The sequence below is a fragment of the Molossus molossus genome, unplaced genomic scaffold (genome assembly GCF_014108415.1).
Source record: "Molossus molossus isolate mMolMol1 unplaced genomic scaffold, mMolMol1.p scaffold_m16_p_9, whole genome shotgun sequence".
Lineage (NCBI taxonomy): Eukaryota > Metazoa > Chordata > Mammalia > Chiroptera > Molossidae > Molossus > Molossus molossus.
The window spans coordinates 98,179,612-98,467,969 of NW_023425403.1; the positions used below are offsets into that span (position 1 = coordinate 98,179,612).

At 41.2% G+C, this 288,358-nt stretch overlaps 3 protein-coding genes, 1 long non-coding RNA gene and 2 pseudogenes across 4 annotated transcripts; 4 read left to right on the forward strand and 2 right to left on the reverse strand.

Annotated features, from left to right (window-relative positions):
- The first annotated feature begins 5,735 nt into the window (after window positions 1-5,735).
- On the forward strand, window positions 5,736-44,681 carry LOC118622465 (annotated as a pseudogene).
- A 9,421-nt stretch (window positions 44,682-54,102) lies between these two features.
- On the forward strand, window positions 54,103-158,763 carry FOXO1 (forkhead box O1). The gene is made up of 3 exons (XM_036250155.1): window positions 54,103-55,161; window positions 156,856-158,211; window positions 158,673-158,763. The coding sequence occupies exons 1-2, from the start codon at window positions 54,526-54,528 to the stop codon at window positions 158,191-158,193; spliced, it is 1,974 nt and encodes a 657-aa protein (XP_036106048.1). The 5' UTR covers window positions 54,103-54,525; the 3' UTR covers window positions 158,194-158,211; window positions 158,673-158,763.
- Window positions 132,920-133,641, forward strand: LOC118622709 (peptidyl-prolyl cis-trans isomerase A-like). The gene has a single exon (XM_036250156.1). The coding sequence runs from the start codon at window positions 132,954-132,956 to the stop codon at window positions 133,449-133,451; it is 498 nt and encodes a 165-aa protein (XP_036106049.1). The 5' UTR covers window positions 132,920-132,953; the 3' UTR covers window positions 133,452-133,641.
- Window positions 158,764-194,755: 35,992 nt separating the features above from the next.
- On the forward strand, window positions 194,756-249,603 carry LOC118622799. Its single transcript, XR_004958137.1, has 8 exons — window positions 194,756-194,799; window positions 202,611-202,712; window positions 226,389-226,426; window positions 226,766-226,891; window positions 228,592-228,756; window positions 247,171-247,268; window positions 249,380-249,417; window positions 249,528-249,603. It is a non-coding gene; the product is annotated as an uncharacterized LOC118622799 (long non-coding RNA).
- On the reverse strand, window positions 212,352-212,800 carry LOC118622798 (40S ribosomal protein S19-like). Its single transcript, XM_036250291.1, has one exon. The coding sequence runs from the start codon at window positions 212,787-212,789 to the stop codon at window positions 212,352-212,354; it is 438 nt and encodes a 145-aa protein (XP_036106184.1). The 5' UTR covers window positions 212,790-212,800.
- An 8,080-nt stretch (window positions 249,604-257,683) lies between the features above and the next one.
- Window positions 257,684-259,103, reverse strand: LOC118622466 (annotated as a pseudogene).
- Window positions 259,104-288,358: the final 29,255 nt, after the last annotated feature.

A 288,358-nucleotide genomic window follows, 5' to 3' on the forward strand; every position in this document is an offset into this window, starting at 1 on the left:
GAGCACCCAAATAAACAAAATCAGAAACAAAAGGGGAGAAGTAACAACTGACACCACAGAAATACAGAGGATTGTTAACAAGTACTATGAACATTTATATGCCAACAAATTGCACAATGTAGGCAAAACGGACAAATTTCTAGAAACAGTCTCCCAAAACTAAATTGGGAAGAGATAGAAAACTAAAACTGACAAATCACAATTAAGGAAATTGAAGATGTAATCAAGAAACTCCCAGTAACAAGAGCCCAGGCCCAGACAGCTTTACAGGGGAGTTTTATCGAACATTCAAAGAAAAACTAATACCTATTCTACCCAAACTATTCCAAAAAATCCAAGAAGATGAAAAACTTCCAAACTCATTTTATGAGGTCATCATAATCCTAATTCCAAAACCAGATAAAGACACTAAAAAAAATGAAAACTACAAGCCAATATCCATGATGAACACAGATGCCAAAATCCTTAACAAAATATTAGCAAATCGAATCCAGCAATACATCAAAAGGTTATTCATCATAACAAAGTAGGATTCATCCCAGGGATGCAAGGCAGGTACAATATTCACAAATCAATAAATGTGATACACCACATAAACAAAAGAAAAGATAAAAACCATATAATCTTATCAATAGATGCTGAAAAAGCATTTGACAAAATCCAGCACTCATTTCTGATAAAAATGCTCAGCAATGTGGGAATAGAGGGATCACATCTCGACATAATAAAGGCCATAGATGAAAAACCTACAGCCAACACCATACTCAATGGGCAAAAGTGAAAAGCATTTTCCTTAAGAACAGGAACAAGACAGGGATGCCCACCTCCACCACTCTTATTTAACATAATACTGGAAGTCTTAGCCACAGCAATTAGACATGAAGAAAAAATAAAAGGGATCCAAATTGGAAAGGAGGAAATGAAACTCTCATTATTTGCAGATGACATGATACTGTACATAGAAAACCCTAAAAACTCCATAAAAAATCAACTAGATTTAATAAATGAATTTGAGCCCTGATCAGTTTGGTTCAGTGGTTGAGCACTGGCCTGTGGACCAGAGTCCCTGGTTTGGTTCTCGCCAGGGGCATATACCACAAATAAATAAATAATAAATAAATAAATAAATAAATAAATAAATAATTTGACAATGTGATAATGAAATTAGCCAGATACAAAATTAAGATCCAGAAATTGATGGCATTCTTATACACCAGCAATGAACTCACAGGGAAATTAAAAAACAATCTCATTTACTGTTGTGGCAAAAAAAAAAAAGATACCGAGGAATAAACCTAACCAAAGAAGTAAAGGACCTCTTTGCAAAAAATTACAGGTCATTGAAAAAAGAAATAGAGGAAGATATAAAAAAAAAAATAGAAGCCTATACCTTGTTTATGGATTGGAAGAATTAATATCATCAAAATGTCCATACTACCCAAAGCAATCTATAGATTCAATGCAATCCCCATCAAATTACCAATGACATATTTCACAGAACTAGAACAAATACTCCAAAAGTTCATATGGAACCAAAAAAGATCCCGAATAGCCACAGCAATCTTAATAAAGAGGAACAAAGTAGAAGGGATCGCAATACCAGATATCAGGTTATACTACAAAGCCATGGTAATCAACACAGCCTGGTACTGGCAAAGAACAGGCATATAGATCAATGGAACAGAACAGAGAACCCAGAAATTGACCCAAGTCATTATGTTCAGTTAATATTTGACAAAGGTGGCAAGAGCATACAGTGGAGTAAAGACAGCCTCTTTGATAAATGGTGTTGGGAAAAGTGGACAGCTACACACACACACACACACACACACACACAAATGAAGCTAGACCACTAACTTACACCATACACAAGAATAAACTCAAAATGGATAAAAGACTTAAATGTGACTCGTAAATCCATACAAATTTTAGAAGAAAATGTAGGCAACAAAGTTTCAGACATCACACGCAGCAGAATTTTCATTGATACAACACCCAAGGCAAGAGAGACAAAGGAAAATATAAACTCAAGGGACTACATCAAACTTAAAATCTTCTGCACAGCAAAAGAAATGACCATCAAAATGGAAAGGGAGCCCTGGCTGGTTTGGCTCAGTGTTGGAGCGTCAGCCCGTGGACCAGAAAGTCCCAGGTTCAGTTCCCACTAAGGGCACGTGCCTCAGTTGCAGTTTATCTCTGGCCCCATTGGGGTTGTGTGGGTGGCGACCATTGATATGTCTCTCTCACATCGATGTTTCTCTCTCTCTTCCTCCTTTTCTCCCTCCTGCTCTGTCTGAAGATGGATGCAGAATGTCCTCAGGTGAAGATAAAACATAAAATAAAATAAAAGGAAAGGGAACTCATTATATGGGAGAGCAACAATCCAACAGATAAGGGGTTAATTTCCAAAATGTATAGATTATTCATACAACTCAACAAAAGGAAGACGAAAAATCCAATTAAAATATTAGCAGAGGACCTAAATAGAGACCTCTCCAAACAGGACATACAAATGGCCAAGAGACATATAAAAAAATGCTCAACAGCACTAATCATCAGAGAGATGCAAATTAAAATTATGAGGTATCACCTCACACCTACCAGAATGGCCGCCACCAGCAAATCATCAAACAACAAGTGCTGGTGAGGGTGTGGAGAAAAGGGTATTCTAGTACACTGTTGGTGGGAATGCAGACTGCTGCAGACATTATAGAAAACAATATGGTTTTACCTCAAAAAATTAAAAATTGAACTGCCATCTGATCCAGTAATTCCACATCTAGGAATATACCCTAAGAAGCCTGAAACACCAGTCCAAAAGAATGTATGTTCCCCTATGTTCATAGCAGCACTATTTACAATAGCTATGATCTGGAAACAACCCAAGTATCCATCAGTAGATGAGTGGATAAAAAAGCTGTGGTACATGTACACAGTGGAATACTATGCAGCTGTAAGAAAGAAAGATCTCTTATACTTTGAGATGACATGGAGGGACCTGGAGAGTATTATCCTAAGTGAAACAAGCCAATCCGAGAAAGACAAATATCACGTGATATCACTTACTTATGGAATGTAATGAAAACAAGCTGATGAACAAAATGGACCCAGAGACATAGAAGTAGGGTACAGACTGACAGATCTCAGAAGAAGGGAATGAAGGGGAGGGAAGAGATATACCACAGAACTTATATGCATGTATGTATAACCATGGACATAGACAGCAATGCTGGGGACTGGAGTTTGGGGGGTCAGAGGAGTGGGATCGGGAGGAGGATGTCAATGCGGGAAAAAAGAGAAACATCTTTAACAAAAATAAATTAATTAAAGAAAAAAAAAGAAACCTCTAAAAATAAATAAGTAATAATAATGTCTTATGGGATTGACTGAAATATATCACAATAACTGGATTTGTCCATATGGATTTTTTTTTTTTCATATGGATTTTTTAAAATATCAAGTGACATGCAGTTTTCCAGGGGCACAAATAAAATGAGAATACCAAAGTTTGAACATAAAAGGGAAAAAATATATCAGACAAATGTTAATCTGAAGAAATCACACACATACACACACAAAGCCTGAAAAGCACTAGAGATAAAAAATAAAAAATAAAGCCTATTAATATATATCAATTCTAAACTGGTATGCACTGTACAACTTGGACTCAAAATATAAAAGGCAAAAAGTGACAGTAATATAAAGAAATAGATTTGTATTTGTGGTGAGATATTTTAACATCATTGATGAGTTAAGCAAATAGATCAGAAGCCTTGCTATACCTAATTAGCAATTTGCCCTAATAAAAAGACATTTTTAGATCATTTCACCTAAATAGTTTTAAATACATTCTTTTCAAGCATGCACATTTATAAAAATTGATTACTAAATTGGCCAAGAAGCACAAATCTGAACAAATTTTAACAGAACACAGGACATGCTTCCTGATCACACTGCAGTACAGTTAGGGACTAATAACTGAACGCTGACTAGAAAGACCCCGTATGTTCAGAAATAAGAAACTTCTTACTCATGGGTCAAAGAGAAAAATTTTAAAAACTGGATACTAGGAATCAAAAGAGGATGCAGCTAAAGTAGTAATTAGGAAAATAACATGTTAAAAAAAGAAGAAAGTTGATATTTAACTAGGTAAGCTAACTACCTTAAGATATTAGAAAAAGAACAAAAATACGTCTAAGGAAATAAAAGACAGAGCTAAGGTAAAAGCTCAAATTAATTACATTAATAAAAATAGACAATATAAAGGGTCCATAAAATCAAACACTGGTTCTTTAAATGACTAATAAACTCATATCTCTGTTAAGGTGTTTTGGGGAGTTTTTTGAAGTGGAGAAAAATACCTTAGTAATAAAAATTGAGATAACTGTAATGCCATAAAGATTCAAGATGTTTTTTAAGAGGCTATTATGAACAGATTCATACAAATTTGAAAATTTATGAAATAAGCAAATTCTTTAAAACTATGTTATTCAAATCACTGAAAAAATTTTAAAAAGACAATAATTTAATAGTTATTAAAGTAAATTTCTATTATAGGAGTCTTTCCAGAAAGAAAGCAACAAGACTAGAACATTTCTCAGGAGAGTTCTAAACATTCAGAAAGCAAATAATTAAAATCTTATACAAATATTTCCAAAGCATAGAAAAAGAGACAACAAACTCCAACTCAATTTCAAGAGACTAGAAATAACAAGGTTAATTTCAATCATGAGGACATCTTTGAAAAACCCAAAACAAAGTAGCAATCTAAATCCAGCAACAAATAGGAAAGAAAAGATATAATTAAGTTGAATTTATTTCAGGAATGCAAGGGTAGCTTAATGGAGGAGGTGGGGTAGGAATCACCTCAAAGAATGCAGAAAAAAATTTTGTTAAAATTCAATTTTTTTTTTTAATTTTTAAAAATACTAGAGGCCCTGTTTGGCTCAGTGGTTGGAGCGTCCACCTGCGGACCAGAGAGTCTCGGGTTCAGTTCCCACTGGGCCCTAGTGGCTAGGGGCAATACCAAAAAAAATACTAGAAATTTGGAATAGAACTTTTTTAACCTAATAAATGCCATTTAAAAAAACCTACAGCAAACATCTTTATGGTGAATTATTAACCCATTTTTAAAAAAACAATTAATACTATTTATTTTCAACATTATACTGTGAGCCTACCCTGTGCAGTATAGCAAGAAAAAGAAATAAAGGTATTGGTATTGAAATTTTACTCTAAGGTAACCCCCAATGAATCACATCCTCTCTTTGAGTGTAGGAAGAGCCTGAGACTTGCTTCTAGCAAACAGAATCTGGCAAAGGTGGGTTGTAGAGTCACTCCCTTGATCGGGTTATGTTCTGGGCAAAATTATAGAATTACTTAGTCGGTCTTGTTATTACATTGTGTAATGTAAGACTAGGTGAGTATTCTGGCTTTGAAGAAGTAAACTGCCATGTTGTAAGAAGGCTTGTGAATGGGCCACATGGCAAAGAACTGTGGGGGACTAGGAACTGAGAGCAACCACCAGCTGACAGCCAGCAACAAATGAGGGCCTCAGTTTTACTGCCTCAAATAAGTTATTTCTACTGACAATCATGTGATCTTGGAAGAGGATCCTACGCTCTAAAAAGGACCACAGCCTGCCTGACTCCTTGATTATAGCCGTGTGAACCCTGAACCAGGGGACCCATCTAAGTGACCCACAGAAACTGGTAGACAGATCTTCGCCCAGCACCATGGCCGCGGCTGGTGGTCCTGGAGCGGACAGACACTGCCCTCTTCTCGGACTCCTTTTGCTTCTAATTGCAGGCCCAGCCCTGAACTGGAACAAGCCTGACAGAGTATTGTTGTGGGATATAAAAGCTCTTACCCTCCACTCTGACCACTATACCAACTCCAGATCCAGCTGGATCTGATCCCATAGTTGAAATGTGTTGGAGGCACAACTGGGTGTGATTCTTATACCGCAAAAGTTACACAGTGCCAGAACAAAGGCTGGGATGGTTATGATGTACAGTGGGAACGTAAGACTGATTTGGACATGGTGTACAAATTTGGAAAAACTGTGGTGAGCTGTGAAGGCTATGAAACCTCTGAAGACCAGCATGTACTAGGAGGTTCCTGTGGCTTGGAGTGTAACAGATTACATGGAAATTGGCCTGGAGAAATTGAGAGTCTGGAAAAAACCATGGCTTTAACTTCTTCTCTGATTATTATAAAAATAAATCTGGTGGCATCAGTGGACTGATTACCATCATGGTGTTTCTTGCTATTGCCTTTGGAGTTTATAGGTTGTTCCTTAGTGGTGGTCAAGATTCACTTCCACCATATTCTGAGTATCCTTGATATTCTCACTGTCACCAGAGATTCACCAGCTCAACAGGACCCCCTCCCTCAGGCTTTAAGCCAGGGTTCACAGGAGCCTATGGTGCAACGTCTGGTTTTGGCAGTGCTTTCACAGGACAAGGAAAGGAAAATCCAGCACCAGGTTTCTGGACTGGCTTAGGAATTGGAGGAATATTAGATATCTGTTTGGCAGCAATAGAGCAGCAACACCCTTTTCAGACTCATGGTACCACCCATCTTATCCTTCATACTCCAGCACAGGAAATAGTCGTGCTTACTCTTCTCTTTGTGGAGGCAGGCTCAAGCAGCTATTCCAGAACAGCATCAAGATATGCTGGTACCAAAAGATGATAAGAAAGTAAGAACTTGGCCCTGGCCGGTTTGGCTCAGCGGTTGGAGCGTCGGCCTGCGGTACAGAGAGGCCCGGGTTCGGTTCCCGCTAAGGGCATGTACCTCGGTTGCAGTTTGTCCCCGGCCCTGGTTGGTCGTGTGGGTGGCAGCCACTCGATGTGTCCCTTCACATCGATGTTTCTCTCTTTCTCTCTCTCCCTCCCGCTCTATCTGAACAAAAAATGGAAAAGTGTCCTCGGGTGAGGAAAAAAAAAAAAAGAAAGTAAGAACTTGAAGTCAAACATTGGATGCAAAATTTCTGATTTTTTCATCACTTTCTCATTGGAAGAAAAAAGTGCTACCAGCTAACAACTGGGGAAAGGGAATATTAAAAATTCTCTGGTGTTGTCCGGCTGGTGTGGCTAAGTGGTTAAGCATCCACTCGTGCACCAAGAGGTCATCGGTTTGATTCCCAGTCAGGACACATGCCCAGGTTGTGGGCCCGATCCCCAGTGGAGGGCACGCAGGAGGCGGCCAATGGATGTTCTATCATCGATGTTTCTATCTCTCTCTACTTTTCACTTCCTCTCTTTCTAAAATCAATAAAGGAAAACAAAAATTAAAAAACAATTCTGTGGTGTTTTGTTTTGTACAGCTTTTTGTATTTCATCATTTAATGAAACTAAGTTGATAATATGATATAATACTTATGTAGAAAATTGTGTTAGTGTAACATGCAGATGTTTATTATAATTTTTGAAAGTGATGATTACTGCAGAATGCTGAAAATGTATTATTTAATTTTAAAACCTGTCATGTCATGAGAAGTATTAAGAATGAAGGCTTGCCTGACTGGTGTGGCTCAGTGGTTGAGCACTGACCCATGTACCAAGAGGTCACCAGTTCAATTCCTAGTCAGGGCACATGCCCAGGTTGTGGGCCCAATCCCCAGTGGGGGGTATGCAGGAGGCAGCCAATCAATGTTCTCTCTCATCGATGTTTCTATCTTTCTCTCTCCCTCTCCCTTCTTCTCTCTCTAAAATCAATAAAGATAAAATATTTTAAAAAAAGAATGAAGGCTTTATACCAGTAGTCCCTGAGTATATAAAATTTCAATGTGGTTTCTGTTCCTGAGCCATAACCCCATAGAAACAACAATATATTTGGTATTTAGAATTTGGTGTTTGCTGTTCTTTGAACATTTAAACCAAGCTTTGAACTACTAATTATACTAAACTGTGGGTTTTGATTACTTTGAGCTCAGGAGCTTTGAATCCTTCCTTGGTGGTAGGGTTCTGGTGAATATTATCTTTTTTAGGAAAAAATAGAAAAAAATAAGTATCTAGAAGGTTGTTGTGAATGACTGTGTACTGATAAAAATTCTTGAAATCCCTTATTCATTTCTTAAGAGATAAAGTTCAAATGCTTCAACAAAGGTCTTCAATAGCAAAAGCATGCAATTCTCTGGAATCTCAAATATTGTTGTAGCAGTCTGTTTCAGTCTTACATTAAATTGAAAGAAAAAATAAAAACAAAAGGTTTTATTCTTATTCTTTTTACCTGCATAGGACACAAATTGATGTTACTTTTTTACCATTTTTCCCAAAGGAAAAGGAGTTTATGCAGAAGTTCTATCTCTGTAAATTATAATTTCCCATGATAGTCTTGCCTTAATTGCCAGTCATTTGATAAATGTTTTCAACAAAGCAATTTAGAAGTGTTGTGGAAGGAAGCCTCTGCTAAAAATAGCTTAAAAAGAGAAAAAATCAAATCTCCAAGCCTCCGAAGGTTATACAATCTGTCTTAGTTAAGCTCTGTAATCTTTAAATCTCATTTTTATCTTTTAGAAACCATTTAGAAACAAACTTTTATTTAGACTTCAAAATGTGATTTAAAGAATAGTGGAAGGGTACTGTGAATAGATTTATACTTTATCAGTAAAACTTGGTAGAAATCTTAATTTATGTTACAGAGGAAACAATTTTTTTCTTAGGTTTGTTGCAATAAATCCTTATCCTATTTTTCTTTAGTAGAAAGAGATGGAATAAGGGAAAATCCAGTTTATTGCCTTTTTCTTCATTTGCTTATTGTTTGGGTTTCAATTTATTTTTTTGCTACAGGTATTGATAATCTTGCATGGAGTATGTTTTACTTGGAGAGCAAAGTAAAGAAAATTGTTTCCTTGGCCGGTTTGGCTCAGCGGTTGGAGTGTCGGCCTGCAGACCAGAGAGTCCAGGGTTCGGTTCCAGCCAGGAACAGATACCACCCCCCCCCCCAAAATTGTTAACTTAGAACTGCTATAGATTGGGCTGATTATAGTGATCTGCATATTAAATTTTCTGTTCTTTAAAAAAAAATGAAAGAAACTGGAAGACAGTAGTGTATGTTGTTTTAAGCCACTGACTTTGAGGTAATTTGTTATGCACCAATAGATAACTAATATAGAAAGAAAGAAATAAAAATGTCATTATTAGAGCATCAATGTAGGAAACAAGAATCTATAAATTTCAAGACTAGAAGAATTTAGCACATGTGTAGTTACATTTCTACATACTGGCAACAAACAAAATGTAATTTATAAGTACTATTCATAGCATCAAAAAAATAAATGAATAAAATTTTAGAAGATATGTAAGAATTTTATAATATTTTAAAACTTTAATGAAACATAGTAAGTAATCAAAATATTTAAGTAAGTAGATGAATAAGAAGTTCATGGAAAGGGGAGTGGGGGAGGGAGAAGAAGATAAAGGGGGAGATAAGTGGTGACGGAAGGAGACTTGACTTTGGGAGATGAACACACAATACAGTGTAGAGATGATGGGTTATAGACTAGTATACTCGAAACATATGTAAATGTATTAACCAATGTCACCCTAATACATTTAATAAAATATATTTTAAAAGAACACAGAGCCTTGCCCAGGCCAGTTTGGCGTAGCGATTAGAGCATTTGCCCTCAGACCAAAGGGTCTCTGGTTTGATTCCCAGTCAAGAGCACGTCACTCAGTCCCAGGTTTGATCCTGGCCCCTGTGGGGGTCATGTAGGAGGCAACCAATAGATGTGTCTTTCTCACATCGATGTTTCTCTCTTTCTCTCTCCCTCCCTCCTTTGCACTCTATCTAAAAATCTATGGAAAAAATATTCTCAGGTGAGTATTAACAACAACAAAAAAGAATACGGAGAGTGACATGAGAGACTTCCGGTCAAGATGACAGGGTAGGTAAATGCGGTATCGCATCCTCCTACAACCTCATCAAAGTTACAACTAAAATACAACATAACCATCATTCAGAACTGCCTGAAATTGAGCTGAATGGAAGTCCTACAACTACAAAATTAAAGAAGCAGCCACACCCAGACTGGTAGGAGGGGCAGAGGCGGACAGGCTGGTCCCACACCCACGTGTGGTGGATAAAAATTAGGAGGACACCTCGGCTGTGAAGGTCCTCCCTGAGAAGTGAGGGGTCCCCATCCCACACCAGGCACCCAGCTCAGGGTCCCAGTGACAAGAAGAGAAGTCCTTATAACTTCTGGCTGGAAAAAACAGCAGGAACTGAGGCTGGGGGAGGCTCTGGCTTCTGGAACATCAGGCAGTTCTTAGAGGGCCTGCACATAGACTTACTTGGAATTGCTCCCTCTAAGCTTGGAGGGGAGGCAGCTTGAGGGGCACCAGAGACATGTAGAGTAGAATTGAGCTGTTTGGCCTCGGGAGGAGGGCTGGAGAGGCAGCTTTCTCCTAGACAGATGTGTTGGCAGAGGCTGATATTCCTTTGGTAAGCCCTTCCCTGGGGAGGCAGACAGCCGCCATATCTGAAACTCCAGCAACCTGGCTCACACTGTTTACCCCACCCTGGTGATTCCCCGAGGCTCCGTCACACCCAACTTTCGGGCCCACCCAAGCTGTTTCCAAAGGCTTTACCATAGGATTGGCCTGTCTTGAATCCTGCTTTCGAGTTTTCTAAATCTCTTTAAAAAGCAGCATCTGGTTTCAGTGAGCCCCATACCTCTCGTTAAGTGGCCCCAGGCCTGGCACTAGAAGCAACCACCCTTGGTTCACAACTTGGTTTTTCCTGGGCACTTCCAAGCCCAGCACAAGAAGCAGCCATCTGCAGATCACTTTGTAGCTTATGCTGGGTGGCCCCGGATAGAACACAGGAAGTGGCTGACCTTGCCCCAGAGCCAGCACACCCAGTGGACAGCTTTAGACCACATCAAAACACCACCACCCAACCACCTCCACAAATGACACACTCAATGAGAGAACTCAGTGGGTACCAGAGCCCTGATGAAGTAAGTCTTGCTCTTTGTGGTGGGCCCCTACACAGCTGATCTTCCAAGAGAGTCAGAGGCCAGTGGTCAGTGGGCACAGCCAGTCCTTGCAGCTGATCAGCCTGAGTAAATCCCTCTCACTGACATGCCAACAGCAATCAAGACTCAATTACAACAGAAGGATGTACAGCCCACACTAGGGGTGTACTTCGAGGGCCCAGTTGGGGTAATCAGGGATGCTGTGCCACTGGATCCTACAGGATACCTACAACAATAGGCCACCCTACGAAGCCTAGGAGACATAGCAACTCTACCTAATATATAAAAACAATCACAGGGAAGCAGCCAAAATGAAGAGACAAAAAAACATGTCCCAAATGAAAGAAAAGAACAAAATCCAGAAAAAGATTTAAACAAAATGAAGATTTAAACAAAAGTCCACAATCGATCTGATGTGGAGTTCAAAACACAGCTTATAAGGTTGCTCAAGGAACTTGGTGAGACATTCAAGGAACTTAGTGAGAACATCAACAACATAAAAAAGAACCAATCAGAAATGAAGGATGCACTAACTGAAATAAAGAGTAATTTAAAGGAATCAATTGTAGAGTAGATAAAGCCAAGAAGCAAAACATCAAATTGGAATATAAGGAAGCAAAAAACACCTAATCAGAACAAAAAAAAGAAAAAAGAATCCAAAAATGAGGACAGTGTAAACAGCCTCTGGGACAACTTCAAGCATGGCAACATTCGCATCTTGGGGGTGCCAGAAGGAGAAGAGAGAGAACAAGAAATTGAAAACCTATTTGAAACAATAATGACAGAAAACTTTCCTAACTTGGTAAAGAAAACAGAAAGTTCCAAACAACATGAACCCAAAGAGTTCCACACCAAGACACATCATCATCAAAATGTCAAAGATCCACAGCAAGGACCTGAATGGCAAGGTCCTGCAGAGTTCCTGGCTTGGGGGCGGGGGTGTGCTGTGTTTTGTCTCCTACAGGTCCCAAGTGGCTGGCCCTCAAAGTGTACCCCTAGTGTGGACTGTACACTCTTCTGTTGTAATTGAGACTTGATTGCTGTTGGCATGTCAATGGGAGGGATTTACTCAGGCTGATCAGCTTCAAGGTCTGGCTGTGCCCACTAGCCACTGCTCTCTGAATACCTTGGAGGATCCGCTGTGTAGGGACCCACCACACAGAGCAAGACTTACTTCAGCAGGGCTCTGGTACCCACTGAGTTCGCTCATTGAGTGTGTCACTTGTGGACGTGGTTGGGTGTAGGTACTTCATAGTGTTCTGAAGCCACTGCCTGTGTTCTATTCAGGGCCATCCAGCTTAAGCTACAAAGTGATCTGCAGATGGCTGCTTATTGTGCTGGGCTGGTTGCTTCTAGTGCCAGGCCTGGGGCCACTTAACGAGAGGTATGGGGCTCACTGAGACCAGATGCTTCTTGTTTGAGAGATTTTAGGAAACTCTGAAGCAGCCAAGACAGGCCAATCCTATGGTAAAGCCTTTGGAAACACCTTGGGTGGGTCCTAATGTCGGGTGGGGTGGGGTGGGGCAGGGCCTCAGGAAATCACCAGGGTGGGGCAAACAGTGTGAGCCAGGTTGCTGGAGTCCCAGATATGGCGGCTGTCTGCCTCCCCAGGGAAGAGGTCACCAAAGGAACATCAGCCTCCTCCAGCACATCTGTCCAGGAGAAAGCCACCTCTCTAGCCCTCATCCCAAAGCCAAACAGCTCAGTTCTTCCCTGTGTCTTTGGTGCCCCTCAAGCTGCCTCCCCTCGGAGCTTGGAGAGAGAAAGTCCTAGTAAGTCCATGTGCAGGTTCTTTGGAGTTGCCTGGGACTCTAGAAGCCTCAGCCTCCCTCAATTTCAGTTCCCACTGGTTTATCCAGCCAGAAGTTATGGGTACTTCTTTTCCTGGCACTGGAACCCTGAGCTGGGTGCCTGGTGTGAGACAGGGACCCCTCACTTCTCAGGGAGGACTTCACAGCCAAGATGTCTATCCTGATTTTTATCCGACACATGTGGGTGTGGGACCAGCCCTTCTGCACCTCTGCTTTTCCTACCAGTCTTGGTGTGGCTGCTGCTTTAATTTTGTAGTTGTAGGACTTCCATTCAGCTCAGTTTCAGGCAGTTCTGAATGATGGTTGTGCTATAGTTTAGTTGTAATTTTGATGTGATTATGGGAGGAGGCAATATAGCATTTACCTATGCTGCCATCATAACCAGAACTCTAGGGATTGTGCTTTAAAACAAGTTCTTAGCCCTAGCTGGTTTGGCTCAGAAGTTAGAGCATCAGCCCACAGACTGGAAGGGTCAAGGGTTTGATTCCTGGTCAAGGGCACGTACCTGGGTTGCAAGTTTGATCCTCCAACCCCAAGGCAGGCAACCAACTGATGTGTCTCTTTCAAACTAGTGTTTCTCTCTTGTTCTCTCTCTCCTTCCCTCCCTCTCTATCTAAAAATTTAAAAAAATCAATGGAAAAATATCCTCAGGTGATGATTAAGAAATATATACGTATATAAAGCACAGAGTCTCGCCCTGGCCGGTTTGGCTCAGCGGTTAGAGCATCGGCCTGCGGTCCAGAGAGACCCGGGTTCAGTTCCCGCTAAGGGCAAGTACCTCGGTTGCAGTTTGTCCCCGGCCCCGGTTGGGTCATGTGGGTGGCAGCCACTCGATGTGTTCCTTTCACATTGATGTTTCTCTCTCTCTCTCTCTCCCTCCCACTCTATCTAACAAAAAATTAAAAAATGTCCTCGGGTGAGGACAAAAAGAAAAAATAAATAAAACACAGAGTCTCTATGCAGGTACTCCCATTGAAGATTGCATACCCATAATGTATTTGTATGTGGGCCATGAGAAAGAATATACCTTCTAAAAAGGGCTCCAGGTAACTAAACTAAACTAAACTAAAAACAGAGCAGCTATTTCTATGAAGGAGCCTCTCATGCAACTGCACTTCAGGGAGAAGCTTGTACTGAGCTGCCTACCTGCACTGTGTTCCTGCCCTCGGAGCCAGCCTTCATAGAAGAGTTCCTGGAACCCTATTTCAGCCAATGGGACTGAGGCTTTCTCCATCCAATTGAAGCTGCACAGCTATAGCTTCCTCTTCACTAACCAATCAGAGTGGGTCAATTCTGACCAGTCAGGACAGTGCCTTTTGGACCAATCAAACTGAGAAGATTTGGCATGCTGGTTTGCATGAGGATGAACCAATCAGGGAATAGGGGTGGGGACTTCTGCCTATATAAACCAGCTCCCCTCAAGCTCTAAAAATGCAGTTTTCCACCCCGCTGGCGTGGCTCAGTGGGTGACCTCAACCCATGCACCAAGAGGTTGCCAGTTTGATTCCTGGTCAGGGCACATGCCCAGGTTATGGGCCCAATCCCCAGTGGGGGGCATGCAGGTAGCAGTTCTCTCTCATCCATGTTTTTTTCTCTCCCTCTCCTTTCCTCTCTCTAAAATCAATAAAGAAAATTATTTTTAAAAAATGCAGTTTTCCTTTCCATCTGAGACTTTGTTCCCCTGATGGAGCTGACTGGTGCTGACTAGAGCTGAAATACCAAAGATGTCTCTCTGCAGCAGAGTGGAGCTGACCAATGCAGACCAGAGCAGACTAGCACAGAGCAAAGATGTCTAGCCTCACAACAGTACTGTATCACAATTGAGCTGTTTTGTACTGAATACAGTTTCCTTCTTCATCACACCCCAAATTGGGGATTCCTGTTGGCGTTGAAGTGGCAATGAGGACCATTAGTTGACATGAGTGGCAGTCTATTTTTATTCTTTTTTTGAGGTAGGTATTTCAGTCAAACAGATTTCCTGAAATCTGTATTTCAGGAATACAGATGCATATGAGCTCCTCCTTCATTAGAATGATTTACACTTTTTTTTTTAATCCTCACCCGAGGATATTTTTACATTTTTTGTTCAGACAGAGTGGGAGGGAGGGAGGGAGAGAGAGAGAGAGAGAGAGAGAGAGAGAGAGAAACATCGACCTCAAAGGGACACATCGAGTGGCTGCCACCTGCACAACCAACCAGGGCCGGGGACAAACTGCAACTGAGGTACGTGCCCTTAGCAGGAACCAAACCCGGGTCTCTCTAGACCACAGGCCAACACTCAAACCGCTGAGCCAAACTGGCCAGGGCAGAATGATTTATACTTTAATAGGCTTAATTATTTTAAATAATTTCTTCTGTCCCTTCTCTTCCCCTAGAGCTGAGACATAAAGTTGAATCAAATTTATAATGAGATTTTTGACCTTAAGATAAATAAACCCTTGAGATAAACATGGGTTTTCAAGTGGTCTAATTCCTATAAAATTATGATGGGTAGGTTTGGGTTTAGGAGAACTGTCAGTTAAAGCAGTTTTGCCCCCATGTATGACTAATAGTGGCAATTATTAAAATTGAAGCTAAAATACCTAGAATTAAGATTTGGGCAGGACACACTGACATTCCTAAGTTTTGGACATTTTAAGTACATGTCTCGATGAAATATTCCCTTCTCACCTAGATTTTAAAACCAAGAGGTGGAAACAAATGACAAATAAAATTTATGTGACAAATATACTTTAAATGCTTGTCCTCTAGTGAATCTTTTTTTTTTTTCATGTTCTAAATATTTTTTTATTAATTAATTTTTGTTACAGATGTTTCTCCTTTTCCCCCCTCCCTCACTGCCCTTTCCCCAGTTTGTTGTCCATGTCTACTGTTCATGCATACATGCATATAAGTTCTGTGGTTTATCTCTCCCCCCCACCCCCCTCTTCTGAGGATTGTCAGTCTGTACCCCACTTCCATGTCTCTGGGACTACCCCATTCCTCAGACTGTTATGTTCATTATATTCCACAAATAAGCGAGATCATATGGAACTTGTCTTTCTCTGTTTGGCTTGTTTCACTTAGGATAATACTTTCCAGGTCCTTCCATGTAGTCTCATAGGATAAGAGATCTTTCCTTCTCACAGTTGCGTAGTACTCCACTGTGTATATGTACCATGCTTTTTTATCCATTCGTCTACTGATGGACACTTGGGCTGTTTCCAGATCTTAGCGATTGTAAATAGTGCAACTATGAACATGGGGGTACATATATTCTTTCTGATTGGTGTTTCAGGCTTCTTAGGGTATATTCCTAGAAGTGGAATCACTGGGTCAAATGGAAGTTCAATTTTTAATTTTTTGAGGTAACACCATATTGTTTTCCATAGTGGCTGCACCAGTCTGCATTCCCACCAGCAGTGCACAATAGTCCCCTTTTCTCTACACCCTCCCCAGCACTTGTTGTTTGATGATTTGTTGATGGCAGCCATTCTGACAGGTGTGAGGTGATACCTCATTATTGTTTTAATTTGCATCTCTCTGATGATTAGTGATGATGAGCATTTCTTTATATGTCTCTTAGCCCTTTGTATGTCCTGTTTGGAGAGGTGTCTATTTAGTTCCTCTGCCCGTTTTTTAAATTGGATTCTTTGTCTTCCTTTTGTGTAGTTATATGAGCACTCTATATGTATTGGAAATTAACCCCTTATCTGATATATCATTGGCAATTATTCTCTCTCATACAGTGGGTAGCCTTTCTGTTTTGATGATTGTATCTTTCGCTGTGCAGAAGCTTTTGAGTTTGATGTAGTCCCATGTGTTCATTTTCTCCTTTGTTTCTATTGCCTTAGGTGATGTGTCAGTAAAAATTCTGCTGCGTATGATGTCCGAAATTTTGTTGCCTACAGTCTCTTCTAAGATTTTTATGGATTCATGAGTCACATTTAAGTCTTTTATCCATTTTGAGTTTATTCTCGTGTAGGGTGTAAGTTGATGGTCTAGTTTCATTTCTCTGCAAGTAGCTGTCCAATTTTCCCAGCACCGTTTATTAAAGAGGCTGTCCTTACTCCACTGTATGCTCTTGCCACCTTTGTCAAATATTAATTGAGCATATTGCCTTGGGTCCATTTCTGGGTTCTCTGTTCTGTTCCACTGGTTTATATGCTTGTTCTTGTGCCAGTACCAGGCTGTTTTGATTACAGTTGCTTTGTAGTATAACCTGAAAAGTGGTATTGTGATCCCTCCAACTTTGTTCTTCCTTTTCAAGATTGCTGTGGCTATTCGAGGCCTTTTTTGGTTCCATATGAACTTTTGAAATAATTGTTCTAATTCTGTGAAGTATGCCATTGGTATTTTGATAGGGACTGCATTGAATCTATAGATTGCTTTGGGCAATATGGGCATTTTAATGATGTTAATTCTCCCAATCCATGAACAGGGTATGTGCTTCCACTTTTTTATATCTTCCTCTATTTGTTTTTTCAATGACCTGTAGTTGTCTGCAAATACTAGGTCCTTTATTTCTTTGGTTAAGTTTATTCTTAGGTATCTTAATTTTTTTTGCTGCAATGGTAAATGGGATTTTTTTCTCAGTTTCTCTTTCTGTGAGTTCATCATTGGTGTATAAGAATGCCATCGATTTCTTGACATTAATTTTGTATCCTGCTACTTTGCCAAATTCATTTATTAAGTCTAGTAAACTTTTGATGGAGTCTTTGAGGTTTTCTATGTATAGTATCATGTCATCTGCAAATAATGACAGTTTCACTTCCTCCTTTCCACTTTGGATCCCTTTTATTTTTTCTTCCTGTCTGATTGCTGTGGCTAAGACTTCCAGTACTATGTTAAATAAGAGTGGTGAAAGTGGGCATCCTTGCCTTGTTCCTGTTCTTAAGGGAAATGCTTTTAGTTTTTGCCCATTGAGTATGATGTTGGCTGTAGGTCTTTCATATATGGCCTTTATTATGTCTAGATATGATCTCTCTATTCCCACACTGCTGAGCGTGTTTATCAGAAATGGATGCTGGATTTTGTCGAAGGCTTTTTCGGCATCTATTGATATGATCATGTGGTTTTTATTCTTCATTTTATTTATGTGGTGTATCACGTTTATTGATTTGCGAAAATTGTACCAGCCTTGCATCCCTGGGATGAATCCCACTTGGTCATGGTAGATAATTTTTTTGGTGTATTGCTGGATCCTATTTACTAGTATTTAGTTCAGGATTTTGGCATCTATGTTTATCATGGATATTGGCCTGTAGTTTTCTTTCTTTGTTGTGTCTTTTTCTGGTTTTGGAATTAGAATTATGCTGGCTTTATAAAACGAGTTTGGAAGTCTTCCTTCTTCTTGAATTTTTTTAAATAGTTTGAGGAGAATGGGCATTAGTTCTTCTTTGAATGTTTGGTAAAACTCCCCCGTGAAGCCATCCAGGTCTGGACATTTGTTTGGTGGGAGGGTCTTGATTACATCTTCAATTTCTTCTGTTGTTATTGGTCTGTTCAAGTTTTCTATCTCTTCCTGATCCAGTTTTGGGAAACTATGTGTTTCTAGAAATTTGTCCATTTCGCTTAGATTGTCAAATTTGTTGCTATATAATTGTTCATAGTAGTTGTTAACAATCTTTTGTATTTCTGTGGTGTCAGTTGTTACCTCTCCTCTTTCATATCTGATTTTCTGTATTTGGGTTCTCTCTCTTTGTTTCTTGGTGAGTCTAGCTAAGGGTACATCAATCTTGTTTATCTTTTTGAAAAACCAGCTCTTTGTTTCATTGATCCTTTGAATTGTTTTTTTTTTTTTTTTGGTTTCTATGTCATGTATTTCTGCTCTGATCTTTACTATTTCCTTCCTTCTACTTGCTCTGGGGTTTTCTCTTTGTTTGCGCTCTAGTTCTTTAAGTTGTGAGGTTCGATAATCTATTAGAGATTTTTCTTGTTTTTTGAGGTAGGCCTGTAGTGCTATGAACTTCCCACTCAGAACTGCTTTCGCTACATCCCATACATTTTGTGTTGTTGTGTCTTCATTTTCATTGGTTTCCTGGAAGTTTTTTATTTCTTCTTTGATCTCCTCAGTGACCCAGTCATTGTTTAATAACATGCTATTTAGCTTCCATGTGTTCAAATGTCTTTGTATGTTTTTATTGCAATTGATTTCCTCTTTCATGCCATTGTGATCTGAGAAGATGCTTGATGTGATTTCAGTCTTCTTGAACTTGTAGAGACTTAGTTTTTGCCCTAACATGTGGTCTACCTTTGAAAATGTCCCATGTGCACTTGAGAAGAATGTGAATTCTGTAGTTTTGGGGTGTAATTCTCTGTAGATATCTATTAAATCCATTTGGTCTAGTGCTTCATTTAGAGTCTCTTTTTCCTTGCTAATTTTTTGTCTAGAGGATCTATCCAGTCATGTCAGCGGGGTGTTGAAGTCTCCTGCTATGATTGTATTGTTGTCGATTTCTCCTTTAAAGTCCTCTAGAAGTTTTTTAATATATTTTGGTGCTCCTCTATTGGGTGCATATATGTTTATCAAGGGTATATCTTCCTATTGGATAGATCCTTTAAATATTATGTAGTGGCCTTCTTTGTCTCTAGTTATGGCCTTCATTCTGAAATCTATTTTATCAGATATGAGTATTGCTATCCCAGCTTTTTTTTCTTTTCCGTATGTTTGGAAGATTTTTTTCCATCCCTTCACTTTCGATCTATGTGAGTCTTTTGTTGTGAGGTGGGTCTCTTGTAAACAACATATAGATGAGTCATGCTTTCTTATCCAATCAGCTACTCTGCGTCTTTTTATGGCAGCATTCAATCCATTTACGTTTAAGGTGATTATTGATATGTACTTATTTATTGCCATTTTTGTTTAGTGTGGTTCTATTTTTCTTCCTATTTCTCCTGCTAATTACAGCAGTCCTTTTAACATTTCTTGCAGTGCTGGTTTGGTGCTAATGTATTCCCTTAGCCTTTTTTTTGTCTGGGAAGCTCTTTATTTGACCTTCAGTTTTGAATGATAGTCTTGCTGGGTAGAGCAGTCTTGGATTCAGATCCTTGTTTTTCATGACCTTGATTAGTTCATGCCATTCCCTTCTGGCCTGTAGTGTTTCTTGTGAAAAGTCAGCTGAGAGCCTTATGGGGTTTCTTTGTAGGTAACCTTTGGCTTATCTCTTGCTGCTTTTAGGATTCTCTCTTTGTCTTTAGTTTTTGGCAGTTTGATTACTATGTGTCTTGGTGTGGGCCTGTTTGGGTTCTTCTTACTTGGGGCTCTCTGTGCTTCTTGAACTTGAATGCCTTCTTCCTTCACCAAATTAGGGAAGTTTTCTGTCACTATTTCTTTGAATATATTCTCTAACCCTTGCTCACTTTCTTCTTCTTCAGGGACTCATATGATGCGAATATTATTCCGTTTCCAGTTGTCCCACAGTTCTCTTAAGCTGTCTTCCTGTTTTTTAATCGTTTTTTCTTTTTGGTTTTCTGATTGGTTGATTTTTTTCTATCCTGTCTTCTAATTCACTGATCCGGTCTTCAGCTTCCCCTACTCTGCTTTTTAGACCTTCCAATGTGTTTTTCATTTCTGATATGTCATTCTTCATTTCTTCTTGTTGGTTTTTAATTTCCAACTGGTTGATTTTCAACATTTCTATGTCTTTACTCATGGTGCTCATATCCTTACACATGCTGTTGAGCTTCCTCAACATCGTGGCTCTAAATTCTAGTTTTGTTAACTTGCTTAACTGCACCTCATTTATTTCATCTTCCGTAGAGGTCTCTTGTTCTTTCATTTGGCTTTTGTTTCTGTTTTTCATCATTTTGGCTATCACAGTGGGCTTTGGAGTCTGCCAAATTTTCCCTGTGGGTGTTGGTGTTCTGCTGTTTGTGGCTCCCTCTCCTGGGTTTGGATGAGCCAGGGAGGACCCACTTTAAACACCACCATCAAGTCTTAGCTTTTCTGGTTAGTGTTGCTAGCCCAGGGAATGGTAGTTATCCTCTAGCTTTTTTTGCCTGGAGGCTATTAGTAGAGGTCACTTGAAGACCCTTGGTTTCTGAGTTGCCTGAAAAAATCCCTCATGTGCTCAGTGTAAGAGGATTTCCTGAGGGTGCGGCAGCTGCTGGTTGTTAATGGGTCTCAATTAGCATTTCAATGGCCACCAGGTGGGGTTGAATCTCTGAGGGAGGGGCCTCCGCCTTTCTCCAGGGCCTTGGGAAGGAGTAAAATGACCACAGTCCTGCGTGGCTGCACTCAGCAAAAGCTCTTAGCACCCTCCAAAACCCGAGTGTCCCCATGCAGTTCCAGTCCAGTCTGCCTTCCCTCTGCCGGAGCCCAAGGTGAGTGGCTCCCGCCAATTTAGCCTCTGTCTAGACTCTGGGTCGTGGAGCCGCCTGGGACTTTTAACCCAAGGGCGCTGCTTCCAGCCAAGGGTGGTGGTGGCTGTGGCACCAGCCGCGGGCGTTGCACTCAGCAGAAGCCCCAGGACTAAGCTGCAGTAGTGGGACACTGCCGAGGTGGCAGCAGCTTCCAGCAGAGTCCCCTGGTCCCAGCGAGTCCGTGGCACCAGCCGAGGGCTTAGCAGGCAGCCGAGGGCTTAGCAGGCAGAGTTCGCAGGACTCGGACGGGTTTGCAGCTGAAGCGGCAGCAGCCTCCCGCCGAGTCCCCTGGTTGCAGCCAGTCCGTGCCAGGCCGTGTGGCACCAGCCGAGGGCATAGCAGGCAGCAGTATTCGCAGGACTCATGCAGGCTCACAGCCAAGTAGGCAGCAATAGCTCCCCGCCGAGTCCCCTGGTCCCCGCCCAGGCCGCTGTGGACCGTGGGCTCCCGGCCCCCTCTCGCGTCCTCACAAGCCTACCAGGATTGAGTCAGTGTCCCTGGTGGTCTTCCAAGGTGTCTTTCGGTTGCCCCTTCCTGACGATTTGCCTTTATTTTCGTTGTAAATCCAGTTTGGTCCTGGGAGATGGTCTGTGTAGCTCCATTCAATCTGCCGCCATTTTTCCTTTTTCCTCTAGTGAATCTTAAAATTAAAATTAGGATAAGGAAAAAAAGCATGAGTTGAAGACAAGACTGAAAACAGCTTAGAAAATCTTTGAGGAACTAACAAAAGAATATTTCAGAAAACTGAAATTTCCTGGGAAGCTTTGTTTGTTGCGAATACTTTGAGAGTATGTTTTACTGTCAAATCTGGCACAAAATTTTAAATGAAATTATTTCACTTGGCCCTTTTCTTTTTCTTTATTGATTTTAGCGACAGAGGAAGGGAGAGGGAGAGAGAGATGAAAACATTGATGAGAGAGAACATCGATTGGCCACCTCCTGCATGCCCCCACTGGGGATCCGGCCCACAACCTGGGCATGTGCCCTCACCAGGAAGCAAACTTGTGACCTCTTGAAGCATGGGTTGATGCTCAACCACTGAGCCACACCAGCCGGGCCACTTGGCCCATTTTTTAAAATTTTTTTATCTTCACCCGAGGACATTTTTTGATATTTTGTTCAGATAGAATGGGAGGGAGAGAGAGAGAGAGAAACATCGACGAGAAAGGGACACATTGAGTGATAGCCACCCACAAGACCCAAGCAGGGCTGGGTACAAACCGCAACTGAGGTACGTGCCCATAGCGGAAACTGAACCTAGGTCTCTCTGGACCACAGTCTGATGCTCCAACTGCTGAGCCAAACTGGCCAGGGTGGCCCATTTTTGACATAAAACTATCTCTGGTTTTCCTCTGGCTTGATAAAAACAGGCCCACCCATCAATGATTGAAGTGGAACCCTGAGTCAGTGAGCTCAGGGAACTACCAGGCTCCAGCTGGCTGCAGAGTGCTGCTTGGACACTCAATTATGCTTTCTCCCCTTAGTTTTGGCTAAGTTTTGGACAGAGAGTTCTAGTTCACGTGGGACCCCTTTTGCCCTGGTTGGCTGAACATTCCACCCAAATATAATAGGGAAAAAAATGGTTTCCATGTGTAAATTGATGTTGCAAAATTATTTTCCTATCTAAAGCAGAGCTTGCTTTATCAAGGACAAAAATTTTTTCTCCACATTTATTTATTTATTTATTTTATCAGCAGTGTGAGTTTATTAATTAATTTTTGTTACAGATGTTTCTCTTTTTTCCCCCACTGATTCCCCCTTCCTCCTCCCTCCCTGCCCTGTCCCCAGTTTGTTGTCCATGTCCACTGCTCATGCATACATGCATATAAGTTCTGCGGTTTATCTCACCCCCACCATCCCTTCTTGGGATTGTCAGTCTGTACCCCACTTCCACGTCTCTGGGACTACCCCATTCCTCAGACTGTTATGTTCATTATATTCCACAAATAAGTGAGATCATATGATACTTGTCTTTCTCTGTTTGGCTTGTTTCACTTAGGATGATACTTTCCAGGTCCCTCCATGTAGTCTCAAAGGATAAGAGATCTTTCTTTCTTACAGCTGCATAGTACTCCATTGTGTATATGTACCACAGCTTTTTTATCCATTCGTCTACTAATGGACACTTGGGCTGTTTCCAGATTTTAGCTATTGTAAATAGTGCTGCTATAAACATCCACATTTAATTAATTATTCTAGTTATACCTCTTACCCCCAACCTCCCCACTCTGCCTCAGTTTCTGTTCATGTTAGTGGTCCTTTTGTCCACTAGTTTCTCGTGGCATGGAGTAATTTGTCTATTATCCTTATAGAGATTTGGGGTTTTATCATAATAGTTATTTATCAACCCACTTCTATAATTATCATTGTTTATGAAAATTCAAGACATAAATTTTCTTTAAAGATCCATCCATTCCCAAAGCCTACTTTTTCCCTTTTTCTCAAGTAAAACAAAGATTCTATTTTTAGACTAACAAAAAAGACATTTCAGAGAGGCTATGAACATCTAAGAAAAATTCTCTCTTATGTATATGTATTTATAAAATAAAAATGATCCAGCTTTCCAAAATGAAACTGGTAGTTTTTTTCCCCACCAAAACTAAATATTAGATAGAATAAAAGTTGTCAAGAAGTCAAGATGTTTAATGTTAAAATATAAGTACATAATAAACAACAATGAAAATGGTGGAGTATTTATATTAATTTTAAGATATAATAAAAATTAAACAATTTTTAAAAGGCTTATCAATTTTTTTTTTTTTTTTTACTTTTCTGAGTTTATTCTCTGTGAGTGAACCTGTTTTGCAAATGCACTACTGAAGTGATACACCAGTAGGGGGCACTAAAGCATTGCTTTTAAATTTTAAAAATTTATCAAAGTATTTTGAAAAAGGACTTTTTGGCAACTTTTCTTTTGCCCCTTAGCATAATAGGAAAATGATGAAAGATACTGGCAAAGGAAAGAAACAGTTCAATTAGAAGATCAAAGCTAACAAATTACCATGACTAAATTTGCAGAGAGAGAAAATTTTTCTTTGCGACAGCTATGTTTAAAATGTTTAGTATTCATTAATGTCTCATGGACACAAAACTTCATGCTAGTTCTCTGACACCCTATAACAACTGTGGACAATTATAAATGGGAATACCCCAAACTGAAAGAAATGGCAAAACTCAATTGTACATGGTCAGCTATATATTTTGATAGTTTAGAATATGTAACTTTAAAATACCAGAATGTCGCCCTGGCTGGTTTGGCTCAGTGGTCAGAGTCAGCCTGTACATCAAAGGGTCGCAGATTCAATTCTGGTCAAGGGCAAATGCCTGGGTTGTGCAAGTTTGATCTCCAGTCCTGGTCAGGGTTGTTTGGGAGGCAACCGATTGATGTTTCTCTCTCTCTCTCTCTCTCTCTCTCTCTCTCTCTCTCCAACCCCCGCCCCCTCCACTGTATCTAAAAATCAAAGGAAACCTCAGGTGAGGATTAACAAAAAAAGAAAGTAAAAAAAAAAAAAAAAATCCCAGAATTTAATAGCTGTCAGAATGATGATAGTTTGGGCATACACCATTGAGCCATTCACTTGAAATGTGGCAAGAATATATGGCGAGCCCTGGCCAGTTTGGCTCAGCGGTTAGAGCGTCGGCCTGCGGTCCGGAAAGACCCGGGTTCGGTTCCCGCTAAGGACACGTACTTCAATTGCAGTTTGTCCCCGGTCCTGGTTGGTCGTGCGGGTGGCAGCCACTCGATGTGTCCCTTCACGTCAATGTTTCTCACTCTCTCTCCCTCCCTCTCTCTCCCTCCCATTCTATCTGTACAAAAAATGGAAAAATATCCTCGGGTGAGGATAAAAAAAAAAAAAAAAGAATATATGGAGAGGAATGGCCGGCCAAATGACATGCTCAGCTGTCTGTCAGTACCACATTCACACTGGCAGGCTGGACTTCTAGGGGCCCTGCTCTCTACTACCAGCACCACGAGGTAAATGAACATCTGGTCCTTAAAAAGTGCATACTCGCCCTGGCCGGTTTGGCTCAGCGGTTAGAGCGTCGGCCTGCGGTCCGGAGAGACCCAGGTTCGGTTCCCGCTAAGGGCGCGTACCTCGGTTGCAGTTTGTCCCCGGCCCTGGTCGGTTGTGCGGGTGGCAGCCACTCGATGTGTTCCTTTCACATCGATGTTTCTCTCTCTCTCTCTGTTCCTCTCTCTCCCCCCCACTCAACCTAAACAAAAAATGGAAAAATGTCCTCGGGTGAGGTCCTGAGAGACCCGGGTTCGGTTCCCGCTAAGGGCACGTACCTCGGTTGCAGTTTGTCCCCGGCCCTGGTTGGGTTGTGCGGGTGGCAGCCACTTGATGTGTTCCTTTCACATTGATGTTTCTCTCTCTCTCTCTGTTCCTCTCTCTCCCTCCCACTCTACCTGAACAAAAAATGGAAAAATGTCCTCGGGTGAGGATAAAAAAAAAAAAAAGGTGCATACTCTATTTCTTGGATTGTCAATTTCCATGAGAATGAGAGGTAAAAGCAAGTCCATGCATTTCTCTTTGGCCATGCACACACCTAGAGAATGTGTACTGAATTTAGCCTGGCCTGTGGCATTTTGTCATTTGTTTTACAAATTTTAGTGATTTGGAAAGAAACCATACGCACAGGGAAAAAATTCCTATGGCTCTGAATATGTTAAGATTTAAATCAAATATAGGACCCAGCCCAGCGTGTCTATGGGCTTGGTGCTCCATTCCTGCCAAGATGTTGAAAGTGCTCTCTGCAAAGTAATTCAGCTGCAGCAGACACAAGATGAGCCAGGTTTAGATCCAGGCTTGGGAGCAGCTGTAGTAATGTGAGCGGAAAGGAATGCAAGTGTATGTGGGGAATGACTATTTCAAAAGCAGGTTTTCAAAAGAGTATTCTCTCCCCATTCAGAGGATTCTTTCTGCCTTCTCTTCTTTGTTATTTAGCTATGTGAAAAGATGAATTAGCTGAACCTGTTATAATCATTTCACAATATATATAGACCATTATGCTATATGCCTTAAACTTACACAGCGATGTATGCCAATTATTTTTCAATAAAAATGGGGTGGGGGAGTGAAGACTAGGAAGGGAATTTAATTATTGTCATCAGCCCAAACAAGTGTATAGCAAAGACATGGACTATGCTGCTGAGACCATCTCAGAGATGGGAGTGACTGACTGATAGCTCACATCATCAGTTGTGATTCCAAAATGCCTAAGCTATGAGAGGCCTGAAAGGAAGCTGCAGAGGTTATGGGAGAGCCTGTGTCTAGAGTCTGGGTGAGCTGGATCCGACACTGGCACATCTGAGGCCAGCTCCCAGGATGGCTGATCTGGCATTAGGACCCCAGCCATGTGGACCACAACAGGTGAGGAGCTTGAATGACATTTGGGTTGCTGGGAGTGGGACTAAGGAGCTTCATATGGGTTCTGCAGGCTCAGGCAGGAAAATGCCTTAGGATCTGGCCTGTGTTTGCCTTATTCCATTGGCTGGCCTTCCCTTTCTTTCAATGAGCTCCCCTCACAAATGCTTTTCATGCAAAGACTCTGATTTCCTAAATTTGATATTTTCTAAAGGCTCTCCAGAAGGCTCTAGGGAAGGTGGGAGAGAAGAACTTCAGAAGCTAGGGAAGTGGGAGGGACTCATTTTCCCTCCCATTCTTACTGGTTCACAGGATGGTTTACCTTGGGCAACTGGTGATAGACTTGTGTAGGTGGGTGTGGTTGAGCCTTCATGAGCTACAGATAAAAGACCAACTGGGGCCCGCCACTGTGGCTCAGTGGTTGGGCCTCGACCCATGCAAAAGAGGTTGCCAGTTGGATTCCCGGTCAGGGCACATGCCCAGGTTGTGTGCCAAATCCCCAGTGGGGCATGCAGGAGGCAGCCAATAAATGTTCCCTCTTATCGATGTTTCTATCTCTCTCCTTCTCCCTTCCTCTCTCTCAAATCAATAAAGGAAAAAAATAAAAAGATAATGTATGTTTGCCCTGGCCAACATACATTTGGCTCAGCAGTTAGAGCTTAGGGCAGCAGACCAATGAGTCTCGGATTCGATTCTGGTCAAGGTCAGGTACCTTCATTGCAGTTTGTCCCCGGCCCTTGTCCGGTCTTGCCGTGTGGTTTCTCTCTCTCTCTCTCTCTCTCCTTCCCTCACACTCTATCTGATAATAAATGAAAAATATCCTTGGGTGAGGAATTAAAAAATAATAATAATATGATGTTAAAAAAAAAAGACCAGCTGGAAGGGGATATAAGTCCTTGATGGAACTAAGACTATGGTTGATTCCTACTCAGCATAGAGCCCCTCTATCTTTTTTTTTTCTTTATTGATTTTAGAGAGAAAAGAAGGGAGAGACAAAAACATCAATGAGAGAGAACATCGATTGGCTGCCTGCCACATGCCTGTCACTGGGGATTAGGCCCTCAACCGGGCATGTGCCCTGGCCAGGAATCGAACTAGCAACCTCTTGGTGCATGGGTCGACACTCAACCAGTAGAACCATACCTGCTGGGCCCCTCTGACTATCTTGAAAGGGAATCTCAGGCCCTTGCCGGTTTGGCTAAGTGGTTGGAGCATTGGCCTGTGGACCAGAGAGTCCCGGGTTCGGTTCCCACTAGGGGCACAGACCAAAAAAAAAAAAAAGGGAATCTCACACCCTGTAAATATGCCTGCAATGCCTGGGGCTAATCCCACCTGCAAGCACTATGATATAATTTTCTCTGTTGACCCACATACAACAGAAAGGCATTATTGTTTCCATTATTCAAATAAAGAAACTGCCTGGAGAAATCAAGTGCCTTTCTTACCACTTTGCACTGCTATGTGTTGGGTTGGTGAAGAAGAGGTAGTAAGTATCATATCTACTAACTAAAGAAGACACACAGATTACTGGTTAAGAGCAAAGACTGGACCAGACTCCCTGAGTTGGTATCCCAGCTCCCACACTTGCTAGCTAGCTGACTCAGCCTCACCTCCCCCATTTCCTCTTTTGTACAAGAGGACCTCCCCTTTCCCCAACAGTTTTGTGAAGGTGAAATGAGTTTATATAGTAACAGTGCTTAGACGTATAGCGGACACATAGTACTAGATACATGTTTTACTCCAATGATGATCTTGCTATTTGTTCATAAACCATGCATGAGCAGATGGATTTGGTTGAGACTTTGGCTCTAAAATTAGTGCTTTATTTGCTTAACTGCTTTTCTGGGTTAAGGCCCCTTTAGTTTCTTAACAGAATGTTAAAAATCTAACCTAACCTTTGAAAAAACATAACTGAACCTTTAGTCAGTGGATTAGTTTGCCAGGGCTGCCATAACAAAATACCACAAACTAGCTGGCTTTAACAACAGAAATTAATTTTCTCACTGTTGTGGAGGCTAGAAGGCCAAGATGAGGGTGTCAGGAGGATTTTCCTCTTGAGGCTTCTCTTCTTGGCTGACAAATGACCACTTTCTTGCTGCATCCTCATACTGTTTTTCCTGTGTGTGCTCTCACCCTGGTATCTTTCAAATTTCCTTTTTGTATAAGGACACCAGTGAGATTGGATTAGGGCTCATCTAACTGCCCCATTTTCATGTAATCACATTTTTAAAGACCTTATATCCAAATACAGTCACATTTTGAGGTTCTGGGGCTTCAATATATGAATTTGGCAGTGGGGGTGGGACGCAAGTGCATAAAAGTCAGATCCCTCAATAAAAAAATCTAGATGCACTAACATCAGTGAAAGAATGCAACAGGTCACTTAAAGAGAGAAGCTGAGAGCTTGGAAGCAGGTGGTGGATACTAGCAGGAGTGCCATCATGTGACCATAGGTACCTATAGGTACCAAAGTACACCCGGGATTTTAAATTGATTAGGATACTATGATTTAAAAATTTCCCCTACTTTTTCTGTCCTGTGGTTCTCAGCTGGCTAAAAGAAGAGGAAAAGTAGTAAGGGGGGAATAGAGGGAAGTAAATGTGGGCAGAAGAGAGCTATTCTAGGAACACTGATGTCCCCCACCTAGGACCACGTCAAGGAACATTAGTGAATCTCTCTGGGAAACGAGAGAAGCATTTTTCCATTACTATCATTTTAATAATTTCCCCATCATGGCCCATTAAAAATATTTTTTCTTTCATTTTTAATTTTTAATTAATTTACTTGAGAGGGAGAGAGAGAGAGAGAGAGAGACATTGTTGTTTCACCTCCTTGTGCATTCATTGGTTGATTTCTTGCATGTGCCCTGACCAGGGATCAAATCCACAAACTTGGAGTATCAGGACAGTGCTCTAAGCAACTGAGCCACCTGCTAGTGCTTAAAATATAAGAATTTATCAGCAAAGGTAGCTAAGAAGGTCCTTCTAATAAAAAAAAAAAAAACCTTCACATATTTAAATGTTTTTGGTGACATTTATATTACAATTATTATTATTATTTGTGCATTACAAATTCTTACCTTGACTATGTAATTTTAGTAACTTCTTTTGTTTTTTAATTTCAGGTCCTCCTGATTTCTAATTTAAAAAATCTCTGCCCAGCCGGTGTGGCTCAGTGGTTGACCATCGATCCATGCACCAAGAGGTCGCCAGTTTGATTCCCTGTCAGGTCACATGCCCAGGTTGTGGGCCAAATCCCCAGTTGGGGGCATGCACGAGGAGGCCAATCAGTGTTTTCTCTCATTGATGTTTCTATCTTTGTCTCCCTCTCCCTTCCTCTCTCTCTAAAAACCAATTTAAAAAATTTTTATTTTTTAATCTTCATGGTTCTCTTAAATTTTTGTTTATTAGTGACTAAATTTGTTGTACACTTTTTTTCTTTATTGATTTTAGAGTGAGAGGAAGGGAGAGAGAGAAACATCGATGAAGAGAACATGCATTGGCCACTTCTTGCATGCCCCCCACTGGGGATCTGGCCCACAACCTGGCCATGTGCCCTGACCAGGAAGTGAACTGGCGACCTCTTGGTGCATGGGATGATGCTCAACCACTGAGCCACACCGGTCGGGCTTGCCGTAAATTTTAATTGTGCTGTGAAAATAAGGTCAATTTATGATCTTTTAACAGAATCCTGGTATGTATACATAGAAATATGAGGGCCTGTGCACATCATTGCGCGCACACAAACACACACAAGTTGACACATGGTTTTACAGTATGATTGCCAAGAATGACTAATCTAGAAATAACCATGGAATCTGATAATACAGGTGGTTTCATGTTAGAAATAATTTATTTATATGAATAGGTATGAACTATTTATTATTTTAACAGTGAACATTAAAATTAAGAAGCTTCTGCTTCTTTCCTAAGTAAGTACTTAAATCGTTTTTAAAAAATTAAACCTAGAAAGAAAAGACCCAGGACTTAGAAGTCATTATATTCCAATTGCCTTTAAGTGGAAAAATTATTGTTCTTATTATTGTTCTGTGTTTTGCTTTGCTTAAAAAAATTTTTTTTTGTAGGACTTTTTTTCTTTTCATGAGAAAATCACTTGTCTCTAGTTTTTATGTTTCTTAGAAGCAACATCTAACTCATAAAACATATTGGGTGTCTGAGTGGGTTTAGTTGTTAAGTATTTAGCCCAAAAGAATGACAGAAAACCAAAGGATACATTGTATCAATTCCTTTTTGCAATTATTTTCAAGAAATTTTCTCCATTGTTAAAGTTGTTGTGCTGCTTTCTATGATAACATTATCTGTTAGGTTGAAGCTGCCAGTACCATCATCAGCTAAACTACCCAAATGAGTCAGCTATCTTTATTTAAAAACATTTTTTCAATTGTCTGTTGAGACTGTCAAGAATAATATAAGAGCATTTTTAAAGGTTTTATAGCAAAGTTTTGGTATATCAGATCATATAAAAAGGTTCAGAATTCTCAAGTCATTTCTATGTGCTTTTGTTTTAAAACTTAGCTGTAGGACATAGATAGGTAGTAAAAATTCCTGAGATTTGAGACTTTTCCTAAATTCTTGCTATGACATTCCATGCATATTATGCACATTATCTCTGAATTCACAAAGAATCAGTTGGATTTTGGCAACTAATGTGCATAATACTAAAGCAGGAAGGAGCCCTAGTAGGCTTTTGAACAAACATCAGTGATTTAGAAATCAGGTATTTGCCTAACTTAAAGTAATTCAAATAGTAACAGAAACCTACCCACAGGGTTGTACTCTTGCAGGAGAAATGGGTGGGCCAAATTTCCCCATCACTAGTGGGGCCCTTACAAAATCTTCAGAAAAGAAATTTTCTAAGACTTGCATGGGAAAATAAACTACCTTTATTTGTGTGAAATTATATTCCTTGAGTTGTAGTCTCAGTTCCCTTAGTTCAGTCCTGGAAAAAGGGCAGCTGTGGGTTTAGCAAAGCCAGCAGCAGGGCCAGTGTCCAGAGCTTTTGTTCCATGGTGGAGCTGGGTCTGGCAGAGCATCAGGCTAGATTCAGTCCATCAGTCCATTGCGTGGAGTCCACATGGCTGTGAGCAAACACAGGGGAATGCTCCCCTGCAACAGGAGTCTGAAGAGAGCAGAGCACGAGGGCCAGAGGCCAAGAGGCAAGAGAGGAAGAGAGGGAACTTTCGTTGTTTGGGAGATTATGTATCTCAGATTTCACTCTGTTGTAGTGGCCACACCTATTCTGGCAACTGACTTGTTCCTAGGTGTGACTGACAAACAAGCACCCATACCTCATCCAGACCCTTCCTTTAGCAATCTGTGGAGAGTAGGCCTGGAGAGTAATTGCACCTTCCTGGCAAAGCTGTATAAATGGCATGCCTATATTATCTGGTCTTCCCTTTACTCCTTTCCTGTTAAATAATAAGTAGGTTATTATAATGGTATCAGTACCAGTGTCAAAGAACAAATATTTCATCCCTGTTTCCAAGCACTTTGTGACATTATTTTAATCCTTATAATACCTCTTTGAGGTATGTAAGTGGCAAGTTATACCAAGATAAAATTCAAAATGCAGAATAAATTGAACACTACTTAGGAAATAAAAGAGCTTCTAGTTGATTATGCTTTGTTGATTTTCTGTTGTTGTTTTTTTTTTTCTTTTGGTATGTGCCCCTAGCGGGAACCAAACCCAGGACTCTCTAGTCCGCGGGCTGATGCTCTAACAGCTGAGCCAAACCGGTCTGGGTAATTTTCTGTTTTTCTTGTAAGAGCCATTTGTGATTTCACTTTATCATATTTTGAAGGTAGGGCCCACATCATGTCATACTTTTCAAAAATTTTAATATATCTTAAGATTTTTAGAGAGAAAGGAAGGGAGAGAGAGAGAAACATTGATGTGAGAACAATACATCAATTGGCTGCCTCCTGCACCAAGCCCGAAACTCAGGCATGTGCCCTGACCTTTTGATGGATGGGACATCGCCCAACCAACTGAGTATGTCATATTTGTTAAAATAGCTAACATGATTTGTAAGAGAGCCAGTGTGTATCCACCACTTTCTATTCTTAAGAAAAACTTACTGTGAGAATGCCCCCAGTTTTCATAAAAAGCATGAACAAAACTACCTTTAGCTAAGAATTTACACTGTGTTCTATCTTCAACCTCACATCACAGAGAAGAATAGGCAGCCTCTTTACAAACCACAGGCTAGAGACTAGTATTAGACTTCTTACACAAGTCTTGGCTGGAGACAACTGAGGGACAAAACTGCATGTGCTTTCATTTCTTGGTGGAGGCATTCTACTCTTTTCTCCCCAGTCTTTCCCCAGGCCTTGTCAAGCTTCTAATATGACTGTGTCTACAATGAAATGTGAACAATCAAGTCAAGTACCAAATATATAGCTATTAAAGAAGAGAGAGAATATATTTGGGTGACTAACTGATTTTACTCATTGTTATACAAAAGGTGGCAATAATCTTCAACATCTGCTGACTTTAAAAATTTTGTTTGTTTGTTTTAGAGAGAGAGGTAGAAACATCGATGAGAGAGAACATCAACTAGCTGCCTCCTGCATGCCCCCAACTGGGGATTTGGCTCACAACTTGGGCATGTGCCCTGACCAGGAATTGAACTGGTGACTTCTTGGTGCATGGGTCTATGCTCAACCACTGAGCCACACCAGCTGGGCCTGCTGACTCTTATTATCAACTGGGTGCATTTGGGTGATGTTCAATGAGTCATTAAAACTAGAACATCTCCTGGAAATGGGAAAACACTAAGGAGTGATTTTCCTTTTGTGATTCATTGGCAATTTAAACTGTTCCTGGCTGAAAGGAAGGTAGCCATAGATAAGCTCTTCTGACTAATACTAGTCTCTAGCCTGTGGTTTGTAAAGAGGCTGCCTATTCTTCTCTGTGATGTGAGGTTGAAGATAGAACACTGTGTAAATTCTTAGCTAAGGTAGTTTTGTTCATGCTTTTTATGAAAACTGGGGGCATTCTTACAGGAAGTTTTTCTAACTGTGCTTTAAAAATATTTCTGATAGCCTGGGCAGTGCGGCTCAGTGGTTGAGCATTGACCCATGCACCACGGGGTCACCAGTTTGATTCCTGGTCAGGGCACATGTCCAGGTTGTGGGCCAAATCCCCAGTGGGGGACATGCAGGAGGTGGCCAATCAATGTTCTCTCTCAATGATGTTTCTCTCTCTTCCTTCCTCTCTCTCTAAAATCAATGAAGAAAAAAATATTTTTAAAAAGTAATAAGGGGGTGGAGGGGGCAGGATCTGGAAGAGGGTGTCAATGGGGGGGGGGGAAGGAGAAACATCTGTAACAAATAAATTAATTAAAAAATTAAAAATAAATAAATAAAAATATTTCTGATATTTTATGTTCATGTGGTGGTGTTGGAGGGAGCACTTTCCAATTCACTTTGAGGTAGATTTCAAAACGGAGAGGAGCACAATGTCTTGTTTTGCTTTTAATTTTGTTTATTGTCTCATGAAAATAAACTTTATAGCTTCACTCAATCCCCAGTAAATTCAGCAACCGAGGTAGATTTAAAAGTACTGGAATAACAAGCACCCATGTGAAATGTAAATCTATTCGTTTGTTCTAATCTAACTCCAAGCTTCTAAAACTCAGATGAGGAAAGGATTTTTTTTTTTTAATCCTCATCCGAGGACATTTTTCCATTTTTTGTTCAGATTGAGTGGGAGGGAGGGAGGGAGGGAGGGAGGGAGAGAGAGAGAGAGAGAGAGAGAAACATCGACGTAGCGTAAAAGAGACACATGGAGTGGTTGCCACCCGCACGGGTCGGGGACAAATTGCAACCACAGTACATGCCCTTAGCAGGAACCGAACCCGGGCCTCTCTGGACCACAGGCCGACGCTCTAACTGCTGAGCCAAACCGGCCAGGGCAGGATAAGAAAAGTTTTGGAAAGAGTTCCAGATAAGCCAACCATTCTACAAGGGCACGTTTCTCTTACTGTATAAGGTCTGAGGCTGCCAGTTCAAATAAGTGGGAAGTGCTAATGGCTTGAAATCCCCCACATCATTTGTTATACAAATACGAACATCAGCATTATTATTGTTATTTATGTTGTACCTCTAGACTTCTTTCATTAACAAACTGAACTGATTTCAGGCAGAGCTGATTGCTGACAATACCCCCCCCCCTCCACCCCCAAACTACCACCATCACAAATTCTCAAATATCAATTTTCTGGAAAAAAAAATTGAAGCATAAAATTATGTCTGGTAAATTTCTATGTCCCCTAGAAAAATCTTAACATTTAATGGTGGTGGAAAATATAATATTAAATGGGGGATAAGCTCTGGATTTTGATAATGGTAGCTTCGTGATGATTATACTTAGATAAACTTCTAGGATAAAATCTTAAGTTGCTTAGCTCTTTGTGCCTCAGTTTCAATTTCTGTAGAATGTAAATCATAATAACTCCTATATTTTTTTAGTAGTTTTGAGGACTGATTTAGATTATAACTATAAAGTGCTTAGTCTATAGTTATTGTTGGAAAAAACAGTCATTTTTATGAACATTTGGCCATAAAGTACTTTTATGTGTATATTCTGATTCTGGGTAAAAATTAATGATTTAGAACTGAAAACATTTTGAAACAAGAGATATGCACTTATATTTATCAATTTATATATTATCTTGTTTCAGATAACACATGAATATGAAAAACAGGAGAAAGAGATCTCACCAAGTCTAGTGTTGGATTGTGAGAAGTTTCTCCAGGTTGGAGTCTTCTAGAGTGCAAGCAGTCAAATGTTCTGTTTTTAAGTTTGTTGTTCAAACACAAAATTATTTAAAGATATGAGAAAAATAATTTTTTCCTCCAGCATGATGTCAGTGATCAGCTAATTAGAAATTCCATTTTTAAATGTTAACCCTTACAATATAGAATGTTTCAATGTGTTTTAAAGGCTGTTATTTACCACAAAATAGAAACCTGCTATCATGCAGAAATACTCTCTATTCATCTATGTTTATACTCTTTGGCACAGCACACTTTGCATATGGGTGGGCCCTGTGAGTCAGCCAAATCTGAAATTTAGTAAATCTTACCTCTTGTTTTTATACCATAACTGACACAGTCAGTCTCTATACATAGCATATTAAAAACACATGTACTCTAACAACACAATTATCTCTTGTTATTGATTTTTATCAACAAATGACATGTAATATGGTTAGTTACTATAAAATACTAACAGTGTCTTCTTCCTTCATTCTTTCATTACCGGACTCTTAGTGGTTTCTGTACAACCACATTTGACTCCCTTTCCCTATTATAATGTTATGACAATAGGGTGATTTGATTTGAAAACAACAGCAAACTAATTGTTGCAAAATAGCAATTAATTCTTACTGCTTAACTTGAACATTCACACATAGTAGTTTTCTAAGTAAGTAAATAAGTAAAATGCCTTGCTAAACTTCCTTTCTGCCAAAAATGTACTATGATCTCTGTTCTACATGGCAGCATTTTTAAATGTAATACACATGTCCCCCTTTTTGGGAAGCATGTTAAAGGCTTTAATATGACATGAAACAGAAGTAAAATAGTGAAAACACATCGTATTTCAAGCATTAATAAAATTTTCAGATTTGTGAGATTCAGAGAATTTGGAATTTCATGTATCATCCATTAATTTTATAGCAATTCTATGAGTCCTTGATATTAGAAAATTTTTAATTGTAATATATACACAGCTTGGGGTTTGAGTTATTTTATTGTCTCAAAGATAAAGACCTAGTATTTAAAACAGGTAGAGATTTGTCAAATAATATAAAAAACTCTAATTAGCCCAGCCACTGTGGCTCAGTGGTTGAACATTGACCCATGCACCAAGAGGTCACCAGTTCAATTTCTGGTCAGGGAACATGCCCAGGTTGTGGGCCAAATCCCCAGTGGGGGAATGCAGAAAGTGACCAATCAATGCTCTTTTTTATCGATGTTTCTATCTCTCCCTCTTTCTTTCTCTTTAAAAAAATAAAATAAAATAAAATAAATTTTAAAGAACTTTGATTAGAAAGTTGATGTGACAAGCAATGCAATAGAAGGCAAAATGTTTTGATCTTGACCTGGGCCTCAAGGCTAACGCGACTAGATTCCATTCTTATGTAGGACTCTTGGTTAAGGCGAGTAAATAACTCCATTTTTATCATCAATGGACCTTCCTTGATATTTTTCCAATAATAGGTTAATTACCCCTAGAAGTAAAGGAATTTTGCCTAAGATTATAGTTGCCCCACGTGATGGGAGACATTTGCAGTTTCCAGTATCGATATTTGCAGACATTTGTAGGCATTTGCAGTTTCCCAGTACAGAGTACCGGTAACTGCAGGCATTTGCAGGTATTTGTGAGCCCAGTGCTAATTTTGCTAATTTTGCTAATAATGCTAATTTTGACTTCTGTAATTGCTGTCATGCCCACTATTGTACTGGTCCTTGGAGGGAGTGGAGGGAGGAGGATGGGGCTTCTGTCTTTAAAATCAAAGGAGCAGCCCTGGCCAGTTTGGCTCAGCGGTTAGAGCGTCAGCCTGCGGTCCACAGAGACCCGGGTTCGGTTCCCTCTAAGGGCATGTACCTTGGCTGCAGTTTGTCCCCGGCCCTGGTTGGGTCGTGTGGGTGGCGGCCACTCGATGTGTCCCTTTCACATCGATGTTTGTCTCTCTTCCTCTCTCTCCTTCCCGCTCTATCTGAATAAAAAATGGAAAAATGTCCTCGGGTGAGGATAAAAAAAAAAAAAAATCAAAGGAGCAGGTGACTTCTAGTCAAGATGGCAGTGTAGGTAAACGCAGTATCGTGTCCTCCCACAGCCACATCAAAATTACCACTAAACTACAGAACAACCATCATTCAAAATTGCCTGAAATCAAGCTGACTGGAAGTCCTACAACTACGGAATTAAATAAGCAGCCACATCGAGACTGGTAGGAGGGGCAAAGGCGGATGGGCTGGTCCCACACCCACATGTGGTGGATAAAAATCAGGAGGACACCTCGGCTGGGAAGGTCCTCCCTAGGACTGAAGGGTCCCCATCACACACCAGGAGCCCCGCTCAGGGTTCCAGTGCCAGGAAGAGAATCCCCATCACTTCTGGCTGGAAAAACCAGTGGGAACTGAGGCTCAGGGAGGCTGAGGTGGCTGGATTCTCAGGCAGCTCCTCTTAAACGGCCCACGCACAAACTTATTGGACTCACTCCCTCTAAGCTTGGAGGGGAGGCAGCTCAAGGGGTGCGAGAGACATACAGAGAAGAACTGAGCTATTTGGCATTGGAGCGAGGGCTGGAGAGGGGTCTTTCTCCAGGACAAATGTGCTGCCAGAGGCCTTTGTTCCTTTGGGGAGCACTGCCCCCATATCAGGGACTCCAGCAACCTGGCTCATACTGGTTGCCCTGCCCTAGTGATTCCCCGAGGCCCCACCTCACCCAACTTTCAGCCACCCAAGCTGTTCCCAGTTGCTTTACCATAGAATTGGCCAGTCTTGAATCCTGCTTCAGGTTTTCCTAAATTCTTTCAAACAAACAGCATCTGGTCTCAGCTAGCCCCATACCTCTCTTTAAGTAATACATAGAAACAAACACAGGGAAGCAGCCAAAACAAGGAGACAAAGAAACAGGTCCCAAATGAAAGAACAGAAAAACTCCCCAGGAAAAGAACTAAGCGAAATGGAGATAAGCAACCTAAAAGATGCTGAGTGAACTTAATGAGAACCTCAGCGAACTTAGTGAGGGCCTCAATAGCATAAAAAGGACCAGTCAGAAATGAAGGAGGCACTCACTGAAATAAAGAATAATTTACAGAGATACAATAGTAGAGTAGGTAAAGCCAAGAAGCAAGCCATCAATTTGGAATATAAGGAAGCAAAAAACACCCAATCAGAACAAAAAAAAGAAGAAAGAATCCAAAAAAATGAGGACAGTATAAGGAGCCTCTGGGACAACTTCAAGCATGCCAACATTTGCATCTTGGGGGTGCCAGAAGGAGAAGAGAGAGAACAAGAAATTGAAAACCTATTTGAAACAATAATGGCAGAAAACTTCCCTAATTTGTTGAAGGAAACAGACATACAAGTCCAGGAAGTACAGAGAGTCCCAAACAAGATGAACCCAAAGAGGCCCACACCAAGACACATCATCATCAGAATGCAAAAGGTTCAAGACAAAGAGAGAATCTTAAAAGCAGCAAGAGAAAAGCAGTTAGTTACCTACAAGGGAGTTCCCATAAGATTGTCAGATGATTTCTCAAAAGAAACTTTGCAGACCAGAAGGGAGTGGCAAGAAATATTCAGAGTGATGAAAAGCAAGAACCTACAACCAAGATTACTCTATCCTGCAAAGCTGTCATTTAGAATTGATGGCCATATAAAGAGTTTTCCAGACAAGAAAAAGTTAAAGGAGTTCATCACCACCAAACCGTTATATGAAATGTTGAAGGGTCTTTCTGAAGAAAAAGATAAAATATATGAACAAACACAATGGCAATGAATACATATCTATTGACAATGGAATCCACAAACAAAATGAACAGTCAGAACAGAAACATTCTCATAGATACAGAGAACATTTTGTTGGTTGCCAGATGGGAAGGGGGTTGGGGGAATGGGTGAAAAAGGTAAAAGGATTAAGAAGAACAAATTGGTCGCTAGACTGACAAACCTCAAAGAGAAGGGGGTTGGGGAAGTGGGAAGAAATAAACCAAAGAACTTATATGCATAACCAATAAACAGAGACAACAGTGTGGGAAAAGGCAGGAGGAGGGCAGGAGTGGAGAGGAGGGAGTCAATGGGGGAAAAATGAGGAAAATCTGTAATACATTCAACAATAAAGATAAACATATTTTAAAAATAAATAAATAATAAAATCAAAGAAACAAGAAGAATCAGGGCTGCTGATATGATGGGAGACTATGCCCTCCGCAGCCTGCTGGTGAGAATAAAGTGCTCCTTTAGAATTTGTCTCTAGTTATCTAACTGACACATCATAACATTTTGGAGGCCCCAGCACGATTCTCTGGTGTTTTGGTACACCAAGGGCTAGACGCCTAGGACAGGCAGCTTCTCTCAATCGGGCTGGCCAGACCCCTATAGATCTGAGGGGAGGTGCCCCCTGGGTTCTAGGGCCCCAAAATCCTACTTGGGTTTTTGATGAGTGGCCGGGATATGCCAAGACATCCCCAAAAAGATTGAAGGAGACCTGGTGGAAGCCTCTGGAGGAGAGTTCTGGGTGACTGGTCCATCTGGATGAGAGTGGGAGGGCCGGACATGGCACAGCCTCTCCTCTCCTGGGAATCCCCCTAAGACGTGAGGTGGGGCTCAACTCTGGCAAATTCTATTCATTCAGACCCACCACTGGGACAGAAAGGGAGACTGATCCCTCCCAAGCAGCATAGGCGCCGCTCAGGATAGGGAATTTCTGGAAGGAAATTCAAACGGTGTGTGAGTGTGACTGTGTGAATGTAATTGTGTGTGAGTGACTGTGTTCCAGGACGCTTGTTATGGAGCCTGTGTGAGTTCTCACCTGAGTGGGGAGCGGCCAGGCAGACAAAGCAAAAGTTTCTGTCTTGTGTGTCTTCCCCTATTTTTGTCCTCGTCTGCCTCCTTACTGTGTCTCCCTCAACTTTGTTATGGTTAGTCTAATCGTGGCTAGCAGCCCTAGTGCCCAGAAGACCTCATTGGGTTGCATTTTCAAATATTATTAGAGAAGAATTTGAGGAAGGTTCTGATTAGGGCACAAATACTGGTAATGGGCCCCAAACTTGGCCCCATGAGAAACCTGGGCAAAGGTAGGGGAAGTGCCTAAGAGGCAGAGATACAGCAAAAGGCCCAGCCAGTGTGGCTCAGTGGTTGAGTGTTAGCCCATGAATCAAGAAGTCACTGGTTTGATTCCCGGTCAGAGCACATGCCCAGGTTGTGGTCCAAATCCTCAGTGGGGGGCATGCAGGGGGCTAATAAGGTGGTGAAGCAAAGTGTAGTGAAAGACTTGAGGAAAGCCAAGAAAACTTTTCTTAAAGACTCCCCCACCGTCTTCCGCTACAGCTATGATTAATATTTGTGCTTAGAAGGCCTGTAGAGAGCTCCCACAAAAGGGAACTCATTTGCCAGATCTTACATCCATCAAACAAGGACCTGAAGAGCCACATCAAGATTTTGTAGCCCCATTGCTATGGGCACTTAACAGAGTAATAAGTGATTCAGGGGCAGTCCCTGCAGGTGGGCCGCCCTGTGCGTCCTGCATGGCGCTGCATTTTGGGACTGGGGTTTGGGGTGGAGAGCCCCTTGTCCTGGGAAATGGGGCAGTGGGCAGGTACACAGGCACTCGCCCAGAGGCCGCAGGGGCCACAGGGTTCTCCGGGGAGAGTGGTCAGGCCCAGGAAGGGGTGTGTTCCTTTGGTGCCAGTCAGGTGGCTTATCTGCTGTTGCACACACACACACACACACACACACACACACACACACACACCCGGGTTTGGCAGCAAGTTTTCAACAGCCTTCTCTGAACTTTGGGGAGTTAAAAACAGGGATCCCAGGCACGGGCGGGAAGTACTGTTGGAGAGTTGAAAAACACTCTGCCCCACTAAACATGCGCATTAGAATGATGCTCCCCTTTCTTGTGTCCTTTTGAAAACCTGGGGTCAGAGCAAATTTTCCCATCCCTCTGCCCAAGGTGGGACCCAAATACTGCCGGGGGGGAGGGCTTCCTTGGACACTTTTTACTGTGTTCTCCTGTTAGGCCTAAAGAAATTGGTTGAAATAGAAAAGGTGGTAGTAGCAGCCCTAAGGGAAACATGAGGAAGGGTCAGGATGGCAGGCCTAGGACCCAACTAGGGAAGGACCAATGTGCCTACTGCAAAAAAGAAGGACATTGGAAGCGAGAGTTCCCAAATAGAAGTACCCCAGCCGTCCTTAACTTAGAAGAACGATGGGGCCAGGGCTCCTTTCAACTCAGCCCCCGGGAGCCCAGGGTCATTGCACAGGTAGGGGGCAAACCAGTTAATTTCTTAATAGATGCAGGGGCTACACATTCAGTCCTAACTGAGCCTCTGGGTCCACTAACAACTAAGAAGACCTCAGTTCAAGGAGCGACAGGTCAGACTGCCCTCTATCCTTGGACCACTAACAGAACTGTAAATCTTGGAAATGGCACCATTACACACTCTTTCTTAGTTATGCCTGAATGTCAGTATCCACTGTTGGGGCGTGATCTCCGAAAGTTACAGGCTACAATAATATCTATTGGAGAAGAAGCACACTTTACTGTAAACCCAGAACATCAGGATTGACTCCCAATTTCCCCTTCAAAATTACTTGTAGCCCTGGCCGGTTTGGCTCAGCGGTTAGAGCATCAGCCTGCCATCCAGAGAGACCCGGGTTCAGTTCCCACTAAGGGCGCGTACCTCAGTTGCAGTTTGTCCCTGGTCCTGGTTGGTCGTGCGGGTGGCAGGCACTCGATGTGTCCCTTTCACGTCGATGTTTTTCTCTCTCTCTCCCACTCTATCTGAACAAAAAAATGGAAAAATGTCCTTGGGTGAAGATAAAAAAAAAAAAAAAATTGCTTGTAACCTGCCCTTTGTTGGAGGAATATCTTATACAGGAAGAAACCCCAGGCCCTCCAGAAACAAACCCTGAGACATCAGCTTACATGAAGGAGTGACAACATCTCTTCCCTTCTGTCTGGGCTGTAAACAATCCTCCCAGACTATCTGGCCACCAGCCACCAACTGTGGTTCAACTGCTTGCCACAGTGACTCCAGTCAGGGTAAGACAATACCTTTGAGCCACAAAGCAAAGAAGGGCATTGCCCCTCATATTTGTCAGCTCCAGGAGGCTGGGATTCTGGTTCCCTGTCAATCATCCTGGAATACACCCTTACTTCCAGTGTTGAAACCTGGTACCAAAGACTTTAGGCCAGTGCAAGATTTGAGGGCAGTAAACAAATGGGTTGAGACCATACACCCCAATCCCTATACTCTATTGAGCCTACTTCCACTAGAACACCTGTTCTATACAGTTCTGGGTTTGAAGGATGCCTTCTTTAGCATCCCTTTGGCCCCTGTTATCCACCCTATCTTTGCATTTGAGTGGACAGACCCTGAAGAGGGGTTTTCAGGGCAATTATCCTGGACAAGGCTGCCCCAGGGCTTTAAGAACTCTCCTACTCTATTTGATGAGACTCTCAGTTCTGATTTATAGGACTTCAGACAAGAGCACCCTGAATGTACCCTACTCCAATATGTAGATGACATTCTCCTAGCAGCAAAAGACAGGGAGAACTGCTAGAGAGGTACTAAGCACCTCCTGGCCCTTTATAGGCATTAGGGTACCAGGTCTTGGCCAAAAAGGCTCAACTATGTTCCCTGGAGGTTACTTACCTGAGATATAAGATCAGCAAGGGCCAATGGACTCTATCCTCTAGTTGCATAGAGGCAATTTTGCAGATCCTGGCCCCAAACAACAAGAAACAGGTAAGGGAATTCCTAGGGGCAATAGGATACTGCTGCCTGTGGACCTCAAGATTTGCAGCCATTGCTAAGCCGATGTACACATGTACAGGAGGGGCACTACCTTTGACTTAGACTGAGACAGAACAACAGGCCTTCGAGACTTTAAAAAGGGCCCTAATTGCAGCACCCGCTCTTGCCCTACCGGACATCACAAAACCCTTCCATTTGTATGTAAGCGAGGCTAGAGGCAGAGCAAAGGATTCTCACTCTAAACGTGGGACCCTGAAAGAGACCGGTAGCCTACTTGTCCAAAAGACGAGATCCTGTAGCAACCAGATGGCCTGCCTGCCTCAGAGCAGTAGCAGCTACTGCATTCCTAGTACAGGAGGCAGAGAAGTTAACTCTAGGGCAAGAGTTAGCGTTAACTGCACCCCATGCGGTTGAAGCCCTTCTCCGGAGTGTTCCAGAGCACTGGATGTCAAATACTCAAGTCACCCAGCTCCAGGTGCTCCTCCTGGGTCAACCCTGCCTCAAATTCCACAAACACTGGCCATCAATCTGGCCAGCTTGCTCCCTGACGATGACCTGGAGGAACCTCTACATGACTGCCTGGAGGCAATCAATACTGTGCAGACAGCCTAGCCAGACCTCCAGGATGTCCTGCTGCCATCATCAGATGCGGTATTGTTCACGGATGGGAGTAGCTATGTCCAGGAAGAAATCAGGTATGCTGGGGCAGCAGTAGTAACTCAGGACCATGTCATCTGGTCACAGTCCTTGAATAGGGGATCTTCAGCCCAACAGGCTGAACTCATAGCCCTAATCCAGGCTCTCCAGTGGGGCAAGGGAAAGTTGGTAACCATCTATACTGGCAGCAGATATGCCTTTGCCACAGCACATGTGCATAGTGCCATCTACAGGGAACGAGGGTTATTAACCTCGGCCGGGAAGAACATCAGAAGGGGAACTCCATAGAGGCACCAGGAAGCTTGAGAGGCAGCCCTAAAACCAGTGGGGCCTCTCCAGATACACTAGGTCAGAAAATGGCTTGGCTGAACAGAAGCAAGCCACCCAAGAACCAAATGGGTGATGGACACTACCTGATGGGAAGTTGTTAGTCCCAGAGAAGGATTATGCAGAGGAGATAAAATAATAAAAGAAAGGGACATACATATTACATAAGACAGGACATTGAAGGAATACTCAAGAAGGAAAGAGAATAGGACACTGAGAGAGGGGGAGCTTGCCCCTGGTAATGGAATAACAGTCTGGGATATAGTAAAGGGAGTAACAGGTTTAGGCTACTCCTGACCCTTGGATCAGACAATGTCCTCCCCTTTATAGCAAAGAGATCACAGGATATTTCTAAAGGGTTAGATATAAATTGAAAGCTTAATTGTGCTTACCGCCCACAGAGTTCCGGGCAGGTAGAGCACATGAACAGGACCTTAAAGGAAATCTTAACCAAATTTACTTTAGAAATTGGTGAAAACTGGACCACTCTGCTCCCCTTGCCCTCTTACAGTTTTTGCAGGCCCTGCAGTTGGCCCAGAATGCTGTCCATAAATACATCTGTGATGCCCTGCCTGTGCCCATGTTGGGCCCTGTGCACCCTTTCCAGCCTGGGAACTTGATATGGGTAAAGAAGTTCACCACCCAGGGACTAATGCCGGCCTGAAGGGACTATACACTGCCATCCTGCCTGCACCAATGACTATCAAGGTCCACAGCATCCTGATCTGGCAGCACCATTTCCGGCTGAGGGAGAAAAAGCAAAATGGATGGTTCAGGCCTCTACAGATAAGACTCTTGCATTTATTGGGACTCTGATTTTTCTGGTTATGACTGTACAGGGGAATCCTTATAGACATGTGCCCCGTGGAACTGGGGACTTAGAAATGGTCCTACAGAATAGGAGAGGCTTAGACCTCTTATTTCTTAAGGAAGGAGGATTGTGTGTGTTTCATGGGGAGAAAAATGCTGTTTTTATGCAAATGATTCAGAGATTATTCAAGAAAGTTTATCACTAGTTAGAAAAAAATATTGAAGAACAAGAAAGAAAAAGGCGATAATCTGAAAATTGGTTTACAACTCTATTTTCTGCCATTGCTGGCCCTCTTGCTATATTATGTTTACTCCTAGCCTTTGGGCCACGTGTAATAAACAGTCTCATAAAAACTAAGTCGAGTCAACGATTTGACTTGTCAGGACAACCATTGGGGAATGACCTGGGCCCCGAGGCTAAGGCGACCAGATTCCATTTTTATCATCAATAAACCTTCCTCAATATTTTTCCAATAATAGGTTAATTACCCTTAGAAGTAAAGAAATTTTGCCTAAGATTGTAATTGCCCCACGTGTTGGGAGGCATTTGCAGTTTCCAGTATCGGTATTTGCAGACTTTTGCAGTTTCCAAGTACTGGTAACTGCATTTGCAGGTATTTGTGAGCCCGGTGAATGATGCTAATTTTGACTTCGGTAATAGCTGTCATGCCCACTATTGTACTGGTCCTTGGAGTGGGGGGAGGGAAGGAGGATGGGACTTTGGTCTTTAAAATTAGACAAGCAAGAAGAATCGGGGCTGCTGATATGAGGGGAGACTATGCCCTCCACAGCCTGCCGGTGAGAATAAAGCGCTCCTCTACAATTTGTCTCTGGTTATCTTGCTGACACATTACAACAATCTGAATACCAGGAAGTCCAAATTCTGATCCTTACACTTTACTAACTGTACAACCTTAGGCATATCACTTAATTTCTCAGTGTTTCTATTTTCTTACCTGTAAAATGAGGGTTTTTAAAAATATATTTTTTCATTGAGGTTTTTTTAGAGAGAGAGGAAGGGAGAGATAGAAACATTGAGGTGAAAGAGAAACATCGATTGGCTGCCTACTGCACAGCCCCTACTGGGGATCAAGCCCGCAACCTGGGCATGTGTCCTGAGTGAATCGAACCTGGACCTCTCAGTCCATGGGATGACGCTCAGTCTCCTGAGCCACATTGGCCAGGCAAAATGAGGGTTTTTTGGCTCTGGCTGGTTTGGCTCAGCAGTTGGAGTGTCGGCCCATGGACCAGAGAGTCCCAGGTTTGGTTCCAGCTAGGGACACTACCTTGATTATGGTTTGTCTCTGACCCTTGGATGGGTTGGTGTGGATGGCGGCCAGTAGATGTGTCTCTCTCACATGGATGTTTCTCTTTCTCTTTGCCCCTTTCTCTCCCTCCCGCTCTTTCTGAGGATAAGTGCAAGGATGTCCTCAGGTGAAGATTAAAAAAAACCAAAAACGAGGGGTTTTTGTTAGACCAATAATGATCACCTATAAACCCATCACTCAGATACCACTACTATTAATGTTGTAGGTGGTAGGAAAGGCACTGGGTGTTAGACCGGTTGGGGTCAGACCAGACTTGGGTTTGGCAACCTCTATACTTGAGTTCTGGCTAGAAAAGAATTCAGAACCAAGACTCCAACTATAAGAGAAGTTTTATTTGGAAAATCACAAAGGTAGACATAATTTGATGAAGAAATGGGCTTAGGAAACAAGTTATAGAGGAAACTGAAGGGCCCTTGGAGTTTGGGAGTAAGGAATGTTATGGTAAATGTGCCTGAGGGAAGGAGGAGGGAAGGGGGAAGGGAAAGGAAAATGCTCCTGGCAGGGAAAGTACAGACTGCCTAAGAGCCTAAGGGTTTTTTTGTTTTTATTTTTATTTTTCTCTACTGATTTCTACAGAGAGAGGAAGGGAGAGGGAGAGAGGGAGAAACATCAATGAGAGAAAACTTCTATTGGCCACCTCCTGCATGCCCCCACTTGGCCCACAACCTGGACATGTGCTCTGACCAGGAATCAAACCAGCAACCTTTTGGTGCATAGGTTGACTCTCAACCACTGAGCCACACCAGCCAGATGGGCCTAAGGGTTTTAAGGGTGGAGACTTTACAGGAGGTCCCAGGGAAAGATCTCAATAGAATATTCAGCAATTTTCCCAGTGTGTCCTTTTAAGGTCAGGGTCTCCACTAACTGATTGGTCCATCCCAGGGCAGGGGGTCATTAGTCAATGCAACTGGTTCTGAGGTCAGCTGTGGGGTCACTTGTCTGGTTTTTCTGCTTTCCTGGGCCTGGAGCTGAAATACAACTGAGGCCTAGATGTTATCTCTAGGGAGGAAAGGTCAAGGATCCAAACCCCATGGCTGGCAATTTGCTAGGGGAGGAAAGGTCACCTTGGGAACAAGGTCCCACCCTACAATTGTCCTGCTAGGCACTCAGGGCTTTCTGTCTGCCCTGGTGACCTTTTGTACCTGGCTCATCATCTTTGCTCTGCTCATGTCTGTCTAACTGCCCTCCACACTAACACTTTTAGTTGATAGTAATACTTTACAACCCTTTAAATACTTTATCACCATCATTGTCACAATGTCATTACAAGTGCTTTGTCCACTTTATTTTAAATGACTGCATAAAATTCCACCTTACAGACAAAGCCATTACTTATTTAACAGTTCTCTAATTTTGGTCATTTAGATTATCTACAAATATAATATAGAATTCCTGTAGAGCCTGGCTGGTGTAGCTCAGCAGTTAGAGTGTTGGGCTGCGGTCCAGAAAAACCCAGGGTTCAGTTCCTGCTAAGGGCATGTACCTCAATTGCAGTTTGTCCCCGACCCTGTTTGGGTCGTGGGGGTGGCAACCACTCGATGTGTCCCTTTCAAGTCGATGTTTCTCTCTCCCTCCCACTCTATCTGAACAAAAAAATGAAAAAATGTCCTTGGGTGAGGATAAAAAAAAAAGGAATTCCTGTAGAGACCCACAAGTAGCCTCTTTAAAAAAAATTTTCTTTTTCTTTATTGATTTTAGAGAGAGAGAAGAAGGGAGAAGGGGAGAGAGAGAGAGAAATAGAAACATCAATGAGAGAGAACATTGATTGGCCACCCACTGGGAACAGGCCCACAACCTGGACATGTGCCCTGACCAGGAATCAAACTGGTGACCTCTTGGTGCATGGGTTGATGCTCAACCACTGCACACGGGCCGGATGATAGCAGTGCGTTTTGATAATTCAGGCAAAATATTGGAAATGGGCAGTTGCTGGGGAAAGGTAAGCGTCATGACTGAAAAATAAGCATCCAAGCTTTTTACTTGCTCATTAAATTGGACTTAAGTTACCTATTTTGAAGAGTAATAATTTAAATCAGAGATCAGTGTGTGGTGTTTTGATCGCAAGGGACAAATGCAAAAGTTTCTGCCTGGGAATTGATCAAAGGGAACTATCCCTCAGTCTTCCTGTCAAGGATGATGCAATAATTACTGTGAAAACCAGGTAGAGAAAAGAATGCCACATTGGTTTATGAGATGGCATCTGTGACAATAAATTTCTTTTTTCATTTTAATTGTCCTTATCTCACACAAAACATTTTTCTGTTCGTTTGGACCAACTAATAATTGATATTCGCTTTAAAAAGCCTTCAAAGCAAATACCCATCACAAGAAATACTAAAGGAGAAATGAACTTTTTTCTTTTTTTTTATCCTCACCTGAGGACACCTTTGCATTTTTATCTTGAGATATAGCAGGAGGGAAGAAGGAAGAGAGAAAGAGAAATATCGATGTGAGAGACACATCGAGTGGTGGCCACCCACACGACCTCAACCGGGGCTGGGGACACACTGCAACCAAGGTACGTGCCCTTAGTAGGAACCAAACCTGGGACTCTATGGTCCGTGGGCCGATGCTCTAACCGCTGAGCCAAACCGACCAATGCTGAACTTCTTTCTTTTAAGCAGAACTAGTGCCAACCTAAATACTTTGACATCCTTCAAAGAGAGAAAACATTTACATTTTTGATTAAACAAAGCCTTCTTTTGTAATATTTTTTCTTTCATTAGCTTACTATCACCATCATCTTTTGGTGTCTGCTTTTCAAATCTTTTAAATCAAAACTTCATTCAGTTCAGTGGAGTTCATCTAACTAAAATTATTAAAATTTGCCATGGCTGGGTATCTCAGTTGGTTAGAGCATTGTCCCTATATGCCGGTTTGATCCCCAGTCAAAGCACATACAAGAATCAACCAAGGAATGCATACATAAATGGAACAACAAATCGATGTTTCTCACTCTCTCCCCCTTTCTCTGTCTCTGTAAAATCAATAAAAAAAATAAAATAAAATTACTAAAATCTGTGAGGTTGACTGGAGAGCAACACATCACAAAGGTTTACCGTGGTTATTCATATAGTGGGATTACAGAGTTTTTAAAAATTTTTTCCATCTGTGAAGTGAAATTATTGATGGGAAAGCAAGAAAGTGGAATTCTAGCATTGGCCTTGGGCCATAAGGTCTTGGACAAATCAGTTAGTCTCTCTGTGCCTCAATTTCCTTATCTGTAAATTAAAAGGGAACACCAAGATGATCATCAAGTTTATTTTCAACTTTCACATCCTGTGGGTATAGCTGAAAAGAAAGTTTAGCTTAAGGCAACCCTTATGGAGGGCAATTTTGGCACTGTGTCTCAAATTACAAATGCATGTAACTGGTGACCCAGTGATTGCTTTTCCAGAAATTCTTCCTATAGATACATTTGGATAGATGCAAACTGAGTTATATAAGGTTATTCATTACAGAATAGCTTGTGGTAGCTAAAAATTGGAAACAAGTACTTTACAGTTCACCAGCACCCTAACAGGTCAGTAAATTGACACATACACTGCTCTGGTAGGCAGCTATAAACACCTTTCAACATATACTTTTAATTTTTTTGAACTATGTGTCAGGGATATTGGCCCTGTAGGTACTCTGTGCCTGCTTCAAGTCAAAATTTACAAAACACCAAGATAAAGCAAACTATGACATTCAAAGAAACAATTAGGTAGAATAGCACAGAATTCAAGGACCTGGACAGTCTGTAAGAAAACTCCCTCAACCACTCACTCACTGGTTTGAAGCCCTGAAAAATCAGAATTGAAATGAAGGCAAGGCCAAATTTGCAGCTGACTTCCTTTGCCAAGAATGATGCACTAGAGCACGACCTATTTGTAGGGTGTGGTCCTCTGGATATCCGACTGCCCCTGCAGAGTATAATTGGCAAGGTTGAGAGTAGCAACAGTTTGACTTTGCCACCTTCCTTTGAGCTCATCATCAGAATCACTGAGGTCCCCTAGTGGCTGGCAGAGGAGGCCTGATGTCCAAGTTTGATAGTAAACATGAGACCACAAGAAGAGGGTGTGAACTAACACTACCCTCAATCTACCAGGCTCATGACCCCCACTCCAGCCCACCACTCCTGATATCAATAGGAAGTTGTTGTGATATGTGGATAGGGAGATGACAGTCTAAAGGAAGAAATAAATCTCTAAGTCTTCAAACTTGTAAAAGAGGCCTAATTTTCGCCCTGGCCCGTTTGACTCAGGGGTTAGAGCATTGGCCCACAGACCAGAGTCCTGGGTTCGGTTCCCGCTATGGGCACGTACCTTGGTTGCAGTTTGTCCCCGGCCCCATTTGGGGTCATGCGGGTGGCAGCCAGTCGATGTGTCTCTCTCACATCAATGTTTCTCTCTCTCTTCCCCCCTCTCTCTCTCCTGCTCTATCTGAAGATAAATGCAAAAATGTCCTCGAGTGAGGATAAAAAAAATCATTAAAAAAGGCCTAATTTTCTTAAGATGCCATTTTTTCTTTTTATGTGTGAAAAACTTAAAAAAAAAAAACGTTGACAAGGATAACGTTGTTTTATATTTTTTAAGTTCACTTAATGCCTGGCCTAATTAATACAGGACAGCTGGATTTTCCTACCTACTTTTTATTTTTTTTTTTGGTACGTGCCCCTAGCAGAAACCAAACCCGGACTCTCCGGTCCGCAGGCTGATGCTCCAACCACTGAGCCAAACTGGCCAGGGCTTCCTACCTACTTTTGCATTCAATCTTTTATATCACATATCATGCAGACTCTGAAAAACTCCACTGCAAACTTATGAGAAAATGAGAGTAAAAAATGTAAATAATATCTTACTATTGTTATGAAAATAATTTTTGCCTTGTGCAGTTTCTGACCCACACTTTGAGAATCACGACTCTAGCCTTAGGAATATACTGGAACTTTTCAAAACCCTCTACAGCAATCTCATTCCCCATATTTTCCTTTTACATTTTTTGGTTGGCCCCTTGTTTGCCTCAACTGGTATTGCTGTCAGGCAGCTATAGTGTTATGTTAAATAAGAGCCAATAATTTTTAAAAATGTTTTTATTGATTTTTTTTAGCGAGAGAGGGAGATAAAAAACATTGATGTGAGAAATATGGATTGATCAGCTGCCTCCCGCATGTACCCCACTAGGAATTGAGCCCAGGCATGTGCCCTGACTGGGAATCAAACTGGGACCTCTCAGTCCATAGCATGATGCTCAATTCACTGAGCCACACTGGCCAGGCACCAATAATTTTTTTTTAACAGAAACACTAGAGATAGGGCTTTTATCACTGAGTGAGCTCTCAGTTAGATCCAGACAAGTGCTGTGAATGGGGCTTTTCTAGGGAGTTGCAAGACAAATCAAATAATGACAATTCTCTGAAGATGAGGCTGTTGAGAGCTTCAAATCCAAATCCATTTCTACTCCTCCAAAGGCTGCTATACTGCTGGTTTTCACAGCTACCATGGTTGCAAGGTAAGACGTCATTTTTTTTCTCAATTGAAGAATTACCTATAAGAGAGTTTTTGCCCTGGCCAGTTTGCTCAGCGGTTAGAGCATTGGCCCGTGGACTGAAAGGTTGAGGGTCTGATTCCAGGTCAAGGGCATGTACCTGGGTTACAGGTTTGATTCCCAGCCCCGGTGGGGTCATGTGGGAGGCAATCAATCAATATGCCTCTTTCAGGTCGATGTCTCTCTCTCTCCCTCTCTCATTCCACTCTATCTAAAAACCAATGGAAAAATATCCTCCAGCTAACCCCTATGTTCATAGCAGCATTATTTACAATAGCTAAAATCTGGAGGACAGCCCAAGGGTCCATCAGTAAATGAGTGGATAAAAAGTTGTGGTACATATACACAGTGGAATGCTAAGCAACTGTAAGAAAGATCTCTTCCCCTTTGAGAGGACATGGAGGGATCTAGAGAGTATAATGCTAAGTGAAATAAACCAGTCAGAGAAAAACAAATATCACATGATCTCATTTATTTGTGGAATATAAGAACAAAATAAGCTGATAACAAAATACAGAAACATGGAAGTAGGGAAGGGAATGACAACCTAAGAAGGAAGTGGGTGGGGTAAGGGAAGAGAAAAAGCAAAACTTTTATGCATATATGCATAACCAATGGATACAGACAACAGTGCAGTGAAGGGTGGGGGCGGGATTGGGGTGAAGGGTATCAATGGGGAAAAAGGAGGGACATCTGTAAAAAAAAATTAAGAAAGTATTGGGCTTAAAAAAATAGTTTTTTAAAAAAAATAATTGGGGTCTGGCCAGTGTGGCTCAGTGGTTGAACATAGACCCATGCACCAAGAGGTCGCTGGTTCAATTCCTGGTCAGGATACATGCTCAGGTTGTGGGCCAAATCCTCAGTGTGGGGCATGAAGGAGGTGGCCAATCAATGTTCTCTCTCATTGTTTCTATTTCTCTCTCTCTCTCTCACTTCCTCTCTCTCTAAAATCAATAAAGGGAAAAAAAAAAAAAAGAATTGGGAGCTGTCCTTTTGGGCAAGATATTTAAAACTCTACTGTCAATCTTTCATCCTAAGGGATCTCATCCCTCTTAAAGAAAATGCCTTCCATATTCCTCCTAAAAAAACAAAGCAAAACAAAACTGGAAAGCTGTTTCTTCTGCTCCCTAAGACCCAAGAACCGTTGTCTTCCTAGCTTTGGCCCCACTGACCTGGACAGGATGTCCTGGACCTGGAGCCCAGATGGGGAAAGGTGGGGTGGGTTGATTGACACACGTGGCAAGCAGCCCAAATTAGGAATCTGGGGGTGAGGCAGGGCTGTACCCCAAACCTCTTGAGTTTTTCTTCTCAACACTTCATCACTTCCATTCTAAATAGCAAAGAAATAACAGTTGAATTTTATTAGGGGTAAGTAATAAAGTGACAAGTTTCTCACAATGATCTCCTTTTCCCCACCGTCCCTGGACTGACTAGGTGGACAAGCTGAGGTTCTCGCTCAGGAGAAGAGGCTCCCACTCATGGAAGGAGGTCTGGAATGCCTTCGGATTGTGCGTGTGAACAGGACTATATTTGCCAGGCCGAGCTCCCTTTCCCCAGATTTCCGGCCATTCAGGTCAAGAATAGACTGGGTGAACCTGGTTGGTGGTGCTGGGCTAGACTATCGAACGGAGAGGCTCAGCTAACCGGTGCGGACAGGTGGCTTCCGGGCGCGGCTGGGGTGCTCTGCGCGGGCTCCACCGTCAGAACCCCGGCGCCGGGGGGCGTGCGCGGCCCACACGGGACCGAAAGACTTGACAGATCGCAGAGAAAGAAAACAAAAAACCAAAACAAAACCCACCGGCTGTCCCACGTTTCTTGGCGAAGAAATCGTGGGTAGAACTCGGAGCCAGTGAGTAGAATTCTGCGAGGCCGCCTCCGCCCACGCAGCGCCCCCGGGGCGCGGCGCGGCCCCTCGGCCCCTCGGCCCCTGGCCCGCTCCACACCGCGTTAGGCCGGGAGAGGATGTCGAAGTAAAGCGAGCGACTCGCTCTTCAGGTACTTCCCGAGTACTCGGCTGTGCTCCTCTGTAGTAAACAAAGTGTCGCCGCCGCCTTCTCGCTGGTTTGCCTCCCAGCAATCAAACAGTGAGAAGGCGAGAGACTCAAAGAAACACTCGAGAATTACCAGAAAATAATAATAGATTAAAAAAGAGAGAGTGCGAGAGAGGAGAGACAGGGAGGGCGAGAGAGAGGGGGGAAGGGGAGGGAGAGACAGAAAGAGAAAGAGAGAAAGAAAAGAAAAACACCCCACTACCCCCCACCAACCCACTGCCACCTCCCGGTGGAAAACCGCCCCCGCCCAGGTCGGCATCCACTGGCTGCCCCGGCGGCGGTGCCGCGCGCTAATTGGCCGATCGAGCTGTCAGTCAGGGGCGGGCCGGCGCGCGCGCCGCAGCGGGCGGGGGGTGGCGGCAGATCCCGTAAGTCGGGCGGCCGCGTAGTAGCTGCAGCCTCCGTTGCCGCATCCACATTCAACAGGCAGCAGCGCCGCGGTCGCGCCGCCGAAGAGAGCGAGCGGCCCGCGGCGTCCGTCAGTTCTCCGGCCCGCGGGCCGTGTCAGCAGGAGCGCGGCGCCGGTGCTGCCTGGGCCCGGCGACCCTGGCCTGCCGTCCGGTCGGTGCAGCGGACCCGTAGGAGTCTAGATGTTGATGGACTCGTGAAGTTAAGTTCTGGGCTCGCGCTTCCACTTCGCCGCTCCTTCTTCCCGGTTTTCGTCCCCTCTCGGCACCGACTTCGTCCCCAATCTCTGACCGGCTCTTCGCGCTCCCTTCCCCTTGGCCCCTAGTGCTGCGCTCTACCCTTTCTTGGTTCTCCTGCGGCTGGGGGAGGGGCGGGGGTCACCATGGCCGAAGCGCCCCAGGTGGTGGAGATTGACCCGGACTTCGAGCCGCTGCCGCGGCCACGTTCGTGCACCTGGCCGCTGCCCAGGCCGGAGTTTAGCCAGTCCAACTCGGCTACCTCCAGCCCGGCGCCGTCGGCCGTCGCGAACTCCGACGCCGCCGCGGGCCTGCCTTCGGCGGCCGCTGTCAACGCCGATTTCATGAGCAACTTGAGCCTGCTGGAGGAGAGCGGGGACTTCCAGCAGGCGCCCGGCTCGGTGGCGGCGGCCGCGGCGGCGGCCGCAGTGGCTGCCGCGGCGGCGGCCGCCGCCGCCACCGGGGGACTGTGCGGGGACTTCCAGGGCCCAGAGGCTGGCTGCCTGCACCCGGCGCCGCCGCAGCCCCCGCCTCCCGGGCCGTTGTCGCAGCACCCGCCTGTGCCTCCTGCCGCTGCGGGATCGCTCGCTGGGCAGCCGCGCAAGAGCAGCTCGTCCCGCCGAAACGCGTGGGGCAACCTGTCCTACGCCGACCTCATCACCAAGGCCATCGAGAGCTCCGCCGAGAAGCGGCTCACGCTGTCTCAGATCTACGAGTGGATGGTCAAGAGTGTGCCCTACTTCAAGGATAAGGGTGACAGTAACAGCTCGGCGGGCTGGAAGGTGAGTGGCTTCGGGGCGCATGGCCAGAGCGGGAGAGGGGTTTCGTAGACCCCTATTTGCTCCTGAGGTCTCGGTGGGGCAGATAAGGGGCAGCTGTGGAAGTTTGCTTGTTCTGAAAGTGCAGGGCGCGGGCGAGAATTGGCCGATGTCGGTGGTAGGCTTACCTGGGACCGATTGGGAGACTGTACGCGCTCTCAAGTGAGAGTAGGAGTGGAATGGGGAACGTGCTCGTTTAAGGGAGAAAAAAGTACTCCAACAAGTGGACATAAGAGTTGGCAGAAAAGTTCGCCAGGGAAAGGAGAAGGGTTCACTGGGAGCTGCTCCCTTTCCCACAGCCTGCGTGGACTTTTGCGATTGCTCCTTAACTTCTAGGATCCAGGGGGTGAGGGCGGCTCCCTATGGGCCCAGGGCGCGCGACCTCCCAGCGTTGGACCGCGCCGGGGAGACGTTTCCGCCGCGCCGGGCGGGTATGGGCGCGGCAAGGGGCATCCGAGCCCGCCTGCAGGGAACGAGGCTTGCAGGTGGAGGGCATAGTCAGGGCGCGAGCCTGCCTATGGGGGTTGGCCGCGCAGTTTTTGGAGGACGATGTGCATTTTGCTTTGTTTTGATTTTATCTGAAGTGGCCCTGAATGCAGGGGACCGGGTACATCGGGCTCGAGGTAGCGCATTCGACGCGTACTATGAGGTGGCCACCGCCTGCGGAGCGGTGGTGCCGGCTTGCGCCGGGCGAGCTAAAGTTCAAGTGTGACCCTCTGGCGGGGGCGGAGGCGGGAGCTGGCGACAGCCTGGGAGGGGCCGAGGGCGCAGGAAGCTAGAGCCTTTAAAGGGCCAGCGCGGCTTTCGGCCAGCCGGCTGGGTAGCGCGGCCGGCACCAGTCTACGCAGGGAAGTGCCCGCACACTTCGCTTCTCCCGTGGTCCCAGACCTTTAATTAGACAGGGAGAGGCTCCTCTGGGTGACCTGTGCTGGGGACGTGTGTACCTTCTCTCTCACTTTGCCACTAAAGTGTTACAACTGAGCACCGAGGTACAGATCCGAGGGCCTCATCCTGACTGTAGGCACCATAATAAAAATAATCATAATCTTTACGTACAGCAAAATCTTTGCTGCACAATTGTTACACCGAAGTTGTTTTACATACACTGTCATTCCTGTGGTTATTGTGTGTCAAAAAGGTTAAGTTATTCACATTGTGTTGAAGTTCCTGGAGAAGGAAACAGGATTTTATTTTTTCCAAAGTGTGTTTGAGTAAAGTTATCATTTATAACTTCATTATTAGGCACCCCTGCAATTGACCACGTGTTTCAAAAAGGTAAAGTGACTGCTTAGTAGATTTACAATTGCGAGTACCGGAAACACAGAGTTTATTCTTGTATTATTACTTATTACTTATTGTATTATTTTCCATAAGAATAACTATAAGCCTACTTTTGCCCCACCTCTGTATTCTTTTAAGTCACAAAGTCGGGATTGTCAGCCAAAGCCAATTTTAGTTAACATATGCATTTAACTACTTATCTTAACTTGCTCATCTATCCATACTACTCGAGCTATGATAAAGCATTTGACATTAAAAAATATATTTTTACCATTTAAAGTACAGGGTGTCTTTTACATCTTTGTAAATGGATACAACCCATTTAAGCTTGCTGGAGTGCCTTTTTTTTAAAGGTGGAAAAAGGCAAAGTTTTGGAATTATTTTTAGTTTTGCCTCTCAAATGGTCTTAAGTCAGAGTATTATTCTTAAACTAGGAATATAACTTAAAGTTTAAGGTCTCATGCTTAGTAGAAAAATAGATGATAAAGCCAAATCATCCCTCAACCATTTTTTTAGGTTCTTGTTCTAATTTTTCCCCAAATGCAATTATGATTTTATTATTTTAAAAAATGTATGTACCAGAGGTAGCAAATCTATTAAGTATTAGTTAGGATTGTCCGTCCAGACTTGGAGGCCCAGTGACAGGTCCCAGTAGAAACCTAGTGGGTCTTTGAAGGGAGCAGGCTGCCATTCTCAAGTGAGTAAATGTTTCAGGTGTAATCAAGAGTCAGTTGGTGCAAGTCAGATTACAGCAAGTGCATTTTCACTTTGAGTAAAAGGGTATTTTAAGAAGAAAAGAAAAAGCATGAAGTGTTCTAACTCATAATTAGTCTTCTGGTTAGAGTTTTCATAAAAATGAGTTATTTGTTAAAACCAAGTTTCACTCAGATCTAAAAGATTCTCCTGTTTTAAAGATTCATGAAAAGGAGAAATTCAGTTCTAAAATGCAAATCAACCCAAACTTAACCGTTTTAGGACTGAGGAGGGGCTGCTTAGGAACACTTAAGTATTTCCTGTGATTTGCTATTGGGGATTAGACTGAATCTTTAATTAAATATAGTTTCATGTGTTTTACTTCCTAGGGCCTGCCTGAGTTTTGTAAGTCATTTGCATGTAGTAGTTGGGAAGCTGTTAAAGAGCTCATAAACTTCTAGTTCCTTAAATACTGGTTATGTTTTACGGACATGAATTTTGTATTTGTAGGGATGGTACCTTAAATCTGCTTGACACTTTTTTTAACATTGGCTAGAACTGTCATAAGGCTACACACAAAGTAGAAGCTAAGGCTTTTGAAAAATCTGGATCTTTTAAACCATGTACAGTATTTGTAAATAGTGAAACATCATTCCCATGACCTGTTTTTTTTTTTTTTTTTTTTTTTAAATAGAAAGCTCTTTAGAGTTTGGGAAGTAGTTTTGTGAGTTCTGCATCTTTTTTTTTAATGGCAGTTTTGAGTTGGCTCTTACTTATTTCTTTGATATTATTTGCAGCGCTTAATTTAGGTTAAAAGAATGATTCAACAAGACTCTACACATGTTAAGGGAAAATTTAAATTGTTTTATGAAGTAGTTCAGATAGTCTTCATTTTGGAATGAAGTTTCTATAATTTGGTCTGTGAACTGAGAATGTATTTTAAAATTAATAACTATTCTGTAATTTGGGTTTTTAAGCTGTAGGTGAGTAATTTAATTAGCCACAGAGATCCCTTCCACAGCAGGAAGATGGCTGATTTCTTGCTGCACAGTCACATTCGACTTAAAGAATCCTGGTGAAGCCAACTTCTTGTTTGTTATTGAAGTTACTTTAAGAAAAACCTTTTTTTACAGTTGGGCGAAAATTGCAATATATGTATTTGAAGGGAGCATGAGGAAAGAGTTAAAATTGGGTAATGATTATGCAGCCAAGTGTATCTTATTTGCTGGAGAATGAAAATTGTGTGAGACTGATGTGAACATGTCTTTTGATGAGCTATTTTTTTCAGAAATCCTAAAATAGATGCCAAGTATAAATATCTTAATGGAGACTCATAAGAACTTTATTTTTATTTTACCTATGTTTTTGTGGCAAACTCTTGGGGAGATGTGGCGGGAGGGGTGGCTTCTATTTTTGAATGATACTGAGCTTTTAAAAATCTTTGTTTTATCCTCGAGGACATTTTTCTATTTTTTGTTCAGATAGAGTGGGAAGGAGAGAAAGGAAGAGAGAGAGAGCGAGAGAGAGAGAGAGAGAGGAAGAGAGAAAGAAATATTGATGTGAAAGGGACACATCGAGTGGCTGGCTGTGTCCCGCACGACCCAACCAGGGCCGGGGACAAACGGCAAACGAGGCACGTGCCCTTAGTGTGAACCGAACCTGGGTGTCTCTGGACCATAGACCGACGCTCTAACTGCTAAGCCAAACTGGCCAGGGCTAAAAATCTTTTTTTTTAAGTGGCAAATATTTGAATATTGGAAAGAAAAGTTTAACATTCCTCATGTAAACTTTAAAAAAGGTTTAAGTTTGTGGAGACCTTCCCATAATTACTGAAAGGCTATCACATTGGCAGTGGACACCAATATTGTTAGATATCATGCACTGCACAGGGAATCTGAGTGCATATTTGAAATGAAGATGAGGGGAAATAATACTCTGTGGTTAGAATCCTCCCCAAGAGTCTGGAAAAGTTTTGCCTGTCCTTGTGCTCTTCATTCAGACTCCTGAACTGCAATTCTGCAAGACTGTCTTTTTTTCTTTCATTTCTGAGAGCGAGAAAGAGAAACATTGATTAGTTGTTGCATTTATTTAATGTATTCATCGACTGCTTCCTGTATGTGTTCCTGACCTGGGATCAAACCTGCAACCTTGGCTTATCAGGATGACACTTTAACCTGGCCAGGGCCTGCATGACTTTCTGAGAGAGCTGCTGTCTGTATTTCTTTGGGAAGCTTGAACTATTTGGATTTTTCTGGAACACTCTACCCTTGGAAACTACCCAGTACCCTGGCATCATGGGATTTACTTGGCTGGTTTTTTTTGGTGTGTGTGTGCTGTGTGGAATACTTTTGGGAAGGCAGTATAAACCCCATGGTGATTAGAGAGAGCAAAGGAGTTTGCAAATGTAGGGAGCATCTGTGAGCAGAGTAGATTCAGTCCTTCTCTGCAGTTTAAAATTTGCCTTGACCTTCATAGGAACAACTTGCAGAGACTTGCCCAACCACCTCCCTGCCCCCCACCTCCTTGGGTTGGATAACCACCTCTTTTCTGTGTATACAAAATTCTGAAGTTGGTGTGGTTGTTCTCAACTGTGAAACAGAGGAACAGATGAACTTGAAAAATGTTTATTTTGGTGTGTGAGGGATGAAGGTTTATGTCAATGGATACACTGTGTACAATGTATTAAAGTGTGGAAGAAGTCTCTCTTTTTGCTAATTCCTGATAAGGACTCACAAAACTTTTCAGTGGCACAGAAATTCTTTGCAGAGAATTACTCCTTGTTATTTGTGTTCTTCTAAGGAACATATGAAACAAGGTAATACAGTTTTATCCGTTGGTGATTTCATATAGTTCAACCTTTTAGAAAAAAACAAAACAAACCAAAACCCTTTTCACTGGCATTTCATTTTACTCTGCTCATTCTACCTGTGGGTTTATCAGTCTACCTGTGGGTTAAAGCACTCTAAATACTGAGTTTTAGGTAGAGTTATCCTTGTCACTTGGAAGCCATTTAGGCCACCTACCTTTTTTATTTTTTTTTGGATACTTATTTATTTATTTATTTTCCACATCTTTATTGTTGGATGTAAAATGTATTACAGATGTTGCACATTTTTCCCCCATTGACCCCCCTCCTCCCCACTCCCGACCCCCTCCCACATTTTTCTAAACTATTGTCCGTGTCCATTGGTTATGCATATAAGTTCTTTGGTTTATCTCTTCCCACCCCCCCCAACCCCTTTCCCTTTGAGGTTTGTCAGTCTAGCAATGAATTTGTGCTTCTTAATCCCTTCACCTTTTTCACCCATTCCCCCAAACCCCTTCCCAACTGGCAACCAACAAAATGTTCTCTGTATCTATGAGAATGTTCCTGTTCTTCCTGTTCATTTTGTTTGTAGATTCCATTGTTGATAGATATGTATTCATTGCCATTTTGTTTGTTCATACATTTTATCTTTTTCTTTAAAAAGACCCTTCATCATTTCATATAATAACGGTTTGGTAGTGATGAACTCCTTTAACTTTTTCTTGTCTGGGAAAGTTTTTATATGTCCATCGATTCTAAATGACAGCTTTGCAGGATAGAGTGATTTTGGTTGTAGGTTCTTGGTTTTCATCACTCTGAATATTTCTTGCCACTCCTTCTGGCCTGCAAAGTTTCTTTTGAGAAATCAGCTGACAGCCTAATGGGAACTCCCTTGTAGGTAACTAGCTGCCTTTCTCTTGCTGCTTTTAAGATTCTCTCTTTGTCTTGAACCTTTTGCATTTTGATGATGATGTGTCTTGGTGTGGGCCTCTTGAGGTTCATCTTGTTTGGGACTCTCTGTGCTTCCTGGACTTGTATGTCTGTTTCCTTTACCAAGTTAGGAAAGTTTTCTGCCATTATTGTTTCAAACAGGTTTTCGATTTCTTGTTCTCACTCTTCTCCTTCCGGCACCCCCAAGATGCGAATGTTGGCACGCTTGAAGTTGTCCCAGAGGCTCCTTACACTATCCTCATTTTTTTGGATTCTTTTTTCTTTTTGCTGTTCTGATTGGGCGTTTTTTGCTTCCTTATATTCCAAATCGATGGTTTGCTCCTTGGATTTACGTACTCTATTATTGAAGCTATGTAAATTATTCTTTATTTCAGTTAAAGCCTCCTTCGTTTCTAACTGTGCAGCGATCATTTCTGACTGGTCCTTTTTTATGCTCTTGAGGCCCTCACTGAGTTCACTGAGCATCCTTATAAGCAGTATTTTGAACTCAGCATCTGTTAGGTTGCTTATCTCCATTTCGCTTAGTTCTTTCCTTGGGGTTTTGTTCTGTTCTTTCATTTGGGACCTGTTTCTTTGTATCCTCATTTTGGCTGCCTCCCTGTGTTTGTTTCTGTGTATTACTTAATGAGAGGTATGGGGCTCGCTGAGACCCGATGCTGCTCGTTTGAAAGAATTTAGGAAAAACCTGAAGCAGGATCCAAGACAGGCCAATCCTATGGTTAAGCAAGTGGCAACAGCTTGGGTGGGCCTGAAAGTTGGGTGGGCCTGAAAGTTGGGTGGGGCGGGGCGGGGCCTCAGGGAGTCACCAGGGCGGAGCTACCAGTGTGAGCCAGGTTGCTGGAGTCCCAGATATGGCGACTGTCTGCTGCCCCAGGGAAGGGCTTACCAAAGGAACAAAGGCCTCTTACAGCACGTTTGTCCCCAAGGAAACCCCCTCTCCAGCCCTCGCTCCAGTGCCAAACAGCTCAGTTCTTCCCTGTATTTCTCTGATGCCCCTCGAGCTGCCTCCCCTCTGAGCTTAGAGGGAGAGAGTGCGATAAGTCCGTGCGCGGGCCCTTTAGGGAGCCGCCTGGGGCTCCAGCCAGGTCAGCTTCCCTGAGCCTCAGTTTCCGCTGGTTTTTCCAGCCAGAAGTTATGGGGACTTCTCTTCCTGGCACTGGAAACCTGAGCAGGGCACCTGATGTGGGACGGGGACCCCTCAGTCCTCAGGAAGGACCTTCCCAGCCTCGGGAGCCTCCTGATTTTTATCCGCCACACTTGGGTGTGGGACCCCTCGCTCGCTCCGCCGCCCCTCGCTCGCTCTGCCGCCCCTCCTACCGGTCTGGATGTAGCTGCTTTTTTTTTTTTTTTAATTCCATAGTTGTAGGACTTCCATTCAGCTTGATTTCAGGCGGTTTTGGATAATGGTTGTTCTGTAGTTTTGTTGTAACTTGGATGTGGTTGTGGGAGAACGCGATACTGTGTTTCCCTACGCCGCCATCTTGACCGGAAGTCCCACCTACCTTTTTAAAATTTCTTTTTTGTTTGTCATAAAGTTTTGATGTTAAGCCAAATAAAATTAGAATGCTGTATTTACAACAACTTTTAGGTTTATTATTACTATTGAGGTTTATTATTTAGTAAATTTTCACCTTAATGCATTACGTAAGGACATAAATTTAACATGTGTCCTTTATTTCAGGCTGTATTCCTTACAGAAAAATAAAGTACAGTGAGACAGAGCTCTGTGATAAGCTTCTGTAGTCCCAAATTTCTATGTTTTGATGATTGCTGAAGCTGCACTCTTTATGGTCAGTAAATCACAAAGGCTGACGGGAGTGTTTGAGTGTCCCCTTTCTCATTTTCTGTTGACCACCCCCTTTGAAGTGTGTGTGTGTGTGTGTGTGTGTATCTATAGATATATCTATATCTATCTCTCTCTCTATATATATATTTATATCTATATCTTCACCCCAGGATACTTTCCCATTTATCTTCTGATAGAGAGGGAGGGAGGGAGGGAGGGGAGGAAGGGGAGAGAGAGAGAGAAAGAAAGACACATCAATTGGTTGCCTCCCACACGGCCCTGGACCCCCACCAGGGTGGGGACTGAACCCCATAACTGAGGTACGTGCCATTGAGTGCCATTGATCGGAACCAAACCCGAGACTCCCTCATCCTGGGGCTGACACTTTAACTGCTGAGTCAAACTGGCCAGGGCTGTACAAATATTTTCTTCTTTTTTTTAAAAAAAATCTTCACCCTAGGACATTTTTGCATTTATCTTCTGATAGAGTGGGAGGGAGAGAAAGAGAGAGAAACACTGATGATGAGAGAGACACATCGACTGGCTGCCACCCACAGGACCTCAACCGGAGCCGGGGACAAAGTGCAACCGAGGTATGTGCCCTTAGCGGGAACTGAACCCAGGTCTCTCTGGACCGCAGGCTGACGCTCTAACCGCTGAACCAAACTGGCCAGGGCCAAACCTGCAACCTTTTGGTGCTTGCGACAACACTCCAACCAACTGGGCCACTCAGCCAGGGAAGTCCATTTAATTTTTTAAATTTCTTGTTGGAATGATGGACTGGCACTTATAAAGACATGAAAACAAGGGAAGTGTCAGTTTCTGTGAGTGTTGGATACATGAAATAACAGGAGGAAGTTTGAAAAGTATAGGTAGGAAAGTTTTGATAGACTGAACTTGGACATTATTATAAGAGTAATGTGTTATAATACATGGAACAGCTTAATATGAATAGTAGGCATTTACACAATATTTAGGTTTTTGCTTGGTCTGGTCTTTAAAATATTAACTTTCATGCCCTGGGAGCAGAGTGTTTCACACAAAGACCACTATTAAAAGTAATTTTGTTTTTTTTGAAAAATGAGAATTTCTGAAGTTGAAGTTAGCAATCTGAAAATATACTCAGGGTGATTGTGAAAATTATATTGACTTAAAAAAGATGTTTTAAAATTTAAATATCAGTTTTAATATTGCATTAGTTAAATATTAGATATCCTTCATACAATAGATGTTGACCCACTAACCCAAGTACGGGAATAAATATTATAATGAGATACTTCAGTGGATCCAGAGGGCTAAATTTGGGTAGGCTAAACCCAAAATTGATGCCAAGCAGACAGATATAACTGAATGTATTCAGAATATTTGGAGTGACTCTGACTAGCTTGTTGTGAACCATTTTACTGTTAGGTTTCTATTATGGTCGAGGGACAGTGAAACAAAAGTAGACTGAATAGCTCAATGCTATAAGGTTTTATTAAATGTGTAAGTTATCGGGGGCAGGATAGGGAGGAGGGTATCTGGGGGGGGGGAGAGACATCTGTAACAGAAGTAAATTAATTAATTTTAAAAAATGTGTAAGTTATATTCTACATGGACAAAACGGCTTTCTAAGCACACTTGCGTGATTACTAATGATGTCAGGGTAAACTAGGCAAACCAACTAGGAAACAGTATGGACTTGGCCAATCTAATTTTGTCCCATTATTGTTTGTAGATTGAGTGAAGTTCAAAATTGCAGCTTGTGTTTTCAGTCCATAAGTAGAGAGAAATCTAAAGCATCATCTTTCAACTTATGTCTCATCTTGTTTCTAACATTGAAGGGGAGAAGTGTGAGGTCTTATCTCCCTCTGGGAGGACAGGCAGAAGTCAATTTGTACATCTCTGGGAAGTCAGGTTATTTCTTCCAAGGTAGCCTGTCCCTACTGACACTAAGCCACAGTTCTTTAATTAGGGATAGTGGAGGGCTCATTTGTCTTCTTAGAAGAGAATGCCATCTCTAAAGTGTGTGGCTCATTGGGTCTGTGACCTGGGATGTGTGCTGTTACTTCCTACAAGCCCTGTTCCTTTTACACACCTCTGCAAGCCACATGTATGGAAATCTCGAGGCTGCATCCTTTTTGAGTATGACTTTGTTTCATCATCTGTTTGTTGAGACCTAAAGCTAAAAGCCGTGATTAATTTTTTCTCCAGATGATATTCGTCTTAATTACAGTTGTGTGGCTTAAGTTACAGAACGGCTGCCCAATTCATCTGATTAAAGCAAAGCTGTGATGAGTAAGGAGGAGGTAAATTGGATTAAACATCAGAGTTGAGAAAAAATGTTTTTCTGTTTATAACTATTATCCTGAAGTTGTTACAGAGTTGTCTTTGCACTTTGGTGAGGGGACTCTTTGTGGGTTTGCTGACTTACACATTTGAAAAGAGCTAAGTGAACCTGGCATCAGGAAGGGGAGAGGACCTCAGTGGTTGCACTTTGTAACTGCAGTAAAAAAGGCTCAAAGAGCATAATGGTTAACCCTCTAAGTCTTATTTGGTCTCTAGTGAGGAGGAGGAAGAGGAGAACCAGTTTGTATTACATAGGAAGATAAAGAAGATTTTGTCAGTAGCTTATTTCTCCAACAGTTATCTGAGGTATGGAGGCACGTAGTTATGCTTCCTCAGTTTCCCTCCACCCCACCCCACCCCAATCACTTTTCCTTTTTTAATCTAGAAAATTAGTGCCTTTCCTCCACCAGTACCATACCCCAGAAGCCTGTGTGAGGTGGAATGAGGGAAGATTTATGAGAGGGAGGGCCTTTATCTTTGCAGTGGTGATGAGGGTAAGAGTGAAAAGAATGGGTTTATCCTTCATTTTGCATCTGAAAAGGAATGCATTTGCATTTTAAATTCAATTTGGAGAGACAAATTATAATCGAATTACATACTTCCTAGGTTTGTATTGTGCCCTTCAAAGTTTGAAAACAAAACCACATAAATATTTGGGAATGGTCTATAGAAGTAAATATCAAATACCTCAGACTGTTGGTTGCTTGGAGGCCAGGTTAAATGAAATGGTTTGCCTATGGTTTAGCTAGAGACTCTTATTTTGGCAGATTCTTGAGTAGTGACCGTCAAATGTGAATTTTATTATATTATTTTGACAGGAAAGGAATATTTTTCAGTTATTCTTATATAATCTTAAGTGTAGGATTGCATTAAAAAATGCATCAAGACAGTTGCATTCACTCACTACAATTTGTATCAGTATTGTAGCTTCTTGTCTCTGTGAGGCTTAATTTGCCGAATCACTTATTTGTCACACCAGTGAGGGTCCAGTGTCAGGTTTCAGCTAGTGGTTCTGTGATTTGAATAGAGGAAAAACCCAGTTACCTTTTGGCAAGTATTATATCACCTGTCTGCAGCAAGGGACCTCCCTCTCTGAAGCGGGGCTAAGGAGGAGGTAGCACAGGGGAACTTGTAGAACTGGTAAATATCAACTGAAGTTGTTTGTGTGCTCAGCACCCAGCTGGGTGCATTTCTGTAATTTTTTTCTAAGCCTATTCTCTGGATGGGTAGATATGCATGCCATCATGATATTTGCATACAACGAATGTGAAAACTTCCTTTGGACCATCCTACTTTTATGTAATCTATGACCAAATTGATCTTTTTCCTTCAATCTTTGAGAATTTAACTTTTTTTCTTTAGTGGCTCATTATGATATTTGCATACATTGAATGTGAAAGATTCCTGTATTGTCATTTTTCTGGTTACTTGTGTGCCCAAGGTGGTTTCTTGAGCTCTTTTAGAAGTCATGAAATAGAATAATATAGTGCCTAGATTTCTAGTTACACACACACACATGCACACATATATATTTATGTGCATTTCTATTAACATGCAGGCTTTGATATTATGATATAACACTTATTTTAAACACAGTATTTGATGGCTTTACATTTTAAAGGAAGCCACCAAAATGGTTTTGATTGCTATTTTTGTTCTCAACTACTTAAGATAATTTAAAAATGAATGCTAAGGATATTTATTAGGGTTAAAAATTTCTATAATCAACCACATCTTGATACTGTTTACATCCTTTTCATTTTGGTTTTGCCATGGATAGTTCCCCAGCTGTGATCACATTGCTCTGTAGTATTCCTGGTATGTTTCTTCAAGGTGCTTCATTTATATTTCTTGAGATGCCATTTTAACGCTTTTGATAATAACTGAGAACATACTAAAGAAAATAAAGGGAAAGCAGAATTAGGATTATTAAAAAAAAAAAGTTAAAAACAATGTTGTCACAAGAATTACCCTGACCACAGTAGTCCACTACCGTCTGTCACCGTCTCGTGGCTAACTCAGGATTAAGTATTTTTAAAATCGTCTCTTCAGTTTAGTTGAGTTTCATATCATTTAATAAGTAGTTTGATTATTAAAGTTTGTGCCCTGGCTAGTGTGGCTCAGTTTAAGAGCATCATCCTGAGTAGGAGGCAGTGGATTGATGTTTTTCTCTCTCCCTCCCTTTAAAGTCAATAAAAATATTTTAAAAAGCTCAATATATTAAAATGTGTGTCATTGCATTCATTAGTGTGATTGCTTTATTTTAAGCTAAAGGTGGAGGATGTGGGAGACACATTAAAATGGAGAGAATTTTATATTGATACACAGATGTAGTTCATATTTATGCCAACTGATTTTTCTCAACAAACTATGGGCTGGTGAATGTTTGAAGTTAATTTCAGAATTCATTACCTTTTGATTGTATGTCTTATAAATTGTATTTCTAAGAAAAAGTGTAAAAATAATTATTGTGCCATGTGATTCCATTGAACAATGTAAATGATCTTGGGTTATATCAGATGTTGAATGTATTCATAAAAAGACCCTACTTAATTTTTTTTGTTATGAATTGTGGAGTCATTTTAATTAAAGACGAGCTGTTTTTTGATGGCTATGACTTTTAGACTAACTATGATTTCCACCTGTGCTTATATAAAAGGCAAGAAGAGAAAAGGAAAACACATTAAATTAAGGAAGTCATTAGCTGAGATCTATTCTACTGAGATTGACAATTCAGGACCTCCAATTAAGCCTCATTTACACTCCCCGCCCTCATTTGTATTTCAAATAATGTTTAAGACTGGGAGAAAAAAGTAATGAAGTCCTAGGGATAAAATGAAAAGTTAAAACAGTTCAGTTTTTAAGGTAATCATGCATCTAAAGGATTCCTTTCTTGACTAAATTCTTTGTGATCCTTAACTGTAAATACACCCCCTGACATGAAGGGGAGACTCCCTCACCCCTTACCTTCTTTACTAAGCTTACTTCTGTCTGTTTCAGGAACTCACCTAAAAAAGTGATGTTGAATTTTATTAAGCAAACTGGGTAACCTGCCTTTTGCACAAAAGCTCACCACTTTTGGTGAGATGGCCTGCTCTTTCAGGTTGCTATCTTGTTGCTGTGGCCTGAAACAAGTTAGCAGCCACCTTCCTAAAGGACCTGCACAGGGCACATAGTCATGATCTCACTGATGAGAGCATAATGACTTGTTAGATAGATCACATTTATTATGCAAGTGAACTTGAATGTCACTAGGACAGTAAACCTATGTAGACTTAAAAACTTTTGAATTTAATGCCCCTCCCATATTTTGATTAGGCTATATAGCTTTTGGATTTATAGTTACTTATTCTGGCTATAAATATGTTAATAGTATTTGGTCAGATATGGGACATGACTTTTGACATCTTGCTTGGCTGGGAATTTTTGACAGCTTTCAATTTAAATGGAATTCCCTTGCTTTATTTCCTGTGATAGTGTGGGAAATACACATTTGGCTGTTTCAACCAGAGGTGGAGGAAGACAGGAAATAAGTAAAATTGGAATACACAAATAGGGTATTAATTATTTCTGCTGGGTGTCGTTTAATTGGCATGCTTTTTATAGGAGCCTGAACCTACAAAAGTTAGTGCAGAATAAAAAGAAAATGCTATAAATATTTAGTTTTGTTTTCTTTGATCTGGACTTAGTTTTTTTACCAGGTTGACATTCTAGGGCCTTTGAAACTGTTTTGCGTTTTAAGTTCAAATGGTAGAAAGAATTAAACTCCCTGTCTTGTCTTTTGTGATACTTTACCAGTCCTAAGCATGCCATCAGCAGCAGAGAAAGCTGAAAGAAGGACTATATTTGCACTTTTCCCATGTGGGAAGAGGGAATTTTGCTGCTAAGGACTAAAAGTTTATATGTGTGATTGACTCTATTTCCTGAATCTAATCAGAACCACCATAAAAATTATCCCTTTTGAACTGTCCTGAAATTCAAATATCTAAAATTTGATATGGAACGGAAATCTTCAAGCCAGAGTTTTACAATATTTTCCTTTTAAATGTCACAAAAGGTAACTTTTGCTTTAACTGTTGTAAACAGAAAATCATGATTCCTTTACCCTCCTTCCCCCCAACCCACTAATAGACTTGCTTTCTGTTTATTTATTTTTTTAAATTTCCTATCTAAGGCTAATACCTAGGTACGTTAGTTAAAAATGAAGGTTGTAGTCTTGTCTGTTCTGTTCTCAGTTATCCACTGATTGAAGAATGCTTCATGTAGCCTTCTGAGCTTTGAGGGTACTTATTTGCTCCTGTTATGAGGGCACTTATTTCTGACCATCTCCTATATTCCTTCCTACTTTTTCAACTCCTCCTTTGCTTTTTCCTCCTAATTTTTAGCCCCTCATTTATTTATTTTATTACTTTAAAAAATAATTATTTTGTTATAGGTATCCTTCCTTTTTCTTCCATTGACACCCTCCTCTCTGTCTCTATCTCCCCTCCCCCACCCTCACGTTATTGTTGTCTGTGTCCATTGGTTATGCATATGAGTACTTTGGTTTATCTCTTCCCACCTTCCCACTGCCCCTCCCTCTGAGGTTTGTCAGTCTATTCTTTGTTTTTGTTTTTTTCTTTTAAATCTTTATTGTTGAATGTAAAATGTATTACAGATGTTCCATATTTTTCCCCCATTGACCCCCTCCTCCCCACTCCCGCCCCCCTCCCACCTTTTCCCACACTATTGGCTGTGTCCATTGGTTATGCATATAAGTTCTTTGGTTTATTTCTTCCCACCCCCCCCCACCCCTTTCCCTTTGAGGTTTGTCAGTCTAGCAATGAATTTGTACTTCTCACTCTCTTCACCTTTTTCACCCATTCCCCCAAACCTCCTCCCAACTGGCAACCAACAAAATGTTCTCTGTATCTATGGGAATGTTTCTGTTCTACCTGTTCATTTTGTTTGTAGATTCCATTGTTGATAGATGTGTATTCATTGCCATTTTGTTTGTTCATATATTTTATCTTTTTCTTCAAAAAGACCCTTCATCATTTCATATAATAACGGTTTGGTGGTGATGAACTCCTTTAACTTTTTCTTGTCTGGGAAAGTTTTTATATGTCCATCGATTCTAAATGACAGCTTTGCAGGATAGAGTAATCTTGTTTGTAGGTTCTTGCTTTTCATCACTCTGAATAATTCTTGCCACTCCCTTCTGGCCTGCAAAGTTTCTTTTGAGAAATCAGCTGACAGCCTAATGGGAACTCCCTTGTAGGTAACTAGCTGCCTTTCTCTTGCTGCTTTTAAGATTCTCTCTTTGTCTTGAACCTTTTGCATTTTGATGATGATGTGTCTTGGTGTGGGCCTCTTGGGGTTCATCTTGTTTGGGACTCTCTGTGACTCCTGGACTTGCATGTCTGTTTCCTTCACCAAGTTAGGAAAGTTTTCTGCCATTATTGTTTCAAACAGGTTTTCGATTTCTTGTTCTCACTCTTCTCCTTCGGGCACCCCCAAGATGTGAATGTTGGCACACTTGAAGTTGTCCCAGAGGCTCCTTCCACTATCCTCATTTTTTTGGATTCTTTTTTCTTTTTGCTGTTCTGATTGGGCATTTTTTGCTTCCTTATATTCCAAATCGATGGTTTGCTCCTTGGATTTACGTACTATACTATTGAATCTGTGTAATTTATTCTTTATTTCAGTTAATGCCTCCTTCAATTCTAACTGTGTATCCATGATTTCTGACTGGTCCTTTTTTATGCTCTTGAGGCCCTCCCTAAGTTCACTGAGGTTCTCACTAAGTTCATTGAGCATCCTTATAAGCAGTATTTTGAACTCAGTATCTGTTAGGTTGCTTTTCTCCATTTCACTTAGTTCTTTTATTGGGGTTTTGTTCTGTTCTTTCATTTGTGACCTGTTTCTTTGTCTCCTCATTTTGGCTGCCTCCCTGTGTTTGTTTCAGTGTATTATTTAAAGAGAGGTATGGGGCTCACCTAGACCAGATGCTGCTCCTTTGAAAGAATTTAGGAAAAACCTGAAGCAGGATCCAAGACCGGCCAATCCTATGGTTAAGCAAGTGGCAACAGCTTGGGTAGGCCTGAAAGTTGGGTGGGCCTGAAAGTTGGGTGGAGCGGGGCCTCAGGGAGTCACCAGGGCGGGGCTACCAGTGTGAGCCAGGTTGCTGGAGTCCCAGATATGGCGACTGTCTGCTGCCCCAGGGAAGGGCTCATCGAAGGAACAAAGGCCTCTGACAGCACGTTTGTCCCCGAGAAAGCCCCCTCTCCAGCCCTCGCTCCAGTGCCAAACAGCTCAGTTCTTCCCTGTATGACTCTGGTGCCCCTCGAGCTGCCTCCCCTCTGAGCTTAGAGGGAGAGAGTCCGATCAGTCTGTGCGTGGGCCCTTTAGGGAGCTGCCTGGGGCTCCAGCCGCTTCAGCTTCCCTGAGCCTCAGTTCCCGCTGGTTTTTCCAGCCAGAAGTTATGGGGACTTCTCTTCCTGGCACTGGAACCCTGAGCGGGGCACCTGGTGTGGGACGGAGACCCCTCAGTCCTCAGGAAGGACCTTCCCAGCCGAGGTGTCCTCCTGATTTTTATCCGCCACACTTGGGTGTGGGACCAGCCCGTTGTGCCGCTGCCGCGCCACCCCTCCTACCAGTCTGGATGTGGCTGCTGCTTTAATTCCGTAGTTGTAGGACTTCCATTCAGCTTGATTTCAGACGGTTTTGAATGATGGTTGTTCTGTAGTTTAGTTGTAACTTTGATGTGGTTGTGGGAGGACGCGATACCGCGTTTACCTACCCGCCATCCTGACCGGAAGTCTTGTCAGTCTATTCTTTACTTCTTTGTCTCTGGCTCTATTTTGTTCATCAGTTTATTTTGTTCATAATATTCCACAAATAAGTGAGATCGTGATACTTGCCTTTCTCTGACTGTTCAGGTCCCTCCATGTCATTTCAAAGGATGAGATCTTTCCTCCTTACAGCTGCATAGTATTCCATTGTGTAAATATATCACAGCTTTTTTTTTTTTTTTTTAACCACAGCTTTTTTATCCATCCAGCTACTGATGGACACCTGTAGCCTCTTTATTTATTTATTTATTTATTTTTAAACATTTTTTTCCTTTATTGATTTTAGAGAGAGTGAGAGGGAGAGGGAGACAGAACTATCAGTGAGAGAGAACATTGACTGGCTGCCTCCTGCACATGCTCCACTGGGGATTTGGCACACAACCTGGGCATATGCCCTGACCTGGGAATCGAACTGGTGACCTCTTGGTGCATGAGTCCACTCTCAGCTACTGAGCCACACGGGCTGCTCGTGTAGCCTCCTCATTTAAAATATTTGATTTTAATCAATTTCTCCCATGTATTAATGTACATTAGGTGAAAAGTTCCTTTAAAGGTCATTGATGGTTACTGGTGTTCTCTACTTGATCGCGACAGCCCTGTTACGTTTACTACTGCCATTGGGAATGGCCACTGAATTACTTATAGATCTAATCCTATTCAGAAGTATTTATAAGTAGAAGATTTACTGTCTGACAGACTGTCTCTATAGGAGTTACTTAAAATGTTGGCATTCCCCTTTAATTCCTAATTCTTGGGTTTTGTCTCAAGGGATAAATTTATTTGTGTAAGAGAAGGTATGAAGAATTATGGAGTCTTTAAACACATTTTAAAACTACCATTTAGGGGTTTTGAAAATCCACTACCTCTCACTGCTAAAAATTTATTTCTGTATTGAGCCTATGTGTTCACCTGTTATTCCTTCCATCCCACATTCCCAGCTTATTTCTGGTTCTGGGTTTGGGAGCTACATTGAATTAGCTTATTTCCGCTTCAAGTACAGGAAGCCAATTCTCACCATTATTCTTTTCCTAGGTAGCCAGTCAGAGGACTTAGTTTTCTATATGTTATCAAGACCCAGAACCCCGCCCTGGCCGGTTTGGCTCAGCGGTTAGAGCGTCTGCCTGCGGTCCGGAGAGACCCGGGTTCGGTTCCCGCTAAGGGCACGTACCTTGGTTGCAGTTTGTCCCCAGCCCTGGTTGGGTCGTGTGGGTGGCAACCACTCGATGTGTCGCTTTCACGTCGATGTTTCTCTCTCTCTCTCTCTCTCTCCCTCTCACTCTATCTGAACAAAATATCGAAAAATGTCCTCGGGTGAGGATAAAAAAATAAAAAATAAAAAAGACCCAGAACCCCAAAGCAAGTCTGTCGTGAGTGGTGAATGGTCAGTGAAGTACACAGTGGGGTGTTAGTGCCCTGTCCAGGAACAGCATGCTTTTTGTAGGGTAGCTTGAGAAAGCCTGTTCTAGCTTTTGGATGCTGTGTCACCCTTTGACATAGAAGAGAGGTAAAATAATTTGAGGTCAGCAAGGCCTGTGTGGATTGTAACCAGTGTTTGGTGGATGATAATACTACTGTGCTTTACAATGGGCATGAACACGCTACAAGTCCCACATTGAGCAAGGCCCATAAAGAGGAAATCTATGAAGAGGAGAGTAAGTAACTGAGGGCAGTAAGCTAAATGGAAGCAACTGTGTATTCTAGCCTTGTAAGCTAAAAATCTGTATGTGTTTGTCTGCCTGTCTTGAAAGATATTTTTACTAACTTGGGTTTGTACTGGTAAGTAGGCATGGAAGTGAAGAAAACTCCTTTTCTGGTGTCGGATCATATATATTTTTCTTTTTTTTAATCCTCACCTGAGGATCTCCTTTTTTCCCCATTTATCTTCAGGTAGAGAGATAGGGAGGGAGGAAGGGTAGAAGAGAGAGAGAGCGAGCTAGAGAGAGAGAGAGAGAGAGAGAGATAGACAGATATGACAGAGACACATCAACTGGTTGTCTTCCACACAACCCTGACCAGGGCTGGGGACCGAACTGCAATCAAGGCACGTGCCCTTGACCAGAATCGAACCTGCAACTCTTTGATCCACGGGTTGATGCTCTAACCGCTGAGTCAAACCGGCCAGGGCAGGATCATCTTGATGTATAGATGTAAGTTTCCATCGAATCTGCACTCACAAGTCCATCATCCCATTTTGTATGTGTAGTTAATCCATATTTGGCTTTTGGGAGGAGAGAACCACATCGAGGTGTAAGATGAATAATCATAGCCAAATCAATAAACATTATTTTAGGTGTATATAATGTCGTCAGCTGTTCTCATTGAGCTAAAAGAAAAGTGTCTTTACTTTTCAGTGGTGAATTTTTTTTTTATCCTCACCCGAGGATATTTTTCCTTTTTTTTTTTTTGTACAGATAGAGTGGGAGGGAGAGAGAGGAAGGGAGAGAGAGAGAGAGAGAGAGAGAGAGAGAGAGAGAGAAACATCGACGTGAAGGGACACATTGAGTGGCTGCCACCCGCACAACCAACCAGGGCCGGGGACAAACTGCAACCGAAATACGTGCCCTTAGCGGGAACCGAACCCAGGTCTCTCCGGACCGCAGGCCGACGCTTTAACTGCTGAGCCAAACTGGCCAGGGCTCAGTGGTGAATTTTGAACTCTGTCTCTAGCCATAGTCTAGTTTAGCAAATTCTGCAACCTCTCTGCTCTCTGTTAAACATGAAAAGTATTAACTTTGAGAATGGTGATGTTGGCTGACTTCACATTTTGAAGTTTTAAATTTTAATTGCTGGCCTAGAGAATATGAGACCATGGACTAGAGGAATCTCTACATTAGTAACAGGAGTTCAAACCAAAGGGTTGTATGAGTTTGTGCTCTGATAAGGATGGAAGAGAATGCTACCACTGTATTTTGGGTAAATAATTCCATATATAGAAAATTTATCTGTTGATTACATAGATTTGATCCAGTCAAACCAGGCTTTATAGAGTTGAGATCTCCAGTACTAAGGGCTATATGCTCCTATAAACCACTTGGGAAGCACCTGAGCTAACGCCGAATGTGTAACCTGGTACATCGCTCGGGACTTGGTGGATCTTACATCATGAATGTTTCTCTGGCTCCATTGGATTTGGCTTCTAATTGGTTGTCCTTTCAACCTCCCATCTCATTTTCCCTCCCAGTAACTTTTTCCTAGGCAGCAAAGTTTCTATCTTCTGTCATTCCACATGAAAACTTTATCTACTTGCCTCCCCTTGGGGTGAGCGGAGATGGTAGAGGATGAGTGTCCTGTCTTAATGAGAGATTGATGGGGATGTGTGTTTCAATTTCTTCTGTATCAATTTCTCCACTTGTAATTTTGATCAGTGATAATTGGCCAGCCAGTGACAGTGTCTTCAAAACATTAGAGATCTTTGCTGGATGTATATTCTCTCACACCCCTGGGAGGATGTTCTTTAGATCATTAGGTTGTTCCAGAACTGATGTTGGGTCATTTCAGAACTATCAGACTTGCCTATAGCATTTGCTTTTCATAATACCCTTAAGAGAGGACTTCTGGTCAAGATGGCCGCGTAGGTGTAAACACGGTATCACGTCCTCCCACAACCACATCAACTACAGAACAACTATCATTCAAAACCACCTGAAATCAAGCTGAATGGAAGTCCTACAACTATGAAATTAAAGAAGCAGCCACACCGAGACTGGTAGGGAGGGGCGGAGGCACAGAAGGGCTGGCCCCACACCCACGTGTGGTGGATAAAAATCAGGAGGATACCTTGTCTGGGAATGGTCCTCCTTGAGGAGTGAGGGGTTCCCATCTCACACCAGGCGCTCAGCTTGGGGTTCCAGTGCCAGGAGAGAAGTCCCCATCACTTCTGGCTATAAAAACCAGCGGGAACTGAGGCTGAGGGAGGCTGAGGCTGTGGGACCCCCAGGCATCCTCTCTTAAAGGGCCCGTGCAGGGACTTACTCGGACTCACACACTCCAGGCTCCAGCATGGGGGAGGCAGCTCGAAAGGCACCAGAGACATATGGGGAAGAACTAAGTTGTTTGGCACTGGGGTGAGGGCTGGAGAGCCAGCTTTCTCCTGGACAGATGTGCTGTCAGAGGCTTTTTTCCTTTTGTGAGCCCTTCCCTGGGGTAGCACACAGCCCCCATATCTGGGAGTCCAGCAACTTAGCTCACACTCTTTGCCCCGCCCTGGTGATTCCCTGAGGCCCTGCCCCACCCAACTTTCAGGCCCACCCAAGCTGTTGGCAGTTGCTTTACCATAGGACTAGACTGTCTTAGACCCTGCTTCAGGCTTTTTCCTAAATTCTTTCAAACAAGCAGCATCCGGTCTCAGCTAGCCCCATACCACTCTTTAAGTAATAGATAGAAACAAACACAGGGTGGGGCACCCAAAATGAGGAGACAAAGAAACAGGTCCCAAATGAAAGAACAGAACGAGACTCCAGGAAAAGAACTAAGCGAAACGGAGATAAGCAACCTAACAAATGCAGAGTTCAAAATACTGCTTATAAGGGTGCTCAATGAACTTAGTGAGAACCTCAGTGAACCTAGTAAGTGTCTCAAGAGCATAAAAAAGGACCAGTCAGAAATGAAGGAGGCACTCACTGAAATAAAGAATAATTTACACAGATTCAATAGTTGAGCAGGTAAAGCCAAGAAGCAAACCATCGATTTGGAATATAAGGAAGCAAAAAACACCCAATCAGAACAGCAAAAAGAAAAAAAGAATCCAAAAAAATGAGGGTCGTGTAAGGAGCCTTTGGGACAACCTCAAGCATGCCAACATTCGCATCATGGGAGTGCCAGAGGGAGAAGAGAGAGAACAAGAAATTGAAAACCTATTTGAAATAATAAAGACAGAAAACATCCTTACCTTGATGCAGGAAACAGACATACAAGTCCAGGAAGCATAGAGTCTCAAACAAGAGAAACCCAAAGAGGTCCACACCAAGACACATCATCATCAAAATACAAAAGGTTCAAGACAAAGAATCTTAAAAGCAGTGAGAGAAAAGCAGTTAGTTACCTATAAGGGAGCCCCCATAAGATTGTCAGCTGATTTCTCAAAAGAAACTTTGCAGGCCAGAACGCAGTGGCAAGAAATATTCAGAGTGATGAAAAGCAAGATCCTACAACCAAGATTACTCTGTCCTGCAAAGCTATCATTTAGGATCCATGGACCTGTCAAGAGTTTCCCAGACAAGAAAAAGCTAAAGGAGTTCATCACTACCAAACCACTATTATATGAAATGTTGAAGGGTCTTCTTGGAGAAAAAGAAGATAAAAAATATGAACAAACAAAATGGTAATAATATATGTCTATCAACAATTGAACCTACAAACAGAATGAACAAGCAGAACAGAAACATTCTCATAGATACAGAGAACATTTTGCTGGTTGCCAGATGGGAGGGGAGTTGGGGGAATGGGTGAAAAAGGTGAAGGGATTAAGAAGTACAAATTGGTTGTTAGACTGACAAACCTCAAAGGGAAAGGGGGTGAGGGGTGGGAAGAGATGGACCAAAGAACTTATATGCATATGTGTATAACCAATGGCCACAGACAACAGTGTGGGGAAAGGCAGGAGGGGTCGGGAGCAGGGAGGAGGGGGTCAATAGGGAGAAAAGGAGAAACATCTGTAATACATTCAACAATAAAGATAAGTTAAAAATACACTTAACATTGTAGCCCAGATCTGTAATTTTTCAGTAAATATTAGGAGGCCTGGATTCTGTTTCTCGATTGGTAACCCGATAATTCATGTTTAGAGAAGTTGCATCACTGCTCTACTAGCATCTTCATCTGTAAAATGGGGTTAATGATACCACTGGGAAGTACTTGTAGGGGAAGTTGAGGTGCTCAGAGCAGGAAGCTGTAATAATGTGATAATATACATTTTAACTTTAGCCAATGCTAAATACTTGGACTTAAATACTTGTGTTATTGGTGGAAGTGGGGTATCCCCTTCTTTACTGGGTGCTGGGGATGGGGTCCTTATGATATTTTGAGAAAATAATTTTCTGAGATTTGCCTGAGAAGGATGTGTGGGTTTTTTTTTTTTTTTTTAAGTGCTTGGAATTACATCCCTGGGTTTCCCAAGTCCCATTTCCCTTACTCCAATCCTGGAAGAAGTGCAGCTGGGAAATCAGTAGAGTTAAAAGCAAAGCCAGTGTCCAGAGTTTCCATTCCATGTTGGAATTGGGTCTGGTACAGCATTAGGCTAGTTACAGTCCATTAGTCTACTGTATATGGGGTCCACCTGGCTGTGGGCCATTTGGGCAAATGCAGGAGCCTGAGAGCCCCATAAGCCAGGAGTCTACAGAGAGAGACCAACACCAGAAATCAAGAGAGAGAACTCCTTTGTTTAGGAGATGAAATATCTCAAATCCTCCTGTGCTTGCAGTGGGTATACCTACTCTGGTCAGTGACCTGTTTCCAGGTGACTCACAGGCAACTACCTTCCCTATGTCACCCAGACTTTACTGGGCGTGGGTCTATTTTTCCCCCTGTCCAGTCCCTTCCCCCAGTGATCTGCTGGGAATAGATCAGTGGCTCTCTGGGGAGTGTTAAATTGCGGCTTCCTGGCAAAACTGGCTGTACTATTTGGCCTTCCCTTTGTTCCTTTGCTATTAATAATAACTAGGTGAATTACAACAGCATCACTTGGACTTAAAATTTAGAGTTGCTGGGCCCTGCCCAGTGTGGCTAGGTTGGTTGGAGTGTCATCCCACACACCAGAAGGTTGCTGGTTCAATTCCTGGTCAGGGCACATGCCCCCTTGTGGGTTCAATCCCTGGTTGAGGCACGTGCAAGAGACAGCCCATAGGTTTCTCTCTCACATTGATGTTCCCCTCTCTTTCTCTCCCTTCCTTTCTGGGGGAAAATAAATTCAGAGTAGTAGCGAGTCTGGGGCTTTCATTTTTGTTTATGGGCTTCAGGATTATATGGAATATTTTTATTTTTTATTTTTTTATCCTCACCCGAGGTCATTTTTTCCATATTTTGTTCAGACAGAGTGGAAGGGAGAGATAGGAAGAGAGAGAGAGAAACATCGATATGAAAGGGACACATAGAGTGGCTGCCACCCGCACGACCCAACCAGGGATGGGGACAAACTGCAACCAAGTTACTTGCCCTTAGCAGGAACCAAACCCGGGTCTCTCTGGACCGCAGGCCGACGCTCTAACCTCTGAGCCAAACCGGGCAGGGCTTTTTTTTTTGGAATATTTTTATTTTTTTTTTTGTTTTGTTTTTTTTTTTTTTATCCTCACCCGAGGATATTTTTCCATTTTTTGTACAGATAGAGTGGGAGGGAGAGAGAGAGAGAGAGAAACATCGACGTGAAGGGACACATCGAGTGGCTGCCACCCGCACGACCAACCAGGGCCGGGGACAAACTGCAACCGAAGTACGTGCCCTTAGCGGGAACCGAACCCGGGTCTCTCCGGACCGCAGGCTGACGCTCTAACCGCTGAGCCAAACCGGCCAGGGCTTTTGGAATATTTTTAGATAAAAAACAGATCAGAACCAAAGAAAGAGTGAAAACACCGAACTATGCTTAACTTTCCTATCAATTCTGCAGCAGGTTTGATAATGGCATTCTGGAAGGACTTTTCTTATGTTTTGGAAGAACTTCTGATGATTTGGAAAAATATTTGGCAATGTGAAAAAGTAGAATACAAAATTGTATGTAAACTGATCCAGTTGTATGAAATACTTTCAATTTCCAATTGTGTGAAATATCTGGAAGAAAATATCTGCAAATATTAGTGGTAGGTTATTTTTGGATTGTATAAATATGGGTAATATATCTTTTCTTTGTAGTTTGCCTTTTTACCTTTTTAAATAACAAATAATTTTATAAGAAGCACTAAGGTTTTTGAAATGAAAATGAAGTTTGTGGTTTTTTTATCCTCTTCTTGAGAATATTGGATTCAAATAAGTGTTGATTAGTTATAATGTTAAAGGGAGGAGAAGAGGACTGAAATTAGACTTTATATTATTTAATTGCATAAACATATAAGGTAAATATCATTACTATTCCCATTTCTTACATGAGGAAACTTAGGTACAAAGTTATATAATTTGCCCAGGTCACACAGTAAGTGATAGAAATAAGGTGCCATTGGTTTTTATTGTAGCTCTCAAACTTGAAACCATTTCACTTTGCTACGTTAGAGAGATGATTATTTTTGGAATCTTGGAGGAAAAATAGACTTTAAATTTAAGTTGGAAATACAAAGGTAAAATAAAATTAACAGGTAGATAATCAGATAGTTAACAGAATCTAAACAATTAATGCACATACTGACAGTCCTAATGAGATAGGCCAGTAAGCCAGGATAAGAGGAATAGGAAAAATGAGGCAGATAGTTGAACAAATTGACAGAACAATTTATAGAAATACAAGTCACTTCCCTAGAGATAACATCTAGGCCTCAGATGTATTTCTCCTCCAGACCCAGAAAAGCAGCAAAACTAGGTGGGCAACTCCAGGACCAGCTGCACGACCTCCTGCCCTGACACTGACCAATCAGTGGAGATGACCCTGTCAAGGAGCACACTAGAAAACTGATGAATATTCTGAATCACAGCCAAGCAAGTGACCCAGACTTGGTTTACCGTGTGGCAAAAAGGAGTTGACCCACATTTTTCTCAGCAGATAGGTGGGTGGGCTGTATTTTGTTTCATTCTGGTTTCTGTTACCCCTCCACATACTGCATAGAAGGAGGAAAAGTACTTGCTTTCACAGGGAGATGGACACACTTTGTTGATGCTAGGGATTGACAAACAGAACAAATAACTGTTCCATTTAGACAGAAAAAAATTTTACTTAAGGGACAGGAATGAGGTAATGTTCTTAAGTTGTCACCCAAAGTTTATGAAGTGCTGTTCTGTCTTGCCATTAGGAAGTGCTCCACTGCATGGGTAGGAAACAGAAACCAAGGGAGGGCATGTGACTTGCTCCAGACCACCCTCCTGGAATTGGTGGGAATTGTGGAATGCCAAAGCTGCCCTTCTTTTTTTTTATCTTCACCAGAGGACAATTTTTTTTTTTATATATATATTTTGTTCAGACAGAGTGGAAGGGTGTCAGAGAGAGAGAAACATCGATGTGAAAGGGACACATCAAGTGGTTGCCACCCACACGACCCAACCAGGGCCGGGGACAAACCGCAACCAAAGTCCCTGCCCTTAGCAGGGACCGAACCTGGGTCTCTCCGGACCGCAGGCTGATGCTCCAGCCGCTGAGCCAAACCGGCCAGGGCAAAGCTTCCTTCTTGCTAGACCATCAGTTGGCCAGGATAACTCCCAGGACTCACCTTGCTGAGAGAAAAGTTTTGGCTTTGCTTTGAAAGAAGCATGAAGAAAGTAGTGTGGTTCAGAGGCAATGAAAACCCTGGCTGTAGAGGGAGGTGTTGCTTGGTTTTGGATCTTGCTTCCAAATATTGTTCATCCTCCCTGTCTTCCCATTTAGACTTAAAAAAATAAATCATGTCAGCCATGATTTTATTAACCAATGTCACCCCAATTAAAAAAAAAGGCACGTCAGCCTACAGTGATTCTCTCAACTGCTTTTGTATATGTTGCTTGTATGAAATGGTGGCATGTTAGATTTTTCCTGCACAAATAGTTTCTAATGGACAAGATTTGTGCCATTTAGCATGGGATTATATAGAGGGTTATTAATATTTGGTGTATTTCCGTTTACCTAAGTAAGAGGCTCCTCGGAGCAGCAGTGTTTAGAACCTGGAGTATTGTCACCAAATTCATTCAGGCTTGTTGAATTTAGCAGGACTTTTGGACCGGTTAACATTAAACACAGGTTTTGTCATCTGTAAAATGAGAATAATCATTCTGGGATTGTTGTGAGGACTAAGAGATTGGGGTTTGCCACTTAAGAAGATTAAGTTTACTGTCTTCGGTACATTTTATCTGCAGAAATTTTTGAGATGGGAGAAAGGAAAAAATTCTAAGTATTTCTGTATTCTTCCTGTGCAAAAGACTAGACCAGTGGTTCTCAACTGGTAGTGGTGGTGGTGGGGATTTTGCTTCCCAGGGACACTTGACAATCTGGGAAACATTTTTTTTGTTGTCAAAATTGGAAGGAGTAGGGTTGCTACAGGCAACTAGAGGGGAAGACCAGGATTGCTGCTAAACATCCAGGAATGCTCAGGACAGAATTCCCAGCAGAAAATGACCTGGCCTCAAATGTCAATACTGCTGAGGTTGAGAAACATAGCTCTGTGTAAAATTAGCGTATATTTTTTTCTGTAAAAAAGGGAAAAAATTAAAACTTTAAATAAAATTAAAATCCTGACCTGGCTGATTTGGCTCAGCGGTTGGAGCATTGGCCTGCCGACCAAAGAGTCCCGGGTTCGGGTCCCGCTAGGGGCATGTACCCCCCCCCCCAAAAAATATATATGTATATATTAAATTTCCTTAATTTATTATCTACTAAATGACTTCAAAACTTATAGAGACTTCTTAGCCATCTGGCCTTAACCTACCATGAATATACAGTTCGTTTCAATTTTTCTCATCACTGTCATAAAAGGGCATGAGTTTGCTGCGTTTTGAAATCTCAGCTCCCTGGAACTCAGTCCAGGCCCAGCTTGTCCAGGTCCTTACACCTTTATGAGGTGGCCATTGGTCACACCCCACTCCTGCTGTGATTCCTTCCTCCTGCCACTTGACCTCTTGCCATCTCCTTTATGAAGCTTTTCTTGATATCCTCCCAGTTGAATGGGATCTCTGCTTTTCCTTTGATTCCTCATAATGGCTGCACTTTCTTATGGAATTTCTCCTGAATTTGTCTCTTGCTTCCTGCATTTCCTTGGACTGCTAGCTCTTTAGGGCAGAATTCTTCCCTGGTCCCAGGAAGCACCTGAGTATAGTACCTCTGATAATGGACATAAAAGAGACATGTAGAAAATAACACATTTTTCTTGATGAGGATGTAAAAATAAGTTATGTCATATTATGTCTTCCTTACGTCACTTTAATATTCCTCTGTAAATGATGATGATGATGTTCATGTTCATGTTCATGTTTTCATCTGGCTTGACATGTCTTTCTAGAGCAACCTTTTAAATTACTGTGGGTTGTTAAATGATCTGTTTCACTGTTATCATTGTACTATCCAACGCTAAACCCAGTCATGATATTCCTAAAATTAGAAAGGAAGAGAATCTGCTACAGTATTCCATTGTTCTCTACCACTGAACCATGCTGGCAGAAAAACAAATGTCAAGAATTGAAACACGCAGTTAAAGTGGGTAGACATATCATTGTTAAGTAATGGAGTGTGGTAAATGTGTATTGCAGCTTGGGAATGACCCGAATTTATGGTGCTTCAAAATACTTACTTATCTGTAGTTAATTACATATAAAATAAAAATTTTCTGAAATTCACTAGTAAGGGTTATGTGAACCAAAGATTTGATAGTTAATTTTATAAAGTTAATGTTGCTGAGGAAGTCAATATCCTAGAGTGGTTAAGAGCTTGGGTTTTGCTAGTCACATTGTATTGATCAAATTCTGGCTTTAGTACTTAGCATCTTTGTCACTGGGCCATCAACCTCACTATGCTGTAAAAAAATGTAAATAGTAATTCTCTTATAAATTGTAAGAATTCAATAAAATATGAAATGTTCTAGTACAGTGTTTGGCATGTAGGAAATGTTTTATAAATGGTAGCTATTATTACTTTAGCATAGAACAAAGTATGTAAAAGGCAGAAAATATGAGACTGACATATTTGAGTTGGTTAAAATTTGATAGCCAGGAAGACTCCGGTCAAGAATGAAATCCCAGCTTGCGCCTGTTGTAAGATTTTGCGCTAGCATCTGTAGCTACTGCTTACTGCCACTGCTGGTGGAAGGGCTGCTGTCTATTCGGGAATCTTGATGCCTCATTTTTGCATCTAGACTTCCTTCACTTGTGAGTGAAATTCTTACCTATGCTTATTCCTTATCTATAAATTGGGGTAATAATGATTGAGGGTTGCTGTGAGAACTGTATGAGTTAATACATGTAAAATGCTTAAAGTACAGTGCCTGGCACATAGTCAGTGTTCAAGAAATGCTGTCATTTATAATTACTGTCATTTATTCAGCTTGTGCTTGGTGCCAGATACTGTGCTAGGCTTGTTGTAGATGTTATTTCATTCTCACGACAACCTTTAAAGATAAAGATTATCATCAGACCCAGAATTAGAAGAACTTGCCCAGGAATGTAGAGCTTGTTGTGGCAGTTGTTTGTGAGTGGCAGGGTTTTAACTGACCCCATTGCTTTTCCAAAGATGGGCGCGCCTGTGGACCTGTGAGATGTGTATATATTGGGTCTCCAGGGAGGCAGCAGTAGTTAGAGTGAAGTGCATCTGAATGGCCAGGACTACTCTCAGCCCCTTGAGAGTGGATAAGGTAGGTACATGCACCCCGTCCCGGCAATGGAGGATGAAGGACTGGTGAATCCATCACCTTTGTCAGACAGTGTGTTTGATAGCTGGAGGCCCTTCCTACAGAAATGACTAGCCCTGCCCAATTGTAGAAGGCAATGATTAGAAGTGAGAAATCTAGTTTTAATAATTAGCCAGACATGGCGTCTTCTAGATTTTCATCTATATACAAATACCCTGCCAGAATTGTTGTACAAATATTTTCATTATAGTCTTCACCAGGGTATTTGTTCAAGGATTATAAACCTCAAAAATTTCAGTAGTGTTTGAGAAGCAGATTATGAAGCTGAGTAAAAACAAAATTGGCCATGGTGATTTCTTTTTCTTATTAAATGGCCTCAGGAGCCCTGTCCGGTTTGGCTCAGCTGTTAGAGCGTCGGCCTGCGGTCCAGAGAGACCCGGGTTCGGTTCCAGCTAAGGACACATACCTCGATTGTAGTTTGTCCCCGGCCCTGGTTGGGTCGTGTGGGTGGCAACCACTTGATGTGTCCCTTTCACGTCGATATTTCTCTCTCTCTCTCTCTCTCTCTCCCTCCCACTCTGTCTGAACAAGTAATGGGAAAATGTCCTCGAGTGAGGATAAAAATAAATAAATAAATAAATGGCCTCAGGAATATATAAAATGTCTCCTCCTTGTTCTGATATTAAATGGTAAATTAAGTCTTTAAAAGTTGCCTTGTGTGTTAAAGGACTTCTGATTAGAAACAATTAAAAATTTTCTTATATATTAAAAGAAGCTTTTAATGGTTTTGTGAAGCTACAGATATTTAGTAGACTACAGAAAAGTTTTATCTTGAATTTACAACTTATTTATTTTTTTCTTAAAAGCAATTGAGAAGACAAAACTTTTCAGAACCCGTATTTTCTAAACTTCTCTTTTGGTTACTTAATGTGGAATTGTGCTGAAAGGCTCATCTGTAAGCATTTCCCATGTCTGTTACTTCATTTCGGGCAGCTAGAACAATGCCAGATGCCCCATAAGGAAAATGATTTATATACTTAATTGATTATGACTTATAAATGTTGTGAGTAGGTTTAGCAGCAGTTCTCAACTTATGGGTCATGACCCCTTTGGGGGTCGAATGACCCTTTCCCCGGGGTTGCTTAAGACCATCGGAAAACACATATTTCTGATGGTCTTAGGAACTGAGACATCGCTCCTCTATCCATCTCCAGGGGGGTCCGCCCACCTGCAGATATTCCCACATACAACATGAGGAACTGTATTAAAGGGTTTCAGCACTAGGAAGGTTGAGAACCACTGGTTTAGAGGCTTAGATTTTAGTGAATGATACTAAATTGATGTTGAATTTGTTCTGTGTGTTTTTTTTTTAAAAGAAATTAAGACCAAAGGCACTTTTCTTAGTAATATACTTAGAAGTGACTTATAAATTACACATTTCCCCCTGCAGCTACTTAGGCTTACATTCATTTTATTGAGCATGGGACTGCTCATTTGTTGATGTCTGAGTATATAGCAAGACAATTACATGTGCTTGTATATGGTTGTATAGACGTGAAACAGTTAATTGCTGAGTCTTCTGCAGTTTAGTTTAACACAAAGCAAGGCTTTGTGGTATCATTGGGAAAATTTTAAGGGGACTTTGCCACCGGCATTTTTATTAGAAAAGTGAAGCTTCTTTAAGTTTCACTGTAAAATCACATAGCTATGAAATATCAAGCCTTGGTATCCTATCACATAATATTTATTATGTAGGCAAACAGTTTGATGTTCAAGAATTACTGTTAGGTCCTTGATTGTAAAGGAAACTTTTCCTAATTACATTTTCAACCTTAATGGTGTTTTAATTTGTGCAGTACTTTGTAACTTTTTGTTTTGTTAGTCCTCATCTGAGGATATTTTTTTCCCTTGATTTTTAAAAAAAATCGATTTTAGAGAAAGAGGAAGGGAGGGAGAGACAGAAACATCAATGAGAGAGGACATCCGTTGGCCGCCTCCTGCATGCCCCGACTGGGGATTTGGCCCACAACCTGGGCATGTGCTCTGACCGGGAATTGAATTGGCAATCTCTTGGTGCATGAGTCAGTTAGTGCTCAACCACTGAGCCACACTGGCCAGGCTTTTTTTTTTTTTTTTTTTTAAAGAGAGAAGGGAAAGGGGTGGGGGGTGGGGCAGAGAGACAGAGACATCAGTGTGAAAGAGAAACATTGATTGGTTGCCTCCCCCAACACTGACCGCAATCTGGGTGTGTGTCCTGACTGGGAATCAAGCTGGGAACCTTTCAGTGTACTGGGATGATGTTCAACCAACTGAGCCACACCTACCAGGGAATCTTAACCATTTTTAAGTGTATAGTTCAATAGCATTGAGTACTGTCATCGTCCATGGCCATAATTCCTTTCATCTTGTAAAACTGAAACTCTTTACCATTGAGTGATAACTTTCTATACCCTCCTACCTCCCATTGACTATTCTAGGTACCTCATGAGTGGAGTCATACAGTATTTGTCCTTTTGTGACTGGCTTATTTCACTTAACATAGCGTCTTTAAGTAGATATAGCATATAACAGACTTTCCTTTTTAAGGTTGAGTAATATTGCATGGTATGTACGTATGTACCACATTTTGTTTGTTTATTTATCCATTAATGGACACTAGAGTTGCTTCTTGTTTTTCGCTGCTGTGTACTGCTGCTATGAACATGGATGCAGAAATGGTATTCTTTGAAGTACAGAAGTTTGCAATTTTGATGAAGTCCAATCTACTTATTTTTTCCCTTTGTTGCTTGTGCTTTAGTGTCATGTCTAAGAAACTCATGCCTAATCCAAGGTCACAAAGATTTATGCTTATGTTTTCTTGGGCTAAGAGTTAAATGGCATTAATTCTTACATTTAGGTCTTTGATCCTTTGAGTTACTTTTGGCATATAGTGTGGAATGGATGTTCTAAACTTATCCTTCAGCTGTTAGGTTTGCTTTGGTTATGCTGCAAAGTTGGAGCATAAAATCTTTTAGCAGGGAGCCCTTTATCACCACAGCCCTTATCCACTATAGTGCTAACTCCTACCTCCGACAGGACCCCACGTCTTGTTTCTCTTGAACCCACAGGATTGAACACTCTGGAGCAAAGACTTAGACAATGATTATTTTTGCATCTTCTTCATTTTTCTTTATACATTATAATGGCTTCATTCTTTTTCACTTCACAACACCAGTAAGCCTCTTTGGGAATCAGAAGTCACACATGTGTGGAGGAGGCATTGCCTCTATTCTTATTCTGAACTGAATTCCAGCAGAGTGGTGCCAGGAGGGAATCAATGTTGTACCTTAAGGCAACTTCCCTTCCATTTAAGAAATTTAAAAGATTTAAACAAAGAAAATGACAATGTGACTGCCAAAGCATGTAGCCTTCACAGTACTTCAAGGGGGAAAATTTTTAGGCCTTTTTTTTGTTTACCACACCAGTCATTAAATGGCAAGCTTTTCCTGGTTTTCTCAATGTTGACAAATTACTTTTGCTTTTTAGTAGGAACAAAAACCAAAGCAACTTAGACTGTAAAGGATTCCCCCTGGCTTGCATGTATATAAACTACATGCCAATTTTCAATATAATCAGAGATTGTCAGAGTTTTACTTCCTCTTGCTGTTTAAATTAACAGTACAGTTGGTCCTCGTTTATTGCGACTAATCCGTTCCAAACTCTACTGCGATAAATGAATTTCCGCGAAGTAGGATTCTTTATTTATAAATTGAATATTTTTGCAGTTAGAGCATAGAAAACCTTTTTATGACCTTCTAAATACATTTTCTAACCTATGAAAATAGTGCAACTTGTTCGATGATGAAGCGATGAATGTGAAGAGATATACTGCAGAGCAAAGAAGAGCAAGGTTAATGCTCCTCTGAAGGCATGACCTGCTTCAGATGCCTAGTGATATAGAAGGGTATATGAGAGAAATAAACTTGCATGAGGCTGAGCCAATCAATGACCAGGATAGGATAACCAATCACTGAACAGCACATTCTGATTGGCTTGATTTTTACCACACCCGATGTTTTGGAAAAAAGTTATTGCCCACACACAAGGAGTGGTTCAGCAGTTGTACCTGGCATTGAGAATTCCTGGGGTGCTCGAATACATGGGTCTACAGTCCGTACATACACTAATTTTAATTTTAATTGTAATACAGGGGTGTATAATTGACTCAGACAACTGAGTGCGCGCTGTATCATTTTCACCGTCTCGATCAACTTTTTAATGAATATATTTGAAAAAACCGCGATAGAGTGAAGCCGTGAAAGTCAAAGCGCCAAGTGGTGAAGGACGACTGTACTTGAATTCCTAGAACAAAATGCCTAGGATTTTGGCAGGTCTGGGGTTCCTGGTTTAGCTCATTACATATTAAACCTTTCCCCCTTATTTTTTGGAAATAGAAGGTGGAAGATATTACATGTTTTTAAAAAGTGTTGAGTGTTATTTAATGTTAAAAATACTAAATGTGATGTACCTAAAAGTTATCATCACACTGTATGTTAATGGACTTGTGTACTGAGCATGAGGAAGGCATCAACTCAGCCCTGGACGGTTTGGCTCAGCGGTTGGAGCATCGGCTTGTGGACCAGAGAGTCCTGGGTTTGGTTCCCGTTAGCGGCACGTACAAAAAAAAAAAAAAAAGGCGTCAACTCAGCTACTTGTTTTTTCCTGAGCCTTTTTGACCACCCCTAGTTCCCATCTGCTTTCTGGGTCCTCTGGTTTTGGAATAGTGCACCCTCATTCCCCTAGCACTCATTTAATCACCCTGAATCCTATTTCTTTCTTTTTTTTTTTTTTTAACTTATCTTTATTGTCGAATATATTACAGATTCTCCTCATTTTCCCCCCATTAACTCCCTTCTCTCCATTCCCACCCCCTTCCTGCCTTTCCTACACTGTTGTCTGTGGCCATTGGTTATGCATATATACATATAAGTTCTTTGGTTTATTTCTTCCCACTCCCCAACCCCTCTTCCCTCTTAGGTTTGTCAGTTGAACAACCAATTTGTACTTTTTAATCCCTTCACCTTTTTCACCCATTCCCCCAACTCCCCTCCCATCTGGCAACCAGCAAAATGTTCTCTGTATCTATGAGAATATTTCTATTCTGCTTGTTCATTTTGTTTGTAGGTTCAGTTGTCGATAGACATATATTATTACCATTTTGTTTGTTCATATTTTTTATCTTCTTTTTCTTCAAGAAGACCCTTCAACATTTCATATAATAGTGGTTTGGTAGTGATGAACTCCTTTAGCTTTTTCTTGTCTGGGAAACTCTTGACAGGTCCATGGATCCTAAATGATAGCTTTGCAGGACAGAGTAATCTTGGTTGTAGGATCTTGCTTTTCATCACTCTGAATATTTCTTGCCACTGCGTTCTGGCCTGCAAAGTTTCTTTTGAGAAATCAGCTGACAATCTTATGGGGGCTCCCTTATAGGTAACTAACTGCTTTTCTCTTGCTGCTTTTAAGATTCTCTTTGGAACCTTTTACATTTTGATGATGATGTGTCTTGGTGTGGACCTCTTTGGGTTTCTCTTGTTTGGGACTCTCTGTGCTTCCTGGACTTGTATGTCTGTTTCCTTCACCAAGTTAGGGGAGTTTTCTGCCATTATTGTTTCAAATAGGCTTTTGATTTCTTGTTCTCTCTCTTCTGGCACCCCCAAGATGCGAATGTTGGCACACTTGAAATGGTCCCAGAGGCTTCTTCCACTATCCTCATTTTTTTGGATTCTTTTTTCTTTTTGCTGTTCTGATTGGGTGTTTTTGCTTTCTTATGTTCCAAATCGATGGTTTGCTTCTTGGCTTTACCTGCTCAACTATTGAATCTGTGTAAATTATTCTTTATTTTAGTGAGTGCCTCCTTCATTTCTGACTGGTCCTTTTTTATGCTCTTGAGACACTTACTAGGTTCACTGAGGTTCTCACTAAGTTCATTGAGCACCCTTATAAGCAGTATTTTGAACTCTGCATTTGTTAGGTTGCTTATCTCCATTTCGCTTAGTTCTTTTCCTGGAGTCTTGTTCTGTTCTTTCATTTGGGACCTGTTTCTTTGTCCCCTCATTTTGGGTGCCCCACCCTGTGTTTGTTTCTATCTATTACTTAAAGAGTGGTATGGGGCTAGCTGAGACCGGATGCTGCTTGTTTGAAAGAATTTAGGAAAAAGCCTGAAGCAGGGTCTAAGACAGTCTAGTCCTATGGTAAAGCAACTGCCAACAGCTTGGGTGGGCCTGAAAGTTGGGTGGGGCAGGGCCTCAGGGGATCACCAGGGCAGGGCAAAGAGTGTGAGCCAAGTTGCTGGACTCCCAGATATGGGGGCTGTGTGGTACCCCAGGGAAGGGCTCACCAAAGAAACACAGGCCTCTGATAGCATGTTTGTCCAGGAGAAGGCAGCCTCTCCAGTCCTTGTTCCAATGCCAAACAACTCAGTTCTTCCCCTTATGTCTCTGGTGCCTTTCAAGCTGCCTCCCCCATGCTGGAGCCTGGAGCAAGTGAGTCCCTGCACTGACCCTTTAAGAGGAGCTGCCTGGGGCTCCAGCCACCTCAGCCTCTCTCAGCCTCAGTTCCCGCTGGTTTTACAGCCAGGAGTGATCTCTTCCTGGCCCTGGAACCCTGAGCTGGGTGCCAGGTGTGGGACGGGGACCCCTCAGTCCTCAGGGAGGACCTTCCCAGCTGAGGTATCCTCCTAATTATTATCCACCACCCAAAGGTGTGGGACCAGCCCTTCACACCTCCGCCCCTCCTTCCAGTTTCCATGCGGCTTCTTTAATTTCGTAGTTGTAGGACTTCCATTCAGCTTGGTATCAGGTGGTTTTGAATGATGGTTGTTCTGTAGTTTAGTTGTAACTTGGATGTGGTTGTGGGAGGTCGTGATACCGCGTTTACCTACCCACCATCTTGACCAGAAATCTCCTGTATCCGATTTTTGTAGCTTCCTCTTATAGAACCCAGTGCTCCAGAAGGGGTCTTGTGGAGCCAAATGCCCCACAGGGAAACTGGATCCCCAGTGGTCTCCTCCCAGGTTTTTGCTAAGTTCCACAACCAGGTATGTGAAATGGAGGTCTTCATATATTTAGGGATTGTAAATGAAGTTGTAGGTAGTTTAGAACCTATTTTTACAAGGCCTCCTCAAGGATTGCAGTCTAATTGTAGTTCAGTACACTGTTGAATTCAAGTATTATGCTTTTCTGGTGTGCAAGGCTGGTATGTAAAGATGAGGTTGTTTCACTTGGAGAGGTAGTGTAATATAGGCGATTTTATTCACAAGGTACACTTGTGATGAACATGCTAGTCCATAGGTGGCCTCACAAAGAATCTATAATTAGTTCTGTGTGAATTCAGGGGAGAGGTGAGTCTGTTTCAGAGAAGGCAGCTGGGGACAACTTTGGGAAGAAGGTTGGGCCTGTGCAGGGCTTTAGATATATGGAGGTAATGACACTGACTGCTCTTTTGTATTATTTCAGTTAACAAAGCACTCATACTTTCCATCTCAATTAACTTGAACCTCAGCCATCTTGCTGGTTTCTGTGAGCATCTTGTCAGTGGGTGACCGAAATCCCAGTTTTACAGATGAGGAAGTGGGCTTTTAACTGAGCAGTGACTTGATACTGCTGGAATTGAGACTAAATTTCATTTATCCCTTTTCCAGAAAGTAGAAGTAAAATGAACAAAAAAGCAAAGAAGAAAGACAAGCTCATATAATATAATGGAGTTATTCAGGATCGTGGGAAGGAATGGTGAGGAGTGCAGAGCAGGAAGCAGAGGGCCCCACGGTTACAAGGTGTGTGTTGAGACAAGTTGTGAGAGAGTGCATGAAGAAAGAAACCCTCGGCCGGCCGATGTGGCTCAGTGGTTGAGCGTCGACCCATGCACCAAGAGGTCGCTGGTTTGATTCCTGGTCAGGACACATGCCTGGGTTTTGGGCCAGATCCCCAGTGGGGGGCATGCAGGAGGCAGCCAATCGATGTTTCTCTCTCTCCCTCTCTCTTCCTCTCTCTCTAAAATGAATAAAAAGGGAAAACAAATTAAAAAGAAAAAAGAAAGAAATCCTCAAAGAAGGCTTTGAGCATATGTGTTTTCAAGAAATTGCTTCATTGAGGTATAACTGACATATATAAACTGCACATATTAAAAATGCACAATTTGATAAGTTTTGACATTATGTATGTATTTATCAAACATTGCCACAATCAAGATAATGAACATCCATCACCATGAAAAGTTTACTCATGCCCCATCAAAGGGGAGGTTTTACAATAATTTTTTTTTATCTTCACTTGAGGGCATTTTTTCATTTTTTGTTCAGATAGAGTGGGAAGGAGAGAGAGGGAGGGAGGGAAGGAGAGAGGAAGGAGGGGTGGGAAGAGAGAGAGAGAGAGAAACATTGACGCGAAAGGAACACATCAAGTGTCCTGCCTCCCACGTGACCCAACCAGGGCCGGGGACAAACTGCAACTGAGGTACGTGCCCTTAGTGGGAACTGAACCCGGGTCTCTCTGGACCACAGGCTGATGCTCTAACCGCTGAGCCAAACCGGCCAGGGCTACAGTAAATTTTTTAAATTTGATTGATTAGAGAGAGGAGAGAAACGTCAATTTGTTGTTCCACTTATTTATGCATTCATTGGTTCATTCTTTTATTTGCCCTGACTGTGGATCAAACCTACCACCTTGGCATATCTGGGATGATGCTCTAATCAACTGAGCTATTGGCCAGGGGTGAGGCTTTAAATATTTATTTATTTATTTATTTATTTATTTTAATCCTCACCCAATGATATTTTTTCCCAATCTATCTTCAGATAGAAGGGTGGGGGAGAAACATCGATGTGAGAGAGACACGTTGATAGGTTGCCTCTTGCACGACCCCTACCAGGGCCAGGGACCGAACCACAACTGAGGTACATGCCCTTAACTAGAATTGAACCCGAGACTCTGGTTTTTGGGCTGATGCTCTAACCGCTGAGCCAAACCAGCCAGGCCTGTTTTTTTTTTTTATTGTTCTTTTTTAAATAAAAACTTCTTTTGAAATACTTTCAGCTGATAAGCTTAAAGAATAACAGGAAGAATGTCTATATAGCCATTATCCAGACTCACCAGTTTTTAATAATGCCATATTTGCTTGCATTCTTATGTATATATACATGTGTATTTGTAAATTTATATAGACATACATTTATACACACAGTTTTCCCCAGTCTGTTCAAGAGTAGCTGATAGCCCTGGCCAGTTTGGCTCAGCGGTTAAAGCGTCAGCCTGCGGTCCAGAGAGACCTGGGTTTGGTTTCCGCTAAGGGTGCGTAACTAGGTTGCAGTTTGTCCCCTGCCCTGGTTGGGTCATGCGGGTGGCGGCCACTTGATGTGTCCCTTTCACGTAGATGTTTATCTTTCTCTCTTCCTTTCTCTCCCTCCCGCTCTATCTGAACAAAAAATGGAAAAAGGTCCTTGGGTAAGGATTAAAAAAAAAAGAGTAGCTGATATAAGTGGTATTGCTTTATTCTTTAATGTTTACAGTGTATATTTACAAACAGACAGAAACAACCAAGAGTCATTTCTTATGTATCCATAATATAGGTATCATATTCAGGAAATTTGTCATTCATACAGCATTTTTTATTCCATGTTTCAATTCTGATAGCTTCCCAGTAATTTTCTTGATAGCATATTTTTTTCTCCTGGTAAAGGGTCCAGTGCAGGGTCACACAGTGCATTTAAGCTTTACCTTTCTTTAGTCTTTTGATTTGAACAGTTTCTCAGTTTTCATCTTCCATGCAGTTGACAATTTGGAAGACTATACACCAGCTATTTTATAGTGTCAAATAGTTTTTGAGAAGGTGGGTGGATATAATCCATCTAGACTTGGGGAAGATGAACAGGTGTGAAACAGATGGGGATGGTGGGGAGAGTCGGAGGCAGTGGCTTTGCTGCTCTGATTATGAGAGGCCTAGATGTGTGGAGGAAGTGCTGACAAAATTACTTGGCTGTGGATAGAACTGGCGAAGAGCAGAGGTGATTGTGGGGTTCTAATGCTTCAGATCTGGAAAATTAAATAAAGAAAGGAGGGAAGAGTGACAACAATTGGCAAGGGGCAATTTTTGTTCCCGAGTCATACATAGACATTTTTTAATTCTTTCTGTACATCATGAAACCTCTGGTGGTAACTATTTAGAAAGAGGTGGTGAATTTTAGAAATTTTGGATTTGTGGCCAGATGACGTCTGTTGCACAGTTGACAGTGAAGTCTTTCTTGAGCACATATTGATAGCTGGGACCCTCCAACTTGACATGGAGGAAACTATTTTTTTTACATTAAAAAAAAATAATCAGAGGGAGAGTTAAATAGAAACATCAGTTGGCTGCTTCCTGCATGCCTCCTACTGGGGATTGTGCCCACAAACCCAGGCATGTGCCATGACCAGAAATAGAGCCAGCCACCTCTTTGTTCATGGGATGACACTCAACCAACTGAGCCACACCGGCCAGGCTTTTCCTCCGATTTTAAGGTATTAGGGCTGATGCCAACGTGGCAGAGTCTGGTGTACTTAGTTTTTGGGAAAGTCATGGGTACCTTTTCTGCAAGTGAAACTAGCCATTTTTCCCTAACTGAGAGATCACGCCGAGAGCTTCATGTCAAGATTGGGTTTTGAAGGGGGAAAGGTATGGGTGGAGTTTACAGTTCTGTTATATAGCCTTGTTATTATTTCTGTGGGTGTTTAATAGTTCACTAGGTGCATGAAGTTACCTCTGGGTCTTCTGTCTAGTAGATTTAAGAAAATTAGGAAATCTTTATTGACATGGAATTATTTTTATAATCCTTGTGACACAAACAATGTTGCAAAGTGTAGGGCAGGAATTCTGACAGTTTTAGAAACAGTGTTAGGTTTTCAGTTTTGTAAAATTTATCATTTATATTAAACCATCATAATGGTTTAAGATCAATTATCTCACTTGGTTCCTTTGTTAGGAGATTTGGGAATATTGTGTCCTTTAAAGTTTTTACAGTGTTTTAAGTAGTGGGTTAATTAAAAATATATCCTATTACCAGAATGTATGCTGGCTAGGCATGTTTTTTTTTTCTTTTTCTTTCTTTTCTTAAAAAATTATTTTATATCAATAGAATATATTGTAGAACAAGTATTTTCTAAAATAGTCTTAGGTTTTAAAATAAAGTGTAGAAAGATGAAAAAGGCTTGTTCCATGGTCCCTGGTCCTTGGTTGGGTGTATCATTTAAATTCTTTTTTTCCGTTTCAGCATCTACACTAGAGATGATAATCTGTACTGTCCTGGATTGCTTTTGACAGTGTGCATGCTAAGGCATGTCTTCAAATGGTAATAGGAAGGTTGTTATCTCCCTAATGTACCTATCACGAGCCATGTTTTTCTTTAATTTGCACCTAAACTGTTTTAAAGAGGCAGCTGTCTTATGTAGAATTTCCACAAGATCATATAAACAGTTTCTCCCTCTTTATGAAAAATTAAACTATCTTTTTAATTGAGTCTGAGTTAATGGAGATTTAAGTATTATATACTCTGTTCATAGAATTTTCTATTGGGCCACACATGGAATTTTTGCTCTTAATGGACACTTACTGAGCTATATTCAGAATTTGCTGGATTTCTTGGAAAAGTAATCCATTAGCATTGATGACTACAGGCAGTATCAATTGTTGTTTTTTTTTTTTTAATCCTCATCCGAGGACATTTTTCCATTTTTTTGTACAGACAGTGTGGGAAGGAGAGAGAGGAAGAGAGAGAGAGGGAAACACTGATGTGAAAGGGACACATTGAGTGGCTGCCACCCGCACGACCAACCAGGGCCGGGGACAAACTGCAACCGAGGTACGTGCCCTTAGCGGGAACCGAACCCGGGTCTCTCCGGACCGCAGGCGGACGCTCTAACCGCTGAGCCAAACCGGCCAGGGCAGTATCAATTGTTGATAATCATATTTATTTTATTTAGTGGAAAGGAGATCCTGTGAGTTAAGAGTTTTTGGATGACACATTTCGTTCTTAGTCATTAATACACTGTGCCATGTTAAATTAGTTTTAGGTCATAACAAACAGTTTATCAGTATACCACATTTATGGAAGTTGTAGTAATGCTTTTATTATTTACTTTTGTTTTTGGGCTTGAATCTAGATTAACTTACTATATCTTTTAATTTTGTATGGTAATGCCATTGCATTACAGCTTTAAGCAGTTTTGTCTTTAACAGTCCACTTTATCCCAATAAATGGTACTTTATGATTCTACTCAAATCTATCCAATTAAAACTACATATATTACTAGACTTTTTGTTGCTTTCAAATAACATTTGAAACCATGTTTTGTAATTTGGCTGGCAAAGAGCTTGAGAATGTAAACACAAACTTTCAGTGCTGAAACCTAATGGATTGCCAGAAGTATTCTTTGTTCTATACATAAAAAATTGTATGCATAATTCTCAGTGAGATAGTTATTTCCATTACTGAAACATTCTCATTGAAAGGTATAATCATATGCTCCTTCATGTTTACAAAAATGATATTAGATTGGGAGAGTGGGTAATTTTATACACTTTGAAAATTTCCAAAAAATAATTCAGAGTCAAGTTGATAAACTTTAAAAAGTGTTAAACTCATACACAGTGTCCCTCTGCCATGTGCCTGGCTAACCATCAATTAATTTATGGTGAGATGGTTACTCTGGCCCTATAATTCCCAGACCCCTTCTTTATGCATAATACAATATGAATCAGTACTAGAATTTTATGTGATAGAATAAGGTGGGCAATATCTGCAAAATGATAATTTGATTATTGTTCTTTTATGGTACAATTTTTAGTTGTTCTAAAGCAAGGCATTACTGCAGGTTCTGGTAAATTTTTATGAAGCTTCTGTAGTACAGTATTTCTATATGGTCTTAGAAAGTTCATGAGTGATATATATTTGCAGTAATATTATTTGCTGACAGCTTTGATCACACTACTGACCTGTTTTTTATTAATGGCACTATTATGCTATGATGTAGTAACAATTCCCAAGTACACAAAATCTTAGAATTGAGACTAAGTCATACCTTGTTTCAGCATCTTCTGTAGAGGGTCACCTAGTCCTTGTTTATCTCCATTGAAGGGAACTTATCTGACTGTAGTTTGCAGAACTAGCCATTCTCTTTATAGGATGCAGTCTCATTTATCAGTGTCCTTAAAGTATGCTAATAAAGAGCTTACCTAGTCTTCTAGCTGTGATGTGGCCAGTTTCAAGCACAGTGGGACTTTAATGTCCTGTGATCTGGGAATTATTCTCTGGCTAATGCAGCCTAGAACCCTAACAGCTTGTTCAGTAGTATCTTTTTCACTCTGATGGTTTATATAAAGCTTGCAGTCTGCAACCCTTTATTTTTTTTGACACTTCCAAGGATATTTTCCTCAGGTTCCCACATCTTTTTAAAAAATAGTTGTTGAGCCCTGGACGATTTGGCTCAGCGGTTAGAGCATCGGCCTGCAGTCTTGAGAGACCCAGGTTTGGTTCCCACTAAGGGCGCGTGCCTCGGTCACGGTTTGTCCCCGGCCCTGGTTGGTCATGCGGGTGGCAGCCACTTGATGTGTCCCTTTCACGTCGATGTCTCTCTCTCTCTCTCTCTCTCTCTCTCTCTTCCTCTCTCTCCCTCCCACTCTTCCTGAACAAAAAAAGGAAAAATGTCCTCAGGTGAGGCTTAAACAAAAAACTGTTGAACTTTCGTCCTGGCCGGTTTGGCACAGTGGTTATAGCATCAGCCTGCAAACCAGAGTCCCGGGTTTGATTCTGGCCAAGGACACGTACCTTGGTTGTAGTTTGTCCCTGACCCTGGTTAGGGTCGTGTGGGTGGTAACCAGTCGATGTGTTTCTCTCACATTGATGTTTCTCTCTCTCACTCACTCTCTCTCCCTTTCCCTCCCCCTCCCTTTCTCCCTCCCACTCTGTCTGAAGATAAATTAAAAACAAAACAAAACAAAACAAAAAAACCCTCGGGTGAGGATTAAAAAGAAGAACAAAACTGTTGAACTTTCGATTTTATTTTGAGTTTTAACCCAGCACTTATCACTGTAATTTAATTCTATTTTTTACTTGTTGTTTTTTTAGTTTTGCTTCTTGTTATTTGCAGGTTTGATGGTCTGCCTTCTGGGTATTCATGTGCTACACAGAGATATACATATAGAATAAAAAAGGTTTATTAATAACAGTCTGCAACAGTAAGAACTAATACCCCTCCTGATTACCGCTGCCACTTAAAGCCTGTGTTCATGGAGTAGCCTGCCAATGGGTTAATGTCTTCATGATTCTATTTTTGTTAGTTGGAAAATGTATTTCAATATAATAGTTGTGTTATTTTTCAGAAGTCAATTTCCCTTTTGCCTGTATTTTATTGTTTTTTAACTTTCCCATTGGAAAATTAGAAGGTGAATAAATGCAAATTAGGCTGTTTTGATTCAGCAGTACTCTTGATTAAAGGTATTATTTCAGCCGAGAAGTTAATTGTATAACTGGTTAACCATTAGCATACTTACAGTCATATAAAATGATTGGCATAGGCTTAAATCTTGACTGCAATGCTGGAAGCAGATAATGCCCTGGGGAGTCTCCTCTTAATTGGAGAATTTTCTTCAAAAAAAATTTTTTTAATTGATTTTTAGAGAGAGAAGAAATGGGGAGGTGGGAGGGGGCATTGATGTTGAGAGGGTAACATCGATCTACTGCCTCCTGCATGGGATTGGGCATGTGCCCTGATCAAACTGGCAACCTTTCAGTGCACGGGGATGATGCCCAACCAACTACACAGGCCAGCGCTGGAAAAGTTTCTTAATGAACACCCTTCTTCCTCCACGTTTACTTATTGCTCTAGTAATTCTTCAGGAATGAGTAAAACAGGAGGAAACTGGAAAATAATTTTTAAAGGATTGAAATTTATCAGTAACAATAATAACAAAGAGCTAACTTAAAAAAAAAAATCACTTTGTATGCTAGGCACAGAGCTGTATACTTTATGTGCCCTGTCTTTTCATCATCACAATAATCCTGAAATAACTACCTACTGTTAACTCTTGTTTTACAGTTGTGGAAATGGGCTCAGGAAATAGTGATATTGTGTGGAATTGGCAGAAGGCTTGACTACCTTTGTTTAGATAGATATCATTGACCTGGGAAAGGCAGATTCGTCTTTGCCAGAAAAGAAAGAAACTGCCTGGGTGAGCTGGCACTGAACAAGTGATGTGTGTTAAGATGTGGCCAGGTCAGTTTAAAAAAAAAAAAAATATATATATATATATATCACTTTTTAAAAATAAACACCTTTTTTATACGTCTAGCTCTTTCTACAGTAATGAAATTTGATATTTTTATTTTAGAATAAAGGGTAAGTCTTTAATGGAATATAGGCTTTTAAATAAGATAAATGTCAAGCTTATTAATAAGGAGAAATTATACAAATCTGATATAATACTGTACACAAATAATTATATAATACCAAAGAATAACATTCCCCCCCTCCATCAAATCAAATATTTTTTGAGGAGCCTCAAACATTTGCAGACAATCACCAATCTCACAGAGTGCTTTAGGTTTTTTAAGGAGTGGGGAGAAACCCATTTTTGTACTACTTTCTGCTGCTGGAATGCAAATGGAAATAAAAATCAAGCTTAAGTTGTAGACAAGCTAATGAGATAACTACTTTTTATTGAGTACTTATTTTGTGTTAAATGGTAAGGGCATATTGCATCTATATAAAGTAGATAATGTTGCTGTTCCCTGTCTTTGAAGTAGAAATTAAGGCTTAGATATTTTAGGTAGATAATGTAGTTAATTAAAAATATCAGCTGCCATGGCCTGTGTGGCCCAGTTGGTTGGAGTGTCGTCCCATAGACCGAATGGAGGGGAGGGGTTCCATTCCTGCTTAGGACACATACCCAGGTTTTGGGTTCTGTCCCAGTTCCGGGATCGAATGGGAGGCAACAGATCATTGTTTCTCACATTGATGTTTTTCTCTCTCTTCCTTCCTGTCTAAAATCAATAAAAAATGTGAGTAGGAAAAGAAACAAAAAACAACAACCTGGAATCAAGTCTGGATCTGTTTTCAAGGCTCTTAGCTTTATCTTTGTTGTGTGATTCTCAGAATAGCCTTGCTATTCAATAAAATGACATTTACTCTTCTCTGCCTTTGTCACCCAGCAAAATATTATCCTGTAATATGGAATATAGCTTTAAGGAGCTTGGAAAATGAAGAGTGTTCATTTTATTATGAATTGGTATTTATACATGTACATTTAAAGTTTTTAAATCTTGAACTATTCTGGAAGGAATATCTAAAAATGCAGTTTGATGTACTTTTGTCAGGCTTGTTACTGCTGGTTTCTATTTTGCCACCAAAAGAATGAAGCTGAAGTGGTTTATTATTTGTTCATTGGCCTATAGTGTGAGAACTAGACCTCTTCATTTCTTGAGCTTTTCATTCTCTCCAGAGAATTTTGCATATATCTCATTTGTTATGCCTATGTGCGGCATGGAATACATATGCTTTAGTTGCTTAGGAGCTCTGAAATGAAATACTTTTATGTTTTTGCTTTCTTTATTCTTTTTCTTTTCTTTTTTAGAGAGAGAGGAAAGTGGGGAGAGAGAGAGAAAGAGAAACACTGATAGGCTGCCTCCTACACGCCCCTTACCAGGAATCCAGCCTGCAACCTGGGCATGTGCCCTGGAATCAAACTGGCAACCTTTCAGAGTATAGGACGACACCCAACCAACTGAGCCATACTGGCCAGGGCTGCTTTCTTGGTTATTTTTCAACATTCTTACTTCCCTCTTTTTATCCTATTTTCCGATCCTAATCTCTTCCCTTTCTTCCCCTTCATTTCACTTGATATTTTCTCTTTTGTTCCTTTACCTGGATATAAGTTAGGGTGGCATTGGTGCTGGCCTATTGAGCCCTGTATACTGTGGCCCTGTGTCTCCACTGTCTGGAACTGAATTTCCATCTAGCCCTTGGATACCAGGGACATTTTATCTTGGTCTTCTTCTTTTCTGTCAAAACAATCTGAGCTCTGCTGCGATAAGTTTCCTTTCTCTCTGTTTTATTTTATTTATTTTTTTACTTTTACTTTTTAAATACATTTTTTTCTTTATTTTAGAGAGAGAGGAAGGAAGAGGGAGAGAGAGATAGAAACATTTATCCGGGAGAACATCGATTGGCCACCTCTTGCATGCCCCCTACTGGGGATCGGGCCCTCAACTTGGGCATGTGCCCTCACTGGGAATTGGACTTGTGACCTCTTAGTGTCATGGGTTGATGCTCAACCACTGAGTCACACCAGCTGGGCTGTTTTATTTTATTTTTAATTTTTATTCTTTTAATTTTCACCTGAGGACATTCTTAGAGAAAGGAAGGAAGGGGGGGGGGAGTGAGGGAGAGAGAGAAACATTGATTGGTTGTCTTCAGTTGCCTTCTACACATGCCCCAACTGGGGATCGAACCCACAGCCCAAGTGTGTGCCCTGACTGGGAATTGAACTGGCAGTCTTTCAGTGCACAGGATGATGATCAACCTACTGAGCCATTCCAGCTGGGCTGCCTTTCTAAACTCTTTTTAGTCATAAACATTCTTTTTTTTTTTTTTTTTTTTTATCCTCACCCGAGGACACTTTTTTTCCCATTTTTTGCACAGATAGAGTGGGAGGGAGAGAGAGGAAGAGAGAGAGAGAGAAACATCGATGTGAAAGGGACACATCGAGTGGCTGCCACCCGCACGACCAACCAGGGCCGGGGACAAACTGCAACCGAGGTACATGCCCTTAGCGGGAACCGAACCCGGGTCTCTCCAGACCGCAGGCCGATGCTCTAACCGCTGAGCCAAACCGGCCAGAGCGTCATAAACATTCTTAATACTCTTTCACATTTATAATTCCTTTATTTGTTAGGGATAGACTGTTCACTAAAATACTATTTCTGTTCCTTTCATCTCATTTGGATTCCATGCAGGGATGAGTACTTTTCTGTAATATTTTAATTATTTAATATTTTTTAAAACATTTTTTAATGGCTTTTTAGAGAGAGAGAGGAAGGGGGAGAGAGAGAGAAACATCAGTGTGAGAGAAAAATCACTTGGCTGCCTTGGGCATGTGCCCTGACTGGGAATCAGACCAGGACCTCTCAGTCCATGGGATGACGCTCAATCCACTGAGCGACACTGGCCTAACCAGTTATTTAATATTTAAAGTGGCTTGGATTCAGTAAGGGTGGGTGCTGTCTGTGTATGTATTTGCATGTTAGAGTAGGGGTTCTAGAACAGAAGGGATTTCACTTAAAAATAAAAACCCTGAGAAACTCAGAATTTGTCTAGTGTTTCCTCTAAGAATCTATGTCCACCAATTAACTGAAATTGGTCCTAGGGGTTAGTTGCTACTTTCTCCACCTCTCCCCTTTTGTCCCTGGCCTCCTATCTAGACTACCATGTAGTGCCAATTTATTCTTTTCATCTCGTGGTCTCCTTTTAAGGTCTTAACTTTTATTGTGTTTCTTTCCCCTGGCACCCACCCGAACTCAGCACAGAAACAAAGCTTCATCTTCCCTCTGTATTTCAGTCTGGTTCTGCCTCTATGCTACCTTCTAACATTTAACCTCCTGTAATAAATACTATTCTTCCTCATAGCTTTTTCATGCCACCAAGTGACTCCCCATTAGGAAATGACCTTTCTGCTGCTCCTACCTGTGACTTTAATGATAGACCTTTTGCTCTTCCCCACTTGCATTTTGCCGTATGCTGAGCCTCTTTATTTGAAATTCTTTTTTCCAGCTTCTTTTTCAAACCTACTTGGTCTCATTCTCAAGTCTCATTTATTCCACAGAACTTTCTAGAGGCGCTTGTTCTGATTCTTGTCTTTTTAATCAGTATTTTCATTTCTCTCCATACTTCTTCAAACATTGTCCCTCTGTAAAGATGTCTGACTTCATTTTTTGTTTTGTGTGCAGTATTCTTGTTATAGTGTGGTCTACTAAAGATGTTTGTGTTCATTTTTTAAAAAATATTTATTTTAGAGAGAGGAAGGGGGAGAGAGAGAGAGGAAGAGAGAACCATCCATTAGCTGCCTCTTGGGATCAAACCTGTAACCTGGGTATGTGCCCTGACTGTGAATTGAACCTGCCACTGAGCCACATCAGCCAGGGCTGTGTTCCATTTAAGTAAATAGTCCAAATAACTTTAAAACACTTTAGAATTCAGGATGACAGTTTTCCTTTTCTTCCCCACCCAACATACAATTTAATTAGCAAATTCTGTTATCTATACCTTCAAAATATATCCAGATTTCCTTTCACGTCTCACCTTTTCTACTTCTGCCCCTTGTCTAAGCTGTATAATTTCTTACCTGCTGTTTACCGTGTCTCCTAACTGGTTTCCTTCTTTGGCCTTTTGCCAGCCAGAGAGAGTCTCTGCTCAAAACCTTCCCTTGCTGCCCAGCTCCATCAGTGTAAAAGCTGAGGTCTCTCTGGTGACCTATGAGGCTTCCCTGGCCTGATCCCCTAGTTATTTCTCTGACCTCTTTTCCCTCTTTATATTACCCTGGTCACCCTGATCTCCCTGCCTAGCATCCTCCTGCCTCAGGGCTTTGGCATTATCATTTGCCTCCCCAGGTGTGTGAATGGATGACTTCCTTTATTCACCTCTCTTAAGCAGATGTCACCTTTTCATGTAATCTACCCTGACAACTTTGTTGATAGTTGTAGGCTTCGCCATCCCCAGTACAGTCCACCCACCATTCTTTCTGCTTTATTTTCCTTCGTAGCATTTATTGCTACCTGACCTGTATGTATTGTACTTGTGATCTCCCCTCTAGAGCAGGGGCTTCATGAAGACAAGCATTTTGTTTCCTTTTGAACCCAGGACATAGTCAGGGCCCAGCAAGTGTTTGTTGAACGAATGTATTTTTCCTGTACCACTGAGTTCACCTTATGCTTTCTACCTTACTGGGGTGACAGGAGGTGGTCATTGGGAACATCCCTCTTTTCTGTGTTATAATGCCTTCTGGAGCTATTGAAACATCTCATTGTAACTGAATTCATTGGTCTCTCAGCTACTTAAAAATAGTCTTCAAGCTAGGATGGAATGAGGTTCTCAGGAGGACCTGTATAACAGAGTGTGTTCAATAACTGACCTATTTTATACAAAGTTTAAATCCAGCAGGCTCTAGCTGAGAGTCTGAGGGGGTCTCTGTGCTCTGTGGATTAGCCCTTGGTTTATACTTTTCTTTGGCTCTGACTTTCTGGTTCATGTTTGTTCAAATAGTTTAAATGTTTTCTGAACAGCTGAGGTTGTTGGAAGGTTGGTCACCAGATAACAGGGGTATTGCTGTATGTGTATTTTTTTTCTGCAGGGTCCAGGGCCTGGGTCTTCCACTGACTGAATTCTTCCAGCATCATTCTCTCATTAACAGAACTCTCTACGTGAGGATTTGTCTCTCTGTCTTAGTTTTCCTATTTGCAAAATGAGGTGGACTAACTATGTTTTCAGGTGTTTTATAATCCCAACTCAAGTGACCTTGAGTCTTATAGGCTACTTTCTGGGACGAGACAGGATGGTGGGGACCAAGCATACCAAACAGTTTGGCTTTTATTTATTTATTTATTTTTTATCCTCACCCGAGGATATTTTTCTATTTTTTGTTCAGATAGAGTGGGAGGGAGAGAGAGGAAGGGGGAGAGAGAGAGAGAGAGAAACATCGACGTGAAGGGACACATCGAGTGGCTGCCACCCGCACGACCAATCAGGGCCGGGGACAAACTGCAACCGAAGTACGTGCCCTTAGCGGGAACCAAACCCGGGTCTCTCTGTACCGCAGGCCGATGCTCCAACCGCTGAGCCAAACCGGCCAGGGCGAACAGTTTGGCTTTTAGAAGCACCTGGCAGGGCCAGGTGAACCTGCACATAACCACTGATGCCAACTTAGTTCCCTGGGACTTTTCCTCCATTTGTCTCTGTATTGAATTTGGTACTTATTCCTGAAACAGAGTGGCCACTTAGATCAGGAACTAGAACTGCTAAAAAATACCTTTGGAAACACTATGGTAGAGAAAAGGTGACTGCCACTAGTTCATATACTGGATTGTTTGCTAATTTATTTCTCTCTATTTTTTTCTCTTAAGTAGGAGTGTGATATACTTTGTATTCGACCTGTTAAAGTTCTTCACAAGCTCTTAGAAAAATGAGCCATTTAATGGTTCTAGCCATGAAGGTCCAACTTTAAATCCTATGAGAGCTGTCTTTTAAGTCCTGGTCAAGGGACCCTGATGGAAGACTATACAGCTGAAAAAGCGGGGCTCCCAGTCAGTCAGGTGGTTCTGTTGTGACCTGAGCTCATGTTTGTACAAATGACCTGAATGTGCTTCCTCTTTGGGGACCTGTTTTAAATGCAGATGCTAACACCCCACTAAACTCAACCAAGTGAGAAGCAGGAAATTCAGATTCATAGTGCCTGTGACTTGGCCACACTGCCCACACACATATCAAGGTCTTAAATCAAATAGACTACCATATACAGTAACACTCAAATTGCAGATGGGAGCTGAGTTGCTGTTGCTGGGGGAACTATAACTTTGAAGTTCTAGACTTTGATGTGATTAAAGTCCCTCTGTGTGTGGTAACTCTTTTTTTCTTTAAACACCAAAATGAAAATAAAAATCCATTTAGATTTGGGAAGGGTTAGAGAAGCAGATTGTAGAGGAGGAGGCCTCTTGCAAACCATATGTAACTATGTCACATCTTTCCATGTCTAAAGAAGAGAGAGATGGCAGGCCATTGACCATTTACTCTCTCTCTGCTTCTAGCTGTTCCTCAAATAGACCCTGTCCCTAACACACAATCCACCCCCAAGAGATGACACTTCTTTTGACTTTGCTATATTTCATTGGCCTAATGATAATCCTGGTAGAGAAATAAAAGTTTACATGCATTAAGTGTTTAAAACAATTTTTTTTTTAAAATTTTCTTTATTGATTTTAGAGATAGAGGAAAGGAGAAGGAGAGAGAGAGAGAAATATCTGTGAGAGAAATTGATTGGCCGCTTCCCCCATACCCCTAACTGGGCATTTGGCCCACAACCTGGGCATGTGCCATGACCGGGAATCGAATCGATGACCTGTGAGCCACTCCGGCCAGGCCATTAGGTATTCTTTTTAACAGAGGCCTCAAGTTCAAATACTTGGCCCTAGACAGTGTGGCTCAGTTGCTTGAGCATCATCCCATACACTGAGAGGTCCCTGGTTCGATTCCTCGTCAGGGCACATGTCCCAGTTTCATGCTTGATCCCCAGTAGGGGGTATGTGGGAGGCAGCTGATCAATGTTTCTTTCTCTCTCTCTTCCTCTTCCTTTCTCTCTCTCTCCAATCAATAATAAAAAGAAAAAAAAGTTCAAATACTTGGGATCATCTAGCAGATTTCTTAAAATTGTGGCTGGTAACAGTTTAATTCTTTACCCTTGTGTTGCTGATGAAAGAAGTATTGGGAAAGGAAAAAACAGAGTTTGTGGGTCATTTTCTCTTCAAAATGTTGCCATTAAAATTTGACATCAATTCATATACTAGTAATAGAATTGACTTAAGAAAACAAACAAGAAATTTTTGTGCCTAAACTTTAAAAATTCTTGGTCATTGAAATTGTAGGGTCAGCTTACTCTATGAAAGAAATCTCAGTAGGTATGTTTGCACTTGTGCATGTGTGTACATTTGTGTATGTATGTCCAACATGCGTGCGCACTCACACACACACACATGTCAATAATTTCTTCTGTTCTTTTTCTTAAGGTTGAGAACCCGAGGAGTCATCCTGATACTTAATTTTAAAGATTCTTGGAGACTATAACATTTTTTCTTTGTAAACAGCACATTCTTTGATATTTGAGGGTCTGTGATGTGCTATGTGCCTACCATACTCTATGCCATTTGTGGGAGAGGTGGTGAAGCCCAGATTTTGTCTATGAGACTCAAGGTCTCTACTGTTAATAAATGGAAGAGGGTGAATTGGAATGTCCAAGTGTAGTGCCTTCTCTGACCTCTTAGAGCCTTGATAATTCCTGTAGCAGGCAGGCTAAAATCCTTGCTTCCAGTTTTTCATTTTTCATACTGTTGATAACACTAGCTGTGATGGCAGGAGGGAGATAGCAGGGCTCTTGAGAGTGCAGTTTGTGCCTTTTAAAACTCCTTCATATTTGAAAACGAGAACACCACCACACCAGAACAGAACTTCTGTCTGTCTTTCTGTTCTCATTTCCCCTGTTATGCTCAGGGGCACAAGAAGAGTCAAGTGAGAAGGGAATGGGCAGGTAAGTCAGTGGGAACTTCTAGCAAGTTTTTTTTTTTTCCTCCTAAGATTTTTAATTGATTTTTAGAGACAGAGGAAGCAGGGGTGGGTGGGTGGGCGGGCTGGGACAGAGAGACACAGACGATGTGAGCGTGAAACATTGATTGGCTACCTTTTTCACGCCCCTGGCCCAACCAACTGTGCCATACTGGCTAGGGCTCTAGCAGATTTTAGTACCTCTCAGCACCATTTCATGGAGATAGGATGGATTGATGGCTTTATTCTGTTGATGTTATAAGCCAACAGAGCTATGGATTTTTTGTCTTCAAATGTATTATACATGGAGAACCTAAATATATAATTCTAAATTAATTGGTCATATCCTGAAATATATACTATATGTAATTAATATTGGCTACAGTGATGATATCTGGTTCAAACAGCTTTTATTTTTAGCCTGACTGGTGTTGTTCAGTGGTTAGAACACTGGCCCATGCACTGAAGGGTTGAGGGTTTGATTCCCAGTTAAGGGCACGTTCCTGGCTTGCAGGTTTGATCCAAGGCCCCTGTTGTGTGTGCAGGAAGCAACCAATCAATGTGTCTTTCTCACATTGATGTTTCTCTCTCCCTTTCTCTTTCTTCTTCCTCCCCTCCCCCCCCAATAAAATAAGTGGAAAAAGTATCTTCGCGTGAGGATTAAAAAATGTCACCACCGACATACAGCTTTTATTTTTAAATGTACATAATCGACTGTAGTGCAGTTTTGGGTACGTTCTGAAGTGTTGTCATCAGTGGTCTTTGGAAGCCACAAGGTCACAGAGAATATGTTTAAATAGCAAGACAGAACAAACTGTTCTTTCTGTACTGCTCACTCTAGTTATTTTATCTGCAGACATGATGGGTTTCACAGTCTTTGTGCAGTATAGATGTCATTGAATAAGCATTCATTTTTGGTAAAGATGTCACGTTCCCCTTGACTTCTAGTTGAGAGCTTGTAATAATTAAGACTTAAAATTCTGGAATGATTGTGTGTGTGTGTGTGTGTGTGTGTGTGTGTATGTATTTTTTTTTTATCCTCACCTGAGGACATTTTTGCATTTATCCTCAGATAGAGTGGGAGAGGGAGAGAAGGGGAGGAGGGGGGGGAGAGAGAGAGAGAGAGAGAGAGAGAGAAACATCAATGTGAGAGAGACACATCGAGTGGTCGCCACCCACACAACCCCAAGCGGGGCCGGGGACAAACTGCACCCAAGGTACATGCCCTTAGTGGGAACTGAACCCAGGACTCTCTGGTCTGCCAGCCAACACTCTAACCACTGAGCCAAACTGGCTGGTGTTTGTATATATACAAACTGGCTACTGTATATATTTTTGTATAAATAAATGTAGTTTTATAAATCCTAGCAACTTTAACAAAAGGTGGTGAGAGATTTTGGCCATCAATATGAGAATTATCATGTGGTTGACAGTTTAAATAAGCAGCACTTTATCTTGATGAAGTGAATGCATTTAATTGGTTATCTTGACCTACCAGGGTATTTGTTGGTCAAAACCTAATTTTCTCTCTGAGTGTTTATATTATTTTTCCTTCTAGATGTTCATGAGGTGTTGTTTTTATAGCTTACATTGAAAACATGCCTTTTCTTTTCAAAGTGGATTGTAGTATAGAGCTTTATTTTGATAAAAAAATAAAATAAAAATGGTAAGGTTGGATGACTTATTTTTATATTTTCCTGTAAAAACAGCCTCAGTTAAGTGAGCCACAATGAACCATGATGTATTTCCTCCATCAGGATGGAAAATAAGCCATTTATTATTTCAGGTCTGACTCACAGTGAACCTGCTGACACTGGGATGTTTTAAAATCATAATCATAAGGAACAGGTTAGGGCAGAAACTTGGACGCTGGGCCTAAGATTACCTGCTTATTACAATGTTTTACAACTTGGATGCTTTAGGTTTTCTGGCACAATATCCTAAACCTCATGCACTAAATACCCCCTTGTTGTACAATTATTACTTGCCAGTTTAAGATGGTGCCAAATAGACAGATGCCTCATCATAATTACCATTTTTTAATTTCGTTGTTATAGACATATATATGTTATTGTCTCTTCTCCCTTTCCCCAGTGTGCTTGTCTTCCTCTCCACTCTGGATAGTTAACAGCAACACGTGATTGCAAGGAAAACCAGTTATAGTAAATACAGTTGAATACAGTTATCAAATTTGTCATACAGTAATGTGCTTTTTTATTAATACATTAAAACAACAGGATTTAGTAGTGAGTCAATGTAATTTTGAGGTAGTTACTCGTCACAAGTAAATAATATTTTGAATCTTTGACAGCAACTGTAACGTGATGGTACCAGGTTTCCATTGGTGTGAGAGTCACAGATACTGCTAATACTGTGTCACATGGCCAATTTTCGTAACTGAAAGAAATGCTAAGTTTCAGTGAGAAGTTAGTAAAAATAAAAATGTTTCCCCCTTACCTAAGTTGACTAAATTCCCCAAGTTCTGTCCATAGGCCCTAGGTTAAGACCCCTTGGCTTTAAGATTTCTTTTTTTCCTGGAGAATATCTTCAGACATCAGTTTGAATATATGCAAATCCATTCTTTCCTGAAAACAGTGCTATTCTACTGATTTTGGTTCAAAAACAGGGAGGATTATTTAACTTTGTTTTCTTGATCAAATGCTGGTTAATTATCTCGAGTCCAAAATGGACATATCAGCCTTTGCTTTCCTAAGATCACCAACTGTTCTGACATCAAAAGATAGATACCTTCAAACCTGTATTTTCTGTGGTGTTGCATAAATGGACTCACACTAACAGGTATTCATGCACAATTCTGTACATACACCAGGCATATAATACTGTGTATACTGATATATAAAATGTGGAAATAGCATACTTTCAAAAGGAAGTATAACCTTTTCATTTTATAAGACAGAAGAATAAAGAAAGGAAACAAATTAACCTTGCAATGGCAGAAGGAAAATAAGCAGTAGGTTCTGAGTTTGGTATTCTATCCTCCAGATGACTTTATTTCGTCATCCTAAAGTAATTTATTTCAAATTTACCGAGCTTCAAAAATTACAGAAGATAATGATAATTAGAGTAGTTTTAACGACATTGAGCTATATGCTGGAATAAGAAAATGGCTAAATTGAAGGACATTTACATTGAGTGGACCTTTAAAAAGATTTTAAAAAGTCAGTGTTTTTTAATGTTTATTCCAGTTGAGAGTTTTAAAGCAGTCTTTTGAAATCTTTAGTACCTGCACTGAAAAATACATGTACTCCTCACCTATCTGTAGGATCCATTATATAAGCTGAAAATTGTCTTTAATAAAGTAATAGGATCGTGACAAATCTGTTCTGAAGGGAGAAGGTGGCATTTTGTGAGGTGATATGGAAAGTATACATTTTGCTCCCACTTACATAATATCTGCCTTCAGAATCTGTAAAGCACTTGGATGACTTTTTAATTTAGAGATGTTCTTTTTGGAAGATAATTCAAATAAAAGATGGCCTCGAAATTAGTAAAACGGAAATAAAAAAGAATAAGGTGACTGCTACTTTGTTTAACAGGGAGCTAGTACTCTGAGAGGATACAACAGTGATAGATAACCAGACATATATGCATTTTTGATTTGAAGAATAAGACATTGTATCAGTCAGCTTTTGCTGTATAACAGCCTCAAAATCTCAGTGGTTTATACTCCTATAAGCATTTATTTTTTTACTCACATGTGCTATATGAAGTTGCTTGTGGCAGCTCACTGTTTCTCACTCTGAGGCCAGCTTGGAAGGTAAGTAGCTATCTGTTCTACTCATGGTGGTTCCAGATGGGCAAGTTCCTTTTAAGCCTCTGTTAGTGTCAGTTTCATTAGCATCCCATTGGTCAAGATAAGTCACATGGCCAAGCCTGAACTCAAGGAGTAGGGAAGTGCACTCCAGCCAGAGGCATGGGAAATAACTACATGGGAACAATTGAGACCATTAATTCTATTTACCACAGATGCTGAAAATGTTAGCAGCTGAAGGAAGCATTTGAGATTATATGATACTACCTTGTTGCCTTTGTTTTTTTGTTATTTCCTCTGCCACAAGAAACACCAGTTCACTTTTCATATGACTTTGGACTGAATTGAACACATCACAGGGGATACCTTACTATCAGGTCACAGGAAAGAGAAGAGGAAAGAGAATGGAGCTGAGATTTAGGAGATCTGGATTTTAAATTTGGTTCAGCTGGAGATGTATTAGAAGACCCCAGGCAGTTCACATAATTTGTCTCTCTGTCTTGGGTCACTTGTTCTATAAAATGAAGATATTGGGCTGGTCTGTTGCTGTAGTTCCTTCCACTAGACTTGAGATTTCATCCCCAATCTGTAAATGCAAGTTTCATTTATTGGCCCTTCTAGTCCACCTTTATGTTGCCAAGTATCAGAAGGATGTAAAACTTGGAGAACAACCAAGGGCAACAGAAATGACTTGAATAGCCAAAGGAGATCAAATAGTGGATAAGAATAAAAACATTGAATGTAAGGGACTTATTATCTATGTGTTTTGTAAGAAGTAGTGACTACTGAGTGCTGTATTTAGGATTATAGATTCCTTCAGTAGGCTCTAAATTCCCTGAGAGGAGACAATACCTAACTGGACCTTTCCCTCTCCCTCCTCCTACTCATCCATCCATCCCATTGTGCCTAGAACAGTGACATGTAGCAGAGCTTATTTGGAACAAATGGAGGAAGATGCGTCACATGGGAAATTAGTGAAGATATAGCCTGAAAGTATTTCCAAGAAGAATGTGGGTTTTCTGGAGCTCATATTTACTGACTAGGATGTACAGTTGTCTGCCTCTGGGGATTTTCAACATAACAGTAGTCCAAGAATTGCAACATTGATGTAGATATCACATACTCTGCCCTTGCTATGTCTCTGGCATTTTGCTAGGGACTCAGAATAGGACAAGGGAAAATGGTCACTGTCCTCCAGTTTTCCTTTTCTTGAGGTTGCAGCACCTTGTGTTTCCTTCTGTAACAGAAGCCTGGACAAGGCACAGGGGAGACATGTGGGAGGCAATAGTGACCTCTGGTCAGGAGGGACAGGGAGACCTCATCATAAGAAATTTGAAGGATTTATGGAGAGCTGTGGGAAACATGCAATGGCACAGTATATTTTGGAAGCCTAACTATAAAGTCAGAAGAAAGAGACAGGGTGAGACAAAGCTGCAGAGGCAGGCAGGATTCAGATCTGAGGAGAGCCTTGCATAAACTTGATCTTTACCTGATGAACAAAGAAAGCCAGCAAGGAATCTTAAGCAGGATAGGGGATGTGATCAGATACGCTATTTTAGAAAGGGTGGGATGAAGGACCCTAAGATGATAGTATAGTTTAAGAAGGATGGAGGGACGGGGACACTGGCAAGTGAGTCTAGCATAGACATTTATTTCCCCAGCCTTCCTCAGTCTCTTGGCACCCTGTCTCCTCCCTGTCCTCCCGAAAAACAGAGAACATGCTAGGTGGTCAGTTAACACTTCCTTTTCATAAGTTGACAGAAGCCGGTTCAATAATTCTGAAATGTTGCTGTTCTTTGAAAGAGTCTGTTTTAGACTCGATAGCTTCAGGTGACAGGATGGGTGTGGTATAGTTTCAATATTGAATGGTGATGTCACTCACCTCAGTTTGGTAAATAGTCAACTTGATATGTTTGAAGCTACCTTGGTCACTAAAGTAATATTATTTTGATCTTCAGTTTTTACAGTTTATCTTGCTATGTAACATTTGGAAAAACTGTTTTTACAGTGGTTTGGTTAAGTAGACAGTGTCTTTCTGTAAATTCCACTGTATTATCATGTCAGAATATCTTCTGTTGTCCTGCGTTTGTTGGGGTGTGTGTGTGTGTGTGTGTGTGTGTGTGTGTGTGTATTTTTTATTCTCACCTGAGGACATTTTTGCATTTATCTTCAGATAGAGCAGGAGGAAGAGAGAGAGAAAGAAACATCCATGTGAGAGAGACACATTGACTGGCTGCCACCCGCACGACCCCAACCAGGGCTGGGGACAAATCGCAACCCGAGTACGTGCCTTTGATGTGAACTGAACCCAGAATTTTCTGGCCTGTGGGCTGATGCCCTAACTGCTGAGCCAAACTGGCCAGGGCTGTTAGTACTTTTTATTATTGTTTGGCCCATGTACATATTCTAGATCAGCAATTTTCAACCTTTTCTATTTCATGGCACACACAAACTACTAAATTTCTGCAGCACACAAAAAATATATTGCATATAAATGTATTGTATTTTTTGTGGATCTGACAAAAATAGGTATAATAATTTTGATTTACTATAAAAAAGGGAATTTACTTACCCTTTATGCTCAATGATGACTTAAAAAAAATCAGGTGCCTATACCTGTATATAATGATTTGTGGTACCAAGAATTAACCAATTGGATGCAATCTTATTATACAACATGACCAATAAGATGCCACTGTGTTATATGACTTATACAGTATATTTATAGTTCAAGACAGGGCATTCACACCGGACGACTATTGTTGTATTGGCTGTTGTCATTTTTTTATTTGATAATCTAAGAGAAAAGAGGTCAGTGCCCCTGACTAAATAGTCAGGTATTGCGTATTTTAAAATTTTTTGCGGCACACTAGTTGAAAATCATTGTTCTAGATGATTAGGTTCATACCTACTGCTATAAAACACTTGTCAACTTATATTAAGAGATATCTCTTAGTGGTTAATATTGGCAGCACTTTTGGTATTATTTGTAGTATCTTTTTTACACACTAGTTGGTTATTTTTGCCAGCTCTGCATCTTCATTGATGATTAGTGATGGTGTTTCATCACTTTGTGCAGTCGATGTTGACACAACACAGCCTCTGCCTTAAGAGGGTAACAACTGATACTTTTAACTATTAAGGCAAGTGAGTAGAGGGAAATGTAAAAGGGAGCAGCTTTGGTTTCAGAAACTAGAAAGATCATATTGGGTTGAAAGCACCAGGAAAAATAATGCACCCACACTTAAGATGAGTACTGAAGTGTAGGTAGAATTTCAACAGGCTGAGGCTGTATTTTGGACCAGGCAGGGAAGAGATTCAGAGTGGTGGGAGCAGCTTGAACAAAGGAATGGTTGTGGGAGAGGGTGGTGTGTAGAGGCAACTGAGAAGTGGAATGTAGTTGTAATTGGATTACTGGTAATAATGCTGGGAAAGAATAGCTTGTCCTCATCATTTCTATCTGAGGGTAGGGAGCTATTAAGCAGGGAACTTTTTGTGTGTGTATTGCTGACAGCAATACTATTAAAGTTTAGTAATGTTTTTAACCTTATCTCAAGATATGTTTAGAGTGAGAAAGGGAAACATTAGCATGAAGGGGCAACATCTATCACTTGCCTTCCACTTCTATCAGGGTCAAACCTGCAACCTTTTGGTGTCCAGATGACACTACAACCAACGAGCCATGTGGCCAGGGCAATACTATTCGAGCTTTTGGCACCAACTATAATACTCTGGACTATTTAGAATTGTAACTGAGTATCTGCAAACAGGTTGGAGTTAATCCTCAAAATGTCCTAAAAAAATACCCACTTGTTCCTTGATCAGGGAATAAAATTATATGATCACAAGTTTTATTTTTCTATGTAGTTACTCTTGTAGACATATACTATTGACTTTTAGTATTGACTTTTTCTACCCTGTGTGGTTTTGCTGACTTAAAATGACTGGATAATAGTCGATGATAAAAATATTTATTAACATTGGAAAACTTGAGTTGCCAGTTTTGTCCACCTAAAAGCATGTTAAAAGGACTTGAACTTAATTGAGCATTATTTCTTTTCCTGGGGATGCCTGTTTCTTTACTATTTCAAACTCAGAGTGTACATTTCAGAGTTTTAAAAAAATGTTAAATCACTTTTATTTCTAAAGCAAGTGATGAAGAACATTCTACCCAGTTTTGTTTATTTCATTTTGAGCAAATCAAGAACTATGTACCAATTTTTAAATTCTGGAAACAGACCTCAGGTTTCTATGGCAATTAACAAATGGGATTATTCATAGTAAAATCTGCATTCCTTAAGCAGTTTAACATTCAGGGGAATTGCCTGGCCATTGTGGCTCAGTGGATTGAGCCTGGTCCCATGGACTGAGAGGTCCCAGTTTGATTCCTGTTCAGGGTACATGCCCGGGTTTCAGGCTCCATCCCCGGTAGGGGGCGTGCAGGAGGCAGAAGATTGATGTTTCTCTCTCTCTCTCCCTTTAAAAAAAAAAAAAATCAGGGGAGCCCTGGCCTGTGGTTAGAGCGTCAGCCCTCTGGCCCTTGAACTGAAGGGATGCAGATTTGATTCCCAGATCAGGGGCACATGCCTGGGTTGGGAGTTCAATCCCTGGCCCTGGTCGGGGTTTTCCAGGAGGCAACCAGTCAATGTAGAGTCTCCCCCACATCGATGTTTCTCCCTCCCTCCCTTCTACTCTCTTTAAAAATCAATGGAAAATATCCTTGGGTGAGGACTACACACACACACACACAAAAAAAAAAGAATCAGGAAAGAGTTTGTGTCAAACAGGAACCAACTGGATTTTAGGAAGAAGGAATTAACTTAAAGCCATGTTGCTGTCTGTGATGTTGAATAAATACACTCTTGCCTTCTGTGTGGAAGAAAGAACATCTTAACATAGTGGTGTGTGGTTTGTTATTCATAGGACTGTTTTTAGGGATGGCAGTAATATTTATAAATACACGAACAAATACAGAGCTGTCCGGTGTAGAGCCAATATTGCCTTTTATGATATTTTCAAAGAAGAAAGCTTCCAGCAGAGAACAGCTTGTGATGTTTAAGTAGCATTACCTTTTAGTCATCTGCAGTATAGATTATGTGTTTGTCTGCCTTTTTATCAATGCTGGGGGCTTGGTGTTCTTGCCCAGTATCAATGTAACTCTGGGCTGAAGGCATCTGTATCCATTCTAATGTAGGTATAAAGAACACAGAGGAAGATAAGCGTGCTAAGAGAACTACATACAGACTATATGGTGTATTCCAAAGCCTAGGAGATTTAAAACTATCTGGCAACAAGCTAATTATGAAATAATTGAGAGTTACATGTGGTCATATGTACACATTAATTAGCATGTGCATACACACACATACATATGTAATATCACTGTTCAGATTTTCCAGAAGATAGGCTTGTAGGAACAAGTAACACTCAACTCTTACACATTTAACATGTTAATATTAGTGTTTCTTGGGTGGCAAATCTTTATTTTTTTTTTAGTGGAAGTTGAAACAATTTGGGCTTATTCTATCACATTTGACATAAATATTTTAGAAAATCGTTTTGTATATAGTCTTCCCTTTTGGCACTCAAATGTTAGAGTAGTCTTGGTGGTAACACCAGCATTTGCTGTAGCAGCTCTCTTAACTTTGGTTTCACCATCACACACATTAACCCTTGTTTTCCATGGTCTCCATAAAATACCTCTTGTGGCACTCTGACTGCCTAAGCTATCCTCAGTACGCCAGTTTAGTTAGTATTTCTCCTGAAAGGCAGTTGTGTCTTTTCAGATGTGTGTGTGCAGTTGTACTTGTTTTCTTGATTCATAAAAATTAAGTATTAGGTGAACCCATTACATAGCAATGAAATAATTATCTATAGGAAAACTGAATCGAACACTTTGGAAAGTGTGGTGTGTACTTGTGTGTGTAGTCTTCACAATCATTCCTTACTTCATCCCACACCAAGTTATCTCTTGATTGGGACTTTGAACTTTTACCAATTTTATGGTAGTGTGAATAACAGAAAAGAAAATTTTGCTTATCAAATAGATGAACTTGGTAGTTTGGTTTTTTTGTTTGTTTGTTTTACATTTGGGACCATCTTTACATGTGTCAACTAAAAAGGATATATTGTTAATATACTCCCAGATCTCTGTCACAAATCCTGGGAAAGCTTTAAAATACTTGGCACTTAGTGGCCAAAGGTGGTATATAATGGGCTGTGTAAACCATGCCTGCTGATAGAATGCATTGTGTTGGGATGAAATTAAAAGAACTGTCTTTTAAGAGAAACTCACCTGAGGATATGTTTGTCATTTTTAAAAAATACTTTTAAAAGTTTATTTTTAGAGAGGGGGGAGAGAGAGAAACATAGATTGGTTGCCTCCCCCACATGCCCTGGGGATCGAACCCACACCCTAAGCATGTGCCTTGACCAGGAATCAAACTGCCACTTTCCGGCTCATAGGATGACTTTCCAACCAACTGAGCTACTCTGGCTAGAGTGAGGATATGTTTTTTAATTGAGGTTTAGAGAGAGAGAAGAAAGGAGAGGAAGTGGAGGAGGGAGAGAGCGAGAGAGGAGGGAGAAAGAAAGAAACATTGATTGGCTGCCATCTGTATGCTAACCAGGGATTGCACCCACAACCTGGGTATGTGCCCTGACTGAGAATCAAACCAGCGACCTCTGGGTGTGTGGAAGGATGCTCAACCAACTGAGCCATCCCAGTCAGGGCTAAAAGAACATTTAAAAACAATTTAAAATGATTTTATGTAGGAAAATATGATCATTACAAAAACTGTATTAGCACCCTGCTGGTATGTCTCATTTGGTTGAGCAACATCTCATACACTGAAAGGTCACTGGTTCGATTCCTAGTCAGAGTATATGGTCTCATTTCAGGCTCAATTCCCAGTAGGGGGCATGCATGAGGTGGCCGATCAGTGTTTCTCTCTCATTGATGTTTCTATTTCTCCCTCTCCCTTCCTCTCTCTGAAATCAATAAAAACATGTTTTCTTTTCTTTTTTTTAAAGCTGTATTAGCAATTGAAGATCAATATCTCTCCATGGGTGCTTGACATTTTTTGTTTAAACTTACGAATTTCATTGTCTTTTATATTTGTCTTGTGCATTGCTTGTGCATCTTCCCCCATCCTCCACATTTAATCCCCAGGGGATCTGTACTAATGAGTTTTATGTTTTGAACTTTTTTTTCTTGTTCTCAAAAGTGAGACTACTGCAGAGAAAGAGAAGGAAAGCTTTTCAAATTTCCTTTGAAAGCTTTTATTTATCTCATATATACCTATTCCTTTAGAAAATTTCTCTGTACAACAGGCTCAGTGTTTTGCAAACGATTAATTTAAAGTCAGAGAATATGTTCAGATGCACTGTCCCTTGGTTGTTCATATCACCATTTCTTTGCTCAGGTTCACCTTCAGAAACTGAGGGAGAGGAAGCATAACCTACCTACAGTTTAGAAGGCATTGGTTGGTTATTTAATTTGTAGCTAATAAAAACAAAGTTTTACAAATTTTATTAAATTTGTTCCTACCATAATGGAACTGAAAATAAGTTAAAAAGAAAACTAGAATACTTGACTTCTTTTCTAAGGTTTATGTGAATTTTCTGTGTGATGTCAGCCAGTGCCCTTTGGCTCTGAAAGCTATGCATATATAATTCATTATTAACAAAAAACATTTGTACCTCTGTGGAGTTCCGGTTACCTTATTTTTAAATATCTAATTTGAAAATGTAGGTAGATCTTGTATTTTCTTTGGTTATTATTTAAATGTTTTTATGGATTTTTAGAGAGAAAGGGAGGGAGGGAGAGAGAGAGAGAGAGAGATAGAAATATCAATGAGAGAGACACATCAATTGGCTGCCTCCCACTGGAGATAACCCTGGCAGGTGCCCCCACTGGGAATTGAACCAGCGACCTCTTGGTCCATGGGTCAATATGGTTGCCACACTGGCTGGGCTCTTTTTTTTTTAGATTACATAACAGATCTGAGCTGAGGATCTTTGGTGGTATTTCCGTTTCAAAGTATTTATCAAATGAAGGTGTTACTCATAAAACAGTGCTCGTACAGAGGTATACTTAGTTATTGCTCTTTTTCAAAAGACTATCAAAGCAAGAATAATATCTTTGTTTTTTTCTCACTGGAGGATATTTTTCCAATGATATATTTTTTTTGATCAATGATTCCATTGGTCGAAGTTATAGTCTGGTGAAGGAGGAATGTGAATACAAAGAAAAACAGGGGGATTGAGTTACAATCTCAGGCCCTGGGATAATTTGATAACAGAGACTTGGACCCACCTCAGGCTCATGTTTCCAAACACCATTATTGTCTAGACATTGATCTCAGGTTTTCTGTCTCTTTTCAGCTTTTGTTTGTAGTGGATTTAGAGAGAAGGACCACTGTGGATTGGTTGTTAGTCATCTAGAACTTAGAATGATTAAGAAAGCTACATAAAAATCTATTAGATCCAATTGGGACAAATTTAAATGCCCCTGTAGTGGATTGCCTTTAAATCATTATTGATGATATGCAAATTGTGTTAATCTTGAATATGAAAAGCACTTTTTAGGAGTAAATTAGATGGGTTGGAAGCTCCATTAACTCTTTTCAGAGTACTAGGCTACTATTTAGTTTACCCAAACAGTAATTTACTAAGTTTAGCCTACCCAGACAGTAATTTGCAAAGTAATACCTTGATGATGCTAGAAAGAGTTAATGAAACTTTTGAAGTTACTTTGTATTTTCTTACAGAATCTAATTCAACATTTTCAATGGTTGTACCTGGGGAAAAAGTCTTTACATTGAATGCCTCTTCTAGGAATTTTTGCTACAAGATTTATGCTAGGATCTTTTGTTTTTTATAGTACTCCTGTTCCTGTCCCTCTTTTGCATACTCCTTTTTCTTATTTTATGTGAGTATTCAACAAGGTTCAGACCTGTACTTTATGCTGTTTTTTGGTGGTCTCCTCTCTTTTCACTGGTTTCAGTCAGTTGCTTAGATGCAAACACATGGTTTCTGGAGTTCCATTTAGTTCTTGCTATTTTTGTATTTTCTTTTGAAATTTTTATTTATTGATTGATTTGAGAGAGAGAAACATTGATTTGTTGTTCCACTTATTTATGCATTCTTTGGTTGATTGTTGTATCTGCCCTGACTGGGGATCGAACCCACAGCCTGGCACATTGGGACCATGCTCTAACCAACTGAGCTACCCAGCCAGGGCCAGTTCTTGCTGTCTTGTTCTTCGCCTCTACATCTCCATTTCTCCTGAGCTTTGTTAGTCTTAATTTGTCAACTAGCTGATGACCAAAATGGCTCTCTCACTGGTGCCTTAAACTTATCTTCCTCCCTAAAGCTGGCTTTCCCTCCTGACTTCATTAATTTTTGCATAGCAGCACTACCGAGTTCAATTCCCGGTTAGGGGCATGTTCCTGGGTTGCAGGTTCCATCCCTGGCCCCAGTTGGGGTCGTGTGGGAGGCAGTCATCAATGTGTCTCTCTTGCGTGGATATTTCTCTTTCTCTGTCTCTCTTTCTCTGTCTCTCTCTCTCTCTCTCTCTCTCTCTCTTTCACCCTCCTTCTCTTCCACTCTATCTAAATCAATGGAAAAATATATCATCAGGTGAGGTTTAACAAAACAAAAAACTAAACTAAAAAACAGCACCAACAAGACACAGCCCTTCCCCATTTGTCACTGTATTCAATGAACAATACTTGACAGAATAACCACTGCTGTGCTGTATGTCATTTGAAGAGTCAGTTTCACTACTCATTTTCTACAGTTTACTGTGGGTAGATTTCTGTTCCCCCTTTCTGAATTGTGACCTCTTTTATTCTGTTGTTTCTTTTTACTTGTCATATTCTGGACTCGTTAGAGAATGGTTTTATACCCTGTCAGTCTTGAACCTCTGTCAGCCTAGGATTCGAAACTGAGAAAAATCCGCGTTAGAAATTGCAGGTGAGACCCTACACTGTGATGTTGGGGAAGTGCTGCTGTCAGAGGATTTACCCCGGAACAGAGCCTGGCTCTGCCTGCTGGCTCCTGGGTGAATTTCTTTTTGTTTGGGACTGAAGTCCCAGATACACACATTATAAAAATTACTTAATGAAGATTTTGTAGCTCACCTCTGATCCCTTTGAAAGGGCCCATTCAGCCTGAGAAGGGTATGTGGGCAGACACATCACACTAGTGAACAGGGGCCTTAGCTGCTCCTTGGGATGTGTGCTCCAAGACGGGCTGCATCTAGTCCGCCTTGAATCAGCAAAAGAGACACATGTAAGCTCAAGGGAAGGAAGGGTCTTGGAGGGGCAGGACCCTTCACTAAGGAAAAATGTAGGGTTTTGGCCTCAGCCTTGACTCAGCATGGCCATTACATACCTACATGGGAGACCTTTAAAAATCGTGATTTAGGGCCTCAGATGGTAGGCCGTATTTGATAGATCCTAACTTAGAGGGACACAGTGCAAATTGATAAAAATAGGCTGCATTGGTCTCTGTCAGAAACAGTGTGTGTAGTTGAGTTATGTAAATAGTTCAGATAACAAAGAGATCCTCCCTCTTATTGGGGAGATCTCTGCTTTTTGAGTAGGTGAGAACTCACACAAAGGCTAGTGGCCATGAGGCTTTATCTGAAATGATAGTAAGACTAGCAGTTCTAAATACTTAACAGGGTTATTGTTGGGATTGATTGAGATAATATGTGTGGAAAGATTTTGGACTTCAAAGCATTAATCGCACTTATTTGTAAATTATGGTTTTCCTTCCCTGTGTGATCAGTACTTAACTGGCAGAGAAAGGGCAGTGCATTCCTTCTTACCCCATGCTAGGGGAGATGAATTACTATTGGTTCAGAAAGAAAACAGTGGGGAGATGGACTGAGAAGATAGGCTCTCTTCCTACTCTTTGAGATACTGTGCTGGTACCGTGTTATCTTTAGGAAGAATGAGAACACATAGTGGAAAGGTGGGGGAGGATTAATGATAAGATTATTATTGGAGAAAGGCATGGATTGTCTTTCTCTGACGCTAGTGGGAGTGGGGTCCTTACGGTACTGCTGGAATAACCATTTCTGGAGGCCCCCATGGGAGAATGAGATGTGCTAGATAGCTTTATTTGTGTGGAATTACATCCTTGGGTTTCCAAAGTCCTATTTCCCTTCTTGGAAGATGTGCAGCTATGGATTCAGCAGAGCTAGAAGCAAAGATAGCGTGTCCAGAGTGTCTGTTCCATGTTGGAACTGGGTCCTATTTAGCATTAGGCTAGTTGCAGTCCTTTAGTCCATTGTATGGGGTCCACATGGCTGTGGGCCATGTGCACGAATACAGAGGAGCCAGGAGAGCGTGCCTCCTGCAGCAAGAGTCGCAAGAGTCCTGAAAACACAAGAGAGCAAGAGCACAAAAGAGGGAACTTCTTTATTCTGGAGATTAAATATCTCAAATCTTCCTGCACTTGCATTGGCCACACCTGCTCTGGCCAATGACCTGTTCCCAGGTGTGACTTACAGGCAAGTACCTTCCCTGTGTTACCCAGACTTTACTGGGCATGTGTCTGTTCTTTCCCTGTCCAGTCCCTTCCCCGAGCAATCTGTTGGGAATAGACTTGGGGAGTGTTAAAGGGTAGTTCCTGGCAAAGCTGCACAAATGACATGCCCACAATATTTGGCCTTCCCTTTGCTCCTTTCCAGTTATTAATAACTAGGTTAATTATACCAGAATCAAGATGGCATGGGACAGTGAAAAGAATGGCTGTTCATTTTATAGTTTTTCTTTCCTGAATACCACAGTGCTTAGGTGAGTATGTAGAAATTGAGACTTATCAGTGATCTTTAAAAAGTGGGTGTGACTTACATATGCTGCTGACTTGAAATGTAAAATGTAAGTGTGCTGAAAACAGAGCCTTCCCAGTGAATGTATATTTAAAGTTTTAGTCCTCAAATATAAAATAACTCACAACGACTGTAAGATAGTATTCAGAAAGCTTACATTTCTACGAAGGCACATGAGACCATGAAAAGAAAAAAGGTGTCATGCCCTGACTGGTTTGGCTTAGTGGTTAGAGCATTGGCCTGTGGACTGAAGGGTTCGATTCCCGGTCAAGGGCATGTGCCTGGGTTGCAGGTTCCATCCCTGGCCTGTTTCAGGTCATTTGGGAGCCAATCAATCAAAGTGTCTCTTCATATCAATGTTCCTTCCTCCCCCACTATTTTAAAAAAATCAATGGAAAAATATCCTTGGTGAGAATTAACCAAAACAAAAAAAAGAAATGGTGTCAGGTTTTACTACTACTAATTATTTGTCTGGGTTAGACCAATCCTACTTCATGATCCTGGCCCAGGCTTTTCTGTGGGCTGTTATTAAAAAACCCTTAGGACTCCTGGAAAACAACACCACAGTGCCCATTTGAGAGCAAATTGGTGTTAACTTCTTTTACATGGAAGGATAGATTAATTTTCATGCAAATGAACATTTGGTTCAATTGGCCACTCAAGAGGACTTAAATCAGGTTCTATAACTCTACCAGCCTATATTGCCTTTTTGCTGTATGACAAATGCATAGGCTGAAATTTTCCTCCCTGAACCCTTAGCAGATTCTGTTGTATTAAATAACCACCATGCCATAGAATGAATGCTTCTTTACTTATTTATTGGACTTGCACCCTTTCCCCCTCCCCAAAAAGAAATTATATTGACATAAGGAAAAATATGTCACTGTTTTGTAGCCAGCAGCCCAAGTTGTGAAATAAACATACCTTGAAATGTGGCTTTCATAACTCATGTCTTTTATGGTCTTGCTACTTAAAGCACAATCTATGGACTGGGTTGGTGGCATCAGCATCTATAGGAGCGTGTTAGAACCTTAGGCCTGACGCCAGGCATACTGAATCAGAATCTGCGTTTTGACAAGCCAGGGAGATTCCTATGCATGTTTAAGTACACGAAGCACTGGGTTTTTATGGCACTCATACCATCTCCAAGGTAATAGTTAAGCTTATTGAGTGGAGGTTTTTTTTTCTTCTCTATAAAGCTTGTTTCAAGGATAAACTCTTATATTTTTAGAGGTAGGCCCTAAAGAACAGAAGTCTCAAGTATAGCTGTTTATTGTTGAGGAACATTTTGCCATTTCTAGAAAAGTCTGACTTATTTATTAAACCCTTAATTATTCCATCTCAGTTTTCTGTTTGTACTGCATTTGTACTCTATTTGTTATGCAAAGCTAGTAAGGTGTTCATTTATCTGGCCTCTTAAGAGTATAAAAATCATAACCAAATTCCAAATTTATATTCTATCTCATGTAGATACTGTTGAAGAGAGAAGTCCATTAAACATTTGTATTATCCATATGCCTCCTCTTCCTGCTGTGTCCCTTTTCTCCTGCCTTCATCTTGTGCTTTTCCGTAGAGGGTGTGTGAGGTGTACACGTGGAAAGGTGCTGCACACACGGCAGCTTGAACCTCTTCATTTGTTGCCTGTGCATCCTGCCCTCTCAGCATCTGGATTCAGGCAGCCTGGACCTGATTCCTATCCCTTACTCCTGAAGTGAAGGTGTTAGATTATAACACTCCAGAGGTCCTTACCAGTTCACTTCTACCCTGTCCCAGCCAGCTCTTTATGACTGTGGCCACTTCTGCCCATACTTTTCACAGCCCCTCCTTTCTTTTTTCTTCCTCCACCCTCAACTGCCCTGGCTTCAGCTGAACTCCTCCCACCCTCACCGACCCCCTTAAACTATGGACAAGCACAGAAGTGATCAGTGTGAGGTTTTTGTGCACTATCCATTAACTTTTCAAGGAAGGGGGAGATTCAAGGACTCAGAGGTGAACTTGTGAATTTATTTGAATTTATATTACCGTCTACTTGATGATTGTCCAGTTCTCTTGGGGCTGCTTTAAGCAGAAGATGCTCCTTTATGAAATATTACCTCTCTTTTCCTCTCCATTTTTAGGGAGAAAGGTTCACTAAATCCTTTTCAGATTCAGAGAAATTAGGAAATCTTGGATCATTTTAGTATTGACTAGTGTGCTGTGTGTGTGTGTGTGTGTGTTTGTCAAGTCAGCCGTTGTCTAAGGGGACCTCATTAAGCAGTGCTCTGTAATGGTGACAGGGCAGCTTAAATGTCTAATTAAATATAAATTATCTCAGAGCCAATTGAGTTTCACTTGAAATCCAGTGAAACATCTAATTAAGGAGCAGAGAAGGATCCAAAATACTGACTTTTTTCTTTTTATCTTCACCCAAGGACATTTTTCTGTTTTTGTTCAGATAGAATGGGAGGGAGGGAGGGAGATTGATGTGAAAAGGCCACATCAAGTGGCTGCCTCCCGCACAACCCTAACCGCACAACCCTAACTGCAACTGAGGTACGTGCCCTTAGTGGGAACTGAACCTGGCTCTCTCTAGACTGCAGGCTGACACTAACCGCTGAGCCAAACCAGCCAGGGCCAAAATACTGACTTTTTGTTGTATTATATTGCGGTAGATTTTACTGGAACCCAGAGCATTCTTTATAAAGATTTGAAAAGATAGCAAACAACAACAAACTAAAATCTTCCTATTTTTTTTAATCCTCACCTTGGGGTGAGGGTGGGGGGGGATCAATTGGTTGCCTTTTTCACGTGCCCCAACCAATGATCGAACCCGCAACCCAGGTATGTGCCCTGACCAGGAATGGAACATGCAACCTTTTGGTGCACAGGGCGATGCTCAACCAACTGAGTCACTCCTGCCAGTCAAAAATTTTCCTTTTCTTTACTTGTATAACTAGAACCAGCACCTAGGTTGGGGCATTTAGTAGTTTGTATTACTTATTTATTCCTAGGGTTCAAATTTGAACTTAAAATTTTAAGCACACTACGTAGTGGTAATAGCGTTTCTTTTCAGTATGTGTAATTATCTTGCTAAGCTTTCTCAGGTTACTTAAGTAGAAAACAGTAACATCTTGGAATGATTGAAACACTGGGAGTTCACTATGTTCTAATTAATTGCTCTGTTATATGAGTGACCCAAGGTTTAGTACCTTTCCTTTTTGAGTCTAAGATTTTAAATGGTCTCATTCAAAATGTTTCCTTCTATCTCGCTGCTTCACTAAGACAGAACAGCCCTCCTTGACCAAAATTTGCTTCCTTTATTGAAGATCATTGAATCAGGAGGTAGGGTATAAGGGGAGAAATATTCAGGATTTTTCTAGGCAAGGAGTGGAGATTTCTCAGGGGAGCTCCTTTAGCCTTTTTGTATCCTTATTTGGGCTTTCCTTTTCTCATCATAGCTGCTGGTTGTATTGTTGAGCATGTCATTGTATTACAGTGAGTGCCTAAGGTGTATAAAATACTTAGTACATACTGACTGGGTGAATAAGAAGGAGATACAATTTTAAAAGTCTCTGCATATTCGTGACACGGTTACTGGTGTGGAAATGCATATATACTTTTTAAAATTTAAATTACTTTTCATCCTGGATCCGAGGTCTTCAAGAGCTCCAAAAGAAAGACGTTGCTGCAAAAACACTGAACCTTGCCCTGGTGCACATCAGATGATACAGCTCATAGAGAAGGCCTTTTCCTTTAGTGACGTTTGTGAAATCTTACTTTTGATTAAGTAAAATACATATAGGAACCTCTTTTAAATTTTGTACCACATACGTATATTCCCTTTTCAAAAAATAAATATTAAGGAAAAGAACACATGGTGCCAACTCTTGACTACACTGTGTCACTCTTCTGATCCTGGGCCCCATGAAGGCCTTGATGGCTTTGTACTTACTAAGGGAATACTAGTTTCAGTTACTTAAATTTTTATATTGAAGGTATTAATGAAATGGGATATTTTTGTTATCAATTGCTGAATAACAAAGTCTTGCTAAACTTAGTGGTTTGAAATTACACATAGTCCTTATTTCATAGTTTCTGTGGGTCAGGAATCCTGGGCTCAGCTTAGCTAGGTGGCTGGAGGGGAGGAGATGACATGGCTTGAATATCAGGAGGTGATTGATCCTAGGGATATCTTTGAGGCTAACTGCTGTGCAGGGTCTTCAGTGACTCTGTATCTTTTCAGACTGGCCTTGAGACCTGGGAGATAGAACTACATACAATTCTTCCTGCCCTCTAAGGAAGGAGAAGAAACTATTTCCTGACTCTTCATCCAGTTTTTCAGTGAGATATTTAACACTCATCCCAGGAAATTAAGGGTTGGCAAAAATAACAAAACAGTAGTAAGATTACAAAGTGACTGACCTTCAATGGGTTTCTGCTTTCTCAGTTTATAGAGTGTTTCTTGTCAGCACCACTCTGCTCTCTGTACTTTCCAGTGGACCTGGTTGGCCTGCTGAGTAAGGATAGTACTAGGATTCCTATTCTGGGCCTCTGCTGCCTTGAACTAACCTGGGGCTTCAGTTGCTCAAAATCCTAGTTTTCTTCCATCTAGTTTGCAGTTCTGCTGAGTTTGGCTGCATTGCCAGTGGTAGTTTCTTCGTTTTGTGTGACTTGCCTTCTCCACCTGTGCTACTGTCTGGACCATGTCTGAACCTAGTCATGGTGCTATATGTATGGAAGGTGGGAGCCACTAGGAAACTATCTTCATCACTGCCATCCTTCAGTAGCAAGTTACCAACATGCCTTCTTCCAAAGTATGTGTTCCCTCTTGGATTTCTCAATGCTCCTCCTTCCTCCTTTTGACTTGTGTCTCAGTTGATTTGCAGAGCAGAAATGATGAACTATTGATGAAATCCCTGAGTGGTCATCTCTTTGCTTGGAACTGCCAGTTCTCTTGGCCTCACTCATCCTACATCCATCAGTCATGTTCCATCCGTTTAGAGGTCTTCCCGAACCTATTCATTGTACTTTTTGAAATACCTTGCTTAACACCCAGAAGGGAAGAAAAAGAGGAGAGTAGTCATTAAGTAGAAGAGGATTTTGTTGGCCAACTTGTAAAGTAGAATGTTAAATGAAATTGTCATGTGCCAGGTGAAATGTTCAGTTAGTTAAGGTCTTCCCTACCCCCAATGATTTGATTTTCTTAAAAAAGGAAAAGCTGCACAGAAGGCATTAGTACAGCTCTTGGTATGTTATTTAAACTGGAATGTCATTGCAGCATATCTCCACATCCTTGTGCTTCCATCAGAGCAAGTCTGAGCCAACATAAAGTCAGGGATTTGAGACTGCTGGGATGACTGTGCTGTGCAGATGAAACATTAAACAATCTGCTGGCTTTCTGGAGTTGTGCTGTTTTGCGTTCATCTTTAGAATTTAGTAGTTCTGGTGTGGCCTTTCTATATTTTAGTTCTTTCTGGGCTACCACTTGGAATAGTTTCTATCCTGCAGAGTATTCTTAGGTGTCTCTGTTGCCTCAAAGTTGGTTAAATTACTAAAATGGGTTCCTTGTTTTGTTAAAACAGATTTTTTGTTTACCCAAGTGGGCTTCTTTTTGTCATTGTGTTGGAATAGTCATTCTTGGACAGGAATGATGGCTTTGGGATCTCTGTTATTTTCAGACTTGCTGTAGAGGTGGTAAAATACTACTGTTGTAACTGGGAGGAACTGGGTAAGGGCCACAGTCAGCAGGGAGAGAGAAAAGAGAGGCTGCCGTAGGAAAAAATGGCAGACTTTTACTAAAACTTACTTCTTCATTGCCAGTTACAACAGAAGAGTTAAACCATTGTAACCGTTCAAGTTACAAATATTTGTGTCTTCACATTATTGTTTCCAAGCACCCCTGGGACATCTGTTTCGGGTCTTGTTCAGTTATGCCCTAGTGACCAGCCTGAGAAGTCTTTACAGCTCTTCCTGCTTGACTCCTACCGGTTCAGAACAGCTTTGCTCCTGACACATGGCAACAATGGGAGTCCTGAAAACTGTTCTAGTTTTGACATACAGAAGTGCATTTCCTCTTTCTTTTATTTATTTTTTAATATGTTTTTATTGATTTTTTTAGAGAGAGAGAGGAAAGGAGAAATAGAAACATCAATGTGAGAGATACATTGATCTGCCTCCTGCATGCCCCCTACTGGGAATCGAGCCTGCAATCTGGGCATGTGCCCTGACCAGGAATTGAACCGGGACCTCTCAGTTCATGGGATGATGCTCAGTCCACTGAGCCATACCAGCTGGGCCATTTCCTCTTTCTTAAGTTCAGACAGAGCTACTGTGGTAGCTTTGAAATTTGTTCTGAAACGGAATAAATTTAGAAGATTCTGTTAATCTATTCTGATTAATTTAGGAGGCAGCAGCATTCATTATTTGACTTATGTTCATGCTTAATTAACCAAAGTAGAACGTTTCCTTTTTTTAAACAAATTGAATGCTGTGAGAGTAACAAAGACCAAATATTTTACAACACAGATCCTTGAGTTTGACTCTGAAATACTATATTTTATTTTGTGTCAACTTCCAGTTTTAGTGACACTTAAATACTATTTCTATTATTAGCAAGTTTTTAATTTTAAGTAAATTGAAATGGAAATGCAAGTTGTTTCTAAAAATAATACTGATTATGCTTGTGTGAGATTTTTAAAAAAATTTTATGTCATTGTTGGTGAGGAAGGTCTTGATTGATGAGAAAATACAAGTTTCATGCCAGTCCTTTTTGTTTAGAATTGATGGGAATTGGACTGAACTGTTTATACAAATAGATGGGAATGACATTTCTTTTAGTGTAGAATACTCTTGCAGTCATTTTTTTGTTGCTCTGTTTTGACTGACTGTCCTATGGTCAATTTGCAGTCAGTGGAATTTCTAATCACTGTCTCGTTGACTCAGTTTTTGTTGCTTTTGTGAGAGACCTACCTTTTATTCTATCAAGAAAGGCTCCATTCTGGATTCTCTAGAGAAAATTTGGTTGAGGACTGTGCTCTGATAGGCTGGTGCCTTCTACCAGTGTGGGGTGGGGAGATTATATGCATAACCGAGAAATAAATGTACTGCTTCCCCAGCCCCCTTTTAAATGAGATTTTCTTAGGATGATGACTTTTTGGCTTTGATTAAATTCCCCCCAAAATCTTATATACACTCTTCAAACGTAAAGATGAAGATGTATTCCAAAACTTAATAATGTATATTTTATTTTTTTTAGACTTTGGGATTGCTTCTATTAGTAGAGAGTTTAAAGACCTCATTTTCACTAACTCAGTAGAAAATGTAAAGGTAGTCAGGGAATTTTATTTCACTTGTGACATCACTGGGCTTATTCAGATTCAGTTGAATCAAGGCATGGTAATGCAAGTTGAGGTCCATTCTCCAGATATATCTGACTTTCCTGAGAAGTATATCAGGGAATTACAACCAGAGCCTGTCCTAGGAACGTATGAATCATTTGGAGAGGAAAGGTGAGAGCTTATTAGCCTTCCTTAATCCTCTACTGTCAGTTTCTTTAGGGTAAAACTAACATTTATTTAAATGTAGGATTCTATTTGCCTGAACCCCTAACCTTTTGTTGGTTATGTAATTTGAAGGTTATTTTGAGAAATCACTGTTGCATCCTAAATAAGTTTGTACATTGGTTCTTTCTTGTATGGAAGACCCCATGGTTTACTTGGAGATTGGCCAAGGTAGCAAAGAGGCAGAGACCCATTTCCACAACCAAATCCTGGGCATATTCAAAAGCGGGGAAGAAATACTGTGAATGCCAAAGACTATACTTTAATCGGATGGGCTTCATAATTATGTCTACTTCAGTGAAGACTTCTATTTAATTTGCCTTTCCAGACCGTTTGGTAGAAATTGCAGAGGAGAAATAGCACATCTCAGTTGGCAGTCAGTGGAGCAGACGTGGAAGTGCCAAGTCCTTTGTTTCAAGGTGGCTGTTTTCTTCAAGCATTTGGAGATTTGTTTTTTGTCTGGTGAGCTATACTGTAGGTGCAGGACTGCCTTTGGAACCGTGTCAGTAATTATTATGGTTAGTACCATTTTCTCCTTCCATTCTTGAGTCTTTTTCTTTTAATCTTCATCTGAGGTCATTTTTGCATTTATCTTCAGATAGAGCAGGAGGGAGAGAGAGAGGAAGAGAGAGAGAGAAACATCGATGTGAGAGACACATCGACTGGTTGCCACCCACATGACCCCATCCGGGGCTGGGGACAAACTGCAACTGAGGTACATGCCCTTAGTGGGAACTGAACTTGGGACTCTCTAGTTCGCGGGTGACGCTCTAACCACTGAGCCAAACCAGCCAGGGCCATTCTTGAGTCTTTTAACAAAAGTGACTTTTTATTTGACCAAGGTCCTCAGTCTTGTAGAAGAGATGAAACTTGGATAAGTAAATATTTATTTTATTTTATTTTATTTTATTTTGAGGGGAAGATTGGAAGTTCTTGTAAATAACTGTTTGGCTTACCTGGACATTTCCATCATTTTTGTGTTCCTGCCTCTTGTGGATAACTGACCATTTACTACCTGTTGCATCCTGGAGAACTTCTTACTCTGATCTGCTCTCCCTCTTTTTCTTCATTGTTCTGAACCCTTTTTAGGCAGAGGAGGTTCAGGCAGGTACATGTGCTTTTGGCAGGGAGGTGATTGAAAAAAATATGAAATAATGAGCCCTTCTGACTTCGGATTCAGCAGTTTAGCATTGGTGCAGTAGGTGGAGTTATTCTTGGAGTCCCAGTTTGAAGATTGCTGTGCAGAAACCCATCTGTGCTGCTGGTTGCCAACATTTCTGGTACAAATATTGTCATTTGCTCTTGAGGCAATCTGTTATTTCAGTCCTAGATGCAGTTTTGTAATATGCTGGGTAAAATAGTAAAGAAAAAAATATCTTAAGTGGTGGTATAATGTTCAGTTTCAAAACACTTTAGCAGTGTTTCTAGTAGAGGATTGTTCAGCGTCTCCTTGCCTCCTTTCCTTGGCTGTAAACATAATCTAAACTAATTTTTACTCACTTGCTTTGGCCACGGTTTCCTTGTACTGACTCTGCACCCACCCAAGAGAAAAATGGAGGGATAATTAGAAGGCTGAAGTAATAATATTTCTTTTTTAAAAAACACACATTTTATTGATTTTAGAGAGAGAGGAAGGGAGAGGGAGAAGAAGAAACATCATTGTAAGACAGAAACATTGACTCCATGCACCCCAAACCCAGCGACTGAACCTGCAGCCTGGGCATGTGCCCTGAATAGGAATCAAGCAGGCAACTTTTCGGTACATGGGACGATGCTCCAACCAACAGAGCCACACAGGCCAGGGCAGTAATATTTCTTTAAAATTGCACCCTGTGCCCTGGCCAGTTTGGCTCAGTAGTTAGAGTGTCAGCCTTCAGACTGAGGGGGTCTTGGGTTCGGTTCCCAATCAAGGGAACGGCACATACCTGGGTTGCAGGTTCAGTCCCCGGCCCTGGTTGAGGTTGTGCGGGAGGCAACCAATCAATGTGTCTTTCTCACATCAATGTTTGTCTCTCCCTTTCACACTATGTGAAAATCAATGGAAGAATATCCGTAGGTGAGGATTAAAAAATAAAGTGGCCTTGCAGACACCGTCGTACCGGAACCGCTCAAGCCTAGCCATGGTGAACCCCATCATGTACTTCGACATCGCCGTCGATGGCGATCCGTTGGGCCGCGTCACCTTCGAGCTGTTTGCGGACAAAGTTCCAAAGACGGCAGAAAACTTTCATGCTCTGAGCACTGGGGAGAAAGGATTTGGTTATAAAGGTTCCTCCTTTCACAGAATTATTCCAGGATTTATGTGCCAGGGTGGTGACTTCACACGTCATAATGGCACAGGCGGCAAGTCCATCTGTGGGGAGAAATTTGAAGATGAGAATTTCATCCTGAAGCACACGGGTCCTGGCATCTTGTCCATGGCAAATGCTGGACCCAACACAAACGGTTCCCAGTTTTTCATCTGCACTGCCAAGACTGAGTGGTTGGATGGCAAGCACGTGGTCTTCGGCCAGGTGAAAGATGGCATGGATATTGTGACAACCATGGAGAGCTTTGGGTCCAGGAATGGCAAGACCAGCAAAAAGGTCACCATTGCTGACTGTGGACAACTCTCATAAATTTGACTTGTGTTTTATCTTAACTACCAGACCATTCCTTCTGTAGCTCAGGAGAGCCACCCCTTCGCGCCCATCTGCTTGGAATGTCTATCACATTCATGCTCTTGCCGCAGTTCGTGAGTTCCATACTTTCTTTACTCTTTTCAAGTCTAGCTGGATTGCAGAGTTAAGTTTATGATTATGAAACAAAAACTAAAAATTTGTTTATTTGTCAATAAATAAATAAAGTAAAATAAAATAATAAAATAAATAGAATAAAATAGCACCCTGCATGTGGGAGGCAACTAATTGATGTTATTCACATTGATGCCTCTCTTTCTCCCTATTCCTCACTTTATTTATTTATGTATCTTTTATACTTACCCGAAGACATTTTTTTCCATATTTTGTTCAGATAGAGTGGGAGGGAGAGAGAGGAAGGAAGAGAGAGAGAAACATTGATGTGAAAGGGACACATTGACTGGTTGCCACCCGCATGACCCAATCAGGGCCAGGGACAAACTGCAACGGAGGTAAATGCCCTTAGCAGGAACCGAACCTGGTCTCTCTGGACCGCAGGCCCACGCTCTAACCGCTGAGTCAAACCGGCCAGGGCCCCATTCCTCACTTTAAAATCAATGAAAAAAAACCCCCACAAAATTTATTTTAAAAAGTATTGTACTCTGAAGAGTTAGTATACCATGTTCTTCTATCTGTTGATAAGCAAGTAACTGGCTCAGAAGTTACCATGGTTTTAAAAAAGTTGTCTAACATAGTACTACCCAACCTTTCTCATCCTGCAGCCTTCCCTGTTTCAGGTAGTGAGAGTCACTTCTACCATGCAGGGAACCTCTGCTGCTTGTGCAGAAGTAGGGGCTCCCTGAAGGTTATGGGATATCTCCAGAAACCTTGGGGGTGGAGCTTTGCTACTGTTTTATTGGGCTTTGTCATGAAGCCTTTCCTAGAGAGGGAAAGCTTGTCCTTTAGGAAGTTGTACATTTCTTTCTGTTTCTGTGGCTTTTTCATTTCCCCCCAGTCTAATGCATAGAAAGAAATCCATTTTACAGTATGACTCATATACTTGTGCACGTGATACAAGTTTTACAAAATACTTTTATGTGAGGTATGCTCTATTTTATTTTTTTAAAAATACTGGTCTCGGCTCTGTAGTTTGACTCATTATTTTAAGGATTGTGATCCAGAGTTTTTAGCCTGAGGGCTTTCCCATATTTTTTTTAGACCGTCATATCATGGCAACAGCCTGGGAGTTAGACAAGAAGAGGAGGATACACCCACGTATAGAAGATGGGCCCACAAACGTGAACTAGAGAGGAGGGAATTCACAGTTCACTTGGACACACGAAGGATTTGGGCTGAACTAAGAATAGCCCCTTCTTTGGATTGGTCTCCAACATGGAAATAGTTCAAAGCTGTGTACTAAATTAAACCTTTTCAAAAGATGTTTAGTGTGAGGTGACAGACTATTAGCCAGGATAGTTTTGATTTAGCTGAACATCTTTGTCATTTAGATTTTGCTTTCAACCCTTGAAAACTTGGCAGCTGCTTGGATCCAGTTTGCTGAATGGTGTTGTGTGCTCCCTTCCTTCTCCATTAACCTGAGGCAGGCTCATTCCTGCTGCAGGCGTGTCCCTCCAACTGCATGCTGTATTGGCCTGTTGGTATCTGGAGCATTGGTCTTGTGAAGACTCCATTGTGAAGTTGGCTGTGTGTGTATCTAAAGGAAATGCTATATATTAAAGGGGAAAGCGGGGGAGGAAAAATTCCAGGAAATTGAAAGGTGAGGTTGACACATCCTCATTCACTAATGATGCTTTTGTTTTTCTTTCTGAAAAGCAACGATGATTTAAAAATTGATTTCAAAACAAACTGTGTTTTTCCATAACTTTATAATTATTGTTTTAAAAAAATGTTTTTCTTGATTTTAGGGAGGGAGGGAGGAAGGGGGGTGGGGAGAGAGAGAGAGAGAGAGAGAGAGATAAACATAGATGGGCTGATCCCTCACCCCTGCATGCACCCACCCTGACCCAACTGACTGGGACTGAGCCACAACCTGGGCATGTGCCCTAACTGGGATTCAAACCTGCGACCCCTCAGTGCACTAGTTGATGCTCAAGCAACTGAACTACACTTGCCAGAGCTATAATTATTTTAAACATACTTTCTTAACCATTTATGAAAGAACATCATGCTAGAAAGTTGCCTTTTATTGTATGGTGTTAATGACCCCAAATACCACTAACACAGCGTTTCTCGAGATACTTTTGAGAATATTCTGGGACTTCACTCTTCTCCTGTTGAATCAGAATCTATATGAAATAACACAGTTGAGCCTTTTTTTTTTTTAGAATATTAGAACTAAAAGTAATGTTGAACATGAAGATATTCCAGGTGTTCCCAAACCAGCTGATCCTCAATATCATGACTGTTTCATACAGACCTCAGGGCCCACCACTCTATACCTTTTGAGTCTTAATCTTGAGCCAAGGGCTTTAGGGTTTTGTTTTCAACAAGCTGCCTAGAAGATTCCAGTCATTAGTCTGGACTAGTAACCACTCATTTATTCAAACTCAGGGAAGAGAAATTGATTTGATGTGCATGGTTATTGGACTAGATAACAGCAGATTAAGAAATCCTCTTCTGATATCTATTGATTTATTCAAATAATATTTATATCTCAGATATTGACTAGGTAGGTAAGTGTGGGCAGTTTTGAGATGAGCGAGCAGGGTCTCTGCCCTTGAGGAGCACAAATTGTTACCCATCCTTTCTCAAAGGGTGAGGTTGGGGGTGGTGGTGACATGAGAATCATTTGGGGAGCTTTTTGAAACTGGGTACAGTGCTATTCCAACGGTCAGATGGGCCTGTGCCTGTGTGGTAGAGTCAGGAAGTAGAGTGCCTGCTCTCCTCCTTCCCTCACTGACTGTTGGCCATCCGCCTTTTGTTTTTCTCACAACTTTATGAAATATCCCAAACATCCAGAGAGCACAGAGGCTAATATAGTTAGTACCCACAAGCCACCCCACAGTTTTAACAAATACTACCCATCTTGCTGCAATTCCAAAGGTAGTTACTAATTCCAGAGTTGGTGTGTTGGAGGGCTCCTTTCCTTTGAGACTTCTGCTCCCTGGCTGGGCTAATATATTAGGGTTGGGTCCATAAACCCTAAGCAGTAACTTTCCCCTTCAAAATTTACATAAGTATTGTCAATTAATGTAGGTAACATCTGCAACATTTAAGTCAGCATTATGTTTTGGAGATTTATCTATTGTGTTTTTATGTGATGTGACATGGCCCCATATGTAACAGTAAAATCAGGAAATTGAAGCCAGACAACTTGAAAACTTTCTTAATGGGGGAAAATGCAAGAAGAAGTGGGTGTGAGAGCGTTTCTGTTGAATTTTTAATATAGGACATTGTCATTTTGGGGGAAGAAAGCTGATTTGAATCATGCCTATTTTTAAACAGTCCATTATCAGTTGAATGAGAATTAATTGCATGTTGTATAAAAGAAAATTTAATTGTTTTTATTTATGATGGGTGTAGTTTATTGCAGTTTGGTCCAAACAGGTGAAAGTTAAGATTTGTGGCATAAAACAGGAAGCAGATGGGGGCTAATTAAAGTTCTGTTGATGATAAAAGGATGACTGATCAAGGAGCAGGTGGTTTCCTAATTTAAACACAATTTGTACTATGTGTGAGCAGCTCTCTGCAAGTTTTTATGCTTATCTTTCAAAGGTGAAAGAGTATGTTTCAGCAACAGTGTGAATGTGTTCTGTATTTTTTTTTTTTAATTTTTATTGATTTTTTTGGTTACAGATGTTTCTCCTTTTTTACCACATTGGCACCCTCCTCCCCACCCCACCCCCGCCCCGTCCCCAGCTTTGTTGTCCATGTCCATTGGTCATGCATACATGCATATAAGTTCTGTGGTTTAGCTCCTCCCACCCCCCACCCCCTCTTCTGAGGGATGTCAGTCTGTGCCCTACTTCCATATTCTACCGTATTCCTCAGACTGTTATGTTCATTATATTCCGTATATAAGTAAGATCATGTGGTATTTGTCTTTTTCTGCTTGGCTTATTTCACTTAGGATAATACTTTCCAGGTCCCTCCATGTCGTCTCAAAGGATAAGAGATCTTTCTTTCTTACCGCTGCATAGTACTCCATTGTGTATATGTACCACTGCTTTTTTATCCATTCGTCTACTGATGGACACTTGGGCTGTTTCCAGATCTTAGCAATTGTAAATAGTGCTGCTATGAACATGGGAGTACATATATTCTTCCTGATTGGTGTTTCAGGCTTCTTAGGGTATATTCCTAGAAGTGGGATCACTGGGTCAAATGGAAGTTCAATTTTTAATTTTTTGAGGTAACACCATATTGTTTTCCATAGTGGCTGCACCAGTCTGCATTCCCACCAGCAGTGTACTAGAGTCCCCTTTTCTCCACACCCTTGCCAACACTTGTTTGATGATTTGTTGATGGCGGCCATTCTGACAGGTGTGAGGTGATACCTCATTGTTGTTTTAATTTGCATCTCTCTGATGATTAGTGATGTTGAGCATTTCTTCATATGTCTCTTGGCCATTTGTATGTCCTGTTTGGAGAGGTGTCTATTCAGGTCCTCTGCCCATTTTTTAATTGTGTTCTTTGTCTTCCTTTTGTTGAGTTGTATGGGCACGCTATATATATTGGAAATTAATCCCTTATCTGATATATTATTGGCAATGATGTTCTCCCATACAGTGGGTTGCCTTTCCATTTTGGTGGTTGTTTCTTTTTCTGTGCAGAAGCTTTTTAGTTCGATGTAGTCCCATGTGTTCATTTTTTCCTTTGTTTCTGTTGCCTTAGGTGATGTATCAGTGAAAATTCTGCTCCGTATGATGTCCAAAATTTTGTTGCCTACATTTTCTTCTAGAATTTTTATGGATTCACGGGTCACATTTAAATCTTTTATCCATTTTGAGTTTATTTTTGTGTGGTGTAAGTTGATGGTCTAGTTTCATTTTTTTTTTTTCATGTAGCTGTCCAATTTTCCCAACACTATTTATTAAAGAGGCTGTCTTTACTCCACTGTATGCTCTCGCCACCTTTGTCAAATATTAATTGAGCATATTGCCTTGGGTCCATTTCTGGGTTTTCAGTTCTGTTCCACTGGTCTATATGCCTGTTCTTGTGCCAGTACCAGGCTGTTTTGATTACAGTGGCTTTGTAGTATAACCTGATATCTGGTATTGTGATCCCACCTACTTTGTCCTTCTTTTTCAAAATTGCTGTAGCTATTCACGGACTTTTTTGGTTCCATATGAACTTTTGAAGTATTTGTTCTAGTTCTGTGAAATATGTCGTTGGTATTTTGATGGGGATTGCATTGAATCTATAGATTGCTTTGGGTAGTATGGACATTTTAATAATGTTAATTCTTCCAATCCATGAACAAGGTATGTGCTTCCACTTTTTTTTTATATCTTCCTCTATTTCTTTTTTCAATGTTCTGTAATTTTCTGCAAATAAGTCCTTTACTTTTTTGTGTTCTGTTTTTGTTCACCTTTTTGCCTTCAAGCAGTGTCTCTTCAGGGTTTATCCAAGATAAGGGGAGGGATCACAAAACCAGTTAAGATTTTAATAGTGCTCCATCTACTTTAGAAACCTATTATGCCCTGGAAAAGCCTAAATCTCTTTCTGCATTCTTAAAGCAAGTGCCCAAACATTTTATTTTATTTGTATTTTTTCTGTTTCTTCCAATACTTTCTCCTGATGAATTTTGAAATGTTGGTGCACAGGCCATAACCCATGAAGGCCCACGTCTGCCTGACTGAAGTGCTTTATATATATGTGTACAGGGGCGTGCTAAGAGGTTCTATGGAAACGACCTGAAATGAAGTGTCTGAGCTTCTGGCTGAACTTCTTTTGCTTGGGTTTTGCCCTGGGTGGCTTTCACTTTCAAATGACAGCATCTTTTGTTGCTACTGCTAATAATGGCTGGATAAACATTAAGACCAAGTGCCCCAAATGTGTTTTGCCCAACAAACATACCAGCACTTTTGGAATTTGTGCAGGGAGGTGACATGGGGTTTGCCTTGCCTGCAGTCAAAGGCAAGATATTTGCTTGGCATTTTGTATGGTATAAGGGCTTTGTGTGATTATCTCATTTTATCCTTATAAAAGCCCTTTGAAGTGGCAACTGTTACCTCCATTTTATGGATGAGGCAAATAAAGCATGGGGAGGTTAAGTGAGTCAGGCAACCTCACACATTTGCTAAGTGTTAGGGCTGGGTTTGAATCCAGGTTTGTCTGAAAACAAACACATGTTCCTCTGCTGCTATACTCTGTCTTGTATAAAACTATTATAAAATTATTGTTTTTTTGCTTCCTGATTAAGGAAAGTGTGCTATCGTTTCCTGGAAAAACAAAAATCTTAGGATATAGTTTGAACTTCATCTTATTTGATTATGCATATATTTATATGTGTGTATGTATATCATATGGTACAGGTCCTGGCACTCAGTAGGAAATCAGTTTTATTATTTTAATGGATGCATGAAAGAAGAACAGGCGTAGATTTTTTTTGTTTGTTCTCCCAAATGAAATAGCTTCATTTTGATTATAAAAGTCATACATGCTCTTTTTCGACAACAGCAAAAAGGACAACATGCAAAGATGAACTACAAAGTGAAAATTCCCATTACCTTCACCTCTCAGAGACATCATTATATTCATTAGGATTGTCTTGTAAAAGAAATGACAGACCACATAGACCTCTTGTAACTGGTAATAAAGGGCACCATTTATATTAGCTACAAACAGTCTACACTAGAGATTTCGGGGGCATCATAATTGGCATTCATTGTCAAATGTTGTATAGAAACTTTCCAATCCTACGTGCTATTTTTGCCCAACTTGGTTCCATAGTAGTTCTACTCATTATACAAATGAGGAGATTCCTCATCCCTCAGATTCTATTTGTATGACCCCAGAACTTGTCCGCTGACTCACATCGTGGATTTTACAGTGTGAGGGGTGGTGTCACAGCCAAAGCTAGAGTATTTTCCTGACATAGAAGAAGTCTCAAGATTCTTAAGTCATTTTTCCCATTCTGTTGTTTTCTAAGCAAATACACCTACCACATTCTTCCGGTATCTTGCTTGCCTTCCTCCCTCTCACAGAAGCATTTAGGGAGGTGGCCCTGGAGGATCCTTATCATCATGTTATTGTCAGCAATTCAAAAGGAGCTTAATGAGGTAGGGATTTTAATCAGAACACAAAAAGTTCTCAATCAACTGGATCACAGTTCTAGGACCAGTTGTCAGTGTTACTAGGTCAAGATCCATGGACTGTATCCTGAGTGACAAGGATGAACTTAAGAATTTGGACCCAGAACAGTATGCTGCCACATCTTTGCAGGTGTTTGACAAGGCACGTTTCCTGAGTGAGACCGTGTGCATCAACACCCTTCTTCCCAGCTTTTCATATTTAATATTGAACTTCACTTGCATTTGTTTCTCTCAGATTGGCTGATGATGGTGGATGGGAAAGGGAGGTTGGTGGTAAAGGTACAATTGGCAGATTCGGAATGCATTCCATTAATCACCTCTCTTTCCTTTTAGCAGAAGCAGAATTTCTTAACAAACCTCTTTTATTTTGAAGTAAATTGTTCCAACCAGGCATAAATGATAGATTATATTTTTGCATTGAAATCACAAACCAAGAAAGCAAGTCCAACTTCTTAGAACGGATACTGGACATTATACATGGTGATTTTTCTTTTTAATTCTCTCTCCTTTCCTAAAGGAACTACCTGCTTTCCTCTTTACCTAAGCTGAGCTGTTCCAAGAGTTGAATGTAGTTTATAAGTTTACATACAGTATTTTAAAATCCAGAAGATTGCTTTGTTTGGTTTTATGTGTTTTGGTGGGAGAATAAAATGATCTCAGGAGGAATGGGGTTGGAGAAAGTGCTATGAAATAGATGGGAAAGCTAATGACCTCAGGTGTGATTCCCTCAGCATCTCTTCCTCAGCTGTCCTCCAGAAAAGCGATCAAAAGTGACCTACCTTTTTTTTTTTTTTATCCTCACCCGAGGATACTTTTCCATTTTTTTGTACAGATAGAGTGGGAGGGAGAGAGAGGAAGGGAGAGAGAGAGAGAGAAACATCGACGTGAAGGGACACATCGAGTGGCTGCCACCCGCATGACCAACCAGGGCCGGGGACAAACTGCAACCGAGGTACATGCCCTTAGCGGGAACCAAACCCGGGTCTCTCCGGACCGCAGGCCAACGCTCTAACCGCTGAGCCAAACTGGCCAGGGCAAAAGTGACCTGCCTTTTACAAAATGTTTAGACCATCTGCTATTCTTTCTTTCTTTGGTAATAACTTGTGACTTTTAAACTTGGTTGTAATTTGCACAGCACTGATATATGTTGTGACAGAAGGGAAAGAAGATAGAGGCCAGGGTGTCTAGGCCTGAAGAAAAAAGGTGAGGGTAGGGTTTATATACCAGTCGTGTGCTTTTCAAAAATCAAATTCTGATGGGATAATCAACCATTAAAAATTAAGTTTCCAAGATTTAGACCTGTTTTCTCTCTCCCTCTCTCTCTCTCTCCCTCTCTCTCTCCCTCTCCCTCTCTCTCCCTCTCTCTCTCTCTCTCTCTCTCTCTCTGTGGGGGGGTGGGGTGGTGGTTGGGGTGGTGGTGGTGGTGGTGGAGAGAATGTTGTATATGGAAGTATATGAAATGTCATCTCAGTTTATCTTCACTCCAGGGAGGTCGAGCCATGAGTCATTCTTGGTCCAGGATCTTATAACACCTACCAGAGTACTGATTACTCGACTAACTCATGAGTAATTTGTTGTATGTACCTTTATCCATATTTCTTTTGAACAGTGCATGGCTACGTTGCAGGGCATTATTTCCTTTAACTTCCCTTTAGCTGTTTTGAAAAAACCTGAAAATGTTATGGTTGAGCCTAGACAATGACCTCAAGAAACAAAAATAAACTTTTCAAAAAGTAGAACCGAATTTGGTTGCCAAATGTTGTAAATGATGGATAAAGTGTGAAAAAACACTAGACTGCACAAAGGGAGAGTTTTAAAATATGTTTTAGAAACAAATGATCAGTGCTTCAGTATCCTGCCTTCCTCTGACTGTAAAAAAAATCAGAGATTATGCCATGAGTTTCTAAACAACCAGGTAGTAGTCAAGTCATGAGACAAAAGCAGACAGCTGCTTCAGTAGAAAACCCTGTGATTTTCGGAGGGGTAGATAAAAATTTCTCGAGGCTGCCCTCACCAAATCAAGTTCTCTATAAAAGCTACAGTAACATCCTGTTGAGGGGATGGAACCAAGGACACCTCTGGGTGGCAAGAACCAGACCAAAAAAGATGGCACCTCCTGTAGATGCTTTTGCTTTTCAACAAAAATTTATTTGAACAATAATAATACAGATGCCCACACTTTAAAATTTTTGAATAATCAAAAATACCTGCTTTCCAAGCAGAGTGCAAACTCTCCTTTCCCGCCATCTCATGGGAAGACAGGTAGGTGTTTTCCTCTGGGTTCTAGGCTATAACTTCATTCTGATCTTCCAGTAGCTTTCCTGTGGGTGGCATGCAGGATAGAATAAATGCCCAACCATGATTTTTCAGGCTCCCTCCCACCATATTTCCCCCACTTTCTATGTCTGAATTCAATTACAGTCATACTTACCTCTTCTTTCTTCTCTAGACATGTCTTGTTAGTGCTTTTAAAACATTTTTCCACAAACACTAACAGCTAATCTTTATTGGGCACTCTCCACACCGAACATTTAGTTCAGTGATTCAATAAGGTAAATATTCTAAAGTTGCATGCTACTCCAGCTTAATTTATAGCTACTTTGAGGACTAAAATGGTTTTTTTGGGGGTTTTTTTGGGAGGTTTCTTTCAGGACTAAAATGTTTATCCATTATATTTAATATATTGTCTTAATGAATTATTTGATGGAAATGTGTCATGGACTAAAAAAAATGATTGAAATATAAAACATCTTATTTGGCGGGGAGGGGGCGGGGGAGGTTAGGACTGCACTAACGAATGATTGTTTCAGACTTTCCATCACAATCTTATCTAGGTTTTCAGAATTCAACTAAATTTCTTTTTTTAGTGATAAAAAAATGAAAACAGTAAAATGATATTAAACACTGCTCATAGTTTCCATATCTTCGATAATGGGGCTAACAGCGTCTAGAAAACCTTGCTTTTTGTTCCAGAATATCAAGAATTTCTAGAATTTTCTTATATACTTGAAGTTTTTAGCATCTTTTACATTTTTAATATGCATCTGTAGTTTCCAAACACATCCACATTTAATCTTCACAATAATTCTTTGCGTTATATGGTGGTAAACATAATCTAACTTGCTCAGATTCACACATAGAATAAATGACCTAACTTGGACAGAAGACAAGCCTGGGAAGACCCTTAATACTGAACTGTATTGACAAATGCATAAGATTAAGAAAGTGGAGAAAAGGTATCTGTAAATGTACAGATTGCACACATTGTAGTTGAAATTGTAGCTGTGGTTCAGGGTATCCTTGAATGCAGCAGCTTGGAAGAGATGCAAAACAATTTGTACTGTGTGCAAGAATCCAGCCACAATGATTACTGTTCACAGCTCCTTTTTGGAGGAAAGTCAGAGTGATAACACGGAAAACAGTGACCACGAAAGGAATTTTATGTGTACCACCACTAACTATGGGCTTGAATGAGAAGTTCTAACTTTCCATTGGTTTGAATCCTAAAAAATGGTTATTTAATTGTGTATTCATGTTTCTTTTGCTAGTTTCCCTCTAAGTATTTAAGATAGATAGAGCTAACTGTACAAAATTCTCTTTTTCAACCCAAAACAAATGCCTTTGTATGCATGCAACCAATGCATTTAAACATGATGTTCATAAATACCAAAACTAGATGTGAGATTATTGTCTTTGGAGATTTATAAACAAAGTCTTGTACTTTTATTTAAAAATAAAAAAAATAAGTCTTGCCCTGGCCAGTTTGGCTCAGCGGTTAGAGCTTCGGCCTGCGGTTCAGAGAGACCCGGATTCGGTTCCCGCTAAGGGCACGTACCTCGGTTGCAGTTTGTCCCCGGCCCTGGTTGGGTCGTGTGGGTGGCAGCCACTCGATGTGTCCCTTTCACGTCGATGTTTCTCTCTCTCTCTCTTCCTTCTACTCTATCTGAACAAAAAATAAAAAAATGTCCTCGGGTGAGGATAAAAAAAAAAAAAAATAAAATAAAATAAAAATATAAATAAAAAAAATAAGTCTTTTATTTTTAAGGGAGAGAGAGATAGAAACATTAATTCAAGAAACATCAGTGGCTGCCTCCTAAACACACACACACACACACACCCTTACCCCCCCCACCTACCTACCTACCTACCTCTTCCCTGGGGGATCGAGCAAACCCAGGCATGTGCCCTGACTGGGAATCTCTCAGTCCATGGGACCATGCTCAATCCACTGAGCTAGGCTAGTCTTATACTTTTTAATTCTTGGCTACATGAATTCAAATTACAGCATTAGAGCAAAATGTTTAATACAAGGAAAATATTTCAGATGGTATGGTTTGCTAATCACTCAAGTGAAGATCCTTTTTATCTTGACTTTGTCTCTCTTCTCTGGAATATAGACTAGCGTAGCGCTGGGACTGAGCTAAAAAAAAAAAAAGAATGGAGCCCAAAGGATTTGCAATGGAATATAACCAGTTCATCTAAATCTGGTTTCAGGGCCAATGCAACTTGGAGCCTTCCAGCATCCTCCGAACCCAGGAATGATCTTGGCATGAAGCACATTCTCCCAGGGTAGCCTTAGTCTTGACTAGAGACCTGGTTTAGTCTGCAAGTCCTTGTGGGCAACACTAGCATAAATATACTTCCTTCTGGTAGCGTGTCAGTGACAACACGCAAGGGAGGGGCATTTCTCAGGCTCCTTTTCTGTTCAGTTGTTGCAGAGTGTTCAAACAGGTGAAAATGCTCTCACAGTGCTTACATTGGGGAGGAAACTTGGTATTACAAATAAGCTCAGCACCATATTGTTGTGAGCGTCCGTGGACAATGGGGCTAGTGAAGTTAGTCAAGTGTAGGCCTCAGATACAGCCGATCTTGGATGGTAGGGAGGTGTGGTTTTAGGGTGGATATCTATTGAAGACCTTGACAGTCGTGATATTTGTAGGCTTTTAGGTAAGTTAATGAAAGTAATGTTTCAGAAACATTTGTTTGGGGTTCTTTTGGAGTCCCTGAACTGGGCTCCTCCTGGTGGTGCTCAAGAAGACTTAGTTGTTTGGAAGGAAGGTGTGATGAGTAGAGCAGTGGAGCTATTACGAGCATAGCCCATTTTATTTCACTTCGCTTCACTGCATTTTGCAGATACTGCATTATTTTACAAATTGAGGGTTTGTGGCAACCCCGTGTTGAGCAAGTCTTTTGGTGCCATTTTCCCAACAGGCTCAGATAACATTTTTCAACAATAAAGAATTTTAAGTTAAGGTATGTTCATTTTTTAGACATAATGTTAATTTACAAATGTTAATTTGATAGTATAGTGTAAACATAATTTTTAACGTTAATATGCACTGGGAAGAAAAAGTTGTTTTGACTCACTTGATTGTGATATTTGCTTTATGATGGGAGTTTGAGTTAGCCAGTGAATTTTATAGCTATTTGACATGGGACAAGCTCTTGAGAAATTTTGGGATGTTGCCTTAGAACAATGTATACTAAGCAGTCACAAATCATTGTTTAATTAGGTTCCTCAGCCAGAATAATGGACAAGCTGGTTTCAAGGTTCTGTATAACTAAGAAAACTACATTGCAAATAGTATGTAATTTGGAGTGTTATATATTTTTATTGCAAGTTGCTGGTTTTTATTTATTTATTTATTTACTTTTTTGTTCAGATAGAGTGGGAGGGAGGGAGGGAGAGGAAGAGAGAGAGAGAGAGAGAGAAACATCGACGTGAAAGGGACACATCGAGTGGCTGCCATCCGCATGACCCAACCAGGGCCAGGAACAAACTGCAACCGAGGTACGTGCCCTTAGCAGGAACCAAACCCGGGTCTCTCTGGACCGCAGGCCGATGCTCTAACCGCTGAGCCAAATCGGCCAGGGCTGTTTTGTTTGTTTTTTTTAAAATCTGGGTTTATTGTTCCAAAATAGGGAAAAAAAAAACCCACATAAACCCAGACTTTGTACTTTTTAATTCTATTTACTAAGAGTAGCAGTTCTTGGTAAATAGATTATGCATTGAGTAGATTCATTTTCCTGACAGTGAGCATATTTAGGATAAAAAATAATTCTAGATAGGTAGGATATTAGTCTAGAGATTTTAATAGAAGTTTCAGTGTTCGTGCCTTTGAATTCATATTCATGAAAGGTTTTCATTGACTCTTATAAACTGTTTGGCATACACCATGAGTAAACATTTAGCTAACATGAACAGGTTTAATGGGCTCAATACTAACTGACAGAATTCATTCATTCATTCATTCATTCAGTTATTTTCCTCAACCTAGGACATTTTTTCAGTTTTGTTCAGGTAGAGTGGGAGGGAGAAAGAGGAAGAGAGAGAGAGAGAGAGAGAGAAACATCGCCGTGAAAAAGTACACATAGAGTGGCTGCCACCCGCATGACCCTACCAGGGCCAGGGACAAACTGCAACCGAGGTACATGCCCTTAGTGGGAACTGAACCGGGGTCTCTGTGGACTGCAGGCTGACGCTCTAACTGCTGAGCCAAACCGGCCAGGGTAGAAGAATACCTTTTTTTAAAAAAATATCCTCATCCGAGGATATTTTTCCATTTATCTTCAGGTAGAGTGGGAGGGACGGAAGGAGGGAGAGAGAAAGAAACATCAAAGTGAGAGAGACACATCGACTGGTTGCCTTCTGCACAACCCAACTGGGGCTGAGGACCGAACCGCAACTGAGGTACTTGCCCTTGACCAGAATCGAACCTGTGACTCTTTGGTGCGTGGACCTACGCTCTAACCGCTGAGCCAAACCGGCCAGGACATTACTTTAAAATTCACTTTAGTTCTCCAGTAACTTTAGAAAATGTTAAAGTTGATCAAACTATTATTGCTATACTATGTTTTATTTTATACCCAATTTAAGTTCTTCATCAGAAGAAAATGAATCCTAACATGTTGTTTGTTTTGTTTTTATTTTGTTTTTACTTATTCTTCTGCTAGCCAAATTCATCAGGTAGTTAATTGCATTGTAAAGAGAGGCATTCAGAGAGCCATGGAAAATTAGAGAAATGGTATGACCTATAAAATAGACAAAGATTTTCATTAGAAAACAGCAGAATCACTTCAGCAACAAATGGATTTCCTCTTACTACTTTGCTATGGTGGGGCCTTATGTATCTGAGATAGTCTCCAGGCTAAAGCAGCAAAATAGAGTTTGTATTCTAGGCAGTTAATTAAATAAAAATTCAGAAAGGATAGACTCCTTTTGGTTACCAGATGGGCAGGGTAGGGAGTTGTGACTCTGCTATGGACTTGGCAGTACCCGGTCTCTGCTTCTCTGAGGAAGGAAGTGTGTAAAGTAGGTTAAAGGGTCACCAAGGATGCCCACAGCTGCTGTGCTGACATTAAATTAATCCCAGGAGAAACAAGCTCTACTTTGAAGTCCTTAGTAACCTACAGTACCCTTATAAAAAAAAAAAAAAGAGGCATTTTAAAGAATTTTAGCTAAATTAAATTTAGTCTCTCTGTGTCCACCACTGGGACCTCATTAGTCAGGTTTGATGACACTCATTTTAGAGTTGGCTTTGTTGGCTTGTATAGTAATGTGAGGCCCAAGTGTACGACTGCATGAGGTAGTCTCTGTTTCTAGACTTAAATAGGAGTTGACAGTAGCAGCTTTCATGGAAGTTGCAGAAGGAAAGTGATTAAGAAAAAAAACCTCATGACCTGGAAGAAGGGAAGATAACTCGTATCTAAGGCTTTAACCTCACTTGGATTGTTTTGGGATTTGTCTTTTAGGGTCCCTAGTTTCTGATAGTGTGTAAAGCACATGGCATTAAATGGTATAGGAAAGACTTCCAGTTTCATATTCTGAAAATTAAGGGCTTTGCCCTTTCTTTCATAAAATGGTAGCTTTCTTTGAAATAGGGTTTTCCTATGGAACACAGCAAGCGAAATCACTGTGCTTTTTTCATTTAAAAAATTTTTTTAGTCCTCATCTGAGGATATTTTCCCATTGATTTCCAGATAGATTGGAGCGGGGGGTAGACACAGAGACAGACAGACATCGATGTGGGAGAGAGACACATCAATTGGCTGCCTCCCCCACAACACCAACCAGGGCTGGGGATCAAACCTTCAACCCAGGTATGATGCCTTTGCCCAGGAATCGAATCCATGACCCCTTAGTCTACAGACTGATGCCCAGACCGCTGAGCCAAACCTGTCAGTGCCCGCTGTGCTTTTTAATTATGACCTCTGAGAAGCAAAAGCTTGGAATAGTTTTAATATCATTAAGTGAATTTTCTGTTCCATCCTTCAGGATTTTTTTCTTAAATTCTCTTTATACGAGGTTATTGGCTGATGTGTGACTCTGAAATGTTTAGGCTTTTGACTAATATGAGAGCTTATTAAAGATCAAACTGGGAGCATTATCTGTTTTCTCCCTTGCTTCCCTAGGTGTCTGTTTTCTATACCATAGTCCCATTCACTTGGAGCACATCTCTTTACCAAACATTTTGTCCTACAATATGTTCTTGGAATTGTCTGTCTCTTGGGGTTTGTTCTTTGTGAAGTAAATGGTGGTAGCTAACTAGTGTGTGAGAAGAAATGAGAAAGAGCATCATTTTAATAATTGCCATTCTGTATATAATCTGTCATCAGTCCATTGTTGTATCTCCATCTTGAATAACTTTTGACCACATGTATTCTAGCATAGGTTACCCAAAAAGTTAATAGAAAATGCTAAACGATCAAATTTAAAAATTTTTAAATCTCCTTGAGAGGAGAAAACAATTTTTGTGTAAAACAAGAATTGCAGCTCAGTTGTGAGGACATGGAAACAAGCAGAAGGAAGGCGAGCTGCCTTGAGCTGCCTGTTAAACAGGAAGTTTGTGATGAATGGTGTTTAATCAAGTTGTAACCATTCATGATGGCTTACAAATTCCTGTTTATCTACCCTTCACTGTCTATCACTAAATAACCAACCTTTATTTTCTCAGTTTTGTGCCAGGTGATGGGCACTTTCCATGTGTATTATGCCTGTTAGTCCCTAACAGTCCTTTGTAATACTCATTTCTGTTTTACAGATGCCAATACTGAGGCAGAGTGAGAACAAGTGACTCACTCAGAGTGGCCCTGAAGTCAGTCTGACCTTGGGTTCCACCTCCCATTGCACCTCCCCCAAACACAAAAGTTCTCATGGCACTTCAGAGTTCTTACATTTGTCTTCTTGGTACTGTTTTACATAAGCGCGTAATCTCCCACATGCTTTTTTTTTTTTTTTTAAAGTAGAAGCTGCTTTAATGTATTTTCCTTCCTTTGGAATGATCTGAGTCAGAGATAAAGCTTTTAGAGCTAAATGTATATCTATACCCATTTGAAAATCTATAGCTAAGAACTGGTTTGGTAGGGGAAGGGGCATTGCATGGCTTTGAGTCTTGTTTTACATTTTTCTAGGAATACAGCCCCATGTGGTTCTGCTTTTTTGTAAATGGACACACATAAGCTTTTTGTCTGCATTTTAATCTTTCTGAGCTCTGTCTTAATATAAAAGGAGGGTGTTAGGCCTGATGACCTCCAGTTTGAAAGTGGTATGAGGCTGCATGTTCTCTGTCTATAGATTACTGGAGAAGCCTGAGTCCTTAGGGCAAGCAGAGGGTGAGACCGGCCTTTGGGAACATTGATGTTTAGACAGAAGAATGGACAGGTTTCTGGGAAATGAAATCAATCTTATGAAAGAAAAGTTGAATGTTGGGGCCTAATGTGTAAGCTTGTAGGGTTAGCTATTTACAGCGGATCTTGAAACACTTTTTATTTATTTATTTTAAAAAAATTGTTTTTCTTTGTTGATTTTTAGAGAGAGAGAGAGAAACATCAATGAGAGAGAACTTCGATTGGCCGCCTCCTTCATGCTCCCCACTGGGGATCAGGCCCACAATCTAGGCATGTGCCCTGACTGGGAATCAAACTGGTGACCTCTTGGTGCATGGGTTGACGCTCAACCACTGAGCCACACACACTGGCCAGACTCTTGCAACACTTTTTAAAGTTGAATTTATATGCTGTCTACTGGTAGCATATGTCCATTGACATCACTTGCAAAAAGAACTATTGACAAAAGGTCTTGTTTTCTTTGTTTGCAAGCAAAATGGATTATTTTGCAAAGTTGTTTTATTAGCAACTCTAATAGGAACTCTGTTGAGTAGAGATTATTCCTACTTTCTCCTTAGTTTGTTTTCACTGGTAGAAGTGCAGGAAGAGATGCTGTAAAAGAGAGGAAGCAGGAGGAGGGAGGAAAGTTCATACTGGGAGTCCACAAAACAATCTCACACACTTATAAAGTTCACAGAAATTAGATAAAATGCTTTTGGAAAAATCTAGTTTAGTTAGCATTTTGAAAGAATTTCTAGAATTCTTGGAACATCAAATTCATTTAGTCATGTGTTCCAGTGTCTTGGAAATTCTTTTGTTTGGCTTGGTGAATGTTGTTTACACCCACCCTCTCCCAGGGCAGCGGGCAGCGGGCAGCGGGCAGCTTCGGGCTGTGGCAGGCTCTGGGGACCTTTCCGTTTTCCTCATGGGTCCCCACAGCCTCTTGACACAAACTTTCACATCTGAAATTCACACTTTGGCTATTGGCACAAAGTGTAACCATTAGAATTAAAAGCAAATTATTTTTTTAAAATTTATTACCCATTTAGGCAGCAAACAAGTTTTGTAAACTAGTATTTGTAAACAAAATTCTTTCCGCTCCCATAAGATGCACACATACAACCTCAGTCTTCTTAATGATGGTGAAGCCAAGGGGCTGGTTTTCCAGCTGGGAGGGGTTTGCATGCAGAGTCTTCCAACCTCGGTCTGAGCCCTAGCGGGGCAGCTCATTTTCTGAGCCTCACATTTCCTTTTCTGAAACTGGGCCAATAATATCTGCCTTATATGGGGCTCCTCCAAGGATGGAATGAGATGGTATTTTGGAAGCAGTTTATAAACTATAAAGTATGAAGGCCAGGGATTCATGAGCAGGATGTGTTCAGGTTGTGCTGGTTTTGTTTTATTTTGGTTAAACACAGATGCCAGAGAAGTCTTAGTACTGTTAAGCAGAAAGAAAAGTGGAGTGCAGCAGTGATGGGAAGACCCATGGCTGAGAGGTAGTGATCTCCACGTACAGTGATAGATAGGCTAGATGGAGCCTAGCTGCAGCAGCTCAGGTCAAAAGATAGGATTCAGGAGGGCAGGGGTCCAGGGAAGCCCAGAGTAATGAGAAGTGTCAGGGCAGAGGAAGAAAGGAGAGGTGCAAACCCAGGGCTGGACCAGACCATTTCTACGCCCAGGATTGGGGTGGGGGTGGGGGTAAAGAGTTTGCTAGACTTGACTCTAGGGCTAGTTCTGACCCCTTGGTTTTCTTTGTTGGAGCTTCTAGTGTACTAGAAGTCTACCATAATAAGATTAGTGATCTTAAATGTGTTTGTAAAAGTTGTATACCCTTTTGATATTACATCTGTTCTTTATACTATACCAATATATTGTGCATATTATATAACACATTTGCAAATGTAAATTTTTTAAAAAATGAGATAAGTGAATAAGTGAAAGGATAAATATTTCTTATACTTTACTGGCTGGTGGCTTATTGCTTTAGAGTTTAGACAGTGGTGGGTGCTGAGAGCATCTTGGGGTGTGGGGTGCAGTTCCTATCCTGTTCCCTCAGGGTCTCTAGGGGCCAGCTTCTCTAGCCAGGCAGGTGGTAGACCAGCAGAGCTCAGTTGTAATTATCCCTCACTGTGGCCTGTTGAAGTTGCCCTGCTTTAATCCTGGCCACTTCTTCCCTGTCACACACTGGCTGTATCCAGAGAGCCCACAACAGTGTGTGATGCCCACACACAAGGCCCGACAGCAGCACCTTAAAAAGACTTAAGGGTTCTGATAACACTGACCAAGTGTGTTAATAGATGAGCTATAGTATCTGAATTCCTACATTAACATCTGTGCACAGCATCTGAGACACTAGTGAATATCTTAACTCTTACCCCCAAACGGGTCTATTTTTCTAGTAACTAACATGTAAAAGCCTCATGTTAGTAGAAACAATGCCAAGTATGACTATAAAGAAATGAGACCAATGTTTATAATATAGATAAGTCTCTAAAATGTAGACATGTTATTTTATAGATGCCATGATGCTAATGATGCTAATAATAGCAACACAAGCTAATACTGATTGAGGTAAGCACTTAACATGTGTTATCTCATTTAATCTTCACAACAGCCCTGTAAATGTAGAACCTGTTAATCCATTCAGCAGATACTTGAGTGCCTTCTTGGTGATGGAGCTGTGAGGATACAGTGTACAAGAAGACAGACCAGGTCTCTGAGCTCATGAAGCTTACAGTGTAGTGGGGAGCCAGATGTGCTCCCAAGGGACCAGACATAGCAGAATCACAATATGGTGAGTAAACAAGGTCCTGTGTTAGAGAGCTGCAGGATGGGCTGGGGTTATCAGGAAATGCTTCTGGGAGGAAGGGACACTTGGGCTGATATCGAAGTTGGCAAGTGTGGGGTTGGATGGGGGGGTGACCTTTGGTGGGAAAAAGTCAGTGTTCTTGGGTAGTCCTTTGTGCCTCAGTTTCTGTCTTGTGTATGTATTTAGGTGGACTTGTTCTTTCCCTAGGTAGATCATAAAACACCCTAGGGTAGAGTCTGTGTCTAATCCCTCCTTTTGTCCTTTGCTGCACGTAGCAGAAAATAGGTCTCAGTAAATGTTACCTGGTATAAACTGGTACATGGATGAATGAATAAAATGGTACAGGGATGAATGAATAAAAGATGTGTAAGATATTACATCTTCTCTGTAATGTTTTTTGGATGTTAATCAACAAATGGTCATCGACTCTACTTGTGTGTAGAGCATGTTAGGGGATTCAAGATTAGGAAATTAAAACAAACTTAGCCCCTCGCCCTTTAAGGAGCTTGAAATCAGTCTGTAGAGCACATAAAACAGAGCACCTGACTTAGAAACAGCCAGCAGAGTGGGTTGAACAAGCAAGTTTATGTAGTGTCCAGGATACTGCTTCACCCACGCCATCCATGCAGTTTATTGGATCAGGCTTCCCAAGAAGAAAGTACTGCACTGCTTGGAGTGGCCAGGCATGCAGATGGCAGGGAGAGGGGGGCAGCAGGTTGCAGAGGGAGGTATGTCCAGAGTAAGGAAAGCCAGCTCTGCTTCGCAGAACGTTGGGGCTGTAGAGAAATACAGCTAGTGGGGGGGGGGGGGGATTCGCTGACTTGCCTTTTTCTTCAGTGGCATCATGCAGAAACTCGGGGTTTGGGTAAGTGGCCATAGTTTAAGAACTGACTATCTCAGAGCACTGAGGGTACATGTGGTTCTGCTGCATGGTTCCACGGATGAACCACACTTTCCTCTGGCCTTGGCCATGTCCAGCAGAGACCTGCAGACATAACACCATTAAAAAGCAACACTTTTTCTTTTTTTTTTAAACAAGATTTACTTCTTCAACACCCCCACCCCCATCCCGCTGGAAGTCATAGCTTCTTTAATGTCCTGCTGGCTGTGTGAAAAACAGGAATTTATGTAACAAACCCTGCACAGAAAACTTTTTCCTGTTCGGAAAAAAATTTTTTTAATTGTTGGCAAAGTTAGGAGACAGCTCTGTTACTCAAAGAGCGACCTCAAATGTCCTCTTAGAAAAATATGTAACATAATGTTTTAATAAGTAAGGGATTGCTGTGGGCCTTTTTAAAAAAAGTCTAATTAGCGAGTTAATGTATGTCCAATCTGAGTTAGTGAATTTTTAAGATTTCATCATCGTGTATTCTGCAGTCTTATTAAAAATGTCCCCCAATTGCATTTGCAGATGAACTGATCTAATTATAAATGAGGAGCTGCGCCACCCCTCCCCTAGTGTGAGACACAGCCAGCAATTTATCATCTAGGAAGATCTTTCCCCTTTATCATTAACTAAATGTGACAGGGACAGGAGTCTAGCTTCCTTTTCTCTAGAGATTTCTTCATTGTAGCTTATGTGTGTGTCTGTTGTGTTCAAAGAACAAGGTAGTCATGATGGAATATTGTGCAAATGCCCAGGCTTTCAGCATATAGAACATGTCACAGGGTCACAGAACTTGACTCCATTCCGGTCCACCCCAGGGATGCTTCTTTAAGGAGGAATTTGGAACTTGGTTTGCTGGTGTTGGTTGGCCCAGCAGATGAGGCTCTGGCTGTGGGAGGGTGCGTGAGGGTATGTGCGTGTGTGTGTGCACGCGCCTGCGTGTGTGTATGTGAAAACCTTCCCATAAGGGAGTGTCATGGGAATGAAATAGGACATTAGGGAAACATAATCCTCGGTCTCTTTTAGGAAGTCTTCAGTTTGGGGACAGGTCTGTAGGTGGAAAGGAAGAGGAAAGTTTTGGAAACAAAAGAACCTTTGCTGTCATTCACTTGACATACCTGCCAGTACCCAGGCTGAAGAGCCCGCTCAGAGCCCTGTCTGATCCACACTCTCTGTGTGCCCTGGCAGAAGGGCTTGTCATAGCTGCTGTGTTGCAACCTTTGGGTGGAATGTAATACAGAGGGTCAGAGAGCGTTTTGAAATGTGGATTTTTCAGCTCTGACTGTCCGGCCTCACTCTAACTTTTAAATCTCCTTTTAGAAAGTGAAAAAAAATTATTTTATTCTGTTTTCTATTTTCTTTTAAACAGAAAAAACTTGAGCTTATGGTTTGTTTTGGAGCTCTGGCCTTGTCCAGCCTTACACAGCCTTTGTTCTGGCACAATGATTGGCATGTTGATGGCATGAGGATGTGGGCATTGTGGCTGCATCCCGGTGTGACCACAAATCCAGCCAGAGCCTTTTCGTGGTCAGGGAAAGGGGTGACTGATGGATCCAAGGGGCTCAGCCCTGCTCCCAGGGTTCTAGGACTCTCAGAGAATCTTGTTCCTGGTCTTGGGGTCGGGGCCCCGATGACAGGCGGCACTGCTCAGTGAGCAGGCAGTGAGAGTCTGCTGTGTGCCCTGTCCTGTATGCTGGGGACTGAAAGCTATAAGATGAAGTCCTATGTCTTAGGGAGCCCACCTTTCCTTTTCTGTTTGTCCCAGAGGCCCTGTGGATGCTGTCAGTCTTAGTATATGTCCAGTTGTGGGGGGTCAGATTGGTGCTTTGCTGCTTCTACTGGAACTTGAGCCTGTGTGTTTGGAGCTGTGGGTTTGTATTTATAATACTTTCTTTCCACACCCCAGTGAAGAGGAGGAAGGGAATGGAGCTTCGATTGGTGAAAACTTATGTCCCCAAAGTTGGGATCTAATACATTCTTCTTGGTGACTCTTACCATGTACCTGACACCACTGAGCATTAATTGTTCTAGGGGTATACGTAGCACAGTTCAGTCATGGAGCTGTACTTAGCAGGTTGAAGCCTCAAGCTATTTGTGCTTGCCACCTCTTCCTCCCCTCCTAGGTTGTCTTTTTGGACAGAGAGTAACTATGGATGCAGTGTCCTTGGGTTAGTTGATGTATACTACTGGTTATTTTGGGGAGGTGGGGGTGGCAAATTACACTCGAATTTAAATTTTTCTTCCTTGGAGGAGGCAGTTCAACTTTCTAAAAAAAAAGAAGATCCATTTTTTTCTTATATTCATGTGTATTTGCTATTTGCCTAATAGACTTTAAGGGTTTAAATAAACCTAAGTCTTAGAGTTTTAGGCTTTTAATTTTTGATTAAGAATATATGCTGTCCTCCCCCCCCCCCCCATAATTATGTAGGCCCAGTAATGCAAAACTTCTTACTTTGAGTAAATGGCATATTATACAATCTTAAGAGAATTGGCAATAGTTTTGAGGGTGATAAAATGGAAAGAGTTTTTACAGCACTTTGTTAGGAAGTACTATTTGCATAGCACTGACTAACTAAACAAAATTTAAGTTGTAAAACCAGTGTAATTGTATTGTAAAATATACTTATATTTATAATAATGTGTATTTAATTTTGTTCCCTCATTAAGATACAGATACTGTTTTTAAGATCAAATAATATTTTTCTTGTACTGGTTTGAACTCTTTTTTAGTGGGGTTCAGAACCATTCTGACTGTATGGGTTGAAATCTGGACTTCCATGTAGTTGGAGAAGTACTGTGTTTCTAACATGATGTTTTGCTTTACAGAATTCAATTCGTCATAATCTGTCCCTGCACAGCAAGTTCATCCGTGTGCAGAATGAAGGAACTGGAAAAAGTTCTTGGTGGATGCTCAACCCAGAGGGAGGCAAGAGTGGAAAATCCCCCAGGAGAAGAGCTGCGTCCATGGACAACAACAGTAAATTTTCTAAGAGCCGAGGCCGAGCCGCCAAGAAAAAAGCATCCCTCCAGTCTGGTCCAGAGGGTGCTGGGGACAGTCCGGGGTCTCAATTCTCTAAATGGCCTGCCAGCCCTGGCTCTCACAGCAATGATGACTTTGATAACTGGAGTACATTTCGTCCTCGAACTAGCTCAAATGCTAGTACTATTAGTGGGAGACTTTCTCCCATCATGACTGAACAGGATGACCTTGGCGATGGGGATGTGCATTCAATGGTGTACCCACCCTCCGCTGCAAAAATGGCTTCTACTCTGCCCAGTCTGTCAGAGATAAGCAATCCTGAAAACATGGAAAACCTTTTGGATAATCTCAACCTCCTGTCATCACCACCATCATTAACTGTTTCAACCCAGTCTTCACCTGGCACCATGATGCAGCAGACACCATGCTACTCATTTGCACCACCAAACACCAGTCTGAATTCACCCAGTCCAAACTACCAAAAATATACCTATGGCCAATCCAGCATGAGCCCTTTGCCCCAGATGTCATTGCAAACACTTCAGGACAATAAATCGAGCTATGGAGGTTTGAATCAGTATAACTGTGCTCCAGGACTCTTGAAGGAGTTACTTACTTCTGACTCTCCTCCCCATAATGACATTATGGCACCAGTGGATTCTGGGGTGGCCCAACCTAACAACCGGGTTCTGGGCCAGAATGTGTTGATGGGCCCTAATTCAGTCATGCCAAGCTATGGCAGCCAGGCATCTCATAACAAAATGATGAATCCCAGCTCCCATACCCACCCTGGTCATGCTCAGCCAACGTCTGTAGTTAATGGGCGTGCCTTGCCCCATGCAGTAAACACCATGCCTCACACCTCGGCCATGAACCGCCTAGCCCCAGTGAAGACAGCTGTACAAGTGCCTCTGCCCCATCCCATGCAGGTGAATGCCCTTGGGGGCTACTCTTCGGTGAGCAGCTGCAATGGCTATGGCAGAATGGGCATTCTCCACCAGGAGAAGCTCCCAAGTGACTTGGACGGCATGCTTATCGAACGCTTGGACTGTGACATGGAGTCCATCATTCGGAATGACCTCATGGATGGAGATACGTTGGATTTTAATTTTGACAATGTGTTGCCCAACCAAAGCTTTCCACACAGTGTCAAGACGACAACACATAGCTGGGTGTCAGGCTAAGAGTGAGTTAGTGAGCAGGTAAGATCACTCCACTATCAAAAGACCTAAAAACAGAACTTATAGGAGAGGAACACTAACTTGCCATCTATCTTCCATGGTTAGGACTTTATAAAGGTCAACTAGCTGCCTCTTGCAGAGAGGCATCTTTCATTATTCATTCTTCACCCTTTTTACAGCTTATAAATTTTCCTTTTGAGTTTAAACATGGAACCTTCCATAACTGCTTTAAAGATTTTCTTTTAACAGTTAGATGGCTGCATCTTTTTTGTAGCTCTTAGGTTAATGAATACATTTGATATAAATCAAATGCTAAAGGGTTTTTTAAGTGGAATTTCCCCCACTGAATGATTTCAGAGCTGTTTGAGAAAGCTCTAGCTACTCCCCTCCCCCAGTATGTCTGTCACTCTCATATGTTAAGTTGCATTGATTTTAATTTGGCTATTTTTTAATTGTTTGTGTTTGTTTGTTTTTTTCCATAGGCTACACTTAAAAGTACTTCAGATTGTCTGACAGCAGGAACTGAGAGAAGTCCAAAGATGTTCTTCATCCCATCTTTTCATTTTCTTGATTTAAAAAAACACACACACACAAAAAAGGTTTTTTTCCTTCCTTTCGTCAGACTTGGCAGCGAAGACATTTTTCCTGTACAGGATGTTTGCCCAATGTTTGCAGGTTATGTGCTACTGTAGATAAGGACTGTGCCATTGGAAATTTCATTACAATCAAGTGCCAAACTCACTACACCATATAACTGCAGAAAAGATTTTCGGATCCTGGTGTGCTTTCAAGTTTTGTATATAAGCAGTAGCTACAGAATTGTATTTGTGTGTGTTTTGTTTTTTAAAATATCCATTTGGTCCAAGGAAAGTTTATACTCTTTTTGTAATACTGTGATGGTCTCATGTCCGTGATAAGTTAAACTTTTGTTTGTACTACCTGTGTTCTGCTGAACTGAGAATCACAGAGAACCAAGCTCTCCATTCTGCACCTTCATTGAACAGCTTTGGACCTATTCATTTTGCCACATAATTTTCACAAGAACCAATAATCTATCAGTCTGCTGAATTAATGGACTTGTCAAACTCTTTTGAAAAAAAGAATAGAGTAAATGCCAGCCTTGTACAGGTGTTTTCTATTTTTTTGTTATTTGCAAATTTGTACAAACATATAAATGGTTCTAATTTCCAGATAAATAATTTTTTGATGTTATTGTTGGGACTTGAGATCATTTTTGGAATAGATATTGGCCTGTAATGTTTTCTTAAAACTAGAATCTACTTTGTTACAGTATGTTTGTAAATTTGTGGAATTCCAGCTTTTTGAGACAGCATCCATAATTTGCATTTTGTATTCTAACTGGATTAGTGCTAATTTTGTACGTGCTTAACTGGTTTGTATACTTTGGGATGCTGCTCGGTGATGTTTCTGACTAATCTTAAAATCATTGTAATTAGTATTTGCATACTCAATGTTTCTGGCCCTAATTTGGAAGGAGAGTGATGTATAGTTAAGGACATTTTGTGTTTCATGTTTAGGAGAACTTGATATGTTTTTATGTATGTATTTTAAAGAAATTACATCTGCTGTTACTCTGTGAACTAAGTGTACTGAATAGCATTGAGTCTTCTGATAGACACCTGTCTGCTTGTCATGGCAGATACTCCTGGGAGGCCTTGGGATGTGGTAGATCAGAAAGGGAGATCTGCATCTAAAACAGCACTGCTTTCTCAGTTGGGGTTTTGATCAACAACCATTTTAAGTTAAGCTTCATCAAAAGTTTTCCCTCATAATTCTGTGCTTTTTTTGGTTTAGGTGGAGGTTGGTTTTATAGCTCTGCCTTGAAGGGTATGTCAACACTCACATTTCATCGCTCTCTCCCTCTGTCCTGCAGATTACATAGCACACTCTGGGAAGTAAGTGAGGGGGGGATTTGGAAACGAGGCTTCAGTTATTTGTACAATGCTTTGTGTTCATGAGTACAGATGGCTATCAAGTGGAAAATAACCTGTTTAAAAATTGAGGCAATTAATTTGAAAACCAACAAATCAGCTGTAAGTTGTATATTTGAATTCATTTTAAAAGCTTTTGCATAAGAATTTCTTTAGCCTTTAGCAACCTAAACTATAATTCTGATCATTATGTTTTAATATTTTCCAATTACCTGTAACTGACAGACCAAATTAATTGGCTTTGTGTCCCACTTATGGCATTGGTATATTCAAGTCATGTGGATGCCTGAAGTCAGCAAAATAAAACGAACAGCTGAACAAAAATGTTCATCTTGCCTGCTTGAGAAGGTTCTGATTTCTATATACTTAACCCAAATCACATTTGTTTTGTCTTATCTGTGAATTGCATCTCTGTTGGCTTGGTTTTTCCTACATGTTTAACAAGAACATACGTGTCCTCGATAGATTTCCTACAGGGGTCAGCTTTGTTGTAAGCTTCCCACTGTAACTTATACTATTTTAAAAATTCATTAAACAACCACTTCTCTAACCGTCTTTATTGTTAGACACTCCAAATATGTCTGGTTTTAGAAACCCTAGTTCCTCTCAGCAGGGCATGTACAACAGCTTGTTGGTGTGGAGCCTGCGTGTCTCCGTTCCACCACTGCCTCTCCCCACCGGTGCCAGTCACAGGAGCCTCCGAGACAGCCCCCAGCATCACTGTTAGCACTAGACTGCAGCAGTGTGACTGTAACACATTTCTTCCTCCTACATCTGTGTAAATATCTTTTTTTTTCCTTCAAATTTTTCTTTGTGCTGAAATTCTGACATGAATACTGGGTAGCTAGCTCTCGGGGCACAGTGAACTCCAGTGAAAGGCACCTTGTCTATTTTGAAAACATGTGACCTCTGGTGATGCTTTTCTGTACGAATACTGACTTTCTGGAGTAGCTATCGTGTCGGTTATTGTACATGATTGCTCTGTGAAATGTGCAAATGATACCACCTATACAGCCTTGTCTGACTTCTTTTCCCTGGTTTGTACTGTTATTAAAAGCATATTGTATTATAGAGCTATTCAGATATTTTAAATATAAAGTATTGTTTCTGTAATATAAGCATATGGAGTATATTTAGATAATAGACACATTACATAGAAAGTTCTGCTTTGACAAACTGACAAAGTCTAAATTAATTAGCAAATGTTATACCCCAGTGAGCAGTAAATTAACGGAATGTCCCAAGCAGAGAAGGACACTTAAAATGGAAACAGTTCTCCAAAGGTATACAATTTACACTTGTTCAGCTGCTGGATATATGTTACTTGTCCCACAAAATTTTTACATTCAGCTCTTAAGAGTTCTTAATTTTCACTGACTTTTAAATGAGAAGTTTCTTTTTTGATTTTAGTTTGGGAGTAATCATCCAGTAAAAAAAAAACCCAGTGTGGTTTATGCAAACAAAGCTGCTGGGCGTGACTCTTGGCCTCCTCCTTGAGGGTGGTGCCTAGCCTGGCAGTTTGGCCAGGTGTGGCCATGTAAGTCCTGTCAGGACATAGTCATGCCTCCTGCATTTTGCTACTTGAGTTTAGTGACAGTGCAAATTCCATGTCCCTGTTCCAATACTCTGAGAAGTGCCTGATGATGCCGATGTGCTTACAGACAAGAACAATCTTTGCTGTTTTTGTATAAAGCCATAAATGTACATAAATTATGTTTAAATGGTTTGGTGTCTTTCTTTTCTAATTGTGCAGAATAAGCTCTTCATTAGGATTTTTAAAACAGTGTTTTGCTATCATTTTCAACCACAGTGCCATGGTTTATTCAAGTCTGGTATTTTTTTTGGAGGGTGGGGTGAACATTCTCTGATCAGACCATAGCCCCCTAGAGTTAAGAACAAGTAAAATCCCTTGATAATAAAACAACCTTGGAGTGTAGGTTCTTCATCTTTGGAATGCCTGAAACCACAACCTGGTACAGTAATTACTGGGCAATTAAATCTCATGTCAGAATAGACTGCTGAAGGTAAAAAGCACCTAAGGGGCAAGTAGGGGTCCTGACTAGGAGTTCACCAAGCAGGCACTGGGTAGTGTGGAGAGCAGAGAGCCTCTCCATGCTGTGCGCTGCTGTCACACACACCTTTCTGAAGGAGTGTTTCTTCCTCTTTCTAAGTGGCTGCAGATGGGAGGTTTTATATGTTTGCTGTTTTTATAATATGTCCTGAGGAAAGAGCTAGGATTAGATTAATGACGATTAAAAGACTTCTTTTTTTAAATTTGTTTTTTATCCTCATTCAAGGACATTTTTCTATTTTTTGCTCAGATGGAGTGGGTAGGAGAGAGAGAGAGAAACATCGACGTGAAAGACACATCGAGTGGCTGCCTCCCGTATGACCCAACCAGGGCCGGGGACAAACTGCAACCAAGGTATGTGCCCTTAGCGGGAACCATACTTGGGCCTCTCTGGACCTCAGGCCAACACGCTAACTGCTGAGCCAAACAGGCCAGGGCTGATTAAAATACATTTTTAAACCAGGGTGAAGGTCAGCCTCTCCTTGGTTTTGACTCTTACGAGGCAAGTAAATGTCTGAATGAGTTGGAGTAGCAACAAGGAAATAGATTATTCTCATGTTTATGTGTTTAGACACCACAAGGTCAGTCCAGCCTTCAGGTTTTTTCCACCTTCCAGCAATGTAACCCTTTCTTTAAAACGTGAGAGTCAGAAGCACAGAGGGTAGAACTGATAAAACCATCTACTCCCAGACCCTGGGCTCATGCATGGATCACTTTGAAAACTGCTGATGTAGTCCAAATGCAGAAAAATACCTTGATTGTACTGCCAGAACTCAAACTAGCAGGCCCCTTTCATAACCCTCTCTGCATATACATGAAATCATGCATCTGATGTCATTTATTTAGATCAGTTTCTAAGTTTCATGTCACTTGGTGAGAGGAAGCAACATGGAAGGAAGGTTTTGCTGGTAGATTCCATGGGTGGAGCAGAAGGCAGAGGGGGAGAATTTCTTCCTTAGACAGTGTCTGTGACCACAGAGCCAAGGAAGTATCAGGAAGTGTACCCAGGATTGTTTCTTGACCTGGGAACCAGCCACACCGAAGGACTTCACCTTGGCTTTTGTTTTTCCATGTCTGAACTGATTTAACAACCATGATGCTGGTTGAACTTAGACTGGTTGGTGTGGTTAGGTAAGAGAAAGGCTGTTCCAAGAGATACAGTCACACTAAGAGGCAGTTGAAGTAGTCTGTGTCACATACACATTGGACCTTGTGTCATCTCTTAGTGCTCCTAAATGGGGCCGTGGTTCTGTTGCTGGGCTGGTCCTCTAAAATGAGGGTGTGCTCATGGTCATGTTCCTTATTCTAATTTACTAAGTTATTTTGGTGTAAAAAATGGTAGCTGAAATACATGGACTCAGTTTAACTAGCAAGTGAGCGAAGTTTCTGTGGAATGGAAATGGAGGTGTGTGCTGGCATGAAGGAAGGAGGAAGGCAGGTAGTCTAGCTGGTGGTAGGAAACAAGGTGTGGCAGGAGACAGCTGAGGTATCTGGATCCTTTGGAGGAAGCTACAGTGGGGCAAGGGCATATCGAAGTTCAGAAGTGAGCTTTCAGTTTTTGCAGGTGGCTGGGAGAGGTGGCTTTCAGTGCAGCCTGCTCACTGGCAGTGCTGGGAGAGGAGGAAGCTCCATGCTAAGAAGATACCTGTTAAAGGAAGAAGGAAAACATGAGATTGGGGCAACTTTTCTTAGCTTGACTGGTGGCATGACACGGTCTTTCCCCTCTTTCCTATCACCACATGAACTCGAAGGCTAAGTGAAACGTCTTGGCATTAATTCCCTTATCAAGTTCATGTCTTCCAAAAGTGAAAGTCTTGTTTGCACTGGAAGCCTCTGGTGGAAAGCAGAGCTTCACATCCTCCAGGAAGAAGGAGTGCAGCATTATGAGGGCTTGTCGTTCATTATTTACATCTTATTCTTTCCATGAACTCTAATCCCAGTCAACCTTCAGAATTCCTATGAAACTTAAACATTACCTAGGATAGTAACCTAGGCACTGTGTGGGATTCTTATACTTGCTACAGTTTCTGCAAACATTATTGGTGTTGTAACTACTGAAATTGCTCCAGCAAGATGACCTTGGATGAAACAGCTGCTCAGAATAGGGCTCACAGTGGGCCATTTTAAACTCAATTCTCTGCTGAACTGAGAGCGGAGACCCATTTTGTATTTTAGTGCTTGGTTCCAGGACAAGCCAGAGATGCCCACCACTTAATCCATGCTGGTGGCAGGTACATGGGGTTTAGCAAAGCCGTGAGTTGTTCTGGTGCTTGGGCCATGATCTCACAGACGAGAAGTTGCAGATAACTTGTTACCTGGTTCGATGTGAGATTAGAGGATGAGGTAATGTCTGCAAATGGCTTCCTGTGTACGGGTGAGTTGGTGTCAGCATAGGTAATAGTAGCCCTTGGGGATTTGTTTCCTTTGTGGGGCTTCTGGATAGTCAGCATTTCCCTGCAGGATAAGTGAAGGAGCTGCTTGGGTCACTTTTATAATTTTTCTGCATTTTCGTGTGTAGCCCTTTAGTTCTTAAGCCTGGGAGCACATAGGTAGTTGACCAGACCCAAACTCCAAGAGAGTTGGCAGGCCCCTCTTTTGTTGGAGTGGAAGTGAAGGTGTATGTCTCTTGTTACTCTGCAGTTATTAATAAATTGTAAACCTATTATACAGGGGTGGGAAAACGTAGGTTTACATTGGTAATACAAATAAATAATTCAGTCATTAATAAATAATACAAGAATAAACTGTGTACTCACAACTGTATACCTGTTTTTGCCCATTCCTGTATGCCCAATACAAATTAGTTGTGATATTTGTTTCCCAAGATGTTCTTGGTGGACCCATACTAAGAAAATTTAGAGACACTTTAGATGACCTTGACATCACCCTAGTCATGTTTACCTAGTAGACTGGAGGATGCCAATTCCATGTTCCCTTTTTAGGCTGACCTGTAGGATATGGGGAGAGGAGAGGAGAGGAACAGACTGATGTTGAGGGGGCTATGATGTGTTGGAACCTATGGTTAAATTTGAAGGAATTTAACTTACTATTAGTTATATTTAAAAAAACAAAAATACTCAAAATCCATCACAACCAAATGTGTACTGCATTTTACTCTTGTCTGCTCTTGAGGTATTTGGTTTTTATTTCTATGGTGGGGTGGTCATACAGTAAGTCCTCATTTAACAGCGTTGATAGGTTCTGTGATTTTCAGTGAGATGGTATATAACAAAACCGATTTTACCATAGGTTAATTGATATAAACAAAATTTAAGTTCCTAGAGCATCTCATCGATATAACGAAACATTATTCGAGGACCTGCTGGATAATGAATGGTGTGCTACTGTTTGTGCTAAAGCTGAGCAGTTTCAGATTAATGTAGTTTGTACAAGGGTGAGAAGTAGTTTAAAAGTAAGTTATATTAGTTAAATTTGTTGAGAAAATAAATGTATTGAGAAAGGAGTGGGTTGGGATATAAGTCCAGTTGTTAAAGTCTGGCTGAATTGCCACCACCACCGTATATTGGCTACAGATGAGTTTGGCAAAAGTCAATGAAAGCTGTGAGAATCAATTGGCCTGATAGAATTCACAAAAAGCATCATGTATTTTATTATTTGTAAATTGTATGTCACACATCCTTTATATCAGTAAATGTGTAATAAATGTACGTATATACAGGCATGCATTACTTCCCCACAGAGCAGGTTAAACATTTACCAGCATAGCACTGCTTGGGTATAATGAAGACATTAAAGAACTGGTGGTTTGGGGGATATAGTGGAAGAGGGAGAATGGAAATTAGGGAGTGAGAACAGGAAGTAGCAAGGTCCAGGGTATGGTCATGGCAGCAGGTGACTGGGAAGCAGTGAGGTTTGGGGCTGGAGAGTGGAAGAGGTCAGGGAAAAACAAGGTCTGAAGATTGCATGGGACATTCAAATTAGATTTCGGAACCAGCCAAAGGGACAGCCAGACCTGGGGTGGAGAGAAAGTCTCAAATTCAATGCCAAAGCCTTAATTAGGGGAGAAACCAGGACCCAGGTTGCAGGTAGGTGTCAGTGGGTGGGAAGGGTATACAGTGAAGTAGATGGATGCCCCAAGCATGAGCAGAGGCTTTTTATTTTATTTATTTTTTAATCCTCACCCAAGAATATTTTTCTATTTATCTTCAGATAGAGTAGGAGGGAGGGATAAAGAGGAAGAGAGAGAGAAACATCGACGTAAGAGGGACACATTGACTGGCTGCCTCCCGCACGACCCTGACCAGTATCAGGGAGGAACCGCAACCAAGGTATGTGCCCTTGACCGAATCGAACCCAAGACTCTGGTCTGCGGGTCTACGCTCTAACCACTGAACCAGACCGGCCAGGGTGAGCAGAGGCTTTCTAGAAGATGAGGGTGGAAGAGGAATGCAAAAGGGTAAGGTGCTGGTTCTACTTTTAAGATTCATCATGGTTGATCAAATGGAAACAATTACACTTAATTACTGGAGTCACTGGGAGAATTAATGACCTGAGTTAAGACCCTATTTCAGTGCCTAGTACATAGAAAGGGCTCAAAAAAAGGAGTGACCAAGCATTTTGGTATGCTCAAGACAGACTTGGGCAAATTGTGTCCAGCATAATTATTAATAGATGCTCTTGTCACTGAAGTGTTTGGGTTTGGGTTAATTATATGTTCACCCTACCAGCAAATGACTAATTTTCAGTTAATTACTTCCTAGAGCCCTCACCTCAGTGGATATACCAAGAGCCCTGGGTGGGTAAGAGAACTCGGGCCCCTCTTGAAGAAGCTGTCCCTTGCTGGAGGGTTATTCTTCTAAAGAAATGTTAGCCCGGTGTCTAAATAACATTAGTTTTTTTAACAAATATTCTTTTCTTTATTGACTTACTTTTAGAGAGAGAGGAAGGGAGAGGGAGAGAGAGACAGAAACATCTATGAAAGAGAACATACATTGGCTGCTCTTGCATACCCACCACTGGGGATCGGGCCCACAACCTGGGCATGTGCCCTGACTGGGAATGGAACCAGCGACTGCTTGGTGCCTGGGACAACACTCAACCACTGAGCCACACCGGCCAGGTGCATAGATTAAAGTTTTATCTGTGGCATACAAGTTCCTTCCCAACCTTCCTTTGCATTCTTGTCTCCTCCACCTTATGCACCAGTTACACCTGACAGCAGTTCGCTTTTATGCTTCCAGACTTTTCACATGCTGGAAGTTTTGTTTGGAATGCCTTTCTCCTTTCCTTGTCAACAAGGTCCAGCTCAAGACCTTCCTCTACCCTTCAAACCTGCACCAGCCCCTTGTATCAGAGTACTTACATGTGTGGACTAGATGAGTTTCAGGCCTCCTTTTCCAAATAGAGGCATGTAGCCAAATAATAATAATTCTCAATAGTTTTCCCAAGGCAGCCCTATGGTCATCCTACTTGAGAAATTCAGAGCAAGGCCTGACTAATTTGGGTCATCACCAAACTCCCAGTAAGCCTGAAGCTTGACCACTGGACACAGCCAAAGGCATTTGCTTTGGTGAGCCCGTCTGCACCTGCCAACATTCCAACAAATTAAAAGCAGACCAAGAAGCCCAAGGTATTTTGACAAGTCTAGAGCTGCTGTTCAGTTTCTTCAACCAAGGAAAGTTCAAAGGCAAGAGAGGGGATATGGCCAGTGATGAAATGCCTAAAAGGGATTATTGGCTTTCCTTCTAGCCAGTCATCTCCACGGGCCACGGAATCCTCCCTCCATATAGCTCTTCTCTGGGCTCAGAGGCCAGAACCAGTTCCTTTGACAGCTTCTACCTCCAAAGTTAACGAGACTTGAAATGCCAGTTTACTGCTTTACCTCCTGAAGGGTTGCATGTCTATAGAAACGGGTTGTGCCAATCTGTAAACAGTCATTTTAAAAAAAGGCAGTTGGTCACCCTTAGACAGTTGCTGATTTGTTTTCACAGAATCTCATCTGAGAAAGATATAAACTTTGTCATTTGTAACTTTGCCTTAATGTTGTGTCCCTTAATGGGTTGTCTCGAATGGGATTGGGTAAAATATGTGGATGTTGCATTCTGGTTTTTAAACATTATTTTGAAATATTTAAATTTTTGAAATAAAATACTGTTTTGAAAGGAAGGTAATTATTCTCCTTTACAATACCATTTTTCCCATTTCAATTCACCTACCAAAACAATGACTTGGTAAAAAGGAGACATTTTCTGGAGTCAGGCAATTCTGTTTAGAAATTCTTGTGAAGTTGTGATAAAATGTACCCTGAATAGAAAATTTTATTTATTCTTATAAATGTATCTTCAGAGATCTCAAAAGTTCTTAGAGCCCTAGGGGCTATATGTTAAATTAGTATTATCTGTAAGGTTCCAGTTCCCTTCCAACTTCCTTTTTCTGTCTTAATTGGTATTCCATTAAAAGCATGAATAATTTTCAAAACACTAGATGGCTGGAAGCATTTAACAGCTGTATGGAATCTCATGTAACCATCATGTGCCTTTTTTTTTTTTTTCCTTCAGAAACAGCAATTATCCTTGTCTTTTCAAGAAAATCACATGATGAAAAAAATAGATGACTAGCAATAATTCTGTTGTCACGTGGTTACTGGCAGGAGTAGGGATAGGGAGGAAGACAGAAGAAAAATGCATTCTTGGATCCCTCCGCGACACCAATCTGCAAACCTTTCTGGAGTAAATAATTTTCTTTGTCATTTCTGGTAACTAAAAAGGCTTCAGAATGTTTTCAGGACTGGGCATTATATTGTGCAATACTTTTGGAGTTTTGAGTTATCTTTCTTTGCTCAAAGAGTTGGCCCAGCCGTCTTCCCCCTGTTGGATCTGAGTGTCAGAGAAACTGATGTGAATTGAATGAATGAAAAACCAGTCTTTAATATGGGCAATAATACTCCTCTGGGATTAGAATTTCTTAATATAATTGACAGCAAAAAGAAGTTTAAATAGCTTTGGATCTCCGAGATTTAAACATCTTGAAATGGAGCTTGCTCTGTCTTAGATGGCCCTGCTGGGAGGAGAGCTGCAAGCTAGCCATGGAGGGTGAGCTTGCTGACCTGGGTGAGAAGGCCTGCGTCACGTTCAGAGCCAGAGAGTCAATGCCCCAGCTATGAAAAGTTAGAAAGCAGCAGGGCTGGTCGTTGATCAGCACAAAGAAAGTGCTGGGATTGAGTATTTCTCTGTGAAATGAGTCGATGATGATTTTTCCAGGGCAGTTCTAAATAAGACTTGTGGAAGACAAAAGATGATTAAGAAAAGCGGGTGGGTTATTAGGAAAGGCTTTTTATTCAGAAGGTTTTGTGAGTATAGTGGCACTTTGAATGTGTAATATCTTCCGTTAAAGGATAGCAAGTATCAGCCAATATTGGTTTCTTAGTCTCCCTTGGAATTCAAAAGAGCAGAGCAGAGCCCCTCTTTAAGGGCAGACGTCCTCCGTGTGGGGATCACTTCCTGGAGACCCCAAGGAAATGGGACAGGATGTTTCTCAGAGTGTGAGCTACTGACTGTGGGTAACAGACTTATTTGAGAAGATTTGTAAAAATGCAAGTTCTAGGTCTCCTCCCCAGATCTATGGTTCAGAATCTGGGATGGGGCAGTGTGAAACCTGAGAAATCTGCATTTTAACTATTCCACCTGATATTTGGACACGAGAACCACCACCAGTCTGTGGAGATGTTGTAACATTTACTGCTATTCATTCATTCACCTATTCATTTCTTTCAACAATTAAACATCTACTGAGCACTTACCGTATACCAGGCCCTCTACAAAGTCTAGGGCTTCTCTGTGACAGACACATTATCCACCCTCGTGAAGCTTTCAGTCTCCTCTGTTCAGACACATAGTGAGTTTTATCAGAAAGGTGCCATGGAGTATTCTTTAAAAACAGTCTGCTTGGATCAGATGAATACTGGGCTGATGACTGGTGCTGAACTCTACAATTTCCATCACTCATCAGGAGCTTAACCTGCTGTGAGTGCTGAGTAAACTGGTTGAGCAGACTGTCCTTCTGCCTTCTAGGTGCTTACAAGTTGAGGCCTGGTTTGACTCTGCAGCAAGTCAGTCTCTGAATACTGTGGAGCAGCACTAAGCAGCTGGAGCCCAGAGGCAGACCTGGAATGCAGCTGACTTTATCCATAGTGACCAAATGTCTCAGCTGCATGCATCCAGGTCTGAGGAAAATAAGTCAGCCTCTGAAGGGTCTGCTTTCCATTGGAAATGAGCCCCCTCCACCCCCCCCCCTTTTTTTTATAGCTGCGGGAGAGAAGCAGCTTCTCTTGTAGATCTTTGAGGAGATGTAAGCTGGACCCAGGTGTTCCACTGAGATGAGCTTACCATAGGGAGCTCAATGGCCCGGGCTGGGCAGGTATTACCTTGTTCCTAGGCCAAACTTGTTGCAGCTCCAGGGCAGCGAGCCTCTTCCAACCTTTCCGAGGAGCATCTAAGCTGCCCTGGGGCAGGGTCACACACTCCATGATGATAATGCATTGACATTTCTTTTGCATGGTATCTTCAGGCCGAACTAGGAAGCTCTCTGGGTCACTGTGAGTCACGGCTCCTGTGGCTGCCTGCCTTTTTTCTATTTTGTTTGATAAGTGACCCCAAAAGTAGGACATGGATATCTGTTGCAAAAAGAGCCACATCCAGTTCCACCTGACCTTTTCTGATGACTCAGGGTCATCACAAGAGTATCTGTGACTGAGCCAGGTTGTCCAGAGATGTCCTCAGGGCTGTATCTCTGTTGTTGGACACTTTGTCCTTTCTCTTCCACTCCTTCCTTTCCTTCCGCCTTCCCTTTTCTTTTTCTCTCTGACTCTTTATCATGGAAAGTAGGAAGAATAAAAAGTATAATGGGCCTACACATACTCATCACCTAGGTTAAATAGCTATCAACTTATGGCCAAACTCGTTTCATATATATTTACCCCGAACACTGGGTTATTTGAAGAAAACCCCAGATAATCACAATTCCTCTTGTTAAAAAATACATTTGTATGTGTGTGTACTGTAAAAGTATATAGATAAGAATCTTTTTATGTTTAAAATATTTTTAGTGACTCATAATTTACATACATGACCATTGCATATATCAAGATGCATCATGTTTTTATCCCTTGTGCCCCTCTTCAACCAGTTCCCTCCATAGAGAGGCAACCATTGATCTGATGTCTGTTGTTACTGGTTATTTTTGCCTAGTCTAGAATTTGTACCAATGAGATCATATGCTGGACGTTTCTGCTCCTGGCTTCTTTCATTCAGTGTTATTTTTTTATTTTTATTTTTTGGTACGTGCCCCTAGTGGGAACCAAACCCGGGACTCTCTGGTCCATAGGCCGACGCTCCAACTGCTGAGCCAAACAAGCCGGGGGTCACTCAGTGTTATTTTTGAAACTCATCCATGTTGTTATTTGTGTCAGTAGTTAGGTTCTTTTTATTTTTGAGTAATATTTTATTGTATGGATATACCAGTTAGTTGATCCATTTTTCTGTTGATGGGCATCTGGGCTGTTCCCAGTTTTTGACTAGTATGAATAATGCTGCCATAAATATTCTGGTACAAGTTTTTGTTTTATTCATTTTTGTTTGTTTGTTTGTTTGTTTTGTTTTTTATTGTGCACATATACTTTTATTTCCCTATAGTAAAAACCTAGTTGTGGAATTACAGGATCTTGTATATATAACTTTTTAAGAAAATGTCAAATTACATTACAACACTCCCACCAGCAATGTGTGAGACACTGGTTGTTCCACATTCTCTCCAAAATTCAGTCTTTTTCATCTTTGTAAAAAGAATATAGCTTTATAAAATTATTTGAGAGAGAAAGGGGGGGAGAGAGAGAGAGAGAGAAACATTGAAGTGAGAGAGAAACATCAGTTGCATCTGTATGCACCCCAAATGGGGATTGAAACTTCTGTGCACAGGACGATGCTCCAACCAACCAAGCCACACTGGCCAGGGCAATATTTTGCATCTTTTTTTTTTTTCTTTTATCCTCACCCAAGGACATTTTTGCATTTCAGATAGAGTGGGAGGAAGAGAGGGAGGGAGGGAGGGAGAGAGAAACATGGATGTGAGAGAGACACATTGACTGGTTGCCACCCACACAACCCCAACTGGTGCTGGGGACAAAGCGCAACTGAGGTATGTGCCCTTAGTGGGAACCAAACCCAGGACTCTCCGGTCCACGAGCCTATGCTACAACTGCTGAGCCATACCAGCCAGGGCAGTATTTTTTATCTTTTTAATTTAAGCCATTCTAGTGTCTGTAGTGGTATTTCATTATGATTCTAATTGGCATTTCTCTGATGATTAATGATGAACCCTTTTTCATGTACTTACTTTACCTTTATATGTCTTTTGTGAAGTGTCTATTCAACTTTTTTCATCCATTTTTAATTGGATTGTCCTTATTATTGAGGTGTAGGAAGTCTTTATATATTCCGGATACAGATGTAGGTGTTGTCCTGTCTGTCTGTTTACCTATGTATCCATCCATCCAGATACAGTTGTTGCACATATTTTTCCCAATCTGCTACTTGTCTGTTTTTTTGATATTGTCTCTTGATGAATAATACTTTCAAGTTTTGGTGAAGTTCAGTTTATTTTACCTGTTATGGTTTGTGCCTTCTGTGCCTTCACCAGTAAATCTTTACCCCTGCATTCTCTAAAATTTCTTTTAATCACTTTGCTGTTTATATATGAGATCAACAACTACAACAGAGACATAAACACAATACCATTATCATGGTTAAAGAACTAAAAAATTCTTAATATTATCAAACATCCATTTAGCACAATGTTCAAATATTCTCAATTCTTTTACAATTTTTTTCTGGTTTGTATATTCAAATCAGAATCCAAATAACATTTATATATTGCTATTTTTAATATGTCTCAAAAATTATTTGCCTTCTTTTAAAAAAATGGGGTCATTTGTCTTATAGAGTGCCTCACAGTTTGAATTATGCAGATTGTATATTCTTTTTAATTTTTATTGATTGATTTTAGAGAGAGAGAGAGGAAGAAGTAGGGAAAAAGCAAGAGAAAAATAGAAACATTGATTTGTTCCTCCACCCATCCATGCAGTCATTAGTTGCTTCCTGTATGTGCCCTGACCAGAGATTGAACCTGCAACCTTGGTGCATCTGTATGACATTCTAACCAACTAAACTACCTGGCCAGGGCCAGATTGTATTTTCTTGGTGTCATTTAGTTTTCTCATCTCTCGTATCTCCTGAAAACTAGTAGTTAGATGTAGAGGCATGACCATACTTAGGTTCAATTTTTTTTAGAATACTTCATAATATTCTGTAAAAACATTGGGGGGAGGTACGTGATGTTTGATCGTCTCTCTTTTTTTGATGTTAGCAGCCATTGAGAATCATTATTGTCATTATTTTATCAGGGTGATAAAATGGTGATACTCTAATCCTGTCATTTCTTCTAACTTCATTAGCTGCAAACTTGTATGAAGCATCTTCCCTGAAACAACTATTTGTATACGCTGTGGACTTTATCTTTAATTATCCCAGGAATGCCAATATTTTTAGAGTTATTAACCTGCTTTGTATCACTAGTTTTAAGTTTTCCTCACTGCATAAACATGTACAACAACAACAATAATCACTATATGCTGAGCACTTTGGGGGCAGGTTCTAACCTAAACACTCAATGTATTTCACTAATCAAATACTCTGAGGTAGAAATTATTACTCTTAGATCCATATGGCTTTCATCATAAGATAATAGATTTATCTAATGACCTCTGATCTACTTCTGTATGGCTTTCTCCCAGACCGCTGTCTCCACTATGGACATATAGAAGACTTTTCTCTTCCTTTAACTTTTTAGGTTTGAAAAGATTAATGTCATTAGTCTTTCCCTGTGTGAAAAATATGAACTCAAGATAAACACTTATATAATAGGATGTTGACTATTCCCATTAAAGTTAAAAGGGCTATGGCTACAGCATGAGTAATCCTAGTTCTGGGTGCTTACTGATTCTAGCCAGAAATTTAAACAGATCTGTTGCTCCTTACAGAGACTCCATTTTCCTCCTTGGTAGAATGGAAAAAATAATAGTGGATCGTGACTTGTTGCCAAAGAGATGTTTCTCAATATAGACGAAATGGAGATAGCTTGGATAGATGATGGGGGTCTGTCATGGCTTCCAAATAAATATAGGAGAACAACATCCCAGAGAACACACCCTTCCTGGTGAGTCTCCATTTTCTTCTTCGTGGCTCGTATCTTTTCGGAGGAAATGATCTAAGTGACTGGGTGTTTGAAGGAAATTATTAAGCAGAATACTTAAAATTGGCTTTGACTTGAAGGGAGAAAATGTTTAAGAGTTGAAAGACAATTTAGCTCATGTAACACAGAAGTCCTTTATACAGGGACACACACTACACACCAGGCTCATGGGCAGAGAGGTTTGCGTTCACTTTCTCAATTGGAGGAGGGGAATTATTTATTTCCTATCAGGCTGCTTGTGACTCCTCCTGCTTCCTGGCCCTTGATTCCATTCCACAAAAGTATCTTCCACATGCCTTGGGGCTTCTATGCCTTTGCACATGTAACTCAACTGTGAGACAATCTGTTTTCCCTCAAAATCTTAGTGAGTATTGCTGTTGGCTTTTCTGAAGGTACAGATATGTTTAGTAAAAGTGACCTGTCTCCATGGTTTTAAGCTGAAAATTCTGTTTTACAAAGAATGATTATACATCTCAGTTTTCCCAGGATAACCTCAATTTATGCTTGTCGCTCAAATGCTAAAATTAATAATTATTCATAATTAATTCACTTTAAAAAATGCTCTATTTGGATGATAAATCATGTGGTCACCCTATTTATACACAAGAGTGACACATTCCCTCTCTCAGGCCCTGGAAACGAAATGGTGGCAGAGTGCTCCAGGAAAGAATGAACACAGAGTTGGCAAGTTGAGCAGTAGACCTCCTGGCTCCATTCATGACTCTCCCCCACTCTCATATGGTCAGTGAGATTGAGAATGCTTCCTTACTATCTTCTAGGTTTGTTACTTTTGACAACTAAGAAACGTTCATTGATTTTCACCTGAAGTCACTCCAAGCAGCTCGTTACAAGCTATTGTGGCAAGAATAAAGCAGCCACCATGTCTCACGTTAGCCTGTCCATATGGCTCTGCATTGCGCTCCTGCAGGAGGCCAGATGTTCATGGCTGGGTGTAATACTCCAAAGCTTTTGTCTAACAACTGAAAACAGTATTAAGAGTGTGTGATGCTATTCACTTCAGACAGGTATCTAAGTGCTCTGGGTATGAAGAGTAGACCAGCATAGTCCAGACTAGCAGAGTGGCAAGGAAAATTCAGCTTGATTCGAACACAAACACATAAACAGAAACAGCCAAAGATCCACTCCTAAGAGTCCTAGATAGAATTAGCCTGAATCAGAAGTACTGACTGAACATCGCTAAAATAACCAAATATTTTGCCAAATAGAGGCTTTTAGAACTCAAATAAGGAGAAGCAGATAGAGTTGAATTCCTGAGAGAGTTCAACTTAACAACCTCTTTCAGATATTCATAATTATTCATTAATTACTTTGGTCATTATTCATTCATATGTTCTCACAATGCAAAAATAAAGATAAATAGAGAACATTTTTAAAACTAAAATGTGTATAAATATTAAGTACTATTATTGAGAATCAACTATATATGTGTTACAGGACTATGGGAACAAAAAGACCAGTAAGTCACAATTCTTATTTTCAAGAAACTTATAATCTAGCAAAGCAAAACACAGCAACCCAAATAAGCCAAAACAACAAAATAAATAATGGTAGTATTTTTATTTAATATAATTTATATTTAATACATTATATATAATTTATAACAAATACAACTTAATATAATTGTAAGTTATTTATATAATATATAACTCTATGTAATTATATTTAACATTAATTTTTATATAAAATAAATACCTTTGAGTTGATAATAAGTATAAATAATTGAAATAAATATGGGAAGAGGGGGGACAACTCTTTACAAAAAACTTTTTTAAAAAAAATGTTTATTTTTTTATTATGATTGACATACAATATATTATGTGTATGTGTATTTGTTTCGGGTGTACAACTTAGTGATTAAACATTTAAAAAACATTCTGATGAATGAATCCAGAAGAAATGAGGGAAACACAGATCACCATTAGAATGTCATAGTAATAATTGCTGCAGGAAGATACACTGATGAATGGTAAGCTAGACAGGAAAAGTTTAAGGAGAAACAGAATATTTGCATAGGCTCAAAGTATCTCCCTCCACATATTTTCTAACAATATAAAGGGAAATGATGAGATTATAGTAGGGATTCCTGGCAGATACCACCTCAGCCAAGTGATTGAGATTGACACCACCCACTAATAGTAAGACCTTGACATCATGTACTTGTTGACATGGTGTTCTGAGAAGGGCGCATCCTATCTGTAGCATTCTTGCTGAAAATGAATAATCTCAATCTAAAAGTTCAAGGTCATAAAAGACAAGGAAACACAGAAGAACTGTCACAGATTGGAGGATACTAAGGAGACATGATGATTAAATGCAATGAGGGATCCTGGATTGGAAAAAAAAGGACATTGATGGGAAAACTGGTGAAATCCAAATAAAGCATGTAGTTTAGGCAACAGTGTCAGACCACTGTTAAGTTCCTGGTTTTAATTATTGTACAATGGTTATATAAGTAGTTAACTTTAGGTAAAGTTGGATGAAGCATTTTCAAAAACTCTATTACTCTAACAACTCTTCTGTATATCTAAATTATCTCAAGATTTTAAAAAAGTTAAAAAATGTGTATGATGTGTCCAAGAGCTAAGAGTGAAAAATAAGTGCCACACGAAATTTGAAAGTGAAGTTGATTCATAGTTCAGCCCTACTGGGCTGCTGGGATGGAATTAACTACTCCCCGGGTGTGAGTTGTAGGCCTGCAATGGAGGACGTGGACCAGGTGTCAAGAGTGCCTTCCTGGGCAGGGGAGCATTTCTGGGCCTCACAGGCCAGGGGAATTTTGATATGCAGGTTTAGGCAGGGTAAATGAGGTTTAAGCTTATGGTCTTATAAAGATCTGGACCAACGTACAAGGGCAGGAAAAGAGTGCATGATCAGGTGCGGCCGGAGGTCAACAGCCCTGAAGAGGAATATGGATGCCAGAGTCCTCATTGCAGCAGGTGTGTGAGAGCTGGAAGCCAGGTCAAGGTCATTGAGAACACTCTTTGAGCACATGAGATTTCATTCACTGAAGGAATCAGGGATACAGAATCTAAACCTGTTCCCATTGCTTCAAAAGCAACGAACGGTGTGTGGGAACAAATGATGTAATTTTAGGGCCTTTGTGGAGGTTGAGGCCTCAGTAAGGGAATGACCAGGAGACCACTAAATGGACAGAGGCAGGTGAGGACTCCCAACCCACAAGGGTATTTATTCTGTGCATACAGATCACTCGGGGAGCAGGTGTGGCCTCCTTGGCTGCTGTGTGCTCTGTTCCTCTCTTGAGGTACAAGGATTCCTGTTGGGACATGGAACCTTACCTGCTCAGAGAGAAAACAATCTTGTCAGACCTTTCACTTTCTGGGAACCAGCTCCTTGGCCCAACAGGGTCACTCGGGCCAGGGGTGGTCTTCTGTGGCTCCATTGAACATCTGGAGTATCCCCCATGGATGTAAGGTGCTTGGCCAAATTCCTGTGGAAATGTCTCTGGCATCTGTAAAGCAGGCTGGGGTTCGAGCATGAATGCTTCTCTAAAAAATGTGCCGGATTCTTATGTCATGGCTAGACAGACCTCGCTGGGCCTGTTTGCTCTCCCTTTTTCTTTACTCCCAAGTGGTGTCAGGAGATTTGGGGAACTTCTGACTCATCTAGGCAAGTGACTGTGGTCATTCTGCTGAGAAGCCCTGTCCCAAGGGAAGAGGCAAAGGTAGCCAAGTAGGTGCTGGCAGGCCCTGGGTTGACAAGCTCAAATGGGACTTTATGGCTGAGTGTGACGGAAATCATAACACATGATTCTGGGGTGCAGAGCACTGCTGGCTGGGAAAGTATTTGGCCCAGTTTGTGTTTGAAGAGTCTGACAATAGCTATAAAGTTTAGCAGCTGTGAGGTTTATCAGGTACCACAGGACTTTTGGGCTTAAGTTAACCCTGAGGTTTTGAGACTAGACTGGGCTTCAAAGAATTCAAACAATAAGACAACACTTATTGAGAACAGTAAACACTTGAGCTGTCTGCATATTCAGTTCTGGAAACTCCGCTGAGAGCAGCCCTTCCATTAATTAGTTTTCTGAAGAAATGGACTTTAGAGGTGTAGCCTTGTTTCTCTTTCCAGGAGTTAACCCCTAGATGCCAGATAAACATCCCCTTATCTTCTGTGGCCTCATGTTTTCATTGGGGCCCCCTGTACACAATAAAGCCAAGTTCTTCATGGAGAGTCAACAGCAAAGCTCGGGGGCGATAGCCCCGCCTCTGCTCTCCTGCCTCTTCACTGTGAGGAATTCATGAAATCTGGGCATTCATAGAGATCTGAGAAGTCATGTCCCGACACAAACGCAGTCTCCGCCTGTCTGTGCCCAGGGTGGGGAGCTGGTGAGACAGCAAGAAGGAGTGGTTGAAGGGCTGGGATCTGTTCTCAGACTCAGTGCTAAATCCTGGCTCCTCCTCATAACAGTTATGTAACCTTGGGCAAGTGTCCTCACTGAGCTGAGCCTTTCTTTCCTCCCTGACAAAATGAGATAAGTCCCCTTTTCCGGATGGTTGTGAGGCCTAAACAACACGGTAACTGTAAGCTCCCTGCACATGCCGGGTCCCAGGTGCAGCCTCACTGGGCACTAGCTTCCCCCTTTACTCCTGTGGGACTTTCTTTTAACCTTCTCAGCGACGAAGATGTGTCTTCATTTTCAAGGGAGGAGGTGGAGGGGAAGCGGCTTGGCCAAGGACGCAGAGGCGAGGCCTGTCTGACTCTGGCCTGCTCTGGAAGCCGGCAGACAGGGTGCCTGTGTGGGCTCCCAAGAGACTTCTGTAGACTTTTGAAGCCCTTTCAAACGTCTTCACCATTGCAGAAGCATTGCTGGAAAAATCTGTTCATCAGACATGTGCCCTTCCAGGTCATCTAGCAGCCCAAGTGCTTTATTTATGTCAAATTTAAATTAAAAAATTTTATTTTTATTTTTAGAGAGAGAGAGAAACATCAATGTGAGAACAGAACTGTGATCAGTTGCTTCCTGCACACCCTCCACCAGGCATGGAGCCTGAAACCTAGGCAGAACTGGCAACCTCTTCATTCAGGTGATGATGCCCAACCAATTGAGCCACATCAGCCAGGGTCAAGTGCTTTATTTTTTAATTATAAACATTTTTTTTGCCAGTGCAGCAGGCTACAAGTTATATGTCCAGTTTAATTTCCCACAAGTCTTGGTGTTAGGAACAATCATTATGGATGTTTTTGCTTAAAATGTCTTATGTGCCAGGCAGGGTGCTAAAAGCATCGCATGCGTGATCTCATTTAATCCCTGCATCAGTCCTGAGAGGAAGGTGTTTTCACTCCTGTTTCCTGAGGAGGGTTCTAGGCTTAGAAAAGAATTTATTCCGGCTTGTTGAATAGAGCCCATCTGTCAGCAGGTCACGTTCTTTACCACCATACGGTTACCTAACTCGGACAAATACAGAGGAAACGCTAGTCGTTTTCTTTAAGTTGACTGTCCAGGGCAAGTGATTGGACGGTCATATTTTTAGTGGACAAATCTACATAAAAATAAGATAAGATATATCATCAATTCATTGTGTTACTTGCGATTCAAACTCAGGACTGTAGGTTTTTATTTAGTCTAATTGCCTGTACATTTGTATCTCCTTTCTCCACACTGAAAATTCTCATTTTCAACTACACCAATATAATCACATATTTGCTTTATCAATATACAGTTTTAGAACTACTATATCAGCATTATTATAAACAATATGCTTACTGAAAACAATGTAAGCTTCTTAAAAGTTTTTTTTTTCCCTTTTCAGGGATATTCTACTAAGGGATGATATTCTATAAATATCACTGAGTTTTAAAGTCACTTGGAAATAATCTCTGTGTGGTTATTCCACTAAAGCATCTACAGTTATGTGCTTTACTTTGCGTTAAATTTTTAGAAAGTACTTTTGCCTTTGTTTGTTTAGCAGCTTTATTGAGGTATAATTTACATATCATAAATTCACCCATTTTAAGTGTGAAATGAAATAATTTTTAGTAAAGTTATAGAATTGTACAACCAATAGCAGTCTCCAATTTTGAACATTTCTATCACCCCCAAAGATTTTTTGTACCAGTTTTCAGTCAATGCTCAGGCCCAGGCAAACACAATTCTGCTTTCGGGATCTATAGATTTCTTTTACCTGCATATTTCACACAAACAGAACCCATCACTGTATACTCTTATACATCTGGCTCCTTTCACTGAGCATAATATTTCTGAGGTTCATCTATGCTGTAGCCCTCATCAGTAGTTTGTTCTTTTTTATTGCTGAACAGTATTTCCATTGTATGGATATAACACATTTTGTGTATCCATGTGCCAGCTGAGATATATTTAGATTGTTTTCAGCTTTTGTCTGTTATTAATAATGCTGCTATGAACAATCTCATACAAGTATTTATATTAACATGTTTTAATTTCTCTTGAGCAGATACCTAGGTGTGGGATTGCTAGGTCATGTGGTAAGTTTATATTGAACTTTTTAAGAAACTGTCAAACCGTTTTCCAAAATGATTGAACCGTTTCGCACTCCCACCGGCAGTGTACATAGACTTCCATTTCTCCACGTCTTTGCCAATACTGCTCTGCCTTGTTCTCAGTCTGTCCTTTTTATTATAGACATATTAGTGGGTGTAAAGTGCGTTCTTCTTTTAGTTTTAATTTGCATTTCTTTAATAGTGATCATCTTTTCAAGTGCTTATTAGCCATTTGCATATTTTCTTTGGTGAAATAGCTATTTAAATCTTTTGCCGAATTTTAGAAACTGGGTCCTGTCTTATTGAATTTTCTAAGTTCTTTATATATTCTGGATAAAAATCTTTTGTCAGATATATAATTTACAGATATTTTCTCCCAGACTGGGGCTTGTCTTTTTATTTTTCAAATGGTGTTTTTTGAAGTACAAAAAGTTTTAAATTTGAAAAAGTAGAATTTAATAATTCTTTTATGTCTCATATTTTTGCTGTGATTTCTAAATCTTTGCTCACCCCTGAGAAATGTAGATTTTCTCTTATGTTTTCTTCCAGAAGTTTTACAGTTTTAGTTTAGTTTTTTTCTTTAATTTAAAACAAATTTATTTTTTCTTTATTGATTTTAGAGAGAGGAAGGGAGAGGGACAGAGATAGAAACATTGATGAGAGAGAACATCCATTGGCCACCTTCTGCATGTCCCCCACTGGGCATTTGGGCCACAACCTGGACATGTGCCCTGACTGGGAATCAAATTGGCGACCTCTTGGTGCATGGGTCGATGCTCAACCACTGAGCCACACTGGCCAGGACAGTTTTAGTTCTTATATTTAGGTCTTGGGTCCATTTTTTTTTAATGTTTTTATTGATTTTTTTAGAGAGAGAGAGATAGAAACATAAATGTGAGAGAGAAACACTGATTGGCTGCCTTCTGCATGCCCCCTACTGGGAATCAAGCCTGCAACCTGGGCATGTGCCCTGACCAGAAATCGAACCAAGACTTCTCAGTCCACGAGATGATGGACACCTGCCGGGCTTGGATCCATTTTTGAGATAACTTTTGTGTATGGTGTGAGGTAGGGTCTAAATTAATCTTTTATATCAATATCCATTTGTTCTAGAACCATTTATTGAAAAATCTATCTTTCCCCATTAAATTGCTTTGGTATTTTTGCTGAAAGTCAGTTGACAATAGCATAAAAATTTATTTATTTATTTTTTAATCAGAAGTGTGAGTTTATTAATTAATTTTTGTTACAGATGTTTCTCCTTTCCCCCCCACTGATTCCCCCCTCCCCCTCCCTCCCTGCCTTGTCCCCAGTTCATTGTCCATGTCCACTGTTCATGCATGCATGCACACAAGTTCTGTGGTTTATCTCTCCCCCCCACCCCCCCTCTTCTGGGGATTGTCAGTCTGTACCCCATTTCCACGTCTCTGGGACTACCCCATTCCTCAAACTGTTATGTTCATTATATTCCACAAATAAGTGAGATCATATGATACTTGTCTTTCTCTGTTTGGCTTGTTTCAATTAGGATGATACTTTTCAGGTCCCTCGATGTAGTTTCAAAGGATAAAAGATCTTTCTTTCTTACAGCTGTGTAGTACTCCATTGTGTATATGTACCACAGCTTTTTTATTCATTCGTCTACTGATGGCCACTTGGGCTGTTTCTAGATCTTAGCTATTGTAAATAGTGCGGCTACAAACATGGGGGTACATATATTCTTTCTGACTGGTGTTTCAGGCTTCTTAGGGTATATTCCTAGAACTGGGATCACTGGGTCAATAGGAAGTTCAATTTTTAATTTTTTGAAGTAACACCATATAGTTTTCCATAGTTGCTGCACCAGTCTGCATTCCCACCAGCAGTGTACTAGAGTCCCCTTTTCTCCACACCCTCGCCAACACTTGTTGTTTGATTATTTGTTGATGGCGGCCATTCTGACAGGTGTGAGGTGATACCTCATTGTTGTTTTAATTTGCATCTCTCTGATGATTAGTGATGATGAGCATTTCTTCATATGTCTCTGAGCCCTTTGTATGTCCTGTTTGGAGAGGTGTCTGTTTAGTTCCTCTGCCCATTGTTTAATTGGGTTCTTTGTCTTCCTTTAGTGGAGTTGTATGAGCAGTCTATATATATTGGAAATTAACCCTTATCTGATATATCATTGGCAATTATGCTCTCCCATACAGTGGGTAGCCTTTCCGTTTTGATGATTGTATCTTTCACTGTGCAGAAGCTTTTGAGTTTGATGTAGTCCCATGTGTTCATTTTCTCCTTTGTTTCTATTGCCTTAGGTGATGTGTCAGTAAAAATTCTGCTGCGTATGATGTCCGAAATTTTGTTGCCTACAGTCTCTTCTAGGATTTTTATGGATTCATGAGTCACATTTAAGTCTTTTATTCATTTTGAGTTTATTCTTGTGTAGGGTTAAATTGATGGTCTAGTTTAATTTTTCTGCATGTAGCTGTCCAATTTTCCCAGCACCATTTATTAAAGAGACTGTCCTTACTCCACTGTATGCTCTTGCCACCTTTGTCAAATATTAATTGAGCATATTGCTTTTGGTCCATTTCTGGGTTCTCTGTTCTGTTCCACTGGTTTATATGCTTGTTCTTGTGCCAGTACCAGGCTGTTTTGATTACAGTGGCTTCGTTGTATAACCTGAAATCTGGGAATGTGATTCCTCCAACTTTGTTCTTCCTTTTCAAGATTGCTGTGGCTATTTGAGGCCTTTTTGGTTCCATATGAACTTTTGAAGTATTTGTTCTAGTTCTGTGAAGTATGCCGTTGGTATTTTGATGGGGATTGCATTGAATCTATAGATTGCTTTGGGTAATATGGACATTTTAATGATGTTAATTCCCCCAATCCATGAACAGGATATGTTCTTCCACTTTTCTATATCTTCCTCTATTTCTTTTTTCAATGACCTGTAGTTTTCTGCGAATAGGTCCTTTATATATTTGGTTAAGTTTATTACTAGGTATCTTAATTTTTTGCTGCAATTGTAAATGGGATTATTTTCTTAGTTTCTCTTTCTGGGAGTTCATCCTTGGTGTATAAGAATGCCATCGATTTCTTGACATTAATTTTGTATCCTGCTACTTTGCCAAATTTTTATTAAGTCTAGTAAAGTTTTCATGGAGTCTTTGGGGTTTCCTATGTATAGTATCATGTCATCTGCAAATAATGACAGTTTCACTTCCTCCTTTCCAATTTGGATCCCTTTAATTTTTTTCTTTTTGTCTGATTGCTGTGGCTAAGACTTCCAGTACTATGTTAAATAAGAGTGGCAAACGTGGGCATCCTTGCCTTGTTCCTGTTCTTAAGGTAAATGCTTTTAGTTTTTGCCCATTGAGTATGATGTTGGCTGTAGATCTTTCATGTATGGCCTTTATTATGTCTAGATATTATCCCTCTATTCCCATATTGCTGAGCATTTTTATCAGAAATGGATGCTGGATTTTGTCGAAGGCTTTTTCGGCATCTATTGATATTATCATGTGGTTTTTATACTTCATTTCATTTATGTGGTATACCACGTTTATTGATTTGCAAATATTGTACCAGCCTTGCATCCCTGGGATGAATCCCACCTGGTCATGGTGAATAATTTTTTTGGTGCATTGCTGGAGCCGATTTTCTAGTATTTTGTTCAGGATTTTGGCGTCTATGTTCATCAGGGATATTGGCCTGTAGTTTTCTTTTTTTTTGTAGTGTTTTTTTCTGGTTTTGGAATTAGAATTATGCTGGCTTATAAAACGAGTTTGGAAGTCTTCCTTCTTCTTGAATTTTTTGAAATAGTTTGAGTAGAATGGGTGTTAGTTCTTTTTTTGAATGTTTGGTAAATCTCCCCTGTGAAGCCATCTGGGCCTGGGCTTTTGTTTGCTGGGAGAGTCTTGATTACATCTTCAATTTCTTCTGTTGTTATTGGTCTGTTCAAGTTTTCTGTCTCTTTCTGGTCCAGGTTTGGGTGACTATGTGTTTCTAGAAATTTGTCCATTTCGCTTAGGTTGTCGATTTTGTTGCCATATAATTGTTCATAGTAGTTTGTAATGATCTTTTGTATTTCTGTGGTGTCAGTTGTTATTTCTCCTCTTTCATTTCTGATTTTGTGTATTTGGGTTCTCTCTCTTTGTTTCTTGGTGAGACTAGCTAAGGGTCCATCAATCTTGTTTATCTTTTTGAAAAACTAGCTCTTTATTTCATTGATCCTTTGAATTGTTTTTTTGGTCTCTATGTCGTTTATTTCTGCTCTGATATTTACTATTTCCTTCCTTCTACTTGGAGTTTTCTTTTTGTTTGCTCTCTAGTTCTTTAAGTTGTGAGGTTAGATAGTCTATTAGATATTTTTCTTGTTTTTTTGAGGTAGGCCTGTAGTGCTATGAACTTCCCTCTCAGAACTGCTTTCACTGCATCTCATAGAATTTGTGTTGTTGTGTCTTCATTTTCATTGGTTTCCCCATGAAGTTTTTTATTTCTTCCTTGATCTCCTCGGTGACCCATTCATTGTTTCATAACATGCTATTTAGCTTCCATGTGTTCAAATGTCTTTGTATGTTCTTGTTGCAATTGATTCTACTTTCATGTTATTGTGATCTGAGAAGACGCTTGATATGATTTCAGTCGTCTTGAACTTGTAGAGACTTAGTTTGTGTCCTAACATGTGGTCTGTCTTTGAGAATGTCCCATGTGTACTTGAGAAGAATGTGAATTTGACAGTTTTGGGGTGTAATTCTCTGTAGATATCTATTAAATCGATTTGGTCTAGTGCTTCATTTAGAGTCTCTGTTTCCTTGCTAATTTTTTGTCTAGAGGATCTATCCAGTGATGTCAGCGGGGTGTTGAAGTCCCCTGCTATGACTGTATTGCTATCGATTTCTCCTTTGAAGTCTTCCAGACGATTTTTAATATATTTTGGTACTCCTATATTGGGAGCATATATGTTTATCAAGGTTATATCTTCGTGTTGGATAGATCCTTTAAATATTATGTAGTGGCCTTTGTTGTCTCTAGTTATGGCCTTCATTTTGAAGTCTATTTTATCAGATATGAGTATTGCTACCCCAGCTTTTTTTCCCCTTTCCGTTTGCTTGGAAGATTTTTTTCCATCCCTTCACTTTTAATCTATGTGAGTCTTTTGTTGTGAGGTGGGTCTCTTGTAAACAACATATAGATGAGTCATGCTTTCTTTTCCAATCAGCTATTCTGTGTCTTTTTATGGGAGCATTCAATCCATTTACATTTAAGGTGATTATTGATATGTACTTATTTATTGCCATTTTTGTTTAGTGTGGTTCTATTTTTCTTCCCATTTCTCCTGGTAATTACAGCAGTCCTTTTAACATTTCTTGCAGTGCTGGTTTGATGCTAATGTATTCTCTTAGCCTTTTTTTTTTGTTTGGGAAGCTCTTTATTTGACCTTGCATTTTGAATGATAGTCCTGCTGGGTAGAGTAGTCTTGGATTCAGGTCCTTGTTTTTCATGACCTTGATTACTTCATGCCATTCCCTTCTGGCCTGCAGTGTTTCTGTTGAGAAGTCAGCTTAGAGCCTTATGGGGTTTCCTTAGTACCTAACCTGTTTCTTATCTCTTGCTGCTTTTAGGATTCTCTCTTTGTCTTTAATTTTTGGCAGTTTGATTACTATGTGTCTTGGTGTGGGCCTGTTTGGGTTCTTCTTACTTGGGGCTCTCTGTTCTTCTTGAACTTGAATACCTTCCTCCTTCACCAAATTAGGAAAGTTTTTTGTCACTATTTCTTCAAATATATTCTCTAACCCTTGCTCATTTTCTTTTTCTTCGTGGACTCCTATGATGCGGATATTATTACGTTTCCAGTTGTCCCACAGTTCTCTTAAGCTGTCTTCCTGTTTTTTAATCGTTTTTTTTCCTTTTGGTTTTCTGATTGGTTGATTCTTTCTACCCTGTCTTCTAATTCACCGATCCGGTCCTCAGCTTCCTCTATTCTGCTTTTTATATCTTCCAATGTGTTTCTCATTTCTGATATGTCATTTTTAATTTCCAACTGGTTGATTTCCAACATTTCTATGTCTTTACTCATGGTGCTCATGTCCTTACACATGCTGTTGAGCTTCCTCAAGATCGTGGCTCTGAATTCTAGTTCTGTTAACTTGCTTAACTGCACCTCATTTATCTCATCTTTGGTAGAGGTCTCTTGTTCTTTCATTTGGCTTTTGTTTCTGTTTTTCACCATTTTGGCTATCACAGTGGGCTTTGGAGTCTGCCAAATTTTCCCTGTGGGTGTTGGTGTTCTGCTGTTTGTGGCTGCCTCTCCTGGGTTTGGATGAGGCAGGAAGGACCCACTTTAACCACCACTGTCAAGTCTTAACTTTCCTCTAGCTTTTTTTTGTTTTGCCCAGAGGCTTTTAGTATAGGTCACCTGAAGAACCTTGGTTTCTGAGTTGCCTGAAAAACTCCCTCAGGTGCTCAGTGTAAGAGGATTTCCTGAGGGTGAGGCAGCTTCTGGTTGCTAATGGGCCTCAATTAGCATTTCAATTTGTCACCAGGTGTGGTTAAATCTCTGAGGGAGGGGCCTCTGCCTCTCCCCAGCGCCCTGGGAAGGAGTAAGATGACCACAGTTCTGTGTGGCTGCACTCAGCAAAAGCTCTGAGCACCCTCCAAATGCCGAGTGTCCCCACCCAGTTCTAATCCAGTCTGCCTTCCCTCTGCTGGAGCCCAAGTTGAGTGGCTGCTGCCAATTTAGCTCTGTCCAGACTCTGCGTCATGGAGCCGCCTGGGACTTTTAACCCGATGGCGCTGCTCCCAGCTAAGGGCAGCCGAGTCTGCGGCACCAGCTGAGTGCGTAGCTCTCAGCCGGGTTCGCAGGATTTAGCCGAGGTCGCAGCCGAGGCGGCAGCAGCTCCCTGCCGAGTCCCCTGGTCTCAGCCGAGTCCATGGGGCATCAGCCGAGGGCTTATCACTCAGCCAAGGCGGCAGTAGCTTCCTGCCAAGCCCCCTGGTCTCAGCCGAGTCCATGCGGCACTTTCTGAGGGCTTAGCACGCAGCCGAGGCGGCAGAAGCTTCCCGCCGAACCCCCGGTCCCAGCCACGTTCGCTGGTCCCAGCCCAGGCCGCTAAGGACCGTGGGCTCTCGGCCCCCTCTTGCATCCTCTCAAGCCTACCAGGATTGAGTCAGTGTCCCTGGTTATGTGGTCCTCCAGGCTGCCTTTTGGTTGCTCCTTCCTGAGGATTTGTCTTTATTTTTGTTGTAAATCCAGTTTGGTCCTCGGAAATGGTCTGTGTAGCTCCATTCACTCCACCGCCATTTTTTTCTTCCCAAAATTTATTTCTTAACTTTTAATTCTCCTTCATCTATATGCCTGTCTTTACACTAGCACTCCACTGTTTACACTAGTGCCATAATTGGCTAGTATCACTTTATAGTAAATATTGAAATCAGCAGATGTAAGTCATCAATTTTCTTACTCCTTTTTAAAATTTTTTTTGCTATTCTAGGCCCTTTGCATTTCCATATAAAATTTAGGATCAGTTTATTAATTTCTGCAAAAACATCTGTTGGGATTTTTGCAAGGGTTTGCATTAAATCTAAGACGAATAGCATTTTTCTCAAGTGTACATAAGACATTCTACAGGGTAGATCATATCTTAGGCAACAACAAGAAAATCTTAATAAATTCATATCCAGTATCTTTTCTGACCACAATAATGTTAAACTTGAAATCAATTACAAGAAGAAAACTGGAAAACTGACAAATATGTGGAGATAAACAACATGCTCCTGAACAACCAGTGGGTCAAAAAAATAAATAAATAAATAAAAATATATTGAGACAAATAAAAATAGAAAAACAACATACCACAATTTATAGAATTGCAGCAAAAGCAATTCTAAGAGGACAGTTTGTAGAACTAAATACCTGCATTAAGATAAAAGAAAGAGCTCAGCCCTGGCTGGTTTCACTCAGGGGTTGGAACATCAGTCTGCAGACCTAGGGCTTGTGGATTCAATTTCCAGTCAAGGGCATATCCCTGGGTTGCAGGTTTGATCCCCGTTCCTGGGGGGTCATGCAGGAGGCAACCAGTCAGTGTGTCTCTCTCACATTGATGTTTCTCTCTCTCTCTCTCTCTCTCTCTCTCTCTCCCCATCTCTCTTCTGGTTTGTCTAGAAAGCAATGGAAAAATATCCTTGGGTGAGGATTAAAAAGAAAAAAATGAAAGAGCTTAAATAAATATTCCACCTTTACACCTCAAGGAACTAAAAGAGAAGAATAAACTAAGCCCAAACAAAGGCCAACAAACTAAACTAGTTTAGAGGAAGGAAATAACAAAGATCAGAGAGGAACTAAATGAAATAGAAAATAAGACAATAGAAAAGATCAATGAAACAGAGTTGGTATTTTGAAAAGATGAAATAGACAAACCTTTAGCTAGACTTGCCAAGAACACAAAAAACTCAAATAAATTAGAAATGAAAAAGGAGACATTACAATTGATACCACAATAAATATGAAGTACTGTAACAGACTATAAACATTGTACACCAACAAATTGGATAACCTAGAAGGAATGGATAAATTACTAGAATCCTACAACCTACAAAGACTGAATCATGAAAAAAGAAAAGAAAATTTAAACAGATAATTACTAGTAAGGAGACTGAATCAGTAATCAAAAGCCTTCCAATAAAGAGAATTCCAGGAGCAGATGCTTCACTGAGGAATTCTACCAAATATTCAAAGAAGAACTAATAGTAATGCATCTCAAACTCTTACAAAAAAAAAAAAAAAAAGGAACACTTGCAAACTGATGTTTGAGGCTAGTATTACTCTGCTACCACAAGCAAAAAAATTACAGGCCACCCCACTGGTGTGGCTCACTGATTGAGCATTGACCCAAGCATCAAGAGGTCACTGGTTTGATTCCCAGTCAGGACACATGTCCAGGTTGTGGGCCTGATACCCAGGGGGGTGCAGGGGCATGCAGGAGGCAGCCAGTGGATGTTCTCTTTCATCAATGTTTCTATCTCTCTCTCCCTCTCTCTTTCTCTTTAAAATCAATACAGAAGAAAAAAAAATTTTTAGGCCAATGTCCCTGATTAAAATGGATGCAAATTTCTTAAAATATTAGCAAACTGAATTTCAACAATACATTAAAAGGATTGTACACTGCCCTGGCCAGTTTGGCTCAGCGGTTAGAGAGTCGGCCTGTGGTCCAAGAGACCCAGGTTCAGTTCCCGCTAAGGGCATGTACCTCTGTTGCAGTTTGTCCCCGGCCCTGGTTGGTCGTGCAGGTGGCAGCCACTCAATGTGTCCCTTTCACATCAATGTTTCTCTCTCTCTTCCTCCCACTCTATCTGAACAAAAAAATAGAAAAATGTCCTCGAGTGAGGATTAAAAAAAAAAGGATTGTACACCAAAATCAAGTGGGATTTATTTCAGGGGTGCAAGGATGGCTCAACATCCACAAATCAATAAATATGGTACACATTTTTGACACTTCTATTTAACATAATACTAAAAGTTTTAGCAGAACAATTAGGTAAAAACAAAAGATATTAAAATTGGAAAGGAAGAAGTAAAATTGTCTCTGTTTGTAGATGACATGATATTATATATAGAAAATCCTAATGATTCCACCAAAAAACTGTTAGAACTAATACATTCAGTAAAGTTGCAGGACACAGAATCAGTGTAAAAAATCAATTGCACTTCTACACATCAACAGTGAACTATCAGAAAGAGAAATTAAGAAAACAATTCCATTTATGATAGCATCAAACAGAATAAAATACTTTATTATAATTTTAATCACACTCACAATAGCATCAAAAAGAATAAAATACTTTGGAATAATTTTAACCACGGATGTAAAAGATCTGTAATTGCAAACTATAAGACGTTAATGGAAGAAAACACAAATAAATGGAAAGATAATCTGTGTTCATGGGTAGGAAGAATTAGTTGCTAAAATGTTCATACTACCAAAAGTGGTCTACAAATTCAATGCAATTCCTATCAAAATACCAATGATATTTTTCACAGAAATAGAAAAACAATTGCAAAACTTGTGTGGAATTACAAAAGACCTTGGACAGCCAAGGCAATCTTAAGAAAGAGAAACAAAGGTGCCACAATTCCTGATTTCAAACAACATTATAAAGCTGTAAAATTCAAAACAGTATGGTATTGGCATAAAAAGAGACACATACATGAATGGAATGGAATACAGAGCCCATATACAATGAATTAATTTACAAGAAAGATATGAAAAAAAAAAACACAAAAACAATGGGAAAGGGATAAAGTCTTCAATAAATAGAGTTGGGAAAACTGGATAGCTGCAAAAGAATGAAATTGGACCTCGATTACACCACATATAAAGTCAAATCAAAATGGATCAAGGACTTGCACGTAAGACCTGAAGCCATAGAACTCCTAGAATAAAGTAGAGATGCCCTGGCTGGTGTGACTCAGTTGGTTGGGTGTCGTCCTGCGCACTGAAGGGTTGCTGGTTCAATTTTTAGTCAGGACACATACCTGGATTGTGGGCTTGATCGCTTGGCGGGTGGGGGGTAGGGGGGCGTGTAGGAGGCACGTGACTGATGTTTCACTATCACGTCAATGTTTCTCTCTTTTCCCCTCTTGCTTCCTCTTTCTCTAAAAGAAATCTTTTAAAAAACCTAACAAAATAGAAAGGTTAAACCCTTTGATATTGATCTTGGCAATGTTTTGTTGTTTTTTTTTTTTAAATTTTTATTTTGGCTTTAGATACCAAAAGCAAAGGCAACAAAAGAAAAAATAAACAAGTCGGGCTACATCAATAAAATGCTGCACAAAATGAAAAGGCAACCTATGGAATGGGAAAAATATTTTAAAATTACATGTCCTATAGGAGATTAATATTCAAAATATATAAGGAACTCATACAACTCAATAACAAAAATAAATAAATAAATAAATAAATAACCAAATTAAAAAATGTGCAAAGAGCCCAGGCCAGTTTGGCTCAGTGGTTCGAATGTCAGCCTGTGGACCAAAGAGCCATGGGTTCAATTTCAATCAAGGCACGTGCCTCAGTTGCCGTTCGGCCCCGGGCCCTGTTTGGGTCGTGAGGGACGCAACCAATTGATGTGTTTCTCTGTCACATCGATGTTTTTTTGTCTCTCCCTCCCAGTCTATCTGAAGATAAATGGGAAAATATCCTCTATCCTCGGGTGAGGATTAAAAAAAATGTGCAAAGGACCTAAATAGACACTTTTCCAAAGAAGACTTATACATGACCAACAGGTACATGACAAGGTGTTTAATGTTACCAGTCATCAGGGAAATGTAAATGAAGACTAAATGAGTTATTATTTCACACCTGTTAGGATGTCTATATCTAGATGAGAGATAACAAATATTGGCAAAAATGTGGAGAAAAGGGAATCTTTGTGCACTGCTGGTGGGACTGTAAACTGGTACAACCACTATAGAAAACATTATGGAGATTCCTCAAGAAATTAAAAATAGAACTAATATATGATTCAGCAGTTCCACTCTGGGTATATATCCGAAGAAAATGAAATCATTATCTTGAAGCGATATCTTCACTCCCATGTTCACTGAAGCATTATTCACAATAGCCAATGTATGGAAACAACTTAAGTTTCTGTTGATGGATGAATGGATAAAGAAAATGTGATTTGATATATAGATATATAGGTATATATAATGAATGTATTCATCCTTAAAAAAATATCCTGCCATTTGTGACAATATGGATGAACCTGAAGGGCATTATGCTAAATGAAATAAGCTAGACAAAGAAAGAAAAATACTGCATGATATCACTTATATGTGAAAACTATTTAAGAAAAAAAAGTTGAACTCATAGAAACAGAGTTGAAAAGTGGTTTCCAGGGGCTGGGGGTGTGTGAAATAAAGAGAGGTTGGTAAAAGGGTGCAAACTTTTAGGCATAAGATGAATAAGGTCTGAGGACTGATTGGGTACCATGTGCCTATAGTTGGTAGCACTCTATTGCATCATTGAAATATGGTGAGAGAGTAGAACTTAAATGTTTTCACCCTCCCCAAAGTAAATTAAATATGTGAGGTGATGGGTGTGTTAATTAATTCACTGGGGAGAGAGACTTTCAGAGTGTAAACATAACTCAAATCACATTGTACATGCTGAATATTTTACCATTTTAACCAAGATCTGGCACTGGGTGTGCTTGTTGTTGCCTCTGGTGTGTCATCACTTCCCTCAGCCAAGCAAGGGAATATACTATGTATACTAACCAATATATATACACATACCAGTAAACAATTCTATATGTAACCATATGTGTCCATATTAAGCTAAACATGCATTGATACTGATGTTTCCAGTTCTAATCCATTACCACCCAGATTATTACAGTCTCTTCCCCTTGCTTGTCTGTAACTTCCCATTATAAAGGTGAAACACCTGGCTTCCGCCATCCACCATCCATGTACTTAATTGTTCAGTTTTAGTATACATGTATAGCAGTATCAGAATTATTAACCTGTACCTTTATCAAGTAGATTACAGTGTTCATATGCAATTTATTTGCCTTTAGTTTTACAGATTCCACTCATTTCCAATAATACTTAGGACAATACATTTTCTCCACACCCCTTTCAGTGAGGTCATTTCATACATTCACAATAGTTAGATTGTTTTATCACATCCTGAATTCTATCCTGGTGTTCCTCAATCTCCTAAATTATGTTTTTAAGTTCTGTGGGTCTTGATAAATGCAAAGTCATATATCCAGAATTACTGTATCATACAGAATAGTTTCACCATCCTAAAAAAACCCCCCTGTGCATCACCTATTAATTTTTCTTCTCTTATCCTGAACTCCAAACAACTGATCTTTTGTTATTGTTATAGTTTTGCCTTTTCTAAGCTGGCTTCTTTTACATAGCAATATGCATTTAATACCCATGTATTTCTGTGGTTTGGTAGCTCATTTATTTTTTATCACTGAATAATATTCCATTGTATAGAATTACAAAAGTTTGTTTATACATTCACCCATTGAAAGACATTCTGACTGCTTCTAGTTTTTTGTGATTATGAGTAAAACTACTATAAATATTCATATGCACGTTTTTGTGTGGATGTGTTTTCTGATCAGTTTTGTAAATATCTAAGGATATGATTTCTGGATTGTTGGCTAAAATTATGTTTGGTTTTGTAAGAAAGTGGCAGACTGTTTTTCAAAAAGTTTGCACTATTTTGCATTTCTAACAGCAATGAATGAGAGTTACTGTTGTTCTATATTCTCATCAGCAACCACTTTAGATTTTAAAAGAAATTTTAGCAATTCTGATAAGTGTGTAGTAGTATCTTATTTTAACTTGCAATTCCCTAATGACAAATATTATTGAGCATATTTTCATTTCCTTATTTGCCATCTATATATCCACTTGGTAAGGTGTCTGGTCAAATATTTTGCCCATTTTTAAATTGGGTTTTTCCTTATTGTTCAATTTTTTTAATGAATGTATTGGGGTGACATTGGTTAATTACATTATATAGGTTTAAGCCCCAAAGTCAAGTCTCCTTCCATCATCATTTATCTTCCCTATATCCTCTTCAACCCCCCTGACCCCCTTCCCTCTTGTTATCACCATTTTGTTGGCACATAAGTTCTTATCAGATATGCTTTGCAAATATTTTCTCCTAGTCTGTAATTTTTCTTTGAATATTCTCAACTGTGTGTTTCACTCAAGTTTTAAACTTAAATAAAGTACAATTTTTCATTTTTTTTCCATAGGTCATGCTTTTGGTGTTGTGTCTAAAAACTTACTTCCAAGTGATAAAGGCCAAGGTAGGGGTGGTGGCACTGGGTGGAGGTGGGCAAAGGGGGAGAAATGGGGAACATCTGTAATAAAGTCAACAATTAAAAAAAAAACTCATTGGCAAATCCAAGATCATCTAGATTTTCTCCTGTGTTATCTTCTAGCAGTTTTTGACTATTGCATTTTACATTCTGCCTATAATTTAATTTTGTGAAAGATATAAGGTCTAGGTCTGTGTTTTTGTATGAATGTCTAATTTTTCTAGCATCACTTATTGAAAAGAATGTCCTTTTCCCATTGAATTACCTTTGCTCATTTGTCAAAGATCAGTTTATTTTATTTGTGTTGATCTATTTCTGAGCTCTCTATTAGGTTCCATTGATGTATATTTTTTTGGCCAATATTGTGCTGTCTTCATTTCAGTAGCGTTATTTTTTTTTTAATTTTTTTATCTTTATTGTTGAATGTAGTACAGATGTTCCTCATTTTTCCCCCATTGACACCCTTTTCCCCACTCCTGCCCCCCTCCTGCCTTTGCCGATATTGTTGTCTGTGTCCATTGGTTATGCACATAAGTTCTTTGGTTTATTTCTTAGCCAGGTGTCCTCCTGATTTTTATTTGCCACACGTGGGTGTGGGACCAGCCCCTCCACCTCCGCCTCTCCTACCAGTCTGGATGTGGCTGCTGCTTCACTTCCGTAGTTGTAGGACTTTCATTCAGCGCGATTTCAGGCAGTTTTGAATGATGATTGTTCTGTAGTTTAGTTGTAACTTTGATGTGGTTGTGGGAAGACGCGATACCGCGTTTACCTGTACCATCATCTTGACCTTTGATTCTTACCATTTTTAAATGGGCTTTTAAATATTAGCATTAGTAGTTATAAAAGATGTAACTTCTGCATATTGTGAAAAGTTTTGCTTTTATTAAAAATTTAGTTATATTACTTTTAAAACTATGTCTAATAAAATCAAATTACCATATTAATTTGATATTTACCATCATCAATTCATCCATTTTAAAACTATAAATAAACTTATCTATAACTGTGGGAAATATTATACTATTTCTTTTTCTCCTGTACTTGCATTTCCAGTTTAGAATTTATCTTATTGTGACGTATTTTTTATGCCTGAAAACCATCATACTTTTTTTATAACATAAAAAACAAAATTTTTATTATAAATACATCTTTTTTTTTTTTTTTTTATCCTCACCCGAGGATATTTTTCCATTTTTTTTTTTTTTGTACAGATAGAGTGGGAGGGAGAGAGAGGAAGGGAGAGAGAGAGAAACATCGATGTGAAAGGGACACATCGAGTGGCTGCCACCCGCACGACCAACCAGGGCCGGGGACAAACTGCAACCGAAGTACGTGCCCTTAGCGGGAACCGAACCCAGGTCTCTCCAGACTGCAGGCCGACGCTCTAACCGCTGAGCCAAACTGGCCAGGGCAATACATCTTATTTTTAAATAGATTTAGTTCAGATACCCATGGCTGAATATGACTTAATGCCTGAATATATAAGGTCAAACATTAATTCTTTTACTATTTTTATTTTTATAGATGCAAGTGCCAAGAAATCTTGGCTGCATACATAAATAGATAGAAGTGGGAAGGTTCTGTTAGAGTAATGTCACTCAATTCTCTGAACTCCTTCTGAGTTAAATGCCAAAAATCACTTGGTGATCTTTCATCAAAAATTATTTTTAGATAGCTAGTGAATAACCCTATTAGGTACTCCTTTCATTTTGATAAAAGTAATGAATTAAAACTACTTGAACGACAAAGAAATTTTTTATTTAGTCACTAGTGTTATGTACTTTCTTTTTTAAAAAAAAAAAAATTTTTCTTTATTGATTTTAGAGAGAGAGGGAGAGAGAGATAAAAACATCATTGAGAGAGAACATCGATTGGCTGCCTCCTGTATGCCCTCACTAGGGTTTGGGCCCACAACCTGGGCATGTGCCCTGATAGGGAATAAAACCAGCGACCTCTTGGTGCATGAGTCAATGCTCAGTGAGCCACACCGACCGGGCATTATATACTTTCTCAAACAAAACCTCAACATTTCAAATAAACATTTGACTGAAAACCTAGAAGTTTTGCATGGACATTCCATCATTATAAGACTTGGGATGAGGGAGAGGTAAATATTTATCTTGTTAATTAGAAGAAGGATCTGTTTTGAAAGGAGAGGCGAGAAGAGGGAACTTGTAAGACACTTGACCCTAGTCATACTCAAGTTGAACAAATTTAGAAAAGAATGCAGGTAGAACTTGAGGCTTTGAAAAGTTTCCCCCTTAACACTATATGAATGCCTAGGTATTTCTTGGAAAAATTTTGTGTATCTGGGGGCATATACCCTATTTTTTTAAAAATATGTTTTTATTGATTTTTTTATAGAGAGACAAAGGGAGAGAGATAGACACATCAATCAGCTGCCTCCTGCCTGCCCCCTATGGGTGATGGAGCCTGCAACCTGGGCATGTGCCCTGACCTGGAATAGAACCGGGACATCTCAGTCCATGTGATGACACTCCATCTACTGAACCACACCAGCCAGGCTATTTTTTTTTTTTATCCTCACCTGAGGACATTTTTCCATTTTTTGTACAGATAGAGTGGGAGGGAGAAAGAGGAAGAGATAGAGAGAGAGAAACATTGATGTGAAAGGGACACATCAAGTGGCTGCCACCCGCACGACCAACCAGGGTCGGGGACAAACTGCAACCGAGGTACGCGCCCTTAGCGGGAACCGAACCCGGGTCTCTCAGGACCGCAGGTCGACGCTCTAACCACTGAGCCAAACCAGCCAGGGCCAGCCAGGCTATTTTTAAAACCCTTCTATGGAAAAGATAGGAAGGCATACTTTTTTTATCCTCACCCGAGGATATTTTTCTATTTTTTGTTCAGATAGAGTGGGAAGGAGAGAGAGGAAGAGAGAGAGAGAGAAACATTGACATGAAAGGGACACACTGAGTGGCTGCCTCCCGCACAACCCAGCCAGGGCCGGGGACAAACTGCAGGCCAATGCTCTAACCGCTGAGCCAAACCGCCAGGGCAGAAAGCATTCTTAATAAAATGATATTTGATGAGAGACCTGAAAGAAGTGAGCCTGGAACCATGTGACTATCTGGGGGAAGAGCACATCAGGCAGAAGGAACTGCAAAGGGAAAGGGCTTGAGGTAGGAGTGGGCTCGGAATGTTCTGGAAATAGCAAGGTCAGTGGTAGTTGTTACAGAGTAAATGAGGGAGAAGCGGTCAGAGAGGCAGTCAGCAGCCGTTAGGTAGGAGTTTGGGATATATTTTGAGTGAGATGAGAAGCATGGCTCCAGATCAGAAGATTTCAAGCTGGGGGAGGGGCAGGAGAGTGACATGACCTGACTTTTGTTTTATTTATTTATTTATATTTATTTTTTAAACTCATCTTTATTGTTGAATGTATTATAGATGTCCCCCCTTTTTTCTCTGTTGACCCCCTCATCCCCAATCCCACCCCCTACTTGCCTTCCCCACACTATTGTTGGTGTCCATTGGCTATGCATATACAGTCGGCCCTGGTTTATCGCTGTTAATCAGTTCTAGACTCTACCGCGATAAATGAATTTCCACGAAGTAGGATTCTTTATTTATAAATTGAATATTTTCAGTTAGAGCATAGAAAACCTGTTTATGACCTTCTAAATACTTATTTAAAAACATTATTAGAGCTCTCTAGACATGAAATAACACCCTTTAGTCACTATTACACTCTTATTACCCAATATATTAGGCAAAATAAGAGAAAATAAGACATATTAGATGTGACAAATATATTATTATTGTACATTTAATTACACACATACACAGTTCTTACACACAATCACTATCCTAAGAAAATAGTGCAACTTGTTGGATGATGAAGCGATGAAGATGAAGAGAGGAAGATGCAGTAGATGAAGATGAAGTAATGAAAATGCAGTAGCACAGCAAAGAAGAGCAAAGTTACTGCTCCTCTGAAGGCATAACCTGAATAGGAGAGTCTTCAGGTGGTGCAGTATCTTCAGCATGTGCATCATCATCTTCTTCCGCTGAAGGAGTACCAGGAATAGGCAGTGGGTGTCTGGGTGGGCGGCTGAAGAACATCATGATTGGCAGTTGCTGGCGCTGTCTTTTCAGACATATGTGTGGAGGCTTTTGTAGGGTTCTATGGCTCCATCAAGTGCATTCTGGAACTGCAATGCACACATCATTTGTTGCCCCCATTTGCCAATCATGTCCTGTACTACCTTAACAGTTCTCACAACTTGTGAGAGACGCTCAAGTGTACGTCCAACTTTCTCCTCCTGATCCCCAGGAACCTCTGGCTGTTCTTCTTCCACCTCACTTGCAGACTTAGTCATCTCCACCAGATCCTCATCAGTTAAGGGATCCGAATGTGTCTCCAGCAGCTCATCCATGTCATCTTGGGTCATATCTGTGAAATTTTCTCTTCCCAGCATCTGGGCCAGCCTAACTGCCTTATCCACTGCTGAGTCATTATATCCTCTGGGGTGAATCCTCTGTAATTGTGGACAATTTCAGGTCACAACATCTTCTAGCTGGCCTTCATGGTCTCCATCTTTATGTCCTTCAATTTGGCCTGGATGTTATTCAGACAGGTCACGATGGTATACTGCCAGCAGTACTCCTTCAGCAAGAAGTTCTCCTCAAGGTCCGTGCCTTCGACGAGGTGCTGCAGGGTGTTTCGCATGTAGAGGGCCTTGAAGGCGTGAATAACGCCTTGATCCATGGGCTGGATCAGTGAAGTGGTGTTGGGAGGAAGGAACTCGATCTGCACACCGTCATAGGATAGGTCTATTTTTTTTTTTTATCTTTATTGTTGAATGTATTACAGATGCTCCTAATTTTTCCCCCATTGACCCCCTCCTCCCCACTCCCATCCCCCTCCTGCCTTTCCCCACACTGTTGTCTGTGACCATTGGTTACTTTTACATTTTTTGGTTTATTTCTTCTCACCCCCCAACGCCCTTTCTTTTGAGGTTTGTCAGTCTAGCAATCAATTTGTACTTCTTAATCCCTTCACTTTTTTTACCCATTCCCCCAACCCCCCTCCCATCTGGCAACCAACAAAATATTCTCTGTACTATGAGAATGTTTTTGTTCTTCCTGTTCATTTTGTTTGTAGATTCAACTGTCGATAGATATGTATTCATTGCCATTTTGTTCATATATTTTATCTTTTTCTTCAAAAAGACCCTTCAACATTTCATATAATAACGGTTTGGTGGTGATGAACTCTTTTAATTTTTTCTTGTCTGGGAAACTCTTTATATGACCATTGATTCTAAATGACAGCTTTGCAGGATAGAGTAATCTTGGTTGTAGGTTCTTGCTTTTCATCACTCTGAATATTTCTTGCCAGTCTCTTCTGGCCTGCAAAGTTTCTTTTGAGAAATCAGCTGACAGCCTAATGGGAACTCCCTTATAGGTAACTAACTGCTTTTTTCTTGCTGCTTTTAAGATTCTCTCTTTGTCTTGAACCTTTTGCATTTTGATGATGATGTGTCTTGGTGTGGGTCTCTTGGGGTTCATCTTGTTTGGGACTCTCTGTGCTTCCTGGACTTGTATGTCTATTTCCTTTACCAATTAGGGAAGTTTTCTGGCATTATTGTTTCAAATAGGTTTTTGATTTCTTGTTCTCTCTCTTCTCCTTCTGGCACCCCCAGGATGCGAATGTTGGCACGCTTGAAGTTGTCCCAGAGGCTCCTTACACTCTCCTCATTTTTGGATTCTTTTTTCTTTTTGCTGTTCTGATTGAGTGTTTTTTGCTTTCTTATGTTCCAAATCGATGGTTTGCTTCTTGGCTTTACCTGCTCTACTATTGAATGTGTGTAAATTATTCTTTATTTCTGTTAGTGCCTCCTTCATTTCTGACTGGTCCTTTTTTATGCTCTTGAGGCCCTCACTGAGTTCACTGAGAACCACTAAGTTCATTGAGCATCCTTATAAGCAGTATTTTGAACTCAGCATCTGCTAGGTTGCTTATCTCCATTTCACTTAGTTCTTTTCCTGGGGTTTTGTTCTGTTCTTTCATTTGGGACCTGTTTCTTTGTCTCCTCATTTTGGCCGCCTTCCTGTATTTGTTTCTATGTATTACTCAATGAGTGGTATGGGGCTAGCTGAGACCAGATGCTGCTTGTTTGAAAGAATTTAGGAAAAACCTGAAGCAGGATCCAAGACAGACCAATACTATGGTAAAGCAACTGGCAACAGCTTGGGTGGGCCTGAAAGTTGGGTGAGGCGGGGCCTCAGGGAATCACCAGGGTGGGGCAACCAGTGTGAGCCAGGTTGCTGGGGTCCCAGATATGGCGGCTGTCTGCCGCCCCAGGGAAGGGCTCATTAAAGGAACAAAGGCCTCTGACAGCACGTTTGTCTGGGAGAAAGCCCCCTCTGCAGCCCTCGCTCCAGTGCCAAACAGCTCAGTTCTTCCCTGTATGTCTCTGGTGCCCCTCAAGCTGCCTCCCCTCCAACCTTAGAGGGAGTGAGTCCAATAAGTCCGTCCGCAGGCCCTTTAAGAGGAGCTGCCTGAGGCTCCAGCTGCCTCAGTCTCCCTGAGCCTCAGTTCCTGCTGATTTTTCCAGCCATAAGTTATGGGGACTTCTCTTCTTGGCACTGGAACCTTGAATGGGGAGCCTGGTGTGGGTGAGGGACCCCTCAGTCCTCAGGGATGACCTTCCCAGCTGAGGTACACTCCTGATTTTTATCTGTCACATGTGGGTGTGGGATCAGCCCACCCACCTCTGCCCCTCCTACCAGTCTCAATGTGGCTGCTTCTTTAATTTCGTAGTTATAGGACTTCCATTCAGTGCAATATCAGGTGGTTTTGAATGATGGTTGTTCAGTAGTTGTAACTTTGATATGGTTGTGGGAGGACACAATACTGCATTAACCTATGCTGCCATCTTGACCAGAATAGGATAGGTCTTGTGCATGACCTCCAGCATTGTCCATGAGGAGAAGTACATTAAACTTGAGTCCCTTTTCCGCAAGATACAGCTTGACTTGGGGGATGAAACACTCGTGGAACCAGTCTGATGACAGCTGTTTCATGATCAAGCCCTTGTCATTGTGCATCTAGTGCACTGGCAGCAAGTTCTTGTTTTTATTATTCAGGGCCCTAGGGTTCTTGGCCTTGTAGATAAGGGCAGGCTTGAGCAAAAATCTCTCAGCATCACATAACAATAGTCATGTGATCCTTATATGCCTTGAAGCCACGGAACTTGGCCTCATCCTTGAACATGAATGTTCAGGAAGGCATTCTTTTCCAGAACAGTTTTCTTTTGTCCATATTGAACACCTCTTCTGGATGGCTCCTAAACGTGCTGTTCCTTCTAAGCCTTCTGATGATGAAACTGAGTGCCGGAGGAAGATGCTTACCTCCTAGGAGACGGTGATACTCATTCTTCTCAAGGATTTTCTGGAACGCGTTGTTCACATAGTCCTCTGCTGCAGGCTGGTCCACAGAGGCAGCTTCTCTGTGGAGAATGACACTTTTCAGATGATACCTTTTCTGGAACTTCTCAAACCAATCCTTGCTCACGATGAAATCCATGAACATTGCAGAAGAGGGTCCTAGTTGAGGTTCATCTGCCATTAAGTGCTGATAGAGCTGCCTCGCTTTCTCCTGGATGACCAGCGGATCCAACGGAATGTTTTTCTTGCAGCTGTCACTGATCCAAATGGCTAGGGCAGACTCCGTTTTCACTATGAACTTTTTACGACTTGTCGTAATATGCTTTGCTTCCTTGTTGAAAGAGACAGTAGCCGTTGCATGGATTTTTTTTTTATCTTTACAGATGGAGCGAATGGTAGACTCATTCAAGTCATAACAGCGGGCAATCTCCACAATTTTCTTGCTGTCTTTGATCATATGCAAGAGTTTCACCTTCTCCTGGATGGTAAGCATCTTCCTCCGGCTCTCAGTTTAATCATCAGAATGCTTAGAAGAAGCAGCACATTTAGGAGACATCATGGGCTTAGATAAAAGTTCTCAGAAATTGCAAACACTTAAAGAGCAAAGATGCTTCCGATGCATAGCAATGTAGAAGCTATATGAGAGAAACAAAGTTGCGTGAGGCTTAGCCAATCAGTGGCCAGGTTAGGAAGAGAATAGGATAGCCAATCAGTGAACAGCATACTCTGATTGGCTTGGTTTTACCACATCTTATTTTTTGGAAAAAAGTTATTGGCCACACACAAGGAGTGGTCAAGCGGTTGCACCTGGCATTGAAGAATTTGTGGGGGTGCTCGAATACATAGGCCTACAGTCCATGCATACAGTAATTTTAATTTTAATTGTAATACATGGGTGTATAATTGACTCAGACAACAGAGCATGTGCTGTATCATTTTCACTGTCTTGATCAACTTAATGAATATATTTGAAAAAACTGCAATAGAGTGAAGCGACAAAAGTCAAAGCACAAAGAGGTGAGGGATGACTGTATGCATAGAAGTTCTTTGGTTTATCTCATTCTGCCCTTTCTCCCCTTTTCCCTTTGAGGTTCATCAGTCTAACAACCAATTTGTAATTCTTTTTTATTTTTTAATTTCTTTTCTTTATTTTATTTTATTTTTGTTACAGATGTTCCTCCTTTTTTACCCCATTGACACCCTCCTCCCGATGCCCCCTACCAAGTCCCTGGCTTTGTGGTCCATGTCCATTGGTTATGCATACATAAACATAAATTCTGTAGTTTATCTCTTTTCTCCCCCCACCACCCCCTCTTCTGAGGGTTGTCAGTCTGTACCCTACTTCCACATCTCTGGGTCTACCCTATTCCTCAGACTGTTATGTTCATAATATTCCACAAATAAGTGAGATCATGTGGTATTTGTCTTTCCCTGCTTGGCTTGTTTTGCTTAGGATAATACTTTCCAGGTCCCTCCATGTCATCTCAAAGGATAGGAGATCTTTCTTTCTTACAGCTACATAGTACTCCATTGTGTATATGTACCACTACTTTTTTATCCACTTGTCTACTGATGGACGCTTGGGCTGTTTTCAGATCTTAGCTATTGTAATAGTGCTGCTATGAACATGGGGGTACATATATTCTTTCTGATTGGCGTTTCAGGCTTCTCAGGGTATATACCTATAACTGGGATCACTGAGTCAAATGGCAATTCAATTTTTAATTTTTTGAGGTAACACCATAGTGTTTTCCATAGTGGCTTCACCAGTCTGCATTCCCACCAGCAGTCCCCTTTTCTCCACAACCTTGCCAACATTTGTTTTATTTATACCCTTTTTTTTTTTTTTTTGGTACGTGCCCTTAGCAGGAACCGAACCCGGGACCCTCTGGTCCACAGGCTGATACTACAACTGCTAAGCCAAACTGGCCGGGGTGCCAACACTGGTTTGATGTTTTGTTGATGGCAGCCATTCTGATAGGTGTGAGGTGATAACTAATTGTTGTTTTAATTTGCATCTCTCTGATGATTAGTGAAGTGGAGCATTTCTACATATGTCTCTTGGCCATGTGTATGTCCTGTTTGGGGAGGTGTCTGTTCAGCTCCTCTGCCCATTGTTTAATTGGGCTCTTTGTCTTCCTTTTGTTGAGTTGTATGTGTACTCTATATATTTTGGAAATTAACCCCTTATCTGATGTATCATTGGCAATGATGTTCTACCATACAGTGGGTTGCCTTTCCAATTTGGTGGTTGTTTCTTTTGCTGTGCAGAAGCTTTTGAGTTTGATGTAGTCCCATGTGTTCATTTTCTCCTTTGTTTCTGTTGCCTTAGGTGATGTATCAGTGAGAATTCTGCTGCGTATGATGTCCGAAAGTTTGTTCCCTACATTTTCTTCTAGGATTTTTATGGATTCATGAGTGACATTTAAGTCTTTTATACATTTTGAGTTTATTTTTGAGTATGGTGTAAGTTGATAGTTTAGTTTCATTTTTTTTTTGCATGTAGCTGTCTAATTTTCCCAACACCATTTATTAAAGAGGCTGTCTTTACTCCGCTGTATGCTCTTGCCTCCTTTGTCAAATATTAATTGAGCATAATGTGTTGGGTCCATTTCTGAGTTCTCAGTTCTGTTCCACTGGTCTATATGCCTGTTCTTGTGCCAGTACCAGGCTGTTTTGATTACAGTAGCTTTGTAGCATAACCTGATATCTGGTATTGTGATTCTACCTGCTTTGTCCTTCTTTTTCAAGATTGTTGTGGCTATTTGGGTTTCATATGAACTTTTTTGGTTTCATATGCACTTTTGAAGTATTTGTTCTAGTTCTGTGAAGTATGTCATTGGTATTTTGATAGGGATTGCATTGAATCTATAGATTGCTTTGGGTAGTATGGACATTTTAATGATGTTAATTCTTCCAATCCATGAACAAGGTATGTGCTTCCACTTTTTTTTATGTCTTCCTCTACTTCTTTTTTCAATGTCCTGCAGTTTTCTGCAAATAGGTCCTTTATTTCTTTGGTTAAGTTTATTCCTAAGTTTCTTAATTTTTTTGTCATGATGGTAAATGGGATTTTTTTTTCAGTTTCTCTGAGTTCATCATTGGTGTATAAGAATGACATTGATTTCTTGATTTAATTTTGTATCCTGTTACTTTGCCAAATTTATTTATTACGTCTAGTAGATTTTTGATGGAGTCTTTACGGTTTTCTATGTATAATATTATGTCATCTGCAAATAATGACAGTTTCACTTCCTCCTTTCCAGTTTTTATCTTTTTTATTTTTTCTTCCTGTCTGATTCTGTGGCTAAGACTTCCAGTACTATGTTATATAAGAGTGGCAAAAGTGGGCATCCTTGTCTTGTTCCTGTTCTTAAGGGAAATGCTTTTTATTTCTGCCCATTGAGTATGATGTTGGCTGTAGATCTTTCATGTATGGCCTTTATTATGTCGAGATATGATCCCTCTATTCCCGCATTGCTGAGCATTTTGATCAGAAATGGATACTGGATTTTGTCAAATGCCTTTTCAGCATCTATTTATATGATCATGTGGTTTTTATTTGGCATTTTGCTTATGTGGTGTATCACATTTATTGATTTGCAAATATTGTACCAGTCTTGCATTCCTGGGATGAATCCCACTTGGTCATGGTAATTTCTTGGTCAATAATTTATTTGATGTATTGCTGGATTCGATTTGCTAGTATTTTGTTCAAGATTTTGGCGTCTATGTTCATCAGGGATATTGGCCTGTAGTTTTCTTTCTTTGTAGTTTCTTTTTCTGGGTTTGAAATTAGAATTATGCTGTCCTCATAAAACAAGTTTGGAAGTCTTCCTTCTTTTTGAATTTTTTGAAATAGTTTGAGTAGAATGGGTGTTAGTTTTTTTTTGAATGTTCAGTAAAACTCCCCCGTGAAGCGATCTGGGCCTGGCCTTTTGTTTGCTGGAAGAGTCTTCATTACCTCTTCAATTTCCTTATTTGTTATTGGTCTGTTCAAGTTTCCTATCTCTTCACAGTCCAGTTTTGGGAGACTGTGTGTGTTTCTAGAATTTTGTTCATTTCGCTTAGATTGTCGAATTTGTTGCCATATAATTGTTCATAGTAGCTGTTAACAATCTTTTGTATTTCTGTGGTGTCGGTTGTTACTTCTCCACTTTTATTTCTGATTTTGTGTATTTGGGTTCTCTCTCTTTGTTTCTTGGTGAGTGTAGATAAGGGTCCATCAATCTTGTTTATCTTTTTGAAAAACCAGCTCTTTGTTTCATTGATCCTTTGAGTCGTTTTTTTGGTCTCTCTGTCATTTATTTCTGCTCTGATCTTTACTATTTTCTTCCTTCTACTTGCTCTGGGTTTTTGTTTGTTTGTTTGTTTATTTGCTTTCTAATTCTTTAAGTTGTGAGGTTAGATAGTCTATTAGAGATTTTTCTTGTTTCTTGAGGTAGGCCTGTAATGCTATGAACTTCCCTCTCAGAACTGCTTTTGCTGCATCCCATAGATTTTGTGTTTTTGTGTGTTCATTTTCATTGGTTTCCTGGAAGTTTTTAATTTTTTTTTTGATCTCCATGGTAACCAATTTATTGTTTAATATCATGCTTTTTAGCCTCCATGTGTTCAAATGTCTTTGCATGTTTTTGTTCCAATTGCTTGTTTCATGTTATTGTGACCTGAGAAGATGCTTCATATGATTTCAATCTTCTTAAACTTGTAGAGATTTAGTTTGTGTCCTAACATGTGGTCTATCTTTGAGAATGTCCCATGTGCACTTGAGAAGAATATGTATTCTGCAGTTTTGGGGTGTAATTCTCTGTAGATATCTATTAAATCCATTTGGTCTAGTGCTTCATTTAGAGTCTGTGTTTCCTTGCTAAGTTTTTGTCTGAAGGATCTATCCAGTGGTGTCAATGGGGTGTTGAAGTCCCCTGCTATAATTGTATTCCTGTTGCTTTCTTCTTTGTAGTCCTTTAGAAATTTTTTTAATATATTTTGGTCCTCCTATATTGTTTATCAAGGTTATATCTTTCTGTTGTATAGATCCTTTCAGTATTATCTAGTGGCCTTCTTTGTCTCTAGTTATGGCATTCATTTTGAAATCTATTTTATCAGATATGAGTATTACTACCCCAGCTTTTTTTGCTTTCTGTTTTCTAGGAAGATTTTTTCCCATTCCTTGACTTTCAACCTATGTGAGTCTTTTGTTATAAGTTGGGTCTCTTGTAAACAACATATAGATGAGTCATGCTTTCTTACCCAATCAGCTACTCTGTGTCTTTATATTGGAGCATTCAGTCCATTTACATATAAGGTGATTATTATTATTATTTTTTTTTAACTGATAATTAGGTTCCTCCATTATATATATATATTTTTTTTCTTTTTTTTTTTCTGTTTATTTATTTATTTTTTTGTTACAGATATTTTACCTTTTTACCCCATTGGCACCCCCCACCCCACCCCCCCTCCACCCTGTCCCCGGCTTAGTTGTCCATGTCCATTGGTCATGCATACATGCATATGAGTTCTGTGGTTTATCTCTTCCCACCCCCCCACCCCCCATCCCCTCTTCTGAGGGATGTCAGTCTGTGCCCTACTTCCATGTGTCTGGGTCTACTGTATTCCTCAGACTGTTATGTTCATTATATTCCGTATATAAGTGAGATCATGTGGTATTTGTCTTTTTCTGCTTGGCTTCTTTCACTTAGGATAATACTTTCCAGGTCCCTCCATGTCGTCTCAAAGGATAAGAGATCTTTCTTTCTTACCGCTGCATAGTATTCCATTGTGTATATGTACCACAGCTTTTTGATCCATTCGTCTACTGGTGGACACTTGGGCTGTTTCCAGATCTTAGCTATTGTAAATAGTGCTGCTATGAACATGGGGGTACATATATTCTTCCTGATTGGTGTTTCAGGCTTCTTAGGGTATATTCCCAGCAGTGGGATCACTGGGTCAAATGGAAGTTCAATTTTTAATTTTTTGAGGTAGCACCATATTGTTTTCCATAGCGGCTGCACCAGTCTGCATTCCCACCAGCAGTGTATTAGAGTCCCCTTTTCTCCACACCCTCGCCAACACTTGTTGTTTGATGATTTGTTGATGGCGGCCATTCTGACAGGTGTGAGGTGATACCTCATTGTTGTTTTAATTTGCATCTCTCTGATGATTAGTGATGTTGAGCATTTCTTCATATGTCTCTTGGCCATTTGTATGTCCTGTTTGGAGAGGTGTCTATTCAGCTCCTCTGCCCATTTTTTAATTGGGTTCTTTGTCTTCCTTTTGTGGAGTTGTATGAGCACTCTGTATATACTGGAAATTAACCCCTTATCTGATACATCATTGGCAATGATGTTCTCCCATACAGTGGGTTGCCTTTCCATTTTGATGATTGTTTCTTTTGCTGTGCAGAAGCTTTTTAGTTTGATGTAGTCCCATGTGTTCATTTTCTCCTTTATTTCTGTTGCCTTAGGTGATGTATCAGTGAAAATTCTGCTCTGTATGATGTCCGAAATTTTGTTGCCTACATTGTCTTCTAGAATTTTTATGGATTCACGGGTCACATTTAAGTCTTTTATCCATTTTAAGTTTATTTTTGTGTATGGTGTAAGTTGATGGTCTAGTTTCATTTTTTTGCATGTAGCTGTCCAATTTTCCCAACACCATTTATTAAAGAGGCTGTCTTTACTCCACTGTATGTTCTTGCCACCTTTGTCAAATATTAATTGAGCGTATTGCCTTGAGTCCATTTCTGGGTTTTCAGTTCTGTTCCACTGGTCTATATGCCTGTTCTTGTGCCAATACCAGGCTGTTTTGGTTACAGTCGCTTTGTAGTATAACCTGATATCTGGTATTGTGATCCCTCCAACTTTGTTCTTCTTTTTCAAGATTGCTGTGGCTATTCGGGGTCTTTTTTGGTTCCATATGAACTTTTGAAGTATTTGTTCTAGTTCTATGAAATATGTCGTTGGTATTTTGATGGGGATTGCATTGAATCTATAGATTGCTTTGGGTAGTATGGACATTTTAATTATGTTAATCCTTCCAATCCATGAACAGGGTATGTGCTTCCACTTTTTTATATCTTCCTCTATTTCTTTTTTCAATGACCTGTAGTTTTCTGCAAATAGGTCCTTTACTTCTTTGGTTAAGTTTATTCCTAGGTATCGTAATTTTTTTGGCGCGATGGTAAATGGGATTGTTTTTTCAGTTTCTCTTTCTGTGAGTTCATCATTGATGTACAAGAATGCCGTCGATTTCTTGACGTTAATTTTGTATCCTGCTACTTTGCCAAATTCATTTATTAAGTCTAATAGATTTTTGATGGAGTCTTTAGGGTTTTCTATGTACAATATCATGTCATCTGCAAATAATGACAGTTTCACTTCCTCCTTTCCAATTTGGATCCCTTTTATTTTTTCTTCATGTCTGATTGCTGTGGCTAAGACTTCCAGTACAATGTTAAATAAGAGTGGCGAAAGTGGACAACCCTGTCTTGTTCCTGTTCTTAATGGAAATGTTTTTAGTTTCTGTCCATTGAGTATGATGTTGGCTGTAGGTCTTTCATATATGGCCTTTATTATGTTGAGATATGATCCCTCTATTCCTACATTGCTGAGCGTTTTTATCAGAAATGGATGCTGGATTTTGTCGAATGCTTTTTCAGCATCTATTGATATGATCATGTGGTTTTTATTCTTCATTTTGTTTATGTGGTGTATCACGTTTATTGATTTGCGAATATTGTACCAGCCTTGCATCCCTGGAATGAATCCCACTTGGTCATGGTGAATACTTTTTTTGATGTATTTCTGGATCCGATTTGCTAGTATTTTGTTCAGGATTTTGGCGTCTATGTTCATCAGGGATATTGGCCTGTAGTTTTCTTTCTTCGTAGTGTCTTTTTCTGGTTTTGGAATTAGAATTATGCTGGCCTCATAGAATGTGTTTGGAAGTCTTCCTTCTTCTTGAATTTTTTGAAATAGTTTGAGGAGAATGGGTGTTAGTTCTTTTTTGAATGTTCGGTAAAACTCCCCCGTGAAACCATCTGGGCCTGGGCTTTTGTTTGCTGGGAGAGTCTTGATTACCCCTTCAATTTCCTTAGTTGTTATTGGTCTGTTCAAGTTTTCTATCTCTTCCGGGAATAGTTTTGGGAGACTGTGTGTTTCTAGAAATGTGTCCATTTCGCTGAGATTGTTGAATTTGTTGCCATATAGTTGTTCATAGTAGTTGTTAACGATCTTTTGTATTTCCGTGGTGTTGGTTGTTACTTCTCCTCTTTCGTTTCTGATTTTGTGTATTTGGGTTCTCTCTCTTTGTTTCTTGGTGAGTCTAGCTAAGGGTCCATCTATCTTGTTTATCTTTTCGAAAAACCAGCTCTTTGTTTCATTGATCCTTTGAATTGTTTTTTTGGTCTCTATGTCATTTATTTCTGCTCTGATCTTTACTATTTCCTTCCTTCTACTTGCTCTGGGGTTTTCTTTTTGTTTGCTTTCTAATTCTTTAAGTTGTGAGGTTAGACAGTCAATTAGAAATTTTTCTTGTTTTTTGAGGTAGGCCTGTAGTGCTATGAACTTCCCTCTCAGAACTGCTTTCGCTGCATCCCATAGATTTTGTGTTGTTGTGTGTTCATTTTCATTGGTTTCCAGGAAGTTTTTAATTTCTTCCTTGATCTCCTCGGTGACCCATTCATTGTTTAATAACATGCTATTTAGCCTCCATGTGTTGAAATGTCTTTGCATGTTCTTGTTGCAATTGATTTCTAGTTTCATGCCATTGTGATCTGAGAAGATGCTTGATATGATTTCAATCTTCTTGAACTTGTAGAGATTTAGTTTGTGTCCTATCAGGTGGTCTATCTTTGAGAATGTTCCATGTGCACTTGAGAAGAATGTGTATTCTGTAGTTTTGGGGTGTAATTCTCTGTAGATATCTATTAAATCCATTTGGTCTAGTGCTTCATTTAGAGTCTCTGTTTCCTTGCTAATTTTTTGCCTAGAGGATCTATCCAGTGCTGTCAACGGGGTGTTGAAGTCCCCTGCTATGATTGTATTGTTGTCGATTTCTCCTTGGAAGTCCTCCAGAAGATTTTTAATATATTTTGGTGCTCCTATATTGGGTGCATATATGTTTATCAAGGTTATATCTTCCTGTTGGATAGATCCTTTCAATATTATGTAGTGGCCGTCTTTGTCTCTAGTTATGGTCTTCATTTTGAAATCTATTTTATCAGATATGAGAATTGCTACCCCAGCTTTTTTTTGCTTTCCATTTGCTTGGAAAACTTTTTTCCATCCCTTCACTTTCAACCGATGTGAGTCTTTTGTTGAGAGGTGTGTCTCTTGTAAACAACATATAGATGAGTCATGCTTTCTTATCCAATCAGCTACTCTGTGTCTCTTTATGGGAGCATTCAATCCATTTACGTTTAAGGTGATTATTGATATGTCGTTATTTATTGCCATTTTTGTTTAGTGTGGTTCTATTTTTCTTCCTATTTTTTCTACTAATTACAGCAGTCCTCTTAACATTTCTTGCAATGCTGATTGGTGCTAATGTATTCCCTTAGCCTTTTTTTTTTGTCTGGGAAGCTTTTTATTTGACCTTTTATTTTGAATGCCAGCCTTGCTGGGTAGAGTAGTCTTGGATTCATATCCTTGTTTTTCATGACCTCGATTACTTCATCCAATTCCCTCCTGGCCTGTAGTGTTTCTTGTGAAAAGTTAGATCATAACCTTATGGGATTCCTTTGTAGGTCACCTGTTGCTTGTCTCTTGCTCCTTTTAACATTCTCTCTTTGTCTTTAATTTTTGGCATTTTAATTACTATGTATCTTGGTGTGGGCCTGTTTGGGTTCTTCTTACTTGGGGCTCTCTGTGCTTCTTGAACTTGAATGCCTTCTTCCTTCACCAAATTAGGGAAGTTTACTGTCTCTATTTCTTCAAATATATTCTCTAACCCTTGCTCATGTTCTTCCTCTTTGGGTACTCCTATGATGCGAATCTTATTACATTTTCAGTTGTCCCACAATTCTCTTAAGCTGTCTTCCTGTTTTTTAATCGTTTTTTCTTTTCTTTTCTTTTTTCTTTTTTTTACAAATGAGGCAATTTATTAACCTAGCATTTGTTCTAATGCTTCTTGTTGGCAGCTGCCACCTGTACTGCGATTCTATCCAGATCTCTCTGTCCCCGAGGTGTCAGTGTGTGGCCCCCATCTTGGTCCTTTTCCACCATTTTCAGCCCCTCCAGGGCTTGGAGGACCCGGAGGGCCACACTCTTGGAGCCTCTGCTAAAGTGGCTGGGCATGGCACCACTTCTCTGCCATCCTCCATAGATCTTGGTCATGGAGCCAACCCCAGCGCTGCCCTGAAGGTACAGGTGCTGTGCTGTGGAAGCAGCTTGTGTGTAGAACCAATTCTCATCATAGGGAGCCAGCTCTTTATGCTTGGCCAGCTGGACAGTGTCCACCCATTCAGGGACTTTCAGCTTCCCGGACTTTTTGAGGAAGGCGGCCAGAGCTCTGACGAACTCCTGTTGTTTCTCGTCTTTTACAGTGACTCCGGGCATCGTGAGGCCTCCGTGCTGCCAGCCAGGGGAAAAGCTTAATCGTTTTTTCCATTTGGTTTTCTGATTGGTTGACTTTTTCTATCTTGTCTTCTAATTCACTAATTCAATCCTCAGCTTCCTCTACTCTGCTGTTTAGACCTTCCCATGTGTTCTTCATTTCTGATATTTCATTCTTGATTTCTTCTGGGTGGTTTTTAATTTCCAATTGGTTAATTTTCAACATCTCTGTGTTTTTACTCATGCTATTGAGCTTCCTTAAGATCATGGCTCTGAATTCAGCTCTGTTAACTTGCCTCACTGTTGCACATTTATCTCATCTTTGGTAGAGGTCTCTTGTTCTTTCATTTGGCTTTTGTTTCTGTGTTTCACCATTTTGGCTATCACAGTGGGCTTTGGAGCCTGCCAAGTTTTCCCTGTGGGTGTAGGTGTACTGCTGTTTGTGGCTCTGTCTCCTGGGTTTGGATGAGCCAGGGAGGACCCACGTTAAACACCACTGTCAAGTCTTACTTTCCTGGTTAGAGTTGCTAGCCCAGGAATGGTTCAGTTATCCTCTAGCTTTTTGCCTGGAGGTGATCAGTAGCGGTTGCTTGAAGAGTTTTGGGTTGTCAGTTGAATGAAAAGCTCCCTCAGGTGCTCAGCATAAGGTGATTTCCTGAGGGTGGGGCAGATGCTGGTTGTTAGTGAGCCTCAATTTGCATTTCAATGTCCCACAGGGTGGGGTTGAATTTTTGAAGGAGGGGCCACTGCCTCTCCCCAGAACCCTGGGAAAGAGCAAGATGGTCACTGGCCTGTTTGACTGCAACTCAGCAAAAGCTCTGAGCCCCCTCCAAATCCCAAGTGTTCCCAAACAGTTCCAGTCCTGTCTGCCCTCCCTCTTCCAGATCCCAAGGTGAGTGGTGGTGGCTATTTTAGCATTTGTGTTCGCTCTGTGCTTTGGAGCCAGTTTGGACTTTAACCCCGAGGATGCTGCTAACAGCTAATGCCTCTTCCGACCATGGGCTCCCAGCCCCCTTCTCACACGTCTGCAATTCTACCAGGATCGAATCAGTGTCCCTGGTTATATGGTTTTAACCAGCTGCTTTTCTGTTGCTTTTTTCCCATGATTTGTCTTTATTTTAGTTGTAATTCCAGTTTGGTCCTGGGAGATGGTCTGTGTAGCTTCCATTCACTCCACTGCAATTTTGGAATCCCCTATTTTATTTAATTTATTTATTTTCTCTCTCTCTCTCTCTCTCTCTCTCTCTCTCTCTCTCTCTCCCTCCCTCCCTCCCTCCCTCTCTCCCTTATACTCTTATCTAAAAATAAATGAAAAAATATCATTGGGTGAAGACCAAAAAAAAAAAAAAAAATATTAGTTCAATGGGAAGTTTTAGATTCCTAGTTGTTGGTTAAATATACAAATAACTTACAGAATAAAGCTTGCTGTGATAATGCAAGAGACTTTTTAAATCAACCTGTCTCAGTTTTTCTCTTTTTTAGAGAAGCAGGAACAAATGTCAAATGTTATTTACTAAGGATATATATGCAGAGAAAATATACTCTCCCTTCTTTCCATCCTTGTCTGATCTTTTCTTTTTTATATTTCTCACTCAAGGATATCCTTTCATTTTTTTCTCAGAGTGGGAGAGAGGGAGAGAGCAAGAGAGAGAGAGAAACATCGAGTTGAGAGGGACACATTGACTTGGTTGCCTTCTGCATGACCCCCACCAGGGCTAGGGATGAACTGCAACTGAGGTACATGCCCTTGACTGGAATCGAACCCAAGACTATTTTTAAAAAATAAACTTTAAAAATAATTTTTTTCTTTATTGATTTTTAGAGAGAGGAAGTAAGAAGGAGAGAGAAAGATAGAAACATCAATGAAAGAGAACATTGATTGGCCACCTCCTGCATGTCCTCCACTGGGAATCAGGCCCACAACCTGGACATGTGCCATGACCGGGAATCAAACCAGCGATGTCTTGGTGTATGGGTTGACACTCAACCACTGAGCCATACCGACCTGGCCGAACCCAAGACTTTTTGATCCTCAGGCTGATGCACTAAATGCTAAGCCAAACTGGCCAGGGCAATCCTTTTGTCCTTTATTGATTTTATAGAGAGAGGAAGTGAGAGGGAGAGAGAGAAAGAAACATTGATGAGAGAGAACATTGATTGGCTGCCTCCTTCATGCACCCCACTGGGAACGAGGCCCACAACCTGGGCATTTGTCCTGACTGGGAATCGAACCAGTGACCTTCCAGTGTATGGGTTGATGCTCAACCACTGAGCCACACCGGCCGGACCAATTTGTATCTCTTAATTCCTTCATCTTTTTTACCCATCCCCCAGACCCCGCCAATCTGACAAGCTACAAAACGTTCTCTGTATCTATTAGTCTGTTTCTGTTCTGCTTGCTCATTTTGTTTGTAGATTCAATTGTTGATAGATATGTATTAATTGCCATTTTATTGTTCATATTTTTGTCCTTCTTCTCCTTCAAGGAGACCCATTAACATTTCATATAACACTGGTTTGGTGGTGATGAAATCTTTAGCTTTTTCTTGTCTGGGAAACTCTTGATATGTCCATTGATTCTAAATGATAGCTTTGCAGGATAGAGTAATGTTGGTTGTAGGTCATTGCTTTTCATCAACTTAAATATCTCTTGCCACTCCTTTCTGGCCTGCAAAGTTTCTTTTGAGAAATCAGCTGACAGTCTTATGGGAGCTTCTTTGTAGGTAACAAACTGCTTTTCTCTTGCTGCTTTTAAGATTCTCTTTTGGATTTAAACTTTGGCATTTTGATGATGATGTGTCTTGGTGTGGACCTCTTGGGGTTCATCTTGTTTAGGACTCTCTGTGTTTTCTGGATTTGTATGTCTGTTTCCTTCACCAAGTTAGAGAAGTTTTCTGTCATTATAGTTTCAAATAGGTTTTCAGTTTCTTGCTGTCTCTTCTTCTTCTTCTGGCACCCCTATGATGTGAATGTTGGCTCACTTGAAGTTGTCCCAGAGGCTCCTTACACTAGCCTCAATTTTTAGATTCTTTTTTCTTTTTGCTGTTCTGATTGGGTGTTTTTTGCTTCCTTATATTCCAAATTGATGGTTTGCTTCTTGGCTTTACCTACTCTACTATTGATTTCCTGTAACTTATTCTTCATTTCAGTTACTGCATCCTTCATTTCTGACTGGTCCTTTTTTATGTTGTTGATGTTCTCACTAAGTTCCTTGGAGGTCTCCTTAGGTTTCCTGAAGGTCTCACTCAGTTCCTTGAATGTCTTACCAAGTTCCTTGAGCAACCTTATAACCAGTGTTTTGAACTCTGCATCTGATTGATTGCTTATCTTTATTCTGTTTATTTTTATTCCTGGAGTTTTGTTCTTTTCTTTCATTTGGTACATGTTTCTCTGTCTCCTCATTTTGGGCTGCTTCCCTGTGATTGTTTCTATGCATTAGGTAGAATTGCCATGTCTCCTAAGCTTCGTTGGGTGGCCTATTGTTGTGTTGTCTTGTAGGATCCAGTGGCACAGCCTCCCTGATCACACCAGCTGGGCCCTCAAGGTGCACCCCTCATGTGGACTGGCCACCCTTCTGTTGTAATTGAGTCTTGATTGTTGTCAAGTCATTGGGAGGGATTTATTCAGGCTGGTCAGCTGCAAGGACTTGCTGTGCCTACTGACCACTGACCTCTGACTCCCTTGGAGGATCAGCTGTGTAGGGGCCCACCACACAGAGCAAGACTTACTTCATTAGGGCTCTGGTACACCCTGAGTCCACTCATTGAGTGTGTCACTTGTGGAGGTGGTTGGGTGGTGGTGTTTTGATGTGGTCTCAAGCTGTCCACTGGGTGTGCTGGCTCTCGAGCAAGGTCAGCCACTGCCTCTGTTCTATCTGGGGCCACTAGGACAAGCTACAAAGTGATCTGAAGATGGCTTCTTTTTGTGCTGGGCTTGGAGGTGTCCTGCAAAAGCCAAATTGTGGAGATGGCTGGTTGTTTCTAGTGCCAGGCCTGGGACCACTTAACAAGTGGTATGGGGCTTGCTGCGACCAGCTGCTTCTTGTTTGAGAGATTTTAGGAAACTGAAGCAGGATTGAAAACAGGGCAATGCTATGGTAAAGCCTTTGGAAACACCTTGTGTGGGCCCAAAGTTTGGTTGGGGCAGGGCCTCAGGAAATCACCAGGGAGAGGCAAATAGTGTGAACCAGGTTATTGGAGTTCCAGATATGGTGGCTGTCTACCTCCCCAGGGAAGGGCTCACCATGGGAACATCAGCCTCTGCCAGCACATGTGTCCAGGGAAAGCTGCCTCTCTAGCCTTCGACTCAAGGCCAAATAGCTCAGTTCTTCCTTGTATGTCTTTGGTGCCCCTCAAGTTGCCTCCTCTTTGACTCTGAGAGGCTCAAAGAGGCTTAGAGGGAACAAGTCTGAGTAAGTTTATGCACAGGCCCTTTAAGAGGAACTGCCTGGGTCTCCAGCAACTGCAGCCTCTCTGCCTCAGTTCTCAGTGGTTTTTCTAGGCAGAATATGGGGCCTTCTATTTCTGGAACTGGAACCTTGAGATGGGCACCTGGTGTAGGACAGGGACCCCTCACTCCTCAGGGAGGACCTTCCCAGCTGAGGTATCCCTCCTGATTTTTATCTGCCACATGTGGATGTGGCACCAGCTCATCCATGCCTCTGCCCCTCCTACCAGTCTTGGTATGGCTGTTTCTTTAATTTTATAGTTGTAGGACTTTCATTCGGCTTGATTTCAGGCGGTCCTGAATGTGGTTGTGCTGTAGTTTATTTGTAATTTTGATGTGGTTCTGAAAACCTTTTTGAAGAAATTATGATAAAAAAATTTCCTTACTTTGCAAAGGAAATAGACATACAAGTAAGAAAAGTGCAGAGAGTCCCAAACAAGATGAACACAGAGAGTCCTACAGCAAAACACATCATAGTTAAAATGCCAAAGGTTAAAGAGAATTTTGAAGGTAACAAGAGTAAAGCAGTTAGTTACCTACAAGGAAGTGTCCATAGAACTGTCAGCTGATTTCTCAAAGAAAGTAATCAGGCCAGAAGGGAATGGCACAAAATATTCAAAGTAATGAAAGGCAAAGACCTACAGCCAGGATCACTGTGCCCAGCAAGGCTACCCTTTAGAGTCAAAGGAGAGATAATTTCTCAGACAAGAAAAAGATAAAATGGATTATCTTCACTAAACCAAAGTTATAATAAAAGTTAAAATGAACTCTTTAAGAAGAAAAGATTAAAAGTATAAATTAGAAAATATAGGAAAGAAGAAAATGCTCACGGACAAAGGCAAACACTTAGTAAAAGCAGTAGATTAACCAAGTACAAAGATAGTATAAAGGTCAAAAGACAAAAGTAGGAAGATCATGATAATTACAATAAATTGAGGGATACACACAAACACATAAAAGAAGTAAAAAATAATGATGAAAACAAATGTAGAGGGAGTGAGTAAAAATTGTAGTGATTTTAGAATGTGTTTGAACTTGAGTGATTTTCAACTTAAAATAGACTGTTATAAACATAGCTTGGTATATGTGAAGCATATGGTAACCACAAACTAAAAACTATAAGAGATATATAAGAAATAAAGAGGAAAAAAAAGAAAGAAAAAAGAATCCAAACACAGCACTATAGAAAGTCATCAACATACAAGAGAGCAAGAGAATAAGAAGGGAACAGAAACAATTATAAACAAATTCAGAAAACAGTTAATAAAATGGCAATAACTACGTATCTATCCATAATTACTACATATTACTACATACATAATTGCTTTAATGTAAATAGACTAAATGCTGCAATAAAAAAACATAGGGTGGCTGACTGAATGGATTAAAAAACAAGACCCATACATATGCTTCCTACCAAAGATCTACTTCAGATCTAAAGACCACTCAGACTGAAAGCAAAGGGCTAGTAAAAGATACATTGTGCAAATAGAAATGGAAAAAAGAACTGGGGTAGCAATACTTATACAAGATAAACTTTATTTTTTATTTTTATTTTTTTAATTAATTAATTTATTTATTCTTGTTACAGATGTTTCTCTTTTCCCCCCCACTGATTCCAACTTCCCCCTCACTCCCCACCCTGTCCCCAGCTTTCTTGTCCATGTCCACTGTTCATGCATACATGCATATAAGTTCTGTGGTTTATCTCCCCCACCACCCCCTCTTCTGGGGATTGTCAGTCTGTACCCCACTTCCACGTCTCTAGGACTACCCCATTCCTCAGACTTAATGTTCATTATATTCCACAGATAAGTGAGATCATATGATACTTTTCTTTCTCTGTTTGGCTTGTTTCACTAAGGATAATACTCTCCATGTCCCTCCATGTCATCTCAAAGGATAAGAGATCTTTCTTAATTACAGTTGCATAGTACTCCATTGTGTATATGTACCACAGCTTTTTTACCCATTTGTCTACTGATGGACATTTGGGCTGTTTCCAGATCTTAGCTATTGTAAATAGTGCTGCTATGAACAAGGCGGTACATATATTCTTTCTGATTGGTGTTTCAGGCTTCTTAGGGTATATTGCTAGAAGTGGAATCACTGGGTCAAATGGCAGTTCAATTTTTAACTTTTTGAGGTTACACCATAGTGTTTTCCACAGTGGCTACACCAGTTTGCATTCCCACCAGCAGACCCCTTTTCTCCACACCCTTGCCAATACTTGTTGTTTGATGATTTGTTAATGGTGGCCATTATGACAGGTGTGAGGTGATACCTCATAGTTGATTTAATTTGCATCTCTCTGATCATTAGTGACATTGAGAATTTCTTCATATGTCTCTTGGCCATTTGTATGTTCTGTTTGGAGAGTTGTCTATTAAGGTCCTCTGCCCATTTTTTTAATTGGGTTCTTTGTCTTTGTTTCACTGAGTTGTATGAACACTCTATATATTTTGGAAATTAACCCCTTATCTGATGCACCGTTGGCGATTATGGTCTCCCATATAGTGGGATCCCTTTCCGTTTTGATGGTTGTTTCTTTTGTGCAGAAGCTTTTTAGTTTGATGTAGTTCCATGTGTTCATTTTTTTTGTTTGTTTGTTTCTCTTGCCTTGGGTATTGTATCAATGAAAATTCTGCTGCATGTGATGTCTGAAATTTTGTTGCCTGCATTTTCTTCTAAAATTTTTATGGATTCACAAGTCACAAGTCTTTTATCCATTTTGAGTTTATTCTTGTGTATGGTGTAAGTTGGTGTTTTAGCTTCATTTTTTTTGCAAGTAGCTGTCCAATTTTTTCAACACCGTTTATTGAGAAGACTGTCTTGACTCCACTATATGCTCTTTCCACCTTTGTCAAATATTAATTGAGCATGTTGTCTTGGGTCAATTTCTGGGTTCTCTATCTGTTTCATTGATCTATCTGACTGTTTTTGTGCCAGAACCAGGCTATTTCGATTACAGTTGCTTTGTAGTATAACCTGAAATCTGGTAATGTGAGTCCTCCTACTTTGTTCTTCTTCAAGATTTCTCTGGCTATTTGGGGTCTTTTTTGGTTCCATATAAACTTTTTGAGTGTTTGTTCTAGTACTGTGAAGTATGTTGTAAGTATTTTGATGGGGATTGCATTGAACCTATAGATTTCTTTGGGTAGTATGGATATTTTAATGATATTAATTCTTCCAATCCATGAACAAGGTATATGCTTCCACTTTTTAATCTCTCTACTTTTTTTTTTTCAATGACCTGTAATTTTTTGTAAAGAGGTCCTTTACTTCTTTGTTTAAGTTTATTTCTAGGTATCTTAATTTCCAAAGCAGTTTTAAGAGGGATATTCATAGCAGGCCTACCTGGGGGGGGGGGGATCTCAAGTAAACAATCTTACCTTACACCTACAGGAACTAGAAGAAGAAGAACAAACAAAGTTTGAAGTGAGTAGAAGGAAGGAAATAATAAACATCAGAGTGGAAATAAACAAAATAGAGATCCCCAAAATAATAAAAAAGATCAATGAAACCAAGAGCTGGTTCTTTGAAAAGACAAACAAATTGATAGCCAGACTCTTTAAGACAAAAAGAGAGATGGTACAAATAAATAAAATCAGAAATGATAGAGGAGACTACCAACACTACAGAAATACAAAGGAGTATAAGAAAATACTATGAATAATTATATGCCAGCAAATTAAACAAAAAAATGGATTAATGTCTAGAAACATGTAATCTTTCAATACTGAATAAGGAAGATACAAATTTTGAACAGACTGATAACTACTAACCAAATCTAATCAGTAATTCAAAAGCTCCCAACAAACAGAAGTCTTGTATCAGGTGGCTCCACAGGTGAATTTTAGCAAGCATTCAAAGAAGGATTAATACCTATTCTTCTCAAACTACTCCAGAAAGTTGTAGAAGAGTGAGTCCTCCCAAACTCATTTTATGAGACCAACATTACCCTGATTACTAAACCAGACACTACCAAAAAAGCCCCTCAAAAACAAAATCAAACTTTATAGGCCAATATTCTTGATAAACACAGATGCAAAAATTCTCAACAAAATATTTTCAAACCGAATTCAGCAATATATTTAAAAGAGTATACACCATGATTAAGTGGGATTTATTCCTGGGGTGTAAGATTGGTTCAATATCTGCAAAACAATTATTGTGATACAGCACATAAACAAAATGAAAGATAAAAATCATATAATCATATCAATAGATATGGAAAACATTTGACAAAATCCAACATCCATTTATTATAAAATCTCTCAGCAAAGTGAGAATAGAGGAGACACACCTCAATATTACAAAGGCCATATATGACAAACCCACAGTTAATATAATAATCAGTGGTGAAAAGACAAAGTTTTTTTTTTTTTATGATCAAGAACAAGACAAGGATATTTACTTTCACAACTTTTATTTAACATAGTATTGGAAGTCCTAGCTAAAGCAATCAGATAAGAAAACGAAATAAAAGGCAGCCAAATTGGAAGAAAGAAAGTTGTCATTACTTATAGATGACTTAGTGCTATATAGAGAACTCTAAAAATTCCACCAAAAAATTATTAGAACTGATACATGAATTCAGTTAAGAATAAGAACACAAAAATAATGTACAGAAATTGATTGTACTTAAAAATTTTTTTAAATGTTTTTTTTTAAATTTATTTTAGAGAGAGAGGAAGGGAGAGAGAGAGAGAGAGAGAAACAGCAATGTGAATGAGAAATATCTGTTGGCTACCTCCTGCACACCCTCTACTGGGGAATGAGCCTGCAACCTGGGTGTGTGCCCTGACTGGGAATTGAACCAGAACCTCTCAGTCCATGAGATGATGCCCAATCCACTGAGCCAAACTGGCTGGGCTGATTGTACTTTTATACATTAATTATGAGCTATCAGAAAGAGAAATTAAGAAAACAACCCTATTTACAATGATCTAAAGAGTAACATATCTGGGAATAAATTTAACCAGGAAAGCAAAATACATGTTCTCAGAAAACTATGAAATTGAAGAAAGAAAGTGAAGAAGATACAAATAAGTGGAAGGACATATCATGCTCATGGATAGGAAGAATTTACATCATTAATATATCCATACTGGTCAAAGCAATGTAGTTATTTAGTACAATCTCTATGAAAATACCAATGGTCCAGAAAACTCCAGAAGAAAACATAGGCAGTAAAATTTCTGACATTTCTTTAAGCAATTATTTTTCTGATATATCTCCTCAGGCAAGGGAAACAAAACAAAAATAAACAAACTTAAAAGCTTTTATGCAACAAAGGAAACCGTCAATAAAACAAAGACCACCTACTGAATGGAAGAAGGTATTTGTCAATGATACATCTAATGAGGGGTTAATATCTAAAATTTATAAAGAACTCATACAACTCAACACTAAAAATACAAATTATTGACTTAAAAATTCTGCAGAGGACTTAAATAGACACTTCTCCACAGAGGACATACAGATGGCCAACAGACTAATCATCAGAGAAATGCAGATGAAAACCACAGTGAGATATCAGTACACACCTGTCAGAATATCCCTAATCAGTAAATCAAAACAAGTATTGGTGAGGATGTAGAGAAAATGGAACCCTCATGCACTATAGTGGGAATGTAGATTGGTGTAGCCATTATGGAAAACAGTATGGAGGGTCCTCAAAAAAATAAAAAATGGGACTTTTTTATGAGCCAGCAATTCTACTTCTAGGTATATATTCAAAGAAACCCAAAACACTAATTTGAAAGAACATATGCACTCCTATGTTCATTGTAGTGTTATTTACAATAGTCAAGATATGGAAGCAACCTAAGTGCCCATCAATAGATGAGTAGATTCAAAAGCAGTGGTACATGTACACAATGGAATATCACTTGGTCATATACAAGAATGGAGTTTTACCACTTGAGACAACATTGGATGGACCTAGGGGGTATTATGCTAAGTGAAATAAGTCATACAGAGACAGACAAATATCACGTGATTTCACTTATAAATGGAATCTAAAGCACAGATTAAACAAAAGAGAAACAGACTTATAGATATAAAACAGACTGGTGATTGCCAGAAGAGAGGGGAGTTGGAGAGCTAGGTGAAAAAGATGAAAGGATTAAGAAGTACAAATTGGTAGTTATAAAATAGTCACAGAGATGTAAAGTACAGCATAGGGAATATAGTCAGTAATATTGTAATTACTATGGTGCCAGGTGGGTACTGGGCTTATCAGGGTGATGACTTCATAACATATAAATGTCTAACCACTATGTTGTATACTTGAAACTAACACAAAATAATATTGTTTGTAAACTGTAATTGGAAAATGAAATTTAAAAATAAATTATTTAAAAAATACTAATCCACTTTTTGTAGAACTAGAACATACCACTTAAAATTTAAATGGTACAAAAAAGATTCTGAATAGCAGTCTTGAGAAAGAACAAATTTGGAGGTATCACACTACCTGATATCAAGTTATACTTCAAAGCTATAGTACTCAAAACAATGTGGTACAGGCATCAAAACAGACACATTGATTAATGAAACAGAATAGAACTCAGAAATAAACTTATGCCTATTTGGTCAATTAAAGTATGAAAAAAGGGAGCAAGAACATATAATGGTGTAAAGGTAGTCTCTTCCATAAATGGTGTTGGGAAAACTGAGCAGATACATTTAAAAAATGAAATGACCAATTTCTTATACCATATTAAACACACACACACACACACACACACACACACACACACAACCTTAAAATAGATTAAGAACTTACATATAAGACACCTAAACCCTGAAACACCTAGGAAAAAACATAAGCAGTAAACTTTTTTTTTAGTCCTCACCTGAGGATATTTCTCCATTGATTTTTTTCAGATCGAGTGGGAGGGAGGGAGTGACAGAGAGAGAGAAACATTGATGTGAGAGGGATACATCAATTGGTTGCTTATCGAATGACCCTGACTGGGGCTGGGGATCAAACCCGCAACTGAGGTATGTGCCGTTGACTGGGAATCAAACCTGAGACTCTTTGGTCTTCAGGCTGACGTTCTAACTGCTGAGCCAAACTGGCCAGGGCAGCAGTAAACTTTTTGATACCACTCTTAGGAATATTTATTTGGATATGTCTCCTTGGGCAAGGGAAACAAAAGAAAAAATAAAAGCGACTACATCAAACTAAAATTTTTTTTTGCTGTAAAAAAAATCATCAACAAAATGAAAAGACAACCTACTTGAATGGGAGAAGTTATTTGCTAGTGATACATTGACAAGAGGTTAATATCCAAAATATATAAGGAACTCATACAGCTTAACACCAGAAAACCCAAATATTCTGATTAAAAATGGGCAGAGGACCTGAATAAATATTTCTCCAAAGAGGACATACCAACGGCCAATAGACAAATGAAAAGATGCTCAATGTCACTAATCATCAGGGAAATGTAAATTAGAAGGTTTCTTAACCTCAACAAGATATTGCCTCATACCTGTCAGAATTGGTATCATATATTAATCTACAAACAACAATAGTTGGTGAGGATGTTTTGAAAAGGGAATCTTTGTGTGTTGTTCATGGGATTGTAAATTAGTGCAGCCAGTATGAAAACTAGTCATGAAAATCCTTTTAAAAATTAAAAATAGAACTACTTTATGACCCAGCAATTCAACTTTTGGGGATTGGTCTGAAGAAAACAAAACAGTAATTCAAGAAGATACATGCATCTCTATGTTCATTGCAGCATTATTTACAATAGCCAAGATATGGAAATAACCTGAGTGTCCATCGATAGATGAATGGATAAAGAATAAGTGGTATATGTACATAATGAAATATTACTAGGCCATAAAAAGGAATGAAAATGTTACCATTTGTGACAACATGGCTGGACCTAGAGGGTATTATGCTAAGTGAAATAAGTAAGAAAAGGAAAGGCAAATACCATATGATTTCACCTATATGAGGAATCTGAGAATCAAAATAAACAAAACAGAAACATACTCAGATATGGAGAACAAACTGATGTTTGCCAGATGGGAGGGGGTTTGGGGGATGGGTGACAAAGGTGAATGGATTAAGATATACAAATTCCCAGTTATCAAAATAGTCTCAGGGATGTAAACTACAGCATGGGAATATAATCAACATTGTTGTAATAACTATGTATGTTATCAGGTGGGTACTAGAGTTATCAGGGTGATCTTTTTGTAAGGTATATAAATGTCTAATCATTATGTTGTATCCCTGAAACTAAAATAATGTTGTATGTCAACTGTAATTGTAAATAAATTAAAAAAGATAGAGTATTTGGATCCACTTATTTGTGGAGTATAATGAACAAAACAAACTGATGAACAGAATGGACCCAGAGATATGGATTTGAGGTAGAGACTGACAGACCTCAGAAGAAGGGGTGAGGGGGGAGGGAAGAGATAGACCACAGAACTTATATGCATGTATGCGTAACCAATGGACATAGACAACTACTCTGGGGGAGGGGCAGCGCGGGATCGGGAGGAGGATGTCAATGAGCGAAAAAGGAGAATCATTTGTAACAAAAATAAATTAATTAATAAAAAAAGTATTTTATATTTCAACTAGTAGTTTGCAGTTATTCTTAGGGCTACATATATTTATTTTAAAGTAACAGTTCTTTACTTCAGAACAACCACATGGACTGTGAAGGTATCCCAATGTTCACTTTGCACCCCTTCCACACACAGTTTGATTGCCTCCTGGGTTCACATAGTGTTCATCACAGTGAACATCCACTCTGTGCCTGCAGCAGTGACAATGACCCACTCACCACACTGAATGATTTCAGCCCTCACGGAGTGTGCTGCTCACATTATGTAGTTTTCTTTGCTTGGGTGGTTCTATCTTCTTGCATTCATTGTGAAAGGAATGTCTTTGCCACCCAGCAGTGATGTTGCCTTATTTATGAAATATTTTTTCCAGAAAAGAAATTGTATAGGACTGAAATACCCAAACTTTGTAATGTGTGGACTGAATTTAATAAACCAACTCTAAGGAGACATTTTAGATACAATTTGGGACAATTGAATATATTAAGAAATAATATTATGGAATTATTACTTTCCTTAGGAGTGATAATGAATCTGTTTTCATGTTAAATTTAGGTTTTTATGTGCTGGAATCAACTCTGAAATATTTACAGGTAAAGTAATATAAAGTCTGGGATTGGCCTAAAACACTGTGGCCTGTATGAGGAATGGATGGAACAAGCACGGCAAAGTGGTGACAGCAGTTGCAGCCACGCCATTTTGACCACTTTCTTGACTTTTGTGTGTGTTTGAAACTTTTTCCATAATAAAAGCTAAAAAATATTTCATTATATGTTTTTTAAACTTTCATTTTACTAAATAGAAGCTAAAATCAGGGGTTGTATAGTTCAGTACTGACTCCTGCAGTTTAAGTGCCCTAGTTTAGGGAAGAGGCATTGCCCAGCCTACAAAAGTGCCTGGCTGGACCCCATCTGATTGTGCTCCTTCTGCAGGGCAGCATTGCCACCCACTCTGGGTTTCCCCGGGCGACCTCAAGCATGACTAAAGGAAGGATGAGCTCACAGAGCTAGCGGGCCTGGGATCAAACCACTTTTCATTTATGAGTATAATGATCTTCCGTAAGTATGATAAATATAATGATCTCATGTCATTTGTGCCTTCTCAATCTCATTTATAAACTGGGACTTATTTTGACGGTTAGAAATAATGCATAGAGAAAGTCTGTAGTGTATAGTTGATGTCTTATAAAGTGAAAATCATTACTAATAAAAAATCATTTCCTCCCCTGGGAAATAGTCCTTTGTCTTGCGGGACAGTAGTTACCCAACCAGAAGGCAGGCAGAAGAAGTGTTCCCTGGGAGTTTATCTTTGTCTAGGAGGAATGAGTCCTTCCTGCCTTTCACGGGGTCCCGCATCACCCTCAACTTCTACCCGTTACTCCTTCTATGCAAGTTTATTTATCAATCTGTCTTTAGGACTTGGGTTAAGAACTTGAAATACATGTTTATTTTAAACATGAGGATATTCAGCTGGTGTGGCTCAGCGGTTGAGCATTGACCCATGCACCAAGAGGTTGCTGGTTTGATTCCTGGTCAGGACACATGCCCAGGTTGTGAGCCTGATCCCCAGTGGGGGCCATGCAGGAGGGGACCAGTCGATGTTCTCTCTTATCAATGTTTTTGTCTCTCTCCCTTTCACTTCCTCTCTCTCTAAAAATTAATAAAGGAAAAAAATAATTTAAACGTGAGGATGTAGAAGGAAACTTAAAATGTCTGTAAGACATTTTTTTAAATTTTTATTATTGGGTGTTTTATTTTGTTATTTTGGGATCTGATGCCTTAAGGCCACATGGCTAATCAAATAGCAATCACCTAAGTATCCTGGTTCCTTGACTGGGGGCTCTGTTCCCTAAAATGGGAATCTGCTCCTTGCAAAGTGTAGGCAAATAATGATAATAATAATAATAATAAATAATTCCATGAATGAATATGTTTCAATAGTATTTTAATTATATATTTTTTGCTCATAAAAGTAACACAGTATGAACCCAGCTGGTGTGGCTCAGTGGACTGAGTGTCATCCCATGGACTGAAAGGTCCCGGTTTGATTTCTGGTCAGGGCACATGCCTGGGTTATGGGCTCGATAACTAGTGGGGGTCGTGCAGAAGGCAGCCGATCAATGTTTCTCTCTCACATTGATGTTTCTCTCTCTCTTCCTTTCTCTCTAAAAAAAAAAAAAATCAATAACATATATTTAAAAATAAAATTAAATAAAATGTATTAGCCTAAAAAAAGTAGCACAATATGAAAATCTACCCAAGTTCATTTGTCTACTTCATATATACTTCTTCAGTTTTTAAAAATATGTATTTTTTATTTCATTTTGTTTATTCTAGTGACTTCCTGTGAGCTAGAGAGGTGGCAAATAATATATGTTGGATACAGAAAGGGCCAAGGTTAAGGACTTTATTCTATACACAAGAGCTCACTTTTACATCTATCCTTTCATTAGACTCAGGCTTTTCCGTGGGCAGATTGTAATCTATCCATTGATCTTGAAGTCACGCCTGGTTAATTTCCCAGCTGACAACTGCCACCCTTTGCCCTCCCCATGGGAATTTCCCAAGGGGAACCTGGCCAGCACTGACTCAGCCAGCCCACACCTCACCCAGTCTTCCAACAGCTGCCACTTCACCCACCTTGAGCACACTTGAAGGAAATCAAAAGTAACACCTTGTTGGGAAAGGGCTAGGCCTCTTGCCATAGATGATACTACCTCCCACTCAGCAGTTGGTATCTTGTTCATTTGGACTCACAGATTGGGTTGGGTTTCAAGGACCAGAACTCCGGGAAGAAACTCATTTCCTGGCGGTCTGTGAGAGTCTTGGAAGCAGAGCCTCTGAATCGCCCACTTCTGTGCTTGTGGATAACAACAGAGAGCCCAACACTCGTTCCTCTTCCACGGTGTCTACTTATTTTCTGAGTAAGTTTCTGAGGTCAGAGGTCTCAACTGAGAGCCTTTCATTGACTAGCAATGCTTCCCTGTTTTATTAGATTGAGATGGATGTTAATAAAAGCTTTTATTTATCAAGCCTATGCCAGGCATCAGGCACCGTGCTAAAAAAAAGTCAGTCAACAATTATAGAGAATACAGTTGTGAATAAAGCTCTCCCAATGCTCATAATCCACTGGGGTGATAGCCACTGAACAACTGTGCGTGATTACAAGGGTGCAAAGCCCTGTAAAGGGGAGTTTAGGGCACTTTGGGAGTCTATCACTGACATTATTTTATTCTCACAATAGCTCTTGGAGTTGGCAAGCTATCCCTCATTTTTCAGACAAGACAGTGATGTACATTTCTTAGTGAAAGGGAGTTCTGGGATTTGACTCATGATCTATCTAATGCCAAGGACTTGGTGGACTCCTACCCTGTACTTAATGCTCATATAGTAAACAAAACCACTCAGTGTGTTGGAAGAGCACATCTTCTACAAGCTTTGTTCACTCACATCATTGTTGTATTAGAACAGCGATTGTCAACACGTGTGCTGCAGCAATTTAATTTAATTTTTTAATATTAATATATTTATGTTACAGATGTTTCTGCCCCCCCCCCCACTGATTCCACCCATCCCCTCCCTCGCCACCCTGTACCCAGCTTTGTTGTCCATGTCCATTGTTCATGCATACATGCATATAAGTTCGGTGGTTTATCTCTCCCTCACCACCCCCTATTCTGGGGATTGTCAGTCTGTACCCCACTACCACGTCTCTGGGACTACCCTATTCCTCAGACTGTTATGTTCATTATATTCCACAAATAAGTGAGATCATATGATACTTGTCTTTCTCTGTTTGGCTTGTTTTCCTTAGGATAATACTCTCCATGTCCCTCCATGTCATCTCAAAGAATAAGAGATCTTTCTTTCTTACAGCTGCATAGTACTCCATTGTGTATATGTACCACTGCTTTTTTATCCATTCCTCTACTGATGGACTTTTGGGCTGTTTCTAGATCTTAGCTATTGTAAATAGTGCTGCTATAAACATGGGGGTACATATATTCTTTCTGATTGGTGTTTCAGGCTTCTTAGGGTATATTCCTAGAATTGGGATCACTGGGTCAAATGGCAGTTCAATTTTTAATTTTTTGAGGTAACACCATATTGTTTTCCTTAGTGGCTGCAGCAGTCTGCATTCCCATCAGAAGTGTACTAGAGTCCCCTTTTCTCCACACCCTCGCCAACACTTGTTGTTTGATGATTTGTTGATGGCGGCCATTCTGACAGGTGTGAGGTGATACCTCATTATTGTTTTAATTTGCATCTATTTGATGATTAGTGATGTTGAGCATTTCTTCATGTTTCTTAGCCATTTGTATGTCCTGTTTGGAGAAGTGTCTGTTTAGTTTCTCTGCCCATTTTTTAAATTGGTTTTTTTGTCTTCCTTTTGTTGAGTTGTATGAGCAGTCTATATATATTGGAAATTAACCCCTTATCTGATATATCATTGACAATTATGCTCTCCCATACAGTGTGTTGCCTCTCCATTTTTTTAAATTTTATATATTTTTTATTTTTATTTTTTATTGATTAATTTTTGTTACAGATGATTCTCCTTTTCTCCCCCACTGATTCCCCCTCCCTCTCCCCTCCCTGTCCCTTCCCCAGATTGTTGTCCAAGTCCACTGTTCATGCATACATGTGTATAAGTTCTGTGGTTCATCCCTCCTCCACCTCCCCACTCCTTAGGGGATTGTCAGTCTGTACCCCGCTTCCGCGTCTCTGGGACTACCCCATTCCTCAAACTGTTATGTTCATTATATTCCACAAATAAGTGAGATCATATGAAATTTGTCTTTCTCTGTTTGGCTTGTTTCACTTAGGATGATACTTTCCAGGTCCCTCCATGTAGTCTCAAAGGATAAGAGATCTTTCTTTCTTACCGCTGCGTAGTACTCCATTGTGTATATGTACCACAGCTTTTTGATCCATTTGTCTACTGATGGGCACTTGGGCTGTTTCCAGATCTTAGTGATTGTAAATAGTGCTGCTACAAAGATGGGGGCACATATACTCTTTTTTATTGTTGTTTTATGCTTCTTAGGGTATATTCCTCGAAGTGGGATCACTGGGTCAAATGGAAGATCAATTTTTAATTTTTTGAGGTGACACCATATTGTTTTCCATAGTGGCTGCACCAGTCTGCATTCCCACCTGCAGTCCCCTTTTCTCCACACCCTCGCCAACACTTGTTGTTTGATGATTTGTTGATGGCGGCCATTCTGACAGGTGTGAGGTGATACCTCATTGTTGTTTTGATTTGCATCTCTCTGATGATTAGTGATGATGAGCATTTCTTCATATGTTTCTTAGCCATTTGTATGTCCTGTTTGGAGAGGTGTCTATTTAGTTCCTCTGCCCATTTTTTAATTGGATTCTTTGTCTTCCTTTTGTGGAGTTGTATGAGTACTCTATATGTATTGGAAATTAACCCCTTATCTGATATATCATTGGCAATTATGCTCTCCCTTACAGTGGGTAGCCTTTCCGTTTTGATGATTGTATCTTTCGCTGTGCAGAAGCTTTAAAGTGGAAGCACATACCCTGTTCATGGATTGGGAGAATTAACATCATTAAAATGTCCATATTACCCAAAGCAATATACAGATTCAACGCAATCCCCATCAAAATACCAATGGCATACTTCACAGAATTAGAACAATTACTTCAAAAGTTCATATGGAACCAAAAAAGGCCTCGAATAGCCACAGCAATCTTGAAAAGGAAGAACAAAGTTGGAGGGATCACAATACCAGATTTCAGGATATACTACAAAGCCACTGTAATCAAAACAGCCTGGTACTGGCACAAGAACAGGTATATAGACCAGTGGAACAGAATAGAGAACCCAGAAATGGACCCAAGGCAATATGCTCAATTAATATTTGACAAAGGTGGCAAGAGCATATAGTGGAGTAAGGACAGCCTCTTTAATAAATGGTGCTGGGAAAATTGGACAGCTACTTGCCGAAAAATGAAACTAGACCATCAACTTACACCCTACACCAAAATAAACTCAAAATGGATAAAAGACTTAAATGTAACTCATGAATCCATAAAAATCCTAGAGGAGACTGTGGGCAACAAAATCTCAGACATCATACGCAGCAGAATTTTACTGACACATCACCTAAGGCAATAGAAACAAAGGAAGAAAATGAACACATGGGACTACATCAAACTCAAAAGCTTATGCCTCTCCATTTTAAAAAATTGTTTTATCCTCACCCAAGGACATTTTTCCTTTTTTCGTTTAAATTGAGTGGGAGGGAAAGAGAGTGAGAGAGAAACATCGAAGTGAAAGGGACACATCGAGTGGCTGCCACCCACACAACCCAACCAGGACCAGGGACAAACTGCAACTGAGATACGTGCCCTTATCGGAAACTGATACCCGGTCTCTCTGGACTGCAGGCCAATGCTCTAACCGCTGAGCAAAACAAGCCAGGTCAATTGCCTTTCCATTTTGATGATTGTATCTTTTGCTGTGCAGAAGCTTTTGAGTTCGATGTAGTCCCATGTGTTCATTTTCTTCGTTGTTTCTATTGCCTTAGGTGATTTATCAATGAAAATTCTTCTGCGTATGATGTCTGAAATTTTGTTGCCTACATTTTCTTCTAGGATTTTTATGGAATCATGCGTCACATTTAAGTCTTTTATCCATTTTGAGTTTATTCTTGTGTATGGTGTAAGTTGATGGTCTAGTTTCATTTTTTTTTGCATTTGCTGTCCAATTTTCTCAACACCGTTTATTAAAGAGGCTGTCTTTTTTACTGTATGCTCTTGCCACCTTTGTCAATATTAATTGAGCATATTGCCTTGGGTTCATTTCTGGGTTCTCTGTTCTGTTCTATTCTATATGCCTATTCTTGTGCCAGTACCAGGCTGTTTTGATTACAGTGGCTTTGTAGTACAACTTGAAATCTGGTAATGTGATCCCTCCTACTTTGTTCCTCCTTTTCAGGATTGCTGTGGCTATTTGAGGTCTTTTTGGTTCCATATGAAATTTTGAAGTATTTGTTCTGTACTGTGAAGTATGTCATTGGTATTTTGATGGGGATTGCATTGGATCTATAGATTGCTTTGGGTAGTATGGACATTTTAATGATGTTAATTCTTCCAATCCATGAACAAGGTATGTGCCTCCACTTTTTTATATTGTCCTCTATTTCATTTTTCAATGACCTGTAGTTTTCTGTAAATAGGTCCTTTATTTCTTTGCTTAAGTTTATTCCTAGGTATCTTAATTTTTTTGCCGCAATGGTAAATGGTATTGTTTTCTTAGATTCTCTTTCTGTGAGTTTATCATTGGTGTATAAGAATGCTCTCAATTTCTTGACGTTAATTTTGTATCCTGCTACTTTGCCAAATTCATTTAGTCTAGTAGATTTTTGATGGAGTCTTTGGGGTTTTCTATGTATAGTATCATGTCATCTGCGAATAATGACAGTTTCACTTCCTCTTTTGCAATTTGGATCCCTTTTATCTTTTCTTCCTCTCTGATTGCTGTGGCTAAGACTTCCAATGCTGTTAAATAAGAGTGGTAAAAGTGCGCATCCTTGTCTTGCCCTTGTTCTTAAGGTAAATGCTTTTAATTTTTGCCCATTGAGTATGATGTTGGCAGTATGTCTTTCATATATGGCCTTTATTATGTCGAGATATGATCCCTCTATTCTCAGATTGCTGAGTGTTTTTATCAGAAATGGGTGCTGGATTTTGTTGAATGCTTTTTCAGTGTCTATTGATGTGATCATATGATTTTTATCTTTAATTTTGTTTATGTGGTTTAACACATTTATGGATTTCATATATTGTACCAGCCTTGCATCCCTGGGATGAATCCCACTTTGTCATGGTGAAAAATTTTTTTGAGGTGTTGCTGGATTTGATTTGCTAGTATTTTGTTCAGAATTTTGGCATCTATGTTCATCAGGGATATTGGTCTGTAGTTTTCTTTCTTTGTAGTGTCTTTTTCTGGTTTTGGAATTAGAATTATGTTGGCCTCATAAAACGAGTTTGGATTTTATCCTTCTTCTTGAAATTTTTTTTTTTTTTATCCTCACCTGAGGACATTTTCCCATTTTTTGCACAGATAGAGTAGGAGGGAGAGAGAGGAAGAGCGAGAGAGAAACATCGACGTGAAAGGGACACATCGAGTGGCTGCCACCCGCACGACCAACCAGGGCCAGGGACAAACTGCAACCAAGGTACATGCCCTTAGCGGGAACCGAACCCGGTCTCTCCGGACTGCAGGCCGATGCTCTAACCGCTGAGCCAAACCGGCCAGGGCCTTCTTCTTGAATTTTTTGAAATAGTTCGAGGAAAATGGGTATTAGTTCTTCTTTGAATGTTCAATAAAATTTCTTCGTGAAGCCATCCAGGCCTAGGTTTTTGTTTGCTGGGAGAGTCTTTATTACATCTTCAATTTCTTATGTTATTGGTCTGTTCAAGTTTTCTATCTCTTCCTGGTTCAGTTTTGGGAGACTATGTTTTTCTAGAAATTTGTCCATTTCACTTATATTGTCTAATTTCTTGCCGTATAATTGTTCATAATATTTGTTAATGATTCTTTGTATTTCTGTGCTGTCAGTTATTATTTCTCCTCTTTAATTTCTGATTTTGTGTATTTGGGTTCTCTTTGTTTCTTGGTTGGTCTAGCTAAGAATCCATGAATCTTGTTATCTTTCTAAAGAACCAGCTCTTTATTTCATTGATCCTTTGAATTGTTTTTTTTTTTTTTTTTTGTCTCCGTGTCATTTATTTCTGCTGTGATCTTCACTATTTCCTTCCTTCTACTTGCTCTGGGGTTTTCTTTTTGTTTGATTTCTAGTTCTTTAAGTTGTGAGGTTAGATAATGTATTAGAAATTTTTCTTCCTTCATGAGGTAGGCCTGTAGTGCTATGAACTTCCCTTGCAGAACTGCTTTCTCTGCATCCCATAGATTTTGTGTTGTTGTGTGTTTGTTTTCATTGGTTTCCTGGAAGTTTTTAATTTCTTCCTTGAGCTCCATGGTAACCCATTTATTGTTCAATAACATGCTATTTAGCCTCCATGTTTTCAGATGTCTTTGCATGTACTTGTTGCAATTGATTTCTAGTTTTATGCCATTGTGATCTGAGAAGATGCTTGATATGATTTCAATCTTCTTGAATTGTAGAGATTTAGTTTGTGTCCTAAAATGTGGTGTATCTTTGAGAATGTCCCATGTGCACTTGAGAGGAATGTTAATTCTGTAGTTTTGGGGTGTAATTCTCTGTAGATATTTATTAAATCCATTTGGTCTAGTGCTTCATTTAGAGTCTATGTTTCCTTACTAATTTTTTGTCTAGAGGCTATATCCGGTGACATCAGCGCGGTGTTGAAGTCCCCTGCTATGATTGTATTGCTATCGGTATCTCCTTTGAAGTCTTCCAGTAGATTTTTAATTTATTTTGGTGTTCCTATATTGGGTGCATATATGTTCACCAAGGTTATATCTTCCTGGTGGATAGATCCTTTCAATATTATATAGTGGCCTTCTTTGTCTCTAGTTATGGTCTTCATTTTGAAATCTATTTGATGAGATATGAGTATTGCTGCCCTTTTCGTTTGCTTGTAAGATTTTTTTCCATCCCTTCACTTTCAACCTATGTGAGTCTTTTATTGTGAGGTGAGTCTCCTGTAAACAACATATAGATGAGTCATGATTTCTTATCCAATCAGCTACTCGGTGTCTTTTTATCAAATCATTCAATCCATTTACATATAAGGTGATTATTGATATGTACTTATTTATTGCCATTTTTGTTTAGTGTGGTTCTATTTTTCTTCCTATTTCTCTTGCTAAGTACAGCAGTCCTTTTAACATTTCTTGCAGTGCTGGTTTGGTGCTAATATATTCCCTTAGCCTTTTTTTTTTGTCTGGGAAGCTCTTTATTCGACCTTCTATTTTAAATGATAGCCTGCTGGGTAGAGTATTCTTCAATTCAGATTCTTGTTTTTCATGACCGTGATTTTTTTTTTTTTTTTTAATCCTCACCCGAGGACATTTTTCCATTTTTTGTTCAGATAGAGCGGGAGGGAGAGAGAGGAAGAGAGAGAGAGAGAGAAACATCGATGTGAAGGGACACATCGAGTAGTTGCCACCTGCACGGCCAACCAGGGCCGGGGACAAACTGCAACCGAGGTACGTGCCCTTAGCGGGAACCGAACCCGGGTCTCTCTGTACCTCAGGCCGACGCTCCAACCGCTGAGCCAAACCGGCCAGGGCTTCATGACCTTGATTACCTCATGCCATTCCCTTCTGGCCTGTAGTGTTTCTGTTGAGAAGTCAGCTGAGAGCCTTATGGGGTTTCCTTTGTAGCTAACCTGTTGCTTATGTCTCGCTGCTTTTAGGATTCTCTCTTTGTCTTTAATTTTTGGCATTTGATTTCTATGTGTCTTGGTGTGGGTCTGTTTGGGTTCTTCTTACTTGGGACTCTTTGTGCTTCTTGAACTTGAATGCCTTCTTTCTTCACCAAATTAAGGAATTTTTCTGTCACTATTTCTTCAAATATATTCTCTAACCCTTGCTCATTTTCTTCTTCTTCAAAGACGCCTATGGTGTGAATGTTACTACATTTACAGTTGTCCCACAGTTCTCTTAAGCTGTCTTCATGTCTTTTAATTGTTATTTCCTTTTGGTTTTCTGATTGGTTGATTTTTTCTGCCCTATCTTCTATTTCACTGATTCGGTCCTCAGCTTCCTCTACTCTGCTATTTAGTCCTTTTTTTTGTTCTTTATTTCTGTCCTGTCTTTCTTCCTTTCTTCTTGGTGGTTTTTAATTTTCAGCTGGTTGATTTTCAACATTTCTGTGTCTTTACTCATGGTGCTCATGTCCTTACACATGCTGTTGAGCTTCCTCAAGATCATGGCTCTGAATTCTAGTTCTGTTAACTTGCTTAACTGCACCTCATTTATCTCCTCTTCAGTAGAGGACTCTTGCTTTTTCATTTGGCTTTTGTTTCTGTGTTTCACCATTTTGGCTATCACAGTGGGCTTTGGAGCCTGCAAATTTTCCCTGTGGGTGTTGGTGTTCTGCTGTTTGTGGCTCCCTCTCCAGGGTTTCGATGAGCCAGGGAGGACCCATGTTACACACCACTTTCAAGTCTTACTTTCCTGGTTAAAATGGCTAGCCCAGAGAATGGTACAATTAACCACTAGCTTTTTGCCTGGAGACTATCAGTAGAGGTTACCTGAGGAACCTTGGCTTCTCAGTTGAATGAAAAACTCCCTCAGGTGCTCAGAGTAAGGGGATTTTTTTGAGGGTGGGACAGATGCTGGTTGTTAATGGGCCTCAATTAGCATTTCAATGGCTACTGGGTGGGGTTGGATCTCGGAGGGTGGGGCTGCTGCCTCTCCCCAGATCCCTGGGAAGGAGTAAGATGTCCACAGTTTTGCATGGCTGCAACACAGAAAAATCTCTGAGCTCCCTCCAAATTCTGAGTGACCCCACACAGTTCCAGTCCAGTCTGCCCTCCCTCTGCCAGAGTCCAAGGTAAGTGGCTGCTGCTATTTTAGCCTCTGTCCCAGCTCTGCACTGTGGAGCCGCTTGGGAGTATAACCCAAGGCCACTGCTCACAGCCAAGGCCACTGCTCACAGCTAAGGCTGATGCTGACCGTGGGCTCCCAGCCCCCCTCTTGTGTCTCTGCAAGCCTACCAGGATTGAATCAGTGACCTTAGTTATGTGGTCCTTCAAGCTGCATTTCTGTTGCCTTTTCCTGACGATTTATTTTTATTTTCGTTGTAATTCCAATTTGGTCCTGGGAGATGGTCTGAATCTATCTCTTCTAGTTTTTCCTGGTGGCTAGTAGTCTCAGTTACTCCGTGCCTTGGAATGTAGCCCTTGTGTTCTGCATAAGAGGATTTCCAGAGTGTGAGATAGATGCTGGTTATTAATGAGCCTCAATTTGCATTTCTTTGCCTCACCTGGGAAAGGCTGAATCTCCTAGGAGGGGGGTGGGTGCTGCTTTCCCCCACAGCTCTGGGAAGGAGCACAGTGGCCACTGTCCTTTGTGGCCGCAGCTCATCAAAAACTCTGAGTGTCCTCCAAATCCCGGGTGTTCCCACAGAGTTCCGGCCCTGTTGGCCCTCCCTCTTCTGTAGCTCCCAGGTTCCGGCCCTGTTGGCCCTCCCTCTTCTGTAGCTCCCAGGTGAGTGGCTGTGGCTATTTAGCACTGTCCTGGCTCTCTGCACTGTGGAGTGAGCTTGGTCTTTATTCCCCAAGGGCTCTGCTCACAGCTAAGACTGCTGCTGTCCATTGGCACCCAGGCCTGCCACCCTCTTGTGCCTCTGCAGATCCTACCAGTGTCCCTGGTTATATGGTCCTGTCCTGCTGCTTTTCTGTTGCTTTTTTCCAATGATTTGTCTTTATTTTCAGTTGTAATTCCTGTTTGGTCCTGGGAGATCATCTGCTTAGCTTCTATTCACTCCACCTCCATTTTCACATTCTCTATGCCTATCTTGTATACAGCTGGGTCGCACAGGCCTCTCTGGTGCCCCCACATCCTGCAGGTCCCGCAGGTAACTTTATCGCACTGTCCTTTTGGGGACCCGGCTCTGTGCCTATGTTATGGGCTACTGGGTCGCACAGGCCTCTCTGGTGGTTCAGCACCACACAGGCCCCGTGGGTAACTTGATTGCGCAGTTCCTGCTGGGTCAAACAGTCCTCTCTGGTGCTTTAGCACTCTGCAGGTCCCACGGGGGATTGGATGGCACAGTACCTGCTGGATCGCACAGGCCTCTCTGTTGCCCCCGACTATGCAGTTCCTGTGGGTGGGCAGCTGGATGGCACCAGTGTCTCTCGGGCCATGGCTTCCCACTGCTCTTGTGAGCTGTTGGACCGCACAGGCCTCTGTGGAGCCCCATGTCCAGCAGCTGGTAGCTGGGGAGTGCTGCTCCCCCATGGGGCTCAACTCCTGTTCAGCTTTTGCTGTAGTTTTTGGGGATGGGTCTCAGCTGCTGCTTTGTGCTTCTGTTGCCTGGGGATGGATGTCTGCTCTCCAGCCTCTCTTGTTGGGGGTATATCTGAACTCTGATCAGGCTGCTACTGTGGGGGCTAGTGCTGGGCTCCGGGCTGTCTGCGGCTTCTGAGACTGGCACCTTGGGAACTCCATTACTGTGCACTAGTCTGTGTTGACACAGAGTGTCCACTGGTCTGATGGTGCCAGGAGTGCTGGTGGGCTCAGGTTGCTGGGCCCTAGCCGCTCCCACTGCCTCCTCGCAGGGAAGACCTGGGATCTTCCAAAATAGTGGGACCTCCCCAAGGTGCAGGGAGAAGCACCCTGAAGGGCTGCTTACCATGGTAGCCGGCTGCTCCTGTCCACAGCACAGGAACCTTCTGCTCCATGGCTCTGCACTGGTCGGGTCTGGTCGTCCACCTTCGCATCCACTCGCACTCTCTCACACACTCGCTCACTCTCTCATGCACTCGCCTTCTCTCCGGTCCTTCCCACCGCCATCTTCTAAGTCACTGCAGCAATTTGAAAACATGCAATACTTGACTACTCAGTCTGGGACACTGACCTCTTCTTAGTTTGTCAAATGAAAAAAATGACAATAGCCATGGCCAGGTGGCTCATTTGGTTGGAGTGTCATCCTCTACCCCAAAAGTTTGCCCATCTGATTTCCGGTCAGAGCACATACCTAAGTTGTGGGTTCAATCCTCAGTTAGGGTATGCATGGCAGGCAACTGATCAATGTTTCTCTCACATTGATCTCTCTCTTCCCTCCTTTCCTCTCTCTTTAAAAATCAATAAGAATACATCCTTGGGTGAAGATTAAAAAATAAATAAATAAATAAAAGAAGACAACAGCCAACACAACAATAGCCATCCGATGTGAATATATCAAAACTATACCAATTTTTTTGTCAGATAGGCAAAAAAATATATACATCTTTTGATGTGCTGCAGAATTTTAGTAATTAGTTTATGTGTGCCATGAGATGAAAAAGTTTGAAAATCGCTGTATGAAAACATCAAATATTTTTACCCCTTGGAGAGGCTTCAAGGGACCTGTGAAACTGCAAATTTTAGGAGACGTGTGTGTATTTCTTGGAGAGTCCCTAAATAATACCATGTTCTCAGAGGGACCAATGACACTGAAAGTATAATAACCTTTGAGTTAGTTCATGTATCCCTAGCCCTGCTCCTGACCTTGGTCTCAGTCCACCCAGCAGGCAGCTGAACAAAACCAGTGCCACAAGAGGTGGGTGTTCACTGGTCCCCATATTTTCTCAAGGTATCGGTAGTGATGATCTAGAGTCCATCCATGTCTCAACCTTGCTTGTTCCCCATACTGCCAGGCCCCGTGGCTGGAGCAGGTAGATCAGCTGGTGCAGGTCTCTCCTAGGGCACTGAGCAACTTCCCAGGATGCCTCTCGCCCAGTGTCATTGGTGCCTGATAACGAATGCAGCATGTTGGCTGTGGCTTTGGTTTCCTGGGCTGCACTAACAAAGTACCTATACAACTCACAGGCTAAAACAACAGGAATATAGTCTCTCACAGCTCTGGGGGCCAGAAGTCTGCAATCAAGGTGTTGGAAGACCCATGATTCATCTGAAGGCTCCAGGGAAGACTCCTTTCTCGCTTATTCCTGGCTGCTGCTCATTGTTGGCAATCCTGGGGTATTCCTTGGCTTGTGGCTACATCATTCCAATTTCTGCTGCTTCACATAACTGTTTATCCTCTGTCTCTGTATCACTTGCAGACTTCTAATAAGGACACCATTATTGGATTTAGGGTCCACCCTAATCCAGTATTACTTCATTTTAACAATTACATCTGCAAAGACCCCATTTCCAAATCAGGTCACAATTTGAGGTTCTTGGGGGACATGAATTTGGGGGAGACACCATTCAACCCGTACAGATACATTCTTTGTCTTTTGCTAACAAAATAAATACTTCTCAGTAAAAGAGCAGTAGCATCAGAAGGTTTCTCAGTAGTTTACATACTAGTGTGAATAAATTTATCAGGTCTTTTTCCAAAAGCAGGCTTTTAAGATAGTAGGTATAAAGTTTCTGGGTACTTGGGGGTGTGGGGAAGGCAAAAGCTCCTCGCAACTGATGAGGTAAGCTGGAGACCCAAAGACAAGCTTTCTTCATTTTATAGTTTTGCTTAGGATAGGTCTTTATATGGAATGCATTTGTTTGGTGATACAGTCATTCTAAAAATATTGACTGTTTGATATGAGTGAAGAATTGTGGGGACAAGGAGTGAATCAGATGTGACCCCTGTACAAGGATATAAACAGGTTGAAGGCAGAAAGCAGCAATGTCCCACCTGCTGACCCCCAGGGTCCTAGTGGCACTGAGAGGTAGGAACACGTGTGCCTGTCTATCCCAGGAGTGGATCCAGCAAGGCCTCAGGACCTTGGAGGTAGCAGAACTAGCTTTCCAAAGATAGAAAGGTGGAGAAGCAGGAGTGAGGCAAGGGGAATAGCAGGACAAAGCCACCAAGTGGGGATCTCGGCATAAATGGGAAGTGGCACAGTGGGCTGAGCCTAGTGAGCATGAAGCAACTGGGTTGTAGGGGCCTTGAATGCCAGGCTAAGAAAGTAAGGCTGCAGATTTGACTTCAAGGGCCATGAGGAGTCACTGAGGGTACTGGAGCTATGAAAAACAGGATTAGGGTTGTGCTTCAACAAAGCTCACTGGGCTCTGGCTGGTGTAGCTCAGTTGGTTAGAATGTTGTCCCATATACCAGAAGGTATCAGGTTTGATTCCCAGTCAGGGCACATGCCCAGGTTGCAGGTTTGATCCCCAGTTGGGGCACATGTGGGGGGCAACCAATAGCTGTTTATCCCTCACATAGATGTTTCTCTCTCTGAAAATCAATTTAAAATAAATAAAAAGGATTATTATTACTATTATTTTTTAAAAGTCTCACTGGACAGCAGTGTGTATGATGGGAGGAAATAATGGATAGGGAGTTTCGAAGCCACAGAGGGGCTCCTGGGGAGAGGGGACCAGGACTGGAAACTAGATAGAGTCCATGTGAATGGGGCAAAAAAGTGGGTAAATAAGCATAAGACAGAATATGTAATGAGGGCAGGGTTGAGAAACTCACTGGATGATGCCAAGTGCTGTTGTTGTCTTTATTTTTAAGTTGGAAACATTACCCTAACAGTCATTTTTTTAAATCATGTTTTTGTTATGCAGTAGATTGCACACACAAAGGAATATAGGTAATGTATGTGTAAGTTATGAAGCACAATAGTCAAATAAACATCCTCAATCCTATCCGTTACCACTTACAATCACACCTCTGCCTGATTTCATTCCCCTGCTCCATCTTTAATTTTGTGTTGACTACTTTCTTTTTTTTATTGATGTTTTAGAGAGGGAGGAAGGGAGAGGGAGAGAGAAAAACATTGATGAGAGAGAGAAGTATCAACATTGATTGGCCGCCTCCTGCATTTCCTCCACCAGGGATGGAGCCTAAAACCCGGGCATGTGCCCTGACCGGGAATCAAACTGGTGCATGCATGGGTCAACACTCAGCCACTGAGCCACACCAGCTGGGCGTGTTGACTTTCTTGCCTTTTTCTTGTAATTTTATCATACCTGTTTGTTTGTATCTGTGAAATACTATTTTGTCTTGTTGATTTTGAGCTTTATAAAAATAGTATTGTACTGTATGTACTCTTTCTCTCTATACATGTGTTTAATCCAACAGTCTGTTTCTATAACTTATTCATGGTGGATGGTTTTGCCTTTCAAAGAAAAGGAAAAGACCATGGGTGTTACTTGTACATTGCCATTTCATGGGCAGAAGACACCTCTGGCTGGAGACTTCCCGAGAGGAAGATGTCGTGTGCTCCCCTGGAAAGCATTTCCGAGGAGCTGGCTTCACCTTCTCTCTGTTCCAGCCCTGCCCTGAAGAGCAGCTCTGCTGAATGGTAATGGAGGGGCAGGCACCACAGTAGCACTTTCTGTACCAGGAGGCTTCATAAAGGAAACTTGCTGGCTTAGAAACACCACCACCACCAACATTGATTTTGCTCACAAATCTTCAGTGGAACAGCTTGAAGCCTGAAACCATCTGCAGGCGCCTTCATTCACATTCTGGCACCAGGGCTGGGAAAACTCAAATTGTTGAAGGCTGGAACAGCTAGGCTCCTCAGGCAGCTCCCTCTCCATGTGGCTTCTCTACATATTCTTTCCACCATAGCTGCTTTGAAGGGTCAAGCTTTTTTTGTTGTTGTTAATCCTCACCGGAGGATATTTTCTTCATTGATTTTTAGAGAGAGTAGAAGGGAGGGAGGGAGGGGCAGAGAGAGAAAGAGGAAGAGAAACATCGATGTGAGAGAGACACATCAGTTAGTTGCCTCCTGCACACACCCTGACCAGGACCGAGGATAGAACCTGCAACCCAGGTACATGTCCCTGGCTGGGAATCGAACCCATGACCCTCTGGTCACAGGCCGACGCTCTAACCGCTAAGCAACACCAGCTAGGGCAGGGCCAAACTTTTTATATGATGGCTCATGGATACCAATGCATGTGTCCCAAGAGAAAGAGAGCCAGATGGAAGCTGTAGTGTCTCTTATGATCTAGCTTCAGAAATCATACAGCTGTACTCTATTGGTGGAAAGTTACAAAGATCCACTCAGGTTTAAGGTGAGGGAACATAGACCCCATTTCTTAATGGAGAAGTGTCAATGTCACAGTCTAAGGATGGAAAATAATGGTGTGGCCATCTTTGAAAAATACAGTCTGCCACAGATTCTGACTTTGAAGAATTAAGTGCCTTGATGCGTTTTCAAGGAGATTCCTGAGAAGGAATAGGAATATACATATGAAGAATAATGACCTAGAAAATAACCAGCAAGGCATCTGGGTCCAGGTCTAAGATACATCTCTCCTGCGTCAGAAACGAAGGAAATGCCACTGACCCACAGAAATTGGGCTTAACTTGTGTGACTAATAAATCACTGCACAGTAGCATTTAATTCAAATGACAAGAATTCTTTCTGAGCTCCTGTGTCTGGTGAGGTGCCATGGGAGGTCCCAGCATGCACAGACAGCATGAAGTGCATGTTGTGACAGTCTTCCCGGCTGCTTACTGCAGAACCCAGTGACCAGAGTGGGGACAGCAAGGTGATGAGAGGTAAGGAAGGGGAAAGAGGGACAAAGAACAAATGGAGAAGAAATAAGACTAAATAAAAGAGAAATAAAAAGGATGGAAAGAAGAATTTTTAAAAATGTCTATATCTGTCTGAGTCTCTATTTTTCTGCTCCAATATGAGTTTTGAGCTCTTCTCTCACAATCTCACACAATATTAAAAATTTTAATAACTAGGTTCTTAGAGGAATTTGCAACAATACTGTGTGAAGACAATAAAACAATGTTTTTTTATACAAAAAACTCAAAGCGTCAGGACTCCGTTTTGAGGTAAAGGTTCAAATACCACACCAGAATCCTCACAACTTGCACACTGTTGATCGTTCTTTAGCTTCTTTAGTTTCAACTTCTTGGGTCTCCATCCTCCAAACACGTTGTGGCCCCTCGTTTGGGGGTTCTTACAGGTAGACAAGAGTCATGTGATTGGGTTTGAGCAAGAAAAATGAACCCCTTAATTGCAGTGTGACAGTTCTATTTTATTGGGGGAAGAGGCTGGTGCTCTGCTTCTCTGTATCTCCAAAGAACTTTTGACTGTGCAACTAAAGACGGGAAGGGGACAGGGAGTCCACATGCATTCAAACTAGTTCAGGAGTCACCCCAGGCCCCCTCCCTGCAGTCATTCAGGCAGTTCTGCTGCCAGCCCTGGCTGCTTTTGTTGGAAGATGAGTCTGGGACCCATTCGAAGTTCTACAGAATTGGTCGTCCAAGATGAGGAGGCTTCTGAAATTTCCATTACTTTTATAACAGTTTTATTGAGGTACAACTCACATACCATACAATTCACCCATATGAAGTGTGCAATTCAATGGTTTTAGTATGTTCAACTGTGTAGCCATCACCACAATCAGTTTTAGATCATTTTATCAACCAAAAGAGGAAACCCTGGACCCATTAGCTTTTACTTTCTATTTCTCAATAACCACTCTCCTCCACAGCTCCACCTCCAGGAAACCACATCTATCACTAATAGATCTATTGCTATTCTGGACCTCTCTTATATATGGAATGCATATGTAAAACATGCAGTTTTTTTTTGTGATTGGCTGTTTTGAAGTTTCTTCCACACTGTGGCATTTTTTAGTGCTTCATTCTTTTCATTATAAAATACTATTCAATTTTTATGGATATAGCACATTCTGTGAATCCATTTATCAGTTGATGGATATTAATTTCTACTTAAAATTTTTAAAAATTGATTTTAGAGAGAGAGGAAGGGAGAGGGAGAGAGAGCTAGAAACATCCATGAGAGAGAACATCAATTGGCTGCCTCCTGCATGCCCCCCACTGGGGATCAGGCCCACAACCTGGGCATGTGCCTCTGACTGGTAATCGAACTGGCGACCTCTTGGTGCATGGGTTGATGCTTAACCACTGAGCCACACTGGCCGGGCGGTTTCTACTTTTTGACTATTATGGATGATGCTGCTCTGACCATTAATGTACACGTTTTTCTGTGGGCATGTTTTTATTTCTTTTGGGTAGATATCTAGGCATAGAGTTGCTGGATCATGTGCTAACTCTATGTTTAATCCTTAGAAGAACTGACAACTATTTTCCAAAGTGGCCGCAGCATGTTCCAATTTTTCCGTATCCTCATCAATATTGTTATTTCTGCCTTTTTAAATGATATTCATCTTAGTGGACATAAAATAAAATTTTATTGTGATTTTTATTTGCATTTCTCTGATGACTAGTGATGTTGAGAATCTTTTTATGTGCTCATTGACCATTTGTATATTTTCTTTGCATAAATGGCTATTCAGATCCTTTCCTCATTTATTAATTGGGTTATTTGTCTTTTTATTATAGAATTATAAAAGTTTCATGTATTATGGATACAAGTCCTTGATCAGATATATGATTTGTAATTATTTTCTCCCATTCCATGGGTTATTTTTTACCTTCTTGAATAAGTTTAAATACAAAAGTTGTTGATTTTGATGTCCAATTTTTCTGGTTTTTGTTTTTATTGTTGTTGCTTATGCTTTTGGTTTCATAGCTAAGAAAACATTGCCTAATCCGTGGCTTAACTCTTAAATTTAGGTCTTTGATACATTTTGAGTTCATTTCTATATAAGGTGTGAAAAAGGGGTCCAACTTCATTATTTTTGCATGTGGATATGCAATTTTCCCAGCACCATTTGTTGAAAAACGATTCTTTCCTCCTTGAAATGTCTTGGCACACATTGCTATACTTTATGGCATGGAGAAAACAATGAGAAACTAAAGAAATTGCAGAGAAATTTCTTGATGAATTCTGCACAATAATGGTTTATGGTAGCTACACTGTGCTATGCATTATCTCATTGAATCCTCACAAATCTACCTTTGAGGTAGATTATGACTGTTCCCATTTTATAGATGAAGAAATTATTAGAGGTTAAGAAACTTGTCCAACAGCCCATTGCTAAAAACCAGTGGTGCTGGCCTCTGAAATCCAGGCACATCTGACCAGGCACTGCCATGAATAATTATTGGCCTATGCCAAAAATAACAACGGCAGCTAACTATGTGTCAGCCACTATTCTAAGGACATTACTGATTTATTTTATCCCTACAATAGCCATAAGAGGAGTGTGTATTACTTTTATACCCACATATGGATAGATAAACTAAGATACAGAGTTTAAATAATAGCCCAACAAGTATGTGGTAAAGCTTGGATCTGAACCCAGAGTCTTTGATTTTTAACTGCCATGTCATACTCTTCCAAGTGTGGTTGATGCACTTTTCCATTTTCAACAGCAGCTTCCTTTTTTGGATAGCTGTATAATCTATTCATTTTGTGATTTCCACAAATGAGGTGCATTGATTTTGCCAGGGCTCCTTGATTCAGAGGTTGCTCACTGTAATAGTCTTGAAGAAATTTCCAGGAGGTATTTTTGTCTTAATGAGATGAGCAGTTTTCATAATACTGGGCATCTGCTTTTCTAAATTAAGGGAGTTGCTTATAATAACAGGAGCATCCATAGCCTATAGGAAATCAACCAATACCCAGTGTGTATTTCATTCAAGGTAAGATGGATGGCTTTCACCCCTGGGCCTGTGGGCCACTGTTGATGGCCTGCACAAGTATAATAAATGCTGCAGTTCAAAAAGATCACTGTCATTGTGCTCTCCGTTTTTGCTGCTTCTTGTGAATCATGAAATGCCAGAGTTCATTAATTCCACTTGCTCTTTTTGCAGATGAAGAAAATGAAGTCCTCCCAAAGTTATGAGACTGGCCCAGTATTTCTTATCCTGGTCCAGTGCATTTCCTGGTCACAAGGCTACTTCTTGGTGATGTCAGTACATTTGTTTTTGTTTTCTTGGGGTAAACTATCCCAAGGTGTCTTCTGTTAATGTTTTAATGATGGATGCAGAATGATATAATGCTTTTCAGCTGTTCATTGTGAATTTACTCCAGATAGTTTTTGTTTAATTAGAGCAATATTTCCTAGGTTGCCAGGCAACATAATGAAAAAGTTTCAGGCTTTATTGCCCACCAATGAAATAGAAAGGGCACTATCTCTTGCTTCCAGTATGAACATCTCTTTCTTTCTTACTCTGTTTAGATTTGTGTTTGTGTTGAGGTCAAAGAATCAATTAAGCATAAAGATAAAAGTGGAGAAAGCTAATTTAAGAGGATAGATATAAACATCCTTCTTTGTGGTTCCTGCACCTGAATAAATGGTTAGTGTGGACATTCAATCTGGGTGAGACACTGTGTTAGGTGGGAAATTGACACTTGGGGAGTTATGTTAAAGCTTGACATAGACCTGGCTAATTGGGGGAGGAAACACAGTCAGATAAGATGAAATGAAAAGGTTATAACCACAGAGTGACTCACTTGGGTAAAACATGTATCCATCCATGAACTGCTATCACTTGGCAGCAGAAAGGCAGGAGAAGATCAGGCGCAAGTACAGGTTTGAAATGGAGTGAATTCAAGGGGCTCATGTGAGAGGACCCAGGACCCACCTCATACAAACCCATTAAGTCACTGGCTTCATGAAGACCCTTTGTCACCCTCATCTTGACACTGCCCTAGCCTGCCTCCAGGCCCCAAAGGCTCTACTCTGCTTTGGGTCCTAGCCCCTCATTTTGGATACCTTCTTTTATATAATAAAACCCAGCTGTTTGGCCCTGTTTGGAGTTGTACTTCCCTTCCCCCTCACTCCCTACATCCGGCGGCATGTATCCACACTGAGTGTCTATAATACATAGCACTCTTCCAAAACTTCTCTGATCTGATTTCCTCTGCCTCACCTTTGCCAGAATCACACTTGCCAAACTTTCCAGTGACTCCTAGCCACCAACACAAAGGACTGTTTCCGATGCTTGCTCGGTCACCTGTTCGCCTAGTAACAGAGCTATTTATACTGCACTTGCACATGCAGACACAGGAGATGAAGTGTGAAGGCCCTGCTTTCTTACCCTCTGGTGGAGGAGAAAGTACTAAGCAGACACTCATGCCTGGCTCTTGACCCATTCTCAGGGTGGGCAGTGTGTTGGTAAATGCTTCCTAGGACTCTCCATAACTTGGTAGGCTGGATCATCAAGTTACAGCTCAAGTCCTTCCTTTTTCTGATGTACATCTTTTGCCTTTTAACTCAAGTTACTCTTTGCCTTTTAATTCAATATTCTCCTTTGGAGATATGTTTTTCTGTGATGCTGCCTTTGTAAAGCCCCTTAATGCAACACAGATTTTGAAATGTCTATTATATTTAGATCAAGCTGCAATATCATTAAAAAATCAAAGAGATTAAGAGTCCAGAAAGTGAGAGTTTAAAGGAAGGCAAGAGTGAATGGTTTAATAAAACAAAATAGCATTTGTAACGTGTTAGAAGGAGCATGTGGTCTTTACAGGCATTTATCCTCTGTGGATATTTATGAACATTAGTAGTCAGCATTCATGGAGACTCATTCAGCCAGATGATGGAGCTGCTCATGACCAGCATCTGTTCTGATTGGATGGTGCTAGAGTGGATTTGCATGAAGATAACTAAGCCTCCACATCAGAACCCTTTGGAGCTGTGTGACAGACCTAGGAAAGTGTTCATTCACATGGTCACATGTTTTGTAAAATTTGTATACCTTGGATACATTAACTTTAGTTGGTTAAGACCACTGCCTCCTTCCAGTGTGACTTCCTGCAACCGAGGTACGTGCCCTTAGCAGGAACTGAACCTGGGACTCTCTGGTCCACGGGCCGACGCTCTAACTGCTGAGCCAAACTGGCCAGGGCTAGTATTTCTTATTCAAATAAGTATTATTATATTTGTTCTTCATGGTCACGACATCACAGAGCCTGTGTTATCATCTTCCTTTGGGAGCTGGAAACATTGGAGCCGAGAGTAGGAAGGGCTGACGGCTCACTTGAGTTGCAGAGTTGAAACTATGACTGTCTTTCCAGTTCTAGAATTGGCGGCTGCAGGCACTGTGGGGACAAAGGTAAGGGAACTAGAGTTACGTGAGCATTTAGTTTGGATTAGTGGGGTGTATTTATGAGGGTCCCAGTTCCTTCTGTGTACTGGTAAATATTTCTAGCCATTCTTATTTAGGACCAGTTTCCAGAAATACTCCCAGTGCCCACGAAATTGACTGCCAGCGATGGGCGGATAATGAATGTTAACAGGCACTACAGCACCTGACACAGAAACATGTGGGAAGCAGAAGATCATTGAGGTTTGAAATTGACGGTGTGAGAAGCTATTTTGTGATAAGTTATTCCAGTGATCAGATATATAAAATTTTAAGCTGGGGATTTAATTCTCATCAATACCTTGTCAAAATAAAAGTTTCCTAGTATACAGTAAAGACTTAATAATGCAGCGTACACAATTATAAATGCCCCGCATAAAATTCTTTTTCATACATTTCCATAGGAAATCCACAGAAATATTCTGATATTAACAGGTTAATTGTAACAAATATTTTGAAATCATAGCAAAAGCAATAATACATTAAGAAGATAAAAATCTTTGAAAAGAAGTAATGGATACACTCTCGGATTCTCGACAGTCTAATTAACGAAGAGGAGTGATCTGATGTCACCCCCAGATGCCAGCAAGATGGGCCTCTGCTCTGGGTTCCTGCTCCCAAGGCTCCAGCCTTCACCCACCTTGCCTTCTCCAAGGGGTGGCACCCAAGGGGCGCAAGGGGATGCTTGCATTTCAGTACTGTTAACGAGTGGCGCATTTTGGGCAAGAAATCTATACCTGGCACCCCAAACTGGAGACTAGTATTTGGAAAGCACATTCAGAAAAAATTTTTAAAAAGCACTCTGGAGATAGAGTGGCAAACCAGGTCCTATAGCTAGTGTATTAGAGATACCAGACAATGGAAAATAAAGCACAATTTTGTGACATGTAGAAAATAGCCACCCACTTAGGCCACCACCCCACAGGAACTAGAGAGAGCCAAGTACCTCAGAATAATGGAGTTAAGAGGAAGTTGGCTGGTGAGCGAGGTCTTTACAGAAATGAATGTCGTTGTGATGGGTGGATGTTGGCTGGCAAGGCTGTGATGATGAGAGCCTGTGCTTTGCCTCCCGGAGCCAGGAGGAATGACTGGTGACCCTTGCATCCTGCCTGCCTGCCTGGCTGAGGCTGAGCCAGACTATCAGCTCTAATGGAAATATCCTTCTAAGGGTATTTCAGGTTCAAAATCCAGTTGGCTAGTGGGAGGAAAAGGATATTATCTGATTGCAGATAGTGGCAGCCAATGTCTGATTGTTACTCATAGAGTCAACATGTGCTGGGAATTCCAGGGCGGTGCATACCAGACGGACTGCATCCTAGTACTGACTCCTGGTTTAGGGAAACAATGGAGCCTGAGGGTGGGGGGAGGGAGAGGTATGTGTCTGTGGAATGGAATGTTCATCTCTACATATGGTGTGGCTGCAGCTACAAGATCACTCCACCATTCCTCAAAAGCTGGGGGTTTCTCAGAAAACTAAATTCTGGAGTATGGTGTTTACCTCTATTCAACTCACTGCACAGATATCTATGGTGAGCCTACTCTGTGCCAGCCAGCAATGCTAACTGGACTGTAAAGACACAAAAGACAGGGTATATCTCTGTCTTGGATTTTGCAAATTTTATTATGTTATTACTAATATTTTAATTTTTTTAAATCCTCACCCGAGGATATTTTTTTCTGTTGATTTTTAGAGAGAGTGGAAGGGAGAGGGGGACAGAGAGAGAAACAGAGATAGAGAGAGAGACACATTGATTGGTTGCCTCCTGCACATGCTCCAACCGGGGCCAGGGATTGAACCTGCAACCCAGGCATGCGTCCTTGAACCCACGACCCTTTGCAAGGGCTGATGCTCTAACTACTGAGCCACACCAGCCAGGGTGGGTTTTGCAAATTTAATAGGAGATTTACAGAATTATGTTATGATAAATAATGACCTAGCAGGGACAGGCAGCTATTTGTTAATTCTTTGGAAGCTGGCATTGACTGAATTTTGTGAATGAATTTCAGACTGGGAACAAAGATGGGGCCTCAAGACCTTCTGCTTTTTTTTTTTTTTTCTTGTTATGTATTTTATTTTATTAATTTATTTTTGTCACAGATGTTTCTCCTTTTTCCCCTCATTGATACCCTCCTCCTCATCCCCCCCCACCCCGTCCCCAGCTTTGTTGTCTATGTTCATCGGTTATGCATACATGCATATAAGTTCTGTGGTTTATTCCTTCCCTCCCTCATATCCCCCTCTTCTGAGGATTGTCAGTCTGTTCCCTACTTTTAAGACTCTGGGTCTATTTTGTTCATCAGTTTGTTTAGTTCATTATATTCCAGAAATAAGTGAGATCATGTGATATTTTTCTTTCTCTGCTTGGCTTGTTTCACTTAGGATAATACTCTCCAGGTCCCTCCATGTTGTCTCAAAGGATATGAGATCTTTCTTTCTTAGACTTGCATAGTACTCCATTGTGTATATGTACCACTGCTTTTTTATCCACTTGTCTACTGATTAATGCTTGGGCTGTTTTCAGATCTTAGCTATTGTAAATAGTGTTGCTATGAACATAGGGGTACATATATTCTTTCTGATTGGTGTTTCAGGCTTCTTAGGGTCCTAGAAGTGGAATCACTGGGTCAAATGGCAGTTCAATTTTTAATTTTTAATAATAGTGTTTTTTATAATGGCTGCACCAGTCTGCATTCCCACCAGCAGTGTACTAGAGTCCCCTTTTCTCCACATCCTCGCCAACACTTGTTGTTTGATGATCTGTTGCTGGTGGCCATTCTGACAGGTGTGAAGTGATACCTCATTGTTGTTTTAATCTGCATCTCTCTGATGATTAGTGACGTTGAACGTTTTTTCATGTTTCTTGGCTATTTGTATGTCCTGTTTGGACAGATGTCTATTTAAGTCCTCTGCCCATTTTTTAAATTGGGTTCTTTGTCCTCCTTTTGTTGAGTTGTGTGAGTACTCTATATATTTTGGAAATTAACCTTTTATCTGATGTATCATTGGCAATTATGCTCTCCCATATAGTGGGTTCCCTTTCCATTTTGATGGTTGTTTCTTTTGCTGTGCAGAAGCTTTTGAGTTTGATGTAGTCTCATGTGTTCATTTTTCCCTTTGTTTCTCTTGCCTTACATGTTGTGTCAGTGAAAATTCTGCTGCGTATGATGTCTGAAATTTTGTTGCCTACATTTTATTCTAGGATTTTTATGGAATCACGAGTCACATTTAAGTCTTTTATCTATTTTGAGTTATTCTTATGTATGGTGTAAGTTGGTGATCTAGCTTCATTTTTTTGCATGTAGCTGTCCAATTTTCCCAACACCATTTATTGAAGAGACTGTCTTTACTCCACTGTATGCTCTTACTACCTTTGTCAAATATTTATGGATCATATTGTCTTGGGTTAGTTTCTGGGTTCTCTGTTCTGTTCCACTGGTCTACATGTCTGTTATTATGCCAGTACCAGGCTGTTTTAATTACAGTGGCTTTGTAGTATAACCTGAAATCTGGTATTGTGATCCCTCCTACTTTGTTCTTCTTCTTCAAGATTGCTGTGGCTATTAAGACTTTCTGCTTTTTGACCAACTTATTTTCCCTGCCCTCTGCTTTCCAGAGTATCCTAGTCAGCTGCCTCATGGGTCTCTGGATAAGTAGGAATACTTTGAGTATTCAGTAAAAGTCACGACTTTCTGTTCCTAATCTAGTAACTATCTTGGGTACAAAACCCTCCAGCAGCCTCCTCCAAATTGGCACATGGCTGCATGGATGGGGAAGATGACTGATGCAGTCCAGCCTTAAATCTGGAGACCACGATACCAACTGCTGGGAGTTTTGCCAAAGCCAGTGTGTGCTTCAGTTAACACTGCGAATATACACAGTGGTTCTGCTATAAATGTGTATACTCCTTCTTCAAGAAGGATGGCAATTAGGAGAGCATAATTGCCAATGATACATCAGTGGGGCCAGAACAGTGAAATATTTTCAGGGCTGTAATGTGAGTAAATTCTGAAACAAATGGCCGTGGAGTCAGTGCTTTATCTTCTTTCAAAGGTGGAAACACGAATGCTATTCTGTGCTTTCAAGTTTAGTGGCTTGTAGCGATAGGGCAGTGCGCTCTGACGATCTGAGTCACAGGCTGTCCTGTATGATACTCAGGGCTGGTTGGCAGCCTCAGTGTCTGGGGAAAAAGGGAGAGTGTCCTAAAACTAAAGACTGGAGAAGTGAATAAAAGTTCTATAAAAAGTGAGAGTTAATGGTGATAGGGATTACCATTTAGTGATAGGATTGCCCCTGTGAACTTTGAAATTAAAGTAGCAGCAGTAAAACTACCATCGTTCAGTGGGATTGTGGACCAACTCCTGGGAAACAACCGATTTAAGCTTAAAGAGCACCCAGGTACAAATGTCCAGGCAAATGCACTCTTCCTTTCTTTTACCTGCTTTTTAAACTAGTCAGTTTGAATTATTTGTATGGCTAAAAGTTAATGCTTATGTGATATCCTTTGCTTTGTAGCTCAGAAAAGTAACAATAGTCATAGTTGCTTCTCGAACGGGTTTAAATTCATTGTTATATTTGATAAATAACCTCTTAAGCCTCTCAGATATACTTCCCAAGGAGAGCCCACAGCACTCCTTCAGTGCCTGGACAGTCCTCTGAATGTAGTGAGTGGCTGGAAGGTGTGGCTGCGCTGCTGGTTGCGGACAGTGACAGTGGAGATAGCCAAGTCGCTGACGGGAGAGCTCCTTGGCTGGGCAGTTACTCCACAGCACAAGGGCTTCGTCTCTGACGTCATGATAGTGTCCGGATAGCAACATCGGAAATGATAGGGAAACAGTTTTCAAATGGAAACATTTAAAATGCATTTGGGCATAAAGTCCTATAGACATGCAATTTATTCTTGCTAGTGAGCCTAGAGATTAATTTAAGGAACTTGAGTGTCATTTTTTCATAACTCTACTTTTTATCTTTTTAAAGAAGAAAAAATCAGCTCAAACCCTATCATTGTTCCTTGTTTTTCCCACAGTGAACATGAATTTGTGTTTTCTTTCCGATTTTAAGTAATGAAGCATAATCATTATATAATATTAAAATAATACACGAAGATATAAAGAGGAAAGTAGAAGAACCCCAGCTAGTTACCATTCACAGTTTGAAGGTCATGTGTCTACTCTTTGGCCAGATCCTTGGAACTTCCTAGTTATAGAAAGCTAGGCTAGCAGTCTTATAAAGAGAAATACTCCCAGTTTTTTTTTTTTTGTTTTTTTTTTTTACAGTACAGATTTTTCCTAACACCAATTTGCTGGTGCATACCTATGCTTGATAAACCACCTGTCAAAAATAGAGAAAATGAGTACATGTGGGGCAAGCCAGTATTCTGAGGAAGTGGTGAGTTGTGGGACATGAAGAAAATATCTGGTGTAGATGCTGAGGAGGGTTTTAGTCTGTCCAGTTCAATAGGTTGATCTGTGTTCCTATTCTGTGACAGGCACAGGGACACAGAGAAGGCTAGGTCCTGCATCTCGCAGGCCTGCGTGGCAGATAACGTCTGAGCACATGGGCTGTGCGGAGGTCGATCTGAGCATGGGGGAGCCAGGGCTGGGGCCCTGCAGCCCAGGTCACTGCGTGCTGGGAAAGGCTTCCAGGAGGGAGAAGACACCCTATTTGGGTCTTGAAGGAGTTAAGTTAGTGTTGGAAGGGTTCCAGAAAGAAGGAACAGTGTATGAAAAGGCATGGAAGTAGGAATAACGTGGATGAGGGAAATCTGCAGACAGTTCAGTATTGCTGATGTGTGTGTGTGTGTGTGTGTGTGTGTGTGTGTGTGTGTGTGTTCAGTGTCGATAAGGAGAGGTAAGTCAGGTCAAGTGGGTCTTGAATGTGAGGGTAAAAACCTTAAGAATTAACCCTGAAAGCAACAGACAAAGCCTTCACATGGTAGGTTTGTGTCTAGAAAGATCACTAGGGTAACAGGATGAGCAGGGTGGATCTGAGAGAGCAAGATGGTGGCAGACAGGAGACTCCAGAGTCCAGGTGAGAGACATTGAGCACATGGGCGAGGCCAGGTGCAGGGCATGGAGAGAAGGGCTGGAAGGGAAGGTAAAGGTGCCAGGAAAGGACTACTGAGGCAGGACAGGAGAGGCTAAGCCCAGGGCTCTAGCAGCTGATCTCACCACCCAGGACTGCCCTTCCAGAGGTTGGGGCACCAAGGAAGCAGGGAGACTACCCTTGAGTTTTTTCCTCAGGTGAGCCAAGGCACTAGAGAGAAGGTTTGTTATCTTTATTGGAAAAGAGAAAATAATAAATAAAATAATAATAATACTGGGATCTTTGAAAAAAGAGTGTAGGAAAAAATGTACAAATTTGGCTTGGCTTTCTCCTTAGACTCAGTCTAAAAATCTTCTAAGAGATGTGAAAGATTTGGAAAGGAGACGAGGGAAGAAGTTAAGAGTAAGGGGTGCTGGGTACCCACACACACAGCAGTCATTCTCCCGGCAGCTAGGGGTGGGGGCAGCTGATGGCTTTCCCCAGAGTCCTCTCTGAGATTTGTGGGGGGCCGTGGTCCTGCTCACAATCTGGGGTACTGTGCACCCAGTGACTGATTATCATGGGGTACACAGGAACAGCCAATTTGACATAATTTGGGGCACCTCTAACCCCACCCTGGGTAAGTTAAGGCTTGGGTTCTTACAGCATTGAAGTTCAATGTCTCCCTCTACCAATCCTGTTTCCTTAACTCCCCCACAGGTCTTGATCCACAGAGCACTCCTTAGGAACCGTCCTGGTCCCATCTCCATTGGAAGTCTGTTTCCTGGGACTTGATCTAAGTGGATGCTCTGAGTGGAGCCAAATCGGCTTCTTCTTTATTAGGAAGATCCGTGGTAAGAATTTATCTTATCAGTAGGGTGGTGATGGTGTTGCCTGGAAAATGGTTGGCCAAGTCCCTAGAAAATGGGCTTCGATGTCAGACAGACCTGAGTTTGAATCCCTGCACTGTTGCTTATCAACTCTGAGATTTTGAGAAAGTCAGGAGCCTCATCTATAAAACAGGAAGTCATACTTACCTTGCAGTCATGTTCACTTTACAGCCACACTTACCATCTTCACACTGTGGGTCAGGGAAATGGCTGTTCTTGCGAATGCCTAGTGCTGGCAGAGCTGGGTCCTCAGCGAATGCCGTGGAAGGACAGGTGAGCAAGCTGATGGCAAGTGTCATTCAGAGTGGTGTTGGCAGTAATACAGGCTTCAGAATTTAAGGAAAGTAGTGTAAAGAATAAAAGGAAAAGATATCATGGTGGAAAGAGAGGGTTATTGCTGCCAAGACCTAGATGAGCAGACTGATCAAACTATACATATCTAATTCCTGAAAGATATCCTAGCAAGTCAATTCAGGTAAGAACGTTTTAAAGCATCTGTTGTTAATGAAATGCTGGGGAAAACCCAACATGATGGCCGTTTTCTAAAGGACCCTGATTACAACTCTGCTAGTGACTTAGAGAATTTATTTTATGAGAAAAGAGTATACGTGAAGATGATACATCATAGAAGTTAGCCAAAAAAGAAAAAATTAAGAAAGAGGAGAGCATTTAATAGAAGAACATGCTTAAATCTGAAGGGGCTCAGTGAGTGGTGGGTGGGTACAGGATAAGGAGTTTGAAAGTTCTGAATGGACTGTTTTATTTTTACAGCAGCATGTACTTACTTTATTCTAAAAGAATAAAATGCAGTAAGAGAACCAGCTTTTATTTTTGTTTGCCATCTATAGAATAGAGTCTGTTGGCTGATAAAAAAAATATCAGTAACTCACTTGAGGACCACACTACTTTCTGAAAATGCCACAAACCTGCTTCTTAAATGTGCCAAAGTCACAGCACATCTTAGACTTGTCCAGAGCTGAAGCAAGAAGCAGCTGTCTGCTCTTGAACAACAGGTGCTTCCCGGCTTCGGCTCTGATGGTCGGGAAGTGGCCATGGAGCAAGGCGGTGCAGCCAGATAGAAGGGACTTTTTTCTTCTTCTTTTTTTTAAAGGCAAAATCCCCAGATGGCTCTCTGGCATCTACTCTTCGCTTTGTACACAATTTCCTAACTTTAATTTCTTTATTTTGAAGGAACTGATTTGAATTGACTTGTTGAGAATGGTGTCTATCATCTAAATAAGTAATGAGAGAAAGAGGAATCTGTGGTTACATATAAACCTGTGATAGGTCGACAGATGAAGAGGTGGAGAGGGTAGTGAAGAAGTCAGCTGCAATCCATCTCTGTGGAGGTCACACCAGCTTCACTGTACACGTCGAAGACTTTCTCAGTGGCATTGATGTAGGCAGCTGTTCTCAGGTCCAATCCCAGGTTATACTTCACAGCTGTGCAAGTGATTTGCCTGGCAGAGTGCTCCATATTGTAAGTTAAACCAGAATGCGCAATGTCTTTCTCAGATGCCCCCAAGGTCCAGTCCTGGAACTCTGCTGTGGGCACACCAGGAATAGTTCCACCATGCTTTCCAACTGTTCTTTCCAAACTCTCTTGAACAGAATTGAGCCACTGGTAGTTAGACTCCCTTTCATATCTGAAGGTCAAATGACCATAACTGACATGATGTAGGTTCTTTAACCACTCAAAGTGAGATCCAGTTCCTCCCCCAGCATTCATGTAGAGATCGAGAACAACCACAGTGCTCCTCTCCAGGAAAATCTTTATCAACTTCTGGAGTTGTCTGTCCATCAGCACCTCCAGCCATGATCTTGGCTTTCATTTTGGGTGCACTGGACTTGGTCAGCTGCTTCTCACTGGAAGCAGAGGTCAGGATGTCACAGTCAGCCTCTAAGAAGCTCTCTTCATAAAGCTGTGCCTTGGGGAAGCCCAGGATCGATTCTTGTTGCAGTTTGAAGTCCTCCATTTCCTTTGGGTCAATACCATCTGGATTCCATATGCTCCCATCAGGTTCACCAACACATTTAGCTCCAGAGCAATGTGAATATCTCAGAGTGCAGGCCCACATGACCAAATCCCTGAGCAACAATGTTTCATCTCCAAACCCTGGTGCCATTTCTAAAATGTTCATGTAAGAAGCTTTATTGATGAAGCTTTCAATCCCATGGAAAATTCACCAGCCAGTAGCAGATATCATCCATGGATCCCACCCTGTGGTGCTAGCATAGAGGTGAGCAATTCAGGACATCTCCTGCTTGTCTGTGCTCATGTCTGGGGCAGGCACATCAATGCCAGGATCAATAGAGCCCTTTTATGCCAGTCCCACGGTGGACTTCCTTATGATCTTTTCCAACTCATTATTGGTATAGTTCTTGGGATTAATGTTAACACCAGCTTTAGCACCCCCAAATAGCACATCAACCACTGCACACTTATATGTCACCAGAGAAGCCAATGCTTTTATTTCATCTACACTCACATCAGTGCTGTAAGTAATACCTGCCTTGCAGAGTGAGCTGTGCTGGTACAGGGCCCGGTAGCCCTCAATGACCTCCTAGGAGCCCTGTGGCACTGGATGGGGAAGGACAGGCTCAGCACAGGGTTGCAGGGCTTGATGATCTGCAGGATGCCACACACCTGCTTCCACTCCTGCCTCTCACTCTCCCGGGTCTGGAGGTCCTCACTAGCTTGTCCTCCACGAGGCTGCATCGCGGTCAAAGGAGCCCTCCACCATGTTGACAATGTCGTGGTCAGCTGCCTGTATAGTGTATAATTCCATTTATTTATATCACATTTTTAAAAGGTAAAATTATAGAAATGGAGACTAGATGAGAGTTGAGCAAGGAGTCAAGCAGGGATGGGGTGGTGATGAGATATGTGTGGCACTTGTGAGGGATCCTTGTGGTGATTGAACTGTTGGTATCTTGACTTTATCCTGGTTGTGAGGTGCTACTAGAGTTTTGCAATATGTTACCTTTGGGAGAGACTGGGGGAAAGGAACATGGAATTTCTCTGTATTATTTCTTACAATTGCATGTGAACCTATAATTATATTCAAATAAAAATTCAATTGAAAAAAGGACTGTGGTGAATTAGAGAGCACATTGCCCTTTCATGGACAATGAGATTTTAAAAAATGTGGCCGCCCGGCTGGTGTAGCTCATTGAACTGAGTGTCAACCCATGGACTGAGAGGTTCCAGTTTGATTCCCGGTCAAGGCACATGCCCGGGTTTCAGGCTTAGTCCCCAGTGGGTGGGTGGGTGGGTGGGTATACAGGAGGCAACCAATTGATGTTTCTCTCTCTCTACCTTTCTCTCTCTCTGTTTCTCCCCCTCCCTCCCACTCTATCTGAAGATAAATGGAAAAATATCCTTGGGTGAAGATTATGAATAAATAAATAAACAAATAAACAAACAATAAATAAATGAAAATAAAAATGCTTGATCCTTGATCTACCTACTTAAACTCTAAAAAATTATAACTATTTTAGATATGTCTTTAAAAAATGTATTATACACTCCTCTGCCTTCTTAAACATAGTATACTGAATATAGTAAAATAATTTCAATCATTCCTGGAAGTAGTATACCTTTGTCTGAAAGTCAGAGATAACCTCACTAGAAATGGCTTTAACACTGAGAAAAGGGTGTTTGTTTGTATAAGAAGTTGGGACAGAGGGTCAGAGTGTAGGCTCTTCGATGGTGTTACATGAAGCGGAGCTGCCATGCATTAAGGGTTATAATTGCTTGTAGAGTTTTTCTGTCAGGCTCATAGCAGAGTTTTATTTCGTTCTGATTTATTATGTGCTTGGAGAGTGGGTAACAAAACCTATTGGGAAGTGGGGTGTGTGTGTGTGTGTGTGTGTGTGTGTGTAAATAGGTGTCGAGTAGGAATCTGAGGGACTGAGTTTTCATTCTTTTATGTATATTCTTTGTAACATTCATTTTGACAGCTCAAAGGCCATATTGGTTCCAAATAGTCAAGACTTCTGACAGGCTGCATTTAGAAAACACAAAATGAAACTTAAAATTGGAAATTGCACGGTGCTTTGCTAATTTCAAACTGGCCAGAATAATTCTTATGAGCAGCAGCATTTAAGAGAATTAAGAACCACAACTCTGCAGACAGACTGTCCGGTTCAAATCCTGGCTGTAATACATACTAGTTATGTGACTTTGGCAAATTATAGAACCTCTCTGTGTCTCATTTTCTTTACCTGTAAAACAGGGATGATGACAATAATATCTATTGCATAGTGTTGTTACAAATAAATGAACTATATGTGCAAGTAACTGAGAAGAGTATCTAGCGCATAGTAAGTGCTATATATGTCTACATATGTTAAGCAACAGTATCAGTATGAATAAGAAATGTTGCCAACCCCTACTTGCCATCCTCATGTAACTCCCATGACCAGCAGGTCTGGCAGGTTTTCAATCATAGGCAAGGTCTTATAATGCAGTTTTCCCTAAGGTTTCTGAATTATTATCACCAAGACATATGGTAGTACCTAAGCACTTCCTCTAGACTGTGTGTCCCTGGGAGTCACACATTTGTGGTAGAGGGAGGGAGGAGGGGAAATGCAAGTTGTTTCATATCGTCTTCCCAGGCCTGGACCCACCCTTCCTCTGCTCCAACTATTGCTCTGGTTGTCTCTTTTGGCCTCTGTCTGCTGTCCCTTTGGGTACCAATTCCAGGTTCTTGGGAGAGACTGTCTGATGGGCTATGCCTGGTCCAGTGTGGACATTAGCTGTGGCTGGGGATGGTGGTCTCAGGTGGTGTAAACAGGGCTGAGAGACTTGTCATAGAAAGTGAGAGGAGCAGTTATGGAAAGTTGTCATCATGAGGTGGGCAGGAACTCCACAATGTGCACTTTGCATTGATAAATCAGAGCAAATGCAGGTTTGGGGTGTGGGAGACGTGGGGGATGGAGCTTGCAGCTTACTAGTAGGGTGGCCTTAGAGTAGCCATTTAACATGCCTAACCCTCAGTCTCCTCATCTGCAAAATGGTGATTCCCGTGTTTTTCTATTTATAAATATTCAATATTATTCTATATTAGTTTTAGGTGTACAGCATAGTGGTCAGACAATCGTATACTTTGCAGAGTGGTCACCCCAATATTTCAAGTACCCACCTGGCCCCATACAAAGTTATTATGATATCATTGATTATATTCCCTATGCTGTACTTTACTTCTCTGTGACTGTTCTGTAACTACCACTTAATACCTGTGTTTTTCTTACCTGTCAGACCAGGACTGGCTATGTAGTTTGTTGGCTCAAAAATGAAAATGTGGAACCTTTGTTCCAGAATGATTAAAAATAGCAAGCCAGTGTCAGCGGCTCATTAAAGCAAGTGAGGTGGGTGGGGGAGGGGGTCCGTGGGGGCTACATGCCCAGGAAGCCCATCCTGCACAAAACTGTAAATAATGACCAAATGCAAAAACCTCTTAATGCATTTTATTATTTCAATCTAAAAATAGTTGTTAAAAGAAGAAAATGTGAAGCCTGCCCCAGAGAACTGATCTTTAGACATTGTGCCTGGGAGAGACCCGCCTGTTCTCATCACCGAAAGCACTTAATGCTGTTGAGATTGTGGAGGGCTTTGCGGCCTCGCCCTGCACACAACTAAAGAGGGTGGAGGGCAGGCATTTTTGCTGCCTCTCTCTCTGTTCTGACTTTCACCACGCTTGAATGGAAAACTCCATGAGGGGCTTCTGCAGGGGCTTTGGGACATGGCTGGGGAACTGAGACTTGAGAGGGCCTGCCTGACTCCCACCTCCCTCCAGAACTAGCACCATGAGCCTGGGACTGGCACCTGGGAGGGGGCTCTCAAGGTGAATGCTCTCTCCTCAGAGGGGGGGCGGCCTTGTTATCTTCACCATTGAACAGACCATCTAGGCTTTGGTGTGCTCTACCTTCTCTCTACTCGAGCCAATCTGAAACTCACTGTCAAAGCAGTCTGACTGTCCACCCACCTCGCTCACTGCTGGACCAGATGCTGTCCCTTTCAGTTCTGTCTTTACAGCCGTCTGCTCCTGACCCCCGCTCATCACTTTTTTTTTTTTAATCCTCATTGGAGGATATTTTTCCATTTATCTTCAGATAGAGTGGGAGGATGGGAAAGAAGGAGAGAGAGAGAGAAACATTGATGCGAGAGAGACACATTGATTGGCTGCCTCCCACATGACCTTGACCAGGGCCGGGGACAAACCCCAATCGAGGTGAGGTACATGCCCTTGGCTGGAATCGAACCCGAGACTCTTTGGTCTCAGGGCCGACGCTCTAACCATTTAGCAACACTGGCCAGGGCCTTATCACTTTCTTGATCAGAAGGGGCTATAGGAGTTTCCTAGCTTCTGAGTTTTCTCTCTCTCCTTGCATTTTTTTAGCCTCTGTTTGGGGGGCTTACAGAAGGTTGCCCCGAGGCCCAGTCTTGCTTCTATTTTTCCTGACTCTACGTTTCCACATGGCGACAGCTAGCTATCTACCCCAGCCAGCTCCCTCTTTCTTGTAAAGCTTACCCTAACTTTCTTCTGGGACATCCGTAAGATCTACGAATGGTTTATCAGCTAATAAAATGGCGTGGAGGAAGGAAAAGAGGAAGGCGGCAGGAGGGAGGAGAAAAGGAACACCAGCTATCCAGGGGAAATTTAAGATAACCACATTCCTCACCTCTGAAATAATGGGAAAAAAGGGTCTAATATTTTATGGCAGTTTCCTTCTTACTAATGGCTTTCATTCCAGATCCTAGGGCAACTACTTGGAAATCAGAACCTATTTTCCTAGGAAACACAGTTATGCATGGCGATTCTCAGCCCAGCCCGCAGAAGCCGTTTACAAACAAACCTGAAATATTACACCAATAAACCAGGTGAACAACATGCAACTTTAACAGGGTCTATGGTGCACTGATGGAACCTGGCACAGTCTGGAATGCAGTGATGGGGGCTAGTCCTCCAGGGTCCAGCACTCTGCATAATTAAAGACACTTCGACCTCTTCGGAGGCTACTCACCAGGTAGAACAAACTCATAAAAGGAGGTGCCGTTTTTGAGAGGCAAACATCCTACTTGGCAAAATTTGCCTATTGGAGGGGAAGATTGGATTCCAAACTCAGACTTCCCTGTTGCCCGTTGCTCACAAGAAGTGTGAGAGCATTATTGTGTGTGTTTCACAGAAAGCCCATTGTGTATGCGCTCAAAGCAGCTGCCGACCTCAAGGACTTGACTGTTTTTATAATGATGATGAATAAAAGCAAAGTCTTTGAAGAAAAAAGTTCATTTTGGTTCTCCAAGGCAAGTCAGCAGCAGCCCCAGAGATGTTCCCATCCTTCTTGCCCTGTGCTTCCTGCTCAGAACCACACTGAGTGTTGTTTGCTGTGACTGAACACTGCTCTGGTCTCTAGCAAGCTGAGTGGATGCAGGTGCATTTGGGATTGTCAGCTCAGAACTGTCCCCAGTGACTGGGAGCCCGGAGACAACTCTGCCGGCCCTGACAGAGCCGCCCTGTCAGGAAAACTGCTATGGGGCCTGCTTCTTGCCATCCGGAGCTATCTGGGACCTCACTTCTATTTATGAGGCTTCAGGAGATGAAAGCAGAAACCACCTTAATTAGTGCAAAGTGCTTTTTACTTTTAAAGTGCTTCACTAGCGTTAATTAGTTATTCCTGTTTTCAGCATTCTGGTGAGGTGAGTCAGGATTATTACCCCTTTTCCACCTTGGAGGAAATGAAGACAGAAATTTAATGACTCCCCAGGGGACCTGGGGCAAGTCGGTCTCTTAGACAGGTTTTCAAGGTGGTATGTCTAGTTCCCTCCTGGGGTCTTGCTTATCTGTCCTGCCTTGTGTCACAACTAGTGCCCTAAGAGCTTTGTGCGCAGCATGATTTCTGTCTTCCTTTGTCAAGAGAAATTGGACTTGCTGGAGGCCGGGCAGTTGGACACAAAGGTCCTCTCTCAGTTCACATGGAGCAAGGAGGCTTGTTGCTCCTCGTCCTTAAGGCCCTTTATTTTTAAATCTTTTAAAAAATTATTATTTTCTTAATTTTTTGTTAATCCTCATCCAAGGATATTTTTTTCCCTATTGATTTTTAGACAGAGTGGAAGGGAGGGAGAGGGAGACAGAGAGAAATTGGTTGCTTCCCACATGTCCTTTGAGCAGAAAAGTGTCCTTTGACCAGAATTGAACCCTTGACCCTTTGGTTTCCAGTTCCTGGGCTGACACCCTAACTGCTGAGAAAAACTGGCCAGGGAGGTCCTTTGCCCCTTTAAAGTAGGCAGGGTTGGGAGGAAGGTCACTCCTGGTCACTCTGAGGGTGATGGAGAAGGGGAGAGCAGGTTTGGGGATGCAGCCCTTGCTCACCACTCCTGCCCCTGGCCCACGCGTTCTCATCTGTGTGGTTCCAGAAGCAGAAGTGCTGATGTTGCTGTCTCCTCTTCTACCCCACTACCCCATGGCCAGTGTGTGTGCACGTGTGTTTGGGTTCTCCCTGCCACCTGGCTTATGCCTTTCCAATCCATCTTCCCAATGGCGTTAGAGTAATAATTCTAAAAACACACCTTGAGACTTCCGGTCAAGATGGCGGCGTAGGTAGACGCAGTATCACGTCCTCCCACAACCACATCAAAGTTACAACTAAACTGCAGAACAACCATCATTCAGAACTGCCTGACATCGAGCTGAATGGAAGTCCTACAACTATGAAACTAAAGAAGCCGAGCCAAGACTGGTAGAAGGGGCGGAGGTGTGACACGTTGGTCCCACACCCACCTGTGGCAGATAAAAATTAGGAGGATATCTCAGCTGGGAAGGTCCTCCCTGAGGGGTCCCCATCCCACACCAGGTTCCAGTGCCAAGAAGAGAAGTTCCCATAACTTCTGGCTGTAAAACCATCAGGAACTGAGGCTCAGGGAGGCTGAGGTGGCTGGAGCCCCAGGCAGCTCCTCTTAAGGGGCCCGCACACGAACTTACTCAGACTAGCACCCACCAGGCCCCAGTGTGGGGGAGGCAGCTTGAGGGGCACTGAAGATGGATGGGGAAGAACTGAGTTGTTTGGCACTGGGGCAAAGGCTGGAGAGGGGGCTTTCTCCTGGAAAAACATGCTGTCAGAGGCCTTTGTTCCTTTGGTGAGCCCTTCTCTGGGGCGGCAGACAGCCACCATATCTGGGACTCCAGCAACCTGGCTCACACTGTTTTTCCCGCCCTGGTGACTCCCTGAGGTCCTGCCCCACCCAACTTTCAGGCCCACGCAAGCTGTTGCCAGTTGCTTTTCTCATAGTATTGGCCTTTCTTGGATCCTGCTTCAGGTTTTCCTAAATTCTTTGAAACAAGCAGCATCTGGTCTCAGCGAGACCCATACCTCTCATTAAGTAATACACAGAAACAAACACAGGGAGGCATCCAACATGAGGAGACAAAGAAACAGGTCCCAAATGAAAGAACAGAACAAAACTCTAGGAAAAGAATGCAGAGTTCAAAACACTGCTTATAAGGATGCTCAATGAACTTAGTGAGAACCTCAGTGAACTTAGGGAGGGTCTCAAGAGCCTAAAAAAGGACCAGTCAGAAATAAAGGATGCACAGTCAGAAATGAAGGAGGCACTAACTGAAATAAAGAATAATTTACACAGACTCAATAGTAGAGTAGGTAAAGCCAAGAAGCAAACCATTGATTTGGAATATAAGGAAGCAAAAAACACTCAATCAGAACAGCAAAAAGAAAAAAGAATCCTAAAATGAAGACAGTGTAAGGAGCCTCTGGGACAATTTCAAGCGTGCCAACATTCCCATCTTGGGGGTGCTAGAAGGAGAAGAGAGAGAACAAGAAATAAAAAACCTATTTGAAATAATAATGGCAGAAAACTTCCCTAGCTTGGTGAAGGAAATAGACATACAAGTCCAGGAAGCACAGAGAATCCCAAACAAAAGAAACCCAAAGAGGTCCATACCAAGACACAACATCATCAAAATGCAAAAGGTTCAAGACAAAGAGAGACTCTTAAAAGCAGCAAGAGAAAAGCAGTTAGTTACTTACAAGGGACTATAAGACTGTCATAAGACTGTCAGCTGATTTCTCAAAAGAAACTTTGCAGGCCAGAAGGGAGTGGCAAGAAATATTCAGAGTGATGAAAAGCATGAACCTTCAACCAAGATTACTCTATCCTGCAAAGCTATCATTTAGAACTGATGGACATATAGAGTTTCCCAGACAACAAAAAGTTAAAGGAGTTCATCACCACCAAATCATTATTATATGAAATGTTGAAGGGTCTTTTTGAAGAAAAAGATAAAAAACATGAACAAACAAAATGGCAATGAATACATATCTATCGAAAATTGAATCTACAAACAAAATGAACAAGCAGAACAGAAACATTCTCATAGATTCAGAGACCATTTTGTTGGTTGCCAGATGGGAGGGGGGTTGGGGGAATGGGTGAAAAAGGTAAAGGGATTAAGAAGTACAAATTGGTCACTAGACTGACAAACCTCAAAGAGAAGGGGGTGGGGGGTGGGAAGAAATAAACCAAAGAACCTATATGTATATATGCATAACCAATGGACACAGCCAGCAGTGTGGGGAAAGGCAGGAAGGGGCAGGAGTGGGGAAGAGGAGGTCAATGGGGGAAAAATGCGAAACATCTGTAGTACATTCAACAATAAAGATAAGTTAAAAAAATAAATACATTTAATTTGCATTAAAAAAATAAAAATAGCCCTGGCCGGTTTGGCTCAGCGGTTAGAGCGTCGGCCTGCGGTCCTGAGAGACCCGGGTTCGGTTCCCGCTAAGGGCATGTACCTCGGTTGCAGTTTGTCCCCGGCTCTGGTCGGTTGTGCGGGTGGCAGCCACTCGATGTGCCCCTTTCACATCGATGTTTCTCTCTCTCTCTCTGTTCCTCTCTCTCCCCCCCCCAACTCTACCTGAACAAAAAATGGAAAAATGTCCTCCGGTGAGGATAAAAAATAAATAAATAAAAAAATAAAATAAAATAAAATAAAAAAATAAAAACACCTCGAGACCTCACCTCTGCTATGATTGAATGCTAGGCACTGTGCTCAGCATTCGACATTTATTATGTTATGTAACCCTCACAACAGCCCTCTGAGGTGGGTATCATTATGCCCATTTACAGATGAGGGAATGGAGGCTTCAAAGGATTAAGGATATCGCTAGAGTTTGCACCATTAGTAAGAGCAGAGATTCCATATGAGGTCTGGTTGACCCCCAAAACTAGTACCAATCCTCCAGCTGTATAGACTATGCTGTACTCCCAGATTAAAAACCTAAAATGAGTGACAGTGCCCCCCTCAGTGCAGCATCCCCCTCATCCCGGTTTCCGGCACTGCCCTTGGCCCGTGGCTATCCCAGTGGCTCAGTGTGGTGCGACCTCTGATGTCCTGCCGTGGTCTGCAGCCCTGGTACTCTGCTGCTTTGCCTGGAATGTGTAGCAGCTCCAAGCACTCAGGATAGTTGGGCTTCTTCTTGTGCCCTCCCAGCCTTTCCCCAGCATGACCCTGCAGGCAGTTGTTGGTTCTCAGGCCATCCCAGAGGACAAGGGCTTGGTGTCACCCTCCTTGCATCCCTGAGCTTAGCGTTGGGTCTGATGGAGAGCATGGACCATAACTCCTGCGGGAGGAATGAAGAGCTGCATGAATGATGAATGCTTTTTGCCTTGCCAGCTACAGATCCCAGTTTCCACAGACCAGGCCCAGCAAATTCCCATGATGCTTGGCCATTGGGAGGATTTTGAGGGGAAACCAAGCTAATAATCTTCCGACCTCTAGGAAAAATGTGTGGTTTCATGGTAGGTCACCCTACCGGCCAGAGGGCAGTTTAAGTCCTTGGACACCAGAGAATTGGGTGCTAGACTATTTGCTGGAGATCATTTTGCACAACTCTGAAATGCTACCATTCAGAGTAGCAGAGGTGAAGTGACTTGCTTAAGGACCCTAGAACTAAAGGACAGGGATTGGGATGGAAACTAGTGACCCTTGGTTTTGGGCCTGGAGCATGTTTCTCAGCCCTTGAGAGGGTTCACTGAGGGTGAAGTGGGTTTAGGGCCAGCTTTGAAATCCTTGGGACCATCTGGTGAGACTGAGAAAGAGCAGCTGCCCTACTTGAGAGGCTGTGGGCTGATCAGGGTACCTGAGCTGTCTCCGGGACAGGAAGTAATACTTTCAGAGTTTTAGCCCCAAAACCTCAGAAACTTTTTGATGATGCATTAAATGTCAAGTATATTGCCGACAAGAGGTAAAAAAACCCCAGGTATCAGCCTTTGTTACTGAGATGACAGGAGATACTCAGTAATATCACAGGAAGTCATGCTGTCAAAGTATAGAGAGGGCAGCATGTGGGGACCACACCTCACAATAACCGTCCTTGGTACAGGAGCCCCTTCAGAGGCTGGAGGAGGTGTGGGGGGTGCGGTAGGGGGCCCACTGGGTGCCACCTTTGCTGTGAATTGCAAAGCAGAGTTTGATTAAACAACTGCTACATGGGAGAAGCTCAGTTAATACTTGTTCAGTGAACAAAACACCACATTGACATGAGGCTCTGTGCTTCCTTCCTCTCTGTCATCTGCCTGTAAATGCCACACAGCTGCTGAGAAAGCCAGCAGAGCAGCTCAAGGATACTCTGAAAACAAAAGGGTCTTGTCTCATCTCCTTGTCATCGCAACGTGTGCTGGGACAGCATGTTGTGCTTTGAACCCCTCCAGGAGGCACATGACCACCACACTGAGATTAGCATGCCCTCTTGTCACTCACTGAAGAGAAGACCCGGCCATTTCCGCCGAAAACCCAGAGCTCCGAGAGGGCTCAGAAGGGTGCTGTGGCAGCTGTTCTACTGCCCTCGCTACCTAGGCTGCAGAGTGTTCCCACCGGGAGTGTCCCATCATTGTCGAGCTCTTAGAAACCCTGGCAGCCTGATTCCCTGGGCTGCACACTGCTTCCTGCCTCCTGCTCAGCTCGCAGGAACCATGGTGGCCGGGGATGTGTGCGCGCTGTGTGGCTCTCCAGCATCCCCAGAGATATCCCTTCTATAAGTCCCGGAGTGATCGACAGCCCCATGTCAGGACCCTGGCTCGGGCCATGTGTGACAAACACTGCATATTTGCAGGGGGAAGCAGCAGTCCACATGTCTGCCTCCCTCACAGGGAGGCCACCAGCTCTGGGTAAACCCGCCCGCAGTGCTGGCTGTGGCTATTGGTAGACATGCCTCATCTCACTGGGCACCGCTCACTGTGCTTCATGTTCTTTTACATTTTCATCCTTGCAAACAATTCTCTGAAGCAAGCTTTTTAAGCCCCATTTAAAAATTTGTTTTTGGAAATCTTGGATCCCTAGGAAATCTTTTTTTTTTCTTTTTCTTTTTTGTAATCCTCACCTGAGGATTTGTTTCTATTTATCTTCGGATAGAGTGGGAGGGAGGGAGAGAGAGAGAAACATCGACAAGAGAGGGACACATCGACCGTTTGCTTTCTGCACGACCCCTACCAGGGCTGGGGACAAACTGCAACTGAGGTACATGCCCTTGATGGGAATCAAACCTGAGACTCTTTGGTCCGTGGGCTGACGTTCTAACCACTGGGCCAAACCAGCCAGGGCTAAGCCCCATTTTTTGACCGAGGGAACTGAAGCTCAGAGAACTCACATGATCTGCGATAGGACATACATCAGTGAGTGGCAGTCCAGGAGTTGACAGAACTGGGTCTGTCCCATTCCCAAATCCATAGTTTCACAGCCCCAACAGCCTGGCATTGCAGTCCCTGCTCCTTCCACAAACTGGGGGTTCCCAGGGCATAAGGTATGCTCTGCTAAAACCAGGAGAGTCCAGGCAACCTGACCCATCCAATCTAGAGACCTCAAAGTCACCTCTTGCTGTCTCCACCCCTACTTCCTCCTTTCCATCCCACTGGCCTGGCCTCATGCCTCAGCATCCTTCCTGCATCACTGCAAGTGTTCTAGATGGTTTCACCGTTGTTTGCTCGTTGGCTAGTTAATTGCTAGACATTTCTATAGGATTGAGTTGTTGGTATTTCAAACTGACTTCCCCTAACTGAATTCAACGTCATCCTTCCCAATCTGCGCTCACTGCTGTGTTCCCTGTCCACCCCCACCTCTGCAGACAGCGGTGTTAGAGCCAGCCTAGTCTAGGTTTGGGATAAAAGGAAAACATATCATTTAAATTTATTTATTTTTCTTCTGGCTCTTTGCTAATCAGCTTTTAAGATGCATGCATTTTTCTTTTGTCATTTCTGTGTAAATGACACTTTATATTAAATGCCAGTATTTGAAGTTTGGTTGGATCTGGCCTTCAATTCCAAGCTTGTTGGGATGTTACTTTTTGATGGCAGGTAGGATTTCAAGGTTGATTTTGCATTTGCTCTCTGATGTTTTCCAATCATGCCTGGGTTGTCTTTCTTCTTGTGATAATTTAGCAAGTCTTGGTCAACTTTGAAATGATTTTGCACAGGTCATGAAGGCAGCCTCTGCTGATACATGGGTACACATGCCCACTGGGTCTTACCTGAGGGTGGGCCCAGGGAGGCAGCAGGATGTCTGTGCTCCAGGATCCCCAAAGCTCCCTGCCATGTACTCCTTTCCTGAGGAGGGCAGAATCTAGGGCTCCTCTGTCCACTCTGCTCCTTACAACACTGTCTGGTGACCACCTATGACTGCTAAGCCATTTCTACCAACAATGCTCAGACAAGCTTTTCCTCTCAGCCTTGCCCTCCTAACCACCTTTGGTCTCTGTTTCTGCATCTTCTCTAGCCTTCGACAAAACAGCCTTTGTGATTTTAGAGTTTCTCCTACAGCTAATCTCACTGACCTTTCTAGTGGCCAATGGAGAGTAACTCCAGTTAATCAGTTAAAGAAATTATTTAGCTAAAAGGTAAACAGATGAAGACAGTCTAGTTAATTAATAAGAAAAATATTATAAGTTTAAAGGAATCCCCTCGACTTGTAATTTTTTAACTGAACAACTGGAATGGCACTGACCAGCCACTAAGTAGTCACCAGGAGTGAGGTCCAGGCGCCCGTGCTGTCACATGCTCCCAGGCAATCCTGATGCGCCCTGGCATCTGAAAACCCACTGGCTGTCTGATCTCACCAGCGCCGCAGCCTCCTGAACAGGGAAGAAGGCAGGGACCCTATGCACCTCCCCAGCTTACTTTGCCCTTCAGTTCTAAAACTTGCTCACTAGCTATTTAATTCTTAGACATTTCTATAGGGTGGAGTTGTTAATATTTCAAACTGGCTTCTCCTAACTAAATTCAATATCGTCCTTCCAAATCTGCTCTCACTCCTGTGTTCACTGTTTCAGGTACCTGACCTCACTACCCACCCCCACCCCTGACCCATGCAATCTAGAGACCTCAAAGTCATCTGCTTGCTGTTCTCTTCCCTACTTCCTCCTTTCCATCCCACTGGCCTGGCCTCATGCCTCAGCACCCTTCCTGTGTCACTACAAGTGTTCTAGATGGTTTCACCATCATTAGTTTACGGTGTGGCCTCCCAGCATTGTCAGAGTGATAGTAAGACACAGAGTGCGGGGCCCTCCCCACACCTTGGCCATGTTCTGCATCCTCCCTGTTCTCATGGTCTCCCAGGGTTGGGCCAGCTAACTTGTAGCTCACCCTCTCTTTCCACCTTGTGCTCTGGCATACCACAGGCTCTCCTGACTCCTAGTTTGGCTTATGCTTTTCCCTCACCCTGGCTTCTCTGGTCATGGATATCCTCACCTATCCTCACAAGACTTCTCCTCTGTGAAGCCTTCTTTGGTTCTCCTAAAATAAAGGAATTGCTCAGTCCTCTATGCCAGTCATCACTTTGTCCACTTTTATCCCCCTCTGTCATGCATTATTGTTAGTCTCTCCAAGGAATGAATTGTACGTGCCCGTGAGGCGAGGGCTCTGCCCACCCACCTGTGGGCCTGTGTATTGGCTGCACAGTTACTACGAGCATCTGGGCCGGCCAATGGTGCCAATGACTTCGCTACAACATGCTGGAGGCCTTGATCTCCCCTTAAAGGGTATTGGGGTTTCCCTAGAAACTGCCACTTCAAAGCCATTCAGAAAAAAATTAGAGCTAAATTAGGCAACATTGTTTACTTCTTAAGAAGATGCTTTGGTGTTCCTTCCTGCACCTGTGAGAAGCCTCCAGTTCCTCAACAGAGTTGTTAAAAGTGAGGCCCAGAGAGGTGGGGGAGTTGGGGCTGCCCTCCAGGCAGGGTCACTCTCACTGCACCCCAGCGTGGGAGAAAGGGTGCAGGATCCCAGCTTAATCACCTACACAGGAATTTTCCTAGCTTGGCCCAGAAAGACTGCTGCCTTCTGTAAGTGACCATACTATCTTTTTGCTCTTAAAATATCAGCAAGGGGGTGCTCTGGGCTGCCTCCTGTGTGGGAGTCTTGCCTTGATCCTGGATACTGGGCATCCACATTTTCATAACAGCCCTTTGTGGTAGGTAGGTCCTTGCCTCCTTCGAATGACCTTGAATAACACTGTCCTCTGCACCCTTTCTGGCTACCACAGGAAGAGGCATGGTCACTTCGAGTCTAGGACCTTGGAACCATTTTAGGCTCAGGCAGGAAAAATAAACAGATGGGTGAGGTGGCTGCCCTTGAGTTCTCGCTCTCATTATTCGCCCAACACTGGTGGTCAGTGGATCAAGTTTTTAGGACTTGGATCTGTAGTATGTCAACTGATTGAACAAGAGGGCTTTGTTGAACAACTAACACGAGCCCATCTCTCCGAGGCCTCTTTTACAGAGGGAAAAACGGAGTGACAACAAAGAACTGACACGTACTCCAGACCCAAACACGCCCTGGGTTGCCATACAGGCCCTTCTGGTGCTGAATTACAGAGCTTGATTGCTGCCCAGAGTGAAGGAAAACAGCCTCCTGTGGTCGATGGACTTGTACTGCTTCCTTTTCATACTTACTCAACTCCAGCTGATCTGAGTCCTTGCCTGGTCACCCCTGAGTATCCTACGGACATGGGACTTCGGGCCAGGTGGGCCCCAGGGGAGACCAGAGAGACTGAAGAGCAGAATCACCAGGCTTTCTGGCTGACAGGGTGCAAACCGCTGCTCGTTTCTCAGCCATCACATCTCAGCAGTTGGAAGGCGTGTGGGACGATGAGCTGCAGGCAGGGGAGGGGCCTGACAAACAGTCTTCACGCACCAGGCTCTGCCACCAGCTCTTTCATGGGCAGCACAGGAGCCTGATGAAAAGAGCAGAGGTGTCCGCCAGAGAGGCCCAACCGGGGGCTTTCTTTCCCCCAGTGCTGTTCTGTGGGCTTGCCAAGTCCCACGAGTCAGCTAACTGGAGAAGCATTTTCAAAGCAAGGCCTTTGCCCTCCTTGGCAGGCTCCTCAAAGCTGACTCACTCTCACTGCTCCTGGGAGACACTGCAAAAGGCGCTTTTTTGTTCCCACTTTTCAATGGGAACATCCTCAGGGAGGCTTGGAGAGGCTCGGTGTGAGCGGGAGGACACTCGAAGCAGGGTGGGCAGAGGAGAGAGCAGGCCAGGCAGCTGGGGGAGCCGAGCGGGGAGGGGTCAGGGTTGGAAGGTGGCTGGGAAGCACAGACACTGTGCAGGAATAGTGTTCAGGAACTGAGAAACCCCGCCTACAAGGACCTTCAGAGGTTGGAGCAAAGAGTGCTCACCCTTTTTTATTGCTATGGTTTCAAGGGCACTGCAGTGTTTGGTACAAATGATGCCTCAGGTCTGTGGTGATGGCTGCTTAGGAACAGACAGAAAGAGAATTTGCCTTGGAATTAAGTGGTTTCAAGATATAGTTAAAAGTTTTCCAAACCTCAATTGATAATTTTTCACAGAAAAGTGCGTTTGTCATCAGCTCTGACATAAAGGCCACCTGGGCTTCACGTGAGTATGATTCATAACAGAGTCCAGCTTAGAAACCATGAGTGATGGCCCACAGAACACTGTCAAGTACAAGTACCATTTCTGCTGATAGAAACACAGATTCCTGGGACTGGGGCAATCTCAGAGGCCCATCCCACTCTTTATCTCTGGTAAACATTAAAAATGTTTGATTTTTATTTTTTTATTGATATTAGAGAGAGAGGAAGGGAGAAGGAGAGAGAGATAGAAACATTGATGATTGAGAATATACATTGGCTACCTCCTGCATGCCCCCCACTGGGGATTGAGGCCACAACCTGGGCATGTGCCCTGACCAGGAATTGAACTGGTGACCTCTTGGTGCAAGGGTCGACGCTCAACCACTGAGCCACACCAACCAGACTCTGGTAAACACTTTTAATCCAAATCTTTTAGTAGTGAGCATGATAGTTTTCTAATTCAATTATGTTAACCTCTTAAGATACCTTGATTTAGCCTTTTTATTTATAACAATTGATTATTAAATATCATTGAACTAGTTGACGTTTGTATATTTTCTATAAATATACAATGAATTTCATTTGGACCTAGTGAAAGATGAATTAACAAATTATTCCCTAAGTACAGTAAGAATGTTGAAGAAGAAAATGAAAATTGAACAATTTTTTCTTTTGAAAAATTCCTAGTAAGCCAAAAAATAAAAAAAATAAACAATAATAAAAGACCTTTCCGGTGCTGTATTTAGTCCATTTTGTACAAAGTTCATACCTGGTTTTATGACCTCACTTTTCCCCTATTGTTTAAGGGATATGGACATTATCTTTTAAACATGCCATTTCCAAGGAAAGTCTGGATTGGTTTGCTTTGCAGAGCAATCACGAAACAGGCTATCGAACGGTTGCACAAGCAAAACAGAGGCTCTGGAAAGATGATATACCTTCCTTCCTGAGGCAGATATTTCAGGATTGGGGAAGCAGGGTTTCCTGTGTTCTCACAGGGGCTGAGATAAAGAAACCCCGACAGCTTCAAAAAGAATCGAGCCTGGCGCGAGCAGGCGCCATTGCTTTTGTGTGCAGGGCCTCTGTCCACACTGAGAGGCAGGCAGGGCAGAGACCGCATGTGGGCAGGATGTGACGCGGGATGGATGGGGTTTACAGCCTGTGATGTGAAGGAGCGGTCTGCAGAACTCCCAGGGGCGGTCAGTGCTGCTCCTCCTGGTGGCCTCCTGCCCACCAGAGCGCCCAGCCCCTGGGTGTCCACTGGTCTCACCTCTGCCTCTTCCACAGCAGTGGAGCAACAGGCATCTCGATGTCCTCTGGGAATGTTCATGCCATTTACATGATGTCTTTTCCTTCTCTCCACATTCCACAAAAGGCAAAAGGGAGGTAGGTAAAATTTGCTTTCCGCTTATTTCCCCACCCTCCATTCAATTTCCCTTTCTGTGCTTCCTGCCCTTCCTCCTGCCGCCCGCAGCCTGGGAACCCTACAGAATGAATGAAAGTAATTTGAACATTTAATTCACCCAAAGACACTCTGTCTGATAACTGTGGCCTCTTCCAGATATGTATGCATTTGAAGAAGTTCACGAAGGAAAAAAGACCCAACCACCCAGCAACTACCAAATGTAAAAAAATAATAACAATAAAGATACTAATATAACTACAAGGAAGGAAAAAAACCTCAATAAAATAATAACAAAAAGTTTATGTATTTATATATTTTCTTTCTTTCTTTTTTTAATCCTCATCTGAGGACATTTTTTTGTTTTTTGTTCAGATGGAGTGGGAGAGAGAGAGGAAGAGAGAAAGAGAGAGAGAGAGAAACCTCAATGTGAAAGGGACACATCGAGTGGCTGCCACCTGCACGACCCAACCAGGGCCGGGGACAAACTGCAACCGAGGTACATGCCCTTTGCGAGAATTGAACCCCAGTCTCCCTGGACTGCAGGCCAACACTCTAACCGCTGAGCCAAACTGGCCAGGGCTATTTATTCATTTTTGAGTAAGAGTAAATGGAAAGGAAATGGGAGGAATAATAAGATTATTAACTTTCTCATCTTTCTTAGTTGGAAGATAATGGATATCTGAAGCAAATTAAGAAATAGAAATTTAAGCATCTTATCAAAAAGGTAACCACTGTTAGAACTAAAATTTAGACTATACAGTAAAACAAAGGAAACATAAATGAAGCATTAAAAATGAAAAAATATACAAGATGGTAGTATTATGACAACTGTATTATAATAAGCGTAAATTAAATCAACTCATTTATTAAAAGAAGTAAGCTCATAGAATGGGTAAAAACAACAACAATCCTACACTCAACTATGTATTGTCTTAAAATATATATATATACCTAAAACAAAGTGACTCAGAACCAGAGACAGTGCTTACACTCCCAGAAATATCTCTCTAATGGTGAAATTCCAGGCACTGTGGCATTTGGGAGGGGTAGATATTTTTGGACTAAGTTTTCCCAGCCTCTAAAATCAGACTGTGTGGTTGCCAGCTCATGAGACCAGCCCTATGTTTGTTCTAGATTGCTGAGCTTCCAAAGGGCAGGGGCTGTGCCCGCTTTGTTTAATTCCAGGCATTTCTGAGGACCATGTGAGGACATACATTATAATGTGGTGGGTGAGAAACACTCTCATCATCAGTCCATTAAGGTAGAGTGTTTCTGGGGAAGTCCTCAGGAAGTTACAGCAACTAATTTTGGGCCTTGAATGTGCTACTTGGTATCTCCAAGCATTTGTGTTTAATGGGTCAGGGCTTGATTTATCAAAGTTCCCTTATGTGTCATCATTTCGGAGAGGTGGAGTTAGACAGACCTGGGTTAGAATACCAACTTTTAATTTTATTTATTTTTAAATTTTATTTATTTTTGTTACAGATGTTTCTCCTTTTTCCCTCATTGACACTCTCCTCACGATCCCGCCTTCCACCCAGCATGATTGTCTATGTCCATTGGTCACACATACATGCCTATACCTTCTTTGGTTTACCTCTTCCTTTCCAGAAACCCAACTCTTCTATTTAGGCACTGTAAGAACTTGAATAATTCATTTATTCATTCAATAATAATAATAATACTTATTATTATTTTTTTAATCCTCACCTGAAGATATTTTTCTATTTATCTTCAGATAGAGTGGAAGGAAGGGAGAGAGAGGGAGAGAAAAACATTGACATGAGAGGGACACATTGACTGGTTTCCTCTTGCATGACCCCGACCAGGGCCATGGACAAACTGCAACCGAGTTATGTGCCCTTAACCATAATTGAACCCACAACTAACTGGTCCATGGGCCAACACTCTAACCACTGAGCAAAACCGGCCAGGGCAATAATTATTTATTGAAAACTTACTATATGGCAGTTTCTATTCTGGATGTTGTGGATACAAAATCTCTGCTTTCATGGAGCGGGAGGGAGGGAGAGAGAGGGAGAGAGAAACATCAATGTGAGAGGGACACGATTGACTGGTTGCCTCTTGCATTACCTGACCAGGGCCGGCGACCAGACCACAACTGAGGTACATGCCCTTGACTGGAATCAAACCTACAACTCTTTGATCTGCAGGCTGACACTCCAACTGCTGAGCCAAACTGGCCAGGATTCCATGATTATTTTTTTAAAAATATTTTTTTATTGATTTCAGATAGAGGAAAGGAGAGGGAGAGAGAGGGAAACATGAATCGGCTGCCTCCTGCACGCCCCCTACTGGGAATCAAAACTGAAACCTGGGCATGTGCCCTGACCGGGAATCAAACTGGTGACTTTCTGGTGCATGGGATGATGCTCAATCCACTGAACCACACTGGTATGGCCCCATGACTGTTTTTATAACTGGCAATTTGTACTTCTTAATCCCTTCTTCTTTTTTGACCAGCCTCCTTTTCACCCCTCAAGCTCCTCCCATTTGGTAACCATAAATTTGTTTTCTGTATTTATGAGTTTTTGTTTTGTATGTTTGTTTATTTTGTGTTTTAGATTCCACATATAAATGAAATCATATGATTTTGTCTTTCTCTAACTGACTTATTTCACTTAGCATGATATTCTCTAGGTCCAGCAATATTGTTTCAAATGGTAAGATTCCATTCTCTTTTATGGTTGAATAATATTCCATTGTATTTACCTACCACATCTTCTTTATCCAGTCGTCTGTTGATGGACTTTTAGGTTGCTTCCATGTCTTGGCTGTTGTAACTAATGCTGCCATAAACATAGGGGTGCATATGTCTTTTTGAATAGTGTTTTAGATTAATACCCAGAAGTGGAATCGCTGGGTCATATGGTAGTTCTCTTTTCAATTTTTTGAGGAACCTCAATATTGTTTTCCATATTATAAAGTTTACATTTTAATGGACTAGGATAGAAGATAAACAATAATCAGCATACACCTGAAACTAATACAAAATAATATTGAATGTAAACTGTAATTTAAAAATAAAATCTAAATTAAGAAACAACAATCAGAAAATAAATTTATAATATGTCATGTGGGATAAGTGATACAAAAAAAGCCAAGTGAACTAGCTAACATCATACACCTCACCAAATTAACCTGACCAAATACAGCAGGCTAATTTTTAAGTTGATAATTTTGTATGGACTGTGAATGATGTCATAAATATCCAAATAGCCCTTGGCAGAAAAAGGATCCCCACCCCTGATAGCCACCCTGTTTGACTGCTATATGTCCTGGTTGGGCTATGGTATCATCGTAACAGTGGGCACCCAGCATTTGGAACATTCTTCTGGGTTGGGTGAGCATTCTTTTCTGAGCTAGTATACAGTCTGAGATCCTTCTCAACCTGATGCTTCAGTAGGTCCCTAACAAGTGATCTGTGGCAAGTGAGATGCATTGGGTATGGTATGGTGTGGTGTGTTGCATTGTGTTGTGGTGTGGAGTGTCATGGCATAATGTGGAGTGGCATGGCATGTTGTGTGGCATGGTGTGGTGTGGCGTGGCATGGTATATACAACTCATGCAGATTGCTGGGTTCCTATCTCTGCTCTGCCACTTGTTGCTCATGTAGGCTTGAGTGACTCAGTTTCCTCACCTGATAACAGAGATGACAAGAGTGCTCTCGTCATGGGGCTGCTGTTGTAATATGTAGAAAGCACTTAGATTAGTGTTCAATGCACAATGGTGCTCAATAAATATCAGATTCTGTTTTTAGTGTGAGGTCCATTGTCAGATACTACAGTCTCCTACATAGTGTAACTGGGAATTTTGAAGACAAAGTCCCACAATGATTGTTTAAACTGTCATTGCGTTTCCTCTCTGATGAGAGGGTGGAGCGGGGAAGGAGCCCATAGTGGGAACTGAAGCATCTGGGTACAGGTTCCTTGCCTTCTGGAAGAGAGCATCCCTGTGAAAACTTAGTAAACCAAAATGCCCTGAAGTGAAGAAGTAATTGCCATTAATTTATATGGAAAAAATGTGAGCATCTCCAGAAACCCCCAAATAACCCGCCAAATCATAAATAACACATAAAACCTAAAATAACACTAATATATACTAAAAGCAGGAATGCACAAGATAAACTGACGTAAGGCACAGATTCTCACACACACAGTTTGAAGCTTTGTGGGCTGATGCTGAGAGTGGTTCCTGGGGAAGGAGCTTCAGGGCCTCTCTTACTCCTGGGGGGGGGGGGGCTCTCCAAAACAATCACAGAATGCTCTCTTCACCTGTTTCGTAAAAGTGAAAATCCTCTGGGGTTTCTTATGGTTATCAGAAACAGGTACAAATGTAGTAGGTCTTTTGTAAAAGGAAGTGGCCTAATGAGACCTTTTTAAGAGTAGGGGATACCTGAACCCCTTCTCTCCCACCCTCCCTCTCTCCTTGCTTCTTCTGGCTCATCATTGGTCAAGCTGTTCTTTTACAGAGCAGTGCCAGTCTCTCAATCTGAATTCCAGGCTGGGAAAGGCCTTAACAATGTGTGGGGTCAACCATTTCACTTGCAGATGTCCTAGGAGCTCAGGGGCCCCTTGGCTTGGTTGTCTCCAAGAGGAAGAACAAGGAGCCTTTGATGGAGTTACGGCTTTTCCCCATCTCCTAGGGACCATGAACAACCACTGGGCCCCACAACCTCCAGCTTCGTGATTCAGAAACATCAACCAGTCCACCTAATATACCCCTGAATGAATGTGTGCATTGGCCAAATCTGATCTGGCCATTAGTGGGCACCTGGTGCTGCAGTCAGCTGGCCTTCATGTCCTCCTCCAATACTGAAACTTAAATAACCCACATTATTGATTTAGGGAGGGAAAGAGATGTCATGGTGTTAGCAGCATGGAGTGTAGGTTACATGCGGAATTAGAAGATCTGGGTTCAAATGTTGCTGCTATCACTTTCCAGCTGGATCTTGTTGGATAAATTACTTAATTCCTTTTGACTCTGGTGCTTCAAAGGTGAAATGAGACAAATAACCATGTTTACTCACTGAGTGGTATAGGGCTCAAAGGAATAGTGCTAGTGGAGTGTTTATTACAGTTCCTGGCTATTTCCTCTTTCAGTTCAAACCCCTCAGCACCTCCCCTTCCCTACTCCGCTTTGGCAGGGGAAAGGGATTTGTTCCTTTAGTGTTGAAAACAATCACCTGGAAAGCTTGTATAAAATGTAGATTCTTGGGCCAAAGCCCTAAGATTCTAATTCAGTTCATCTAAAGTGGAGCCCAGGAAGCTGCACTGTTAATAAAACATTTTCTGTGACATGAAGGCCATGCTTCCAGAAACCTTTCTCTAAGGAGTTGTTAATAAGAATTTAAGGTACTTTCCCACTTTTCCATTTTAGTAAGGACTCAAAATCTAAATATCCATTTAAACCTACTAAGGCTTAAAACTGAGTTCCATAAAAACCTTGTGATTATATTGCACTCCCATAGGAAATCTCTGAATTCTTTGCCTCCGCTCTTCATTCTAAAACATTTCTTCTGTTCTGCTGACTCTATTTTCCCTCCTCCTGCCCTCTCCCTTGTATACAGCCCTACTGCGTGATGCTCTAGCCCAGCACTCACCCAACCCCCCACATTTTTACTGACCCTTCCACCTGGATGGGTAACAGGCATGTCACACCACAGATGCAAAACAACTCATGAACTGTGACCCTGACCCAGTCCCCTGTCTCCCCCTTTTCAATCCATTCTTCCTCCTCCACACAGATGCTCAGGCCTCATCCCAAACCTCCTTTGTTCCTCTTTTTCTCTACTCTGTATCCAATTGTTTAGCAAGTTATAATGGATCTACTTAAAAACTGTTTTATTTTATTAAAAAATGTTGCAGTTTTATTAAGATATAATTGACATATTGTATTAGTTTAAAATGTACAACATAATGACTTGACATACACCTACATTGTGAAATGATTATCATAAAATGTTTAGTTACCATCCATTACCTCACATAATTACAAATTGTTTGTCTTGTGATGGAAATTTTTCAGATATATTCTCTTAGCAACTTTAAAGTATACAAAACAATTTTTAACTACTTTCCTGATATTGCCCAAATAGGACCCCTTGGCACTACAGCCAGTGTAGCTACTGTTAAATTAATTCAACAAGGAGGACATGAGCCCCAGGAGGCTGTGATGTGGGCAGCCTGTGTAAGTAAACTAGAAGCTACGCCTGTAATTGCCTCAAAGTTACAATCACAACCAGTCACAAACTAGGCTTTAAACTATAGACAGTGAGTAATTTCTGTGCTTTGCTTCCTCTTTTCTCTATAAAATCATTTTCCCAGCTCTTGTCAGAGGAGCCTTCCCACCTACTTTCAGATAAATTTTTGCTCAAGTAAACTCTTAAATTATTTTGTTTCAGTGTATCTTTTAACATTACTCTAACTCAAGTTGTATTTACCTCCTGTTTGGTTTACTTTATGGTTTCTTAATTGGTCACCTTGTCCCCAAGAGCAAGCTTTAAACATGTCAGATCATGTTAACCTCTTTCACTCAGAACACATGCACATGCACACACACACACATGCCCCCAAACCCTTCACATGACTCTCAGAGCCTCACGCAGTCCGGGTCTTGCTGGTCTCCCTCATCTCACACCCTCTCAACTTCCTGCCATTCACTTTGCTTGAGCCGCTCAGACCTTGCCTGTCCTTGAGCACCATGCTCCTGGCTCAGGATATTTGTTACCTCTCCCTGGAGAGCCTCCAGGTCCGACATGATTGGCTCCTTCTGGTTTCTCAGTGTAGAGGTATAAGAATTGAGCAGAGACCACCCGGACCTCCACAGGCCTTTGAGATGGCCTCAGACCACCCTGGCCTTCCCTCTTGTCTTCTGCCACCCTGGGTCCTGTGAGAGAAATCAAAGGGAATGAATGCTTAGACACATTCAATGTGCTCCTTAATCCTTGTAATTCTCAGATTTTTGGGGGGCAGGGGACTGGTTCCAAAGTGAGTTGGGAGAATCAGTCTTTCACAAAGACTTTCAAATAGAATTTATTGTAAAGAGTAAGTTTCCTGCAGGGAAGTTAAATTAAGGCTTTGTGTTGTTGATGCTATAGTTTCCTGAGTTGGTGGGAATTTTTGTAAGATACACTGTGGCCTTGTAACCAACTTTCCTTCCATCCAAGGTGAGAAGGATTTATGCCAGTGAGCAGGTTATCAATTTAGTTCCATTTGGAAAACTGATTCCAAATCCTCTTTATGAAGTCAAGGTTGGCCGCAGACTCAGGATGGGATCCTGGTAACATTTCCTCCTGAGTTTTAGAAAGGTATGGAGGGAAAGCTGGAAGGGACCCTTTTTAACATCTAGCTTAGTACTTAAATTTTATTTTATAAATATGTGAAAATGAGTTTTTTGCTTTACAAGTATTGTTATCAGAGGAAATGGGGGAGTCCTCTTCCCCACTGGGTGCTGGGTGGGGAGTCCTTGCAATGTCTCTAGAAAAGGAATTTTCTGAGACTTGCACAGGAGGATGAGATATGGTAGAAAGCTTCATTTTTATAGAATCATATCCCTGGGTTCCCGTTTCCCGTAGTCCAATCATAGAAGTGTAGCTGGGGTTTCAGTAAAGCTAGAAGCAAACCCAGTGTCCAGAGTTTCCTTGCTATGTTGAACTGGGTCCAGTTCAGCATCAGGCCAGCTGCAGTCCATTAGTTCATTGCGTGTGGGGTTCACATGGCTGTGGGCCACACGGGAGAATGCTGGAGAGTGCGCCCCAAGCAGCAAGAGTCCCCAGGGTCCTGCAAGCACAGGACAGTGAGCTTCTTTGTTCAGGGAATTAGGATCCCAAATTTCCACATGCTTTCAGTGGCCACACCCATTCTAGCCAATGACCTTTGTTCCCAGGTGTGACTGACAGGCAGCACCTTCCATCTCACCCCAGCTCTACTGGACATGTGTCTATCTTCCCTTTGTCCACTCCTCTTTCCCCAGTGTTTTACAGGGGAGCTGCCTACAATGTCTGGCCTTCCCATTGCTCCTTTCCTGTTATTAATAACCTATACCATGAGTCCTATACCATTATAATTAACCTGCCCAAGGTCACCTTGGGCTTCAGTCAAGTAATGTTTACCTATTTTTGGATCTCAGGGCCCAGCCCATCAAGGACCCCTATGGGCCCTGTAGCAAGACTACATGCCCCAGGGTAGGGCAGCTAGAAGTGCTATAAGGCAAAAGAGGAAGAAAGAAGAAGGGAGAAGACCAGAGCAGGGAGACGGGGAAGCTGTGAGGGATAGAGGGGGAGAAGTGGTGGGACAGAGGGCTCTGCAATGTGAACTTCAAACCCCAAAGCACACTCTGCCTCTGAATGGCAAACACTTTGGCAGGATCCTGGCTCTTCAAGATCTAAGAGTGGCTGCCTCACTCTTAGCATTTTAGGTTAAGTTTCTCTACACTCTTATCGTCTTCATTTCACAACAAACAATGGGCTATTGACTAAGCTTTCAGAGCTGTGGGTGTTCTCAGAGGAAGGCTGCCCAGAACAACATTTCCAGCTCCTAAGTGGGGCTCCATCTATTAGAAATATGAAACCCTGGAGTCTTCCTCCTCCTCACTTCTCAGCCTTAGGGAAGCTAAGGGGTGTGTGCATGTATGAGTGTGTGTGCCTGGGGGATGTGAGTGCATGTGTGTTGGCAGTAGGGATGTGTCAGAGAAGGACAAGGTGCATTTACCTGGCCAGTGGCGTCAGCACTTCCCATGTGCACACACCTCTCCTAGAAAAGGGCTGCATAGATCTGCAAGGGTGTAGGCTGGAAAATGAGATGCCTTATCAATGTCTTTTTTGGGGGGTGGACAAGAAAAAGTGCCAGGGTCCTTTTCTTCCCATGTCAGGTGAGCCAAGAAACCAGCTCCAAAAGCTTTCATGCTCACATGCACATAAACACTTGGCAAAGACCTCACCATTCTGGGATGTCTCACCCTCAAAGTTTATACAGGAGTTAGCATTGTGCTAACAAACACCAGCCAGCACTTTGAAAGGCACCGGCTGAAAAAAGGTGTCCTGGGACCACTTCAGAGAAGGATCTTGAACCTTGGCTGTACAGCTCAGCTTTTTGCTTCTGAGGGGAATCAGGACACATTCCCTCCATATAGGAACATTGGCATATTTAGTATTTCAAGCTGAAGGAATATGAGAAGTGGCATGTGTGGAAGGACCTTCCCTGGCGGCAGGTCACAAAACCCCGGTGTGAGATGCCCTGGTTCCTGGAGGGAAGAACACCTTATTCCTGAGCACAGTGAAGGCACACAGAGAGGAGTGTGAATGAGGAGGTCCTACATATGCCCAGGTTACTACGTTTAGCTTGTGCTCTGTTTACAACTCTCTGCTCTTCCTCAGACCTACCACCAAAGCACTCAGGTTTGACTATTTCTTCAGGTCTTCACCCCTTAGGAAGGCTCCCATGTCATATAAAACTTACAGGAAATACCTTTGGGTGCTTTCTCTTGTTAATCTCTGTTTTGTTACAGGGACCCCAGTCAAGAACTTAAAAGGGTAGAGAAAAAAGATATCTTCCTCTTCTTCACTACTAACAGAGAAAACCTAAACTTGTTTTGAAATGTTTTGCAAGAGAATTGTAGGGTAGACAAACACGGTGGAGAATTCCTGTCAGTCTCCCCATCGAGGGCATGCCTGCCTCACATCAGAGCTGTTAATATTAACAGCCTGTTCTTCCCTCCACACAGCTGAGACAGCACAGAGCACGTCACCAGTGTGATGTGCAGGTGACCAATGGGGTGTGGGGAGAAGTATTTGAAGTTTTATTTGAACTTATTTTTTACCTCACCTTTTTTCAATTTGCAGTGCGTATTTTATAGTGTTCATGACAAATTAGCACCTATAATTTATAAATTATATATTTATATAATATGTATCAGGAATAGTTTTTAAAAACTAGAGGTGAGCACACACAGTTTTTTACCTGTTACAGAGTGAATTGCTGGAGAGCTGTTCTGTTCAGTGAAGGCAGCTGAGTGTCTTGGAGAAAGACACAGGCAGGTGGAGCACCTGTGTCTCCAGGCTTCACATGCTGACTTCTCCAAATATGCTAAGAAACTAGCTTAGACCAGGGTGTCAACAGAACAGACAAGGAAAACAATGTTCCTAGAAAATAAATGCCCTTCCTTATGTTTCCAGCAAATTCAAGAAGAGAAGCTTGGGAAAGGCTGCCCAGAAACTTGGTATGCTCAGAATGTTTTCTCCTTATGGCACTAACCTCTGGTAGGATTCTTGTGATCACAGCAGGTCACGGGGACCAGAGAAGTGATGCACGGGAGGAAGGCCCTGGTCCTTACAGTGACCCCCATGCACCAATTGCCATGGAGGGGGTAAGGTACAGTTTGCTGCATGAATGCTGTACCAAGACATGATCAGAGGGCCTATCTCATCCTGCAGACTTGTTTTAAACGCTCTTAGAAGCTTCCAGTTTTATCAAATTAAGATTTTTCATTCTAAAGGTGATGTCATTTCTTGAGAGTTTACTGTATGCTATACTTAATATTTAAGCTTTACCAGATAACAATCTCCTTTTTTCCTCACAATAATATTATGGTGCAGATTTGTATTACACATGAGAAAACAGGAACAGAGAGAAGCTAAATCACTACCCAAGGTCACAGAGCTAATAAATGACCTGAGCCTAGTTCAGTTGCATCGACCTCCAAAGGGCCAACCGTTGCTTACTGCTGGTTGTGGGAAGCTCAATTCAAATAAGAAAAAGTGCTGATAGGATTCCAAAATGGCATCAGAGTGAATGGAAGCTACACAGACCATCTCCCAGGACCAAACTGGAATTACAACTAAAATAAAGACAAATTGTCGGGAAAAAGCAACAGAAAAGCAGCTTGCAAGGACTATATAACCAGGGACACTGAACAGATCCTGGTAGGATTGCGGAGGTAGGAGAGGGAGGTTGGGATCCCATGGGCAGCAGCAGTCTTAGCTGTGAGCAGTGCCCTCGGGGTTAAACTCCAAAACGGCTCCACATTGCAGAGCTGGGACAGATGCTAAAATAGCCTTAGCCACTCACCTTGGGATCCCACAGAGGAGGGGTGGACTGAACTGAAACTGTGTGGGGACACTTAGGATTTGGAAGGCTCTCAGAGCTTTTGCTGAGTTGCTGCCATGCAGGATGGTGGTCATCTTACTCCTTACCAGGACTCTGGGGAGAGGCATGGCCCCTCCCTTGGAGATTCAACCCCATCTGGTGGGCCACTGAAATGCAAACCATTAACAACCAGCATCTGCCCCACCCTCGGGAAATCCCCTTACACTGAACACCTAAGGGAGTTTTTCATTCAACTGAGTAACCGCTAATAATAGCCTCCAGGCAAAAAGCTAGAGGATAACTGAACCTTTCCTGGGCTTGCATCTCTACCCAGGAAAGTAAGACTTGAGAGTGGTGTTTAACGTGGGTCCTCCCTAGCTCATCCAAACCTAGTAGAGAAGCCACAAAAAACAGAACACCAACACCCACAGGGAAAATTTGGCAGGGTCCAAAACCCACTGAGATAGCCAAAATGGTGAAACAAAGAAACAAATCCCAAATGAAAGAACAAGAGACCTCTACTGAAGATGAGATAAATGAAATGCAGTTAAGCAAGTTAACAGAGCTAGAATTCAGAGCCATGATCTCGAGGAAGCTGAACAGCATGTGTAAAGACATTAACACTGTGAGTAAAGACATAGAAATATTAAAAATCAACCAACTGGAAATTAAAAACCACCAAGAAGATATGAAGAATGACAGACATAAAGAACACATTTGAAGGACTAACCAGCAGAGTAGAGGAAGCTGAGGATGGGATCAATGAATTAGAAGAGAGTGTAGAAAAAAATCAACCAATCAGAAAACCAAAAGAAAAAAACAATTAAAAAACAGGAAGACAGCTTAAGAGAAATGTGGGACAACTGGAAACATAATAATATTCGCATCATAGGAGTCCCGGAAGTAAAAAAAATGAGCAAGGGTTAGAGAATATATTTGTAGGAACAGTGACAGAAAACTTCCCTAATTTGGTGAAGGAAGAAGGCATTCAAGTTCAAGGAGCACAGAGAGCCCCAAGTAAGAAGAAACCAAACAGGCCCACACCAAGACACATAGTGCCCAAAATTAAAGACAAAGAGAATCATAAAGGCTACAAGAGATAAGCAACAGGTAACCTACAAAGGAACCCCCATAAGGCAATCAGCTGACGTCTCAACAGAAACACTACAGGCCAGAAGGGAATGGTATGAGGTAATCAAGGTTGTGAAAAACAAGGATCTGAATCCAAGACTACTCTACCCAGCAAAGCTATCATTCAAAATAGAAGGTCAAATAAAAAGCTTCCCAGAAAAAAAAAAGGTTAAGGGAATACATTAGCACCAAACCAGCATTGCAAGAAATGTTAAAAGGGCTGCTGTAATTAGCAGGAGAAATAGGAAGAAAAATAGAACCACACTAAATAAAAAATGGCAATAAATAAGTACATATCAATGATCAAATTAAATGTAAATGAATTGAATGCTCTGATAAAAAGACACAGAATAGCTGACTGGATAAGAAATCATGACTCACATATATGTTGTTTACAAGAGACCCACATCACAACAAAAGACTCAGGTTGAAAATGATGGGATGGAAAAAATCTTGCAAGAAAACAGAAAGGAAA

Coding starts and splice junctions, on each gene's coding strand:
- LOC118622709 (XM_036250156.1), top strand. CDS start 132,954: ATGGTGAACCCCATCATGTACTTCGACATCGCCGTCGATGGCGATCCG.
- FOXO1 (XM_036250155.1), top strand. CDS start 54,526: ATGGCCGAAGCGCCCCAGGTGGTGGAGATTGACCCGGACTTCGAGCCG. Junction 55,162..156,855: donor ACAGCTCGGCGGGCTGGAAG/GTGAGTGGCTTC, acceptor TTTGCTTTACAG/AATTCAATTCGTCATAATCT.
- LOC118622798 (XM_036250291.1), bottom strand. CDS start 212,789: ATGCCCGGAGTCACTGTAAAAGACGAGAAACAACAGGAGTTCGTCAGA.